Consider the following 288,358-nt stretch of genomic DNA (forward strand, 5'->3'; position numbering starts at 1 on the left):
TCGCAGAAATTGTCTCAATTATGTGGTTGCCCAAGGTGAATGAAGGCTTCTAAATACAGCTTGCAGTAAACAGGATAAGAAAGACCATATTCCTCTCAGCACAGCTGAGGGAATAGCATTAAGTTAGTATTTTTAAGCTCATAGGATTTTAAACCAGACTCTTGGGTCTAAAGAAGAAAATTTATAACTAATAGTGTAAGGGACCCAAAGAGCTTGTGATTGCAGAAGCCACTAAGACTTTATGTTACAGAACTGAGCCCAGAGAGACTTTTGTTCTCCTGCTACTCTTTAAACAGGTCTCCATTTTTCCCTAATATAAAGTAAATAAAGGAATCACTTGCATTGTATTCTGTCCCCTATGGGCAAATCACACATGATACAAAAGTAGCAGAGGGACGTTAAGAATTCTTTTCTTCTAACAAGGAATTTACTGGTCTAAGAAATTTACTGGAATAGGGTAAACGATATTATAGCCAAAGTTATATTTTCATTCTCACTCTGTACTTTGTGGTAGCACTAACTCCACAGCCAGTAGTCTATTTGCCTTCTACCCTAACAGATTTTTAAAGGAATAGGACAAATAGTATGTCTATGCTGAGGCACAACATAGACATACATAGACTAGCTGTAAAAAAATTTTTTGGTGAGAAGAAAATAAAAAGATATTAGCATGTGGAGTCCTACACTGACGTGGTTAGACTGGTCTTGGTGCCTAAATCAGTTTATTTATACAGACTAAGTCTGATGAAAGGCACAGTTTTCCAAATGGATACTAAGTTAGACGACATTTGCAAATGAAGTGAAGGCAAAGGCCACTGAAGAGCCAATTACCCAATCATATGGAAGCCAGAAGCAAGAAAGCAGCAACCAACAACTAACAGAAGTATCCAGTATTAATTTATATGCTTGGGGACACTGACACTTGAAAAACCTAGTGAAGCTGAACTCGATTATATGAACCAAGTTTGATCTGTGGAAAATAAGCAATGCCGAAAAGAAGAAAGTGTGTATCGGATAAATTATGTGTTACCACTAGTAATCAGCCAGGAAGTACAGACAACAGAAAAGATGTATCTCATGAAGAATCAGGGTTTTGCATATTAATTACTATTTCTTATTATGATATTTCTAATGTTGTGTTGAGAGTGAATTTCGCTGACAGGTATTTAGAAAAAACATGTTATCAAAAAAGAATGGACTTAAACATAAACAACGTTCATATACTCTAGCAAATGGGTATGAGGAAATTTAATTTTTTTCAGTGACAAAGATATTTCCTGTAGCTCCTATGTGAATGAGAGGAAATACTCTTCTTTCAGCTGAGTATAATGTATAGGACAGGCACAGTCACAATGTATTTGCCAAATTGTTTGAAGTCAGAAAGACCTATTTAGGATTTCTGTTTCAATCTTGACTAAAACTGGATTATTGGGTAGAAGTAACCATTGTGACTGCACAGAGTGTAGAAGTAATTATAAATAAGCTCATAGAATATTGTCTAATATTATTGAAGCTTTTGAGATCCTCATATGTGAGGCATTTGAAGGCAGTATCAGAGAAAAGAAACTATAGGTAGCAAAAAGCAGACATTAGAGCAGTTGATTTAGCCCTTGACTACTATCATGTTCCCCAAAAATAAGATTGAGAAAAATGCTGTTGAATACAAGTCTGGACTGCGCTCCTATAGTGTTATGAAACATCTTCTTAATATGTAAGATAATGGTAAAAAGTAATAAATCACATTCTGAAAGCTGGGTCAGGTGAAAAGTGAGATCAGGACCCTGAATTTTAGGAAAGCCAACTTCCATTTAAGGAGTTAATCTACAGAACATCTGAACATCTTGATCACAAAAAAAAAAAAAAAGTAGATCTAATGATAAGTAAATGATTATGCTGATTACAGAAAACTTCAGTCAGTTGAAGGCAACTACTCATTTCCACATTTAGCTGATCAACTCATTTTGTCAGAAACAAAATATTTCAGTAGTTTGGTTCTGGCGTTTTGTTGTCACCAGACTAAACTAACATACGCAGATGAAGAAAGAACACCTTTTGCAACACCCACCAGGGTTTCAGACCCAAGGAATGCCTTTGTGACTCAGGAGCACCCTGGGAATGTTTCATTGGGTAGCAAATGATCTATTACAAATTTTGAGATGTGTAGATAACTTCAAAACTTAGATGACTGCATTTGTTCCCATGAAACCTGGAAAGAACATCTGGTAGGAGTGAAAAGGAATTTTAAAGTGAGGAAAATTAGTGCTGTTTTGTAAAAAGGTACTTCATCTTTTTCAGATATAGAGCTGATAAAGATCAGTTTTTCAAGCACCAGAAAACCCACGTTATGAGAGAAAACAAAAGGTAAAATAATTTACAAGTTCCACAGAAGATCTGTCTGAAAGTTTACATCGCAGACAAAACTATGATATTTCCTGAATGACTTTGTCGAGACTGAGGAACATCTAAATCTTCCATAGCACAATGAGCTGTAGGTAATCCAGGAGACTCCTGGAGTACAGTGAGGATAACTTTTAAACCAGGTAATAGACAGCCCTGCCAGAGGGGACGTGATCACAGAATCACAGAATGCTAGGGATTGGAAGAGACCCTCCTGGTCACCCACACATGACCTCATCAGAGGTGTCAAGATGGGGGGCAGCCTGGGTTGCAGTAATCATGCACAGGTGGAGTTTGCAGTCCTGAGGGATATGAGTCAGGTGAAGAGTGAGATCAGGAGCCTGAATATTAAGAAAGCCAACTTCCAGATGTTTAAGGAGTTAGTCAATAGGACACCCTGGGAAACTGCCCTCAAGGACAAAGGAGCAGAACAGAGATGGCAGATCTTTAAGGATGTTTTCCAGCAAGCACAAGAACTCTCAATCCCCAGGTGTAAGAAATCAGGAAAGAAAGTCAAGAGGACAGCATGGACGAGTTGAGACCTGCTGGCAAAACTAAATTGAAGAGATATGGATCTGCTGGATGGACTGTTTGGTGGATAAAGATTTGGCAGGATTGTTGCACCCAGAGAGCAGTAGTACCCCCTTCTGTACTGGGATCAGTGTTGTTTATGGTGCTTCTTTCTCTGTGTTCTCTAAAGAGGCAGATCAAATTACTAATCTGAGTGTTTAAATTTAGATGAGATAAATCTCACATTCTATTTCTTATGGTATGTGGATTTCACAATTATCTTCATTAATTACATAGACAGTGGGATTGAGTGAATCTTCAGCAAGTTCGCAAATGACAGCAAGCTAAGTGGTGAAGTCGACATGCCTGAGGGACAAGACTTCATCCAGAAAGACCTGGACAAGCCTGAGAAGTGGGCCCATGCGAACCTCATGAGGTTCAACGAGGCCAAGTGCAAGGTCCTGCACTTGGGTCAGGGCAACCTCTGATATCAATACAGGCTGGGGGATGAAGCAGCCTTGAGGAGGACGACTTGGGGATACTGCTAGACGATAAATTGGACATGAGCTGGTAATGTGCCCTCGCAGCCCAGAAAGCAAACCTTATCCTGGGCTGCATAAAAATGTGTGGCCAGCAGGCTGGGGGAAGTAATTCTGCCCCTCTGCTCTGCTCTGGTGAGACCCCACTTGAAGTACTGCTTCCAGTTCTGGGTTCCCCAGCACAGGAAAGGCATGGACCTGCTGGAAAGGGTTCAGAGGCCCACAAAAATGATCAGAGGGCCAGAACACCTGTCCTATGAGGAAAGACAGGGAGAGCTGGGGTTGTTCAGCATGGAAAAGATAAGGCTCTGGGGAGACCTTCTTGTGGGCTTTCAATAGTTAAAGGGGACTTACAAGAAAGATGGGGACAGACTTTTTAGCAGGTCCTGTTGTGACAGGACAAGGGGTTATGGTTTTAAACTAAAAGAGGGGAGATTCAGATTAGACATGAGGAAGAAATTTTTTACAATGAGGATGATGAAACACTAGAATAGGTTGCCCAGAGAGGTGGGAGATGCCCCATCCCTGGAAACATTCAAGGTCAAGTTGGATGGGGCTTTGAGCAACCTGATCTAGCTGTAAGTGTCTCTGCTCATTGTAAGGATATTAGACTTTGAAGGTCCCTTCCAGCCCAACCAATTCTATAATTCTGGAATCATTAAAGAAAGGATCACTAGGTCATACTGTGTCAAGTATGTCAGCTAGTCTAAGCTATCCACCTTAGGCAGTTTCTTTTGTCCAGCAAGTTATATGAGTGCTTTAGACTGCCAGCTTCTTTTATTCTGTTTAGAGGGACACAAGACTAACTGAAATGAAAGATTTTAATTTGTCCTAATTACGGGGTTCTACAGGAACTTTTGAACATCTGAATGCACGTTCTATAAAAGTACCTTTCGCCACAAGCTTTTTAACAGTGGTGCTTCTTTCCCTGTATTCTCTAAAGAGGCAGATCAAATTACTAATCTGAGTGTTTAAGATTTCAATGGTTAAATTTAGATGAGATAAATCTCACACTCTATTTCTTATGGTATGTGGATTTCACAGCTTATTGAGGCCATATTGAGATATAATAGCTTCTTATGATATTATATTATCTGGGTAATATTGCTATGGATTTTCTATTTTGCTGAATGTTCCATTCTTCATTAGCTTAGCACACTGGTAAGCAAAACAAAGTTGCTACAGTTCTCATTTGCAAGGGTGATAACATACAAATCAGGCTTGTGAAACAGGAAACAAGAGAATTATAAGGACTTGGGCTACTTGTAGTATTAAAAAAAAAAAAAAAAGAAAAAATAAAGATAAGTTTAATACTGAAAAAGATCATAAAGTTCATAAATGAATGTTCACTGCTCCAGCTATCACTCTGCTCTGGGGCTAATGCCTACTACCTTTATGGTGGGGAGGGCATGTGCAGCCATTACATCAGAGAGCTGTAGGTAGCATCCTCCAGACTAACCATGGAGCATGAAGAGAGGCCATCTGAGACCTGCCTGAAGGCAGACTGCCTGTATTTGAATGCATTGCAGAACATAACTGTTTCTAAAGCCTACTTGTGTGTTTCTAGAACCTACCCATGTGTTTCTAAAGCTTACTTATGAATTTATGAGTAAATTTTGCAATCTTGTCAGCCTTCTAAGCTGTGGTAATTTGCAAACAAACTGACATAATGAACTCGAAAAGCAAAAATGCTATTTGAAAGTCAGTGTTTGCTGATAGTGCTGCTGAAAAAATCTGGAATATGCTCTAATATTATTTTCTTCTTCAAATGAGGAAAGCATGTCTGTGTATTGGTTTTGTATCAGTATCAGGTATCTTCAAAACACTGTGATGTTTAGTCATACATTTATGCAGAGTGTCACTAGAACTGAAGATAGTTATCTTGATAAAATAGATTATCTTGCCATACAGATTTGGCATAACTCTCAGGGGACAATAGTGAAACAGTACAACTTTTTTAGTGCATATTCAGCTTTTGATTTTAAAGAGCATGGCTTTTGTTGGAAAAAGGTTAGGTATGAATTGCTTCAATATATCTTAAGATTTCTTTAAATCCTTGGTTTAGAGAGTCACATTTCTACCAATTACAAATCTCACAAAAATGGAAAATTCTCAGAAATTTAATGCACACTTTTCTGCATAAATATTTAACATGGGTTGTTTAGAGGTGTTTCTCCCTGTTTTTTTTCTTTTACAGAAGTTTTAGGCAAAATTATTACTGAAATAATTTATAAACTTTTATTTTAAAATACATTCACACAGCAAAGAAATATATAGCAAAAAAAATATTTTGTAAACATGAACTGTTGTAGTCTATTCTTACTCACAGAGATACAGAAAGCTGTACCAAAATTATACACATTTATTTCTGCTTTCTTAGACTTTTGAACTTATGTAGTAAATGTTATTTAATATATTACAAAAATGATGCCTTTTTACATTTTCGTTATTACACCTAACAAAAATAATGTTCTAAAATAACTCCTTAAGGGAAGAACTTAGAATGTTTCTTTTTTGCTTTTTTTTTGGGGTGTGTTTGTTTGCTTGTTTGTGGGTTGTTTGGTTGGTTGGTTGGTTTTAATTGTGATGTAGCCAGATGCTGGCTTACAGAACAGCTGGAGCTATTCAGTAGATGACAGCTCCAAAGCTGTTAGTTATCACTCTCACTTGAAATGTGATGACTGGATGCATGACTACTGCTGTCCCATTTCAGGTCAAATAAACCAGATTGTTTTAAGGAAGCAGTGCAAGTCATTTAGGCAAACTCAATTTACTTATACTGAACTGAACTAAGAATGAACCCAGACACATACTCACATTTATCCTATCTAATTCCACTACAGTGCCAAAACATAAAGTCTAGGACTCTTATATAGGCACTGAAGAGAAATAGTGGCACCTCTAGAAAGTGATTCTTTCCAGCTGAATCAAGTTATCAAGAAAGTCTGAGCTACTAATTTAGATTAAACTCCCCGTTAGGGTACACAAGTTGATGCTTATAGTTAGATAGGATAGATCAAAACCCAAAGACAGCTGCACATATGTGGGTGATACGTGTGGTATTTAGTGGATGAGGGTTAGTTCCTTCTTAAACAACAGCAGGTGTTTTGCTAGCAATTTTTTTTTTTTAACTGATAAATTAACTTTCCCATAGATCTCTAAGACAATGTTGTATTGCCACTGCTTGCATCTCATATTAAATATTGACTTTTAAGATACAGTTAGACATTTCCATCCCTTTTGAAAAGAATATCTGGGTGTAACAGTAAGATTTTGGAAGGGTTTGTATGAACCAAGATTATGTATTTATTGTGCTCCCACTTTGTAGGGTGACAATCTTTTCTTCTGTGTGGTCAATCGACCCCATAAACTAATAAAAGGGCAAAATTAAGACATATGTTCCTCACTCCTGTTTACTTTCTTTTAATGACTTTGGGAGGAGCAAACGTGTTAAATAATTTAGCAAAGTTGAAAGATAATAAGTTGGAACAACTGTATTATGAAGATAAGTATTTGTATTTATATGTATATTATTATAATTGTTATTATTTCAAATATGCATAGTATGGCTATCTCTTCATTGTAGATTAGCTGAGATATTTATCAACGATTTGGATGAGGGAATAGAGTGTCCTATCAGCAAGTTTGCTGATGACACCAAGCTGGGAGGAGTGGCTGACACACCAGAAGGCTGTGCTGCCATCCAACGAGATCTGGACAGGCCAAAGAGTTGGGCAGGGAAAAATTTAATGAAATATAACAAGGGCAAGTGTAGAGTCTTGCATCTGGGTAGGAACAACCCCAGGTTCCAGTATAAGTTGGGGAATGACCTATTAGAGAGCAGTGTAGGGGAAGCAGTGTAGGGGAAAGGGACCTGGGGCTCCTGGTGGACAACAGGATGACCATGAGACAGCACTGTGCCCTTGTGGCCAAGAAAGCCAATGGCATCCTGTATTAGAAGGGGGCTGGTTAGTAGGTCGAGAGAGGTTCTCCTTCCCCTCTACTCTGCCCTGGTGAGACCATGCCTGGAATATTGTGTCCAGTTCTGGGCCTCTCAGTTCAAGAAGGACAGGGAACTGCTGGGGAGAGTACGGTGCAGGGCAACAAAGATGATGAAGGGAGTGGAGCATCTTCCTTATGAGGAAAAGCTGAGGGAGCTGTGTCTCTTTAGCTTGGAGGAGACTGAGGGGTGACCTTATTAATGTTTACAAATATACAAAGGGTGAGTATCACGAGGATGGAGCCAGGCTCTTCTCTGTGACAACCAATGATAGGACAAAGGGTAATGGGTACAAACTGGAACACAAGAGGTTCCACCTAAATCTGAGAAGAAACTTCTTCTCAGTGAGGGTGACAGAATACTGGAACAGGCTGCCCAGGGAGGTTGCGGAGTCTCCTACTCTGGAGGCATTCAAGACCTGCCTGGACGCCTTCCTGTGTAACCTCATCTAGGTGTTCCTGCTCCAGCAGGGGGATTAGACTAGATGATCTTTTGAGGTCCGTTCCAATCCCTAACATTCTGTGATTCTGTGATTCTGTGATATGGGTATGAGTATCCAAGCTAGTTTAAGCTGTATTTAAGCAGATACATACAAGCTGTTTAAGTCTTCGCTGTGTCCATTGCAAGCCAAGTTTTCTGTTGCAATACCTTACATTCTCTAGTGGTCTTCTAGTGAATATGGAAGTGTTTTCTTCTCTTTATAGATTTGAGGGAAGTGACCCAATTGTCAGGAGGCTGTGAAGCTGTTTAGCAGATGACCTCAGTAAAAACTGGTTATCTTGCTAATTTGACTAACAGTCCCAGTCAGGCTTAACCAGTTCCCCAAAGTCAGCTACCTGCCAAAATGAAAAGCCAAAGGTATCACTGGTCTACAGGAAAGAACCTAAAGTTGTGTTTCTATGAGCTGCTGAGCCAATCTAATAGCTCATTGACGTTTAAAAATGTAGATAACCTTGCTCTTTTGCTCCTCCTTTCTGCAGTCTGCATGCTTGTTGGATCTAACATTCACCAATACAAAAGAAAGCTATATGTTTTTGGTTTGTTTGTTTTGTTTGTTTTCTGCACAATTAGCCAGCTTAACTGGATCAGAATCCTTTAGATAGGACAACACAAATAGTAGATGCACCCAAACAACTTTAGAAAGAAAAAAGAAAAACAAGGAAGAAAAAGAGGAAGGAAGGGACATGTTAAAGAGGTTGAGCTGCCACTTACCAAAAATGTAGAAGTAACTGTACAGAATTGCTTTTAAGCCCTCTCTTGTTATCTGTTGGATTGTACACACATAAAATGGGAAAGAGCTCTAGAAAAGAATGAGCGTAACTCCAGAAGGCCCAAACCAATAATCTATGTGCAGCATATAGGTATATTACCTCCACATTTTATTTGCAGTAGATTTTACAACAGAAAAAACTATTTCATATCATGGTATTAGAAGAAACAGAAAAATTATCTCTTTCTATTTTCCATTTAAAACTTCAGTGCATGCATAATACACACTTCTTAGTATAATGACTTAGCTTTATCAGACAATCATCTGTGCCAAAACAAGAAACATTGACAATCATTACTTTTTAGGAAAATCACTTGAACATGATAGAGTGAAAGGGTCATGAATCCTTCTGTATATTGACTTGCCAACAAGTCTGAAAACATATTAATTGTATCTGTAAAAGCAGTCATAAATTTCAACCTTTCAGTCCCTCCTCAGATCAACCATTTCTGTTCTGTCATGTACGTGTCAACTCATGTAATTAGGTGTAAAGAGGCATGCGGTGCCAATATGTAATGCTGGCACAGAATGAAGAATTCCTGAAAAAAAGTGACATTTTCAGGGTAATGCCAACTGTCCGCATAAACCTACCATTGCTTGACTTCAGTGCTGACTTGTAAGTAGGCAAAATGCCATTCGAACAGACGTACATGACTTCAGAGAGGCAAAATACCATGTATGTATACTAATGTATTTGCAGGGAGCACAATTCCTACCAAGAATGTCAGCTCATCCATCTGTCATGAAAATCCAGACCCTCAGTTATGGGAATGAGCCACAAATGACCCATCAATAATTTGGATTAGTTTCTAACAAGATCCTTCAACAGAGAGAAAAATTTTGGCCTACTACCCCTTTTGCTGTCTAGGATTACAGATAATAATTTTAACAAAGACTTTAGCGTCTCCAGTCCTTTTAAAGTTACACATGATAGAGCACCGTGTCTATGCACCTGCTCCAATGCCCTGCCAGAACGTTTTGGTTTCTAAAATGGCTAATGAAATTAGACTGGGAAATTCTAGAGAAAAAAGCAAGAACAGAAGTCACATACTTTAACTAGGCTAGAAGATACAAACCAGCAAAGTTTTGCAAGATGGTTGCTGCAACTCAGATTTCTGATGGAGGATTTTTATCCTGCTGAGTACACGACTTTGAAGAGCACTTGTTAGTCTGAACACCGGTGCTCTGGAACCAAAGACAACATATCCCTCACTGTGGAGCTCCGCCTAAGCTAATTAGCCCTGCTGAGAATTCAGCTAATTAGCTTGGGCGTAATGCCCTGTTAAAGGAAAGATATCGTATGTGTGTACATTCTTGCATTATAATCCTTTAAGAAGTCACCGGGACATGTGGAACATTCCAGAAATTAAAAAAAAAAAAAAGGTAGGCTTTTAAATATATGTGTGAGATGAGCCAAGCATGACCAAACAAAAAAGGTTTGAAAGACTCATAGAAAGATCTGGAAGTTTACATTTTGTGCATGGACTGGGAAACTCCTTTGGAGAAGTGGTCAGCTAGAGGATGGAGAGAATTTCCTGGGGACTAGAAAGAGGTTAATATAATTTCTTGTAATTCAAAAACCTGAGTTTCAGTGCCTGGACTGAGCTAGAACCTGTCTGCAAGAGCAGAGCTGGCAAAAGAAAAGTAGTTTCTAATGCTATTTCTTTTCATTTTATTCTGCTTTTCCTAATCATGTTTACTACATTGAAACTGGAAAAAAAAAAAAAAAAAATCTCCCTAACCTTTTCTTCAGCAGCGAATGGCTCGTAAGCATACTGTTATAGTCTTCTAACTTCCAAAATAGACTAGATGAATGCGTGCTGCCTATTGAGAAGGGTGTCTGACTTATGCTAAATGCAAACCTTGCTAGAGCCCTGACAGGGCATCTGCTTATTCTTTTAGGCCATAATCATGTTAGAGACCTCTCTTCCACAATTTAATAGCACAGGCAATGGAGTTCCACTGCCCATAAGATCTCTCTGGCAGTGTTTATTTTACTATTGCAAGAAAGCTGTAGAGTTTTTTTTATTCAGATAGTTATTTATTCTTGGTTTTAGACTATTAAAAACAAAATTAAAACTGGGTTTAAATATAATTTTATCTTAGATCTGGAGAAAATATTTGTCTCAAAATCCTGGCTGATTTTGAGTCCTGTCACATCAAAGTCATACAATTATATTAATTTCAGCACCTGCAGGTCAACAATCTGGTTGTGCAGCTGGTGATGTTGACAGGAATTTGGGTTTTACAACCATGGGACCTACTTTGAGGATGAAGGACTGGTAGGGGGGCAGGGGATGCTCCTGACCAAGTGAAGCCAAGATAATCTTTGCAAAAGACTGGTCAAACTGACGAAGAGAGATTTAAATTAAGAACAGCACATCTCACAGTAAAGTACAGTAAGGGTCAAAAGTTCTGGAAAGCAGAGTTGCAGGACAATGAGAATAAAAGAGACCTCAGAAATTATAAAACAGGGCAGAAGGAAATTCACTTAATGCCTATGCAACCTGGGAAACAAGTATTAAAAGTAGAGGTGTGCATGTGTTAAGGAAATTCCCTATCATGTGTTCACAAAGCTATGACATCACTGAGACAAGTGAGACACAGTGGGCAGCTAAAGCAGCAACTCAGACATGGAGGCACTCATTTTACTCCATTGACTATAGGGCAGGTCAAAGGTTGTGCCTAAATTTCAGATGGCTATCTTCAGAGATGAAACCCACTTTTAGAATTTTTTTTTTTTTTCTCCAGGACCTAATTTTCAGAATGTTGAATGTCCAACTTCCCTAAAATCTACTTATTTTGGCTGACTTATTTAAAAGTTTGTTTACTTCCAAAAAAACCCAAACCAAACCAAACCAAAAAAAAAACAAAAACAAACAAAAAAAACCCAACAACTACTCTGTTCCTATACCAAATGTGCACTGATGTTGAAAACCACAGAGCACATAAAAACACACACATGGATACATGCAATGAATATACCTATTGATGCCAACAACTATGGATGAGAAAAAAAAATGTTCAAAACTATATATAGCTTAATCTTTATGAGACAAGAGGTTAGTCTGTCTGTCTATATGTCTGTTATGTACCTCAGTTGTCAATCACATTTGCCCTGCTGAAAAGAGCAGAGCTGCAGCTGAGATGAAATCCAGAGAAGAACCCAATAAGACTGTGGCCCCAGATCTCTTCAGCATCTATGTTTTTTCAGTGCTGTGAGCAATAAACATGTCAAGTGAGAGAATCCTCTCACATGCACACACAGTGAAAAATAATAATTTTATAAGACTTTATAATTGTTGATCATACTGAATTGCATTTTAAAAATACCATAAGATACCCCAAATTCATCCATAAAAAAAAATAAGGAAAAGTTAGCTCTCCACTCTCTACCTTTGACTTACAACACTTGAAAATCAACAGATAAAAGGAAGCAAATTGCTAGAGTACTACAGTGAAGCTTTCTGAGAGAAAAGCAATTGGGGAATGAAAGTGAGACCTTTAATAGTAGTTCTTAACTTGGGCATGGGAATTCGAGAAAAAGAGAGAGAGGCAATTCCTCAGGTATCTGGGACCCAATTATGTGACTGCAGCTTGAACTGAATGTATAAGTGGAGAGGGAAGCACTTCTGGCTTTAAAAAAACTGGCATGGTATTTTCTCTGTTGCCAACTTTGCTAAACAAGGGAGTGCTGTGGCATTTCTATGTCAAACTGCATATGCACGTTCTAGATGTTGTACAACATGAAGGAATAAGAGAGTTTCAACAAGATTTCATTTTGATGTTGAGTTAATATTTTCATAGGATATCAGGCTATTCCCAAAGGCTTTACACACATGAGTAATTTATTTGAAAAATTATAGTTAAGAGTAGACAAAAATAAAGGAGTTCTTTACCTATCTGAAAACATAACATTTTAGTATTCCTTTCTGAAAAAGAGAGAAACTATGGGGAAAAAAAATAAAAATAAAAATATTTCCTTCAAGAAAATAAGATGACAAAACCAAAAACCATTAAGACCTGAGGCTTGCCTAGGGGCAATTTTTAAACAAAACTTCTAGAAAATTATACAACCTCCACATATGTGTGGTGGTTACATGAGTAAGTAAATGCACACTCAGAAATTGAAAAAAAAAGAAAAAAAATTCTGGCCTGAGTCACCACATGTACCCTCCATTTTTTCTTTTCATTTTTTGTGGGGTTTTGTTTGGTTGTTTGGTTGTTTTGGTTTTGATTTAATTTTTTTGGAATGGGGTTTTTTTGCATGTCAATGTATTAGAAAAACTATAAAACAAAACTAAGCTGTTAATTTATATCACTTCAGTGACACGGCTGTTTCTCCTGTAAATCTGTTCTTCCTTATAAATCTATTCTTGGCCAATGCCAGAAACAGGATAGTGATATCCATCATACATAGATGGATCTTTGATCCAATGACAAACTTCTCTTTTTATGTTCTTACAATAGCCATGTATTTTAAGGTGACAGACACACTCTTCACTATATCAGGCACACTGGTACTATAGAACTGACCTGTAACTGTTTCAAAGCAGGTGGTAGAGAACATCAAAAGCTACAGTAAAGGCCAAATAATGTTCAAAATTTTCCATGTAGAATTTTAAGTAAAATCAAATGATCATAGATGCTAGGAAAAAAAACAAACAAACAAATAAGCAAACAAAAGCACCAGTTTTAAAATGTCCTTAGTTTTGCACAAATACTTGCTCAGCCTTCGTAAAAATGCAACACTTATATATACTCAGATGAATACCTTCATTAAAAAAAAAACCCAATTAAAATCAGAAATTTGCTGGATCATTAACATTAACATGCCGTTTGGTGGCTATAGTATTGGGCTATGGTGATACAGCAAAACTCAATTGAATGCTGTCTCATTTCTTTTATTTTTTTAAAACTTTTAGTAGAGATAATTTACAGTTTCTCCTTTATTTGCATGAGTTTCATGCAAATACACTTATAAGAACAATTAGGCTGTTTTGTTTCTGTCTAAGTTTTTGGTTGCTTTTCTTTCATTATAAAGTTTCTGAGTTACATGGTGTATCTTACTTGATATGTAGCACAATAATAAAAGCAACAGTTTTAAAAGTATCACCAGAGGCACCAAGCAAAGACACTAAAGAGGTGAGAGAAAGGAGTGCAGAAGAGATATGTCTTCAGTTTCCTGTTTTTAAGTATAAAGGAATTATTATAACAGAAGCAGTGATATATTGAATCCTATACCTGTGGAAATGCTAATGCTTTTTAGCTGGTGGGGATTTCAACAGAAAACTTTGCAGTAGATTTTTCTTTGTGTGAGTGTGTATGTACATATGGATCTGTGTGCATATAACACAGTGGAGGTGTAGGAGAACAAGATTTAACAGAACAAGAAATGTATTGGTTATTCATTACTAATATAATACTAAGAAGACATGAATTTTTAGCTGCTAGAGGTTGGAAGACAGAAAAAAAGGGCTAAAAGTCTTGTACATTGCTTGCCACAAGGAAATTTCAGTGGGGTGGCAGCAAGAACAAAACTATACCACTTAGTGACACGTAATCAAAAATATATTTGCTCAGCAGGATGGGTGTAGTGAGCAGATAGCAATCTTGTATTCTAAAATTTGTATTCCGAGATGTGCATACACACACACACATTTCTCACTGTTGCTGCTCAAGGTCCCAGCTCCTGTGGGCTTGTTCATCATGAACCCATGATGCCCACTTCTGACTGGCAACTAGGCGAAATCCCTGAGAACTACTTAAAATTTCTATGGAGAAGCAAACCCACTCTTCCTGCGTGTTGTGGTGTCAGGCTTGACACACACCATCAGTCATTAGCCCAAGAGGTAAATACAACTCAAAAAGATTTTACTGAGTTTTGTCAAGTTCTAGTGGAGATGAACCCCACTATCCCAAAAATGCTCTTGCCCAATCCTAAATATTAAATGTGACCAAACAATTCATTATCAACTTAAACTGAATTTCCCATCAATGACCTTCATAAATACATTTTCTAACAAGGTTGGTGTTTAGAAAATATATTAAGTATTTTATATTTTTACTTGGAAATCATGTTAATTAAATTTTTATTCACTAGTTGAGTGTTCCTGTAATTAATTTTTGTACTCTGCACTTTGGGTCAAGTATCAGATACAGATTGAAATTTGGTTCCAATTAATAGTTATGCATTGTAATGCCAAATTTTATTAATATTTTTACTATACTGTTAAATCAGATAGACATTATATTTTTAAATTTAAAAAATCACATATTCTTATCCCCAGGGGTCATTCACATCAATTAAAAATAAAATTATCATTTCAGCAGTGTCTTTACAATTGATAGACATAAGCTCTCATTTGGAAGTGATGTTAAATTATAAAATTCCTAAAGAGCTTAGGTGCAGTTTGACGTAAAATATTAAACTGCAGACCTAAATTCACATGTTTTGAGGGATTCTGTGAGTGCATATGAACACAGATGTGTATGTATATCACACACTAATGAAACACACTTTAGTGATACCGCAGGATTTATATAAAATTTTATTGCAGTCATGTGTGTAAAATAATAGAATCATAGAATGGTTTGGGTTGAAAAGGTCATTTAAAGGTCATCTTTTTCCAACCCCCATGCCATGGACAGGGACACCTTCCACTCACTCAGATTGCTCAAAGCACTATCCAACTAGCCTTGAACACCTTCAGGGATGGGACATCCACAAATTCTCTGTGCAACCTGCTCCAGTGTCTCACCACTCTCATAGTGAAGAATTTCTTCCTTATATCTAACTAAATTCTACTTTCTTTCAGTTTAAAACCCTTACTTCTTGTCCTATCACCACAGGCAGTTGTAAAAATAGTATTGAATGATTGATGAATTTGTAAGAAATGACAAAAGGTGTTTGCAACTGAATGACTAAAATTACTGTTCTGAATAACTGAAGAATATTTTATTATGTTTATTTTTGTTCCTTTTTCCCCCATAAAAGTTCTGATCTGAAAGGGCTGATATTTCAGTTTTCCAGTACCCAGTAATTGTTGTTTTTCTTAATTGTTGTATGGAAAATCTATCTCACATTTTAATCTTCATTTTGTGTGTTCAGTGCCAGTATGAACCCATTTGAGTTGTCTGATAGAGTCAATATACCACTTCACTGTATTTTCCCACAGCTACTATTCAATTTATTTTGGGAGGGTTTTTTGGTTGCTAGAAAGATTATGGTGTCCCTTTTATTCTCCTCTGCAATACATTTTGGACTACACAGAGACAAAGAAGATGAATTCCAGTGCTTCCTGTACTTATCCATTACTTTTACTCTTTGTAAGTAATAATCCTATTCTGTTACTGTTTCAGTCACTGAATACTCTTGAATCTAAGCCCTATGTGTATTATACTGAGCTACTATGGGATGCTTTACCAATACATCAGGTGGGTTTCTTCGTAGTTTAACATTTATTTTCTGTTATGGACAAAGACACAATAGAAGTTCTAGGGCTTCAGCTAGAAGGTGTGAAATACACTGCATTTCTGAGTGTTATTTTCTCACTAAAGGTAAAAGTAAATGCCAAAAAAATTAGGACTATATTTTGGCAGAAAAAGAAAGCAACTACATGAAACATCAACTAAAATAATGGAAAATTCCTGAATGCAGTCCATTATCCCTGAAGTCATTCTCTTGGTGAAAAAATATGCTTCACACTCAAACCATTTATTTTTCATGTCTTGCAATAAGCAAGCTCTAAGCACAGTTCACTGTGTGATAGATTTCCTTCCACGAAGTTTAGCCTCCCTCAGTCCCAACCTATCGAGAGAGTTTCTTTGAAAAATTATCAAGAAGGGCCAATGACAGAGAAGTCACAACTACTGATACATCTCATGCATTTTTACATAGAATAATTGCCCTTGGAAAAAGAAGTCATCTGCAAACATACAGGAAACTCAAAGAAAACATTAATTTACCTAGAATGAAGAGTAAATGTTGACAGTCATACAGTAGCTTTATCACTTCAATCAGAACATAATTCTTAACTCTGTATAGAAAAATAAATTTATAAACTAATATTTTACCAGGAGGTGATTATCTAAGATTTTGTAGAAGTGTACCAACGTATCTGATACAGGGAAAAATAAGGTAAATAACTCTCACTGTAAATATGCATTAATTCATATTTCAATGTCCAACCAAAATTCCTTTCATTGAATGCAAAAGAGAAGAATAATATAAAGAGATGTCTCATGGCACACTATGGGACCGACTCTTGGACAGTGTGACTGTTAATAATAGAGGAGTATTTTATTGCAGGCTCTGGAAAATGGTCGATCAGACCAAAAGAATACCTGGAAGAAAGTTATTGCAGTATCGTTCGCCATTTGGTTACTTCAAGATACTTATTTAGGAATAGCTGTGTCTCTGATATTTAGTTATGAATGTCCATGTTATTGTTCATACAGCATTAACAATCTCCCTCTCCGAAATTCCAGCAACTGATCTTTCACTTAACAAAGCATATGACTGTTTATTGATAAACCACTGGGCACTTTTTGATGGCCTTCTGCTGTTGTCTCTCAGCTTTTGTGTGCAGTTTTTTTTCCAACATGTGAGGAGTAATGTGTATTACAGCACTCGCTCTTTTATGCCTATCTGTGAAGGGCAATACTGTAGCATGGCAGTTAACTCATGTTTTCTGTTTCGTTAAATAATTGAAGATCAAGAGTTACCAACTGAAATCAAGGTCATATGATCTGACGTAGCTTTTTGCTAAGTGAATATCTACCTCTGAGCTGCTTATTTCTCCCTGTCAGGATGACTAACTCAGGTGCAAGTGTAGGTACTTGGACTTCTAAACTTAAATTAAGGTTAGAGTAAGATTCAGTCCTTGGTACCAAAGAGTTATGGTATGAATAAACAGAATAAACAGCACTATGAGGAGGAAAATTGTGTAAACAACTTAATCTTAGAGTCAGGAGTATGACAGAAGTCTCTGAAGTCAGGAATTTAGTGTCCTGCTTTAGTCCTCTGATCACTTCATTTACCATGCTGCTTGAACTTTGTTGTAAAGAAAACAAAAGATTGTTTTAACACAAATATATGTGTATATAGACACGTGCATGATGTGTGTACAATAATATGTCAGACATGTATACACACACAATATATACAGAAACATCTTTAGAAGTAGAGATCTCTTTGTAGTAGCTATTGTTAGAGCAGGTAACTAAAAACTGGGATCTGACCAAACATTTCCCCATAACATCTAAACTTAAGCCATGAGTCTTGTACTACAGGACAGAAGGAAAAAGGAGGAGATAGAACTTACCACAAGCTAACTAGGTAGCATGAGTTTTAAATGTTTGTGGCCCATCTGCTTTGTATTCTAGTTTTTAAATTCACTGCATAGTGCCTGATAGTTTGTCAGACAGTTTATACACAGCATAGTTGTATAAAGATCCACGGATGCTGCACATCTCACTTCCCTCCTTCAAGCCCATTCAAGCTTTTGACTAGTCATGGGGTTGTGATCAATTCTTTTTTACCTTACCAGAACATTTCTTCAACTTTATATGCTCCACCAATGTACTTCCCCAAAAGAGCTGTAAAACAGGGAAGGCACAAATATTTTAGGAAAGGCATGTTTGGAATAAAATACAGCTATTCAGTGTCTCGGAAAAGACACAGAAAATAATTAAAAGTGTATTGCCTGTAATAAGCAAAAATGAAAATGATGAGTCTGGAAGAAAATTTATCCCACTGTTGATGACATACAGATTTTCACTTAGCAAGCTGACAGGGAAAAAAAAATACTGGTACCAGATGCTACATAGAAGTTCCAGTCTCTTATGGTGGGATAAAGTATGGTATTTTATCAGTATTTTAGACAAGTTACCACTGAATATAAAAAAGTGCAACAATTAAATATTTGACAAAATGTTTCTGTGATGATCCCAAAATTTCTTGCAGTGCATTTTGTACATGGATTTTTCTTGTGCAAGATTCTGAAAAGTAAAAAAAAGATCTCTCTTATTTATTTCTGCCATGGATTTCTTCATAACTATTTCTGGTTTCTTTATACACAGCTTCAAGGCAAAGACAATGTTATAAACATATCTTTCCTTTAAAAACTTTCATAAATGGAGGTAATAAAACAAACAAAAGTGCATAGAAATCTGTTTTATAAAGCCATAAGAGAAATGAGAAGAAAAGGCTCATATAGAATTACCCACTGTTTATGGCATCAGTATGAGCAATGGAAGATATATATTAATCTCTTACATTCTGTTTTTCCTTTTCTGTTATGAGACTTCTACTTATGATTCTGCTTTTTAAATGAGCTAAATGGGTTATTTACAACTATGCAATGGAGTAATGGAGTATTCTTGGGTGATGCACTTTATTTTCTCTCTTTTTTTTTTTTTTACTAAAATATAACAGTAATTAAAAGATCTAGAGTTCATCCTTTGGTGAGGGGAGAGATCAAGTTTTGAAATCTGAATTTTTTTACAAAGTATAATTTTTGTCTCTTGTCTATCCCAAGGTATGACATTTATTAAAAGTAAATGATTAAAACAAAGGTGAAGGGGGAAGCTTCATACACAATAGTTAGGTGTCCACAAAAAAATCACATGTAAAAATGCAACTGTGGCAGTTGCACATCCCCCTGAGATCTGAAGCCTTCAATGAGACAGTTGATGGCTCTTTTAGCACCTTTTGTGCCCCACTGTGCCTGTCCTCACCTACACACCTAGGGTAGTACCAAGGTGTTGATAGTCACATCCTTCCCTACCTTGGGGCAGGGTGACTCTGACTAGAATTTCAGAGTAACTATGTCCTCTTGTAATTTGATATAATGTGTGTTTCAGATAAGCTGATGACACTTTTGTCCTGTCAGAAAGTCTCCACAGAGGAGGGCCAGTCCTTTAAGTCTTAAATTAAATTAAAAATCTTATGCAACAGTTTTCAAGCTAGTTTTTCCTGAGAACTGTTTGTTTGCAGCTTTCTGCTTTTGACTCATCTACCCTGCAGGTCGACCAGAACTGAAAACTTCAGGTAGAATTGCTTCCCATTCAGATTTCTATTCAACTAGCTGAAGGTGATACTGTCTCTCACAGTCACCTCCTCACCTAACATCACTCCAAAATATGTGTCTCCCTAAGCCCTCCTCAAATTGAACTTCTAGATGCCTGGATGAATCCCTAGATGGGCTCCTTACAGAGAAGTCATTAAGAAAATGGTTATCCTTCTTCCTGTTTCCCCAGACCCACCATAGTGGACAAGGGCTTTTCAGATTTTTGGCCTCATCCATGGCAAGGGTTTCCTTACTCTGCCTTGTCTCAGTTGCATTTCTGCCTCCCTGGAAGACACGTGAATTATTGCATATACAATATTTCTGTTGTAGGATTCTTGAAGCTCCAGAGCAGTCACTCAGTTTGTGCAGCCCCATTGCCTTCAAATGTAAGCCAAGGGATGTTAACTTACATGAATGTGTTGTGGTGCTATTCTCATGCATTCTCTAATGTCTCTTCAATTTCTTCTATTAAGGATTGCAGTAATATTTTTTTAGAAACTCAGGAACAAACTCAAGTTTGATGTTTGTAAGCATAGGTGGAACATAAGGATGTGTGGACACCTGGAATGTAAGGACATCTGGTTTGTGAGGATATATGACAATTAAAACAAAACAAAACAAAACAAAACAAAACAAAAAAAAAACGTGAACAGGAACTAATGGAGAAATCACAAGGATTAGGACTCTCAGGCCACTGATTGGTGGGCTACTGAGAGGTCTCGACTAGAACTGATATGAGGGAGGGTAACAAAGTTATCATGGATTTTGTGGGAAAGAACAAACCTACAGTGGAATATTTTATAGGATTCATGGGATAGTATAAAATTTATGGAAGGTTTTAAGGGGATTGTGGGAATATGCATGAGGTATTCCAGGATGTTTAGGAAAAGGGTTAAGGCTGGGGAAAGGGAGGGATCAAAGTGTGATACTACAAGCATGGATGGAGAGGGAGAAATGATTGATACTCCTCTGGCCAACCCTACATCTGGTCACTTGTCTTATTTTTAAATACTGTTCCTTACTATTTTCTGTGTGATCTTGCCATCTGTTCTCCATGTGATGTGTGTTGAGGGGTGATTCACTAGTCAACATCAAGCTGGACTAGCCAATGTGTAGGAAGTCACTTATATCTGGCCGATACATTTGTGTCCATAACCATCTATTACAGGAATCTCAACAGCCTAATAGTATTATATAGAAAGTTCTGCAAAAAACACAACTACATCTTAGTGTTTACCAAAGAGAATATTCCTTAATTTGGGTAAATACAGAAAGCCTTAACATAATGACAACAGAAATGAGATTGAGAGCTGAATTCTTGTTTTGGTGAAGATGAGAGAAACCACAAGTGAAAGGATAAAAACTGTACCACAAATTCACATTCCAGAAACATTTTATGGTTTGGTATTATAAAAAGATCTTGCCAAAAGGCAAAACGGGGGTTTGCGGTTTGGTTGGTTTTGTTTGATTGTTTCTTTGTTTGTTTTGTTTGTTTGTTTTGGTTTGGTTTTGGTTTTGTTTTCATTATACAAATAGAAAATTATGCTTTCTTCCATCTGAGTCAATTTTGCTATTTCTGTTATTTCTGACAGGAAGGAGACAGAGCACCCTTGGTATTGGCAACTGAGTTTTGCAGCTGTAAGTTTTTTAATCAGCAATTAAAAAAGTTACTGTGAATAACCAACCCCACATGTGGTGTAAACATGCTGCTGAGGTTCCCGTGAGCAAATCAGATAATCAGATAATCAGATAATGCTCATGTAGAATTATACTTGTGTTCGTGACAGCTGTATTCAAATCTATCTGGAGACATTGCTGTATCCCATGTGTCAACATATTCCAGGATTTATGCAGTGCAGATATAATGTGTCAAATGCCAATGAGAAATGGATTCCAAGGTGGACAACGTAGTTCTGTGCAGATGCAGCATTGCTCTCACATAGACAACAAACCACCATCTGAATCAGAACTTTTTCATTAAATATGGGCAAAAAAGTGTACCAGTGGAGAGGTATCTGTGGGAATTTTTCAAAAAAAAAAGTTTTGGGGGACATGAAATAGCACATAAGGCTTAATTTGAAGCTAAAAATAGAAAGGCAATCTGCATAAAATTTGTGTCTAGGCTACCATCCACAGTTCACTTGAAGCTGGCCAGCATCATTTGTTTGTTAGAGTCTGCCTCCTCTTGATCCCTGATTTGAAAGACACTTTAATCAAAACAGATTGGATTACTTTAAAATGTGCAAATAAAAATCTTTTTTATTCCAGATCATTTTGACTGATGGAAATTACACAGTACTTGTAACAGCACTTCTGTAGGGAGATCTAATGGGGAAAATAATCTCAAGCAGAAGGGACAGCAGGGCTAAACTGGCAATGGTAACCTTTTCTGTTATTACAGGTGAATCACAAAGAGGCTGTATATACACAACATAGAGTGGCAAGTATGCAACACCAGAAATGGGCAAGTGATAGCAGTTGTGACAGGTTAGGAAATGAACATCAGTAACAATGCAATCCAGAGATCAGGACAGATACAAAGCTAAAAATGAGACTCGAGCAGAAGCAGATGCATGAAGAGTTCCAGTATTTTCACCAGAATCCATATTGCCTTGTTATAGGAAGATTCTGAATTATCAGATACAGCCGGCTGAGCAAGATATCAAGGGTGGAGAAAGTCATTGATGTGTTTTAGTGTGGGAGCAACAGCCACAGGTTAACTGTACCAGATGGGCAAACCTGTGGCATCTGAACAATTCAAGCGTGGATCTGTTGCAGAAACTGTTATGTGAATGGCTGCGGGCAAGCTCTCCTGGTGGAAAGCCTCCTGGATCTGCACCAGAAGTGAGGAAATGACCCAGCATTGGTTGTTTAAGCCAATATCAGCAGGTCTCCCAGGACTCAGCTGTCTGCTGATCCCACTCCCAGTTCACAATAAAATGTTGCATAAATACCTGTCTAAGGAGCACTGATATCTTCTGTCAGTGAACTGATCTTGACTCCTCTGCCATAGTATGTCTGTGCAAGAAAAGATGAGCCATGCCTGAACTACATAACACACACGGTTGACCGTTTAAAAAAAATACAACTTATTGTGCTGTAATAATCAGTGTTCAACTGAAAGAAGAAATCAATGATATAGCTGTTTTTGTAGTGTCAGTGGTACAAATCTTGTTTCGCTAAATGAAGATAGCAATAGACATAAAAAAAATTTTCACAGAAAATTCAGATCAGAGAATTTGTTAAGAACCTCCTGGTTGCCTTGTTCCCTCTCTGTGGTCTCCACTCAAAAGTGAAGATGACCTCAGCAGTTAGCAACCCTAGAACTTCACAACGCAGCAATGCAACCACATCAGTGCTGTTTGGTGAAAATGTTACACTCCACTCCAAGCAAACACCTGAGTTCTGTTCAAATTTTTTCCCCCTGCTTTTCAGTAAAATATGTTTTTTCTTATCTTTAAAATTTTTGCTGCTTCCTCCTTTTTATTTTTCATGGAAAATAAACAGCCAGTTTTACTTAAAAATACACAAAACCCCAAAACGACTGGTGAGTCAATTTGGCAAGACACACACTGGCTGCTGTTGTTGTTATGGAAGTATTCATCAATTTAAACTCAATTTTAGGTCAATTGAAAGTACCAAGAAAAATTTCAGAACATCCTTATAACTCAGAACATTTAGACTCCTCAACAAGTCAGGAAGAATCATACATGATTCGTAGAATCATAGAATGGTTTGGGTTAAAGGGAACCTTAAAGATCATCTAGTTCCACCAGGGACACCTTCAACTAGACCAGGTTGCTCAAAGCCCCATCCAGCTTGGTCTTGAACACTTCCAGGGGTGGGGCATCCACAAATTCTCTAAGTAGTTCTCTTGTCTGTTTACTGAGTCTCACCACCCTCATTCATTGCACTAACATTTGATTCAAGAGATTATACAAGTGTTCTTAAACCAATGACTCCTTAAACTTCCTTGCCTTACCTGTTAGTGCCGGGGTTCATTGCATCTTGAACATATGAAGACCAAGGTTTACGTCTACTGATATACGGTGCCTTCTTTGTGTCTGCCTAGTGACAAAGCATTACCATGAGTTTGTAGCCAAATAAGGTAGATTTATTGCTGCCTTTGTGCTGGTGAGGTTGCAGGCAGGTAGTTTATGTCACCAAAACTTGTTTTCAGTCTCTTCCCTGGAATCTAGGCAGAAAATGCTACAGGAAAAGCAGCTGCACAGAATGGCTAGGAATTACAGTTTGCACAATTTTTACTGTTTGGTGTCTTTATTACTGGTAGTATTTGGTTTGGCTTTTAAATTTTTCAGTGCTGTGTACTAGTATCTGCATGTTTGTGAGAAAAATCTGTGAAGCACAATATAATTTTAAGGTACCTGGCTAGAGCTTGGATTTTTGTTGTTGTTGGTATTGGTGGTGGCTTTAAAGTTATTTGTATTTATAGTAGCCAAGAACTCAGCAAATTCTCAGAATAAACTGCATGGACCTCACTACCCCCAACTGCCCATGGCTTAAACAAAGTGTTACAGTCTTTCACTGGCATCCATAGCTGCCAGAAAATGATGATACACTGCCAGTATAATGTGCAGATGTTAGTAATTATGAATTCGGTGTTGGGCATAAAGGAATGTGAAGAGAGGAATGACAGAGACTGGCCAGCAACATTGCATGTGGCCAGAATTTTTCACTGAGTTCACATGTGTGCTGTGATACTGTTTGCGCACCTTCTGTCCAGATATATTTGAACACACTGGGGAGTAACTTTCTAATCAGGTGTTACTTGATATCCATCTGCTGTCCCAAATACCATGTGTCCTCTGTAAAATTTAATAATATTTACTTATGACTCATTACTTTTTTGTACTTTATGCTGTTTTGTAAAGTAATAGATATCCATTAAAGGTGGTATTCATATCACCTAACCTTGGGCTTCTGAGAGTCTAATGTTCAGTCTAGAATATCAGTTCCTACTACAGTCAAATGAAAGCTAGGCAACTCTAAGGGGAGTTTCATCCCTTTCTGAGGCAGATCTAGAACAGTGACAGTGGCCTCTACTCTGAAGACAATTTGCTCTTTCCTCTGAATACAGAGAGGACCAAATATCACTGGTTTAGGTGCTGAAGTTAGATACTAACCTACAAGAAAGATTAGTATCAATGACTAAATGTAGTTGTCTATAACCTCAGGCTCTTATAACCTTCCAAGAGAAAAGTGCAATGCATCTTATTCTACAGTTAGATATCTAAAACAATTGAGCTAAATCATGTACTAGAGATATGCCGCCTTCTGTATTGACTACGGTCAGGTACATTAGGTCACTACCACAGATATTATTGGTATGTATCCCACAACAAATAACATTATTTACAGAAGGTTTAATAATGACATCTTTGTAAAACTTATGAGTTAGACGTGTGTGTTGTGGATATAATTACTTTTCCTTGTCCTGAACAGATACCACATGAAGAAATACTCTTCACAAGTAAATACTTATTCCCTAAATTCTTGTTATTTTATTTAAGACTGGACGTTCAGGTCCTACTCAGCCTGAAACTCACTGACAATTCCTACTGTTCAAAATCAATTTAGGAAAGCAATCTAAATCACTAGAAAGCACTGGATTTTTTTCTGTTTTGTTATTGTCATTGTCATCTTTTTTTTTGTTTGTGGTTTTTGTTTGTTTGTTTTCTTTTTCAAAAGAATAAATATTTCTTGCTGTCAGAGTTCTTAATATTTTAAATACATGACAACCGAAGTTCAAGTCTCCTGGTAGACCATAGCTTCTTTGCTTTTCCATTACCTTGAGCTTGTGACAAGAAGCAGGAGAAGGAATTGGATCAGGAAGTGAAAGCAAGCTACAGGTGAGAAAGAGTGCTTTTCTGCTTCCTTGGGTTTTTTTTCAAGAAATGACACCTAACTTTAAAGTAGCAAAGTAGTATTTTGTCACTCAGTCAAGCTGACTAATTTCTAGAAGTGGTCAGCACTAAGGAACTGTCACCCAGAGTCACTGTTTCATGAGCAATTCTATCAAAAGAAAAGCAACCATTATTTGTTCCCATGGAAAAAGCATTTTTTCTTGAATAAGTCAAGTGTGAATTTCTTTCACCTCCCCTTTTCATGCATCCCCAGAGGATATGAACTTTTAGACACCATCAGCTATACCACATGGCTATGTAGCTCAAATTATTCCATCTCTTGCTTTTATCCCTCAGAATCCTCAGAGACAAAGCCAAAGAGTGCTATCAGATTCATAATAAATCAGTGAAAGATTCTCACTGGCTCTAGAGGACATCAGATTAGATCTTGTATTAGCTCATCTATCAAAAATTATAAAACTTAGAAAAACTGGTACATGTTTCCTTTTAAACTCATTGAGATAACATATCTGTTATTTAGATGGAAAGGCAAGGCAAGGCAAGGCAAGGCAAGGCAAGGCAAGGGAAAGGGAAGGGGAAGGGGAAGGGGAAGGGGAAGGGGAAGGGGAAGGGGAAGGGGAAGGGGAAGGGGAAGGGGAAGGGGAAGGAAAGGGAAAAGGAAAAGGAAAAGGAAAAGGAAAAGGAAAAGAAAAGAAAAGAAAAGAAAAGAAAAGAAAAGAAAAGAAAAGAAAAGAAAAGAAAAGAAAAGAAAAGAAAAGAAAAGAAAAGAAAAGAAAAGAAAAGAAAAGAAAAGAAAAGAAAAGAAAAGAAAAGAAAAGAAAAGAATGACATCTCTCTCCCTTGTCTTTCTCTCTAAGCTTACCTCCCCCAAAAAATCAAAACGGAATAAAATTAAGGGAAACTTTCTGTAGCCCAAGCGTTAAGGGGAATAAAAGCTAATATGTTTGTCAGCCTGGCAAATAATAGCGGCTGCACTAAAGACAGTTGACCACCAAATGGTATCCTAGCAACATACAGTAGCATCGTTATACATAGTCCTATCAAGCCAAATTTATCCTTTTCAATATCTTAGATTCAAGAGAGCAGGGATGAATACAGAGCAAAGGATGAAAATGCCAGTGAGAAAGACAACATGGGGTTTTAATTTAAGCAGAGGTTATATTGAATATCTGTGTAAAATGAATAAAGATCATCACATTTTTACGACAAGGAAAGATATCTACTGGTGGTAAGGAACTGTCAGACATTTATGATTCAATTTTCTTTCAGAATACTAATCCTGTGCATATTTTAGTTTGAAATAAAATTTACAGTACAACTTCACATTAATTTCACTTGAATGTTTCTATTTAATTGGGGAGGGGGCAAAGTGAAATATATTTTAATTACCCAGCATTTCTAAATCTTTTAACAAATTCGCCTATAAATTGTGACTTTCAAAAACAATTACAGCTTTCATTGTTTCTATATAAAATTGGATCATTACAGCACTGTTAAAAAACTCTCAAAATTGAGTAGTTTCTTCTTTTTAACCATAAATTGCCTTCTATTCTCTTTTTATATTTAGAGCCATTGATTCTCAACTGTCCATAGAATCTACCAATGTGCATAATGATCATGACTGTAAATAGCTTTGTCAAAATGAGGACAAATGAACCTATGTGTAGATTAATTACAGGATGTATCTTTTCTTCAGTTTTGAGCAAAGATTAGAAGAACCCACTAAGCATGTAGACATTACAGTCCAGAAGAGGTGGACTCAAGAAGTCCAACAAGGCAGATATCATCATGGGAGTCTTTTACAGACCACCCAACCCAGGTGAAGAGGCAGACGAAATATTCTATAAGCAGCTGGAAGAAGTCTCACAATTGCTAGCCCTTGTTCTCATGAGGGACTTCAATTTACCGGTTTTCTGCTGGAAATATAACACAGCAGAGAGGAAATAGTTTAGGATATTCCTGGAGTGTGTGAAAGACACCTTTCTGACACAGTTGGTGAGGGAGATAGCTAGGGAAGGTGCCCCACTGGACCTGTTGTTTGTAAACAGAGAAGGACTTGTGGGCAATGTGGGGGATGGAGGTAATCTCAGGCACAATGATAATGAAATAGTGCTTTTGATTCTTGAAGAAGCAGGAAAGAGGTAAGCAGAACTGCTACCTTGGACTTCTGGAGAGGAGACCATGGCCAGTTTGGGAGCCTGGTTGGTAATGTTCATTGGGAGGCAGTACTAAAGGGAAAAGGCATCCAGGAAGGGTGTTTGTTTTTTAAGAAGGAAAGCTTAAAAGCGCTAGGCTGTCCCTGTGTGCTATAAGATGAGCTAACAGGAAACAAGACCAGCCTGGCTGAACAGAGAGCTTTGTCTGGAACTCAGACAACCATTAGTAGCTATAATACAAAACTTAACAAGAATCCAACAGCAGAGCTTAAGATGATGTTACTCTTATATGTTCAAAAGGAAAAGAGAGAAAGTGTGATAGAGAGGAAAGGAAAACTAAGATATAAGAGAAAGAGAGTAATATATCATGGAAGGAGAGACAAAGAAATACAGATATAGAAGAAAAAAGAGAGAAGTGAAGGAAAGAGCAGAGAGAAAGGAAGAAAGAAATGTGAGGGATCCAGCCACTCTTATGGCTCTGCAGCATGGATGACTGGACTTGTACGATGATGTATGTCCTCCAGTGTCCCACAGCGAGGATGCTAGGGTTTGTAGTTCAGGATTGAAGCATCCTCCGGTGTCTGGTCCAGTTCCCGTGGCAAGGCTGGTGGGCAGAGGGTCCTCAGGGTGGTGGGTTCCCTGCCAGTGCTGTTTTAGGTGAACTTTTTCATAGCTTTCTGAGTAGGGAAAAGTTTGGGGGGAATGGGTGATTGCGAAAGATTGACAAGTCTCAATAAGTCCCGGGCCATGTTGAAGGGTCTCAGTTTTTCCCCTTTGTGTGCCAAGTTGGGCATATCAGAAGATGGGGCTATGTGCCCTCCGGCACATCCTCCACCTCTGGTATTGGCCAGCTGGCCCAGGCTGTGGCTTGTTAGCTTGTCGTTGATATGTAAATCGCAGTTCAACCTATACTGAATGTGTCATCTCCCACTACAATGTTTGAGGCACGATTTCTTTTAGCCTTTGATAGTCCTGGGGCTGGAGGAACTATTTTTGCCACAATATTTCAGCCATGATCCTTATCAGTACACAACAGGGTATCAGTCTCTTCTCTCAAGTAGCAAGCAATAGGATGAGAGGAAGTGGCCTCATGTTGTGCCAGGGAAGGTTTAGATTGGATATTAGGAAAAGTTTCTGAATGGAAAGGGCTGACAGGTATTTGAATAGGCTGCCCAGGAAAGTGGTTGAGTCACCATCCCTGGAGGTGTTTAAAAGATGTGTAGATGTGGTACTTAGGGACATGGTACAGTGGAGGACTTGGCAGTGCTACATTAACAACTGGACTTGGATGATCTTTATAGTCTTTTCCAACCTAGATGATTCTATGATTCTACAACTCTCCTGTCTTGCATAAATTAGCATGGTTTTGCTGATCTTAGTTGAAATGAGGACACAGTATCACAGTATCACAGTATCACAGTATCACAGTATGTTTGGTATTGGAAGGGACCTCAAAAGATCATCTAGTCCAATCCCCCTGCTGGAGCAGGAACGCCTAAGTGAGGTCGCACAGGAACATGTCCAGGTGGATTTTGAATGTCTCCAGAGAAGGAGACTCCACAACCTCCCTGGGCAGCCTGTTCCAGTGCTCTGTCACCCTTACTGAGAAGACCTGACCTCAACTTGGGATTTGACTCAATGCAACAAGACTACTGATAATACAGACAGAATTAATGGCAGGTAGGATAGCAGCTTTTAGCAAAAGTTACTCCTGCAAATACGACCTCAAGCAGAAAGTAAAACTGTCTCCTTTCAGTAGCAGATGTACTGCCAAGTAAGCAGTACATTGCAAATATCAGGACAGTATGCCAAGTTACTGATCACTGATCATTTTCAACTTATACTCCAAACATTACCCTTGCAGAGGATACACACTAAAGGGAATGGATTTACACAGCTATTTTTAATGATTTACTAAGCATTTTTGTATGCACCAAAAAATCTGTGTGAAAAAGGTTTCCACATGACACTCTACAATAACAGATTCTTCAGAGACTTAGCTGGGGGAAAAAAAAAATCACTTTTAAATTATGCATTTTTTAAAATGGCATAATTGAATAAAATTTTTAATCCAGCATTCAGTCTCTCCCTTAATTTATACTTCTATTATAATTCCTTTCAATTATCTGTTTTGGAACAGGCTATTTAGCTTCTTGTCTTTTGTTATTTATGCAGATGACGGCAATCTCCTTTCTTCTCCAACTATTCTGGCAATCTCTAGTGCCCAGTGGCAGTACTTCATCTCATCAGTTGATATCTTCTTTAGCTTCCAATAGTCTACTCATAGGTATATCTTAACCTAGCAGAATAATTTATCCTACTCTACCCAGTTCCAGGTTTACCTTCTACTCTGTCCCCAAAAATCTGTGCATTCATGTAGCAAATCACTGGCAAAAAAATAAAATATAATCACCCAAACAGCAGACACATTTGCTTCTTGTAATCTGGCTGCCATTATGCAGATTCTATTTTTCTGATTAGCATGCCCAGAGCAATATATCAAAAGAATACTGGACAAGAAAGAGCCTGAAAGCTGACAGGAAAGCTGCCTTCTGTTAGCCAGCAGCTACATTGACTGAGACCTGTGACATATGTGCTGAATATTTGTCTGTGAAACAAATATGTCTTCAGTAGCTTAGGCTAAATCAGCAGGACAACAGGCCAGACATATTCTAAAAATGTCTTAGATATAGTCAATAAGGCAAATTATAACTTGCTGTATACACGTGAATATGTATGAAGAGACATTCAGAGTTTTTGTAACCTACCAAAGCAAGTGCACACCTGAAAAGGTTGTGTGGATTTTCAGTGTGTATAATTTCTGTTCTAATTTATTTCACTAGTCCGATCTTTGGTGAGAGAAAAGCTAAGGACATGGTAAGCCTGTTCATATGAAAGAACACCATTATCTGTAAGAAATTAAAACAACCCTCAGTTTTACCTTCTTATTGACAAATGTGAGGAGAAACAGATAATTCTCTGGAACCATGAAGCAATCCAAATGCAGAGTGCTTAAACAGAATTCATAGAAAGGAATCAGAGTAAACCTCTGAGGTTTTATGTGACAATAAATTAATGTTCCAAGGATATTAACAACTTGGCTGCTAAGTGAGCAGAGCTACTTTAGAGAAATCATATAAAAAAAAAGTGCTGGAGCAATCCGGCTTGGTTGATTAGAGTAGAAATTAATGAAGGCATTGTATGACTTGTTTTCTTGTAACTGTAAAAACTGGATTTAGTGACTTGGGTGGTCATTTCCATTTCTAGAATTCTGTGTTCACCTACATTTCTTTTAAATTCTGAGGACACCAGTGACACAAGTGAAATACCCATAAGAATTTTGTGCCAGTTCTTAGGCACTTTAATATTGAGATTTTTTTTTAAGTGGAAGAGAAGCACACCTCCTTCAAGACTGTCTTTTATCTATATCATACATCAGGAAAAGACTACATTTCATAAATCAGATACAGTAAAGGAAATTTCCTATCTTTTGTGGGCAGAGTGAGAGAATTTTTTTTTTTTTTTTTTTTTTTTTTTTTTTTAAAAAGGCAAATCAAAACTAATACAATTTTAGCTACCATTCTAGTTTGTTTGGCAAAGGAAGTTCCACTCATCATCAGGCAGGCCTTCTGCCATCTGTGTTAAGTGGGTGCATTGCAAGCACCTGGAGCTACAAGGAATACTTTCCTTTTCAATTCTTTCTTGTAAAACAGATGGGAAAAAGCACAGCTAGTAGTGTTATGCTGTGTTTAACTATGAGAAGACCACCTTTTATTCTCAGTTGCCTTTCAGCCAGATACCCAGATATTTGAACTCCCAGGTTTTAATCAGCAGAAACATGTTGGTGTTCAGAAGTCTACATTGTCCTGAGTTACTAGCAAAGAAAGAGGCACAAGTGACCTAGTAATTATGCAATGACAATATACTGATTAGAGGAGATTATAGTTTTCTGAATGCAAAGCTCTAGTTTAATGAGAATTTAAGGGCAATACAAGAAATCATGTCATCTCAAAGCCCTATGAAGGTAAGGGACAAATGGGAGGATTCACAGATACACAATTTCAAATGTCATAAAGGGACAGTTACAATATTGCAAGGTTGTTTCTTATACACATGTCTATAAGACTTCTCCTAAAATAAATAAATAAATAAATATATATATATATGTATATATATATAAAATTAAGGATTAAGGTCCTATTTTCACAAAGGCTTGAAAGTGAATAAAGTACTTTTGAAGTGGAATTGGGACCTTTAAAACTGAAAAGAACAATTCAGGATAATCCTGCCCAACACATTGAAGCACTTGAGATTTTGTAGGGGTCTTAGGTTTCTGGTCGAACATTCCCAATTCAGCAAACTGTGTACATGTAGTAGGTTCAGTGCTTCTTCTGAAATAACAATAGTCAGTGTGGGACACAAAACCTTGGCATTCTTACGCTTAATAGCCTTGAATAGACAAAATAAATAGGTGTACTCAAATCAAGCCTAGCAGAGTCAGAATACTGCAACTCTTGTATTTTTGCAGGAGAGAGAGCGGATATATATGTAATCTGGTAACTTTTAAGGAAGAAGCAGCCTGGTCCACGAATGGTATGTAGAGTATTCAGCTGAGAGGAAAGCAGGCAGTTCTTTTTTCTTTGGTTATTTCTATCCTTTCTATCCAGTGATTGCCTAAAGTAAAATACAGAAGGAGCACTGCATGTAATATCGTTATGATGGCTAGGCATACCACTGAGACGTGAAAACTGTAAATTTTAAACCTCCACAGTCTGATGATGGCCTAAAACACGGCTCTTCTGGGTAAATGCTCTAAGCAATCATTCAAAAGGTGCTAGAGCACAGAAAAGGGCTTCAGGCACTTAATTCTATCTTCACAAAGGTGCTTTGCTGCAACTCTGAGGCAGTTGTTCACATTCATGTAGCAAAGAGTATCAGATGTTACCCTCTATTTGGCATTTCCTATTGGCTTGATTAAGTACTCCACAAGCTGCCTTTTTTAAACCCAGTTGAAGGATTAATGGGATTCCTCCCTTTCGAGCCACACTGTGCTTTTCACTACTGAAGTTGAGCACGCAAACTTTATTTGTCACAGCAGTGAACACTGTCGTATTTAAATAAATGATTCATTTTATGTCACTGAAATGAAGACTTGATCACTCACTGCAAAGCAAGTTTGTTTTTTTTTTTTCTTCTTTCAACTCACTGTTCATTCATTTCTTTGCTAAGATGAATAAACTGAGTTCTGTAAATCTCAGTCTCAGTTTGATTTTCAACCTTTTGAGTAGTCCAAGTGTGGAAACCAATAGTGACACTAGTATTCTAAGAACAATCTTAGAATACAGAGATAAATTATTCCTTCTTGTATGTCAGTGAATCTTTTTGCTATAGGATTATATTCTTAGCTTTGACTGAGAGAAACAAGTAGTTGGAAGACTTGATCAGCTGATGCCCTCCTTGCATCTAGCTGCATTAAGATGTGGGGTTTTTTTAATTACAACCATTAAATCAAACACTTTTGATCCTGCTGTCATAGTACCCTCTACTCTGCTATTTAGTCTTTAAGCATTTTTTATATCTTTGCATCCTTTGTCAGCCTAAGGCTTTATAGTTCACATTAACAGATACTAATCTGTGATCTGAAGACTACTCATGAACCACAGCAGTCTGTATAACTGTATCTCTTTTTTAATATTTATTTTTTAAAGTTGATTGTGAAGAGTGCGTTATAGCTCACGAGAAATGTTAGTGGAGCCCATAGTCAGAAAAAAAAAAAAAAAAAAAAAAAGAGAAGAGAGAATAATTTCTTTAAATTGTAGGTAAAAGGTATTAACAACCCTAGATCAAAAAACAACAAAAAATCCCTGGCAAGGCTATTAAGAACTGACCTACAATAGGTCATAAACTGATATATCTGTCAATAAGCCAGTTACAGGCAGCTGGTGTGTTTTCGATTCCAAGTAATCTAGGCAGTAGTTGACATTCATTCAAGAGAATCCATGAAAAACACTTGTCATAAACCTCATTACTTCTAGTTACCTCAACCCTTCTTTTTCCTTTTACCGAGAATGTCTGAACTAAAACACATTTTTAGTACTTAAAATCTGCTAGTGATCAAAAGCCACTGGGCAAAATACCCTGATGCATCTTCCAACTCATTGTTTCACACAGATTTCAAGATAACAGGCTGGACATATGAAAAAAAGTCTTCATCTTGATTATCTTCCAACCCAGTTTTCTGGAACTAGAGATAAATACAACACCAAACAAAATTTAGAAGAACTATAAAATTAATATTAAATGCTTTCCACTCTTCCATTCAGCTTTCCTACTATTAGAAGAAAGAAAATTCTTGCAGATACACCTGAGAAAATTGGTCTGTTTGCTTACTTTTGTCTTTAGGCTTTTAAAAATAATTTGTTAAAAGTATTACAGATATTATCAGTAAATGAACAAAGTTAATTTTTATAATTATTTTATTTAATTTATTCAATATATTATTTATATAGTTTATTTTTATAACAGAAGTAGACTGATAATTATAACATTATTTTAAAGATAAATTTTAAATATATGTGTAAAACATAAGAAAACATTAAATAATATTAAATAGCATTAAATAATAGAACTGTTAGGTCTGGAGTAACTAATAAAAACAGGTAGTGTAGTAATTCACTAAAGAGAATGACATTTTTCCAAAGCACTGAATTCAGCTTTTGAGAGGTTATTTCATAATAAGTGTGGTCATGAAAGAAGGCTTTCATAAAAAAATATCAGAAGAGAAATAATCTCTCTAAATCAACAGTTTTCTAAGTTTTATATCTCATCTTTTTTAATGTATTTAAGAAAAACTGAGATTCTGCACTCTTCCTCTGCAAAGATATTAATATTTATGAATTATTAAATTATAAGTCAGATTAAGATTTATGTATTCTTTCCACAAAAGTAGGCTTACTGAATCACCATTTCTCCCCACCTGAATTGCAGGTACCTTTTGCTTGGAAGGAAACTGAATTTATAAATATATATTGTGCAGTGGGCATACTAAGGTTTAAAACACACCTGCTCATGGTTGAGTGGCAGTGAATGGCAATTACCATGGTTGTAAGTAGATTTTCTCTCAGGTATAATCTCCCCTCCAAAAAATGAACTTGAATAACAATGACAAGAACGTTTTAGAAAGTTTAATGTAATTTTATGATTTTCCTTCTTAAGTACAGTGTGTTCTCATTTGTCATTATCATGATAATAATAATATAACAATTTGTATAAAAAGTGGAGCTAAAACCAGGAGACAAGACAAAATACGGACTGTTTAGTTCTAAAATAACTTGTTCTTTTTTCTTTCTGCTGATGATTTGTATGACTTTCTGTGCTTCCTTCAGTGTTTCAAATTCTTCAGCATTTCTTCAGTATTTAAATGCCTGAGCTGATTTATGCTACTATGACTTAATAAAACACCTTTGATTTCAAGAGAATGTTAGTGGGTAGTAGCAAATGTTCAATAAATCACATTTTGGTTCACAGTTGTTGAATTTATAAAGCTTGTTACCTAATGTATTCCTTAGTTGTTTTCATTATTTGTCATGCATATGCATCCCTCAAAAAATCAGGAATCCAGTTAAATGGAAAAGCTTGGAGTATTTGACGCCTCTGAAAATAAAGCCAGGTTAAAGCAAGATAAAGATAAGACTTTAGAGAACCATAAAAATTCTGAAAAATAGTGGGGGTTTTGCCATTCAGCTTTTTTCTTGTTCGTCAATAGCTATATGGTATGTGCAGGATATGGAATTCTTATAAAATATGCATTGGGCTAAAGTCTAGTCAGAGCTCTTTGTGTGGGGATTTTGTTTTTGTTTGGTTTTGATTTTTGTGTGTGTGTGTGGTTTTCAATAAAAATATTTCACATATTTTGAATTTTGCATGTCAACATTTATTAGTAAAAGATGGGCATGGTACTTCCTTTTCATGGGCAATAATATAATCAAATTTAATTCACTATAACCAAATAAAAGTTGGTGCCAATAATTACAATACAGTATCAACCCTTGCAAAAGACTATTCTTTTTTTTTTTTCTTTTCTTTTTTTTTTTTTTAACAATGGAAATTGTAACTTTGAGAATCCTGATAGCTTTTCATGCAGTATTACACGTTGCTGTGGCCAACTGGTAAGAATCAAGAGCAAGAAGGGAAATTGAAGTTGTCATCCTAAACATCATGTCAGTATTTCAATTAGCTCTGAAACACTGTGAGTCAGGATGCATCTGTCTGTAATTGGTACTGTATTTCAGGATCTAACTCTTTTAAAGTGCCATTTTATGCAACATAGTTATTTAATACCTCTTTTTTTCTGTGTAAGAAGGGATTAATTTTCTGGAGAGTTAATTTATTTAAATTTGTACTGAATGTCCCTTCATTTTTAAAAAACATTCTAGTTTAAAAGCTATATATTAGATCACTCAATAATAAAAAAATAATTACTTTTTTCCTATTTTTCCCAAAATTATGTTTTTCTGTAAAAGTCTTTTTTTTTCCCTACATAACTGAGAAATCTTAATTATGTCAGATAGAATATCACTATTGTCTTATAATACAGAATGAAAATGAGAGGAAAACCAGAGCTCTTTAGGAAACATTAAGCAACAAATTAAAAAACAAAATCTAAGCATTTTGCCTTGGTGACTACAACAATAAGGCAAAGGATCTTTGAAATCTGTTATAAACTGACTACGTGTTATGGCCTCTTTATTTAGCAGCATATAATTGATCTATTGGCAGAATGGCTTCTTTTGGAAGGCCTTCAATTTGAACATGGATGTTCTGGGGTGGATTACCCGGAGTCAGGAATCTGAAAGTGGTTTCTCATACAGCAGAAAGCATCAGTTACAAATGGAGAATCTTCAGCTGCTGTCAGTAGCTGATATATCAGTTGATTTTCGACACAGTCAAAGAATTGAAACATAGTAAAAAATACAATTTAAGCCAATAAAAAATCAATAAAAATCCACAAAATTCCAAATTAAGCTCTCAAATGGAAAAACCAATAAACAAACAAAAACACCAAGCACACAAGCAACCCTGAAAATAGCTTTTCACTAGAATTTTCCTCATTAATCTACATGACCTTTATGCTTATTCCTTGCTCATTTCTTTAACGGTACTAGGCATGAGTCTCTCATTTGAGATCACAGAATCACAGAATCGACTGGGTTGGAAAAGACCTCAGAGATCATCGAGTCCAACCCTTGGTCCAACTTCAGTCCGTTTACTAGATCATGGCACTAAGTGCCATGTCCAATCTCAGTTTAAAAACCTCCAGGGACAGCGAGTCCACTACCTCCCCGGGCAGGCCATTCCAATGCCTGACCACTCTCTCTGTAAAGAATTTCTTTCTAATATCCAGCCTAAATTTCCCCTGGCAGAGTTTAAGCCCATGCCCCCTTGTCTTATTGCTAACTGCCTGGGAGAAGAGACCAATCCCCACCTGGCTGTAACTTCCCTTCAGGTAGTTATACAGAGTAATGAGGTCACCTCTAAGCCTCCTCTTCTCTAGACTAAACAACCCCAGCTCCCTCAGCCTCTCCCTATAGGTCTTATGTTCAAGTCCCTTCACCAGTCGTGTTGCTCTTCTCTAGACCTGCTCCAGCACTTCAATGTCTTTCCTGAACTGAGGGGCCCAGAACTGAACACAATACTCCAGGTGTGGTCTCACCAATGCAGAGTACAGGGGAAGGATCACTTCCCTTGTCCTGCTGACCACGCTATTTTTGATACAGGACAGGATACTCTTGGCCTTCTTGGCCACCTGGGCACACTGTTGGCTCATGTTGAGCTTCCTGTCAGTTAGTACCCCCAGGTCCCTTTCTGCCTGACTGCTCTCCAGCCACTCTGCGCCCAGCCTGTAGCACTGCAGGGGGTTGTTGTGACCAAAGTGCAGCACCCGGCACTTGGCCTTATTGAACTTCATCCCATTGGCATCAGCCCATTTTTCCGGTCTATCCAGATCCCTCTGCAGAGCCCTCCTGCCTTCCAGCAGGTCGACACTCCCTCCCAACTTGGTGTCATCAGCAAATTTGCTGATGATGGTCTCAATCCCCTCATCTAAATCATCAATAAAGGTGTTAAACAGGACTGGACCCAACACTGACCCCTGGGGAACACCACTAGTGACTGGCCGCCAGCTGGATGCAGCCCCATTCACCAGCACTCTCTGGGCCCGGCCCTCCAGCCAGTTCTTAACCCAGCGTAGAGTACACTTGTCCAAACCACGGGCTACCAGCTTTTGCAGGAGTATATTACGGGAGACAGTGTCAAAGGTCTTGCTGAAGTCCAGACAGACCACATCCACGGCTTTCCCCTCATCTACCAGGTGAGTCACCTGATCATAAAAGGAGATCAAGTTGGTCAGACAGGACCTGCCCCTCCTAAACCCATGGTGGCTGGGTCTGATCCCTTGTCCATGCTGAAGGTGCTGTAAACTGGTGTGGAAACTGAATTCTTGGTCACAATTTAAACATGATCTTCTTGTATTCTGAGATTTGTTTTATTCGGTTCAACATTTTTATTTTCTCTCTGAAACAGAAATATATTTCAGCCTACATTAAATTTTTTAAAACAGTTGTAATTTGGAGGAAACTGACACGTTCTAACAAAAAGGGTAAGTTTTAAAATGTTGATCACTTACAAACCTTAATTCTTCAGAAAGTCTGCATTTTCTATACTCAAGTCACTTCCAAAGTATGAACCTGAGATTACAAAGTTAAAAAGAGGACAGTAGGAGGATGCTATTTTGAAACTGAGGGCTGGCCAAAGTCTGATAATAGTCAGATTATTGTGGAAAAACTATTAGACTCAGTGTCCTTCTTTAAAAATGTAATTGTTTTATTATAACCTGAAATTCTTTGTGATTTTTCTTTTCCATGGAATTTCTTTTTACAATCCATTTCCTATAAAAAAATCTGCTTCAGAATGTGATCCCTTATCATCACAATATCGCTTAGGATACATGAAGAAAGGTAAAGAATTTTAGTGTTTAAATGTTCTGGAAAACAAACTCAGACGGTCATAATATTTATTACATTTGGAAAACTACCGCTGACTATCATAATAGAAATTTTGTGTCTGAATGTTATTGATTATCTGATCAATATTTAGCAAATTAGTCTTTTGTTTTTTTTTTTACTTTTGTAATTGTTTTGGGTGTTTGGTGTTTTTTTTGTTTGGCAATAAATGGGACAGAGAATTCCCTTAGATATTAAATATTCTCATTGTTGTTGTATCAGATAAATATGTGGATCTATGAGCTGTAATTTTCATTGGCAGAGAAGTGAATTAAAAAAAGTCAGCAGCAACTGCATTTTGAGGGAATCAGAGTCATGTTAATTCATGATGGATATATAATCTCAGAAAGCCTAGCAGGTCAGATTCAAAAGAGTATTTATGCAGACAACTGCACTTCCAATGTAACAATAAACATAGACGTGAGGTAATAAATTTAGATTTTGAATGTCTTTTAATACCTATTGCTTCCACATACATTCCAAAGTCCTATTCTGAATTTTGCTTATAGAAATTAGTGTAATGTGTCTATGGCAACGTAGTGTGTCAGTGTCAAATCTGGTTCCACGTTTTTCTAATCCTGTGCATTATCTTCTATACTATGACACAGAGGAGGCGAAACATGAATAAGAAATTTTTTTGCCCCTTTCTCTCCTTAATATATCATACTTCTTGATAATACTGCTACAGCAGTTCATATAATTGAAGGTCACAGTACATTGCTGTGATTTCAGTTTTATTCTTGGATAATGTACTTGCAGAACCTGTCCAGTTTAGACAAATCATTGATACGTCCTTAAACCTTTTTGATGGACAAGAACTGAAAAGGTGCCTACATCTTTGAAGACCCAGTGAAAAGGCACTTGGTATAAATTTGGACACATACTCTTAATCCTTTTTTTTTTTTTTTTAAATTTTGAAATTATTCTTATACTAAGATATTCTTAAGTACAGCTGCATTTGTTCTAATGAAAGTAGTAGAGCTTGCACAGATTCACATGACAGCATTATTTGCTTAATTCACACTATACAAACACCCAAGGGGTAGTCAAATTATTTAGACTTCTTGCTGCTTAATGGAAACATACTTAACTGTATGAACTAGAAATAAATAGTCAAATGTTAATCAGTTTTCAAACCTGTCTAGTGTTGGTTTAGTGATTACTCTTTTCTTTACACAATACAGGAGGTTAAAGAAAATCTATACACTTACTAAGGAACCTGCCTCTTAAAACATAATGCAAATATCTTTTATTTATCATATTTTTTTCATTCAGTCTCATTAATAGATTCATCATTCTTTCTCTGTGAGGCCAGCATGTTTTCAAACACAACAAAGTTTACTTTTTCCAACCTTTAAATTCTTATGCCCTTTTTAGAAATAATATCTTCTTCATAAAAGAGTTAGAAGCCCAATGTTTTCATTAAGTAAAGAAGTTCCCTAAAAAAAAAAAAGATAAAAGCTGACAGTTGTGAAAAGCACAGGGCAGTTTTTGCAGAATAAGATTGTAGACCTTATTATTCAATCAATAAATAAAAAGGATCTATTATTTGCCTTCTTCAAGACTTCTGGCACTGGAAATACAGGTGGATCTTGATTTCTCTATGTGCTATTTCCCAGCATTTGTGTAAAAAGAATAATGGACCCTCTGCTGTTTCCCATGCCTCATAAGCCACGGATCTATGGTAGCATAGAGAAGCTACAAAGCTACCGACACCACTTGTCTCAAAAATGTCTATTTGCTTCACATAGCCCTTCATTATGATAAGCAAAATGCTGTGTGCTACTTTCGTCTTCTGAAGAAAGTTTACCTATCGAAAACAAGGTCTCAGATTCTGGGTTTATCTCTACAGAGCTGTTGTAAATAGCTATAAGCCATCATAGCTTACAAATACATCATAGCTCTTACAAATTACTTTTGTCCCAGTACACGAAAGCCACCTGTGTTGTTCCATACTAGCTGAAACTCCTATTATTCATTATTTTGGGTGGACATGTAATATAACTGAACACAAGCTCTGGCTATTGCCAGTTGCCAGACTCATCCCTCATTGATTCCAGAATATGGGGACTATCCCTGTAGAATATATCCATTATTTCTCTCCATCTCAGTGACCTGTCCAAAGTACAAATTGAATAAAGATTGGAATACAGCTAAGTCACATTTAGCAGTTCAGGAAGTGTATTTAGTGTTCTAGACATGCACTTTGACCATTACAATCCTAAATTAAGTACTAACTCTCATTACTGGCTCTTGCCAATCTTTGTAATTCAAAAGTAAGTGAACAACTAGTCTGTAAGGCAGAGAGATAAATTTTATATCTTTTCTTTCCTTCAAATGAAACTCTAATATTTACTACAAGTTATTAAGGGACAGTCTGTCATATCGATCCCATAGCTTTGTAGAGGTACTTTGCACTGAATGTACTCTGTTTCCCTGAAAATAAGACAGGGATTTATACTAATTTTTGCTCCAAAATTTATTACTTTTTTATATGTATAGTTGCCTGGACACTATTTAATATTTTTTTTTTCATGAAGTGTAATTATGCCTATTTTTGGAGAAAGGCTTATATTTTGAGCATCCTCAAAAATCCTGAAAAATCATACTAGGGCTTATTTTCAGGGCAAGTCTTATTTTCAGGGAAACATGGTAGTACACTGTTCACAAGTAATTTTTTTATTTGTGAATATCTTGGGGTTTTTTACTCATTATAAACAATAAACACACACATGCAAAAGAAAATAGAAAAATGGAATTCTGAGTAGTAGCATCACAGAAATGGTAAAAGTATGCAAAATTAATATGAGTAGACATCAACATTTTAATGAATATATATATGCAATATACATAAAGAAGAGTACTTCTGTTACCAAGAAACTTCTGAACCAAGGAAAATTTTATGGCATATCTTACATTTAAGTACTGTTCCTTAACTAAACTAAGTATTATATTAGTGAAATATTGCAGCCTCCAAGGAATATTCTGGCAGATTCTTCCAAGAACAATCCCCAAGACTCAATAGTCTAGTTTAGTTTTAGGCAGCTAATTAAAGCAATAAATTTAGTAGTGTACATTCCTTCTATAGTCAGTGGAGACAACAAGGAGATCATGGTGGGCTGAATAACCTCTGTAAAGGACATATTTTATTTCTCCATTAACCATATTGAGCATAGGGTGAGAAAGTTCCTTTCTTAAAAAATAATTTTGGGTGTTTCATGTTGACCATCATGTCTTCACACAGAGAATAAACACAGGAAATAAAGTAGTGGGCATGATGCAGAGATCCACTCTAATCAGAAACTTTTTAGACCATATCATCTCACTCATTCTGTTTTTTTGTCGGTAATTTTTATTAAAAGTCCATGTTTTTTTTCCTATCTGTTAAGTCTTTCTGATTGCATGTCCAAACTGCAGGGACAGTTGAAACCTAAAGAAAAGATAGTTGGAACTGTGTGTTACAGATGCCTTGGTGACATCAATAATAAAGAAATAAATAAAAACTCTTTACGGGTTCTACTCAACCCACCTTAAACCCTTTCCTTAACAATGCTACCAGTTGTTTAGAATCATAGAATCATAGAATGTCCTGAGTTGGAAGGGACCCATAAGCATAATCGAATCCAGCTCCTGTCCCTACATAGCACAACCCCACAGTTCACACCATGTGTCTGAGGGCATTGTCCATTCTCTTCTTGAGCAGTATCAGGTTTGGGGCTGTGACACCTCCCTGGGGAGCCTGTTCCAGTGCTCCACCCACCTCTGGGTGAAGAACCTTTTCCTAACATCCAACCTAAATCTCTCCTCTCACATCATCTTGCCATTTCTTTAGATTCTATCATTGGTCCCCAGAGAGAAGAGATTGGAGTCTACCCTTCCTCCTTCCATTGTGAGAAGGCTGTAGACCATAATGAGGTCTCTCCTTAGCCTCCTCTTCTGCAGGCTGAACAAACCAGTGACTTTAGCCACTCCTCATACAGCTTCCTCTCCAAACCCTTCACTAGCTTTGTAGCCCTCTTCTGGACACTTTTCAGTAGCTTAACATCTTTTTTTATACAGTGACACCCAGAACTGCACACAGTGCCCCAGGTGAGACTGTACCAGTGCAGAGTAGAGCAGGATGATCACCTCTCTCAACTGGCTGTTTCTATCACTACAGAGCTTTCTGATGACTGAAAAACCTGCTTATTGTAAAAACGTAGTCAGTGATTTTGTTGCTATATATAAAAAATAGCTTCCAACTCTTCCCCAGACTACTTTTATTAGTGATAAACCCAAAAGTTTTCCCTTACAAAAATACATGAAAATTGAATAGTGTTAGCTAAGACTGAGTTAATCAAGAAAATTTAATGTTGATTCAGTTACATGTAATATAAGTCATAGGACTCAGAGCTCTTGCTACTCAAGCATATGCACACATTTTAGTAAGAAAAGTTCAGAAAAATCTTGTCTAGACTCCATGGTTCAAGCAAAAGCTCCTTAACTGTTTGGAAATGAAGAGATCATAGTAGCAGGGTATTTGCACTGTGTAATATATGGTGGAGGCCCTTACTTATGAGGTAAAAACCCAACACATTATGTCCAGTTCTGACACAGCAATTTTAATTTATGACTTTCCAACACAGCATTCAGATGACAGCTTATAAAACACTTTGAGTAAAAGACTTCCCAAGACTTTTTGAATTCCCAGTTCCTTCCTGAATCTGAAACACTAGTCAGTCAAGTAAATAGGATCATCAAACCACAAGTCCAGCCAGCAAAAGCAATCCTGGCTCTATAGCTCAATTTTTACATACTTAGCTGAGAGCAGAGACCTGAGGTTTCTTCTATATCTGGTTGTGCCTATGTTTCTGAGCAGTGTGGGCCAATAGAACCGGATCTTTGGAGCAAAAGAGTTGCAAAAATGATAAAAAATTCAATGGACTTTACACAAGGTGAGATCTAGTCTAGTGGCATGGACCAGATATTCAGGAGCTACTCTCCAGTAGCCCATCTTCCAGTCCAGTTTAATCCCAAAATTAATCCAGTTCATGAGCTTTATAACACTGCACAATACATCCCAATGTGCGGCAAGTAGGAAAATTTTAAAACTTTCCTGATCTGGATCAAAATACTAACGCAGAATATTATTTACATTTTCATAATTGACAATTAATTTAAAAAACAGAGAAACGATTGAAGGTACAAATGCCATCATGCTTTTCTAAGATTTAGTAGAGAAAGCTGCTTCAGACTGTAAAACCTTTTGATGGTAATACTCACTTGCTGCCCTGAAAGAGACACATACATTCATGTAGACCAGTATGCTCTACCACTTAACAGGTTATTAACTGTAAAAGCACTGTATAAGCTAAGCTGTACAGGGCTTGTGAAATTTAGGTGCCTAACTACCCTTGAATTCCAGGTCTTAAACCAGATTTCTAAATTTGGAGTATTAAAGAGCTGGACATCATAATGCATTAGTTTAATGTCTGCTTTAACACAACACCTTTTGTGTATAAATGACACATAAGGTCAGACTAGTGGACTCGTCTCCCAGAAAATTTCATCCAGAGAGCTTTGCAAGACTCAATCTCTGATGACTAATAGTAAGGCACAATCATTTAAAAAGTATGGGTTTTTCTGTGCATAAAAAATGTGGAAAAATTATACTGAGGCCTTCTTTAAAAGGAGGAATATGCCACACAGTTTGCTGCAAAAGTAACGTGAGATAAAACACATTTCTGTAATATAGCCTGCAGGTCACAGTAGTATTGAATATGAACAGAGACTATTAGTTGAGGTTTCTTGTTTTGTGAATTATTCATATTTCAATTTTAAGAGATTTTTTTTCTAATGTTATTGAAATCTTCCTGCCCTAGAGCAAGTTTCGTAGTACCATAAGTTAATATACTCGCCTGTCACCTTCACAGGGCCTAGGTTTAAATCTGGTTTGGGTCATAAGTGAAATTAGCTTAATGGTCTCAAATTAGTCCTTAGTTGGCATTTGTCTATATCACAAAACTACTCTTGTACATAATTTGGCAGTAGAGTGTAATTGTAGAGTACTGTTCTCTAAGGAACCAAGAAATGGAATAGGGGGGACGTTGTGGAACAGGTTTGCTTTTGGCAATGATACTTGGATCAAGCTAATGCAAATGATTTCTTACTTCCATAAGAATCATTATTCAGCAAATTATTTAACACTATGGAGTTGTCTAAATCAAATTAAGTCAAATAACAGGAAAATACTGTTCTACAGTATCACTCCATTTTGGACACTGACAGTTAAAGATGCGCTTTGATTTATCTTATTTACCACAATAGGCAAAGATTATTTTAAGTAGTGACTGTATGTGAAATTAACACATTTTGTTTGTTTGTTTATTTTGAAGTATGATGTTAATTAGAATGTGAAACAACTGGGCAAGCCATAATTAGTGGCTCAAATGAAAACAACATCATCATCATTCAACTATACATAGTTAAATTCAATTATATAATTTGCTGACTCTTATGTGACCAGCTTTATCTAACATAATGAAAAAGGGAAAAGAAAAAAAAATAGAAGAAAAATTGACAAATCAATTAACTGGTTTAAATTATTCCATTAGTTGTGCTAATAACACAATGTGGTAGATGTTCAATATTACATTTCTTACATTTTTGAAACTGCATCACTGGAATTCCACTAATTTAAATGAACGCAAAATAAAATAATTTTTAAAATAGTAGTATTTCTGCTTACATAAGTAAATGGACATTCATAATTGAAGTGAGCATTTTAAAGATAATACTACAGTTGTTCAGTGGTTCCACAAAAGGTGGTTCAGTAAGATTAGTTCATTAGTACTATAAGAAATAAAAGACAGTCCAGGAAAGTTGTACTTGGTCTGGAAAACACTTTGGAAAAGGCATCCTCTCTTCTTTGATACCTGTCACTGCTTATGCATGTTGCTCCATAAAAAGTATTGAACAAGATCAGACACTTTTGATTCACAAAAGTAAAACTGCAAGGTTTACCTCACAACTGCTTTTGCTCTGCTTCTCTACCATAGAATTGAGTCCTGGTACACATGCATAGATGAGTATATGTATGTATTTACATACACACACATTATGCAAATTTGTAAAATTAAAGCTAACTACCTGAATGAGGAAATATTCCCTCAATGAGGATTTAACAGATAAAATATTTGAAAAACAAGATTTCAGGATCACAGTCTTGCCCTTACTATGGCTAAATATTGCTTCGTTTTTAAAATTTTGGTTTATTAAACTTTCAAGTGGAAAAAATCCCCACAACAACATAGTGGAACATGAAGAAATAACCTCAAGCACCGAATAATTAAGAAATCAATAAACAATTCAGCATTTCTTTGATGTTCAAATGACTTTCTTGAGTTAGAAGCTAAGTGTGTATGCAATATGAAATCTTTAGATAGCTAATGTACCAAGTAAATTTGAATAGGCTGGTAAATTTTGATTTAACTATTTTAACTGTTTTGATAGTTTAACTCTAAAGATCACTGAATTAGTCAGATATTAGTTCAGCAAAAGCCAAATAAAAGACAGCACTTAGAAAGTAATATGCAAAGAAAATACCAGTGAATTGAGGAAGGTAGGTGGTAAGAGGACACCCTGTAATGATATTCCTTTTTTCCAAAATCTGTGATATAACCTCCCACCTTTGAAGACTGGGGTCAGGCAAAGCCTAAGGAAAGAAAATAATTTTTTTTTTTTTTTTTTTTTTTTTTTATTAACAGAAATATAATCTGGTTCAGAGTTCATATGAAAAACTAGAAAAATCTTACATGTCTGGGTCTGAGGAGGGCAGGAAGGAGTATGGCAATCCCACCTTTGTCCTGCAGCAAGAACTGACCAGTCTCTATGGAACAGACTGGCCTCATCAGGGTCCAAGTAGGACTTAAACACAGAATTACCACTGGGAAGGGCAGAAGGATAGGTTACAGATTTGTTTGTTTGTTTGTTTGTTTGTTTGTTTTTGTGGCAAACCACCAGTCCTTTTATCAGAGGTGCTTTATATGCAGCAGTATGCTATAGATGGCTAAATTTACAACAGTTGGAAGCTGATATTTGTGACTGGGGTCAAAAACAGCTGTCTCTATCAAATGAATCTTCTCCTCTCACACCATCTACCTGCAGCAATCTCATTAGCATCATTCTGTGGAGCAGCTTTGCTGCCTCCTCACATATGTTTTCCAGGCAAAATGCAGACCAGCTACTCTTCTCTAGATTGGCATAATATTAAGGATTCAGATCAAGAATGCAGAGGCTCTATAAATCACTGTGTGCCTTTGGCATGTGGGCATTCTCAGTTCTTCACAGAACAAACCCAGTTCCCCCAGGAGTATAAATCAAATCAACCCAAATGCCTCTCCTTGTATACAAAGTCTGTAATTCGTTCTGTGTATCAGCTCTTTAAATGAGTCAGTGGTCCTCATGCACAAAAATCATCTTTCTGAGATGGTGGCTATAGATTTTTCCAAAATAAAGGGTAGCACTGAGAATCTGTGTTCACCTTTTATCTGCCCTTTTTGTGCTGGTTGTGTTGATGAAGTCTACAAAGCAGCCTGAACTGAAAGTCGGCTTGATAATTTGCATCATACTTTCTTACCTATCATTATAGTTCATCATTATCTTCTAAAAGATTTTCCATTTCTTCTGAAACAAGTGAAGACAGTACACTCTCCCTCTCTTCTTGGGAAGCAGTGCAGCTGTCAGTATGCCAATCTACCCACAACATGTTATGTCCATCTAGCAGCTCAGTGGAAGAAATAAACGGATTTAGCTGTACTTGATCAAATTTAAGTTTATTCTTATGTTTATATTAGTACAAATAATTAAAAACTCGAGCAATAAATGACTAGATGGAAAACATCACTAAAAACTGATGTTGTATGTAATTAATCATAAGGATTATCAGGATTTCTAAGGCCACTGTGTTCATTATCAGATCTAGGAATGCTGAAAGTGCTGAAGATTATACATATATATATTTTTTTTCTTCTCAAGCCAATCCAATATTTTAGCACATCGGATGTTTCAGACAGTAAACAGAGGCAAAATGGGTTATCTACAATGTACCTGTTTGGCCCGGGATGTCTGAGTACAAAGCTGTGGCTGCAATCTTCCATTACCAAGAACTTCATAATGGTTCATTGATTATGTAATCAATTTCAATAGAGATTGATTGTATAAGTAATATACCCTGAAATCTACATGACATTTACACCTTTTATTCAGTATCTCTTAAAATTAAATCAAATATTAATATATGTCCTAAGTCAAGAATTCTAAAGTCAGTAAGAGTTCTCTGCTCCTTGGAGAGAAATAGCTAGAAGCTACTTGAAACCTAACAAAAATTTACTTAAGCTTAAAACAATAACATCATCTTGAAGCTTGCTTAAGAATTATTGTGACTCTATTTAAACTCAAGTTCAAGGCTGGGATAATTGGTCTTCTGTGGGAAGAAATCCTTCAATTCTTATGCTTGTCCACTGAAATATGAGAATTTCAGCAACATATCAAAATAAAGTTGTGTATAAATGGTGAAGTCTGAGTCACACATCAGATGCAATAACTAGAGAAATGTGGCTGTGAAAATTGTCCAGCAGTTATTTCCAGCTATGCACAGAATGAAAATCCCAACAGTAGTGCAAGTGTATAAGCTGTGTACTCAGGCAGACAGTTCATAAACAATCTGCTTTGTTGGCAGTATAAGAGCATAGCAACAATAACAAAAAAAGTATAGCAAAGCCAGACTGCAGTGGAAGATGAGCTTCTAACTTATGAGCCTTTGGACAGAACAGTGTAAACATCAGTTCTCTAGCCTCTGTTCACTGTCAGAATTTTCCAGCCTTGTCTCTGCCTTATATTTCCACCTTTTGACCACATAATGAGGTTGACTGGAGCAAATTACATTTGACAGAGAATTTTCTCTGACTTTGTAAAATACAGAAAAGGTTATGTTATCCACTGTGACACTAGAAATCTTTGATTCTGGCTTTTGACCTAAACTTTTTGATGCCAAAGAATGATGCATTAGGAGCACTGATGAATATGAAAATAGTGATATAGGTTAGCACTGTTATTAAGTAAGATATTGGCCAGTGTTAATTAGATCTGTGATGACATTTTCTACAGTGATAAGTTCCAACTCCTATGAAACAAATGTCTATGGATTTTGTTAGAGCATTCACAGTTGGTGTCCAGCTCTGTCCCCTTGATTGCCAAGGCACTCAACACATCTTCAGCCACAGATCAGCTGTTGTTCATGTGAGCAGAACCACTGTTTATCACTTTCCCAACAGGTGACTGAACCTGAAAGATCCAAATCAAGAATTTCTTTGGATTTTGAGCATGACAGACAGCCAACTTCCATTTAATTCATATGTTTTTGAGTCTACTTTGCTCACTGTTATTCCATTGTCTTACATTTCCAGGACAAAGACCCAAATCATAACTCTGCATTGGCCACTTCCACTCATCTGATACATGTTGTAAGCCAAATCTGACATTGTAATGGTTGTTTTCATTAAAGAAGAGAAAAATATGAAAGTTTCAGGTTACCACTAAAGTATTCTTTCTTCTCTGAGTCACTGTTCTTCCTGCTTTACCTGTAAAAGGTTACATAAAGAAGTACTGGAAGACTAGCAATGACGTTATAAAATCAGAGAATCAATTTGCATTTAAAGAAATAAATCACAATGTAGATTGGTGTTAAAAATATTACCGCAGGTTTTGAGGAGCTCCCACTATCTAGTAAAATTTTTCGCACATTTTTCAATAAACAGTCATAATTAATATTTAGGTTTTAAGTCTCAGCCTCAATTATCCCAAAGCAAAACAAAGCAAAACAAAAACAAAAACAAACCAAAGACAAAAACAAACAAACAAAACAAACAAATAAAAAAATAATTAAAAAAATATATATATATCCTGAATAGGCAAGTAGCTGACATACAAGATGTTATTCCTTCTTGAAGAAGTGTTTAGAGATACAACAACAGAAATCCCAATGGCTGTGAAAGGGATTGAAGGGATTGTGACTTTTTCAGACATGCCTACTTATAGGAGACAATATCTTTGTTATCAGATCTTTAGATTAAGACTTCTGCCATACATCTATATTGGAATAGCCTGTTCGCCATAAGAGGATTAAAGATAGAGTTTTATGTTCTTGTGGTATTTGGCATTTACAGTAGGTGTGGCATTTAAATATGTTAAATCTGAACTCCAGTGCAGCAAGATGATGGACATCTCTTCTTAGGCAGCTCAAAATTTCTGAGAGACAACTGTTTCATTTCAATGAATGTATTATTCAACCTTAACTTAAGAATTTTGGCATAATTCATGGCCACTTCTAGACACAAGCCAGGGTTTAATAATGAAAAGTCAAAGAAAAACATGATATGTTAATAACAACAAAATGAATTTGCCATCTCTCTTCATGAAAATGAAGAAAAACTGAAAATTGCTTTCTGGTCTATTCAACAAACTCATTATAATCAACCATACTACTCACTTCTGACAGAGAGCAAGAAAGCCTAACAAAATATTAAGCCTCATGTAGACAGAACTTTCATGAAAACCCAAAGGAGAGAAGGGAGTGGAAGGACATCACTGATACTTGTCAGGACTACTGTTTCTTCCATAAGATTGAAGAACAAAGAAGAGGTGAGAAGCATTTTCACTCTCAGATACTCATTTAACAATTCTAGCAAAGAGCAATTCTCATTCACGTCATCTGCTTCTGCTGTGAGAGTGGCTCTGAGAATGCAACCATGGGGAAGCATGTTTTGATCAAGTCTGCCGCTTTCCCTTTCAAAGCGACTGAGATAATGTGGCTGTGGAATGGCACCTTTTAATCAGATCAGCAGGATTCTGTCAAAATGAAGTACAATACAGCTGCAAGTTAGCATTTCCCTAAAACAGGTGTACGCTTCAACCTTTACAATTGTGAACACAGCCCTCATCCCTGTATCCTAAACTACGCTTCAGTAGAACAGTGCTCAGCATTGCCTTTTACTTTTTGCCTTTTTGACACATTTTCTTTCTGTGCAAAGCAGATTTATATATGTGCCAAAAATACCTTTAACTAAATGAGTTTGGGGTATTTTTTACAAAAGGTAAAAGCAGGTTGAAAGTAAAATAAATTCCTTACCTCATTTTCCCTTATAGATAGTCTGCCTTTATGACCGAACTTAAAAGAAAATATGGTAGAAGGTTGTGCTATCAAGTAGAGAATGATCAGAAGTGGATATTTTGGGAAAATATAGACTGATGGACTGATGTTAACCCTGACAGAGGCCGACACCCTCTGTTGCTAGTTAGTAAATGCTGTAGTGCTAACTGTGCTATTTGCCTTTCTTTAATGTATGCTGCATAACAGATTAACTAGTTGCAGCTGATGCAGTTGTGGGCAACATAATGATCACAGACAGTAGAACAGAGCTTCTGTGAGTTTACCTAGGAATAAGAAAGTAGTAGTTACTGGGAGAAAACAGAAAAATACAGATATGTCTGCCAGGTTGAAGACAACCAGGGGGAAAAGAAAGGATGGTCACACTATCTGTCTTAGTATCTTTTAGAGCTGATTTCCCCTTTTAGGGAATGGACCTTTCAGATATTATGGGGCTAAGCACAGGTGACATGAACCTTCTGCCAATTTGTCTTGTGCAAGGATTTTTCCTATGATGCATCTCTCCTCGTGTGCAGAGGATAACTTACTGCTGAGCTGGAAATTCCTGCAGTTCTTCGGGTATGAAATACAAGACTGGCACCAGTAACACAGGCTGAGGCTTGGGATTACAGAATCAAAGTTGTAGGAACCACTGTGTGCCACTTCCATTGTCATATGAAGGGCAGATCAATAATTTCTCATCTCTGTAGAATGACAAACACATTGCAACAGCCTTGCCTGAGTTTCACACCCCCACCAGCAGAAAGTTGTTCTTTACCTAAGAAATTTAACAGCATGAGCTTTATCTCAAGAACTATAAACTCCAGTTGTGCTTCCACTTAAATTTATGGCCAGAAGTTTAGAGACTAATAGAATGGAAAACATGAGTGTCTCAAACTTATATTAGAAAGCTGGCCTTTGCAGCTGGGAGTTCAGAAAAATCTTTATTCAACAAGCACGACAATGACATATAACATACTCTTGTACTGGACACTCATAATCTCATTAAATAGAAACTTAAACTGAGCAAACTATTGCAAAAAAGTAAGGAAGTAAAGTCAGTGGTGTGCAGTAACTGTAATACGTTTTTTTAATTCCTCAATGAGATTACTGAAAAAACAGGAAAGTAGAATAGGCTCATAACAAGCACAACATAGTTGAATTATTGTTTCCTCCTTTCTTTATCTCTCTCAGGTGAAGGAACACCAGAGGTAGACATAGGTGAAAACTTCTTGAGAAATAGGTGGATTAGAAAATCCTTGTAGCCAGGAAAGCTGATACATTCACTACTTCCCATAAAACCACTTTTTTAGTCAAATGGAAGGATGTCTTGAACAAATTTTATTAAAAGCAGAAAGAAGGGATTAGAGTGGGAGTGTATTAAAAATGAAATAAATGATCTCTAGTGAAAAGGAAGAGCTTGGGACTTTCTTATGGGAGTGTAAGATCTTAGAAACTTGTATTAGATAGTGGTTGCTTCATCCCACACATGGGATCTTAGCCTCATCCAGATATTCCATAAAGGGTGATACTTAACTTGAGATACCAGCTTAATATACCCACAACAGACCCACAGGTAATAGCTGTCAGTTTTAAAGCTCTGTTTGCCTCGAAGCAGGGCTTAGAAAATAATACTTATTTCTTATGAAGCTTGTATTGGAATTTTGTATGTTAAATTAACATTATTCCTCAGGGATTTTTAATTTAAAATCTTACATCCTCTATATTTTTTATTAGACTCCTGGTTTACTTTGCCTTCACTACACCTCTGAGGCTCAAATGCTATGACTGTTATTTGAAGCTTCGCTCCCAACTTAAATTATTTTATGGCACAGGAGTGAGAAATAAGAAGAAAATCTAAACAAAAAATATTTAGCAGAAGACATTGAAAAGATAACAGATGGAAAGAAAATAGGTAAAATTAAATGTAAAACATGTAAGATTATAAATCAGCCTTATTCCTGAAAAGCAAGAATAAATTTGGTTAAAGGAAGGAACTGCTTATAATAAAACAAAAGCAGAAAGATTTATCTGATTGAGTTTCATACAAAAGTTTCAGCTAGTAACTCTAGCCTCTTACTGTTAATAGGAAGAAACAGGCAACTCTGGAGGGCAATATATCTAACGTATTTTAAATGCATATCTCAAGATGAAATTAATGGTCATCTTCGTGTGCAGATTTTTCTCAATCAATTACAAAGGAAGTCTGGGGGCCTAGCTCAGATTTAGGGGTCTAATTTTTAAGTGCCTACACCAGGACAGATAAATCGTGTCCAAACCATTCAAATATATGTTAATGACAAAATAAAGTGGAAAATTTAATAGAAGACACTTTCAGAATACATTTCAGAGAATCACAGAGAATACTGGGCAGATATCTAGACTAAACCACACTGACTTTAAGGATCTGATTGAAAATCCACTGTAAGCAGTAAAATTATCTGAAATAGCATTGGCTTCAGGTAAATGACAAGTAAAACTTCTGTATTTCAAAAGACATCTAGAAACATCCTTTCAACTCCCAGTTTAAATTAATGTGGAGTCCTCCTAGATTTAGTTCTTGTCTAAGACTTGTGTTTCTACTCTTCTTCCTTTCTCCTCCCCACTTATAGATGGATTGTCTTATATACACTCTTTCAACCCTATGTTTTATACATTTTGGCTGTTCCCACTCAACATCATCATATCCTGTTTTCTTGAACCTTCCTTTCTTCTTTACTTTTTTAAAATACTTTTTAATTTCTCTTTCATTGCTTTTTGTTGTTCGTTTGTTTGTTTGTTTGTTTTTTATTTATTTAATTTACTAGTTTGGGAATCAATTTAGGGGAAGCCAAATAATTTTAGCTTGGATTTATTCCAATAGTTCCATAATCTCTTAATCACGTAGTTCTGCTAAGGCCTTTGTCTCACTTTTTAATCCATGCAGTAAACAGCAGTCACAGAGATGCACATGCCATGCAGGCACAGGTTGTTCTCAAATTCCATCACTTATGCAGTCACTTGTTTTTTTACTTTAAATATGAGAACAACAGAAATCTCAAGGATGTCTCTCAAAGCAAGCTACTTTTGAGACTTGTAGTACTCCAGAGCTAACTCTATTGCATCCAAAGACCCTTTCCAGTTGAATCTGAGAAGAACAGACTACCCACACACAAAAACACAGACACACACAGGCACATACATTTTCCTCCCTCTAGGATACAAACCTGCAGTGTAATGAGACCAAGTGGGCAAAGAAATAATGGAACGTACTTTATTTCTAGGTGAGCATTCAATAGATGGGCAAACATGTCTATTAGCCACACTGCAACAAATCAGCTGCTCACTGCAGTACCACAAGCAAGCTTTTCAAATACTTTCTACTGTTTTATATATTTCTATAGGAATTCCAGGAAACACAAATCATTTTTTTTTCTTAAAAGGAAAAGGTGCTAACAGCTGACAAACAGACATTTCCTATAATTATTTTACAAAAAAAAAAAAAAAAAAAAAAAAAGAATTTTGTGATAATAGAGTGAATGATAAAGATATGCTCTACAATATCTGATCTTTTTTATATCCACTGAATTGGTCCCATTACTCTAACATATTGTAAGCAAAGAGCAATTCCCCATTCTGCCACAGTTTCACACAGCAATAACATAAGGTGGGCAAGATATAACCATAGAAGTGTATTTTGAATTACTGGTTAATAGATAGATTTTAAGAATGTATACAAGAAATGTAGATTTTCCAAAGCAAATGTAGTGTTTAGTAAAGTGACAATTCACTGCCCTGTGACGGCCTCTCTTTATTCACATAAAACCACAGTGCTCAAGAATCAGATTAAATTAAGCTTACTATAAAGATAACAGTTCAACATTTGAGCGTAGCTATCCTAGATTACCTGGCTGAGATTTCCAAAAGGTATGTCAAATAACAGTAGCAGTAATGTTTCTTTTCATGAGTCAACAGCCATATATCACCAAGCTCATTTCACACGGAGCAAAGCAATTCACTGCTCTCTGAGGTCTGGTTTGAAACAATCACCTAGAAAAGAGGGATCCTATATCCCATTGTGATACCACTGAACCCATAGACATTCAGTCAAGAAATTTTACATTTAATTGCTAGATCTAGCCGAGAAGAGTTACTCACTGAGATAGAACAACAAAGTCATCCAGCCTGGAGAATAAACCTCAAAACTGATAACACATTTTCATTAATTATTCTTAACCTGTTTTGATGTTCTTTACACTGTTTCATATTTTCTGTCTTGACTGAGTAGTGATTACAAAGTCCCCATGAAGTTACTATATGTGTTTGTCACGGAGGCAACCCACAGGTCAATTTAAGGGACAACAAGGTCCAAAAACAACTTTTATTAGACCGGCGAGGAACAGGGTTTTAGCACTCCAAAAGTGCCTTAAATACAGGTTCGGATAACAGGGGAGGAAAATTATTGAGAGGGACAGCCACTAATACAACAGGCAGTCCACAGAGTGCATGCACGTGGCTTCACTCAAAACAATGCCGGAGCCATCCCCGAGTCCCGGAGGAGTACACACTTGCCTAAACACGGTGCGGGATTATTTTTAAAGAGATACACGTACTCGCAGTGAGTACGGAAAGTGTGTCCTCGCGATTCCGTGAGAGTAAATTTATAATACGCTCGCAATCCTGCGAGAGTTAATTTACTTACACGTGCAAGTGTGCACGGAATCCTACACGTGCTTATGTGGAAGCACGGGAGGAGAATGCACTCGCGATTGTGCGAGGGGCTCTCGGCGGCCACTCGTGATTGTGCGAGGAAATAAAGTACTTGTGCAAATGTGCACGGAAAGAAAATACACCCACGATTCTGCGAGGATTAATTTTACACGCGCTCATATGGAGCACGGAAAGTTATACGTGCATATGTGCACGAAAGTATAAATATACTCGCAATCCTGCAAGAAGTTTTACTTACACCCGTGGCGGCGAGGCAAGCGGAGTCTCCATCCCAGGGAGGGGGGCTCTCCTGGCGGCAGTGGCTAAGCTCGTACTCCGAGAGACCCCCACACAAAATGGGGCTTGGGTCTCGACGAGAGTCCCGTTTTTATCTGATCAGATCTGACTGTAGGCACTCTAGAAGCTTCTCTGCACCCCCCACACTGGCTGTGGGTGCCCCTGAAGCCTCCAAACATCCCCCACACTGGGCGCGGCCCAGTGTGCCTTGGTACTCCCTTCTTCTAATGCCCCAGGAGCCATGGTGCTCTGGGCCAAACAAAAGAAGCTGTTAGCCTCAAGTAGCAGAGGAAGAGGGAGATGTGCCATACTGAAGGAGGGAGGGGGGTTGCAATCTGCCACAGTGGTACGTACAGTAGGTTTAGTTTATCCAATAAAACATTACGATTCTTAATTTTTTATGTAATTACCGTTCTATTCAGCTAAACAATTCTCACCTTTTTTCTGGTATGGGCTCTGTAATTAGTTTAATGTTTCATACATATTAAATTATGGATAGAAGCCTCTCTTTTCAAGGGTGAATAGGTGAGCATAAATAAGAATATCCTCCTCATTTATCTTCATGTGGACCTTCCACAAGATCAGAGTTCCCAGTTCCTCAATTTGCAGCTCCAAACTCAGCACTGATGTCTGAAACATAGACATATTTGTATAAAATGTTTTGCAACAGCTTGTGTGTTTCATCTTCAAACATACAGTCACAGTATCACAGTATGTTTGGGATTGGAAGGGACCTCAAAAGATCATCTAGTCCAATCCCCCTGCTGGAGCAGGAACGCCTAAGTGAGGTCACACAGGAACATGTCCAGGCGGGTTTTGAATGTCTCCAGAGAAGGAGACTCCACAACCTCCCTGGGCAGCCTGTTCCAGTGCTCTGTCACCCTTACTGAGAAGAAGTTTTTTCTCAAATTTAAGCGGAACCTCTTGTGTTCCAGCTTGATCCCATTACCCCTTGTCCTATCATTGTTTGCCACCAAGAAGAGCCTGGCTCCATCCTCATGGCATTCACCCTTTATAAACATTAATAAGGTCACCCCTTAGTCTCCTCTTCTCCAAACTAAAGAGACCCAGCTCCCTCAGCCTTTCTTCATAAGGGAGGTGCTCCACTCCCTTGATCATCTTCGTTGCCCTACGCTGGACCCTCTGCAGCAGTTCCCTGTCCTTCTGGAACTGAGGGGCCCAGAACTGGACACAATATTCCAGAAGGGGTCTCACCAGGGCAGAGTAGAGGGGAAGGAGGACCTCTCTCGATATACTAACCACCCCCCTTGTAATACACCCCAGGATGCCACTGGCCTTCCTGGCCACAAGGGCACAGTGCTGGCTCATGGTCATCCTGTTGTCCACCAGGAGCCCCAGGTCCCTTTCCCCTACACTGCTCTCTAATATGTAATTTCCCAACTTATACTGGAACCTGGGGTTGTTCCTGCCCAGATGCAGGACTCTACACTTTCCCTTGTTAAATTTCATTAGGTTATTCCCCACCCAACTCTCCAGCCTGTCCAGGTCCCACTGGATGGCAGCACAGCCTTCTGGCATGTCAGCCACTCCTCCCAGCTTAGTGTCATCAGCAAACTTGCTGATAGTACACTCTATTCCCTCATCCAAATCGTTAATGAATATATTGAATAATATTGGCCCCAGTACTGACCCCTGAGGCACTCCACTAGATACTGGCCTCCAACTAGACTCTGCACCATTGACTACCACTCTCTGGCTTCCCTCCTTAAGCCAGTTTGCAACCCACCTCACTACTCTATTGTCTAGACCACACCTCCTCAAATTAACTGTGAGGATGCTGTGGGAGACTGTGTCAAAGGCTTTACTGAAGTCAAGGTAATTAATATGTCTTTGGTAGTTAATATGTCTTTGGACCTTGTGTTCCAGAGCAGGATGATTTATTTATTTATTTATTTATTTAGTAGCTCGATAAAACATTCAAAGGGCAAGTTTATACTTGCCCACAGGTGGGCAGTTTGTAGAGATTGACATGTTCCTAAGGCTTTCAGTTTTCAAATTTACTTTGTGCTAGACACAGGTGTATAAGAACTGAAATTGGTGTAAGCCCCAAGAGAGGTAATTATATGTTTAGAAGAATGCACATTTTACTGTGCAGCATACAACACAGAAAAATTACCATGCATCAGGCTTTTTGAGAGACAGGAGAACTTTAGGGAGGCAATAGTTATAGTTGTGCATGGATTTATTCTAAAGTTAACTCCCTTGAAGGCTTATCAAAAGTAACGTTTTTTAAAAATATTTTTCATTTAAATATATCTTCTTCATAGTTCAGCATATTGTCTGTGAAAACGCTCTGAATCTAGCTACCTCATGAAGATCTTTCAGAAAATCTCTTGCTTCAACAGGCAAGTCTTTATGTTCCTTTTACAAGCAATGTTAGGCTAAGGTTAATTTTATGAGAACTCAACAGCTTTTTATCTCAAAGCAAGTGTCCAATGACACTAAAAGAATCTAACTGGCTATGTGGAACATCTTCATATATAAAATTAGTACAAAATTTCATATTACAGTAACAAATAAGAGGAAAACTTGACTTAGTGTTGACCATACTCAGGGGATCACCATTTCTCTAAATAAGTATAATTAAGATGTATGACAGAATAAATATAATTTAAATGTATGACAATTGCAGTTCACAAAATTTTCTAAGTAGTGTTCTTCCATTTTCTTTTGCTTGTAGTTTGCATTAATGTGTCTGTAAAGGTACATTTTTTACTCACATTGAAGATGTGAACTACAGATCTCAGAAAGATTTGGCTGCTTTCACCAAAAGCCTGTGAATGAAGTGTAGATGGCACGTGGAAGCACAGGTTGGAAGCAAAAATATATAATATGGTCCATGGCAGTGAAGGTACATAAATGAAAAAAACACATCAATTTAAAAATATCCTGTTTGTCAGAAAATCTTTTCATAGAAACTGATTCAGAACAAGGGTGTTTCCTCCATATTTCACTTTCCACAAGAACACTTGACTGCAATATGGTCAGAAAGCTCATTTTGATGCTAAAAACACATCCTTGAGTCAGAGGCTAATGTGTTGTGAGAGCAGACACAAACCCGCATCTGGTATACAATAGGAAAATGGCCTATGGTTTTGGAAATGTACATTAGGAAGAACCAAGGAAGGAGAGATCTGGATGTAATTATTGGGGCTGCATAAATTCTAAAAGGTTTTCATGTAATTCAAACATGTTATTGAAATTCATATAAATGTATTCTTGTTTCTTGCCTGAAAGGCTACAGTGGCTTTCTCATTCTAACATATAAAAGTCTATGGCAACCACAAGTCCATCATCAGAGCCGAAATCCTTCTACAGAATACCATCCTCAGTAGCCCTAGACAGGTAATCTCTTTCTCTTTTGTGTAAAAGAAAGGTTTAGCTGACTGTATGTTTTCTTTGTCTACATATTTATAGTGAAGAAATGCTCTAGGTTCATTTATTAACAGATCTATCTCAGAGTTTCTTGCTAAGAAGTTTTGGGTATACTGAAGAACACTGAATACTAACATGCAGTCTATATAAGTAGGCCTACTTGTGGTTGCCTTTGAATGAAAATTAGTCATTCTCATGATTGCCCTTAAATGAGGAAGTGAAGCCATGAAAGTTCACTTTGGAAGGTATTCTAATTAAGACACTGACCTTAAGACCAAAAAAATTTGGCTATACAGAGGAGCTGATGATCTTATATTTGGTGATGCCTGGGACTCACTTCAAATAAAGTGTCTTTAATACAGAGAGAACTCTATCACCAAAAAACATCCATTCAGTAACATGGGGAAATGAAATACTTCCTTTCATGTGCCTTTGCAAGTGTGTCCTCCTGAACATAGTGAATTCGTGTATGAAACACAAAACTTTCCTAGAAGTAAAAAAAAGAAGGTCGTGCACTCAAGTACTGTGACAATAATCTCCATGGCCACTTTCTTGGGACATATGTATTTATCTCATTTTCCATGACTGCCAGGATGGGTGTATAAAGAGCAGATGTACCTGTGGCTCATCACAGCCCTTCTTGCTCTTCTGAAACACCCTGCTCATGATTTGTCATCAGTCTATGGCTCTGTGAAGTGTTAGTGTTTGGAAATGGTGCAACTTAAAAGGTCCCAGGCCTCTTCAGGAACTTTTTCCTCAGTCTACAGAAACATGGACTATCAATTTTGTACAACTCCATCTGGAAGGCGTGCCTCTCTCTACCACTAATTTCTCTTGACAAATGGTAGCTTCAGATGTTCAAGGTTCAAACTTCACTACACCTATAGCTAGGGCTACTGTAGCTTCAGGGGCATTTATCCATACAATTTCATGGTGTTCTATTTAATCTGAATTAAAGAAGTAAAATATAAGACCCTTTAACTCAATTCCAGGTATGAACACTAGCCCTGCAAGATAGGAATCCATTTCCTCTTTTCTACTGCCAAAAAGTCAAGTGTTTTTATCACCAACAGATTCTCAAGTTGCTGCATGAGTTCACTACTTTTTTTTTTCTGAGAGCAGGGGTAAAAACAATCTATTACTTTCTTCTTTTCAGTAAATACGTAGTTACTAAACAAGTGCCCCCACCTGTGTTTATAAATGTTTATAATGAGGCTGATCTTTGGCATGGCTTGTCCCTAGTTCATCAGCAGATATTGTGAATACCTTGCCTTGTGATTCTACCATTTCTACTCACACCTAGCTCCACCTACACAACACATACTCGAATCAGATCTTTGTTGTCTCAGCGTAATAAGTAAATGCCTTCAGAGAAAACCTAAAACATCTTTTGAAACTTTTGAGTATTAGAAAGACTAGTAAAATGTTTATTTATGTTTAACCCCCATAAGTGATTTTGACCTTTTGTGGTGGATTTGCTTAAGTGAGACTGAGTCATATCTCAAGCTGTACATCATTCTGCAGTTTAACAGTGAGAAGGTGGATGCAAACCTTTTATTCACTTTCAATGCACACCAAATTTCATCTACAGTTTTTTACTCTTGAGTCCCAGATTAAAGCCAAAACAAATGTTTAGAACAAAAATATGTAGATCCAAGTTACCCAGGATTCCTGATACCAAACTACCTGTTTTGATGAAAAAGCAAACAGCTAAAAGGAACGCATAGCTGAATTGCTGGATATATAGGTTAATCTCATGTTTTGGTCAGCATGATACTGTTCAAAACACAGAAACTGGTATATTGTAAGCATCATGGCTAAACAAAAAGGTCCAGTTTATCAAAGGTAAAGCTGAGGTCACAATTCCTATCAAATCATTATATTACTAGAGTTTTGCTTCTATTTTCTGTTTATGAGTTAATTAAGAGTTATATCTAATTTTCTCAATATATCTTTAGGTAGTAATGTGACATAAAGTTTCCAAGAATAATTACTTATGAGTCATTTGTTGAGTACTTGAAATTCAAAACAGGAATCATATTGAATTGAAGTTATGTTGACACTGCTGTTTTTGCCTGATTGGAAATGTGAATTATGTTAGTGAACTCACTTTACATTACTATTGTCTTCTCTTAGCTTAGTATTATCTATTTCCACAAAAAGTCCTGCCAGAAAAGGTTATACTTACCGATAGTGAAGACATGTTACAAAGGAAAAACACAGATGCTGCTAAAGTAAATCTTCTTCTTAAAGAAGGTATGCGTTATTGTCTCAACATTTTGTTTTATTTTTTCAGTTGCAGTTTCACCCATACTTCACACAATTCTATTTACAGGTACAGGGTACCTAAAGCATCTGAAAATAGAGAAAGACAATTAACAGCCGAAACATTTTTTCTAAGGCTTTGCATATTAACATTTCATTCCATTTCATTATAAATCATGATTCATAACTTGTGGCTAATTTGATATTTTTAAATGTTTCTTCAGATTTCACTTGATGTCTTCCCATGTCAGGAAAGCAGGTGTTCAGCAAATAAACTCTTCTAAATGAAGACTGACATTAATTCCCTCTCTGCATTCTTTCTGGGATCAGAAGATGGACTTCAGCCACTCTGTTCCATTCCAAACCTCTAAATTTGGAACAAGATCACACTTTTAACTGTATATATGAAGTTGATGACATTCATACTGTAATCCATTAGAGGCTGAGCTGAACCATCAAATTCATTTCGATTATAATCCCAAGTACTTCAAATCCAGTTCTCCATAAGAGAAATTTAAATGTATTAAGTCAGTCAAGATTGCAGCTCTTGGTGTGTTGTTAAGAGACCTAAAAAAAAAGGAAAAAAAAATTATTAGAGAGAACATATGACATTTTTATCAAGTAAGAATTAATTTGAACAGCGAGTTGACATGCATTAGAGCTGTTTTGTAAGTTTTTGCAGATCTTCATCTTAACAGAAAATAAACATTCCGCTTCTTTTTTGTTGTTTGCTCCTATTGATTTTTTTTTTTCTGAAAAAACATGGGCTCTTGATTAACATTTCACATTAATATCCCTAATTACACTGTTCTGATCAGCATGTAATTATTTTGTGAATAAATGCAAATATGGTTTTCTGACATTTAACTTTGTACACTAGTGAAGTTAAAGCATCTATTTATTTACAATAGCATAGTACACATTATACCAGGAAATCTAAATCACACTCAAGTTCAAGTGTTAACAATAGATTAGAAATATTCATTAAATATACAAGAATGCAAGGGAATTCAAGGTGGTATCATATATGCCTTCAACGGGAAATGTAGGAAATATTGCTTAATGATTGTAAGACAATAATTTAGATATAATTTAAATGTCCAAGTTGAATATTTCCCAAGGTATAAGAACCTGAATGGTTAATAGGGCTATTATTATAGGGTAATTATTATTAAGGACTTGCTATTACGAATGCTGGAGGTTCATTTAGAACATGTGAAGGTCATTCAAATTCAGAACTACACACATTTGTTGAAATAGTTTTCTGTCACTATATTATATTTAAGAGTATTTTTACCCTACTTTCAAATGTCTACCAGTACTAGATTTATGATCTTGAAGTTCCAGGATTCAAAAAGCCATGTAGAGGAAAAAAAAAATTGTAAGTCACCTGTAGGTCAGCAGGATATTTGTGTTCATGTTTTCCTTGTTTTTTTGGATTTCAACTGGGCTGAGTTTTTAAAGGTATTTTAAGAGATTTTAAGGATTTTTGTTTTTCATTTTCCACACCTTTTGTGTCAGTCTAACTTGTTTAAGCCTAGCCGCTCCCTTTCCATTCACCAATTCATAATTCCGCTGAAATCAAGAGCCATAATCTTGAAAGACGAATTTCTTTCCACTCCATTCTTACTGGGAAAACAAAGAAACAAACAAACAAAAACCAAGCAAAAAGCAGTGCAAACAAAAACCTTCCTGATGATTTCTTAGGTATGAAAACAGCATTTTCCTAGCCTCTCTGTAGTGGATGTTGAAGATCAAGTAGAGAGGTGCAAAGGGGGTGAGTTACTGCATTGTTTGGGATCTTGTATGTTAGTTTTCTGCCTTCATATACCAGGAATGTGACTAAGTTAGCTCCAGTGACACCAGCTACTCTAAAAAGAACAGTACATTTAATTCTTCTTTTTCACTCTCATCTTTACATTGAGAAGAGAACATGTATTAGAGTTTAGTTCAAAAGCAGTAGCTACAACACTCATGTCCCTGAGTTCAACAAAGGCTCCCAGAACTCTTAGTTCAGTAGAAATTTGCACAAATAAAGTAGTTCACTCATATTTAATACTGGACAGCAGTCTTTAATGTATAACTCCCTTTTGCAGTCCCCCATCCTCTGTGGCACCATGAAAAGTTTTGGTGCCTCAAGAAAGATCACTATTTTATAATGTTCTTTAGAGCTTCTGTTGGTTTTTCACAATGTATTGAGCTGAGCAATAGGGAAAACCAGCAGCAGTTGTGTCTCTGCTAAGGAGTTAAAGGAATTCACAGAACTTTCCCCTGCTTTGGAATTCAATTGTCTCTTCCATTGAAACTGATAATAGAGTCCCTGGAAGGGTATGGCCTGGGACATTTATGCTAGGTTCATATTTAGAAGTTAGGAGAGAACCTGTGGTTACTGTCAATAAGCAGTGTGGCCATAGTGAACCAGTTTTATAAAGTAAGAGCTTAGCAGTTCAGTCTTGAGCATTCCCAAGGCAGTTTTCCTTGTTTCCAGAGAACAGTTAAACACAACTTTAGTTTACCTGTGGAGATTTAGCTCCTCCTGGGCCGTGACACTCAGGATCAGATGATACTATCTGAAAAGAGAAGTGTGTATCTTCCTAAGGAGCAATATGGTACATTTAGTTTGGGAAAGATTAGGAAGTACATGGAGAACCCAAAACAGACTGTGACAGCAAAACATGGCCCATCAAGTATGAATATGGTTCCCAAGAAGAGCAGAGAAAAAACATTCAGCAAAGTCTTGGAAATGTCAGAATAGGGTTTCTTGAAGTGTTGTCTTTAAGGAAAAGGTTGGAGAACACCAGCCTTATAATTATTCATCTTGAGGGTTCCCTATCTTATGAATTAGTAGTAATTCCTTCTATACACATGATTTATTTGTTTGTTTCTTTTTAATCTGTCAGAATGTAAGGCAGTCTAATTAGTAATATGAATTACAGCATTAGGTGACTCTCATTCTTGTAACTGTTCTTTCAGTGATATAACTTAAGAACTTTATTACCTTAATATTTTCCATGTAGCACAGACAACTATACAAATTCAAAATCTAAGGAAAGCAGAAATCATGTCAAAAATTCTTCTAAGATATTTTCCCAAGATTGTTTTGTTTTGGTTTGTTTTGGTTTGGTTTTTTGTTTTGTTTTGTTTTTTTTTTTTTTTCACAAGTCCTCAGCAAATTAGTTGAAATTGCTGAATATCAATATGATACTTTCCAAGTTTTAATATTTAACAAGAAAATAGAAACATTCTTTTATAGACCTGCATGGAAAAAATGTCAAGAGATATCAACTATGCAACTATTTTTGGAAGACGAGAATCTGATACTTTATGTTATGGTGAGGTGTCATTTTAGGACCATTTTTTTCAGTTGCAATATGTATTTTCGAGGTACTTGGAACACATATCCCCTGCCTATAGTGTTAAAAAACAGCATGAGGAACATTAGAGGGGCAATCAAAAAATCTGCCTTCTGAGCTAGCCACTGGCAAGACAGAAATATTGGAGACCAGGGCAAGGGTATTATCTGAGGTCCAACTTCTTTCTGGAAATGTCTTTCAGGATATAAGGCCCAGAAGCCTCTTCAGAAGTTGTCACACAGTGACTGGAGCAAAAGAATAACCTGGTGGCCTACTATGAGTGCCTGTTTAGGAAATGACACTCCATTTTTCTTTTATAACCTGCCTCAGGGATTTCTTAATTACTTTTCTATTAAAAAATGAATTTATAAAATACCTTTAAGTTATTGGTAGCTGGACCTTTAAAGCTGAGTTTTAAGACTTTAAGGATTTTGGGCTTTGCTTTCTCACAATTCTTGTCATTTTTCCAAGCTGGTTTGAGCATGCATTTTGACAGCCATTCTGGCTGAAGAAAATATTAATCTGTTACATAAGAGACAGGAACAACCAGCACAATTATGTTTTACTTGCTTTTAAAGAAACGGTCTCTCTTAAATTTCTGTGTAAAGATCACATCTGTAGGTCCATGATAGGTAAGTTCTTTCCAGATTGGATCCCTTAGTCAAAAGATCACACAGGGTGGAGTTAACTAAATACGGGCTCCTTATGCTGAGATGCACACTGCCAGCTTGTTAGCTTGTTTGCCACAGAATTGTAGTGAGCCACATCTGTCTCTAGAACATAGGGTACATTTTGTCAAAGGAAGACATCTACATCTGATCTGACCTTCAGAAGTTCCTTTATATAGTGTATTGGAAGAAATGGACAGTTCTGAAGCCTAATTAACAATGTTTTAAGGTAGACATCAGCTTAATAGATCATCTTAAACACATCCAGAGAGTGGTTTTGCTTTTTTTTTTTTTTTTCCCCTTCTAATTTATGTTTAAGAAGCCACATACCACAGGCTTCCTTGTGCATCTCTACAGTGTGCATGGCTGCATCTGTAAAAGGGACAAACTCCAGCCCCAGCTTCTGAAGCTGATTCTTCAGCAGGAGGATGCCAAGGGCCCAAGCTTGCCTATGTGAGAAGAGGAGGGTTAGCAATTTAGAGAGTCAAGTCTAGAGGAAACTCAATTGTATTGAGGCAGCAACTGACCCAAATGGTTTCTGACAATTCATGATTCTGAGTTAGGGGACCTCAGGTTGCTTAGCACTTGTTTGAGATATGTAGGTCTTTCCATGTATATGCTCGCATGAAACTTGACCACAGAATCCATAAAGCTGATCTTTAAATTCTAGACAAGGTACAACTGATCTATCACAAGCCAACATATTTTTATGGAGGCTTTCTCACATATTTGGTTAAAGGTGTACTGCTGTTCATTTGCAAGATGACCTGAATTACCCTCCTTTCCAAACAGCACTGAGGAAAGGAAGCTTTAGGAGTTACCAAGTCAGTACTTGCTTTTAAATTTCTGATTTGCAGATCATGGAACCAGCAGATGCTGACAGCTTTGTCAGAGATATTACAGGAAATCATGCAAAATTATAAAAGTTTTAAGTGGTTTTACTGAAGTGAATAAATATATAATTAGAGAGTTATTAAAATTCAGCTGTTCCAATTTTTTATTTCACAGCTATTATTACCTAACTGTTTCTGGTTTACTTAGAGATACTTGAGTTCACAGACCATTGACTGAATGGCCTGCAACAGCCACTCAGAAATCATTATGGTCTTTTATGTTAAACTGGTTTCCACGTAAAGGCATTAAGACACATTTGGACGTGGTATAGGGCCAGTTAGGGTGAACCAAGATGACTGAGGCATATGGCACAATATGAAAAGACTGAAATATTCAGTCAGGAAAAGACAAACACTGAAAAGGAACTGATTCATATTTTCAATGCAATATAAAATATAGGGGGGGAAAAAAAAAAGAAAAAAAAATACTGTTGTCTGGCCTGTCCCACAGTGTATTAAAAAAACACAATATCATAAAATTAAGTAAAAAGACGAAAAATATCCAATGTTTTATAAACAATGCTTCTACACCAAATAGTCTCAGCAAATAGAGTTCATACTGCAGAAAATGATGAAATATATTTCAGCTAGGTCTTAAAAAAAAAAAAAAAAAAAAAAAGGTGGATAATTTTATACCCACTAATAACATCTGTAACTAAGGCAGCTATGATAGCAATAAGGCTAATCAGATCTCTTGTTGTAGGGTATACTGTGACACAATGCTGCAGTCAGAAAGGAATTATTTGTATCCTGTGTAAATTATAATGTAATACAGCTCATTACATGTCCTATGGAGGAAGTTTCTGTTAAAACACTAGGTGAAGGCAGTACTGGAATCACTTATTTGCACAGTGACTGTGATCTAGAATAACCAGACTTAGTAGTGACATCCAAATTTAGTTATGGGTGAGACTGTTAAACATATTAGTGAAAATAAAATAATAAATTATTTTTTCTGTGAAAAAATGCACTCTTTTACTTGTAAAATTGTTAAAAGAGAAATTGTTTTAATTTTTGTTTTATTGACTTTTATGCATTAAATTTAGTCTTCTACATAAAATTTGTAGAAAAAACAGTAGAATACAACAGTATGGAGAAGCTGCATAAACCAAGAAAGATTTCAGACCTATGCACATTTTTTTTTCATTTATACCCATTGTAAAACCATAGTTTCTTTGGATTTCTTGTAAATATGGCAACAGCAATAGTGGCATGTTGATAACATGAGAAAAAATGTAAAAACTGAACTGATACTGAAAGGCAGAACTTTTACACACTTTTCTTTGATTAAATTATGTTGTAAACCAGATTCCAGAAATATAGTTAATTTATCCTTTTAATTGAGATAATCTTTCATGTTTTCAAATTTATAACCCCTCTTGTTAATTAGTTTTACTTTTTCTCTCATTGCTGCGAAATAAGTTATTTTTTCCATCTTCAGGGTAGAAGAGAAAAAGTGGTACCTACTTTTTCGCAGTTTTGTAAGATTCAGTATCACAGGCCGTACACATATAATCATTCAGAAAATGCTTTGTAACTTTCTCTGGTGTACATAAGACTGGTTTTGACATGTTATTCGACTGCAGAATAACAAAAGCTAGCACGTTATCAAAACTTTCAACAAAAATGTGAGAGTTTCTCTCTTTTACAAATGGAGAAATGGAAGCACAACGTGGTAAAATGACTTACCAAGGTAACTGGACAGACTGATGACAGGAACGCCTCTACAGGTCAGACCTCCCAAGTCCTGCTCCTCTGAGCTATGCACTTAAAGAGTCTTCTCTGGTCAGAATTTGAAGTCATCAGACAGTTGGTCCTATCAAACATGCAATTTCAACCATGTGTTGTAAGTGAACATTTGTAAGGAAATGTTATCTTTATTTCATTGCATTTCAGTAATTATAGGGTTACACAGGAATAGGTATAATTATCAGAGAAGAAAAGTTACAATTACATCCCCAGAGATAGTTGCGTGGTCTGTGAAGAAGGTGAAGGTGGAACAGGCATTTAGGTAAAGTCTTTGCTTTGCAAGTCAGTAGTTACTATGCTTGTAAATATTCTGTGTCACTTAGGCAAAATATGTGGAAAACATAGTGAGTCAAACTGGGATTTCTCCTTTGCAAGGAAAAACATGAGAAATAGAATATATGTGCAAAACATATTGCTTTTTCTGAATAGTTCCATAAATATGGATCTATTTAAAACCATGGGGAGAAAACTTAGCCCATTCCAACTTCAATTCAGACTTACATACCATATACTGAGCATCTTGGGATGAAAGTGTTTCTGCGGAAGAAACTGCTCTACTTCAGCAGTAAGGCTCTTAGCTACAAAACATCTTCTGTTTTCTCCTTGGGGGTGGGGTTTTCTTCCATATACACATTCAAATTATTTCGCAATAGACAAATTTACATGAAAACGTGTGGACAGGAGTTAATGCAACTCCTGTTATACTTTGTGTGACTACCGATCATAGTGGGATCACAGTGTGACTTAATGTGACATTGTGATCACTTCTACAGCAAACAAATGTATCACAAGCATAAGTATCCAGAATGAGGAAAAGCAGAAACACTCTAATCTGTCAAAATCTAAATTGAGTATTTATATCAGAATAGCATTGACATAAGAGGGAAAATACCACCTAAAATTCTGAATGAATGAGAAGACACAGAAGTCTGAACAGAAGTTGCTTGATACTATTTCAGACACCCAAAAGTATTTTACCTGGCCTCCTGATACCCCTCCAGAAGATGGGAGTCACAGTTAGGTCCTATATCATACCTCTTACCCCTTTGTGAATATTTTATGTACTGTATGGCATCTAAAAAGACACCAGACACCCGTGTTAGGCCCTCAAATTGCTTCTTAGATTCCAATGTAGTACCCTGGAGAACAAGCAGTCAAAATATATGGAGCAAAAAAATCTATCTGCATTTAATGTGAAGTTCAGCAAGTCAGGCTGCATCTAAATTGCTTGGTAAGTGTCTCTGTGGCAGGCTGGCAAGTCCTGGTCACCTTATCATTCAAGTCAGAGACCTGTTAGCAGTGCAGAGTAGCAGCTTTCCAGCCTGCACACCTCAGTTCCCTTTCCATAAAAGAAATTTCTCACTTTTTTCAAAGGAATATATTACTAAGTTTAAGCTCTTTCCAGGGAAGATTTGGGCAAAATGTCTTTTTACTTCACACTAAGAATATGGCAACTGAAGTAGACTTCATAATCTGCTCCAATTTTTAAGAAAACTGTAAGAAAAAGGTGAGCAATAAGACTCGCCTGTGTGTAACATGCATGAAATTGGTATTCATTATCCCAGACTGTCTGTTGCACAAAAAGACACTGATCTAATATGTGTCAGACTATAATATAGAGAATGGAAGATTGCTTGTGCTTTCCTCTTCATGGCTGCTTTCTCTATACTTTCAATCAGATTTTCTGGCAGCAACTTAAGCAGCAATAAAAGTATAAGACAAATTTCTCTTCATTTCAGACTGTTACAATAACAGATTAAAATTCCACACTTTGTCAGCAGTCAAATAAAACACACAAACTTAGGTAGTGTTAAAACATTGTAAGGTATGTGAACATTAGACTGAACAAGGCATAAAATATAATAATACGAAGGTAATTCATCAATTAACTGTACCATGTATCTTATGAAATCATGAATTTCAAGTTGTTTAGATGAACTACAAACTTCAACATATTTATCATCATGCAATTAAAAAAAAAATAAGAAATCACAAAAAATAACGAAGGATATTATAGATTGCTAACAAAAGTTAATTGATGGATTTAGCATATGATGCTAAAATGTACCAAAATAAGAGATCAAATAATAATGAATTGAATTTCTATTATAAAGTACTGATTTATTCTAAAATTTGTGTTAATCAGTAAGTCCAGATTTATTCTGATCAAAGCAATCAAAGAACATCAATCAAAAGTCCAACAGAGTGTGACCATCAATCAGATAGGTGTATAAACAACTATTGAATTACTTAAATGTCAATAACTTTAAAAGTTTGTTTCCTTTATGTTAATATTATACTGTTAAACTTTTTTCATTTTTTCTACATCTAACTCTTAGTAGGTTAGATGGTATCTATCTAGGGTAGGGTTAGGGTTAAGTTATCACAGGAGAATAATGGAAGGAGGAAGGAAGGAAGGAAGGAAGGAAGGGAGGAAAGGAGGGAGGAAGGGAGGAAGGAAGGAAGGAAGGAAGGAAGGAAGGAAGGAAGGAAGGAAGGAAGGAAGGAAGGAAGGAAGGAAGGAAGGAAGGAAGGAAGGAAGGAAGATGTGTTTAGAACTATCGTGCTTCCAATTTATATCCTGATGGTAAAAGTACAGGTAATGTGTAATCCTCTTCTTGATTTATAATCAATTTTCAAGTTATTCTAGCATACTGATAAAACAATAATAATCATAGTACCCTATAAATCATACCATTATTTTAAGCTTCTTTCTCTGTGAAAATCTTTGACTTGTGGCTGAAAAAATAATGTATTATCTGAAAACGTCTATTCTTGGCATACTTACATGCTTTCTTGGAGCACATTTCCTGTTAGGATAGGAGATATTTTAAAGCAGTTTAAAGAATGTTCTGATCTCAGTAACAGGGCAAGCTGGAGATTGACACTTCTAGTTTGCAAAAACTTGTGATATTTGACATGTTTATAATGCTACACTGAACTAAAAACTAGATTTTTTTTTTTTTTAAATGTGCCAAAAAGTATGTTTTTAAAGGAGAAGGGATCAGTTCAGTTTTACCTCTTGTTCCTCTGTCTCTCTTCTATAGGCTGGTTTCCATTTCTTTCTCATAATTTTGTCATAAATTACTGAAACCATTGATTAGGTGATTTTTTTTTTTTTTCAGTTCTTGTAAAGTTCACAGCAGTTTTCATTCAGCACAATATTGGACATCTTGTTCTTCTCTTTTCCTCTAGAGATTAAAAATTTGAGGCATACTGATTATCTATTAATACTTAAACTTGAGCTATACAGTTTATTCATTTAAGTTCTTAAATATTATAACAGGTAAGACCTATACAGAATAGGAAATATGCTTTTCCAGTCCTTTCCAACACATTATGGTAAATTCCACACAGTCTGTCCCTTATTGTTTACTCAGAAGTTTCTGACTAACTTCAGCAGTTTGTTTCTGACAACATAATATGTAAATCTCTTAGTTTTTGTCTGAACTGAAATCACCTATGGTTTATTCCTTCCTTAAGAAGGAAATATTTCCAGTATTCCAAGATTCACTCAGAAAGGTAATATTTTCAAATTATATAATATTTATATGTGATACAAATTTTGTTTGAATTTATTTTCTCTGCATCCATATCCAAATGTAGCAGAAGGATTCCTTTCTATGAAGATGTTTCCCGAAGTATTTATGCAGTAAGAGGTAATAAGCTATTTCTTGTTTTCTGCATACTGAAATTCTAAAGCATATATAATCGTGGCTCAGCTTTTCCTTTGGAATTGCAGAAGCTTGTTCTTGTTTATGATCTGTCTGGAGTCTGTATAACAGACTGTCCAGGCCATACAACAGTTTGTTTTGCAGTCTGTTTAGATGACATAGCATTATCTGCAGTTGTTTGTTTATTTGTATTTCATCTTCAGCAGAATCTGGTATGCTCCAGACAGCTTTGTCCTGATAAAACCATCTTATTAGAGCTTGGCATTCCTGTCTGAGTTTCTCCTTGTGCTTTCATTTTCTTTGTTCCACAGAGAACTAAAGTAAGCCTGGTGCAGCCTTAACATTGTTGTAGTGTTATGTATACAATATTTCTTATTATTTACAGGCTTGTTATTTTAGAACATTTCTACAGATAATATTTTTAGCATGTTAGCTATTTCTTGCAATACTTTTCTTATAATGTATAATAGGTTTTCTTTTATGTTTAAAAACAAACATTGTTCAACTGTTAGCAATATTAATACTATTAAGTTTATAAATATCTGTCTTACAAAAAAATAAGGATAAAACAATAAACCATCCTTCTTTCAGGCTTATTTTTGATTCAATCTTTCCTTACTGTTTGTGCAATGATAGTATTTGTATTGGGAAAAACAAACAAACAAAGAGTTTTAAAAAAAAAACCTTATTAAAAAATCCTCAAATGAAGTTCAATTATTTGAGAAATTAAAGTAATATTTTACTAGTTTATAAATGACTCATCTAGACTTGGTTAGATTGACCCCAAGATTCTTCAGCCTGGTGAAGCAATAAAAAATATTAGCATAGGATAGTTAATTTTCCAGATTATTACGATGACAAACAACAATCTGACCTATAAGAAGGAATATCCAGAATATTATAGGGCTATCATCATGCTTTCAAATTCAGAAAACTGCTGAGACAGTCTGTCTGCTGGTAAGGATACAGAAGATAGCAACAGGCTAAGTAACAGTCAACACAGATTTGTCAAGAACAAATTATGGCATTCAAAGAAACTTCGATCTGTAGTAAGGGAGAAAAAGATTTGTTGTCATATACCATAATGTAAGTAATGTATGTGACATTGTCACATATGATGTTCTCACTACAAAATGAGTGAAAATTCATCTAGATCAAAATATTGTGAGTTGCATATAGAATTAGCTGAAGATCCGTACTGAAAAACTAGATATCGTAATACAATGCCAAAATAAAAAGCTGTGTCAAGTGGTGTTCCACAGAAATCTGTTCTGGAACTGGCACTATTTCCTATTTTCGTTAATTATCTGGACAGCAGACTAGAACAATGTTTGTGAAATATACAGATGACACCAAACTCATAGCAGATGCAAATACATTGAAGAACAGGGCTACAATTCAAAATTATTTACAAAAAGAGAAAAATTATAAAGTAAATAGAATGCAATTCAATATGGGGCAAGAGCAAAATATTACTTTCAAGTTGATATAAATAACCACAAGTACAACATGGAAATCAACGAGTTAGACAGTAGTGCTGCTGAAAAATACTGAAATACTGTCTGGGTTAGTTACACACGCAGTGGGCATCTAGCACTTTTTGATGCACCTTATGGCATTCTGCCTGTCCTCCAGAAAAACGTGACCATTGACCTCATGTCGTACCTAGGGGTCACATCTGCATGTCTCAGGTATGCTAGATCTTCTCGAATGGCCCTTGGCATCTGTGTGTGTGGGTAACAGAACCGAGTCTTAAATAAAAACAGCCAATGGAACAAAGACTCCTATTTAGCTCACCTAAAAGTAGGCATATACACTTTGTCAAATGAATAGCTCTCCAGGCTACATTGGGATTGATTCAGTGACCTCCAGATGACATTTCAGCAAAGCACAGGTTTCTCATTGGTGTTGTGTCATACCTGACAGTCCCATTTGGATCTTTCAGTCACATTGGGTACTTCAGATAACATTACACACCTGTGTGTAGGCAAACTGATCAGGATTTACATTTCCAGTGGCTATTGTGGATTCACATGACCCTGTGTACAGTATTGTCTTGTAGCAAGGACAAGAAGCACTTTGCTTAAATTGAAGAAAGATAGCTTTGGGTTAGGTACAAGTAAAAACTTTTGATCTGTACAGATGGTGAAGATTATCTTGGAATATTGTAGAATTTCTATCAGTGTACGTTTCCAGAGACAATGTAGAAAAATAGCTACCATGAATAATTAAAGTCTAGTTTATCCTATCTTGAGGACAACTTATTAGACCTCTCAAAATGTTTTTTTCACAGAATCACAGAATTGACTGGGTTGGAAAAGACCTCAGAGATCATCGAGTCCAACCCTTGGTCCAACTTCAGTCCATTTACTAGATCATGGCACTAAGTGCCATGTCCAACCTCAGCTTAAAAACCTCCAGGGACGGTGAGTCCACCGCCTCCCTGGGCAGGCCATTCCAATGCCTGATCACTCTCTCCGTAAAGAATTTCTTTGTAATATCCAGCCTAAATTTCCCCTGGCAGAGTTTAAGCCCATGCCACCTTGTCCTATTGCTAACCGCCTGGGAGAAGAGACCAATCCCCACCTGGCTATAACTTCCCTTCAGGTAGTTCTAGAGAGTGATGAGGTCACCTCTAAGACTCCTCCAGACTAAACAACACCAGCTCCATCAGCCTCTCCCTATAGGTCTTGTGTTCAAGTCCCTTCACGAGTTGTGTTGCTCTTCTCTGGACCCGCTCCAGCACTTCAATATCTTTCCTGAACTGAGGGGCCCAGAACTGAACACAATACTCCAGGTGTGGCCTCACCAATGCAGAGTACAGGGGAAGGATCACTTCCCTTGCCCTGCTGACCACACTATTTTTGATACAGGACAGGATACCGTTGGCCTTCTTGACCACCTGGGCACACTGTTGGCTCATGTTGAGCTTCCTGTCAGTTAGTACCCCCAGGTCCCTTTCTGCCTGACTGCTCTCCAGCCACTCTGTGCCCAGCCTGTAGCGCTGCAGGGTGTTGTTGTGGCCAAAGTGTGCAGGACCCGGCACTTGGCCTTATTGAACTTCATCCCATTGGCATCAGCCCATTTTTCCGGTCTATCCAGATCCCTTTGCAGAGCCCTCCTGCCTTCCAGCAGGTTGACACTCGTTCCCAACTTGGTGTCATCAACAAATTTGCTCATGATGATCTCAATCCCCTCATCTAAATTGTCAATAAAGATGTTAAACAGGACTGGACCCAACACTGACCCCTGGGGAGCACCTCTGGGGGACACCACTAGTGACTGGCCGCCAGCTAGATGCAGCCCCATTCACCAGCACTCTCTGGGCCTGGCCCTCCAGCGAGTTCTTAACCCAGCAGAGAGTGCACTTGTCCAAGCCATGGGCTACCAGCTTTTGAAGGAGTATATTATGAGAGACAGTGTCAAAGGCTTTGCTGAAGTCTAGATAGACAACGTCTACAGCTTTCCCCTCATCCACCAGGTGAGTCACCTGATCATAAACGGAGATCAGGTTGGTCAAACAGGACCTGCCCCTCCTAAACTCATGCTGGCTGGGTCTGATCCCTAGTGCATCCTGAAGGTGTTGTGTGATTGCATTCAGAATGATCTGCTCCATAACCCTGCCAGGCACTGAGGTCAGGCTGACAGGCCTGTAGTTGGCAGGGTCATCTTTGCAGCCCTTTTTATGGATTGGGGTACATTCACCAATTTCCAATTGTATGGGACCTTCCCAGTGAGCCAGGACTGTTGGAAGATGATGGAGAGCGGCTCGGTGAGCTCTTCCGCTAGCTCCCTCATCACCCTAGGATGGATCCCATCTGGTCCCATAGACTTGTGAGGATTCAGATGGCTCAGTAAGTCACTACCTACTTCTTCCTAGAATACAAGTGGGCTATTTGGCTTCCTATCTCTGTCAACCACCTTCAGAAGCCAGTTGTCCTGAAGGCCACCTGTCTTACTGGTAAAAACTGAGGCAAAGTAGGTATTAAGTACCTCAGCTTTCTCCTCATCTTTGTTAACTATATTTCCCTCAAAGTCCAATAGAGAACGGAGGTTTTCCTTGCCCCTCCTTTTGTTACTAACGTATTTAAAGAAGGACTTTTTTTATCCCTAACAGAATTGGCCAATTAACTTCAAATTGCACTTTTGTTTCCCTGATTTTTTTTCTGCATGGTCTAGCTATTTGCATAAATTCTTCATAAGTAGCCAGCCCTTTTTTCCACAGTCAGTAAAGTATCTTTTTATTTCTGATTTCCTTCAAAATCTCCCTGTTTAGCCAAGCCAGTTGTCTTCCCTGCCGGCTAGCCTTTCGGCACACTGGTATAGCCTGTTCCTGTGCACTCAAAACCTCCTGCTTGAAGCACGTCTAACCCTCCTGGGCCCCCTTGTTTTTAAGCATTGTTTCCCAGGGTATGCTCTGAACTAGACTTCTGAATAGGCAAAAACCTGCCCTCCAGAAGTCCAGTGTAGAGGTTTTATTAATGGCTCTCCTTGCATCTCTGAGTATTGAAAATTCTATTATTTCATGGTCACTATGCCCCAGGCGGCCTCCAAACACTACATCTCCCACCAGCCCTTCTCTGTTTGTAAACAGTAGGTCTAGTGGGGTCTTACCCCTGCTAGGCTCATTTACCAGCTGATGAAGGAAATTATCCTCTAAACACTCTAGGAAACTCCTAGACTGCCTCTTCTGTGCAGTATTGAGCTCCCAGCATATATCCGGCAGGCTAAAGTCACCCACAAGAACAAGGGCTGTCGATTTTGAGACATCTGCCAGCTGCTTGTAGAATAATTCATCTCCTTCATCATCCTGTTCGGGTGGTCTATAACAGACACCCACGAGGATGTCAGCCTTGTCGGACTTTCCTCTGATTCTGATCCACAGGCACTCAACCTTGTCACTGCTGACCTCAAGTTTAACGGAGTCAAGAGACTCTCTAACATATAAAGCCACCCCTCCACCTCTCTTACCCTGCCTGTCTTTTATGAAGAGTTTGTAGCCACACATAGCAGCACTCCAGTCACATGAGTCATCCCACCATGTTTCCATGATGACAACTATGTCATAGCTTTCCTGCCGCACGATGGCTTCCAGCTCCTCTTGTTTGTTGCCTATACTGCGTGCATTAGTGTACATGTACTTCAAGTGAACTGCTGATTTCACTCTTAATTCAGGCTTTCCATTTTTTCAGTCTGATTCTGAGAGTCTATAATCTTAAAGTATAGTTAGGATCATTTCTCTTCCTGTTTTTATGCTTTGGTCTTGATATTGTTGACATTTAAATTATCATCATCTAGGTTTTGTGTTAGCATTCTAACTAAACATTCTAATCTAAACATCTTCGCGGGGCAGGGGAGGGTGCAAGGGGCAGGTCTTCCACGTTTTACAGAAGTAGTTACACCTGCACAGAAATTTTCAAACCATGCAAAAGAGGAAATAACGAAAGTTGAATATATAAAAAAACAGACTTTGTCAGGACAGATCTAACTTAAGCTTTCTTGAAGATTAATGTTGGAGTGTGAATAGATGCAAAAATACATTTTTAATTACCCCATTGGAAGAAAATCACAGAAAAAAAACTGGAACTGTGTGTCTAACATATAATTCTGAAAACATTAAAGATAAGACGCCTCAATAGTAGGTATAGATGGCGGGGGGGGAAGAAAAAAGAAAACACGGAAGATAATTTTCCACTTAAAATTTTGTTTATTTATATTAAGCAGTGCTCAAGTTTGGAATATTATTAGCTTTTACTGCCTCATTTCCTGTTTAGTGATTTTATGGTCCACCATTATTTCTTCTTTTTGTTGAGCTCACAGGGATTTTTGGAAGTCTGTAACACCAATGTCTCCCATGGTGTACCAGGGACACATGTATGCACTTGAAAAACTGATGGGACATTGCAGTTCTGCACTAGGATGCTAATATTAGATCATTACAGGAAGTTATACCCCTCTCTGCCAGAGTATGGTGAAGACAACATTTGACAACAGATGACCTAGGTGTAAAAATGTCATGTAGATACGTCATATAGTAACAGTTTGTTATATCTTGTGTATTACACAGGCAACAACTATAATCAGAACTCCACTTTATACAATTTCGTATCACTTTTCAAAATCCTGTTTGTAACACACAATATTTCTGTGGTTTATCTAAGATTTAGGAGTGTCCATCTATTCTTAAAGAACTTGCTCCTCCTTCTGAAAGATAACTTTCAGAATTCACTTTGGGATTGTATTTTTGAGAGCAATATCATTGTTTGGGACTAATTAGTTGTCCCATATGCAGATCAGTATGGACTGTGCAAGACTGCCTTTTCTTGTTTGAACGTGTAGCTGTCATATGTTTTCTTTATGGAATCATCATCTACCACTGAAGCGGGATTGTTTCTGAACCAGCAGCTTCACAGTCTGTCTCTGTCTCTTACAAGTCTTTGCTAAACTGTAGCTGCTAAGGAATGTAGGCTCATGGAGCTGAGCATCTGCCAGGAGCTATTTGGCATACAGTCAGAAAGAGGCTGCTACAGAGGAGACATCAATAGACAAACCAACTTTTGTGGTGAATGTGAAGCCTTTGCCTTATTTATACACCATGTCTAGGTGGATTTTACACATAATCTAGCCAGCAAAAGCAGAGAGAGGCTTTACCCTGTTGTCTGACTCTTTGTTGAGATTCTTTCTCCAGCAGATATTGGCAGATCTTCCCACAGACTTTGTTTTAAGTACCATGTTTGTGTCTTCCTGTGCAGATAAAAGGGAAAACTTCAATGTGCTGGCCTCTGAAGACACTATAGAGCAAATATGTAGTTAAATCTAAGGTAGTTCTTGTCTCTGGATAAGCATAGTGCAAGACACTGTAAAGTATTTCCAGCAAGTTTACAGTGTTGGTGAACCCACTCTTTTGCTATGCTGCCTTCAGAATAGAATAGATGGTGGAAAAATTGAGTTTAAAAAGTACTTTCAAATTCTGTGGCTAAGTTCAACCACTAAATGTATAGTTTTTCTCATTATTAATATCAAATAGGTGTTTATTCCAATATTGATCTTCATCCACTTAATCTAACTTTCCACAAGGCAAAATATCTGAAAAATGCTTCTCTTCTGTAATCATGGTGACCAGTCTTTATGTCTTCATTTAAACACTTCTCCAACATATGACAGTCTCTGGAAATTTCTCTTTCAGTTGACCCAAGAAAAATAATATGGGTTTAACATATAAAATACAGAATATTATTTCTGATGTAAAAATAAAGCAGTAATTATCTGATTATTGTTTCTGTCCCAGGTTTGGTTAGTTAGAAGAGGATTATCTCTGTTGCACTCCTTTCCTAGACTATAATTTATCTATTTGAAAGATCTGAATTGGATTAAGAAGTTGACATCAGCTCTTTTCTGTGAAAAGCAAAAGTGGGCAGTCCTTAGAGAGGCCTGGCAGCTCCTTCTGTATGCAGGAGGTAGACCTGAAAAAAACCAAAAAAGCTACCAAACAACCAACAACAACGATAAAAAACCACCACCAACAACAAAAAAAGCACCACTAGAAAATAGTGTGGGCTTTTTTTTTTTTTTTTTCCCCTGCAAGAGCCATTAATTTGTATCTCAGTGTGATTCAGCTGAAGTGGATTCCATGAGAATGTCTGGAGTCCTTTCTGGAGCTTTTCTGAAGATTTATTACTTCTCTCATCGAAAGTTTAGACAACACATTAAATCTGAAGGAAGTTGTCTGATTCCACACACTAAAATGTCAGCAAAATAAATGCCAAATACTGAAAGGTATTGTTGTTTCCATCAGTCAAAGCTATAATTTGACATTAAGAAACAATAAGCCAGCATGATGCCCCACTATTCTTAAATCAGCTGTTGGCCCATAACACACTTCTGAAACCCCTTCTGTACAGCCCACTTAGGCACATATGTCCTCTTCCTCCATCTGCTCAGCATTTCACCACTACTTCCAATGTCTGTGTTTAACTGTATGATTGGATTTTCTATGTGTATCAGCATTTAAGTATCATAAACCTCCTACTCAGACTTTTTTTTTTCAAATACAGTCAGTTATTTGTAAAAACTCAAGATCTGAAAATCTGTTTGTTCTGCTTTAATGAAAGCTTAGATGCTTGAGCCTACGAAGTTAAGAACCTTCACAGATATTGGTTTGCTGGACAACTGCCATCCATTCAAATTCCAGTCCTAAACATAAGTAGTAGAGGACAGAGTTCATTCTACTAATAGGACATAATGAAGTCTCATATATTTATACAAGCCCTCAAATAAGCTCATAAATTACAAGAAAATAATGTATTTTATTTCCTTATAGGTTCTTTTGACGACTTAATGGTGTGAAAAGGAAACTAAGTGCAGGCTTTGAAAGTAATTGTAATAATTCCTGAAGAAACATGAAATTAAAAACTGTACATAGAGCTGAATCCATTTTTCTTCTCATAAAACAAACAGACACATTTCCTATTAGAGACTTGCTCCAGAGGTTAAGGTATATTGAATTAAATTCTTTTTCAAAAATAGAGTAGAGAAGTTGAGAGAAAAATGTCAATAACAAGGTAAGGCCCAAGTAATGCAAAATTTTAATTTGACCCTGCAGACAAGTCCTTAAAGAAAATACATAGATGTTTAAGTTAGCACACCTTTTATATTAAATTCTGTGTTGAACTAGCAAAAATTAAAAACTAAACACACAAATAATTGTCCTGGGCTCCATTTTAATAAGTTATATAGGGGAGGAAGGCCAAGTTGTAGTAGGGCAATACAGTATGTTTGGAAACAGGGAATAGGACAAGAGTGAAAATGCAGCCACAGGAAGGTGTGAGTGCAAAGATAAGCATTGCACCACTGCTGGAACTGACTTATCCCTGACTTATCCCACTTTCAGGATCACTCCTGGCATTTGAAGGACCATTGTAGTGAGGAATGTAGTAGTGGCGAAGACAGAAAGGGCAGATCACTGTAGTTCCCCATGTTTCTTGAAATATACACAGATTCCTGATCTCAGTGGGCCTGAGGAAGAAAGAGCTGCTGTCACAAACCTGAAGGGGGAATAACAGACTCCTGGCCTGCAGCAAGCTGAGCCACAGACAGGAAAAACTGGAAGGGTAAGATAAGAGGAGAACAGATGTTTGACACTCAGTACCAGAGAGAAAACCTATACTGTGGCTGTTGAAATGGAGAGATCCCCTGTGAGAACCATGTCTCAGAAAGCAGCTGCCAAGTCAAATAGCCATTAAATCTCAGCAGAAACAAACATCATCACACTATGTTCTTTCTCTTTAGTAGACCCAACAGCAGTTCACACTGGGCTGGTATCAGTTGTACCATACTAAGAAGCCTGGACAAAAACACAGGTCAGAGTGACTAAAGCATGCACTTTTAATTAAGCAGTTTGAAATAAAATTAAAAATGTACTGGAAAAAAATGAATGAAAAAGCTGGAAAGATAGCTTGTGAATTAAACTGTGTTCTTTGTTAGGGGTAACACCTTATTACTCTGCCTTGGCGTAAAACCTAGTTTTCACGTTGCTCTGAGGAGAGCTGACACTAAGGAAAGAGAAGGTAGAGTCCCACTGGCAACAATTCTGCACTGCAATTGCAGATAGTCCATTTTTCCTGGTTGCTTAATAAGTGGAGGCATTAAGTTCCCTTTCTCCAGCAGGAAATAAGAAGGAGGTGAAGTGTATTTCTTGAAGTGCCATGACTGTGAAGACAGATGTCCATAGCAGAAGGCTTAATGTAGGCCATTTATTCTTTCTGGCTTCTGATAAGCCATCCTAGAGAAAGTTGAACAAGAATCCAGGTTTGAGAAACCAACTAGATCTTACCGTGGTGGCTGGACAGATAAAAACCAGAAGTACTAACAACTAGATGATTGATACATTTGACTGAAATTGCAATAGGGGAAAGAAACAATGGAATTGAAAAAGTGTTAATGATAAAAGACTATAGAAATGATAGTTCCTTTGAGAAATGAACAAGGAACTGATGAATTGCTGAAGGACAGGAAGAAGTTGACTGACCTTGGAGAGAAGAGACATAATAAGGAATTTATAAATAATTTTTTGGGTGTATATTATACCGAGGGCAAATTGTGTATTGCTGATTGAGGCTACACACATTTTAAGGAGTGGATACAATACTTAGTTTGAATAAAAAGGACATATTCTTGGAAAAAGATTTTGTAAATAACATATAAAATAAGAGTAACTATAATTTGAGTAGATGCATGACTAAGGGTAAAGTAAGAACAAGCAAGTAAAATACCAAGGCCCAGATCCAACAAAATATTTATGCTTTTAACTTCTGACTGCTAACATTAGATGGCAAAAGCTTTCACAACAGGTAAGATCATAAATCATTTGTTGAATCTAAGTCTGTTCAATGTTAATCCAATGATTTTAAAAATAAGTTTTACCAAATATTTTTTAAATTTTCAAAATTTGTTTAATAGTGTCAAAGATATATAGGCTGAGGGAACTGTGCTTGTTCAGCCTGAAGACACAATGACTTTGGGGAGAACTAACAGCAGCCTTTTCTTACCTATGAGGCAGTTAATGAAGAGAATGGAGCTGGGCTCTTCACAGCTGTGCAAGGTGAGAGGACAAGAGAGACTGGGCTTAAATTGAAACAACAGAAGTTAAGGCAGGATGGCAGGAAAATATTTTTGTGATGGAAACAGTCAAGTGGGGAAACAAAGTGTCCAGAGAAGCCATGTATCCATCCTTGGAGGTCTTCAACACGCAACTAGTCAAAGTCCTGAGTAACCTGGTCTCAACTCAGAGCTGACCCTGCTTTGAGCAGGAGGTTGGCATAAATTACTTCCTGAGGTACCTTCTAAACTCAATTATCATATGATCCTATTAAAAGATTTTTACCTCTTCAGTGTGCAATTGCTACCTTATTTTACCTGGAAAAAGTTTTAATGTTGTCTTTTTGATGTCCTGAAGGTATGTGCCTATATGTGTTTGGCTCTACTTAGGTGTGTGCTTTCATAAGATATCCTTTTTAATAATTTTTAGGACATGAAAGGACAAAAAAGGAAGAGGAAAGCAGTAAAGTATTTTTCAGTGAGCCTTTATGTACTATAGTGCAATAACTGTAGAAGTAAAGGTCAGAATGGATTAAAAAATTTTAAAAAAATTTAATAAAGTAGAATGAAGCTCCAGATTTATAAAATGTTCCACATTTGTGTGAAGAACACACAAAATCGTAGAATTAAATTGGCATGTATTGCAGTAGTGGCTGTGTTAATGTGTAAGTAATCTCTCCCCAAATATGTCTAAGACACTCTAAAGCAAAGACCCCTAAAATGCCCTGGGCTAGTGAGCAAGAATTTTCTGGGCTATTTACCTGTACACAGCCATCTAAAATCCACCTTACCTGCACATTAAAAGAGCCAATATGATTTCTGAAAATTGACAAATTGGATTTTATGTGGTATAAATTTTAAATAATGTGGAAAGAAATAACAATTTCAGACAATGATTGTGTCATGTCACCATAAGCAATAGTTGCTGCCATTAATAAAACATGGGTATTTCATGCACATGATACCTGAAAAGTGGACATAAATATTCTGAATCAGCTATAGGCCTACCAAGATGATTTGCTGATATTGATATTTTTTTCTTCTGTATTGATGCATTACAAGCTAAGTTAGTTAAGTACTCTCAGAGTGTGCAAAAGCTCTTTAGGAGCCATTAGAGCATATTGAACTAATGACCCATGGATAATCAAAGAGTCTCATTCACTTAACAATGGATCCTTCATTGTAGTTCATTTTAACATATTAAATTTGCTTTTCTTTTACGTAATAAAGAGTGTCTCAAATATTATAGAATGCTATTCAATATCTGTATTATAAAAATATTATTTTTATTTCATTTTTATTGATTTAGAAGATTTTGATAAAATAAAAAGCATTTTTTTTTCCTAATTTTAATTTTAGAGAAGCATCTATTTTTTTTTTTGTCCTGGTATACTTCATTATTAAATACTTTAGTTGTAATTAATATCAGATCTCAGTTCATTGTCATCCTAATTAATGAATTAGTAGTCTCATGTCCTGGATTCAAGGCCAAACAGATCCTTCTCAATGCAGGTGTAAGAAGAATAGAAGTGTTGCCTTCAAATATTGACTTTTAAAAGCTTTGGTCATTGTCAAAAATATCTGAGTGAGGTTGCTGAATGAGGATGTTGAGCAGTATCACTGGAACACCTGAGGATAATCAACCAGACATGTACTCTTCTGGCATGCACTTTCTAAAGCTAATCAACAGGTGATCCTCCTCCTGAGCAGTCTTGGACAAAAAACAAACAAACAAAAAGACACCAAAGAAACAACCAACAACGACAAAAGTCCATTATTATGCAAATGAGCTGAAGACAAAATTTTAAAACTACCAGAGACAAAGGTGAGATGAAATAAATGTAACAGATGGACAGCAAAATACTTATGACTATTCCTAGAATACACAGATTTGCTGCAAAATCAAATAATCTGAATTTCAAATCCACTGTGTTGCCCAAGCAACCAGCTCTCTGTGGCTAAACAATTGAAGCCTATGAATCTATGACTATGAAAAATAGTGTTAAGAGATATCATCACACCTTTTATGTTAGGGTTTTTTTCCCATTGCTTTTTAGTGCAGGAATGATAAAACAAAAAAAGTTGTTCACAACTAAGGCATTTCGGAGCCATTTACTTCTGCATCGGTATATTAAAATTGGCTATCCAAAACTGTAGTAGCACAATGCAGACCATATGGAACAGCTCTGGTTCTTAACCTTATAACTTGTTGCTTCACCTCCTTCTCCTTCACTACAGTGAGTGTCTGTTACACCCAAAATCACCCAAAATCTTCATGGGCAAGGAGCAGGCACACCTTATACACATACAAAGCCAAGAACTCATTAGTATAACTGAAATATTAACAGTCTAATCCTTAATAAGTCCAGATTTAATTGTAGTAGAAAAAACTTTGTTTCTGTCCCTTTTTCTGGTGTTATGCTCACCCTGCCTTGCTTCTTGGGATCTTAGGATCAGTGTTTTATTTTTTGGAGGATGCCTGGGGGTGTTGTTATGGTGATTTGTCAGCATCTGGAGTCCTTCACTGGAATATGATGTTAATGTTGATCGTTTCCTCCTCTTCACTCTAGGGTTCACTTAGGGTCATTTTTATGTTTGCTAGCTTGCTTTTACACCTCTGCTAGTTTTTTTGCTTGTCTGCAACTCTACTTTACATCCAAATGTACCATATGTAGTACTCTTTACATGTAGGTAGATATTGCTTCTTTGTTCTGTTTTTTATTCCTAAAATGAGTTTTGCCTGACCGTGGTAAGCTGTAGTTTATAACCGACCATAGGCAAATTGTTTATAACCATGGGGTCTAAAGTACCATCCTGTCACCTATCCCTTATCACTTCCTGCCCATCTCTACACCACATCCTGAGCCCCCACTTCCCAAACCCTCTACTATTGTACCAGGACTGTATTTCTCTACCTTACATCATTACCTTAACATAACATTTTTTTCTTTTGCGTGGAACAACTGCTTTTTTCTGCTCTCTGTATAAAACCATGGTTTCACCATAAAAAGAGAACAAAAATAAAACAACTGTAGACACTCGTCAATTAGAGAATTTTCTCTGACAGCTAAACCAAGCGAAGTAAAGCTGCAGGTAGGACAAGACAAGTTAATGCAGAGCAGGTATGACAAACCTTGGTCCTGAGGCCATGCAAACTCAGTACAAAGTTTATGACCTGTTACTAACAATGGCAATGCCTTGTTGCAGGGTTCTATGCTTGTATGTTTTGTTCAACTTATACTGTGGTATAAGTTAAAGGACACTTGCTCAAGGCTCTCAGGCCTCTGCAATATCAAGATAAGAAGGTTCAAGTTAAAGATGAAGTGAAAAGTCTGAACTCTGAATTTCCTGTCTTTTGTAAGCTTAAGTCAGATGTTATCTCTGCTTATTAATAGCAGAGTTTATTAAATAACAGCAAATAGTGGGAAAAGTAATAAAGGTACTGTGCAGTGCATATTCAGTGATCTATTCATTTTGCAAAACAAACTCTTATTCTAGAGTTTTAAGATGTTTTAAATTTTAAAGGGCTGTCTATACTACCAACATTAGTACTATATTTTACAATTGTAATAAACCTTGCCTGGTAAATAACTGAGTAATAAATATTCTTTCTCCCACCCCCACTACTCACATATGATTAAGCTCCTGGATGACACCACAGACTCTTCTGTTTCCCTATATTAACTCCATATTTTAGACGGGAGGTAAACCCATTTTATAAAGGGACATAACTAGTTGCAATGATTCTTTGCAGGTTTGTTGTTTTGTTTTGTTTTGTTTTTTTCTCAGCAAAGAGTCATAGATCTTCCTGCCCCTACAGTTTAACAGAACTGAATTTGCTAGACTTAAAATCATGCTCCAATGCCTGTTTACCCAGCCTTTCTCCAAGGAGGCTGTATAAAAGAATGTCCATAAGAAGTTGCCTATGGCAAATTAATGTACCTTCCTCAACATATGCAGTGTGTCTTACTCTGCTGCCCTCTTTCTAGAGGGACAAGTGCAGGAATGTTGTGACATATGAGGTAGATGATGTTGTTTTCTAAAGAAATTGCCACCTTTAAAAAAAGATCATTTTTAATTACATATTTGCTTAAAAAAACAGTCAAGTTTTGCTTCTGTATTGTTAAATTTCTGATCTTTGTTGATAGAGTCCATATTTATTTTCATAATTTTGCTTAAAATTATCAAAATTGCCAATGGAACAACAATCCATTTCAATGGAAAAAGTACCTTTCTTCTACAAGGGTTTTTTGTCTTCTTTCAGTATTGTTAAAAATTCATTTTAACCAAGAAAGTTTTTAAGCATGATTCTCTTTCCTAATGTTTGTGAATAAGTAGAAACGTCAATACCAGTCCCAGATCCAAAATTATGTGTGTTACCTTAACCAGCTCTTAGAGGAGGAATATCTTTCTCTCTTAATACCATGGAAAACAGAAAAGTTTCAAAATGTGGAAACAAGAATGCAACCCTCAGGATCAGCATCCTTGTATCTCATAAGATTATAAAAACATGCATCAATTTTTATTTCAGTTTTTACAGGCTTCTAGTTGTTATATTAAACATGAAGACTTACTGCATGGGTCCCAAATTCCTGCAGATAGAAGATAAGAAGTCAAATGATTTCCTGTGGAGATCCTTTGGATGCTGTTAAACTGTGATAAAATTGTTTTATTGGGGTACTTAAATCCTTGATTTTTTAACTTAAACATCAAAAAGTTTAAACAGGGCTATGCATGAATAATACTGTAGTTAATGTGAATTATGCTGCAAAAAGCTGCATTTGCTCTTTTCTTCAAGTAGAGAGTGGAAAATTCCATACTTCTGTGTTTGTGGATCCATGTTATCTTGAGAACGAGCCTCAACCCTACTCTAACTTTCCACACAAATATTTGTTCTTCCTGAGACTAGAAAATCATTGATACTCTTTCCTTACTCATCCTCCCTTAATGAAAATTACTAAGCACTTTGCCTAAAAGAGAGGCCTAGTAACTTATTTTAGCCAAGTTTTTTTTAGAACTCAGGGTTTCAAAGGAGAAATACCATTTTAACTGATAAAAAGCATACAGACTTCCTGCAAAAAAAAAAAAAAAAAAACAAAAAAGATTTTTATCTGCCAGATGTATAGGCTACTACAATAAGTGTCTAAACCTGAAAAAATAAAATATTGTACAGCATTTCAGAGCATTTATACTGTGATTGTAAAATATCTGGGAGGTTTGCCAGACTCAGTCAAAAGAAGAACACAGCATTTTCTCATCACCAATAACAATGACCTGAAGTCACATTGAAGATTGTAAGGTCAATTTCCCTCTTAAATCGAAAAAAGAAAATAGGAGAACAGATGTGGGTAGTTGCTTCTGTATTTATAGATTGCATGACAGCTAGGTTAGGCTATATGATCTCCAGTTTCTGTGCATCTAAGGTGTTTGTTGATAGTTTGTTTTTGTTTTTTTTTTAATTAATCATTCATACTAATTAGGTAAATCTCTTAATGCGCATTTTTAAAGTATTATACAACATAGACGAAGTAGCCAGTTTCACGGTGTACATTTACAATTGAACATTTTTCTTCATTAAATATGTTCAGATAAGTTTACCAGGTGGAATGCAGATTTCAAGGAGAACTTTCTGGGTTTGAATGGTCAGTTCTGAATTGAGAAAGCATACAAGCACATGATTATAAACTAGTACATTTTAAATAGAAGTCTAAATTACAGAAAGTGTTAATTAAAACTACCTACTAGCAGTTATTTGGTGGGTTTTCGGTTATGTTTTTTTGTTTTGATTGTTTTATTAGCTTACAATTGCAGCAACAGTAGCTGTATGACTAACATACTGATAACATTTATTCCATCATTTTAGCAGTGTATAATTGTAGAAATAGAATATTTTATGCATACAGAAATTCTTGTTCTGCCTTATTTCACATATTAAACTTGCCATTTTATCAGATACATCGTTTCTTGTTACTGACTCATTACATCTACACATTGAAACAGTATTTGCACAGGCTACACACCAATATTTTTGGCTACTATTTCTTTACATTAAAATGCCAACCATCTGCTTGTGGATGACAGCATCTAAGTAACACTTTCCTTTAAATCCCAGCTTTTTATTTGTAATCCCCTATTGAGTAAAACATGTAAATCACATTCCACCTCTTTATATTGTGCAATTAATTTAATCTAACCTACACGATTTCACATTAGATACAGCAACCTACTGAGCCTAGGTCCATGATTCTAAAAAGGAACCTAATGAGAGTAGTTTATAGGAAACTTCTTAAATATCTATCACAGAAGGAGATAAACCTCTGACAATGCCTTCTGTCTGCTTCACTTAAGGAGAGACTAGGTGAATAGGTAAAAATTAACTTCTAACACATTGGACTACCAAGCAAGAACTTAGAAGAGAGGTCTCAATTACTGTGAGCTAGACCATTTTCTAATCTTCAGCAAGCACAGCCAAGCATTTGATCCATAGTTGTTTCTCTAACCTATGTGATGTATACATCAGTTATTTCAGAAAAATATTTTGGTGAATATGGTAAAATATTTTTCATATTTACTAAACAGCAATGGACAGAGAGTTTGGTGGCTGCTCAGAAGGGGTAAAGAGGAAAATAAGGGAAGCAGAAAGAATCAGTTTTATCAAACAATATTCTCTTCACCCTGAGTTTTAGAAAAATTGTTGAGGTAAGTTAAAGCAGCCCTCAGGTAGCTTAAACTTGGGCAATCAGCCTTTACACAGCGGAAGTCTCTCTGACCTTGGCAATTTTACAAGGGTCACATTTACATGTGGTTGACCTGCTTCTGAATGACAATGGAAATGCTTATGATTTAGACAAGAAAAAGTACATATATTGGTTTTCATAGTACTCTGCACAATACACATCTTTTGTAAGGTCCATTTCAATCATGAGTGCTTATTTATTATGGGCAGTGCAAGGAAAGAACTCACCACAGAGACATTAAAATTCCCAATTGCAACACCATGAGCACAGAGCCCTTGAGCCTGCCAAGGGTGACAGCTTTGCTCTCTCACTCTATCTCAGCAGCTTCAGACTCTATGGGAGGTGGAAGGCAACAAAAGGTCCTTGGGTCCCTTAGTAGGACCACCAGTGGCATTTCCTCCTACTGCAGCCCTGTCAGCCTCCCAGCTGTGCTGCATCAGCTCAGTGTTCCTATTAGGGCCTCTGGGCACTACAGTAAATAGTAAGCATTAAGGGATATAACATGCTGCAGTCTAACAGTGTTCATGCGTCACTAATTACCATAATGAGAAACTTGTGGCACATCAGCCAAGAAGAATTTGCATTGATTGTTTTTTTCCTTCTCTCCAGCTAGAGAAGGAAGAATTCCCATGATTCTGCACTTGACCTTGAGGGTTTCTTCTCCTCCTTCTGTGAGTAGATATTCCTTACAGGTGTATGTACAAATAGAGATATAAACCCAGAAATGCCTGGTCTCCTAATAGGACTTCCTCCTGCATGTGTATATAAAACCTAGTTGTAACTACCAGAGGAAAAAATGTTGAAATTTCATCTGATCTCAGTTGGCACAGATACATTGAAGAGCAACCGCCTCCTTCACACTCTGCCTCTAATTCACTGAGAGGCCCTGCTGCATGTTAGCTATTGATTTTAGACACTTCTGCTGTTGATTACAAATAGTGACTCAAGAAGCCTGGATTTCCTACTCCACTAATACAGGGTTAATATTAGAATTACTTGAAAATTAAACATTTCTGAAGTACCACTGTTGGCTAGAACAATTTCTAAACAACAGGGTGTTTTGTTAAAATGTGTCTTCTGTGCTGAACCAGCGTTTCCTGGAGACAAAGAAGCAAAGAAGTTTTCTAGAGAACGGCCTCCCAGGTCATTGATTCCTATCCCCTGTTCTAACAATCATTTCCTGCATTTTATGATCCCATTCAAATATGTATTAAGCTCCACTTTAAATCTACTTAAGTTGTTTCCCTCTGTTACTCTTATTGGAAGGCAGTTCCAGACAGGTGGAAGGTGGCTAGACAGTTGTATTGATCACTAAATTCCCTGGAAATTCTATTTATAAAATGTTAAGCATTTCATTAAGGATTTCCAAGTGGGTGTTTCTGATTGCTCAATCCATAACAATTGTTCTGCTTACAACAATCCTGTATGTGTTTCATTTATAATGATCAATTTTATTTTCCTCGTAATAATAGCATATTGCCATTTCATGCAGCTGTTACATGCACTTTATGAGGGTTCCACTGGGTTTTTGCTTTTTTGTTTTGTTTTGGTTTGTTGGGGTTTTTTTGTTTGTTTGTTTGTTTGTTTTTAACATAATTGACTCAGCCCTTTGAGTCACAAAGCGCCTTATCTCTTATTTCAGTGAAAGAGCCTTAAGCAATACCCTAAGGTGAGCACTACATCTAAGGACATTGTTTCATGTAGGCATGCTTCTTTTTTTAGTCATTTTTTAAAGTCCTCTGTTTCTGTGCATAGACCTGATTAATACAACGTACTTTTTTAAGAGCCTGAACATGAGAGGGAAACTGAATATCATGCATGGTAGCAGTATGTTAACTTCCTGTAGTCACACTTGTCATGACTCATTTGACTTCGTTCATCACTTCTGAAGTGTGGTTACAATGACAAGAAGTAATCAACAGGGATCTCTACTGCAGCATGCCTGTGAGAGTAGACTCTTACTGCTCCATTGCATCTTAGCTTTAAGGAGCAAAACTGATACAACATTTGGTTTGGCCTTATGTTTGAAGGAAACTGTACTCTTCCACACATAAAATTTCCAAACTTCTATACAAGTACATTCTGCTTCTCACTGATTTATAGAATATCTGATGATTTTGACTGTTCCCTTTCTATATCTGTCTCTGACACTGCTATCATTATGCATTATTAAGTGAAACCCTGGCCCCTTTGAAGGCAATGGAAAAAAAGCCTTCATACTTTTAATGAGAGTTATTAACTTTCAGCAGGGTTATGGCATGGATCAAATCTTTGCACTACCAGCAAGAACAGTCCCTTGCCTTGAAAAGGACTCTGCAAACATTTAGATGTTCTTGTTATTATATCCTGCTGAAGGATGTGAACATTTTTCTTTAAAAAAAGCCTTAAAAAAATAACAGCTAGTAATATACCTCATTGGACTGCTGTGAGATCGTTTGTGAGGTACAAATTAATATTTGTACTGTGAAGCACCTTTGGATCTTTAGATGAAAGATGATGTGTTTAAATGCAAAGTATTAAAATTCATCTCTGCACGGAATTTCTTTTTTTTTTAAAGTAAGCAAATCAGTTTAATTAGTCAACTAATATAAAAAAAATAAAAATGCTTAACAATCTTCAATTTACATCTCTCAATGGAAACCAATATTATGCTTAGATTATAGTCAAGATAATATTATTAGTAGAATGACTGACTCAAATTAATCATGACTGAAAATCTGATTACCACAAGGAATCATGCTGCTATCATAGACTTCACATACCTTTCCTTTTATCTTCTTATTACAGCATCAAATTTCTCCCTCTGTGCAGAGTGTATAGGATTTTCAGTTCCCAGTGTCTTAAAACTGCTGCTTTGATATTATAATGCACATCTTGTGAATGATGGGACTCAAATTAATTTTATTCTTATAAAGAAGAAACTGCAGACAAGGACAACTGTTTTTAATAATATTATTTACAAGGTGCTAATGTGCAATTTGTTGCTTGTCAAAACAGTGGGAATTATTTTTTCATTCCATGTTAAGTATAATTAGCTAATACTTTCTAAAGGATATGCAGGCAAAATAGGTATCTCATATTTTTAGCTTTGTTGCAAATTTCATTATTTATTTTCATTTGTTTTCTCTCTCAGAACGCAAAAGTTTAAGTTGTGTCTTCAGTGTGCTCAAAAGAAATCCATTATAAAGCTGGGTTTCCTCAGCTTCAAGGGTATTCATTTAAAGGAAATAACTATGAATTAGATTGTGTACAACGAATTATTGCATAAATTTTCTGTTGGGATTAAAAAAAAAAAAAGGTATTTTCTGGCCTTTGTATTTTTTAAAACACTTTTTTATTTTATTTTCCCCAAAAAATCATGCATAATACACAGTAAATATATGTCTTTTGTCTAACTAAATTAGTTTACAGTTTATTTGGGACACTGACATGCATTATTTTTATGGTCTTGCTTAATTGAAAGGGGTTCTAAAAACCTGTAGTAAATGTAAGCTCTACCCCAAAGAATTTACAATAAAATTACAAGGTGAGAAAGGTACATGAAATAAAAAGTAGAAAAAGAAGGATGAGAGAATGGCCTGATGAAACACAACATTTTCTAGTACAGAGAAGTTGCAAATACAATTTGTAGAAAATCAGACTACATCTACTCTTCTAACTGCATCCACCCCAGGGAGGAATGCTTGGCAGCCAGCCTTAGAAGTGTTCTCCTCTAAGGTAGATTAGATGTATTTGCATGAGCAGTTCTTGACTTTAGATCCTCTCTGGGCTTTGTATGGTTTATATAAGCATCCATTTGTAAAAATATATATATGTGTGCATATATAAAATATGTATTTAAACATATTTTTGTCAATCTGTGTGTGTGTGTATGTAGGTGTGTGTATGCATTGGGGGAGGGTTGAGAAGAAGGCTTTAAATTAAAGTTTCTGAAATAACGAGACAATTCTCTTGCAGCCTACCTGAAAGGCTTTTTTATAGCAAGAAAATGTGGTCGTATGTCACATATCTTGAAGGGATGACCAAAGACAAAGAGGAGTCTAGGAAGGTCCCCAGCCTGATCTTTGCCAAGTCTTGGGAAACAGGAGAGGTGCCTGAGGACTGGAGGAAAGCAAATCAAATGTTACTCCAGTCTTCAAAAAGGGCAAGAAGGAAGACCCAGGTAACTATAGACTGGTCAGCCTCACCTCCATGCCTGGGAAAGTGATGGAATGACTTATCCTTGGTGCCATCTCAAGGCGTATCAGGGATAAGAGGGTCGTTAGGGGCAATCAACCTGGCTTCACCAAAAGGAAGTTGTGCTTGACCAACCTCATTGACTTTTAAGAGGACATAACAAGATGGATGGATGATGGCAAAGCGGTGGACGTGGTCTACCTTGACTTGAGTAAGGCATTTGACACAGTTTTCCACAGCATCCTTACAGCTAAACTGAGGGAGTGCGGTTTGGATGACTGGGTAGTGAGGTGGACTGCAAACTGGCTGAAGGGAAGAAGCCAGAGAGTCATGGTCAATGGGGTGGAGTCTAGTTGGAGGCCTGTATCTAGTGGAGTGCCTCAAGGGTCAGTACTGGGGCCAATATTATTCAATATATTTATCAATTATTTGGATGACGGAATAGAGTGTACTATCAGCAAGTTTGCTGATGACACCAAGCTGGGAGGAGTGGCTGACACACCAGAAGGCTGTGCTGCCATCCAGTGAGACCTGGACAAGCTGGAGAGTTGGGCAAGGAAAAATGTAATGAAATATAACAAGGGTAAGTGTAGAGTCATATCTGAGTAGGAACAACCCCAGGTTCCAGTGTAAGTTGGGGAATGACCCATTAGAGAGCAGTGTAGGGGAAAGGGACCTGGGGCTCCTGGTGGACAACAGGATGACCATGAGCCAGCACTGTGCCCTTGTGGCCTGGAAGGCCAATGGCATCCTGGGGTGTATTAGAAGGGGGGTGGTTAGTAGGTTGAGAGAGGTTCTCCTTCCCGTCTACTCTGCCCTGGTGAGACCACATTTGGAATATTGTGTCCAGTTGTGGGCCCGTCAGTTCAAGAAGGACAGGGAACTGCTGGAGAAAGTCCAGCACAGGGCAATGAAGATGATGAAGGGAGTGGAGCATCTCCCTTATGAGGAAAGGCTGAGGGAGCTGTGTCTCTTTAGCTTGGAGAAGAGGAGACTGAGGGACAACCTCATTAATGTTTACAGATATATAAAGGGTGAATGTCATGAGGATAGAGCCAGGCTCTTCTCGGTGACAACCAATGGTAGGACAAGGGATAACAGGTACAAACTGGAACACAAAAAGTTCCACTTAAATTTGAGAAGAAACTTCTTCTCAGTGAGGGTGACAGAGCACTGGAACAGGCTGCCCAGGGAGGTTGTGAAGTCTCCTTCTCTGGAGGCATTCAAGACCTGCCTGGACGCCTTCCTGTATAACCTCATCTAGGTGTTCCTGCTCCGGCAGGGGGATTGGACTAGATGATCTTTTGAGGTCCCTTCCAATCCCTAACATTCTGTGATTCTGTGATAATAATGAAGGACTGACCAGGGCAGGGGAAGACAGAACCCTTTCATCTGTAATGTCTTTAGAAAACATTTGTTGAAATGTGTCATCCACTGAATGATGCTCAGATTTAATTTAGAAGTGTTTGAGTCAGAAGAGAACCTAGGAACACACTAACATTTATAAACCATGGGCAGTCAGTACACTAAGACCAAAACTGAGCTGGAGAGAGAAATTACTTAATAAATAATACTAATAAGTTCCAAGAAACCAAATTAAAACATGTATTTCTATAAGGACCTACCAATACTAGTATAATTTATACACTATAAATACATATATATATATATATAAATTAAATATATGTAGAATTCACCTCACCTAGGTTTAAATGTCTAATAATCTTCAAACATATCTTTTATATTTTTATGTATGATTTAGAAACCTGATTTAACCATCTGTCCTGATTTTGTTAAAAACAAGACCAGTTCTCTTTTAGTGATTTTTCTTTCAGCTAAGTTTTTCTAGGTGGCCTGCATTTTTTTCCTAGGATGCTGTACTCGGTGCTGATAAGAAGACCAATGGAATGATGAAGAAGTTCATGTTTACATTTATTACTATGGTAGCCAAGAAAGACTGATAAGTTTTCCCATGTTCTATTGTGAGAGGGGCATGTTTGAGGAGGGGTGGATTGAACAGGTGACTAGAACTGACCAACTGAGGATCAACTGAGTATTCCATCCCATAATCATCATACTCCCTATATAAGAGGGTGATCATGAGGGTCTGGCTCTCTTCGACCATGGCCGGCATCTAGAGAAGACCCTGTCTGTCTGCCTGTGATATACAGGCCTCAGGCCATGCATCCCTGCAACCAGTTTCTGGTTTGCTGTGAAGTCCCACCCATGACTTCTGGGGGCCTGAGCTGCACCTACTGGAGCCGCCAGCTCCACACACCCAGCTCTGCTGTTGCTGGAGTGATGCCAACTCCACATTGAGCATTCAAGACTGGTTTTGCATGTTTTGTATACATTCTCTATTTATTAGTAACATTATTAAAAGCCTTTGAAACCTTCCCACTTGAAGTGTAAGTATCTCTTCCTTCCCCCTTATCCTCCCTATCATCTTTCCGATCTAGAGGAAAGGGGTAGCGGGAGGTGAGGAGGTAACAGGGAACATTTGCCACAGTTTATTGCCTCCTTGCCTTAAACCTTGGCAACATCTAAGTTGACTACACAGTCTCTCTGGAGACTCTTTCACCCTCTCCAGAGACATAAATTGTGTCTGGAGAAGCCTCCTTTGCTGTACTAACTACAAAGAAACCTAAGGCAACTCCAAACTTAACGATTAAGTCCTTCATTTTAGGTACTTATAGATGGTTGGGTACCTAAGTGAGGAGATTATGGACTACAACTCTCACTTTTGCTTGTCTTTACTTCTCAAAGATTGTAACATCATGAGAGTTACAATTCACAGCAATGACAGTTTCACCAAGAGAGGAAAAAAAAAAAAAGCCCCAAGTCCAAAGTCAAGAGGTGAGGCAGCAGCCACAAGATGAGATGGATGAGAGGGTTCAGATCGCTTTCATCCAGGCAACACAGATCCTACATATTAGGCATATACCTTTCAGATTACAGAGCATGTGGGAATGCAAAAAAAGAAAGGGAACCCACCACATTAGCTGCTGAGGTATGGCAAATATATATTCAAGATTACAAGAATCATAGTGGAAGGAAATGAGGCAAGGGGAACTCTGATATTGCAATTTAAATACCAGAGCATAGACCTGAGAAACAGTAGTTTGAAAACCCGAACGTGTATTTTTTTCTGAATTTTACATTAGATCTTAATGGATATAATGAGGAAGCAGTTCCATGAAAAGAAGCTAAAAGCCAGGCTTGCCTTCACAGTGCCTAAAATGATAGAAATAAGGATGCATGCCCAGGTTTCTCCTCCTTTTCTTTTTCTCTGGTCCTGTGGTGCTTCTATTATTGAGTATAAAACACACAAGATGCTCCACATTCATCCCTTAGCTTCACCTGCTCCAAGAGACAGGGTTAGGGGTCTTCTAGGCTAACATGGCAGAGGAACTGTTTCTTGGAAAAATGATTAAACCATTAGGATAAACCACCAGTTCCTCGAATCAGCTGACTGAAGCCAGCTCGGCCGAAGCCGGGAGCGAAATCTCGAAGCTACAGAGGTAAGAGACGGTAAAGAGAGGGGTTTCTGGTCACGTTTTCGATTCAGCTACCCGGGAGTCCCTGGCAGCCCTTGCGGAACCGGCTGACGTGGCGCGGCCGTTACCACGGTGACAGGGGTCACACCCCTCCCCCTTGCTTTGAAAAAGCCTCCGGGAGCCCACCAGGTGCTGGGAGGTGAGCGTGCTTGTGAGGCGGGTGATCACTACCCACACGGTGCTGCAGCAGCGACTGGGGCTGCTCGTGCAGTAGGGTTCAGAGGTTCTGTCACTCCTCCCTGTTAGACCTCTCACTTGTTGCTGGTGACACAGACTGGGGTGTGGCAGGGCAAGTAGACTGGACACAACTAGCTCTTGTAGGCGAGTTTGCCCAGGGTTTCATTTTGTTTTCTTGTCCCCAATTTAACTAAGGGTAGTAATGGTTTCTAGAAAAAGGAAAGTTGTTGCTGCCATTAATACAAAGAGTGTGTCTACACAGACACTACCTGCCAAGAAGGATGCAGCCACCCAGGCTTCTGGCTGCACAGAGTGTCTGTGCCTGGCATTAGTACCAGAGAATGGTATGGGAGGCACCTGTGTATGATGTGACCAGGTCAATGACTTACTGTGCCTAGTGGAGGAGCTTAAGGAAGAGGTGGAGAGACTAAGGAGCATTAGGGAGAGTGAAGAAGAAATTGACTGGTGGGGTCAGGCTCTTTTGACTCCTAAGGGTGTGCAACAGGAGACGGCAAAGCCTTGTCCCTCCTGCCATAAGGCAGATAGAGCAGATCTAATTGATGAGGGGGAATGGAAACAGGTCCCTGATCGGAGAGGTAAAAGAACCCTCTCTCGAACCCCATCACCACCCTTGGTGCCCTTAACAAATAAATATGAGGCCCTGGACCCTGAAAATCAGGCAGAGGACAGCCAAGAAGTTCCACCTGGAGAGCCCTCTGGATAGACCTCATCTATAAAAAGAATTACAAGTGCAGCTGTAAGAAGAAAAAAAAAAAAGAAGAGTGGTAGTAGTTGGCGACTCCCTTTTGAGGGGAACAGAGGGCCCTATATGTCGCCCAGACCCATCCCACAGGGAGGTCTGCTGCCTTCCTGGGGCCAGGGTGAGGGACATTAATAGAAGACTTCTGGAGCTGATTCAGCCCTCAGACTACTATTCCCCGTTAATAGTCCAAGCTGGCAGCGAGGACATCAACAGAAGAAGTACCAAGATAATTAAAAAAGACTTTAAAGCACTGGGTCGGTCAGTTTATGGGATGGGAGCACAAGTGATATTTGCCTCAGTTCCTGTGCTATCTGGGATGGATGAGGAGCTAAATAAAGAGAGGAGTAGAAAAGCCCATCTCATCAACAGGTGGCTTAAGGATTGGTGTCACGGTCAGAATTTTGGGTTTTTTGACCATGGGGCAAACTCCGTGGTACCCAGTCTCCTCAAATCAGATGGGCTTCATCCTTCTGGGGAGAGCAAGAGGACCATAGCCCATAAGTTGGCAGGGCTGATCAGGAAGGCTTTAAACTAGGTTTGAAGGGGGAAGGGATTGAAACTGGGCTCTCCAAAGATCAGCCTAAGGATGGAAAACCCGAATTAAGAGGGAAATCAGCAGCCCACTTGAAGTGCATGTACACTAATGCACGCAGTATGGGCAACAAACAAGAGGAGCTGGAAGCCATCGTGCAGCAGGAAAGCTATGACATAGTTGTCATCACAGAAACATGGTGGGATGACTCATATGACTGGAGTGCTGCTATGTGTGGCTACAAGCTCTTCAGAAAAGATAAGCAGGGCAGGAGAGGTGGAGGGGTGGCTTTATATATTAGAGAGTCACTCGACTCTGTTAAACTTGAGGTCAGCAGTGACAAGGTTGAGTGCCTGTGGACCAGAATCAGGGGGAAGTCCAACAAGGCTGACATCCTCGTGGTGTCTGTTATAGACCGCCCAACCAGGACGATGAAGGAGATGAATTATTCTACAAGCAGCTGGCAGATGTCTCAAAATCGACGGCCCTTGTTCTTGTGGGTGACTTTAACCTGCCGGATATCTGCTGGGAGCTCAATACTGCACAGAAGAGGCAGTCTAGGAAGTTCCTAGAGTGTATAGAGGACAATTTCCTTCATCAGCTGGTAAATGAGCCTGCCAGGGGCAAGACCCCACTAAACCTACTGTTTACAAACAGAGAAGGGCTGGTGGGAGATGTAGTGGTTGGAGGCTGCCTGGGGCATAGAGACCATGAAATAATAGAATTTTCAATACTCAGAGATGCAGGGAGAACCATTAATAAAACCTCTAAGTTGGAAGGCAGGAGGGCTCTGCAAAGTGATCTGGATAGACCGGAAAAATGGGCTGATGCCAATGGGATGAAGTTCAACAAGGCCAAGTGCCGGGTCCTGCACACTTTGGCCACAACAACACCCTGCAGCGCTACAGGCTGGGCACAGAGTGGCTGGAGAGCAGTCAGACAGAAAGGGACCTGGGGGTACTAATTGACAGGAAGCTCAACATGAGCCAACAGTGTGCCCAGGTGGCCAAGAAGGCCAATGGTATCCTATCCTGTATCAAAAATAGTGTGGTCAGCAGGACAAGGGAAGTGATCCTTCCCCTGTACTCTGCATTGGTGAGGCCACACCTGGAGTATTGTGTTCAGTTCTGGGCCCCTCAGTTCAGGAAAGACATTGAAGTGCTGGAGCAGGTCTAGAGAAGAGCAACACGACTGGTGAAGGGACTTGAACATAAGACCTATGAGGAGAGACTGAGGGAGCTGGGGTTGTTTAGTCTAGAGAAGAGGAGTCTTAGAGGTGACCTCATCACTCTCTATAACTACCTGAAGGGAAGTTACAGCCAGGTGGGGATTGGTCTCTTCTCCCAGGCAGTTAGCAATAGGACAAGGTGGCATGGGCTTAAACTCTGCCAGGGGAAATTTAGGCTGAATATTCAAAAGAAATTCTTTACAGAAAGAGTGGTCAGGCATTGGAATGGCCTGCCCAGGGAGGTAGTGGACTCACCGTCCCTGGAGGTTTTTAAATTGAGACTGGACATGGCACTTAGTGCCATGATCTAGTAAACGGACTAGAGTTGGACCAAGGGTTGGACTCGATGATCTCTGAGGTCTTTTCCAACCCAGTCGATTCTGTGATTCTGTGATTTTGTGATACAATACAAAAGGATCTACATCTGTGACTTCTGTGATCTGTGCCAGACTAATGTTAGTCATAAATCTTGGGCAGAAAGGATATGCTAGACATTCCACATAAGCAAGATGGTGAATCTTGTTGGCATGTGTAGTAACAGGATATTAAATTAAACAAATAACTCATCTGAAATGGAGAAAATTCCAGTGCCAGCCATCCTGCCATTTTCTGAGACTGAAACATGTCAGTTCTGCCCAGTTTGTCTTCTAGATTCCTGAATGCTTTTAAAGATCTTGCTTTCAGTTTCTTTATGCATCACTTTTCTACGTTTTCTCTCTTTTCAACAAACAGTTATGCTTCCTTGGAAAAGTCAAGGAATTCACACTTAATAAAACACTCAGACACCCATGAAGTGCAGACCACCCAAGAACCTAGATAAAAAGGTTAAAAACTAAATGCAAGGGTATTTCTTATACTCTTCTCCATTTATGAAAGTATAGTAAGAACTAGCAGACAGAGCTTTCTGGAAAATCTCTTACTGCCTAAAATAATGAGGAAGTTGTTTGATCATATTATAAATATTACTCAAATAATTCTGTCAAAATCAAACTCTGGCAAGTGTCATTTTCTTTTTGCTACATGAAGTACTATGTGTTCTAGTTTCTGTGGAACTACCCCAAGGCTTGCAGAGTGATTACACGTAACTTTTCAGAACAGTTTTGTCTAACATTTTTATCTACTTCTGCTGTTCCTTAGTTCCAGTTCTACCTGTATTTCTTCTAGTTCTCCATTTCAATTTATGTTGGCCCAGTCTCTTTCCAAGTTCATTGTGCTTAAAGATATGTATGTAAATACCTGTTTAAAGTACATTGAGGACGCTCAAAGCCACACTGTCACTTTGTATGTGATACACTGTGCAAATGAAGATGGGCAGGAGAGTATAACATTTGTAAATAAGATTCCAAGGGATGTATCCCAGATCTATGTTAAATGGTACAAAGCATGTCTATCAAATAAAAATAATAATTAAAAAAATAATAATAATAAAGACATAAAAATATCCAGCTTTCACTACACATTTCGCAAATTTATCCATTACAACCTAGGAGTTGAATTTCTCATTTGTGTTTACATTGCTATCACAAAACCCTTATAAGACACTAAAATGCGATCACTTACACATTATCTGTGTTCTACCATTCAATTGCTATTTAATTTGTCACTTCAAATATAATATTTAAAAAACAAGAAAGCATTGGTACCCCTATATAGGGACAGAACTCTAACCTTAATGTGATATACTCCTTTTACAGCTGTTATTGTTTTAATCTTCCATGAAGAAATGCCAGTTAAACTGACTGCCATCCAGGTGTCCTCTCTTTGACACAGGCCAAGGTTGATATTATCATGGAGTCCTCATGCACTGACACTCCGTGGAGGCATGGTGCACTGCTGAATGTGGGGCACCACAAAGCTGAAGTGGGAGCAAAGGTCATGGATTAGAATGAATTAAGCAAACATGGATTAAGAAAGATCAATGAGCAGGGACACAGACTCATCAAGCTCTGTTTAGATAATCTGCTTGCTCTGACTAACATTTTCTTCCAATATTACAGCTGAAGAAAATGCATTTGAAGCTTACTCTTGTCAGCTCCTGACAAACTATCAGCAAATTACACAGACGAGATAGTACCCTGAAATGTAAAAACTCTGCCAAGGACTGATATTGGCCGTGATCCCCAGATACCAAGTACCATGACTGAAAAGGCAGGTCTGCAATCCCAGATGATGAAACCATCAGGTCAGTTGCTCTGGTTCAGTCAGTGCATTACTGAGAAAGAACAGAGAGAAGCAACCAATGATACTGTAGTAAACGTGAAAAAGAGCAACAGGAAAAATAAGGAGGGCATTCTCCAACATTTTGCACTACTAGTGATGACAGATATTTTGGCAGAAGAGAGCTGTCATGTCAGAGAAAATAGTTTGTAGAAAAATATAAACCTGCAAACTGATCGGAGAAAACTCTCAGGGTCACAAAAGCTGTGGGAGAAAGCTGAAATGAGAAATGTTCTCATAAGCCCATGGTAAGCAGGGACATGAAAAGTGTGAGAAGTAGAATTAGGACATTTAGTGACTAAGAGAAGTCTTATGAAGAATTAGATCCGCCAGTCAGTAGAAAAAAAAACAATGTCCTGACTCATGTGTATAAGGTCAAAGTTGTTGGAAAAAAATAACAAGTGCTACCAAATCTCCTACACTGAGATCTTAGTGTAACTCATTTGCCACACTAGCTATATCACAGAGGTGCTGAAGAATTTTATAGATAAACCGTTCAAATTTTGTAGATAAACCGTTCAAATATTTGCTTAAGTAGCAGTGTACAGCCAGAAACACTGCCAGCGAAATCAGAAGAAGGGTTGATTTTTCACAAAGTAACTAATTGAAAAGTACTTTTCTGCCTGGGAAGAAGATCTTAAGAAACTGAAAGCAGAAAAAAAAAATGAACCAACAACTTCCTGTCATGTGTTCACAATTCTATAGGACAAGGATGGTTCTAGTACACAAATGAACTGCAGGATACATGAAGAAGATATTAAAATGAGAAAATAATGCCAAAACAGTCTTTTATTCATATGATGAATAAAGGACTTAATTTGTCCCTCGTTGTGTGTCAGAATAGAAACTTACTCACTTATCTCTAAAAACTCACTCATTCTAAGAATAAAAAACATAATTATTTCTTTTTGCCTTTCACTCAGTTTGCTTTTGTAGTTTTTCAGAAAGGAAAAAAAAAAAAAAAAAAAGGTTCTAAAGGGGTTTTATTTTCTTGTTTTTCCATATTTCAGTATTCAGTGAAAGACCCAGGAAATAACTGAGTAACTCAGTAGTGGACCTGAATTCTTCCCAAGTAAATACCTTCATAAAACAGTAGATCAAATCAAGGTAAGGATTCATCTCCCCCAGCATCATTCCTTCAGCAGACATGAGTATAGGGAACAGCAACGTCTGAAGTGATCCTCTATCTTGGTATGTTCTTGCAGCACTACGAGTCTGAGGAACTTCCTGAGATGAAGGCTCCAGACTTCTGTGTTCAATAGAGAGGATGGGCCCATCCTCAGTCCTTTCAAGAATCTAATTAAACTTTTGGCTTCTGCATCATCTTGTGGCAATGAGTTCCACAATTTAATTACAGGCGTGATACAATAAAGCACTTCCCTTGTTTATTTCAGAACTGCTGCATGAAACTTTTGTTGAGTGCTCTCTAGATTTTGTATTGTGAGGAGTGATGAACAGTTAAACAGTTTATCATACATCTGTGATAAAGAGCAAATTATCATCCTTCAAACAACTTGAGCTGGCTGGTTTCTCATCAGAATCACTTAGAAGAGAATACACTGAAAAAAACATGTAAATATACAAACCCTGTATTTGTGTGACATTCACAGTATACTGAAAGGGAAGGGGAAGAAAAATTATAGCAGTTATTTATTCACAGGTGGCTTTTGTTTTGGTTTGGTTTGGTTTGGTTTTTTTCATTGACTGAGGAAGCCTTGATTTTAACCATTTGCACAAGTAGATTTTAAATTATCTAGCCCTGGGAATGTTTTAAGATACATGCCTTTTTCAAGGGTATTCTATTAATGTAAGGGCAGGATGATTTCTGAAAGAACAAAGTTCATAATGTATATGATTACAGATTCTTTCTGCAATCTGTGTACTGCCTTGTTCACTCCCTGGTATTTAAGGGCACTTACTGAGGGAATGTGTTATTACAGTGAGTGACATACCATATGGCAAACAGGATCAGCTGCAGCTTTGCACAGTTGTCATTTTTCCACTTGTACTACAATTTTACATGATGTAATGTTTTTCTCTGGTTGTTCCACATTCTATCATTTAAGCCTGCCATATTATAAAATGCCATTTTAGGGGGTTGCACCTGAACCCGCTCACCATAAGTCTGCATTTATTTCACAGGTGTCTATCACACTGCCATCTCACAGGTGCACTCAAACTTCAAAATTTTTCAGTGCCTCAGCTTCTAATGTAAGAAAAATGCATTATGCAAGATGAGGAAAAGGCGGCCAAACAAGTAATGCTGCTAAATGTCACTTTACAGTACAACATGGATATGCAAATGCAAGTAACCTTATAGGGTGATATTATTTGCAGTCTCAGTAAAATATGATGTGCAAATGATAGTGTAAGGGCCAGGTTCTGAAAAATAAAGGCCCTCTCCAGAGTTAAAGCAAGAAATATGAATGTGAGGGAGTTTTAATTAATATGGGAGAAAATTTATTTTTCTGTGGTTCCGCTCAACTGTCATAAATAAAAATTTTCGAAATTTTAATTCATCTGGAGGTTATTTTCTGTCTTAACTGGAGTTATAGCTAGTTTAAACATAAACCCATTCTTAAAAAGGGTTCAACAATAAGCAATGTGGAACATACATTAAATCAAACCAGAAAAACAAACAAAAAAAAAATATTAAGGAAAAAAGAAGTTAAATAATGATGTAACAGTTAAGTGTAATCATACATTTAAGGAAAAATACGTTTCTATGACTATTCCTGCAAAGTTCATACAGCTATGGCAGATGTTCCCTTCTGTCTTAATTTCGTAGAATCATAGAATAGTTTGGGTTCAAAGTGACCTTAAAGATTATCTAGTTACAACCCTCCTGCCATGGACAGAACACCTTCTACTAGACTATGTTGCTCAAAGGCCCGTCCAATCTGGCCTTGAACACTTCCAGGGAAAGAACATCCACAGCTTCTCTGGGTGCGTCACTACCCTCGTGGTGAAGGATTTCTTTGCTTTATTCTGTGTTATTTCTATGATCAAATAAGAATTTTTGCATTTGACATTTTAAAATTTAGTGACTGAGTAGACATGGGAAAGAAAAAAAAAAAGATAAACTAAAATGTAAAGGAAAGGACAAAGATCAAAATACAACTAAGATTTAATTAAATAAGTCATAATAATTTGTTCATAATTTTTGAGTACATGTCAATATACTTCAATATATATAATCCTATATTCTAAGATCATACTGGTTTTGATGTCAGCATAGAGTTACAATAAAATTAGTGTCTTGTTGATTGTTAAATTAACTGAGGTTAGATATGGCCTAATACTTTTGGTAAATTCTTCTCTGATCAGTCATTCTGAGACTGTAACAAGAAAACATGGATTGATTGCAGTCAAAATAATAGCAAACATTTCTATTGTTTTATAACTACAACTGAAGTTACTGTTTTATATTGAAACCTTTACTACTTGCTTTACTTTGCTTTTTCATCAGGATTGAAAGACAAAGTCACCTGTTAATAAAAAGCACTGCAACAAGGAAAGTTAATATCCCTTCTCCTTGTTTTTATGAGTGTTTTATGTCTTATTTAACCCACTTTAAATATTTGTTTACCGAATATTTTCTGTCTGTACTTGATTAATAACTGCCAATCAGCACTGAAATATGTGCTTAAAGTACATATCTTAATTTTTCTTTACAAATAATAAATATGATTATTAGAATCTTTATTGGAAATATAGAGGTTTATCTATTTAAATACCCACAGTAAATTTCACTGATGTCAAACAAACACCTAAGACCTAAGACCTGAAAGTCTGTTAAAGAAAAAGGGTTTTAGAGAAAATGGTCTTTAGTTAGAACTCTGTTAATTTTGTACATTGTCACTTCTTTCTTTTACATAATTTTATATTACTTTCCTATTGAAGGATATGCATTTAAATAACAGCAGCTGTTAAGAGTCATGGCTTAAGATATTGGCACAAATACAATAGGAAGGTACTGAAAAGCCTATTGCAACTGAATGAGTTTGGGTACAAATCGTGATTTCCTCTTAAAGAGGTGAACTTACTTGTTATTTATAAAGGAAACAGAAACAATTTCCCTTTACAAGCTTCACTCCTCACATTTGTAATGCAGCTGCAGATACTGTCCCAGCTGAGACAGAACAGGGTAATTCTTTTTTTTCACTCTGATTCTGCAGTTCAGTGGATCTTAGAAAAGTTGAGAAACAAGGAAAAAGAGATCTATGGAACAAAAACAGTAAATGTGATTCTAAAGAAAACAAAGTCTTAAAAAGAAAGTGATGACAGTAGGCTACTGAAAAAGGAAATATACCGTTGTGCTGGTTTGACTAAAATGAGTTAATTTTCCTTCATGCAGTTAGAAACCTTTCTTTGTCATAGCTAGCAGGGTCATTGCTTGGATTTAATTTGAGAACAAGAAGATACCCTGGAACAGAGTTAATGTTTTTAATCGCTCTAGTCTGAGAGCCAAGGCCTCTGGGCTTTGCCCACAGGTGTAAGGCAGCTGGGAAGGGGGGTATAGATAGGGCAGAGCTTGACTGACATCCAGACCGGTCAATAAGAATATTCCATCCCATTAGCTTCATGCTTTGTATTTAAGGAGAGTCAGGATCTTCCAGCTAGGTTTGGACTCAAGTTACGAGCCAGGATGGAGACCTGTTCAGCGGAGTTCTGTTTGCGAGTTTCTTTAGTTGGGTTTTTCACCATTCTGCAATTTTGCAGAGGCCTCGGTGCCTTTCTCTCTCTTCTCTTTCTGAGATTGGCTGTTTGGGACCAGGTGCTGCTGCCTGGGACTGGCTGCTCAGTGTGGATGGATTTTGTGAGGAATTGCACTGAGTATCTTTCATTTTATATTCTATTTTCATTTTATATGTAATAGTAGTGGTAGGTTAGTGTTATTTTATTAATCTGTGTTAATCTCAATCCACGTTTTTCCCTTCCTTTTTGATTCTCTCACCTATTTGGAGTGGGGTGGTGGGTGCAGAAGGAGTGAACAAGTGGCTGCTATGGTTATATTTCTAGCTTGGGTTAAATCACAGCCATAGTGAGATGCCAGAAAACTTCAGAAAAATCATATTTTTCGTCTTGCTTTGATGCTTTCAAAGTGAGTTTGATCTATTTCTAGATGGTTATTAATAAACAGATCTCATAATGTTGCAATCTCAAAACAAGTAACATCCAAAATATGTTTTTTCTTAATAATTTTCTATTAAAGAGTGGTTTATTAAATCTATATTTGCTCTTCACCCATTTTATAAGAAGAGATTTACTTTTGTATTAAATTAACATTTTCTTAGGATTCACTGAATTGCCAAAAATATTTTGATGTTAAAAAAAAATAAATATTTTTATAGTGTGTGGGTTATTACAGAAAATAATGTAAACTATTAAAAGTTTAAATTATTATATTTTACCAACTAATACAACTGAGCTATAAAAATACCATTTTAGTGGAAAGATTAAATAGTTCTGCCATGTCACCTTACAAAGTACGGAGTATTATAGATATATATTTTGCACAAAATTAAAGTATTGAAATAGCTGAGAATAATTAGCAATAAAAAATTCAGTAACATCATATGTTTATACCACAGCATTTAAGTAAGTGGTCAGGAGACATCTCACCCACTTTAAAAGTCTACAAGATACCTGCTTATTTACTAGTCACTTTGAATTTTTTTATATCTAATGGACATCAGTAGGCAGTAGATAATGGAATTTATGTGACTAACTGTAAATATCCACTTTAGGATTATATGAATCACAGGCTGAGTGCCTTCTACTCTCCACTAATAATAAAAGAAGCCTGCCTAAATACCTCTATTCTAGATGTCTACTTAATACAGATGTAAAGATAAATTAAAAGAATCATCCTTGTTTACTATTTTCTTCACCCCATATGTCTCAGATTACTAGTTTTCCACTACAATAAATTCATATGGTGGATTATTTACAGGGTTTATAATTGGAAGTACATATTCCATCTTTCTGTGGCAATAAAATTCAAATTCTCCTATATGAACTTTGGCTAATGAGGAAAACTATGCCATAAAACTTTTAATTAAGAGATACAAAATTCACAGCAATTGATGTCTCAGTGTGCAATGGTTATCAACATCAGATTAAACCTGTGTTTTATGGGAAAATTCACGCAAGAACACCTAGATTATATTATGACTTGTCAGTGACGCCAAGTGGTTTTGGAAAGTTACTTGTTCCTACATTGTAATAAAAGCTCGATTTTATTAGCTAGTATAGAGGATTTGATATCCAACACGTCATATACAGATATGGTCATTTAAAAACCATCACTCATGAAAAATTACACTCCTTGATGTATTGGAAAATTTAACAAGTTTAGAATGGGAAATTTAATGAAGATTATCTTAAAACTGCAATCATGGCACGCACAATTATAAGTAACACTTAAACACATACTTAAATGCTGCCATTATTAAAAGTGCAGTGTTGTCTTTTCTGATGAGCAGTAGGAACAGAAAGGCAAATCAGCTGAAAGAATAAAAACAGATAATAAATCTGTAAATACGAAGAGCTAATAAAAAAAAGAATGGAAAAGGAACAAATTAATTCTAACTATATAATGGAGGATGATGGAATGAATTCATTATATAAAAACTAGTTCTAATCATTGAGAAAACTAACTGGATTAAATAGGTCAATGCTTAACAGCAATGGATGACAAAAAGTCACAAAATCTTCTATAGAGTCATACAGTTTCCCTTTGAAAACTATCTGGTGATAAGTGCCTATGCAGTGAGACGATATGCATGGCCAAAGGAAAGGAAAAGTTTCTGCTTATATTTTTCAACTACACATGATCATCAGTAATTTTGAGGCTGGTAAAGGAAAAAATACTGAAATTCTACAGCAAAGGAAAAAATACTAAAATATATAAGTAAAAGGTAGAATATTTACCACTGATGTGACCAAACTTAACAAAGAATATATCAAGTCCCAGATAGAATTGGTTTTTTGTAGACTTGCATTGGTTCAACACTATTTAGAATTAAAACCTGTTTTAAACTAAGAATTCTTCATAAAATCAGGACCAATCTTTTTTATGATCTAGAATTCCTTTTCATAACAGCTCAAATAATAAATGGTGAAGACATTTAAGCAAGCTGAAATATTAATAATTTAATGGATTTTTTTGTATTTTGCATCACAAAAGACAGCAATTAAAACACTGTTCTTTAACAAGTACTTTATGCCATTTGTGTGTTTTCTATTTAGCGATAGTGTTTGTCAGAGCACAATGTTTATGTGTAGGACTTCAAACATATCTCAAAAATTCTTATGTTCCACTGTCGTGATTGATCTTGTTGTTACCTCTAGTTGTGGAAATCCCAATAATTTAAACTCCAGTGTTTGCTGCTAGTTAGCCTAGTAAATTTAGGCTGCCTATGAAAAGATCAAGCTACCACATTTTTATATTTCTAAAAAGAGCCAGTTATTTGCTGTGAAAAGATTAAGGAACCTGTTACTCCATCTGTAACAGTATATAGATTCTACAGCAAAGAAGTCTAACAAATCTGAGGAAATTGTCTGTTTGCTCAAACAGCTGACTGATTGAACCATTAAAATGGCTCGTGGAAACTCCAGGGCTTCATCTTCTCTTTTGGTTATACTCTATCTCAATATGTTCTAGAAAAATGCAGAGGTCCTCTGTCTCTGGGCTTCAGTTAGGAAAATACATAAATAAATGTTCTCTATAGCACTCTCCATCCCAAGAAGTTTATGTAACTTGGAAGTCATTAAAAAAAAGACATGCCACAAAAAACTGAATATTAGATTAAATATTTTACAAGTTCAGAAAACAGAACAGAGAAAAATAATTTAAAAAATCTAACATGAATTCTTTAATATACTTTCTGAAAAAGAAGTGTTCTTCATTTTACCATATAATGTAGAGTACAAAATATTTTGGACCAGAGTATGGTTCTGTATCCAAGTGTCTAGGATGTTTGGCTATAGGTTGAGAAGTCCCAGAGAGTTCCAGACATAGTGTCTGTATCTCATATTCAGCACTAATTGGAGAACAACCAGAGAATACAAGTATGTAAGTGTCTGTTTACCCAGGCTGGTAATAGGATATACTGTCATTTTCTCTCCTCTTGACTGAGAGTCTAATGGGTTTTTCTCGAAAACTTCTTGCTTCTGGATGAAAACCACAATCACAAGCAAGTTCGTCCTTGACATCACCGTCAATATGTTCGGTGCTGGATAGCCACACCATCCATATCTCTAGCTACTCGAAGAACCTGAGAAGCAGCTTTGCAAGGATTCAAAGAATTGTGAATATGGACAGAGGCACCTGCATTTCATTACATGCATTTAAATCCACTCTTTTTTCCCATCTAGATTCTTCTTCCTTCTCTCCCCAAGCAGACCATTGTTTCTGACTGGCACTCTGTGAAAGAAAAGGTCTGGGCCAGGTCTCGATGAAGAAGACTTATACAAAAATGCATGGCAAAATCAACAGACCATCAGCCTGCTTTAATTATTTCCTTATTGTAATTTAGTCTGATGTGCAAAAAGTAACTGTAAAAGCTTTACTTCTTTATATATCTAAATAGTAACATAAAAAGACCATTAAAATCTTTTAGTGATTTCCCATTATGTCTCATAATTGAAGTAATGGTTACTCTACAATGCATCTACTATGCTAGTACACATTAAGCAAACATTAGCAAAACCAGAGACATTTCAATGGAATGGAACAGTGTTATATGCTGATTGTTATTTTTTTCGGCAATGTCCCTTTCAGTCCAATAACAGCATTGAATATACTTCAAATTTCAACTGGTCCTGAAAGATATCACAATAATTTTCCAGCTTGGTGACAAATCTCACACCACTTTAACCCCTAGCATCACACATCAGCAGCCTTGCCCTCAATTTTGGCTGCCCATTGCTGCACAAGAAGAATTCCAAACATCTTTCAAAAAAAAAAAAAAAACCCCACTGCTGACCTTAACTACATCTCTGCAGTTTCTGCACATCCATTTCTTCTATAACAGACAACTTTTCCCTGATGGACCTTCTTTCCCAGCACAGAGTCTTCTCCAATTCAATCTCATAGGAACTTATTTCCATACTGTAATCTTCCCATAGCATGGGAATACATGATTGTTTCCAAGACATTTTGAATGCTCTGACTGCTTCCATGTGTGGCATTAGCTTCATCTCACCCCTGCTGGTGCTCCTTCTGTCTTCTGTGTAGATTATCCCATAATGATAAATTGTTCCCTTTTTCCTTCTCATTTTCCCTCCACTTGATAACAACAAGTATCCACTGGTGGAGCTGAAATTATCTTTGCATGAAGAGGAGATATCTTTTTTATTAGCTAAGCTTCAGTTGGAGCAGATACCTTAGCATGTGTCTAACTTCATACATTGAAATAGACTTGTTAGTTTCATGGGATTATTTACATGTGCAAATTATATTAATCACTACTTAAGAATTGTTTGTAAGGTTGTACCCTGCAAACATATCAATGTGAACTGGACTAGTAAAAAAAATATACCTCATTTGCAGGGGTGTTGTTGTAGTCTCTCCCTTCCACATTCTCTTTCCAGCTATAAAATACTGCTGTACTGCTCTTAGAAGTTTTGCTTACAGAAATACTTCAGAAAGTTAGCATTAGCAGCTTCTTATTCTCTACTCTCTCACCTCCCCTGAGAGAAAAGTGTACAGAGAAGAGCATTTCATTAAGAAGTAGTTTCCAATATCTTTCCAGTGTGTTTTACACTAAGGAGAGTCAGACTAGTGAAATAATAGCTGCTCTTTTATCTCTGAAGACAGAGAGCAAAGGGAAAAGATTTTTTAAAAATTTTTCAGCCTTTGAAATGGCATACAGAAAGACCATTGAAATTATAAGATTGGAGATGTGATTCTCTGCCCTCTAGCTTGAAGGAGTCAATGGAATTCTGAAACCAGAGTTAAGTCCCTCAAGTCCTCAAGTGCAGGCACATGGGTAAATGCATAACAAGGTGTTTAGAGAACACTGAAGAAAAGACATTAAGGAAGAAAAAGAGGCTAATTTAGATTTTACCTTCTATGACAACATTTAAAGAAAATATTTTCTGTATTAAAGATCAAAACTCAGGTTTGATTAGCACTCATGAAGATTTCTCCAGAAAATTTCACGGTACAAATCCTCAAGCATTTTTTTAGGCAGAGTCATTATAGTATGTTGACCTTAGCTGGCTGTCAGGTGCCCGCCCAGCCACTCTCTCACTCTTCTTCCTCAGAGGGATGGGAAAGAAAATAAGATTAAAAATCTCATGGGTCAAGATGAGGACAGGGATGTCATTCACCAATTACCACTACAGACAAAATAGACTAAATTTGGGGAAGATTAATTTATTGCCAATTAAAAATTAAGTAGGATAGTCAAAAAATAAATTAAAACCTCTTGCTTCCAACCCTCTTTCTTCCAAGGCTCAACTTTGCTGCTTCATTCCTGACTTCTCTACCTCATTTCCACTCTAAGCAGTTCACGGGGGTGGGAAATGGGGAGTCGGGGTCAGTCCGTAACAGCTCGTCTCTGCCACTCCTTCCTCCTCACACTTTTTCCCTGCTCCAGCACAGCTTCTCCAGCAGTTACAGCTTCCTTCGAAGACAAATCCACCTGTTCTGAAACAAGGTCCTTCAGTGTGAAGTTACAGTGTGAATATATGTCCCACCGTGGACCTCCATGGGTTGCAGGGCAACAACCCGCTTCACCATGGTCTTCCTCATGAGCTGCAAGGGAATCTCTGCTCCAGCACCTGGAGCACCTCCTACCCCTTCTTCTTCACTGACCTTGGTGTCTGCAAGACTGTTTCCCTCATGTTTTTCTCTCTCCTCTCTGCATAAATGCAGTGCAGTATTTTTTGCCCTTTCTTAAATACACTTAAACACACTTTCCCTGAGGTGCCACTATTTTGGCTGCAGGGCTCAGCCATTCCCTGTGGTGGGTCCAATGAAGCCAGCTGGAACTAGCTGTATCTGGCATGGTGCAGCCCTGGCCACTCCACACCTGCAGGCCCCCACTACCAACACCTCACAATGGACACCCAATAAATGGATTAATATAGAAAACAATTTTGTTTAAATTTGTTTTAGTTATATTACAAAGCAAATAAAGCTTGAGACTAGCTTTCTCCTGCTGTATGCTGTGATCATGGATTCTAATCAATTTAATTAAAACAGATATTTTCTCACAAATTCTATTGTTTTAGATGAACTCCCATTTCTCCATGAAATATTTTTCTTATTAAAAAATATAAACAAACCAATTATTGTTATTTTTTTAAGGCAACCTCAGCAGGCTACATAAGCCTTTTTAATAACAGAAAAGGCCTAGAAAGCAATCTGCCACTGAAATTTTAAAATCAACCCCAAAAATTTCATGTGAATTTTAATATTTAAATACAATTGAGAAAGACACATAGCAGCTTTATACTTTAGTCTCTCCCATGTCTTATTCAGTGATTATATCCTACCTAACACATGAAGTTACACAAGCAAATTAATAACATTTGCTCTGTAGTTCATATAGAGATGAGTCCTTGGATGTCATAGAATCATAGAATCATAGGATGGTTTGGGCCAGAAGTGACCTTAAAGATCATCTAGATCCACATTCCCTGCCACAGGCAGGGACACTTTCCCTTCCACTACACAAGGTTGCCTAAAACCCCATCTAACCTGGTCTTGAACACTTACAAGGATGGGGCATCCCACAACTTCTCTGGACAACTTGTTCCAGCGCCTCACCACCCTCATATGAAGAATTTCTTCCTTATATCTTATTTTAATCTACCCTCCCTCAGTTTAAAATAATTTCCCCTAGTCCTATCACTACATGCCCTTGTAAAAAGTTCCTCTCCAGCTTTCTTGTAGCTCCTGTTTAGGTACTGGAAGGCTGCTATAAGGTCTTCCTGGAGCCTTCTCTTCCCCAAGTTGAACAAGTCCAACTCTCTCAGCTTGTCTTTGTAGGAGAGGTGCTGCAGCACTCTGATCATCTTCATGGCTCTCCTCTGGACTTACTCCCACAGGTCCATGTTTATCTTAGGTTGGGGGCTCCAGAGCTGGATGCAATACTCCAGGTGGGCTCACACCAGAGCGGAGTAGGGAGGCAGAATCACCTCCCTTGACCTGCTGGCCATGCTCCTTTTGATGCAGCCCAGCATATAATTGACCTTCTGGGCTGCAAGTGCACACTGCCAGCTCATGTTGAGCTTCTAATCAACAAATACCCCCATGGCCCTCTCCTCAGGGCTGCTCTTGACCCGTTCTCCGCCCATCCTCTATTTGTGATTGGGAGTGTTCATTTTGATTATGTTGCTAGAGGAAGGCAAAACTTATAAATGCTCCAGTGTTGTGGTTCTAAAGGTAACAATAACTGGCCTATTTGTGCAACAGTATTTCCCATTGTGTTCTCTGTCTCATCAAATTATATCCTTATCACCATCCCTTGAAAAGGCAGATAAACAACTGAGTACTGTGCCTCTATGTAAGTGGATTCCTTTAAGGAAAAGGATACCAGTTCTTCACCTTTTGAAAAATAAAAATGAAATAATAATAGTACATATTATAATTAATCATGATCACTTTCAGAATACCTTACAGCTTCAAAGCTCTGTGAAACCATCAGGTAATTAATGTTTACTTAATGAAATTAACATAATTCAATACGCAAAGACGCTGAAACAACACAAGAGTTTTGAAATGCACAAGCCAAATCCTGGAGCCCACCTGAGAAGCTGCACAACTTTGTAGTCAGATTCTACACATTCCTTTATGTTCCATGTATGCACAGTGTCAAATGGCAGCAGAATAGGTCAACAGAATAAATCACTTTGAAAACAATAAAGTCTCAAAGGAGATTCAGGCTTTTAGATGGCTCTCCAGAGGGTCAAAATCACATACCTTGATGTTCAAGTTACCCATGCTACTAATAGGAAATAATTGACCAGATAAAGTTTGTTTGGTTGTTCCTTTTTTTTTTTTTTTTTTTTTGTAAACAGTATAAGTTTTTTACTACTAATTGATTCTTACAGCTTATTCATGGCATGATTCCGAATTTTTTATATACTTAGAAGTTCCATATATTTAAATAAGAGTTGTGAGTGAACAAGGAATAGAGAATGAGGCCTTTGAAGTTCAGTATCATTATTTATATTTCAGGCATGCCTGGAGACAGCACTCTAGATTAATAAAATGCTTTGCTTCAATTAGCTCTGTGTCTCCTGCATCCCTCCCCAATTCCCTCTGCCCTTGTTTAACATACTCCCTTATCCCTTTGCATTATCCAGACAGGTGCTCTCTGCTACAGCAGACTGCTGGAAGTTTCACGGAGGAGATTCAGTGTGGGGAGGAGGAGGGTGTACAATGGTTTCTTGGCTCTGATGCAGGAAAGGATAATGTGTGAGTCTGTATATTAGTTTGATTTGTTCTCCCTGAGTATTGTTTCCGAGATCCTTTAGAAATATCTCTGGGAAAAAAAAAAAAAAATAAAAAAAAAATCTCAGAAGTTCCCTTAAACAGATATGCTCACTTCTATGTATGGAAAAAGCACTTTTTCACAATCTAGCACAGAAAATGTAGATCAAAGGAATATTACTTATAGTTGATTGATTTTGGGGGAGTGGGAAGCCAATATACAAGAAAAAATATATATTATTTTGTACATGTGAAAGAAATCTTTATTATAGTGGAACTCAGATTTCTACCATGATTTTCTCTGGTTTTCTACTAGTAATAATTCCCCTTATTTCAGATTTCCTTGGAAGAGGCTTAGGAGCATAATGCAATGGTCACTTAAAACTGACACATCCTGCAATGTGGGGACAGAAAATTGTAAGTTTCACATTGAGTTCAATAGGAAAGTCATAAGGCCCTGCTCCTTCTCCCTTGGGGTATTTTACTATTTTATTGTCAGTACTATAATGGGCAATCAGTTCCTGAAATGTTGCCCTGCTGTCTAGATGAAGCATTTATAGGTTTTTTTAAGCAGTCCATTTGAACACTGCAGAATAAAAAGTCAGCCCTTGTGAGTTCAAATTTTAGGGCCTGATCCTGCACTGAGCTGTGTGCCAGCAAACCTCCTGGCCACCTGGAATTCAGTGCAGAATCAGGGTCTTGATTTCTGCATTTTTTGCTGCAGTTCAAACCTTTATTTATCACAGCTGGAAAAAAAATACAAATAAAAATACTTCTAAAAACAAAGTATCTGTTTTTTAAAAAGTTAACTTTCCTAGATTTATGTGCATATATTTACATGTTAATCCTCTGAATGGAGTTACTGCTTCTAATGAGTTAGGGGATTACTACAAAAATATATAAATCAGCACAGATGTTGTCCATGAAGAAACATTTTATTCAGAAAAAAAAACAAAACCAAAAACAATCTGTTCAAAACTTAAAGGAAAAAAGTCTTTTTGAGGGCCTAACATCACAAACCAGATGCAAGAAAGACCTTGTGAGCCAGATTCAACAAAAGATTTAAGCCTAAAATGAAACTAAGAGAATTTAGGGTTCACTTAAGGTTAGTCTAAATTGGGATTTAGAAGCCCAAACTTGACTACAACCCAGATCATTAACTACGTCATCTCTTTTCATCACTGACTAATCCATGCAACATGTAAATCTATAAGATGCCTTCCTGTGTGGCTTAAAGTTTGCTACTCCTGAAAGTGGCTGTGCTTGTTCAGACCTGGCTCCTACAGATATATGCCCATTGCCCAGATAAATTCCAGGTTTAACCAGAGGGTAGTAAGTCAGCGAGCTATCTATTTCTCCCGAAAAATTTGAAAATATTTCTGTCTTCTTTCACATCTGCTTAATGCTCAGAACTCTTCTTCACAGAAGCTGGAGGCCCATTGCCTGCCCTGAGACAGCATTGGCCATAATCTTCATGGCAGCCACAGGAAAGAGCATGTTCTACCCACCCACTGAGGTGAGGCCTCTGTGAAGCAGGAGTCATGGTATGAGAAGAGTCAGCAAGCTTATGAGTGACTTCCTCCTAGCTGTTATGGCATTTAGCAGGAAAGAGGTAAATTTGATATTCTTTTTCAGATCTTTACTCCCAGGATTAATGTCCTTATAGCCAAATGTCACAGGAAGTACATATCTGTTCTGAGATATAGAGTAATAATCTAATTTCTGTTCCATTCAGAGGACAGTTGGAGAACCCTTTCTACAGTCGCTTGACTTTTCTTGATGCAATGACTTAATTGCAAGAGCAAAGGCAAACATTTTTCAGCAAGTCTCCTCACCAACTTGCTGCTTGTGTCTCAGGAGGTCACAGAGCTCAGTGATTAAGGCCACTGATTTATGCTGGGACAGGAGGCACCAATTGCTTCAAGGTTTGAAAATCTGCTTGGTGGATGAATGGTTTAACTGCCAGTCTACAGTTCAAAAGACAGGGAGTGCAATTTATCACCACTTTTCAAGCTCATTCCCTTTGGCACCTATTCCCCCAAGGTGTGTTGGCGCTCAAAATCAGCATCTCACTCAGAGCAAGAATTTATGCATGGGAACTAGCTACTTACTCTCATCTGAGTGACATATATCTGAGTTCACCATACTATTTTCATTCTTGGGCTCAATTAACCTTGTCTCATGTAAAATAATAAAGAAGGATGATGGCATGAGCAGGACTGAATTTTCTCTGAAGACTTTTTTTTTTCTTTTCTTTTTTTTTTTTTTTTTTAGATATATTGAAAGATTGAGGACATGGCTCCAGAGACAGATGTAAAGATTCATATGGCAACCTGTCCCAAAATTTCTGCTGGTTGACTCGAGTTCCAAGGCTGGGTTGTGGTGTTAATATGGCAATAAACCCAAACTAATCAAGTGTCAGGAGACTCCTGAGAAGATGAGAACATGGGCAGTTTTGCAATTTTGAAAGGCTTGAGACTGTTTTAGTCACTGCCTCAGCCTCAATGAATAGTTCTATTCAGTAGCAGGTGATTATCCTTAAGAGCAGGACCTATATGTACTCTGATAGAGAGCTAGCAGAGACACCCTACTGTGACAGCTTTTTTGGCAAGCCTCATCAGAGACTTTGGCAGCCTCTCTTCCTCTAAAGTGCTACTGTGCTTTTGCATGGTTGCATTCTTCATGCAAACAAATATCAGTGCCAACCCTAAGAACATGAAGAACCTATAATAATTATTGTTTTCACTGCTGGATAGCAGAGAACAACTGCAACATCAAGAAATGTCATGCTTTCAGACCATTTTCTTAGAAAATATATCTTTTTAGCTTAAGTAATGAAATCCACTTATCTGACAACATATTTGAATTTGTTTTCTTTATAAGCATATACACTTTGCAATGGATTACACTTTTTAATTAAGGTCCCATGTGGTTATCAAGGTAGAGTAATTAGTAAATTCCAACAGGAATTTTATGTTAATGTGAAATAATGTATTAGACAATCTTAGAACAAAATAAAACAAATTAAAATGTGAAATGTCTTAAATATCACACCATTTGAGACCCCAAAAAATTATTTATTTCATTCAGTTGTTTTTTTTTTTTTTTTTTTTACTCCATTTCATATTTGACAATGCAGTGTTAGTAGACATGTTGATATAACTTCCAAGCTAGGAAATGTTTACTTTCTTGGATTGAAAATATCTCTTTACAGTATTTCTAATGCTCACTTAACCTGGCCCCATCTAACTACTTTGTGAAGTTTTAATTCTGGGAAGAAGGACAAAACAAGGTCCACAAAAAAATATGATAAAGAGACAAAAAGGAAAGAAATACAAACAGAAAGAGATGTAAAAGGGCAAATGTTTTTAGAAATTGAATAGGAGGAATACATTGTCATTCACAATATTAGCAGTGAAAATTATTTCTGACTTTTGTTTCAATGGTCTATTGTCTGCATGAAACATAATACTCAGCCTAAAAAATTACTTAGAGCAGATTTCTGCCTAACTACTACTAGTGTGAACAGCTGTTGGGGCGGGAGTAAGTAGTTTTATTGTTTGCCCACTTACAGACAAGCTGCAGGTAACATTCCTTCTGCTGCAACACATTCCCTTCATGAACCTTGTTAGACAAAATCAGGGAACAGTAAGGCATGTTCACAAGAGAGAAAGTCCCCTGTCCCTAAAAAAAGATAAAATATTCTTGGCAAGATGACTCCAAAGGTTTCTCTGAGACATGGAAAATTTGTGCTGGTCTGAAGGCTTTGCGCTGACAAGCAAGCACAATTTACGCTGTCTTTTGAGGAATGCCACAGTGTGTATCCAGGGAGCAGTGAAGTTTCTGCAAGTGAGGGTGAGAGTCCCCATCTTGCAGATATCTGGGATGTGACACAGGAACAGTCCAGACTGCCAACAACATGTGTGCTAATGACTAGTCTTGCTTCCAAGATCTCAGCGGCAAGTGACTCATCTCATGCACCACCTAACCATCTCTCGTACCTCCTAACCTCTTGATACTGGCTGGATACTAGACAGACTAGAGACCTATCGGAGAAAGATGTTACTACAGACCTCTGAGTTATGCCATATTCTAAATGCACCAAGGCTGCCAAGACCATGTAGATCGAAGATGCCACTCTTACTGTATGCATTTTCATTACTGAAATTCCCAGACTAGCCCTTTTTTTACTCCAAGTCTTTTGTTTATAAATGAAAAAATCAGATCTCTAATTTGATAATTAATTCTCACACCAGGTATTTTTGTCTGTGTCTTTTGTTTACTCCTAGTTGGCAGGCAAGGTTTTTCTGGTCTAAGGGACAAGAGACAAAAGATAAGTAAACAAGGACATAAGACCTAACCACTATTTATGTTCATGTGTGGTGGCTGTTTCCTATGTAACCAGCTTATATATGTTTATTTTTTTATTACCATTTTAAATTATTTGGCCCAACAAATGGAAAGCAGAAGAGGATACCAACAACTTCTATCAGTGGTTCTCTTGTCATCCCTTTGACTCTAGCACAAAATCTGTGGTTTTATCTTCAACAATCTTTATCTTCAACAATTCTTTATCTTCAACAGTTTACTGGTCAAACATTTGTACTCCGAGTTCTCTTACCCTGATGAAGGAATGTCATTGGTATTTCCATGGAAAATTCTACTTCTTCAAAAGGAATAGAAGAAAAAAGTTTTCATTATCCCAATGACAGGATGTATGATCTTAAAACTTCTCATTTGTTAACACCTTCTCCCCCACAATCCCTCCAAATAGCTTTTCTCTCAGATGGTGTAAATGAATGATGTTGCAAAATTAAACTCAGTGTTGTTGTCTTCAAACTAGTTTAAATTTGAATGTTGATATTTCTATTTCAACACTGTAAAAGGTTTACATGTGTGCCTTTCAGTTTACTGCTTATGAATTAATCTATTGTAAGGCATCACCTCCTTCATAGCTAGTCTACTTACTCAGCAAGAATTCCTGTCTTTTTTGTATGAGCAGGAGCTTTGGAAGAGACGCTATCTAATACTAGCCAAAAAAAAATTAGAAGCAAATGGATAGAAATGAACCAGACCCAAAAAGTTTAGTCTGACAAGTCTCACAAGATTCCATGACATCTGCTTCTCAGAAAAATAAATCCTACAAAATGTACATGTCTTAGAATAGAGGAATATTTTCAGCAGTTTGGAAGATTTCAATACAAACTAAAATTTCAAACTCAGAGTTCCATGCATGGGGACATTATTATTTCTCTATTCCTACTGATTCTGATGAAGTAATTTTTACCTGATATATACTAGATTTGTAATTACCTTTGAGGGAGCTGCTTCATGAGGGAGTTCTCCTCCTTCATAGATTATTACAGCTGGTTCTTACTTCTTTTTTTCACTCCCATCTGATTTAGCTCCCAGCTTATTGCTCTCTAAGGTAATGATACAGCACTCAACACAAATATGTTTCATTCTCCTTCTACACTACAGTTGTACATGTCATCCAGTTTTTCTCATATCATGATCTTCTATTGAACTGGTCATCCCTCGCAATGCTCTGTAGTTCATGATATTTATGCTATGGAATATCGATAAATTCCCATCAGTGATATTCCTGGATCTTAATGTTTTTCCTTCTAACACAAAAACTTTTCTCTAAGGAATGAAACTTTGTTGTTTTTATTAAAAGAAGTATTTTCAGATGTTATCAGACAATGATCCAAATTGCAGCAGAGATTGTCTTGAGAAAAAAATTCCTCTTCAGATGTGAAAACAGTTAGCAGCTCTGGTATGTTACTGCCTGGATGTCACTGAGATACCTTGTTTATTCGGTTGTACCTGACAACAATTTAGCAGCTTAAGAAAGGAAAAAATATAACCTTTTTTCTTTTTTTTTTAAAGAAAAAAAATTCCAAAACCAGTAGCAGCCCATAAACAATATTGAAAATCCAATTACTTTAGAAAAAAATTATGGAAGGCTTAGAGATTAGAAGATATGTCTACATTAGGAAGCAGTACAGCACAATAGGGATGAATCTGTGAAGTGAAACCATTAATCCAAGATATCTATCCTCTGCAGTATAAGCTTTTTAGATGTGGGACTTTAGAAAAGCTGCAGTCTTATGCTGAAGTGCAGGGGGTGTGCTCCTATAGCACAGTTCTCTGCCTATCTTACACTTAGACCGTGTAAGTCATTAAAAGGTATTTTTCAGTCATCCCTTCAATAATTACAAAGACTGGTAAAAAATATAGGGTGAAAAATCTCCCTAGAGATAAAATTACTTACTGTGTACTGACTTTGACATATAACAAGAAACATCAAAGTAAATCTATTTCTAAGAACTCTCCATTTTTGCCAAAGATACACCAGTTACACCCACAGCTCTCATGACATCCTGAAAAAGAATTGTCTTTGTATTTGTGTTAGCCACTTATATAAGTTAGGAGAATGAACATATTTCTTTCTTTTCACAGGGTCTTATATAAATTTGAATTTTGAATGTTTTTTATTTGACAGTTTTCATATAATTACTATCTTGTTTAAATATCATTGTGCTATTGCCTGAGGTAAATGCAGTAGAAAATGACTATGTTCAATGTTACTGTCTTATAGTTTCATCCCCTCTGTCAAACTAAGAACTTTTTTTTAATTCTGCAGGGGAATTTTTATTTCATTTGCTTGTTCATTCCTAATGTGAATTAATAAGTTGCTAGCTCTCTGCTTACAGATATAGAGTATCTCCTGTGTTAGTCAGACAAGACAAAATGGATCTCTGTACTTTTATCATTGTCAAAGATAGTTTTGTTTTTTTCCCACTGTATAATAATAAAATGTCTAAAAAATACACATTAACTTAAAAAAATAATTGATAGTAAAGTCAGCTGCTGTTCATTCTGAGTCAGATTGTCAAACTTAATACAAACTAACTTTAGAAAAGAACTGAGCACATACTTAAACTTTTGCTTCAGAAGAGCTTGGGGCGAATTCAAAAGGTGTGTGCTGAGCAGGAATTCTACATTCACATGCAACAGCTGTGGAATAATATGGCACAGTTCTTGAAGTACTCAATAGCAGGGAGAATTGGGCACTGGTGTCCCTACCCAGTTTACATTAAACTGCTATTAGATAAAAAACTTATAGTGACAGCAAGAGTATGGACCAGAATGCAAATCTGGCTCTTCTTTACTGAGTGCAGTACCTTATGAGATAGGAGAATTAGGTTTTATTCCAAATCTCCAGCTTCTGTGGCAATTGTTCTAACCACCAAGCTGCTGTGCGAAAGGCAGATCCCTAAACGATATCTAGCTTTATCCAGGCAGCTAAATGTGTCTCAGAGTTAGGTTCTCAAATCGGAAGGGAAAGGATGATTAGACATCTATTTCTATAATTTCTAGTTGACTGATGTTGAAATCACCCTGTTCAATACTCCAACATTTGTATATTCTGTTCTTAGGTGGCTAATTCAGAAAAATTCAGTTCCTGGGATACAGCAAATAACCTACACTAGCTCACAAGCTTTCCTTTGGAGCTGGTCCTTAGACTGCAACTACTACTGTAGGTATCTATATTTGAAGGCTTTGTACCAGTGACATTTACAAAGCTCTAATATCGCTTAGGAGGTGACAAACATTTCCATTGGTAATATCCCCACTATAACTAAGCTATTGCTAGAGGCCATGCATATTAAAACCAAACTTCTGACAGCATTAAATTGGTAGGTGTCAAGATCATTATATTCAAAATTCGTAAAACAGACATTACTCAGTGTACTCCATTGCAAAGCCTGATACACATTCTGAGTATTTCAGCTATATTAGACTATCTATAAGAGCTTTGGCAGGACCCCAAATCAGACAAATCTTTGAGAAGGACCAGTCTGGATCCTTTCCCTAGAGTGACCTCTCTAAAGGAGACTGAAAAAACAGAAAATCCAGGCTTTAACAGTCTTTCAATTAGGAGTTTTTGGTGTGTTTTTTTTTTGTTTTGTTTGGGTTTGTTTGCTTGTTTCTTTTTGGTTTTGTTTTGTTTTGATTTTTTGTCTGTTTGTGGGTTTTTTGTGTAATAATAATAATAATAATAATAATAATAATAATAATAATAATTGTATTATTATTATTTAGACAGAAAACCTCAAATCACTAGGACAGATAATTAATTAATAATTAATTATCTGCCTCAACCTCCCTGCCGCAGTTCCTCCATGATCTTAAAGGAAGGTCCTTGCTTCTGTACTTTATTTCAGTCAACCTAACATCTTCCCAACTGGAGCAAATGGCACAGTACTCTGCAGTTAGTAGGGACCTTGCTTCTGTCATCCCTGATGCCTTGAACAAGGCTTTCAGTTTGCCCAATACCTGCAGGATCCCACATCATTGCTGTACCTGTCACTGCCTCCTACTCCTCTCACCCTTGGTAATCCTCAGAACATCCTATCTCTGTGCTTGCTTAGATAATCTCCAAAAAGGTTCGAACTCCCCTACAAAGGGAATCCACATGGCCTACTCATTCTGAAGGAATATAAACATAATTTTGAACTGTGAATTAAAATATTTTTTTTAATTGTCTGAAGGATTTACAGTTGTGAATCTTGCACTACAAAAATGATCTTTACAGCAGGCTAGTAAACATCTAGGTCACCCTGTTTCATCATGGCAATCTTATTCACCATCTCCTTGTTCAGCGTGCTGATAGTTTTGTATCCGAGGTCTATCAGCTCAAAATACCCTTACATTGCAGAGCAAGGATAACATCTAGCCCTACAACACTGCAGTAGCAGTCAAGGGCTGCAATATTCATTTGTAACACTGCTGCTGTCTTAAGAATGATGCCCAGAAGCCTAGAGTGCCTAAAAAAAGATTGACATCATGGCTACAAAAATTGTTTGAGATACAGATTAAGCAGAGCTCAGATTTGAAACTGTATTTAAATTGGTTTTGTTTTGTTTGTTTGTGAGTTTTCAAATTTAGTACTGCCAACAAAATTTACAAGACTGATTTCATAAAAGGAACTTGAAGCCATTGATTTCATATAGGCATTATTGGATCTCATAGGAGCAATGGAAAACAAAAGAAAATATTCTATGCAGAAATGTTTAACCATTGGTATTCATCTCTTAAAGCTTTCTGTACTCCATGTTAATGTGACCTTTGTATTATCTATTGACCACCAGACTTGTATTCAACATAATACTACATTTAAAAATTAATGTATTAATACAATATGTTAGCTTTTTGTTCCATTTCTATCTTATACTAGAGGGTTTAGATCTAAAAAAAAAAAAAAAAAAAAAAAAAAGAAGTGAAATATGTCATTGAATACATCTAACAAGATCTTTATAAGTATTGCAAAAACAATAATTTTGCATCAGTATGGTGAAGAAGTAGCAAAGTGCCTACAGAATATAAATTGAATGTTCTCTAGAAGAATCGGTAAAGGTTAAAATTCATCATATTAACTGATAGGCTTTCTTTGGGAAATAACTGATGCAGTGAATACAAAATGTTATGATAATTTTGTGGTTTTCCTCAGTGTTTTGTTTTGTTTTGTTTCTTGAAAAACAATATCTCTTCAATGATAAAACATACATTTTTCCATTCATTCTAGAACTAAAGTTTCCTATAATGCTTGTCTTCATACACAATTGATGTTTTTTTTCACTTTAAATGGAAACTTTATAACTGAATGGAGGAAATACTTCTGTCCATTTCTGGAGAGGCTGTAATCCTACAGGAAATACACTGTGACCTAGATCTTTTTAGGAAGAGATTTAACCTAGACATGGAGTGAAGGCTGGTTGCTAAATACCACAATTACTATCACAGTTTCCATAGTGATTTTCAGACTGTAGCAGGCTGGAGGCTTAACTAGAAAAATAGACATAAAAACAATTTATGCTAGAAATAATAGCAGTATTTAGAAGCACCTGTTTGTCCCAGGCACTGCACAAATGCCGGTAACAGGTGTCTTTTCTTTGCAAAGTATTACTGTCTACTAAGTAGAAAGGTACTGCCACCTTTCTATAGCTAGGAAACTGAATTACAGAGAAATTGTACAACTTTTTTTTCAGTCATGTAGGAAGACTGTCACATAAATAAACCCAGATATGTTGAGTCTCAGTCCTAGTTATAAACTGGGCTTCAGTTTTCCATCAAGTAACTATACTCCCTTTAACTATTATTCAAACTGCAGGTAGATAAACTTCCTGTGCTGATGGCCCGAAGCAGCTAACTTGCATGTAAAACAGGTATCAATTTGTGGAGGTTAGCTGATTTCAAGTGTTATTATTTCTTTCTACCATGTCAATACTTCTGCCCACAAAAGACTCTCAGTATAATGTGCTTTGTTAATTTGGGGTACAAAACAGGTTTTTATTTGCTTTGCTGATTTCAAACTTACCAGTATGATTAGACTGTGGTAAAATGGGTTTACAGGGACCAGATTTTTACATAGCATTGCTGGCAATCTGACTGTCATTAGTTCAAACATCTCCAGACCTTCTCCATGAGATAATTGTTGCCCATCCTGAGTGTTGGGCATCCCATGATCCCCAAGAACAAGCTCTGTGACAGATGAACCCAGTTGCTTGGCATGGAGAAGGACTTTGATGGACTAAGAAAGAGGTTGCAGAAACCACGCTGTAATGTTGCAGGTTAGGGACAGACTTTATTTTCTTAATTCACATTCAGACAGACATATATCCCCTGGCTCAAAGCTCTCTAAAAGTTCACTGCAAAAGGCACAGTGACGCTGAGTGTGTATTTGTGTGAAGTTCACCCCTAATCTTTACATGAGTTGAGAATTATTCCTGCTCCCTTTATATCTTTCTCTTTTTTTCCTTTTCTTTCTGCAGGCTATTTAGATAAGGATTTTCATTGTCGCTGTTCCCACTTTACTCTGAATAAGTGGAGTGTATGAAAAAGCAAAACTCACAAAAGAATGACTCGCAAACACTGATGCCACTGTTGGACTTGAATTTAAAGCTATCACACGAGGACACTGTTAACATTTATCGTTCTCTCTGTAGACTGATGAATTAAAATATTACTCGAAGTCTCTGATCAGTTTCTGCTACAGCATTTCATTTTGATTGATGTTCTCTATTAATATCAGTGATACTAGCTAGCTTTAAGATACCCCAAAGGGTAGTCAACTAGTTAAAACTCCAAATGAACCTCATGCCAGCTGTTTAGCCCCTCAAAAGTTTTGCTGAGCATTGACAGAAGACCTTATCAATCTTCACAATTAAGTGCCTTCAGACTGTCCCTTCTAAGGGAAGTCGGTTGAAATATCATCTGCTATTTTGCTTTTAAAATTCACTGGTCTCCTTCTCTAAGGCAGACATTTCCCTTTTGAAATTATGTTTCTTTTGCAGGAGAGTGATGGGCCAGTGAAGAAAACTTTTTGTTTTAATAATCAGCAGTTTCTATGATGTGACATAATTTTTTGTAGTGCTCAGGGCCTTTTACAAATCAAAAGGAATTCAACTAAAACAGTAATTAATGTCAAATGACTAGTCACGTACTGCCCTATTTAATTAAAAAGTTCTAATCTTTGATTAAACTTCTTCACACGTTCTTGTGACTGCAAACTGTTGTCTGAAAAGAGAAAGTAATTGGCTACATAATCTATTGTGTCTTCTAACTGACACCTGTTAATTTTCTCAGCAGCAAATGGCAACAATCTAATTTAGAAAGTTAAAAAGTGCATCTAAATATTCAACAGAATTTTTCCTGTGTTATGTATTCCTTTACTACACTGGGAAGATCTCTTCCTGAATTTATCCCTCTAAGAATTTTTTTCTCTTTAAGTAGATTATTCCACTGTTTCCCAACAACATGTTTTCTTATAGTAAACGCAAAACGTATGGTTTACTGGTCCATTCTTTTAATGTGCAAATAATGTTTTAAATGCTACTATTCATCTCAATTTATTTTTTTTTTAATTATTGACTAAACTGCACAGCAGCCATTTCAAACAGGTTTCTATACCTATAGTTACAGGAAAAAAAAAAAGTATGAGCCATAGAAATTACCTCCAAAGGAATTCTGACTAATTCTGCCAGGGAAAAACTGGCAGCTATAAACACCTTCAAAACTCCTATGAAGAACGTCCCAACTCTTTGTCATCCTCTTGGGATCTTAAATTCAGCACTTGCAGTACAAAGACGACTGTGCCTAAGAGGAAAGAATATCCTTTATCAGCTTCCACCCTTTTTTGGTTTTTTTTTTACTCATCAGTGAAGAGTCTATCTCTGTGATTTAGAAGAAATTATAGTCACTATGAATATTATATTTGTGTTTACTGCTGAGGTGCTCTTGCTTCTCAGGTTCATGGCTAATGTACCAGCTAGAGTTTTGTTGTGGTGTTTTGTTTGTGTGGTTTGTTTGTTTGTGGTTTGGTTTGTTGTTGTTGTTTTTCCTGTCTTCTATGGCATGATCATTCAATGTTTTCAGTTTTTTTGAACTGGAATTTTGACACTGTGTATATATGGGTATTCCTGGTTGAAATTCCCAACAAGTATTTTGTCTACTTTATGTCTTATTTTACCAATATTTTTAAAAGTCCTTTGGCACATTGAATGAAGCATTCTCAGGGAAGAGAATGCTGTCTTTTCATATCACGTTTCAAAACCATGCATAATCCCCCAAGCCAACTGGTAGGTGAAGTATGTCTGCAAATAATTTTGTTGTTATGATGGCCTCAGACACATCTGAGCTCTCACACTTCCAGTCAAAACTACCTGCTTGGTCACAGTCATTTTCAACTCCCTTGTAACCCCAAACACACCTGGACTCACCCCAGTATCTGGAACTGGTATGCTGCCACAATAAAGGGACCATCACATCCCAGTGGTGGTTATGAAAGTATCCATGTGGGGTGGCCCAGGGGCGCATCTTCTAACTGAGCTCCACATAGTATTCTAAGTCCACTGAATAGTATCTGTCCTTTTTCACCTATAAATAGACAAAGAAATGAGAGAACTACTTTCACTGTTTTGCAGATGGATAAACTGTAGCACAGCAAATGGAATTAACTTGTCCAAGATCACAGGGTCAATTAGTAGTAAAGTCAGCAAAATAAACCTGTTTCACCTGATTTCCATATTGCTGCTCTATGGTCAAAATATAGAAATATCCATCTATAAATACATGTGGATGTATAGAGACAGATAAAGATGGTCTAGATTGCTTTGCGACTTAGACAGAATAGTAAATATACAGCAGAAGACTTGAATACATTTTTTTATATAATCATTGACTTGCAAATGTCCAAGTTTGGGGCCCTTGGACAAATAATATCTTTTCTTCATCTACAGTATCTTCAGTTATTTGTATTTTTTCCTCCTTGCTTCATGCCTTCAGTATCTCTCACCTGCTATGACTTCTTGGCCATTGTAACCTTCTTTCCTTTAATCTCTCTCCTCTAGTCCACACCAAACACTGCAACCAAGATTATCTTTCTTGTTCACCACTCCGATCATGTCAAGTCATGTCTCAGTCCCTCAGGTGGTTTTCCATCTCATTATGCTACAAGGTCAAACTTCTCCTCTGCAATTTCAAGGCTTTGCAAGAGTCTACCTTAGCCTACCACTGCTTTGAGTCCTTACTCTTTCCTGGCTCAGGTACAGTCTTGCCTACTGTGTGTATCCATTTCTCATGGATGACTTCCTATTTCTATTCCCAGAACTGTTTTCAGTGCCTAAAATATCCTCTCTGCTCTGTTGTGTCAACCAAACTCACTTTCATCTTTCAGGTCTTTTTACACAGTCTGTGTAAATTTGGTTATGAGTGCTTTGAGGCATTTTTAAGTTGCAGGTATAATAGTGATGTTGGAGAAACAATAATTATGAAATTTACTTTGTTATCTTTCACCACACTGTATATAAATATACAAAGTAACATTTAAATATATTCGGACTAAGTAAACAACAAAAATGTCTCCAATTCTCTTTCCTCCAGATTTATTCTTGAGCAAAGGAAAAGGAATAGTGGTTACTACGTGTGAATCAGATATACTTGACAAATTTGATTCCCTCACCAGAGTGCCTTTCCTTTGAAGGCAGACCACAACCCGCTGATACATATTTAAACCACAACTTGGACTTTATCATGGTCTAAAGCATATTTTTGATTCTCATTAAGGCAAGACCCTTGAAAGCATGCTATAAGCTCTGTGACTTTCTCAAAAGGGGCTCAAGCCATAGATAATTCTGAAATAAATATGCTGCCTTTCAATGAAACAGCTCCTACTGTAAAAAGGCAGGTAGACCTAAATCTGTAAAACAAAAATTAGGAAAGTGAATCATGGAAAGAAATCACAGACAAGGCTTATATATTTTAAAAATGGTGGGAAAAAGTTTAAGGTGGTAGTTTGATCTCTCTTCTCTCAAAAGAAAAAAAAAGGAAAGAAAAAAAAGTCACACACACACCAGAACCTTTTATTCCCAGAAGTTTCCTCAGGCAGGGACATTTCAGCTTATCAAACAAATATTTCCCATAATTCAGCTATTAGGCAACAAGATTCTATAATCTATTGTCAGTTAAATTAATGTCTGTAAATCTTTACCATTGGGGATATTATAATACAAGAAGTATCTAAGGGCAACTGCTTTCAGTTTTATTGCCAAAAGCAGTGGGAAATGGAAGCAAAAACTTGCAGCAGCAAATCAGCAACTTTTTCTAAAGTAAATATGGTGAATGTGATCCAATTCTTTTAGCTTAGCTATGAAAAGAACTAACAGAAGAAATAATTTTTTAAAAACCTGGCCACACAAGGGTTGCATCTTGATATGTAATTAACTTGATTAATTAGCAATATGCTTCTTAAACTATAACATGTAAATGAGTTATGTGAGAAAAAAAAATCCACTAAAAATTTCTGTACCTGATGCTTTTGTGGGAAAGCAATCCCCTTCCCCAATTTATCAAAGTGATTGAAACAGTAAAAGAGATAAAAATGTGTCATCATAAAGTGATAATAGAAATTAATCTGCTTGAGAGCTCAACATGTTATACTGATCACTAGTTGCATAAATTCAAACATGTATTCACATTATTTGTGCCATATACTCCACACATCTGGAGACGTGGACTGTAATGCATACCAACTCTTCCTCTGTCTTCTCTAACAATGTTGATAGAAGTTTTCTTGTTATTCTGTCTTTGAAATACAGAAACAATACAAGAAGCGTTGAGATTTACAATTAAAACACATCTTGTTAAATGCAATTCCACCTGTTAATGTCAGGCCTGCTTACACTGGTCCTAGTAAAAAAGCTACCAGAGACTCTGCTCTCCACTTTGTGGTGCTAGTGAGTCAGTGTTGATAATGAGTAAGTCTAAAGACTTTGATTGAAAGTATCTTGTTTGAAAAAAAATAAGTCAAAATCCACTAGAACAGGCTATTTTTTTCTTTTTCAGCATATCTCTCAATCAAATTAGAGCCATGTTTCAGTGTGGCAGCCCAGTATATTTACATATTTAATTTTAAATAATTTACATTGCCTTTTACAGGGATAGTTTTACTTTGGCCAATATTTTAGAAATCTTATAAATTATTGATTGCAAAGTAAATAATTGTTGTGCTTACCTATATTAAGGTTAAACAAAAATATTTTCAGCATCACAGTGTGTGCTTTTGCTGCCATGGTAATCAATTGCAAAATTCTGATTTCAGAAGGATGAAGATAATTTCTTATGTTTAAATCTGGCTACCTGTCTCCTAGACTTTCTTTTCTAATGAACTACACACATCTATTCAATGAAAATTACTAAAAGCTCTTTGTTTGACTACAAATGAACAATACATATTTGGAAGTGAATTACTATTTTTTCTTTTGCAAAAAATGTTATATGGCCAAAAGCAATGATCTGAAGAGATTATGATATTTTTACCGGAAAAAAAAAAAAGAGAGAGAGAGAAAAAGAAAAGGTATATGCCTTTGTTTAGGTTCTGCTGATAGTGATCACTGGTTTTTAGCTTGTGGGTCTCAGTTTCCTGGTTGTGGAACACAGCATCTTTACATTTAACCTTCCAATTTTGGCCTCGTGTGTTTTTCAGTGCTGTGGTATTTAGAAAGGATGACAAAACCTCAATGCTTGTTTATTCTGCAGGTCAATGTTCCAAATAATTGTCCTGATACAAAAGAAGTGTTGGCTGCATTACTCTTAGTCTTGACACTTGCTATTTACCCCACAGAAGGAAAAAAACACATATTTTTATAATATTTTTCTTCCTAGTTAGTTGCATAAATATGCTTAATACCAGAATAGGCCTGTTAAACCCAAGGAGAATTTGATATTCTCTTCAGTAGGGTAAGAGTTAGGCCTTGGTTATACTGTAGCTGACTATGAAACAATGTAATCATTTCAAATTCCTGCCAGTCATACACAACAGAAAGTCTCCTGAAGTATTAGTATTTGCTTAATTCTGTATATTAACCATCTTTGTTCCCTTTATGTGATCAGGTGTGAACACTATTGTCATTTTTCTTTTTGGTCCACCGACTAGAAAGAGAATATGTATTAAAACCTGCCAGAGAGCAACCACAGCTTCAACCCCAAATGAGCATACTGAAAAAGAAAATTAAAAAATCACCAAACAAAATAAAGAGTTTAAATATTAATCTGCAAATGAACTTCAGTTTCTTAGTAGAGACTACATACTTTGTGCATGTGGATATGTAGTTATGTATTTCTTAGCTCTCACAGCTGTAAATTCTGTATTTTTTCTCACTTTAACCTCTTTGAACTAGTCAGCATAGACAACAATTTGGTCTCTCTGAGGTCTTTCAAAATCCTCCTGTGAAACTACTCCATATTTTTTACAATTTTTATTTTATGCACTTACTGTATAAGTGTCTTTTCAGAGTTTTGGGCCCAGTTCCCAGGATATTGTAGCTAGTCGTGTGACATAGTTGCTGTTTACTACAAGACAATAAACAATGGTCCCTGTTTGTGGACTCTTTCCCACAAAGTCTGTAAATGAAAGAGTTGACTACATTAAATGCTTAAGAATAGTCATGAGCTAAAAGTTAGATTTTAATTAAAAAAAGAAACAAATAGAAAAGAGTTGTAATTCGAAGTTCACTATTTAACTAAATGTGTTTCTATATAACTTCCGTTGCTTGGGGACTTATTTAATTTTTGCAGCATATGGACCAAATGATAACAAGATGACCATGCAGGTGGAGGTTTAAGTCTGGCTGTGCTTTGATGGTCCTTTAGTAGGAAAACTCAACACATAGTTACTTGGTAAAGTTCTGCAAGAGGGCAGAATCTCGATTACAGCCATAATACTGCAGAGGCAATTTACATCTGCTGAAGAAGTGAATGCAATACTAACATGACTACAGCCCTGAAAGATCGGAAAAAATGATCAGGAATGCCACTTTCTCTTAAGAGAAGAAAATAGCAAAGCAATTTAAAATTCACTTCTTCAGCAGTTTTCTATATGATTATATCTTGTAATAAGAGCTCAATAATGTCTGAATTCAGACATTTTGGTGACCTAACGTATTTCATATAGCTTAAGTCCCTGACACCACCTATTAGCAATGATTTTATCTTTCTTTTGGTCATATGTGGACTTCTCTCATGTTTTCGACAGGCATTCATCACTGTAGCATGAGAACACCTAATATTAGTGTACCAAGCAGTACAAACTAACCTATTTTAATTATGTTCTGCCATCCTTGCTTCAAAGAGAAAAGCGTGAGCCATTTTGTCTCAACAAATTAAAGTTACCTACATATAAATTTTGGTGTATACTTCCATTAAAGCAAGCTAAGTAAAGACAAAAGCTTTGCACCTGAAGCAGCAACTTGCTGAAGTACAAAACGATCATTGTGCCTCATGAGATTTCATTCCATTGTATCGGTTCTGTCCACCGAAGGTGTCAGGTCCTTCTCCAGATAAACTGTATTTATGGCAGACTGCTTTACTGGGGCAAAAAAGCAGAATTGTGAACCACAGTTTTCATGAAGGTCTCAGTCTTTTCAACACCCTGAATCATTAAGCACCTTCAGATAAGGGTGAGATATTGAACTTGACTGATACACCGTGAGACAGGCTTTGTGCTCTCATACATCAGGTGTCACTGGTTACACTGCAGCATCCTGTCAGCTAGAGTTGCCCATGCAACGAGTGTATGGCCTCTCCATTACAGAAACGAAGATATAACTAATTCCAGGTCATCATCCATTGTAAAAAAAAAAATGACATGTTCTTGCACCCCAAAGGTGTTTGCATTCCCTTAATGTGGTGTGTAAAACAAGTAACTAATTAGAATACTTCTTCAGTAAAACTTTAAATAGCAATCCTCCAAAAAGTATTTATTTTAGGTTTAACAGGAGTTGCTACACATTAAATAAGTGCTAGTTATTAAGAGATAGAGAAAAAAAAAAAGATAAAATCAATTATATAGTCCCTACATCTGAATGAATATATTTTAAATAACTATCCTCTTTTAGTAATATAACTGACTCATTAGATCCAAATTAAACACCTGTAGTGTAAACCAAACCTTAATTTTTAATTACTTATCTTAACATAGCACACTCCCCTTTACACACTACAGTGGACACAGTTACTGGAACAGGCAAATGGCAGAAGTTAGCCATTTAAATACTTAATGATTGTGCACATGAAATAAAAATTGTCTGCAACATATATTTTGGAGTGATTTATTTGCAATTCAGATGTTATCTCTAGAAGTATGTAAAGCCGTTAAGTCTGCTCACAATTTAAGATATTACAATAAAACAGAAAATTGTAGCAATTCATTTATGTTAATTTATTGACACTATAAATTCCTCAGGGCAGCAGCCATGAATACAATTCCCTGTAAAAAAATTAAAAACTATTTTGGTACCTTACAGATAAAACCTAACAATAGAAATACTAACTAGGATTTACATTTGCATGGATTTTTTTTTCCTGTTTTTCTTTTTTCCCTATTTTTATATAGATATTTCAACAATATATGCTTTAAAAAAAAAAAAAAATCACAGTAACAAGTGATTTCATGTGCACATCGATAAAATACCTTAAAGGACCTCATTTCCAGCACATGGAAACTTTGCAGTTTTACAAAATCAAGCCCCTTTAAAATGTCTTTCATAAAGACAGATAAATTCACTAAACATTTTTGTGGTCTCGAGGATACAGTATTTCATGTTACAATTTTAGGATTTGTTTTTAGTTTTGCAGCATGTTACAGGATTTTTTAAACATTAATTTTGCACCTTGGTTATTACATTTGGTTCTGGGTTTTTTATAGCACTGAATTCTGATTAATCACTTATGACAAGACTGTAAGACAGCAGTTTGCCTGCAGAAAGGGGGATGCATAGCAGCACTGTCCCAGGAGCAAACAGAGAAGGGAATTATGACTTTTAGAAACATAATTTCCTCTTTTGCTTGCCCCTGGCTCTAAGCGGGGGACACAAACTCCCACTACTCTGTGCTGGCAGCCAACTGTCAGGTCAGCTCATCTCGGATGCCCAGTGTGTTGAGGGGATGAAGCCAAAGCCCTGCATGTCCCTGAGCACTGCTGCCAATGCCCCATCAGGATGGGGACGGGTGGCCCCATGCAGGCTGCTGTCATCACTCTCCAGCTTTCGCTGTGACCTGCAGTCCCAGCAGCCCATGCCAGGACTCAAGCCCTCGAGTCTCCCTTATTTTCCTGCACACTGGGGATAAAAGGATTTGACAACCCTGTTTGGTGATTACACCACTGAACTGAACTTCAATTTGGTACACAAATAAGGCGAAGCAATCAACTCCTACCTCGTCATCCAGTTGTAGCTATACTGGACATATCAGGCAAAGAACCTCATCTTGTAATTCCTGTGGGTACTTGCAAATTCATCAGAGCTGGATCCTCACTCGCCATCAAAAAATGAAAGGGAGCTTCATACAAATAAACAGGTTGTGTTGCATCTACAGACATGTCAGACTTTGAAAACCTCATGCTCTGGACAGCCTTGCATTGCTGCTAATTGGTATGTTTTTTCTTTAAAAAGTGAAAATTCTAACCTTTTACTTGACAGATATGTGGGTAAAATGCCACATAACATTTTGAAAGCTTATCTATAGTCTGCTGTTTATGAGTCTTGTTTACGTTGGAGCTCACACAGGAATATACAAATGAAAAGGGTTAGCAGGAACAAAACTGAATAGTTGGTTTCAAATAAATGTGTTAACCAGTGAAGAAAGGTTTTCACCTACAGAAGATCTAAAGATGTTGCTCCCTATTAAAAGGCAACCATACAAATGTGACACTCGACTCAACACATTTTTTTATTATCATTATTTATTCGTAGTCGTGTCCCTGTACTTCTGGGGTGAGGAGTAGAGACAGTTTCATTACCTGTTTTGCCTTGTTTCTTTCTTTCTAATCTTATGAAACTGCAGCTAGAAGAGAGTAAATGGGATTCCATTTCTCTGTGAGATTTAGCAACGGAATTGTTTACAGTGTTGCAATCAGTCATGTTTAAAGTAGAGCTACTAACTGCATTACTGAATAAGGGAATACTTCAGAAACAAAAGGGTTGCATAGCAGGCAAATTTAGTGTGTAGAATCTTTAGCATGCAATGTATAAGAAATTTCATAAACCCTAGGGAGAGCTTGCAATTTTGTTAGTGGGTGAAAAATGCTAACTTAGAAAAACTAAAATGATAAAAATATGGAAATAACTGACAATCAAAAAGCTGGATTAATTCTCTGGTTTATATTTGTTGCTTGGGTTTTTTTCTTCTTTTTTGTTATTTTTGGTTTTGTTTCCAGTAGGAATTTTATCTCCTACAAATTTATGCACGCAGATTACTTTGCACTTATAATTCAGGCTTATTCGCTCCAGGAAACTATGCACTGCACTTGGAAACTAGAAATTTCAAAGACCATGATATCTTTGTCTTATTTGAGGATTAGATATAAGAATACCAGCAGGAGTGAATTTATCTGACTCAGGAAATTATTTCAGAGTCATCCTCGATACTCTGCTTCTAGCCACTATTTGGAGGTAGGATCACCAGTTCTGAGTTTCCACAAAGATACTGGTTTTACCTTCACAAGCAAATCAGTGACCTGTATGACTGATGTTACAGCCTTCAACCTCTAAGCAGTGCTTTGAGAGGAAAAGTGATTCATTGAACTCTACCACAATTCCTTGGCTATTGCCAGTAAACATTAGCTCTGAAGCAACTGTAATACTGAAATATTGGAAGAGAGTGAACAACAAAAACCTACCATTCCCTAAGAAGCAATACTCTGATGCTTAAAATTTGGGAAAATGCTTTGAATAAGTGACTCAAACCTCCAGCAGCTTGAATGTGTGAAATGTGGGAAGCCTGTGGTGTTCCAGTTAAAACACTTATTGGCTCTGTTGTGCTACACGGAGTTTCAACTTGACTCAACGTCAGCCTGCTCTCAGTGATATTGTAACTTATAAGGTGCATTTATTTTCTTCTTAAAGGACGTCCAGAAACACACTATGTTGAGATTTCAGTGAATTACAAGTTACTAACTATTATTATCAACAATATGATTATTAATGTAATATCTTAATATCATTAAGGACAGTTGTGCATAAAAATCCAGCTTGCTCAAACTCCATTGGGTCAGTAATCTTTTTTGTTTAGACTTTTGGGGTTTTTTTAATTTCTTCATTTTTTAATTAAGAGAAGGAAAAAGATTAATTCTGTACTTAACCTCACTGAGCATAACCTTAAAGCCTACTTGACAGAGCATCTTTCTTATAGTTCCATGCAGCACATGCTTTTGCCCTTAGAATGCTCTCATGAAATACATTTGTCAAGACTTTCATCAGGGCTCCCATTTTCTATGACTCTCCTGACCTTTCATATCAGCAGATATGTTCTTCTTGAAATGTTACTTTAATTTTGGCTTCTCCAACTTTGTCCTCTGTTAGTACTTCTATCTGCACAACATATGTCACTTAACCAGGTCTTTAAGCTGGATCTGCTCCTACCTTTTCCTTAAAGAGAGCATTACCAGTGCTCCCAGAAAAGTTCGAAACCCCAAAGATCAGATTTTACTACAAAACAAAGCTTCATACATCATCCAAAGTGAGACAGACTAGAAAATATGTAGATGAAGATCCCCTGGCTCACGCTGCTGTGAGACAGCAGGTCTGTTTGTCTGTGTGTGGCCTCAGAACAGCAACTCCGCAGGTTCACAGAGGATTAAGCACAGTCCTCACCCCAAGCCCAAGAGAACATTTTCTTTCCTTCCCCTCTGAGACTTGAACAGCAGTTCTGTTCCCTGCTTTTCTCAGCAGTTTCTAGAGTTCCTGCTCACTTTTATATTTTCCTTTTTTTTTTTTTTTCCCCTTCCTTCTCATTTTTAATGCTGCATTTCAGCAGGTTCCTTCACTTGTGCAATTAGGCATGACACAATCTCCCCAATTTCCAGAGTGCAGCCTAACACAAGGGAGAATAAGAAGACAAACATCTGTCCTGTCCTGCCACCTAACCTTTAAAAGACATAGGGAACATTAACCTACAATAATTGTAGACAAACTAAACATCATCTACTAATCCAAGTATTTAATAAGTTTTAATGACATATATAACCTTCTAAACAAATATTTAAATCATTATAATAATAAAGGGTGTTTGTGCACTAGTCTCTAACAGACTTTTCCCAAATAATTAGCAAAAGAGATTTGCATCAGTGAAGTACTTTGTTATTTAGTGAAACAAAATATATTGCTGAGCTGTATATATTTTAATGTAATTTACCATTAAAAGAAAAAATACCATGTTTAAGAAAAAATCCATAAAACGTTTGCTTCAGAAAAGTTGCTAAATGCTTCAGAGCATATCCTTTATTTGAACATGCAGATATGTTCTATTCTATGTTAAGAAATCTAATGTCTATATTTACACAGTATATTACTAACTCAGTGGTAATATCGGTGTGTGTATTATGACAACATGTCAAGTTATATCACATGATCACATTACCGTGCCATATCATAGCCCTAGGATTAGCATCATGTTATAATAAAATTACTAAAATGTTGTAATTTTTAATGTTCTAGGATTTTTTTGTATGAGGCAATGTAAGTAAACAGTCCACTTGACCATTACCTGAGTATCTCTCTGTCTCTCCATCATTCTGCCCAGTAACTTTGTGACCTGCTGGCCAATTTTAATCAAATTTGTGAGTGGGATAGACATTTCTAAGGTTATCATAGTATAAATTTCATTCTGCTTGGTGGGTATGTATGGGAGATAAATTGATACCCTAACTAAGAGAAGAAAAAGTACCTGTTGTACCTTTCCAGGTAGCTGTTGCCTGGCCCAGCAACACATCCCTCTCAGCCAGCCACTCACCTCTGCAGGGTAACCAGCACTGAAGACACAGGAGGAAGCTGGTAGTAGTGGCAGTGGGAATATTAAGAGACACATCTGTACGAAACTGGCATTCATTAGTTTGACTACTCTTGAACAGATTGATTTATGTTTTAGAATCATTCAGAAAACTTCTAGTCTGTTTGAAACATGCTGGCTTTGATTTCAAAGTGTGTCCTGTTTTAACTTGAACTGAAAAAAAAAAAACAAAAAAGTAAAAAGTTCCCATATTCTGTGCTAAACAGTCACTAGATAACATGCTTGAAAACTGGCATAAGAATTCAAGTCCTAAGCCACTTATCTGTGGCTTAACAAGTCACCCTTTCTGTAAGCCTAATGAATCTTTGTGTTTGTTTCCAAAATGACAACTGTAAATGTAATACTTTCCAGCTAGATAGAAGAGGTAGGTACCAACAGTTTCAGTGACAATCTCGGGCTTATCTTCTACTTGCTAATTCCCTTTGCCTGAAGTCTTTTTAAACAGCTCTATGCCTCACTTCAGCACTTTTTTCCTGTTTCTCTCCCTTCCATTAGTCTACTAACATCATTTGCAGACACTTCCCTTCTCCTGTCTTTACCTACTTTACTGTTATTTCTTGTTCTCTTTCTCAGCAACTATCCTTTCTTCTACATGTCTTGCTGGTGTGGACTCACATTTAAATTGACATAAAACAGATTACATAAAGAGCAACAAAAGCAGGGTTTTTTTTCCAATTGTTCTGTTGTTACTTTGAAACATAATAATAAAAGGAAGAAATGTCCTTTTATTCTATGTAAGTTGTGCTACTTTGCTAATGGGACGGATCAAATCAGTGGAAAAGTTTCTATCAATTTAATTGAGTTTCTGAACAGCCCTTCTCTTACATTTCTCTAGATACTATAAAATTTCTATTTTTAATTGTCATTTCAAATAATTTTCCTAGTACTAAAAGTAAAGCTTGAAATTCATTGATCACCATTTTAGTCCTTTTAAAAGACAAACAGCTTTTGTACCTTTTAATCCTCACACATAGTAACTGATCTTAATGACTGCATATTTTTAACAGTTCATTTACCTCATTTTCAGATTCTGTAAGAACATTTGATAACTACCATTTAGTAGACACTTTTCACTCTTCAAGAATCTCTTTGTTGACACCTCAGTAGACACCCACATCTCATCTTTGTTACTAAAAAAAAAGTTGACCTGAGGAAATGTCTTCATTTGATGTGAGTACTAGAATACAGAAATATAATTTTTATGCACCAATTTCTCTTTTATAGCTGGCCAAATAATAGGTCTGCCGGTTCTGTCGTGGCTTCCTCATATTGATAAAGTGTGCGTTTGTTTTCAGATGGTAATTTGTTATCTTATATTTTTTTGTTCCTCAAATTCCCTCCTTGGCCTTTCTAATTTTACTTCTTTCTGTTGTTTTCAAGATGATTGGATTTGGGCTTTCCCAATGATACACTTTAGGCTCAAATAACTTAAATATTGAACCTTGACATTTAACTATATTGATCTTTTCCTTGCCTTCCTTTTTTCTTTTATTTGTTTAGGGATATTTCTTCTGAGACTTTTGTGCTGTGCTTAAATACCCTCCACACTGAGACTAAAGATTTTTATTTCAATGCTTCTGATTGAGGATATTTCTTATTCCTCTTTTTTTGAAAGTAGAAAGGTTTACCTGTCTTTGCTGAGGACAGAATAATAAATTAGTAGATTTAGTTATGAAACTCTCCCACAAAAAAGTCTGAATGCTGTTGTATTATTTTGATAATTAATCCGCATTTTTTAAAAAGTTGGGTTTGAGATGTGTCCTGTTCCTATCAGTTATTTTGATTGATGTGAGGCTGCAACTTCCAGTAAACAAACATTTGAAGTATCAAAAAGTAGTCTTCCAAAGGATAATTTAACCCCATCCATATGTAGGTTATTGTTAAGGCTGTTACATTGGAGAATTCCTTGTTGAGCTTCTCCTATACAGTCTGTTTAATGTTTTCTTCTTAATCTGTCAGATAGTGTAAGCCTTCTATATGTGTATACTTATTATTAAGGATTTGCATTTTATCTGTGTATTGACTTCTCCACAGGATAGTTTTCTCATCAAACTGTTAATAAGCATTTTTTATTTTGTTTTTGTCTCATTTTTTTTTCGAAAATAAAATACAGTATATATTCAATATATAATGACATGGCACAACACATAGGTATTATTGGCACTCATTAATTGGCATTACATTAATACATTTAATTTCTGACTTTTCCCTGTGAAATACAAAGAGATTTACTGATGAATGTATAGAAAATTATGAAGCTAGTCTAAGCTATCCAATACGTAGTGTGTGCTAAAACTTTGACAGAGAAAGTATTTTAAATATATTGTAAAATCATTGAACAAATAAAATATTCATTACTTGCACAGGTGGATTAAAATCAATAAATGCCATTTTGTTGTTATATACTGTCTGATGTAACAAACATCAGCCTGGCAGAAGCATATATTCATATACAGGTATAATTTTTTTTATGTGGTTCTTTTCAGTTAGGCACCTAAGGCTTTATTGGGTTTAAGGGCCACAATTTTTAAAGATGTCAAGATGATATAATTTCCAATAAATCATTAGAAATTGATAACAATCAGCCGTATCTGAAAATGAGTATTAAAAATAACTCTGTTGAAGTTAACACTAAAAACCACAATGACTTGTAGGTGTTTCATTTATGATCATCAGTCAGTCATAGGTTTGAGGATCCAATGCTAGTGATTCAGATTTCATTTTTCCTTCTCTAAGTATTCCATGTGTGTCGTTGGTATCAATGGGGTGTTGTAAGATGCAAGATGTTTGATAAAAAGGAAGATTTTACAAGCAAAGTCTCCAGTTACATTGATAAAAGGTTATATAGTTTTTCCCTTAATTCAGAGTCTTGAGTACTTATTTTACAAACTGCAGAGTACCCCAAATTGTATTGACTTCATTGTGGAGTATTTATTGTGTAATGCTGAGTCATATTAAAAAAAAAAAAAAAAACAAAAAAAAAAAGGAAAAAAAAGGAAAAAAAAGAAAAAAAAAGAAAGAAAAGCATTTACTAGGCTAGAGAAAAAAAATGATGGAGACACTAGCCTCCCACCACCCAAAAAAACAACCAACCAATCAAACAAACAAACAAACCGTAAAATTCATGTTGTTGGTTTTCTTTTTTTTTCTTTTTCACATACATAAAGAATAAGAAATATTTTAGTAATATATTACTCAGTACATGCCACTGTAATAGTGAAACTTTTGGTTTATTCTCCTGGTGCTCTTCTGCTCCCTCAGCAAGGAAATTAGCGTCACCGTATATGTACATGCTCAGGCATACACACACACTATATACCCCCAATGCAGCAGTAACTCTAGCACGCTAGAGGGAGCCATTACATAATTGCAATGACCCTTTTTTTTTCCCAATTAGCAGAACTTGCATAGAAAATATCCGGACATCCCAAGACATACTCCAGGTTTGTCATAGGCTGGGGATTGACGAAAGAACAGCACAGGACTCGTGTTACAGTGAAATGAGGTCTCCTGATAGCTCAGAGACTTACTCTGGTGTTCATTCCATTTTTAAATTGTGCTGCTTTTATAGGAAACTTCTCCAAATATGTGACTTAGCCAAATACGCCGGTTTCCATCAGCCAATCTGAAGCCCTCATTCAGAAAGCAAAGCCCATTTTGTAAACATATCCTTTATTTCGTCTGTCTGTCGCTCTCACACAGCAAGTTGGCACGTCTGAGAGTAGTGATTTTATGCTGCCACTAATGTATGTATAGTTTATTTATATATTGCATTTTATCGCAGCATTAGTTTTATAATGGTTACTAGCAGACTCGTTCTGCATGGCAAGCTATCCGTTTCAAAGATACAAAGAGGTCTTCAGGACGGGAAGATGGGTCTAGAAAGAACACTTATTTGAATTTAAAAATTCGTAAGACTTTCTCCAAGTCAAATCATATTTACGGGAATAGTAACCCAGAAAGGGCTGTGGGTTATCCTATTGAGCAAGACGAAAGAGTAGCTTCCTTAACTGAGCATTTAAGAGCCGCTCCTAAAATAATTAAATAATTGTCACAATCTCTTGTAATTGTTCTAGGGTTGATTTTTTTTTTTTCCCCCTAAATGATTCATGCTACTTACACGCTCGTCACTCACAGCTCACCAGCTCACAAATGGCAGCTTCATCTCAGTAGGCGCGGATCGAGACCATGAGACCGGCGCTCCAACAATCCGAGCACTCACCTTTCCAGCCTCAGCGCTCCCCCCGCGCCCACCGCCCCGGCCGAGAGCCTCCCGCCGCGGCGGGGGCGGAGGCGGGCGCCCCGCGGGGCGGGGAGCGAGGTGAAGGGAGGAGAGGGCGCTGCTGCAGCCCCGAGCCACGCACCGCAGGTCTGCCGCCGCGCCCGTCCCCCGCCCAGTCGTACCGCGGCTCCGCGGGCATCGGGGGATGCTCCCACCCTCAGAACCTGCCCCTCGGAGAGAGGGACACCCACTCGGGGCGACTCCCGTAGGGCCGAGGCGGAGGTGGCGGGTGTACTCATCCATTCCACCCCCCCCCCCGGCATCATGCATCCCCGGGGCGGCGGGAGGGTGCGCTGGGATCCCTGGGGACTCGGGGTCCAGGCAGCGGAGTCGAGTTCCTCGCCCTCGCAGTGCTTTGGCGGAGTAGGGGGCTGAGACGTCCCTGCGCCTTTCCCACCCGTCATCACGGACGACTTGTTAATATGTCTTAAAAATAAATAAATAAGGGGGGGAGGTGGTATAGAAATAAATAAATAACACGAAGCCGGGGCGGGGGCGCGGCGCTGCGGTGCGGTACGCGGCGACAAGACACCGCAGCCCGCTCGCCCGGTACCCTTCGCACGTTGCGCGTCTCCCACCGAACCGATCTAATCAATGACACCCAGCGCCCGCCGCGGCCCCGCCCCTCCCCCGCCCGCCCGCCTCCTCCCATTGGCGGCTCGGCGTCGGGGCCGGTCGCCGCCGCTGCGACCGATTGGCTGGCGGGGAATCCGTATCAATGTTTAAGCCGCGGCGTGAGGTGAATAGAGGCAGTCGGCGAGCGGCGCTGGGCGAGCGCGGCGGCCCCGCCGGTGCTGCAGTGAGGGAGGCGAGGGGGAGAGAGAGAGAGAGAGAGGCAGAGAGCGGCTCCAACTGTTGAATTTTCGCCGAATTCTCCACTTACCTGCGGGCGGCTGGTGAAATGGATCTGGTTTATGGGAAGTCGGCGTTACTTTCGCGTGCTGTCTGGCTAAGACTGGCGACCGTCTGTTCGAAATGGGCCACTCGTCAATGAGGCAGAGAAGAACATTCATTTTTTTTCTTCTTTTCTTTTTCTTTTGAAAGCCTCTCTACCACAGGTTGCAGAATTGTGTACTTTGGGTCCGGACTCAAATAAAGGAGAAAAAAAAAAAAAAAAAAAAACAGTGCAGAACTGAGACTCGGAACTAGATCTGTGAGCTGTATGTTTTTATTGGGGATTTTGTTTTGGTTTTTTTTCTATTTTTTTCTTATAATATGAAAGATCTCTGATTTATATGACACATAACACTGAGGAAAGGTGGTTAAAAACACTCAGCAAAGCAGGAGACAGACGCGCCTCTGTGCCAGTGAGTGGATAACAGCCTTGTTTTCCTGATCCTCAGTCTCCCGGAGAAAGAGGTATAGTAAAAGTGTAGCTGGATCTGACACCCCCTCCCATTCTTTTTTTTTTTTTTTTTCCCTTCTTCCCTCCCCCCCCCCCCTCCAAAATATAAACCTGATTAATTTTTTCTCTTGTCTATAGAGTGAGTCAGAGAAGCGTTAGGGAGAAGCTGCAACTAATGTCTGTGAAGGGAGGAACAGGAGGCGATAGTGAATGTGATTTGTTCCGCTGGATCTGACTCATCCAGCAGATTGAAGCACCTGCATTTCTGGATGTGACATTCATTTATTTCTGGGTTTTAGAAGAACCTGAAATAAAATTTAGTTACCCTTCCCCAATACTTACCTACACATCTTATCACTGGGAAAGGGATATCGGAGAGGGGGAACGCATCTGGCGTTGCCGCCGCTTTTCTCCCCTCTACAAGATGCCCAGAGAGACCGTTAAAGCTTGAAAGGATTGCAAAAAAACCGCATCACACCAATCGCGAAACTGCATAGTTTTCAATACAAGCGAATTAGTCGTTTAAAAGATCTCCCACTTTATTCATCGCCAGGATTGTTTTTCCTCTTCTTCTCCCCTCCTCTAAATGAAGAGGACTAGGCGGCAGTGTCATTGGAAGGAGATGCTGAATAGGAAGAAAAGAGAGGCACTTGACAGCGCAGCCCTGTGAATACAGAGACTGTTTCCCTTTTAGCGAGAGACTAAGAGAGAGAGAGAGTGAGTGTGTGTGTGTGGGGGTGGCTATTCTTTCTCTCTTCCCCCCCTTCCTTTCTCACTCTTTCTCCCTCTTGCATTTCTTTTTTTTTTTTTTTTTTTTCTAAAATCTATGCGTCCAGCCATGGGTTGCCTGTTGATTTCCTCTCGGTTGGAGAGAAAAGCAAACTGGAATTAAACTGCATCGAGAAAAGTGCAGCTCCTCAGACACGCATACGCACACACGCATAGATACACATAGAGAAAGGATGTGGTGGTGGCGGCGGCTACTGGCCTGTCTTAAAGAAACCCAAGTGTGCATCTGATTGAGCACAGTCTGTGATTTCTCTCAAAATATATATTTACTGCTAATAATGACGGTCAGCTGGTGGGTTTCTTAATTATTTTTTTTTTTTCTCCACAAAAGGACGAATGGGAGGCTGGTAGTTGAGGGAGAGAAAGGAAACTACAAATCCGGACACTAGTTTTTGCAGGGGTTTTTTGTGTATGTTTTGTTTCTGCCTCTTGCCCTGCAATCCTCCTTTCCTTCTGATTCGGGAAGGAAAGAGTGAGGGTGTACGAGACAGAGAGGGGGGAAATACCGGTGGCAGCGAGATGCAGCTCTCTGCCGCAAGCAATGCAAGATCAGATCTCTAAATGCAGCAAAACACTCCCTGAAAACCAACAACCCCGCGGTGCAATCAGACATTTCACTGCCTCTCACTGCACACGAAGAGGGCTTCAACAACAAGCTGAGACTTTTTTTTCCCCTTCTGTCTCTCTCCCACCCCTTCAGTCTACTCCATCACAAGCGATGAATAGCAAATAAGCTTTTCTACCCCTGCTGACAGACTTGTGGCCACCCTCCTTTCCTATGTATACATGAATACATGTATTTGAAAAATAATCTTTTTGATCGTTTTTAGAAAAACAACCACTGCCGCCGATTTTTTATTATTGTTATTTTTATTATCCTTTGTACATCTGCGGGGATTCAAGGATCGGGAACGCTTCGTATGCCCGGAGAAGAAGATCTTTTGCGAATTTTCTGATTTTTTAAATCCTCCTACTGCCGAAGTTGGACAGCCGAAGTAACTGCGAGGGGACTGCAAGCACGGCAAGGGCTTGCTGGAACATTGCCGAAGCTGCTCCCCCGCCTCTCTGCTGCTCCCCCCACCCCCCTTCCGATTGCTCCCTCCCTCTGAGCTACATGGTCCATTTGCTGCCTCTCATCCTGTGTCTTTGCAGATGTTTTAGAGCAACAGGTTCAGGAACTTAAAATATAGGAGTGGGGAGAGAGAAGGAAAAAAAAAAATCAAAAAAAGAGAGAAAGACGACGGAGGAGGAGGAAGAACAAACCCAGAGCAGAAGGCAGAGAACACGGGGACAACCCTGGTCGCCGCTGCAGCTGCTGCTACCCCCACCCCTCCTCGGGGATGTACCTTTCCATTTGTTGCTTCTTCCTCTACTGGGCTCCCGCCCTGTCGCTGAAGAATCTGAATTACTCGGTGCCGGAGGAGCAGGGAGCAGGCACGGTCATCGGGAACATCGGCCGCGATGCGCGCCTGGCGGCGGGCTCGGTGGGAGGCGGGATGCTGCCCGCGGAGCGCGGCGCTCCCGGCGGCGGCCGCGGCCCCAAGTCCACCTTCCGAGTGCTGGAGAACTCGGCCCCTCACCTTCTGGATGTGGACGGGGAGAGCGGGCTCCTCTACACCAAGCAGCGCATCGACCGGGAGGCGCTGTGCCGGCGCAACACCAAGTGCCAGCTCTCCCTCGAGGTGTTCGCCAACGACCAGGAGATCTGCATGATCAAGGTGGAGATCCAGGACCTGAATGACAATGCACCGGCGTTCCCTTCTGACCAAGTGGACATGGACATCTCAGAAAATGCTGCTCCAGGCACCCGCTTCCCCCTCACCAGTGCCCATGACCCGGATGCTGGGGACAACGGGCTGCGCACCTACCTGCTCACCCGTGATGACTACGGTCTCTTCTCTCTTGATGTGAAGTCCCGTGGTGATGGCACGAAGTTTCCAGAGCTGGTCATCCAGAAGCCATTAGACCGTGAGGAGCAGAGTCACCACACCCTGGTGCTGACAGCACTGGATGGTGGTGACCCACCACGTTCGGGCACTGTGCAGATCAATGTGCGCCTCATTGACTCTAATGACAACAGCCCTGTCTTTGAAGCAGCCTCCTATGTGGTAGAGCTGCCGGAGAATGCACCACTGGGTACTGCTGTCATTGACCTTAATGCCACTGATGCCGACGAGGGTACCAATGGAGAGGTGCTCTACTCCTTTAGTGGCTACGCACCTGAGCGTGTTCGTGACCTGTTTAGCATTGACCCACAGAGTGGCCTCATCCGTGTCAAGGGCAATCTGGACTATGAGGAGAGCGGCCTCATTGAGATTGATGTTCAGGCTAGAGACCTGGGGCCCAATCCCATCCCCGCTCACTGCAAGGTCACCGTCCGCCTCATTGACCGCAATGACAATGCGCCCACCATTGGCTTTGTCTCCGTTCGCCAGGGAGCGCTGAGTGAGGCTGCCCCACCAGGAACTGTCATTGCCCTGGTGCGAGTCACTGACCGTGACTCAGGCAAGAATGGGCAGCTCCAGTGCCGGGTGCTGGGCGGTGGCGGTGGGCCTGGAGCCATTCCTTTCACCCTGGAGGAGAACTATGATAACTTCTACACAGTGGTCACTGACCGACCCCTGGACCGTGAGGCACAGGATGAGTACAATGTGACCATTGTGGCACGTGATGGAGGCAACCCTCCACTCAACTCCACCAAGTCATTTTCTGTCCGGATCCTCGATGAGAATGACAACCCACCCCGCTTCAGCAAGAACCTCTATGTGTTACAGGTGCCCGAGAACAACATCCCTGGAGAGTACCTGGGCTCTGTCTTGGCCCAGGACCCTGACCTGGGCCAAAATGGGACAGTCTCTTACTCCATTCTGCCCGGGCATGTGGGTGATGTTTCCATTTACACCTATGTCTCTGTCAACCCCACCAATGGTGCTATCTATGCCCTGAGGAGCTTCAACTACGAGCAGACAAAACACTTTGAGTTTCGCGTGCTGGCCAAAGACTCAGGTTCACCCCACCGCGAAAGCAATGCCACGGTACGTGTCACGGTGCTCGATGTCAATGACAATGCACCTCTCATTGTCCTGCCTGCCCTCATCAATGACACTGCCGAGCTGCAGGTGCCACGCAATGCTGGGGTGGGCTATCCTGTGGGCACCGTCCGTGCCCTGGACAGTGACTTTGGGGAGAGTGGACGCCTCACATATGAGATTGTGGAAGGCAATGAGGAGCACCTCTTTGAGATGGACCCCACTAGCGGCGAGATACGCACCTTGCACCCCTACTGGGAGGAGCTCAGCCCTGTGGCTGAACTGGTGGTAAAAGTCAGTGACCACGGCAAGCCCAGCCTCTCCGCAGTGGCCAAACTCATTGTCAGGGCCTTGGCAGGGCCCCTGCCTGAGGCCGGTGAGCCACAGGTGAATGGTGAGCAGCATCGGCGACCACACTGGGACTTGTCACTGCCCCTGATCGTGACGCTGAGCACTGTCTCCATCATCTTGCTGGCTGCCATGATCACTATTGCCGTGAAGTGCAAGCGAGAGAACAAGGAGATCCGCACCTATAATTGTCGCATTGCTGAGTATAGCCACCCTCAGCTGGGAGGAGGGGGAGGCAGTGGCGGGGGAGGAGGAGGCAGTGGCAGTGGAGGGAGCAAGGGCAAGAAGAAGAAGATCAGCAAGAATGACATTATGCTGGTGCCCAGTGAGGGCGAGGACAGCCGAGGTCCCCTCAATGTCATGAATGTGGTGAGCAGCCCATCCCTGGCCACATCACCCATGTACTTTGACTACCAGACCCGCCTGCCCCTCAGCTCTCCCAGGTCTGAGGTGATGTACCTGAAGCCCGCCTCCAACAACCTGACTGTACCCCAGGGACATGTGGGCTGCCACACCAGCTTCACAGGGCAAGGGACTAACGCCAGCGAGGCTCCCCCGAGCCGGATGTCCATAATTCAGGTAGGAGACTTTTAGAATACCCTGGACCTCACTTTAGACTCTGGTTTAACTTTACCTTTTGTCTGCAGTGAAATCTGCTGTAAGGCACCACTGAAGGGACCAACACATGTCACTACAGAGAGGTGGACTTAAAGGGGGACCAGACCACATCTGGTGGGTCTGGTTCTGCTGTCACACTGGTGTTTCCAATGTGATTCAAAAGTAAATGCCCACTGAGACAGAGTTACATCAGTACAAAAGAGGTGCATGTGCGAGCACAGACAGGTATTTAGTAGGTTAGGGACATGCTGGGGTATTTTTGCAGAAGATCATCAGACAAAGGTGGGCACTTCCACAGGTTCCACTTTGCTTTGGTTTGGGGTAGAGAAGGGGGAAGGTGTTTCTGAAGCAGTCGTATCATCTGCAGTAACTAATAGGGTGTGGGAGAAACTCTACACACTGAGGACATCTATTGCAGCAGTGTATTATAGCCCTCCAACCCTGTATGTAAATATGAGCTTGCTTTCCAAGGTGTATGTTTTTAATTTTTATAATTTCCTTCTTTAGAATATCTACACATAATTTATTTATTTATTTATTTATTTATTTATTTATTTATTTATTTATTTATTTATTTACATGTAACAGTATCATTGGGGCCCCATTGCCTCCTCCTCTTCCCATAAACAACCAAACCTTCAGCACTTAAAATTTTGCTTAGTCAAATAGAAAGAAAATGTGTGTGGTCATTCCATCCTACACCAAATGTTAACAAAACTCACATCCTGTCATAAAACAATAAAACAGCTAGTCAGATTTCCAGTAGCCTGAGTAGATATTGATAATTGCTTTATACTAAGAGACTTACATGCTTTTTCTTCTGCCAAAGCTCATTCAGAAATTACAGCTGGGCTGCATTCTGCACACTGTCCTCTACCAACTTTTGTGATTCTGAGAAATGTCAAAATTTGGACCATTGGATATAGGGTGATAATTAAAGAATGACTTAATTTTTAGCAGATAGTTTAAAATCTAAACTCAGAAGATGTATTCCAGAGCGACGAACTTGCAGAGTGAAGGTGAGGGCAGAATTTGGCTCCAGTTGATTTAACTGAAAATATTACTTCATGATTAATGCAGCCTAATGTTCAAATACTACAGGTATGTTCCAAAGTGATTTTTAACGTTTGAATTGAAAGCAGGCTCTGGATAATGACTAATAAATATACTTGAAATGTCATATCTGTTTTATCCTATGGTTCTCCTAATATGCTGTTCTGAGTCATAGGGGAATGAGCTGAGTGTATCAGAAGTGACACAGACTCATTTTGTGTATGAAGCTAGTGGGAAAGAAGTCGCACTGTAGACACTTGATGTACCAAAAGAAAATTCATTATACCTTTGAATTATCATGCCCTGCCGTCTGTGAACACTGAATGTTCTAGTTGCCGCCTGTATCTAATGTTTTAAACAAAATAGAAGTGGCCATTGGTAATTGTCAGGTTAAGTAACCAAAATTCCAGTAACTGATAGCCTGTAAACTGAATATTTATAACAGGAAAAAAAAAAGAAAAAAGAAAAACAGCTGTCTGTACAAGGTCACTGTGAAGTAATCACCAACCCACTATTGAGTTGTGTCACAGAAACAATTTCATTTTATGCCTATCATGGATTTGTGTTGCTATCAATTAGGTGAGGGGAGCAATACTTAAAATCTGAAATTGATTTTAACAAAAAGTGACACTTCAGTAAGGAGTTTAGGTTAGGGCACAACCAGAGATAATTTGCTTTATTATTCATGCTTTAAAAACCAAATAACTTTCAATGATACTTGTTTAAGTAATGTCAACTTTTTACTGTAAAATGGAGTTGTCAGAATGCTAAAAAAAAACCCACACTTTTTTTTTACTACCAACAAGTGTAATAGTTACTAAAAGACAGAAAATTATACTTTCCTACAACCATGTAATGTCTATATAAAGCAATTAGTTGATGTATTGATGCTACTCAGTAGTAAAGATTCAATTGTAGTGTAAAATCCCTATGGAAAATATGATTCATTTTTTTACAGTGTTCACTGTATAATATCAATCATGATTTTTTTCTGAGACATATATAAAGCTAAAAGAGGAATTTCCTCCCTTAAAAAGGTGTGTTGTGCTTTCTATAACAATTTTCATTATGACAACTGTGGGAAATGTTAATCATAACCCCTCATAACACATACTGGTCTATCTAATATTGTGTTTACTTTCCCTGAACATCTACACAGAGTGTTTCAGATGTATAGATGGTCCAACCAGCAGATTAGAAAACTTTCATTTCTCCCAGTGAACAACCTGTTCAAACATACTTATTGATACTATATTTTGTAGTTGTATTGACAAAATGAATACACAGTATGAAACAAGAGCAGTTGGTTCCTGTTTAGGAAAGGTCTAGACTTAAAGTAGCTAGGTAAGAAAATCTGATCTTCTTCACTCTAATTTTATGTTACTAAAATACATTTTGTATTCTCCATCTCCACATTCCTGAAGTAAATTTTATATAAAATTTGTGTTTAGAATGTAGATACTACTTTGTGTCTGTTCCTGTACTTCTGCCTCATGTAAAATTCAAATGACAAACTTAGGAGGAAATAGTAAAGGATCAGCCCTCTCTCTGGATCTACTGTATCCTTAATCACTCCAGGAAACCTATGTCTGGAAAAGCAAATTGCACAGTTAGGAATCAAAGGTATAGCCAGTGGAAAAAAGATACAGATTTCAAACAGCTGCTTCACCATCTCCTTTCATTAGTCAATTCAGAAAAGCAGTCTTCTTTTTTTACCCCGGTAAGGGAAGGGTAAATGACTGTATAAATGTTCTCTAGCAGTATTCACTTTAGTTTTTCCAGATTATTAATGAGCCACAATAATCTTGCACTATCTGTTACATACAATGATACTGGTTGTCTTCATTCTTATTTTCTTGCAAGTGTTTAATGTCAGAATTCTTTAGCAGGAGCCTGTTATTAAAACTTTATATATATGTATATATATGTGTGTATATATATATATACACACACATACTTACATATCCATGAAAATATATATATATATATATACACATACTAAATATTATATTATTACCTAGTACATCCCATTGAGTGTGTAAATATTTAAAATCAAATAAATAATTTATTTCTCAGTAAGATCCAAATCCTCTCACTCCTATTAGAAGTGTGTAACATATTTTTGCTTTGCAGTAAAAGCCAGTAAAGTAAATATGCCTTATGATTCCCTTATTTTTCATGAAGAGTATTTTATTCTACAGATAGCCCAATTGATATCAATGAATACCTGTGGAGTAAAGTGTTACCTAGTGACGATGGTTTTCAGACTGACCCAAAATGACCAGCAGCTGAAAAAATACTATCTGGTATGTGTAAGAGAGGTGTCATCTTACCTCTCTTCAAGTGACTTCTGCTACATGTTAGTCACACAGTTTAACAACTTGTGTGTTTACTCACTACTTTTTAGCATCCAGCTATATGTCATGGTTGTGATAGTTCTATGCATCCATGAACTTCTTCAACACACAAAAAAAGCAAAACCAAAACCAACCAAACAAACAAAAACAAAAAAACCCAACAACTTGTATACATTCATATATATATATATACATGTATATATATATGTAATTTTGGATGGATAAGCAAGGGTGCAGTATACCTCCAGTTTTTATTGGTGCAAGAGATTTGCACATCCTTAGCACCTTTGAAAATAGACCATTTGTGTTTTTATGCATACGTGAGGTCAATGTGAATGAAGAACAGTGTTTAGTAACATACTGGGAAGTCAGAAAAGCTACACTTTAGCATGTTTCATTGCTTTTAATTTCAGCAATCATATTCTAAATATACTTTAAAAAATGCTTTCAAATGTCAGTCTGTTAAAAATACCTAAATATAAGCCAGTGCTATATAATTTTCGTTGCCAGATTCAAAATTCCATGTGACTTTCGAATCACTTAGGGTCCAAACAATTAATTTCTACTGGGGGAGAAAAAAAAAAAAGAAAGTCAGGAGAAAATGGAAAATCTATGTGGCTCTGAAAGAAGATTTCTGTTCACTCTACACCGTAAAGACTACTGGGCAAATTCTGTTTATCTCATTCTGGTGAGTACATCAAGCTGAACTACTCATCTGAGTAAGAGAAACAAGATTTTGCTATATTTTTAAGAGTAGACATTAGAAAAAGAAATATCATGTACAAACATGCATATATATATTTGTATCTCTCCTACCGAAAAGTTCTGAGTTAATCAGTTTGCCTTTCCCTAGGCGAACAAGCCACAATTTCTTCTTGCAGGTTTCCAATACATAAAAGAGTAGATGGATAAAGGGAAACAATTTCTTTAAAGAGATAGGTTCTAGAAATAGGTTCCTCAAAGTGACATAACAATAGTGTAGAAAATGATCTACATATGCAAGGCATGTCGATCATCCTAGAGATTATATATTATTATATTTGTAGTGCAGCTTGGAGAGGTCTGTAAATATATCAGGGATGAGATGGGAGTGAATAAATAGAATGGTGGTCACACCTTTTGCTAAACAAAGGTTAAAAAAGATTGACTGTGTTGGAAGTAGCTCTCAAGCTGTGAATCACCGTAGCTGCTGTACTAGGTAGTCCTGTAGCATTTGAAGATAAAGTACAGATCATTCTTAATACTTCAGGCACCTGATGTGTATGATGTGTCAATAGATTACTGTCAAGTCCCTGTGCAGCTTCGTCACCAGGTATCTAGTAGTACCTAAGAAGATAGAGTCTTCAGGGGAAATAAAAAGTCTTAAGCTATATTAATGCTGCTCTGTCTTTGGATATACTGCTCCGTACTTTGAGCAACTTCAGGTCAGAAATTTCAAGATTACAAAAAGAAGTCTGCAGCTGCTGCAGTGTAAGGAGAAACAGATTTCCTCACAGAAGTTGTATTTATTCTTAGTGTTTTAAATTCCTACCTGAAAACAGAGGTATTCATATTTTATTTTCGTATCTTCTGCTGCAAATAAGGAACATTATCGTCTCTCACTAGAGCTAGTAGAAGTTAACATTTTGCACCAAGAGGGGCAGTTCCACGCATTTGCAAGTTTGCAGGTTTGTTCTCTATTATTCCCCAAAATTTGCAGCTGCGTATCCTGGGGCTGTATCTAAAGACATCAAATCGTCATCAGATGAAACTTCAGAACTACCTGGCTAAGAAGCATTATGGTAGTTTTTACGGTGTTACAAGGCTAGATGTCTTTCAAAATAGCTCTGTAAATGTTTGCATTGTGAAATATAGTCTGCATTTAGTATGATTTTGAGTTACGTCATTCTGTAGCTTTAGTTTTACATATTCAATGAATTCAAAAATTTCAGAACAGGATCTTTTCTATATTCCTGTAAAACATTATTTCATTTTTTGCCAAGATACGCTGCATAGTACGGTGACACAAAGTATATATATATTTTAGGACCAGATATGGCAACATACTGCTTACTGTGGCATCCTCTCTGGCTGCTGGAATGGGCAGAGGGAGCAGAATTGGGCTTTTATTCTGTGTTACACCTGCTCTGGTCTTGATCTTGAGCTCCTTGCCGGTATGGTTTTTAGAATTATTGTTCCAAAAGTTTAATTCCTGATATATAGGACTATGTGAGATCTAAAGAACTTTCCAAGATAAAATACGATAATATAGAACAAGAAACACAATAAAGACATTTTAAGAGTCTGAAGTAGAATAATGATATTATGAGAAAGAAAATGATATTGCCAGAATGGAAATTCTCATTAACTAATAAATTAAGAATAATAATGTCTCTGCAGAACTTGCTGTTTTATAAAGTATAAGATTTGAAAAAAAACAGTGCAGTTGAAATAAGACATGAAGCAAGTAATGCAGGATTTACCAGATCATGGCTCTCAATGGCTTTAAAAAGTTATCTCAGCTTTCTTCATCCTAGTGCTCACTGTCACTACCTAACCTTAAATGGGAAATTCACACAAATTTGTGATTACCAATGTAATTTTGATGACCCATGTTGACGAAAAGGACTGTTGTTACTCACATTTCAGTCAATAGCATAATTTTGACTTCATCAATGTTTTCAGTGGTTCAAGAGTAAATTGTGACTACAAACCTTACAGAGTGCGGCTTAGCATGAGTTGACTCTTTATTTTTAGATCTCAGCCTTTCATGATGTTTTCTTACAGCTTCTTTACAAACAACTAAGGAGACTGGAATTTAGAAGATTTTTTTTAACTATGATGTGAACTGTAACACAATCAGGTGTGCAGCTGAAAGAAGAAATCAAAGACTCCTTTGAACAAGTTGTTGAATAAATATTTTCATATCTTTTTGAAAGTGTACATAATACAATATTATTCTTAAAATTCAGCAAACACTGTTACGTGTAAAAGTATCATTAGACACATGTAAATATTTGCAAATATTACTTGATATTAAGAAAGTAGAGATACAACCTGGCTTCACTAATGAGGAAAAAAATGTCATGAAAAATAATTTCTTCCTGAGTCACAACCTCTGACAGTAAAACAGTTGCGATGTGGTTTTTAAATGAAAACAGACATTTTTTCTCCCCCCCTGCCCTCCTCCAGCATTTTTTCTTTTCACTTACTTCTTCCTCAGGAAGTGTTAACATACTGATGATATTTTCACTTATGATTTTAAAGATCCTGCTTAGTTTTATGTTTGTTTGTTTGTTGTTCTCACAAAAGTTAAAATGCCTTGTCAAATTAGTTTTTGGTTCAATATGCAAGACACTCATTCTACATATAAAAAGTGTATGTATATGGATTGTTGGGTTTTTTTCCTGAAGAAAACATATAGGATGCATGACAAAGGTCTTGAGATACCTCTTCAAAACTGAGGAGTGCCTGCACATGTAAATAAAAGATATTTTGACACTAATATTAGTATTTTCCAACAGGTAAGAATTTTCTGTGAAAAGAACTTGCACAATGATTTGTTGACTGGAGCAGAAACACAGCCCTGTTTTTTATCATTAAGAGTATAGAAGCAATCCTTTGATGTCAAAAGGTCAGAATAGAGCAGTTGGAACAAATTTTTGCAGCAGATAGCCTGAGAGCTTTGTACTGTCAATTGTATCTCTGCTTCAGCTGTAAGAAGAGAAGTGGTGAAATTAGTGCTAAAGGGTTCAAAAATGTGTGAAACAAGTGAAACTCTTAGGGGACTTCAGGCTTTTATCTAAATAGAAAAAAAAAAACACAACAAAAACAAACAAACAGCAACAGGTAATAGAAAAAGAGTGGCAAACTGGGTTTGGGGAAAAAGTTCCTTGAGTTTAAGTGTTTCATTTGTTATGTTTTTAACGGGGCAACAGGAGATTAACTGGTTGTTGCTGCTTTTGCTGATATGATGAGATGAAACGGTGTACAGCCTGCCATAAATCTTAGCCAGGATGCATTCTAAGCCCTAGTAATATATTTGTAATACTCTTTTTAATGCAACCTTTGTTTCTTAGTCTACTGTAGCCATTTATCTGTCTATCTATCTATCTATTTATTTATTTATTTATCTATTTATTTATTTTTACAGAATAAGATTCTGGATTCATTACTGTAAATCCTATGAGAAAAAAGGAAACAGATTTTTTTTTTTTAAGTATTTTAGATAAAATACTCAGTATTAAGTACTACATTCAAGAACAAGCATATTCACGTGAATTTTCTGTGTTAATTAGGATATTAGTCAGTGCTTTAAATAACTTCCTTCTGCAGTCAAATATTTTCTACCTAAATCCCAAAGGCTGCTGATATAATTCCTATTTATTAAGGTCACATGAGAAGCATTTCTTTCTGGTACTGAATTGCCTCCACTAGTTCATTGTATCACCTGTACATAAAGAACAGCAGAAGATGAATTCATCTTGCTTGAGTTTAGAAGATAGATCCTTTTTTGGTCTGGTGATTTGTCCTCAAAATCGAGGAGTCCCTCTAATATAAAGGTATTGGTATGTAATTTCAGCAAATTATGAGTGTTACTTGTACAGGACAGCACAGAGATCAAATTGCATCTCACTTTCATGCAGTGAGGGGTTATCTTCTCTTTTAGACCTCAAGATAATCAGTCTCATGAAGGTCTATTTGCAATTTAGTACATTATAAATGATATAGGCAAGTAAAATCCTTCAAGTAAACAGTATTTTATTTTAGCCATGGACCTTTCTATTGGCTTTGTGATGAATGTATCAGGTCAGAATTCCTCTTGTTCATAAAATACTTTTACCCATAATAGAAATGTTTCTAATCACACCCTGTTCCCTGCTGGGCCATTGGATGCTGCCACCTCCATGGCACACCAAAGAAGGACTCCAAAGTGGAAAGGAAAAGGCTTGTTACAAGATACAAATGCACAATTTGAGCTGTGTGGGTGGGACCTCTGATCGATGTATTGTGAGTTCTTGCAGTAATAGACATGCAAAATTAGTTTCAGGCAGTGTTTCAGACCATCTATTGATGTATGTGTGACATGCTTGTATTTGCCTGTACTAGCTCCAGTGACACTATGATTACTGGTATTTGCAGTCCTTGTCCTGGAAGACTTCCAGGCAGTTTTATTGTATTGAAATGGCTCTTACAGTTCATTGAACATCCAGCATAACACCGCTGAATATGATTGGCACGTTTACATATATTTATTAAAAAAATCAGGCAGTTAAACTGCATAATTATGGGAAAACGAATCATAACAATAAAAGATCATTTAAGTTAACAAGCTTTGTGATCAAAGGATAAATACAGGTTGGATAAATGAGACTCTAGATGTAACTAATCTACATAAATAGGCTTTGGTCTGATTAGAGGAAAAGAATATATTAAAATAAACTGAAGGTATTAAAAAGCATTTTACTTCAGTATTTTTTTAACATCTAGTTTTATTTTATAATATTTTTAACATTTCTGCTCAGTAAAAATAGCTGTGTTCAGTGGTAAACTACTTTTATGTGTTTTTATTTCTTAACTAACAATGTTTACAGTGCAAAGAAAGTCTAAACTAATACACGTAAAGTAACATCGTAGTTGTCATTCTAGTTTGAATGCGTTGTGTGTCAAAAACTTTACACATGTTTTAATGCCTTAATTTAAAATTTTTTAATGTTGCAATGGTTTTTGATTGATTTTTAATTAAAGAAAAACATTAAAGGGAACATTTAAAGAACAATTTCTTGTTTACTGTCTTTATCAGCAGAGAGCAGCCTTTGTAGTGTTTGAAAGCTGGTGCATTAAAAATCAATTTCAAGTCTTCAAAGCTATAAACTCTTGCTTGCTTTGTAGATATATACTGTTTTTAAAATCATTGGAAGCACACTTGACAATTGGATTAAAAACAAAAGGTAAATAATGGGTTCATCAAAATTTGAAGGATTTTAATGTATTTTTAATAATAGTGAAAAGATTTTTTACACAGAGCAGACATGTGAATCACAACTTGTAGCTTTTAAATGCATAATTTGTTTCTAAAGACAGTTATATGTATTCTTTTATTAATAGAATTTTGTTTCGAACTTCTGTTCATGTTATTTTGTTGTTAATGAATGGCATGATTCAAACACAGAACATGTCAGTCAGTTTCTTTACTTACGATATTTCTGTCTTGTTCTTTGCTGATTGCTAAGCAACCACTTATGGTTAAGATTGTTTAGCTACAACTTAGTTTTAAAAAAAAAAGTGAGCTGAAGTGGGCTAAACAAATTTTCATTAATTCTTAATGAAATTATTTAAATTCTATAAAATTTTAAAGGTGACAAAGAACAGAACATTGTTTTAATAATGCATCTAATATTCAGCACTTGGCCTTTGTTTCTATTGGTATCGAGGAAAAGGCTCTTTTTCCACAAATCTAGAAAGAGTAGGATGATGTCTTCAATATGTATACTACCATTAGCATTATGTCTTTCAAGGCATGATCCTTAAAACACTTATTCAGGAAATATTTTAATTTAGGTCAATAAAACATTAAATTAAATAGATGGCTTATGGGAGAGAAGTTGCTGATGTACATAAGCATGTGCAGGATTCAGTCCAGATCTGTTAGTCTGTGTTAGCTGAACTGCTCCCTGTTGCTTCTCTCCTTTCCTTTAAAAACTCTGCAGAGCTGCAAAAGCTGTTTATTTCACTTAGCCTCCAAATGCATTCTCTAGTGGTCTATTGAGATAGTCCTGATGTCTGAATATTTGATATTTTTGCTTTTTCGCATAGACTTGTGCAATTTGATATGCAGATTTGAAGATGATAAAAACAATCTTGCTTTGATGATCATGAGCAAGATTATCCAGCCACAGCTGTAAAGTACGAAGTGTGTTCTTTTCTGATCTCTTCATCATTTCAGTGGATCAAATGACAATAACAATATAACGGAATTTAGAGTGCTTGGGAAACAAGGAATCTAAAAGCCTTTAAAAAATGGCAGCCACAAAGCCTTAAAACTATTTGGATTTCTAGACTATATGCCAAATAATATAACTCTTTGTACAAATACGTACGGGTAGATACATGGACAAGAGAGCAGCATGGATTCAAAAGAACTATCTAACTGGATAAAAGGCATTATTAACAACCAATGTGAATCTATTTATTTATTTTTTAATATTGTGTATGATCTGTACCTAGCCATGTAACACTGTTTGGGAAGATGCTGTCAATCTGCAGCTTTTCTTGCAACCTAGAAAGCATCAAGTTTAGAGACAAATGCTGTTGTCATTTTTTTCCTGAGGCAAGACTATAGGTAAGGAAGGATCTCATTTTCCACTTCATGGTAGAAGTTATACATCTTGCTTAAAACTGTGTATCCCACTATCAGACTTCAGAACTGAGGGCAATGATGAAAAGGAGGTATAAGTCATGTGACATATGAGAATAATCATCACTCAATTGCTTCCATCAGCTGTGTCAGGTATTAAAAAACACACGATAATTTGCATCTTGTATCTCCAAGAAAGGAAAGTATCAGTCACAGCTTTGTAGCCACTGGGTGGAAAAAGGGGGAAAACAAAGTCTTTTATGTTATTTCTTTCAACATTTCTTCATTTTGTTTAAATACATAAATATCTTCTGTCTGTTTACAATACCTGCAGCTTTGTTTCAGGCTTAATAGGACATATTATTGCAAGGGGCAGAAGTAACTGGTTGAATTTATTTTATTATTTTTTCATTGGCCACCTATACATGATCTTTCCCAATACTATATATCTCATCTCAATAATGTGATGGCAATTAAATAATAATTCTTTCAAGCGTGAAATAACTCATTTCAAGTACTTTCCAGTGCTCATTCATTTCAAACAGGCTTCCAGAATTTTGAAGAAAACTTTAATTTGAGTTCATTTAAAAGATATGTAGACCACACACAGTCTCTTCTTCATCCCCTGATACTATCAAAGGAACCTTAGGAACGAGTAACTAGATTTCCAGATTGTGACCTACTTGTTAGTCTACTTTACTTGCACGAAAGTAAAGTACAATAAAGCTGTATCTATTATGCAAATGTAAGCTTTGGGAATTTTGGTTAGTATTGGCAAATATCTTCAGATAGTTAAATTGCTTGCAGTCATACTGGTCTTGCTGATACCAGTAAATGAAGAAATAAGCATACATGTTGAATAGCTGTGGGAGGAGAAGACTTTATTTAAAGGAAAGGTTTTGTTCTGATTTAGATTTGGAGCCATAGGTTTTCTATAGTATTTTATAATAAAGACAATTACATAGTAATTTGGGTTAGAATGCGTGCCCAGTTCCCCATCTCAAAACCCAATTTGTTACTACCTGTGGCTATTTCTATTAAAAAAGAAACATAATTACTATGAGTCTCAGCAGTCTAAGAGTAAATTTTTACAATTACAATACCTCCCTTGGGCAGATGTGTGAAAATGGCAGATTAATTCCTGCCAGTATCTGTCTATTCCTTCCACATTCTTAAGGTTGCTGGTAGCCTGGATTATCATTATATTGGTGCTGTTTGTTATGTTGTGGTTAAGGTTAAAGCTGCAATCCTCTTACAAATATTGAGGAATAGGGCTCCATACCATTACCTTGGAAAGTCTGTACACTGAAGTTTGATACATAGGTCCTAGGAGTAAGATCCTAATTCTATTTTCATTGAAAATTAATGAGTTTAATCTTGATCTTAGCATATTTTAGATGGGCATTTTATACTTTATTACTTTTTGCCTGAGAAGATTTAAACAAAAACAACCAAAAACCCCAAGTTTACTCATTCTTAGGAATCTATGGTGAAGTTAACAAGATTGCATGTGAACTGAAGGCCAAATAGTAGACCCTTAATATTGTATGGCTTTTGTTTTATTCCCAATGGCAAAATGACATGTTTATTTACAAAGAACCACCAGTAAGTTGAGAGGGCCCTGAAATAATGTAAATTAATAATTCTCCATAGAAATAATCTAATTAATTTTCTAATGAGCTTTTCTACTTGAAAACAAATTTTGAGGGCATATGTGCAGAAGAATTGCAGGTAAAGGCTCCACTCCTGGAGATTACTCTCTGCAGCTAAGCACTCAACTCCATGTTGAATTCCAGTGAAGGTGGAAGTCAGTGTGGCTTCATGTGGGCTCGTGATCTACCTGCAGGGAGCAGCATTAGTCTGTGTTACATATCATCTACGATAATGGGTATATCCAGATTGAATATTCAGGAAGAGCAGCGTGAATGATCTTAACAAATTATTTTTTTCCCATTTGCATGAGTTTTTATCTGGATTTCTGGCACTGTACCTGTTGTATTTTCATTTCATTTCCAATTTTGAAAGAGACTTACACACACACACACACACACACACTGCTTCTGACTGTTGGCTTTGGTACTTTCATGAAGTGACATTATTTAGAAAAGGTTGCATTAGATATTGTCTTTGAAAGTTCATGACTAAAAAGAAATAAACAAATAAATAAATAAATCCATACATATTATAAATGCAACCTTCGGTTGCCACTGCGTGCATTCTCTTAGAAAACAAAGTGCTTACATGCCAAGTGAGCATCGTGCTAATTAGAGGCAAACCCATAATCTAAGCACTGTAACTAGCCCCTCAGTCAAATATTAGCATTCTGTTCAGTCTCTCTACCCCTGGTGAAACTTGCAGCAGTGTCCTAGATGTTGACAAACCAACACTGGTTTGGAACAGAATAAAAAACTGTTCCTAATCCTGGAATCTGTGCAGAGAACATTTCTTATGTAGATCTTCCTTGTCTTAATAGTAAATAGTAAATTCTGATTTCACACTCTCGATAGAGTGTGAATGAGCTATAATGAGAGGGGTAATCCAGATTTTATTTATTCATTTATTTATTTATTTATTTATCCCAGGCTATTAAGAATTTACAGGTCAAAGTCAGCCCCTTAAATACCTTTGAGTTTATTGATTACCTGTGGAGATCCCTAGAAAAGTGAGTGTTGTGTTCTGGATGAGGTGATCCTATTGAATAAGTTAACTATTTTTTTTGTTTGTTCTGAATCAACTTTAATATAGAGTCCTGTATGAAGACATTGCAATATAGGTTAACATTGAAGTGACAGAGTTGTGGATGGTTATACAAAGCCTTATAGCTGAAAGGCTTTATTTTTTCTGTCCAAGCTTACTTGACCACTGCTACTATATTCATGGTGCATTCAATGAAACTTTCCACTTTATGTAGTACCTCATCATAGACACATGACTGTTATGGCTTTAAAATATATTTAGGGACAGAACCTCTTGCTAAATTTGTGCAAGCCTAAATAATTTATATTATGTCACAAATGATAAATCAACTAATCACCATTTACAGTTGAAAATCTCCTTGCACAGGAATGTGAGGCTGTAAATTTTGATGATCTACAATTCTGTTGTAAATTCAGCCACTATTTTGGTAGCATATTTAGTGGTGTGTCTTTTTCTAGTGTTAAGAGGAAATAATTATGACAAGGTATTTGTGTGAAAGTAGGGCTTTTTATCCTGTCATAAAACGTTCACAGAATATCTTGTTGAGGTTTTTTAACAAAATGTTGAAATAAACTGTTGCATGACCAAAATAAGAAGAGATAATAATTCAAGTTTTAACATCTGTGATTTTCTTTCTAATTCCTAAGGAGTTCAAGTAAATCATTGCTTTTCTGGGGAAGGATTTTAGAAAGAGGAAAGGGATAATGTTGCAGCTTTACGGGAAATAAGGTGATCTAGATTTGTCTCTGTTCTTCTGACAGTCACATAGGAAGAAAGCTTTGGAGTTCCTCTTTATGTGTGTTTTCTGTGCAGGCAGTATGGCTTCAGAATCAAGTCCTGCTTTAACTTCATTGCTTATTTTTTCACTCTGTAGGGAAGAAACATAGAACTGGACTCTAGTGCCACATCCAGTGTCTGCTGCCTAACTGATCACCTTTCCCTGTCACCGCCATTACAAATCTGTTTAAATGCCATCCATAGAGAAGACCATATGCTGGGTTAAAGGAATGTAACGTTTAAGAGTTTCTTCTCATTTTCTATCACTATTGTAATCTTCTTCCTGCTCCTTTGCAGCTTTCTTCAGCATACAACATATGTATCTGTGGGAATGTAGCACGCTATGTAAAGACTCACTTATCCTTTAATTGAAGTAAGCAGACTGATCCAAGGGCTATTGAAAACAATTTGAAAACATCCATTGATTTCAGCGAACTTCAGGTCATGGCTTGTGAGAGTTTTATTGTTGTCTTTAGTGAGAGTATGTGTTGGACAGAAGAAGGTAAACACAGTAGAGAGATGTTAACACAAACTTAACAGATATTAAATAGCCAGCACCTCTGTTTCCCCCTACTAAATATTGTGAGTACAAAACAATTTGTCAGTGTTCAAAGGCCACAATTTGGTCTCCTTCTCCACCACACAGTACTGCAATGTTTATAAGCTTTTATCTGTTCAAAAAACATTTGTTGCATGTTGCTCTTAGAAACAGGAAAACAGCAGTGATAAGAATAAGACAAATTCTACAACACTTAGTGACTTCACTGGGAATTCCTGCTGAGTAAGAGTTTTGAGAAATGTCTCAAAATTAAAAATAAAATGCCAGGAGCTCACAAATGCACTGTAGAAGCTGTGTGCACATGAAAATAAAATAAAATAAAAATAAAAAAAAAAAAAAAAGGAAAAGCTTGTTTCCATTCAGAAAGAAGGCTTCTAAACACAGAGAGAAAAATATTTTTTAAATAATAGCAAATATTCAACAATTTCCTTTAATTGCAAGGCACTATTGCTGAAGTTTGTCTCTAAATTTAATATCTTAATTTCCAGACTTCATTTTTACCACATGGATTGGAATGAAAACTCTAAAAAGCCACTTAATACTATCCAAGACACACTCACAAATATATTGTTATTCTGAGTTCTTGGTATGATATTTTTAGAATAAGATGGGTATTGTGATAAGTGCAGATTTCATTCTAGTTACCTAATTGTAGTTGAGTCTGCTATGCAGTAAACATAATATCTGTTAGGAATACTAAGGCAGACTCAACTTGGTGGGAGCCAGAAATAAAAGGTGCATTAAAGCGTTTCAAATTCAATCATTAGGTTTCATTGCACCCATCTGCTACCAGAAAATATAATTGGCAACTTGATTCATTGACCTTTAACTGTCATTTTGGACCATGTTTTTGTAAATCCATATTTTCAAGTTAGAATTAGAGAGTTAATTTGATAAGAGAATACCCAGTACATTTTAATGCAATTACTTTTGCTTTTTTTTTTTTTTTAAGCAAAAGAGTTTTTGTGGGTGTTTTTTGTTTGGTTGTTTTTTTTGTTTGTTTGTTTGGGTTTTTTATGTAATCAGGTTTAATGGTCTGCTGTATATTCTGCTAATCCAGTCAAAGTAGTTATTTAATATTGAATGTAGTTAAAAGCAGCTAATGTTCAACTTCATTAAGACTTCTATTAAACAGAAAGCTTGCTGAACTTCTACTTTTTTATACAGGATCTACTGCCTCTTATTAATTATTTCCAGGGGTTTCTGTTACCCTAGAATTATACTTACAAGTTTTAATTCCACCAAGATTATGCAGCACAGTACAAGGACTAAATAAGCTAAATTGAAATTGTGGAGTGCTTCGTATTTTGTTCCTAAATTATTTTTTACCTCTTTTCTTTTATTTTCTGAAGCAGATATTATCTTGCACAGGTGGGTTGGAGTGCATACATCTTTTAGCACTTCTATAGGTGTGGCACACAAGTAGACTGTCTTATAAAATAACAGCCTTACTTAGAGCAAGCAGGAAACAATGTGATAAATGAGGATGATTCAAAGTTTTCTCAGCAATGTTAAACAACTCTACCATTTTGTCATCTGAAGTTTATGTAATGGGAAAAAAAGTAATTAAATGTGTTTCTTTACACAACAGGATACGATTCCTCAAATATTTATGTAATATAGAGACAGATGTATATAACCTAGACTTATAATCCCATTTCACAGCTTTTCCAAATACTGTGGAGCTTGATAAATAAAAAGCTGATTATATTGGCACTATAACTCCATTAATAGGATTTGGATTTGCCTTATTGACAAGCCAGTACTGTTAATATGATCCAGTATATTAAATTGACAGGAAAACTGGAGCAATAGAATGTATCTGCAGCCTAATTGACAGGGAAGCTCTTTCAAAAGGTTCTTAATGTGGTTTTTATTGACAGAGTAGCTTCAATAAGTACATATCATTGGTGAGCAGTGTAAATATATTGGATGCAACTGTACTAGCAAATTCAGGTGAAGTAGTTACTGTTCTGTTTTACCATACTTCCATCTTTATTTTGTTTTAAGTTGTATCAAGCTCTCTCATAAGACCTTCACGAATGCTTCTTAAAGTACCAGTCTAACTGCACAGCTCACAGGTATCTGAGAAGTTGTGAATTATTTCAAACTTATTCATCATCTTAAAATGAATAGAGGCAATACAGAGCAATGCAATAATGTGTCATGAATTTCATTATGTTTATTTATTGACACTGTGATAGCAGAAGCAGATCTATTATGCTTTCAGCTTGAGCTCTTTATGTGGTGTGATGTTTGACACCTCTTCCTATGTTCTGATTTTGCAGCTTCTCCAAAACGTAGTATGTCTCAAGAGCTCATATTACAATTATGTTTTTCTAGTCCCATTTGACAACTTTCCACATTCTCTTCCTAGACCGTGCTGATTTCATTAAGTGCCTACATTTCGTGTTTCTTCAGCACAAAATAAAATGAGACTCAGAAACCTGAAACCATTATGAAAAAACAGCAACATGAGTTTGAACAGAAAATCTTCTTGATTCCCCCTTTGGCAGAAGGAAGTTTTGAGTTCAGCTTCCACACTTATTCCTAGTCCCATCTTTCTTAGAGAGAGAAATCTGTATTTAAACACATAACCTGCATCTGCTCTGGCAGAGGAATGAAGGTTTTTGCTAAGCTGACTTCCCTGCTGATGAAGCAGCAAACTGTTCCTGAAAGGATTAAATCTTTTATTTCATTAAAAAAAAAAAAAAAAAAGTCTGATCAGTGTCTGGTCTCATCCCATCTTTTGAGTATTTTTCAAGTCTGCTTTTTCATCAAGCTCACTTAAAAAAATGTTTCTCTATAGTGACCTTAAATTCTTCTTCAGTCTTTCAGGTTTGGTGCAGCCAACAATGAGGTGAGAGGAAGCCTGACTGGGCCTTCTAGCTTTGAGTCATAGCCCTGTGTTAAATCCCTACAGCCGTCTGTCTTCTTTTGTGCCTTGTGCATTGCAGAGTAAACTCTCATGAAAAACTGAAGAAATAATTGTGTTATGTAAACCAATAGTACAAACACAACTGGAATATCTGCAGTATCTTAATGTGAATGCTTAAGCAATAAAACAATAATAATCTCTCTTGATAACAAATATAGTACTTATTAAGAGAAAATAGTAAATGGACAGGGATTTATATGGGGGGAATCTGCATTCCTTCACTTACACAAAAGGATGGTATTCTCTGTCTCCAGAGTTTCACTTTCCAGAAATCACTTTGTGGATTTGACTGAATAGCTCAGGACCTCTTTTCCTCACGGTATTGCTTTTATCATTCAAGAGAAAGAGAAAGCATGAGCCACCAACACTCTTCAAGAAAGAGTATAGGAGCCTGGTGAATGACAATGCCTTGTGGATCTGACTGGTTTTGTTGCCCTGAGTTTTTAAATGTGCTTTTGAAGAATGTTTACATATGCCAGAAATTCACATAAACACACTGTGTGTTTTGTAACACCAAAATGCACATTTTGCAGCTAGTGGGAAACTTCCCAAATATGCATGTCATAGGAATTACTATCTAAAAAACATTTTCAAAAGAATAAGAGTAGAGACCACATATTAGGACAAGATTTGGGCTATTAAATAGCCCATTTAATTTTGTCCTTCAAAAAGGTAGAATAACTTCTTAGAAATTTATGTCCCTTTTTTTTTTCGCTATTTGGCTAATGTGTTTTTTTAATGAAGTCTGATGAAATCAAACACTACTACATCAGGCTAAGTGTATACACTTGTATTCTTATACTGAGAAGTCTTTGTGAAAAATTGTACTATATTAAACACAAACTGTTCCTAATAAAATGAAGACAACTGTCTGCTCTTTCAAAACTAGATTTGGCAGAGTACAATTCTTTTGTCTTGAAAAGTGATTGCCATTATATAAGATCTTTGTTTCATGGGGGAAGGATGAATACTTGGAATTAAGCTTTTCAAGAAAAGACACAAAAGATGCTTGAGTTAGATATTAAGTGGCAGTGTGATAAAGGGGAGAGATGTTTCATTTCATTTCTGCATTTAGTGTTTAATTAAAAAGAAGTTAGAGTCAGTAAAAACATTTGGCTTTATTATAGTTTCAGGTATGAACACATACATAAAATGGAGTTGCACTGAATCATTTCTGAAAATGTGATACTTGTTCTTGTAATTCTGAGAAAAAAATATGAATATTCATAATATTAATAAATCTGATTAATGTTTAAGTTCTTTTTTTTTTCATACATTTTAGAATACATCTTTCCCTAATATGAAAATTATTTCTGGGTATAATTTTTCAAGAATACTTAAATATTGCATTTTTTTATCCCTCCCTTCTTTCTGTTTCTCAATTTCCCTGTCTTTTTCTTTGTAGTCATGTTGATTTTAAGATTTTATTTTATGTGGGGTTTTTTTTTGTTTGTTTGTTGTTTTTTATTTTTTTTTAGGAGAAATACTTGTCAAATTGAAAACTTTTGCTTTTATTTTATCCAAACAGTATGGAGTACACAAAGAAATGCTAGAAATCTTCAGAATTGTGGTGTAACAAAGATTTTGATTAAAAAGACATAAAAGGGAATTAGTCTACTTTTTATGGGAATTCTTAAAAGCAGAAGCCTTGTGAAGTCATTTAGAGTTGTCTTACTGAGCAATAGTAGGGTCCCTGAAATCTGATTGATTAATATGGGGCTGTAATTTCATTCCTGAGTTTTTAAAAAGAAATAAAGATGTGTGCAGAACTACTATGGAATACCTTTTTATTTATAAAAATACCTAAAGTATTCACAAAAATACTTCAGTACTTAAAAGGAACCTGTAAGAAAGATGGGGACAGACTTTTAGCAGGGCGTGTTATGACAAGACAAAGGGTAATGGTTTTAAACTAAATGAGGGGAGATGCAGGCTAGGCATGAGAAAGACATTTTTTAAAATGAGGGTGGTATGTTGTCACAGGTTGCCAAAAGAGGTGGTAGATGACCCATCCCTGAAGACATTCAAGGCCAGGCTGGATGAGGCTCTGAGCAACCTGATCTAGTTGAAGATGTCTCTTGCTCATGGCAGGGTGGGTTGGACTAGAAGACCTTTGAAGGTCCCTACCAACCCAAACTATTCTATGATTCTATGAATCTATAAAAATATGAAAAACTTTTAACAGAAATAAAATAATACCTCGTGAACATGAACTTATTAAAAAAAAAAAAAAAGAAAAAAGAAAAGAGATTAATGTAGCTCATTGCTAAAAATATTCCCCATAATTCACTGTGTAATACTTTGCCCAGGCTGGTTTGAACTGTTTCCAGTGCTGAAACTTTTTTTTTTTTTTTTCTTATAAGATTATTTGAGGTTAATGGATCCTACAACGAATTTGTTTCTGATACTTTGTTCTTTGCCATAATTTTTATTTTTAGTTTCTTTAAATGAAACTTTTGGAAATCATAGTAATTCCATAATTAATTAGTAGAACCTTGACAGCTGACTTTCAGGCTTCGAAATAGTTTTATTTTGAATTTATAAAATTCAGTATTCCAAATTCACCACGTGAGAGCAATACTTAGCAACAATTGTAGTTCATATAGGCCTTTGTGTGATCTTAATTCACAAACCCTAAGACCTATAATAGAATGAATGGTTTCACAGACAGCTGATGATAGCACTTCAAGAATGTGCTATGTGCTGTTCATGTAAATACTGGCCAGTCAATGATTCTTCAAGTCACATTATTAGACTGTAGCAATTATATTGTCACATCTGAAATCCCATACCAGCAAAAGTATATTTTGCACAGGCTTAATTTGCCTGTTCTTTTACTTTTCCTCAAGTCCCTGATGAAAAACATAGCATAACCAAACTGTTAAGATATTTTCTAAAAGGTAGAAACACTCTTTTTAAAATTTTGCCAGCTCTTGAAAGGTTTATATGCATTCCAATCTCTTTCAAAATGGCATTTTTATGAGCTTCATCCTTCTGAGAAAGCTATGTTAAATATGTGTACAGAAATCCTCAGGATCTTTTCTGCAGGATTGCAGTAATATCAGTGTTCTTAAAATTTCAGACTTACTCTAGTCACATAGTAGTACAGATAGATGAAAAAAAGTATTTTTAAGGGGCCATTGAAGGAACTGTGAAAAAGTATCTGTTAAATGTTTTAACAGTATACTCTAATTGGAAATGAACTGATTCCCCTAATCTGTGAAAATGAACCATAAAAACAGGATCTCTTCTCTAGGGGAGGTATGGACAGTTAGGTTGACATCACAGACTTTTTAATTCTCTGGTATCTAAGCAACTCAGTAGACAGTTGTGTTTTTGCTTTAGTTTTAGAGACCATTTGTTCCAGTATGTTTTCCTCCTACTGAGGAACTTGCTTGTTAGTAGTTGGTGACCTAATACTCCAGTTATCAACCTTGAGTCACAGAGACAGAAAACGTGTCTTTACTGTCTAACTACAGTGACTTTTAGAGGTGGATTGTTTCTGAGAGTTTTCTTGTGGGGGAGGGTGAGGGTGGAACTTGTTTTATTTTGTTCCTCAGGACATTAACGGTGCTGGCATTTGAGTTATTTTTTGGTTATTTATCAGGAGACAGTAATTGCATGTAATCCACTTCTGACTCAGATTTAGCTATTACAATTAACATCTTGTTGGTCATCTACCTTGCCCTGTAATTATCTGAGAAAGGGAACTCCAGATGTAGTACCTACCTAAAACTAGATGCCCAAACAGGATGAATTATCTTGTATGTCTCTAATGCTTATAGAGGGATCTTAGCTGATTAGCTCAGAGTAGGTGACTCACTATTAGATGGTTATCTGCAGGTAAAATGAAACCTACCTTAAAACTGGAGGCAAACAGAGAGACATGGTCATTCTGATTTCCTAGAAAGGTCTGTATACACAGAGAAGAACAAAGACTTTATTTGTTGTTGATAGATTTTTAAAGTAGCACTCATTTCCTGGAATTACAGCTATGCAGTGTAAAGAGATATGATTAATACATGAGCTGAAATGTGTAATATCACTTCCATAGATGTTAAAGTGTAAAAATTTTAAGTATATGACCTCTCACTTCAACTGGGATTGAACAGCAAAAAAAAAAAAGTGTTTAAAAGTGTTTAAGGGAATTAGACATCCATATCTGTCTGTGATCCATTGTGAATCGTATGCTTACCTTTCTAACTTTCCTCTAAACTGCCTAGCTTTAAAATTAAATGTTTTTTTATTATCCCAATTTTTGCATAGATATTATCATATATGGAGCAATTTTCTCTCTGCTGCCTGCATCTTGGAGTGCTCTGTTACAGCTCATCACAAGTATGATACTTTCATAGTTCACAGGAGAAGGTCTGATGCGTTTAGAGCAGAAGGAAAAGAATTCAACTCTGAGCTCTGTGGCTATATGTGGTTATCAAGTATTTACATTTGTTCTTTTGCAGCAATGAACTCACTGTGAGACGGCACCCAACTGTTTGTATTACTGCAAAGTACAATATGAAGGAAATTGGTTGAATTATTATCAAGTTAAAGGTCATTAATGATTACCATAAATACAGAATTTCTCGGAAACAGCTCCCATTTTTAGGAGCTGCTAAGATGTGCTGGTAAATTCTGTTTTAAAATTTATATCTTGGCTAGCCTTTTTTTTTTTTTTTTTTTTTTTTTTTTTTTTTTTTTTTTTTCCCCCCTATCAAAAAGTAGCATAAAAAAGTATGGCCAGTTCTTAGGGTGGTCCAGCTTATAGATAAGTTCTTAGCACCACATTTAAAGAGGTGCTATAATTAATGCCAGGGAAAAAGTTTGACTTGTCTAATGGCAGAGAACTGATGAAAAGGCAGTTTATAGTGGGCATTTTGCCTGACAACGACATGAAAAATGGAAGTGTTGATTCTAATAGCAGCTGCATTTAGGAGTAGGCAGATATCTTATGTAAGGAAAAGCATAAGGTCAGTTTTCCTGAACATCCATAGTTGAGATATTAGACCTATAAAATATACATGAGTTCTGCAATTGTAAAGGTTTTTTTTTTGGGTTAAGAAGTTTCGGGCTCTGTGAGTGTCATAATGATTATATGTGTACATATATGAGATGGATTTGCTGCACATGACAGAGATACTAGCTTACAATTTGAGAAAATAATAAATGACAAAATTCAGGCTGCTTCCAAAATGTGATGTGCTACATTTAAGACATTACATATAAGGATGCTGAAATATTTATGTTTATGCCTTTATTTCTTCCTTTTTTTGTTTTCAGTATTTGTTTCTATAATTTTCAACTTGTTAGAAACTAAGACAAGCTTTTGTTTTAATTACATCTGTTAAACCCAGGATCTTGTCTGTTTCTAAGCACAAAGCACTAAACTGCCTCCTGATTGAAGTGACCAGATTTTGAAAAGTTTGAATACTTGTAGCTGGAATCATCAACTTCTGAAACACTGACTTGGAAAAGCAGTGACACAACACTGGGTTTGATGTCCCAGATCTTCAGAACACCCCTTCTGTAATACAGAATATCACTAGAATTTATGGGCAGTATTTAAGAACTTTCATAAGCCTGTCTCAAATGCTGCTAAAGAATGAGTCTCTAGTTGGACGTAAACACACAGAATTCCAAGTTAGGTGCAATTTTGAGATGATAAAGTCATTGAGAAATATAAGTAGAGGTATTTTATGCCATATTTTGCAAAAAGAACAGTAAAAACCTGATTCTGTCATATATTTTTTCATAAAAAAAAAGAATCACTGGTAACACATTGGGTTATTTTTGTATGATTTGTACTCCACATCTTAAATTAGAAACTACTTCAAAGTGCTCAAACAATGTGTATTATAATCCTAATTTTTGAATAAAAGGATTAAACCAGAAACAAGAAAGCACAGCATAAATTGGCTTAATAAATGCCAAACACAAGATAATTCCTTTTATTCCATCCCTTCCCTAAATCACGTATGGTACATAAGCACATCTATTTCATGGATACCCTGAGAGTGACAGGTGACTATGTATTTTCTGTTGCAAACAGCAGTGACTGTTAAATTTCAGATGTAACTGCATGTATCTTTTCCAAGCTCTGACACTCCCACCATGTAAAGGATGGCAAATATTTCTAATGACCATCTTCTACCTAAAAAACACCAAAACAAAGGTAAAAAAAATGAAGTGGAGAGTGGCAGAGAAAAACAAATATCTAAGAGACCAGTCACTTGTGTAAACACTTGTGTGACATTAAACCTTACCTTGAGCATTCTGCTGCATTAATTGGGCGCTGCCCATGTAACTGATACTGATATACTAAATGCTGTTGCAAAACTCATAGCTGCTGCAAAGCATAGTGGTGTGACATGACGAGATGCAGAAAACAATAGAAGCTCTGTCTCTAGGTCAGCTGCAAGAAGTGACATGTGTGACTGTACAGTATATGGAATTTTGTGAAAGATGCAGTCTCTCTTTCTCCCAAAGAACTTCAGCTGATGATACAAGGGGAATTCAGTTCCCTTTGGCAGGACTCCATGTTGGTCTGGATGCTGTAACTACTTCCACAGTTACTTAACTCATGCTGCTAAAAATAAACTCGTGACAGACTTAGTGAAAGTATCTTCTTTTAAAAACTACTTGTCTACAACAATCATGTAATGTTCTTGTTTGCATGTGCAGTTCTCATCGTTCTGACATAGCTATTAATACTGATGAAAATTAAAGAGAGAAAATCCAAATATTTTCATACTTGCACTTTTCCAGTAGCAGTTAAAAAAAAACACAGCCAATCAGCCACAGATTTTCTTGATCTTCTTGCAGTTTTTTTTCAATTCAAGAGTAATATAGCAATATATGGAATTGTACTACAGCAGTAAGGGCTTCAGAATCCCAGTAGATGATGTAATTATGATTAAAAATAAGTATTATTGAATAATTCACTTTTGTAATATGCAAAAGTAATTTTTTTCTCTCATTTTCAATAACCATCAGTCTTAATATCTAAGTAATGAAAAAACATAAACAGTGTCATCTGCCAGGTTGCTAACAGAGAATGCCACTTATTGGAGCCTCATTGTTTACTTTAGCAGGTAATTTGTGGACCGGAATCATTTAATTGTTCTGAGCACATAATTACATGCCAGCATTTTCCAATTTAATTAAAATGTACAAATCTGAAGATAAAGGGAATTTTTGAATTATTAATCATTTCTCCTCTAGGAAATCTTGTTGCTCTGCAGGAGATTTGTCCAGTGTACAACTATACGTATTTTTTTCCTTCTCTTTCACAGACAGACAATTTTCCCGCAGAGCCCAATTACATGGGCAGCAGGCAGCAGTTTGTTCAAAGGTAAGGACTATTAAATAACTTTCTCGGGTTCCCTATTTGCATTCTTGTCAAAATTGCTTTGCCAGAGTGTACAATTCAACTTAGAACAAGTAAATACAACTCTCTCTCTCTCTTTTTCTTTTTTTTTTTTTTTTTTTAATATGTATTTCAGTAGCTCCACGTTCAAGGATCCAGAAAGAGCCAGCTTGAGGGACAGCGGGCATGGGGACAGTGATCAGGCTGACAGTGACCAAGACACTAACAAAGGCTCCTGCTGTGACATGTCTGTTAGGGAGGCACTCAAGATGAAAACTACTTCAGCTAAAAGCCAGCCACTTGAACAAGGTGAGTGAAGCCTCCAGTGCTTACAAAAGTGTAAATTTTAAGCTGTAATTATAAACCTATTAGCACTGCAGTTGTGGTTTATCAGGGCAGAATAGCCCACTGATAATTCTATCAGAGAAAACAGTAAATCTTTTAGCTAGCCCAGAGCAAAGAATGCTCAGTATCTTTCGAAACGAACATGAAATGAAATGAAACCACAAGTATCCAAAGTAGATTAAAAAAAAAAAAAATAGTACTTCTCTGAAATGATTAGAATATGCTTTATCTCCACGGGCATTGCCTGTGATATATTATATACAGTCCTTCTGCTGAAGGTTGATTTGGAAATTCAAACTAGACATGACTGCAATAGATAAAAGAACTCCAGTCATTTAGATTCCTCACATAGTTTGGAGACGAGGTAAAGAAAAGAGACTTGGGATATCAGACAAGGGTAAAAATGGGTCAGAAAATGTTTTCATTTCATGGATGTATTTTCCTATTTGTAATGTTGATTTCACAATTAATAGTAATGTGAGAAGTGTCAAATAATAACATAATCTTTTTTTCAGTGTAATTTCATTCATGTCCTGTGAAGGTACCAAAGATGAGTGTCTGTGAAACAGCTAAAATTACTTATATCAGGACAATTCCAGTGCTCTCTGCAAACTTAAATTCTGACAAACAAGCATGTTTATTTCCTCAAAATCTGTGTCCAATTCATTTTTTTTCCAGATGTGTTTTATCTAATTACAAGGTCTTTTATTTCAAAAGAAACACTTTTATTTTTCTTTTAAAGCATCAGACAGACTGAGTACTCCAGCAGTGTGTGTGTGTGTGTGTGTGTTTTGCTTCAGGCTGTAAGCAATAAGGAAGTGCATCACTGAATTATTTTGATTTATTTTTTTTTACGTTTGCTATCACTTTAAATTGTTGTGGGGAAGATGATGCAGTGTGAAAGACAGTTAAAAGATTATTAAATAAGTCAGCTTTAATAATAAGAAGCTGTATTTATAATTAAGCAGAAATATAAGTGTTTTATTAATTGTTGATTAATTGGACCTAGTTTTTTGCCTCTTAGCCTAGTCTGATCTGTAAGACAGCCATCAGGAAATACATGTTCAGCTTCATTTTTCTGATTATGTTGAGATTGCAATATAATTTTTGCTGTGTAGGATATTTAGGATGCTGCAGTATAATTTATTCTGTATATATTTGAAGACTGACCCCGTATATGACCTTATTTTCCAAGTAATAAGTGCCCGAAAGATTATTTTTTTCTCACCTTCTGCCATAGCAATTCTCCATTTATAATTGGACATTGATCTGTATAAAGATGCTGGTTTTTAATAAGCTGTTTGAGTGCGTGTCTAAATTTCTCAGTTTTACATAAGAAAAAGAACAAATCTCCAGATTTGTATTTATGAAGTACAGTTCTAAAATTTTTTAAAGATTTGTTAGGAATTTTATTTATAACTCAAATTAAAAATCTGTGGTTTTTTTTAGAAAAGGACTGTATGGCCAGAGTTCATAATATTGCAGTTTGTCCAGCAACATCAAGCCCAATACTGGTCATAATTTAAAAACTCTAGTAAGCAGATTGAGTCAACTATTGCTGTTCCATATTTTCACTGTAATGCAAAGAGTTATATGATGGTTTGCACTTGTGATTATATCTAGGTGAGAGGCCCTCTCCATCAAGAAACAACTAATTCCAGTGACTCATATGAATTCCTCACATTCTTACTAAACATATATTGAGTTGTGAACCTTAAGTACTGTCAGTCATTGAACTGCAGCAGTGGGTGTTTATGTAAATTTTCTTACAAAGAAGAAAAAAAAAAAAGAATTAGGGTAGAGAGATAAAATACTTTTTAAAGTTGTATTTTTATTGTCTTTTTCCCCCAAATATAATTACAAGTGGTAATGATACCCATTTGTTTACTTGTACAATCCCATCTCAAGTGTGTTGTAATAAAATCATTGGCATATTATGAAAACTGAACCTGCAGCAAACACCTTATGGAGTTACAGATCGTTGCAATAACAAATGCGGTGCAGTGTGATGTTCCCAATGAAATCAGTGATTGTTTGTCATAAAGCCTAGTATAATCAGGTGTCTTAGTCCAAAGTAACTTTTCTCTTTTGAAAAAATATAAACAAAATTGTTTTCTTCAGTCATAAACCCAGCTGAAGGAGAGTGAAAAATGTTACATATATGATTAGAACAGAAAAAGGATTCTACTTTCTTTAAACAAAAATTGTTTTAGGGGAAAAGAAGATGGACAGCTTGCTAGGAACAATTATCGACAGTAGCAACTGAAGCAGTATTAAAAGTTTTGGTTCTGGCATCATGCTGGGATGTGCACAAGGATGGGAATTCACTATTTGTAAAAAGAGTTTCAGTCTTGTTTATTGTTGTTTAAAGATATTTATAATAATTTAAGTTCTGCTTCTAAAGTAGTGATAATTATTAGATTGGGCATTTTTTTTTAAAAAAAGATCAGAACTGTGAATTCAGAATCTTGACTTCAGACTCTCAACTTAAAAATGAGCTATGTTTGAGTTTGAGATCCTCTGTATGCAATTCCAAACACAATTGTATTGGATCCAATTCTACTCATAGCAGTAAATAGAACACTAGTGTTTACCAGTACTTTACCTACACTTTTGAGCAAGTCCAGCCTAGACATAAGAAAATTAAATGGTCATATTGAGACAAAAATCATGTCAGTAGCACCATAACAATTATGCTTCTATCAGCAATGAATAAGTAGGAAATATTAATGAAAAATAATTTTTGTAGACAAGACATCTTCTGATTTGAGCATGGGATGGGGGGCAAGCAAGCTTACTTTGTGATTTGCATTAAAATATGTAAGACAGTGGATGATAAGGCTTCAGTAATTTTACTATTAAAATATTTAATTTCACGGGAAATATCTCCAGATAGCACGTTTTTTCTGGTGGTGATAGTAAACATTCATACAAGTGGAAAATATATTACTATGAAATGCTTATGAAAGCTCATCACTCGGCCTTAATGGAAAAAAAGGTGCAAAAAGCCTCAAATCTATTAAAGTCACCAGGACAGTAAGTCTTATGTTAAAATAAGCATGCCCCATTTTAGTTATCTCAGTCATATATCTTCTTGCTGTGAATTCAAACCCACTTTCTGCATACAAATATCTAGCTGTCTATTAATCTTATTTATGCTGTCTGAATCAGGTGTCTTACTAAGCAGCTTGTTCCATATGCCTGCTACTCTTTCACTCGAATGGTTTTAGATAGATTTGTTTAGTTTACTTCTTTTTTTTTTTTTTTCACTTCTGTTGCTGAGACTTTAAACCCCATCACTAGTTTGGACAGTTTGAGATCACCCTACTTAGAAGTTTTACAAGAATTAGCAGTTTTGAATAAATCTGTCAAGTTACCGGTTTGTTCTGCTGGAATTAGCATTTATTATTTTATTATTCACATTTTGTATCTAAATAACAGAGTTATCTTTTTGTTTGGTATGGTTTAAGCATAACAGCAATAATCCATATTTCTTGAAAATATATACAAGGCTGAAAATGATATCGTAAACCACAAGTTATATCTACAAGGAAACAATAAAAAGTAAGATATTAATTTTATACTTTTCTTAGTGAATCATGGATATGCTTACCTTATAATCACTAAAACAATATAGAGTTATGGACTTTTTGGTAGTTACTCGTAAATCATCATCTTTGTTAGATTTTCCCAGGAATTCTTTTTTTGAGTTTGTGTGTTTGTGTTTTCTTTCTTTAACATTAATCTACATTTTCATGTGATTGTCAAAAGCATCCAAGAGATTCAGTATCTACAAATTCAGTAGCTTTATTGTTGAGTTTTTACTTTATCATTGTACATCTTTCTTTCAACATGTCTGCTTGCCATTCTTACCTGCATCCCATAGAGGTGGCATTTCTGTATGCGCTCTTGCCTTGATAACAGTAGTATGGATCCTGAGAATAAATGGAAAGTGGAGGCACCTCCTTGAAGGAGGGGGAAAAGAAAATTCTTCAGTGTTGGTGTCTGAGAATACTCTGGGATCTGTATTGGTCACCAGGCTTCTCTGTAGAACAGCACTATTTTAATCTAAAATATTGGTGACTAGTATAAAAGGACTGGAATGTATCTTCAGAAAAAAAGAATAGAACCTAAAAAAAATACTTCTTTCTTCATCAACGCAACAAAAATCCATATGTATCACAGCTGATGCAGTCCTGCATGCAACAGTCTTAGGAATAAAATCTATATCAGTGTTATAGAATCCCCATGAATACTGCTAACTCTTGTCCACAGAACACATTCGCAGAACTAGTTTGTAGTAAATTGTACATTTATATTCTCAATTTCTAAACAAGAATGATCCCTCAAACTAAGTATCCTGCATTATCCATCCACAGCAGAGTAGAAATTATTAGAACTTTTTACCAAGAGTTTTTTGTGAACTATCCATTGATTTTCTTGCCATAATCCTGCCTGAGTCTGTAGGATAATTAAAATCCATTCTGTTTAACTGAGTGAGAATCAGTCTAGACTGGTAAGTGCAGAAAGTTCATAAACCAAATTTCTGCTGTCTGACATCATCACCAATGCTTTCCATGCCATTGGGGATGATAGGTTCTTTTATAAGTACATCATCTTAATGAGATAATGGAAAAAGAAGAAATGCTTCTTTTCAAAGTTCTTAGAGCTGGTGATGGCCTCTGCTGAGAAACTGATGGAGGCTGGACAGAACAGCCCCTATCACATTCTGTCTGTGCCCAGACTATTAATAGCTGTCAGATTGTACTACTTGTTCTAATGCTGCCTAAGAGTCTTTATGTCCAGGACTATTATCCCTTCTAACTCACCCTTAACACGGTCAAGTAAGATGCTAACTCACTATTGTATGCCACTATGTATACTTTTACCTGACTAATTGTTATCCAGACAAGCAACAAGAGCAACTTAATTGAGAATTTATTTCCTTTTCTAAGTATAACTTAGTAGTATCTCCTTCTAGGACCATGAATTCCGGAAACAGGTGAATCCCACCCAAAATGAGATTCTTTTCCTCCTTTCACTTGTTCTTTTATAGGTAATTTTCTCTCTCCTTTTTATTTTTTTTTTCCTTTCCTTTTGCTGCTGTGCTTTATGCAAGCAACTGTGTGATCTTAGGTAACAAAGACTATATTATCTAATCTGATTGACCAAATTTGCTGTCAGCACCCTAGAGCTGCTAGATTTTGGCCTCATTCTGACAGTCAGATTTTTTATTTAAGATCAAAAATGTATGTAGAATTACAGAATTTTCTGAAGAATAAGGCCATATTTATAACTGTTCGATGTCCACTTTAGTGTGTTTTACAAATTCATCATGACATTTAAGCTACTGCCAGCACTTCGTTCCTACTTTTCTGCTGTGAGTTCATTGTTCCATGAAACAATACTTCTGAGTTTAAGAGAAATGGCAAAATTATTATTGGTCTCATCCTTCTTATGAAGTCCTTGGCAAACGGGAATAATGAAACTCCTACTAGTATTAAACTTTTAAATTGATGTTTCACTTTTATTCAGAGGAGTACTCATAAAAGTTTCAAATGTTCTAAGTGTCTTGATCTCAAACACTCATTTAAAGTTGATCTAGGTAACATCTTTGCAAGACTTCCTTACCTAGGCTGAGCCAGGCTATGCAAATTTTGTGAAATGCCACTTTTTGAGAGACCAGATTAATATTTTCCCCATGAAACTAAGTTAATGAACTAGACAGAGGAACACAGGTCAGTAGCCTTTGCTGCACAGATGATTGTCATAACCTTTCTCATGTTAATACCCAGTAATCGATAAAATAACTGTTGTTTTATTATGTATTGGGCAAATTGTATGATGATCTGGGCAAAATAAAGAAAAGTTCTATCAACTTGTATATCATCAAAGAATTAAAGATTTTTTTTTCCTCTGTTGCAATGAATTCAGGTTCACTTTTGACATATTAGTTATGTGAGTACTGATTAGAGATTTCATGAGTGTCGCAGTGTGATGTCAGGTAGACCGAAGCAGAGTCCAGTTTGTTTTAGAGAGTTTTTAGTCCAGTATGATTTAGACAGGAGGGTGTTCCCAGGCATAGCTTCCCTCTGCAGTGTGTTCTCCTCGTAAGTACGTGAGCAGCATTGGATTACAAGCAAAGCTATCCAGATGAGGAAGAAGAAGTTAAAGGAAGCAGGCGTTTGTCCTAAAATAAGTAAAAAAGGGAAGAGAAGGGATGGATTAGCTTAATACCTTGACTACTTATCTGCCTTCATTGATACAAAATAGAAAAGCAGTGCAAACATTCTGGCAGCTGAAGTGACAGTAAATACACTTTGCATCAGAGTATCTTGGCCTATTATTGCTGGCTGTTATTGTCTATTATCCTGCTTTTCAACTGGAGTTGAGTTCTACCAAACCAGGTTTTTAATCAGGTCCATGTTTCAGCATCTGGCAGATTATCATCATCATGAATCTAGTAGCAGTGAAGTCTTGTGAATAGCATATCCCACATTTAATTAATGCATTTAGCCACAAATTTAGGGGGGGGGTGGGGGGGAAAGGGGATTTCTATAACTGATTTTCAAAACATACAGAAAGAAATTTCTTCATCTGTTCAGACACAAAATGTCACTGTGACACAAAGAAGGGATTATAATCATTCAGCACAGCTTCATCTGTGGACCATTTGGTGCATTAAGCTACATTTTTTAGGTAATTTCATTTCTTCCCTCCATTATTTTTACTTATTTTATAATTACAAATTAATTCATTGGTTAAAAATTATATTTTTGTCCTATATTTTGTATTCATTGGAAGTGTCACCACCAAATCAATTTAGATACATCATTATTAATACCTTAAAATCATAGAATCACAGAATCATAGAATTCAAGTTGGAAAAGACCTTTAAGATCATCAAGTCCAACTGTTAACATAGCACTGCCAAGTCTGCCACTAAACCACGTTCTCAAGCAACATATGTACATAGCTTTTAAATACCTCCAGGACTGGTGACTCCACCACTTTCCTGGGCAGCATGTTCCAATGCCTGACAACCCTCTCCGTGAAGAAATTTTTCCTAATACCCAGTCTAAACCTTCCCTGGTGCAATGTGAGGCCATTTCCTCTTGTCCTATCATTGTTACTTGGGAGAAGAGACCAGCACCCTCCATGCTACAACCTCCTTTCAGGTAGTTGTAGGGAACAATAAAGTCTCCTCTCAGTCTCCTTTTCTCAAGGTTAAAAAGCCCCAGTTACCTCAGCTGCTCCTCATAAGACTTGTGCTCCAGACCCTTCACCAGCTTCATTGCCCTTCTTTGGACATGCTCCAATACCTTTTATTGGTAGAGATTGAGACTGCAGCAATAAAAGTCTTAATACATTTTAGAGATTTCTTTTATGATATTATTTACAAATTAATGCATAACATGCAGTTTAAGATCACAAATTTGTTACCACAAGTCTCATGTCTGAGATCTGAGTGAAAATTCTAACATTTGGGTTCTACAACTGCTGATGTTCATTCCTTTGTTCTTTGCTTTAGAGGCAAAAAAACAGGATATCCATTCCCTGTCATTTGTGTAAATCTCATTATTTCCTTTTTATACTCTGTTTTCATACCACCTTTCCCAGAGCTGAGCACAGTCATCGTACTACAGTGCGTTTTTGGAAGCCTTAGAATCCATCAGTTATCTTTTTACTTGATTCCCATTAGAAGAGCAAGAGAAGGATTTGCAGTTCTCACTAAGATGAGGCCCTTCTATGTCAAAATCATTATCTTCAGCTAACATTTCTTCTTTTCATTTTCTTTTTATAAATTGAAAGAAAAGTGGGGGCATAGAAAGATCAACAACTTTTGAAACAAGGAAATCAGAAAATACATCATTTTCATTGTTTCAGGCTTTATGCATTTCCCTGGGTGGTAAATGGATGTTCTCTGCCTGTGCTTACTTTAGTTAATGAAAATTTTAAGACATATATTCATATATTGGATGGGCACTTAATATTATGGAAACTGTAGTAATAGGACTAGAGAGTCTATTCCAGCCTCTTAGTCCGTGTATGTTAATGTCCTTGGATGATGTAATAGCAATTTTCTTTTAATTAAGCTTACATAGAATTCTACTTTAAAAACATATATATATATATATATGAGAATGTGTGTGTTTATTCAGTTATATAAAGGAGACAATTAAAATAAATACATCTTCTCACCTCCTCATTTTAAATCAACATTGTGTGATTGCATCTCCTCTTACTGAGTCAGTAGAAAATACAGACATGATAAACAACTGTATTAGTCAAGATTTGATACAACTCCATTCCAGCCATATTCTTGTTACCAAAAGGAAGGAGTATTCTGCAGATGGAATTATTGTAAAGCTAATATGTATTAGTTGGAAACCTGAACTTGGACTGTAGTTATATAATTGGTTTTATGTCCAGCTGGGGATGACATAACAGAAGTGTCTTAAATAAGAGATGGGAGTTAATTATTCCATTCATTAATGCTTCAGTTGGAATGATACTGATTGTATTACGTTCTTGCAGAACAAAGAGTTTCTCCTGATTTCAGTACACAGTAATCCAGTCTGTCCTTTTCCTGGTCCTTTTTTCTGTGTATTTACTGCTTTTTTCCAATGCCCTGGTTTCCAGAGAGAGAAAAGTGGTATAATTTAATTTGGGCCAGAGTTGCAGCACACTCTAATTAGTGACACAGCCACCATACCCAGTTTGTAGAGATATTTTTAAGAAAGATCTGGACAAATTAAAAATCAACAAGGAAGTAGCATAACAGCAGAAAATAGAGGCTTACAAAACATGGCCTGTGGGTGAAGTTTAAAAGATGTGTTTATTTAGAATTTGTATTTGTTTAAATGAACAAAGTCTTGGGGAAAACATAATAGAAGTCTTTGTGTATATAAAAAGTTGTTATGAGTAGGATGGTGATGGCTTTTTCTTTTCTTTTTGTTTAATTTGCTGAGAGAGCTATTTAGGTTACACATGAGGGAGAACACTGTAAAGATAGTTAGACACTGAAGCAGGCTACCCATGTAAGCTAAAGATTCTCCCTTCCTGATATTTTTTAAAACAGGTTAAATACACATTTGTCAGTGGTAACTTAGATTTATTTTAACCTACCTGGGGACAGAGGATTCACTCTAGCCCTGCTTTTTATAATTAAAGGTGAGGATGCGATATACTGTTTAGTCCTGAGTAAAACACACTAAAAGGGAACACTTACACTGGCTTGTTCTGCAGGCTTTTGTCTGTAAACATCCTCTTTTACAGGAGGATTTCACCATATTAGAGAATCACAGAGAACGTGGATCCTGTAGTGCTTCACAACAAGAATCCCTGATACGAATAAACTGTATTTAGCATTTAACATGGACTTTGCTCAAATGCAGAGCTGCAGCATGATTGACTAATTACTGCTCATTGAAACTCTGTCTACTCTCTGCACATCGGTGATATACGCGTGCCGTGTATCAGCCTCTGTGCACCTACTGCCCATCCTGATTTCCAGAATGGCAGAACAGCTGGTTTCCATTCCCTGCTGCTGCTTTCTCCTATTCCAGCTGCCGCACTCACATAACCTCCCTTCCCCAAGTGGGCTTCATATGGTTTGAAAGTGACTTAATGTACCTCAGTGCATAGGGAAATTTTGATGCATATTTCATCATGTTTCAGTTCTTTCTACAGGAAACACCGCATGTATAACAGATGTTCACTGACTAATATCCTTTCCTGAAGGTGACATGCCCTTTTTTGTGTTTCATCTCTAATGTATATGGAGCTAGTAGTGCCTGAGTGCTACTAAAATACACTGCTCCATGGCTGCCCCTGTGCTGCATGCCAAGCTATATTTAATTCCATCTGCTCCCCTCTGCAGCATGAAATGGAGAGGAGCATATGCCCAGTATAACAAAGTCATACTGTGGCACAGAACAAACAAACAAACAAACACAACTACCATTACCACCACCAAAACAACACACAAAACCCCCAACTTTATTTAAGACAAGTAAATGTATTTTTTAAATTTAGCACCATATTCTTCCAGCTTTTTATACGTAAACTGTGTCATAGAAATCAGTCCTCCCTCCCTCCATAGATAAGATTCATATTGCACCTTTATAATTATTACAGAAAGTACCAATTTCATATCTTTTATAGAAATGTTTTGCTTACAGTAGAAACATTGCACATGTAATGTGGGAAATCATACTATGTAGCCTTTACAATGTGTCATTTTTGGGTGGCTCTCCTAAAAAGGACTAATATTTTTATCTTTGAAAAGAACCTGCAAAAAATGAAATCAATTTCTGTCAAATTCTCAGCCTAATTTATTTTACACACTTGGTATTTGCCTACAGGCAAATAACTTAAAAAAAAACCTCAAACCAGTTTGACTCAAATATTTGTAAGATTTATGTCTATGTTATAAAACAGAAAGTTGAATGTGACCCTGAGTTATGTCAGCTACCACTTTCTTTTATCTGTTTTCTCATTCTAAAATTTTATGACTGAACAACACCTGTCTGGTACCCAGGTAGGAACACCTAGGTACATAGGAAAGGCAGGTATTTTTGAGGGGAGGTACATTGAGTAGAGACGTCTGGAGAAAGAAAACTACATTGAACACTACAGCCACTTCTGTGAGGAAAGCTTTAAAGCCATCTTAAGTTGCCAGTGTTTTGTGAATGCTTTTTGCTTCTCAAGAGTACCATAGTCAGAGCACACTACTGAATTGGACCATAAAAATTAAAATAGAAAATAACATATAAAGTTGATACTATGTATCCTTAAATCATTGGAAATGCCATATCATAACATAAAGTATTTTTTCTTTAGCATTCAGGCTTATAATAAACAAAGAAGGACATCCTCAAAACATATATTTGGATGGAATTACACTGGAAATTTCACATAGTATGTATGGTAAAACACATTACAGCTTGCAACAGGCATTGTTATATATAAACTCAGGACACTTGCATTTAACAATTATTATTTTTTCAAACAATATGTATATATATAAAGTTTGAACAGAAGTATCAAATACTTTGAAGCATGTAGTATAAACTATCTCAGTTATCATTGTATGGTTATTTCAAGATAACAACATAATTTAAATAGTTTGGACTTCTGGAAAAAAAAATGTTTAAGCCTAGGTATTGATTTATCATTATAAAAGTTGTGAATTTTGCCTATGGATATATTTTATCTATTAATAACCAGTGCTAATATACTTTTATTATATTCAGAGACTCTTTATTCAGTCTTTATTATTAATATTTAATTTTATTCCTTTTTTTTTTTTTAATTTTATGTGTTTTATTTTGCATACATTCACACTTTTTCTTAGTATGTTGCTAGAATTTTGGCACAGGTAAGTAGTCTATCAAAGACAGGTTAGAAAGCCAGTGAAAATTTGGAACCCACCTTCCTCTTGTTTCTAAGAAATCTTACCCCATCCCTAATTCAGCTTTTTTTTTTTTACAGTAATCTCAGGAAATGTGTAACCTCTATAAGTAAGATAAAATAAGCTAATATTTAAAACCTAAATATTTGTTTAAATTCTATAAAGACACCACTTCAAATGTCAATAGAATTACAGATCCTTGTAAATTTATTACAGTTCTGCAGCTTTTCACAGTTATAGATGACAGCAGTAGTTGGCTTATTGTTTCTTTAAAAAATACTCTTATATTTAAACTAAGTGCCATACAGCTCTTTTCCTTAGTGTAAACTGGATTATTTTTCTGATATGCAGAAGTATGGAAAGACAGAAAGGAGTTACAGGAGGAAGAAAAAGAAAAAAAAAAGAAGTTTAATATACGGAAAGATAATATCTACCAAAGAGGAGAAAAAAACAAAACCCAAAAACACAACAAAACAAAACACAACAACAAAACAAACAAACAAACAAACAAACAAACTCAAGTAATCAAAACACACTATTTTTTCTTAAGAAAAAATAAACTGTCCTAGTGTTAGAGGTAGAGTGCTTTTGTTGAATATAATTCTTTGCCAAAAGTGACCAAAAATTGATTGTTTGTTTGTTTCATAGACACTATCTGCAACTAAATAAACCTAAACTTGAATATATTCCATATCAGACATATGGTTGTGGTTTTGCAGTACTGGTTCATCAGAGTTAGCAGAGTTGTAGAGCCTTGCCCATTTTGAACCAACACAGTATGATATTTATTTATTGCTATAAATCAACAACACATAGGTTTTTATTTTAATCCAATATCAGGCAAGATCATGCTTTTGTGTAAGATTTTTTAGCTGGAAAAATGAAAATTAGTTCCTCAAAATATAGGTGGATATATTTTTACTTAATGTTTTAGTGCCTTTTTTCAGTTTACTGGCAAAATTCAGGAACATAGTACTCTGGAAATATAAAGAAAGCGAAAAACGTTGTTAAGTTCAAGACAACTAAAGACACTCTCCACAATCTTAATGAAATCCAGGAAATATAAGTTTCAAATACAGCGCATTTTACCTTTCCAAAATAGATTAAAAACTAAGGCTCAGATTTTCTCCCAGATATTTAGTCCTTTGTAAGTACAAAGAAACTGGAAAACCTAGACCTCAAGATTTTGTTAGGTAAGTAAGAAAAGAGAAAGCTTAACGTCTCAAACCTCTACAATTTCAACCCTTTTGAAGGAAAAACAGTCCACAAATTCTCAGGAAACTTATCCCTACCATTTCCCCTACCATCTTACCTACCTCTGAGCTCATTACCCTGATTCTTTCTAGTTAATTAGTTGCTGAGCACTTTAGAATTAACAAGGAGAGCAACAGGTACTTCTGGAGCATGATTCATTTGACCTATTTTAGATGAATCACACCCTCAAATGTTCACGCCTCTCTCCTGTCAGGAAAAGATGACTAACTCAGATGTAGTTAAATAATTGTAGATATCTACATTTTTGAAAGATGAATTACGGTTTTTCAGGAACCAGCTTTTTGGACACTGGCCATTGTTTATACCATCTTTTTGGCTTCCGTGTCTCTCATTTGTGTTACAAGTATTAACGGTTCTACCCCAAGTTTATAGAGGTGCCATCATCATCAACTTATTCAGCAAATCTTTCCTGTTTCATTAAAGTCATGATGTGGAGGTGATGAATCTCTCTTCCATATGAGAAATATTATTTCTATTTGCACAGTCATTGTTTCCTCTTCCATGGGTATGCAGTTAGGAACTGTTTCTTCAATTGCAGAACTGGGTGCCTGCCCAATATTTACAGTTTTCAGCGCTTTGCTTAAATATTCATCTATTTGGCTTTTATTTGAATTCTTATGGCCGAATTGCTGGTGCCAGAAGCAATAAAGAATAATGTGTTGGAGGTTTAAAATTAGAATCTGAGATCAACCTGTACTTTGGCTTCTAAAAAACACTGTATACTGAAATGGTTTACTGAAATGAGTCACAGAAAAGGAAAAGATGGGTTTAGATTACATGGACCTCTACCTAAAATCAAAACAAATTAACGTACTTATCTGACCACTGGAACTATTATAATTTAAGTTAATTAAATACCAAAGAATGAATACAAACATTAATACAAGGATGAACATCTATATAAGATATCTGTACCTTACATAGTATTAATCTTCAGTAAATTTTTGTCACTTGGTGATTTGAAGTAATTAATGATTTTATTAACCCTGACTTTCTATTACATCTAAGGCAATTCTTGTATGTTCGTTAAATAGCAACGGATTCTGGAATAGCTGTTAATCCTTGGCAAATACACTTAAGAATTAGCTTGCATTTCATAAACATACAGTAACAATCCTTTTAAATCTAAGTAAATATTTATTGAAGATACTTGGGGTCTCTCCTGTTCTGTCACAGCCGCTGTAGTATGTGCTGTTGCTGGTGGTAAGGGGAGATTTATCTGCAGGAGAACACCTGCCACTGTCATCTCAGCTCCCTCACCAGAACCAGCTGCTGGAGGCATTGCACATGCTGGCACAAAGAAGTTTCTTTCTAACCTTTCTGCACTGTGTCCCTGGAAGAGAGAAACTAAAGTAAATATATATTTATATAGCTACATTAATATCAGAGTTTTCTGCATGAACTGGGGTTGTAATTTTTTTCACACTTTCAGACGACATAGCTTTGCTAGCTTCACAATGTAGATCTGGTCTTACAAGTTCCTGTTCAGCATCAGTGTTATTAATAGTGAACACAGATTGCTTTCTTACGAGGCTCACACAGATAAAGACTCAACTGCATTTTTGGCAAATTGAACGGGATTGCCAATAATGTGTTTCATACTTTCTCATGTTCAGAGTAACCCTCATAACAACTTTGTAACTCAGAGAGTAAATCTTATGTATTGTACATCTGTCAAATATCTTTTGCTTTTGTGTTTGCTCTTTCAACTTAACTGGTAAACAAGTAGTGGAGTAAACATCTCATCTGGATTTTTTTTTTTTCTTTTCACCCTCAAGGCAGACAGAAATTTGACTACTTTCTTCTGACGGTTTTAGTTTCTTTTTTTCTTGTCCACAACATTTTTTTTAATTAATTATTTTTGCAGAGAAAGAGAAGATGGAGAATATATTTATAACAAAAACAATCAAACATCAGCCATTTTATAATTGAAAACCCCAAGATTTTTTGATACCCTTAAGTAGGTGGTTTTTAATGACTATAAATTTCTATTTCAGAAATGATGAAAGCATAATTCAGATTAAGATCCTGTTATACTGATTTATGCTTTGCTATTCACAATTAAATTCACAGTTCACAAAATATTACAAGTTTATTTAGTTTACAGAATGGGAAGGCAAAAGTGTGCATTACAGGAAGCAGTATAGAACTTTATTTAATTTACAGTTTTACACAACTTTTCATATCTCTATACATTGTCTTGTACCATTATACAGCAGTAGACTCAATAACGATCATTTTAGTCCCTTAACATTCTTCTAATTTGGGCTTTAGACCCTCAGTCTTTTGAAAGTTAACTAAGATTTTAATTTCCTTTCATAGTAAATTATCAGAGAACTCCATTCTAATAAATGTAAGATTTAAATATTATGATTATTCTATTGTTGAAAACAATAGGACAGATCAGATTTTGAAAAGGAAGGAAGTTCAGCTTAAAACAATAATTTAATAATAACAGTTATCATATTAAAAAAAAACTATGGAGAGGGTAGCCAGATTTTCTATTGGACATTTGATTTTTTTACTGTATAGTTTCTGTGACTTTTCATAATCCTGGTTCCATCTGTCTTTTTCTGTATTACTATTCTAGAATAGTCTGTAAAATGTTACTCTTGTAAAATGTATCTTGTCCTGATTGAGTCATCCAGTTAGCTACATATGCATTTGATTTTTATGAAACTAAATTCTTAATAAAGATTTTTATTTTTTTTTTGTGTGCAGGTATTTTAATACCTTTTATTAAACTGAAGTAAGCTAGTACTTAAAAAATAGCTCCCTGACATTCAGAACAATGGATGTGAAAGCAAGAGTAATAAAAATTGCCAGGAAGGTGCAGTGCAAGCACTGATTCAGTGACTACGACACTGATTAAAACATTTTCTTTACTATGTCGGATATTAATCTCTAGGAATTTGAAAACATATGAAAAAACAACCTTAATGTGTAAGGGTTAAGAGGTGGAAGTTGTGGAGGTGACAAACTACAATGCATCATGCAGTCTAGGGCAACCTTACTATATGTCTGCCCTTCACTTACACCGTCTGAAAGTAATTCAATCATCCACCTAGATGTAACATCTAAATCACCTTGCGGAATTTCCTGTCACTCACCAGCAGTTGCACAAAGGCTTTAGGACAATTGCACTCCTGTGCAATTAAGGTTCTAAGAAAAAGAATGTCAGAAAATAAAAAAGACATTTTTCCATCAAACTTGGGTGGATTTTTGTTCCATTAGTTTGTCTAATTTTGTTACAGACCACCCACAACATCCTGCACAACTATCTCCATAGTTCACTTAGGTGTGTGTGCAAACATACTGCTGTTGATTGAAGCCTGCCACCTGATAATTTCATTGGTAGTGCTTAGTTCTTGCTTTAGAAGAAACAGTAAATAATTGTTGCCTATTAGTCTTCTCAGTGACAATCATGATTCCAAAATCTTTTAATATTTTCCCTTTGTTGTGTTTTTCCAAGCTAAAAAATCTTAGTCTATTTAATCTCTTCTCTTACAAAACCCTTTTCATAACTTTGATCATCTTTGCTGCCCTTTTTTATCTTTTCAGTTCTATTATATTCCTTTGAACATGGCATGAGCAGAACTGCATACAGAAGTCTAGACACTGCAGCTGTGGATTTAAACAAAGTAATGTTTTGTGTTCTAATCTCTATTCCTTTCCCAAGATTTTTTCTTATTCAAACTGATCTTTTGATGAGCTCTCAGCTGACATCTTCGTTTAGCTCTCCAGAATAACACAGAGGCTGGTTTTTAGAGTCCATAGTTTGTGTATTGAAAGTTGTTACTGTTTTTCATCATGTACATTACCTACATTTGTTGACACTGAATCTCGTGTGTCATTTTATTGTAGTCATTCAATAGCATGACATCTATCTGCAGCTCTTCACAAGGAGACTCAGATTTTACTACTCTCATTTGTCTGATAACAAAACTATTACAATGCTCCAATTTCATATTTGGGTTCCATATGGCCTGCAGATTTGTTAAGAATAATTTTAACAATTTTCTCTAAAATTTAGTCTATTAATCTTTCAGTGGCAGGCAGTTTTTGTGACTCATTTCTATTCCCAAAATAACTGCATTGTGGGAATCTCCCTAGGCTCCTTCCTAGGCTTCCTTTTATTTTATTTTTGGGGGGTTGTACTTGTGATCTTACCTTCTTTCAGTGTTGTATTATATGCTGATTTTCTGTCAGCCCTAATGATCCACTGATTCTCTGGCAGGCCTTCATTTTTTTTTTTTAATTTTACTTTTCTGTAAAAAGTCTCCTCACTACTTGCTATGTCATGATGTTCAAAGACTTTTCCATCCTTCCCTAACATTTTGTTTGTTTGACTTTATGCATTTTGCTCTTCCTAATTTGGACGCAATTCCCACTTTTTTAAGAGTATCTTTTTACTTCTAATTGCCTCCTCTGCTCTGCTGTTTCACCATGCTGGGTAGTTTTTTTGTCCTTTCAAAGTGTTTTTGATAAGTGGTGCACAGTTACTCTGAATTCCCAATATAGTATCTTTAAGCAGTCTGTCATGCTATCTGCGAACATCTAGTCTTTTAGTTGTCCTTTTCACTATCCTTTTAAAAAGCTTTGTCATGTTCAGGTAGTTCTTATTTTTTAAGTTAAGTGTTAATATAGTAATTCTTTTCCCTTTTTCTTTTCTACCTGAATATTGAATTTGAGTGCTTTATGGCCAACATTACAGTGTAGCACGTAGATAATTATATTTTCAACCTAGCCTGTTCAATGCTAAAACGTAAATCAAGTAAGCAATGTTTATCCTCTTATGAACTCTTCTACTAGCTGTTTTAAGGGCAAGGTTCTTCATCATTCCTATATAATTTGTATCTTGGCATTATAATTACACTGTGTTCCACTAGGTATTTTCTTCCTGCTGCCTAGGTGAGGTATCTCTTATATTACATTCCTCACTTTGAACCAGCTGCTGCCATTATTTTTTAGACTTAAAAAATGCAAAGAATCAGGTAAACATTTGGTTTTGATCTGGTTACCAGTTTTTATGTGCCCTGTTCAAATGGGATTCTGTTTGCTGAAGTTTTTGTTTGCTATTACCTCTTCTTTTTGAGTGTACAGTTTGTAACTTCACTCTGGCTGACATGTTATCTGAGGTTACTTGCTTTTCTATGCCTGTCGCCTGTCTTTAATTTTAAAATGCTCTCTTATAACCACTAGCCACTAGCCTTTTTTCTGTGTTGGCTTGCATGATGCCTGTCCTTCTTGGATGTGTTCTATTCGTTATAAACCATAGAATCATAAAATGGTTTAGGCTGGAAGGTACCTTAAAGTTCATTTATTTCCAACCCCCTGTCACAGGCAGGGACACTTTCCCTTCCGCTACACAAGGCTGATCAAAGCCCTGTCCAATCTGGCCTTGGACATTTCCAGGGATGGGGCATTCACAATAGGGCAGCCTGTTCCTGTGCCTCACCACCCTCATGTGAAGAATGTTTTCCTTATACTAATCTTAATCTACTCTCCTTCAGTTTAAAACCTTTACCTCTTGTCCTGTCACTATATGCCCTTGTAAAAAGTCCCTCTCCAGCTTTCTTGTAGCCCCCTTCAGGTACTGTAAGGGTGCTATAAGTTCTGCCCAGAGCCTTCCCTTCTGCAGGTTGAACAACCCCAACTCTCTCAACCTGTCTTTGTAGGAGAGACACTCCAGCCCTCCGATTGTTTTTGCAGCTCACCTCTGGACTTACTCCAACAGGTTCATGTCCTTCTCATGTTGGGGGACTCACATATGAAAGCAGAAACATTTATTTGGTTACTAATTAAAGCATACCCTCTTCTTATCTCAGTCAATTCTAAACCCAAAAAAGTATATGATCTTTAGCATCTAAAATCAAAAAGTAGAAAGAGAATCTCTGCAGAAATGTGGAACTGTTGTGGTAATGTGATTCCATTTTTAATTCTTTCTAAAGCCATAACAGAAAGAGAGAAAAACAAAACAAAACAAAACAAAACCACAAAGCAAAAACCAACCAACCAAAATACACAAATAAAAAACAACAACAAAGAAACAACCAAGCAAGAAAACCCCAGCACATTTATTCCAAATCAATTATGAGAGATCCATAGCTATCTCACTTTCATCATTAATTTTATTTTTCACTTCTGATTTAACTCAAGTCTGCCTCTTCATAATGAATTTTTATGAAAGAGAGACTTGATAGTTACACCTATTAGTAATATTCAAGTAAAAATTGAATAGTTTAGCTTCTTTTGTCTGGGAAGAAACCCACATTATATTGGTACCAATTTCCTGTTTTCAGTTCCTTCTGATTTTTTTTTTCACACTTCCTGGGAATTTTGGCAAACAAGAATAACATTTTTAAGTACATGTAGTGGCAATGTTCATTTTTACTTGATATATTAGTAATAACAAATATCAAAGAAAATATTTCACTTATATTTTTATTCTTTCTTTGTTATGCAATTTGCCAAATGCCTATTTTAGGCTTATTCCTTATCCTGTTTTCATTTTGACTTTTCTCACCTTCAGAAAAACACTTGTAGAGGTCTTTCACAAGTTACTGTTGCAGAATTCCACTCAAGAATAAAAGCATCCGATATTATCACTATTTTTCTCAGCCTAGAACAATTCTTGATGCTTTTTTCTTTTTTCTGCACTGAAGCAGCTGTGAAAATTTGTCGATATTAATGTTACAGCTGGATTAGTCAAATCACTTAAAACCTCTGTATAGATATCTTTATTTGGGCTTAAAATACTTTGGCTGAGCTTAAATCACTTCCAAAGTAAATGAAAGTAAAGTGAATCAGGAGCATTTTAGTTCTGAATAGGAATAAGAATAGAAATAAGGAAAAGAATAAAGGGTATAACAATAAGAATATAAGAATATTCACATAGTGGTTTAATGTGATTGAACAAATCTTTAAATTTGCCTGTTTAATTGACAAAGAGTGTTTCACTGTAGCCTCAGACAGAAGTACATGTAATTTTACATTCTCTGGTGTTCACTGGTGTACTGTGGAGGTCTTTCATCAAAGCAATACCTAAGGCTACTTGTCCACTCAATGTCTAATCCTGTTGGTGGGATCTGTTTGGGTTGCTGTGGCTCCTAACTAGGCTGCCATAGCTTCGTGCAGTTTGATGCAACTTCATGGCTGGGTCTGGTAAAAGGAGAGTCAAAAGACATGAAAGCAGCATGTTGGTAATCCATTTTTATTCACTGCTGCTCAGATTCTGTCAGGTAACACCCTCATAGCCTTACTTTGTGCAAATGGAGCATGGGGACTCTGACTACAAGGGTTCTCTGGCGCCCAAACGGACCTCCATGGTCTGGCTACAGGCATACTTGTAGTCTCTTCTGAGCTGCAGAACAAAAAAGTCCTCTGCTTTTCTAATTACCAAGGGTCTTTTTTACACAGAATTTTTGTGAATGTCCCAGGTAAAATCCAGGAGGGGTACTGTGCTAAGCAGAATGATCACACGGCTATGATTCGTGACTATGCTGGTTTCTGAATCATCTGTTTCAGCCTGGCAGAATGATAGCTGGTCCAGGCCAAAGGTGTGCCTGGTGTCATTCTAGCTGTGTGGACATTATAGGTAGAGTAGTTACATGGTATAAACAGTTTCCTGCTGTGGCACTTTTACTAACCAAGATCTAGTCAAAGAATCCAATCAATATTTTGGGCTCCACAGAGTGTTACTCACATCTTCTTAGGCAAGGATAGAAATCTCTCAGTTTATCCAAGAGATTTTATTTTTTTTTTCATAGATTCTCATTCAATTACAATATATATTTATATTAAAACACTTCATCTGGAACCTTAGGAAAAGCAAACTACTTTCAATTTCTGGTGTAAAAAGAGGTTACAATAAAACCTGAAACTTGTGGAATATTTGACCTAGTCGTGTCCTGTTAATAGCTTGCTTGCTGATTCAAACAAGCAATACCATCAATCCTGTATTCAGGATTTCCTTACTGAAAAGAACAAAACAGATCTGAATGTAAAGCTGTGGTACACTGCACTGTCACGTTGAACAGCTCAAAGGTAGACAAGGCTACCTGCAACTCTGTTCAGCTGAGCTTGAATTCCACCCTGATGCATGCTGAGAATTAGCATTATACGCTTTATTCTCAGTGGTAACTGCCAGCCGTGTAACTCTTCAAGCATATCCTGCCATTTGTTCTATCCAGCAGAAAGGGTTTTGATTCCAAAGCAGCTCTTGCAGCTATTTCATAGGAGTAGCATGCAAGGAGAGTGAGTTTAGGGAAATAATAAATAAAGTTTGAAAGTATTGTTACATGAAGGGAAACAAAATGACTCCTATTTCCTTGTAAAACACATTAGGATGTAAAAAATGTTTAGGTCATGTTTCTAGTGAAAAGACAAAGAAAGATGCAACATATTCATTTTGTTAAGTACAGTATGCTACAGTCCATAAGATTCGGATATTCTCTACCCCTTATTTGAATTTCCAGGTGCCTCTTTTCACAGCCTGTGAGAATCAACCACCTAAATAATTTAGATATTGACATGACCAGCCTGTGGAACCTTCTTGTGGTCAAATGCTTTCTGGAACAAAATCCAGAATGGGACCTCACACCTCCGCTAAATTTATTTTTATCTCTTTGCACTCTGGTTTCACAGTATCACAGTATCACAGTATGTTTGGGATTGGAAGGGACCTCAAAAGATCATCTAGTCCAATCCCCCTGCTGGAGCAGGAACGCCTAGGTGAGGTCACACAGGAACATGTCCAGGTGGGTTTTGAATGTCTCCAGAGAAGGAGATTCCACAACCCCCCCGGGCAGCCTGTTCCAGTGCTCTGTCACCCTCACTGAGAAGAAGTTTCTTCTCAAATTTAAGCAGAACCTCTTGTGTTCCAGCTTGATCCCATTACCCCTTGTCCTATCATTGTTTGCCACCGAGAAGAGCCTGGCTCCATACTCATGGCACTCACCCTTTATATATTTATAAACATTGATAAGGTCCCCCCTTAGTCTCCTCTTCTCCAAACTAAAGAGACCCAGCTCCCTCAGCCTTTCTTCATAAGGGAGGTGCTCCACCCCCTTAATCATCTTTGTTGCCCTACGCTGGACCGTCTCCAGCAGTTCCCTGTCCTTCTGGAACTGAGGGGCCCAGAACTGGACACAATATTCCAGATGTGGTCTCACCAGGGTGGAGTAGAGGGGAAGGAGGACCTCTCTCGATCTACTAATCACTCCCCTTCTAATACACCCCAGGATGCCATTGACCTTCCTGGCCACAAGGGCACAGTGCTGGCTCATGGTCATCCTGTTGTCCACCAGGACCCCCAGGTCCCTTTCCCCTACACTGCTCTCTAATATGTAATTTCCCAACCTATACTGGAACCTGGGGTTATTCCTGCCCAGATGCAGGACTCTACACTTTCCCTTGTTAAATTTCATTAGGTTATTCCCCGCCCAACTCTCCAGCCTGTCCAGGTCCCGCTGGATGGCAGCACAGCCTTCTGGCGTGTCAGCCACCCCTCCCAGCTTAGTGTCATCAGCAAACTTGCTGATATTACACTCTATTCCCTCATCCAAATCATTAATGAATATGTTGAATAATATTGGCCCCAGTACTGACCCCTGAGGCACTCCACTAGATACTGGCCTCCAACTAGACTCCACACCATTGAGTACTACTCTCTGGCTTTTCTCCTTAAGCCAGTTTGCAACCCATTAGAAGAATGGAAATTAGGTATGTGGATGGAGAATCAGTCGATATGTACATCCCAGCAGATCTGCACCACACAAGTTTGATGTGGCTATGGAGGTGCCCATGACAAGCTCGACTTTCCAACCCTTAGCTTACAGACATGGCAGTTTTTATTTACTGCTGTTTACCTTCTGGTTTTGTTTATTTTCATTATTATACTTGGTTTTGATTACTTCCTCTGTGTAGGAGAATCTAACTGGAGCCCTGTTTATTTCTTGTGATGTGTCTTTTCCATCAAATGACAGCCATCAAATGAGAACATTGTATTTCTAGTCTTGCTAGCTTTACACTCGTGAGAGTGGCCTAGAGGGACACAGCTGTCTCGTTGTGCAGTGAACAGAGAATTATTCTCAGATGCATCCTGCTTAGCAAAAGCCTTAAATATTAGAGCCAGGTTATTGAACCGACATTGAAAGTAAATTGAGAACCAGTGGAAAATATTTATTGTTTATATGATATGTTGTGGCATCTTGTCCTTTCAAACAAATAATTTTCTTGTTCTGTGCATATTATGCATATGACCTCAAGTCTGATTTTGACATAATGCTAATTCCAGCAGTATGAACAGGAAGAGTTTATCACATTAATGGTTGCTATCAAATCCAACTTGGGAAAAAAAACAACAATATATATTGAGGTAAAAATGAGTAATTCATGTTCCTTTCATTGTATGCCTAAAGAGATTTTGAGACTTTGTACTACCTGAGTAAGCATGTAGTATATAACTGAAGGAAACAAAAGATATTCCTAGCATATAGATATTAAGAATGTTCTTTTTTCTTCCATCATCACATCCTTCTTCAGCTTGTTGGCCTTGAATCTGCTATTTTTTAAACTTTAGATTTTGTGACACGCTCACGATGACATTACTCCAGAAGCAAATGTAGGGCTGAGGTCTATCAGTTTGTGGCTCATAGCAAACACACTGTCTTTGTAATGCATGTGTCAAGCACGTAACTTGCGGTCCCAGGTTGCGTGGGGAGACTCGTGTCCTCACTGTGAAGAATTCACATCCCAGAAATGTCTTCTGTGACCAGCTTTCTTCAACAATGAAAGAAGCTGCTGCCTAGGAAGGACAATTCCTAAGAATGCATAAATGTGTTTCAAATGAGAAGACAACCTTTAACATTAAAAGGATGGATAGAAATATGACTGGCCACCACAAGCGTTAACTCCTGGTAAGCACATAGTCTGTCACAGTCTCTCCAGAGACAGAAAGTTACTTTCTGTCAATGCACAGTTCCACAGGTTTAACTGATGTCAATCAGTTAAATAGTCTTGGCTCCATCAACATGGTATGTTGATGGAGCTCCTTTCTCCAGCTGGAGATTTCCTGATTTTTTCTATTCTTTTAGCCACTTGAACCTACCCACCATAGCATTAAAACAGGTTAGAAACACATTCAGAGCAGGTGCCAGGCAGGACTAATCTGGTTTAGCATTACAGGTTGTGGAACCATAGCCTAAATAAAGGAGAATTTTGCTTCTGTCAGAACTGGGTCTTTTCTAATAATGTTTGCTAGCCTGAAAGGTCAGGAATCCACACTTCAAGGTTGCTAAAAGCAAAACAAAGAGATGGCAACTGCCATGTTCTTTTCTATACCTCTGGGTAAAAATCTTACTTGTGACCAAATTAAGAAATTGACAGTGACCATAGTTTGTTTCAGTTTATACAGCTTTCTAGTACTAGGTACATCCTACCACAAAATGTACAAGGATATTGCAACTGAAAAAAAAAAATCTGTGAATCTTTTAAAACAATCAAATCATTTGAACAAGAGTTCCTGCTAGATAAAGGCAAAATGTTACATGATAGTCTCAAAGTATTTACAATATATGTTCCTGTAGTTTTGTCCTCTTTTATCTTTTTAATGCAAGTTACTTCTTTTGCATGCAGCATGAATGCCCATTCTGAGTATAAAAAAACTGTAGGTCTTAAAGTTTAAACAGTAGATTTTCAAATTAGCAAATCAGGATTAGAGCGAGATGGAAACTATCATTGTGCAAAGCATGAAATACTAAACTCTTAAACTGAATGTAATCATATTACGTGTATTTTAAAATAGATATCTTTATTATAAATCATATAGAATCATAGAAACATTTCATTTGGAAGAGACCCTCAGCATCATCAAGTCCAGCCATAACCTCACCTAACTCTAGCACTAAACCATGTCCCTAAGAACCTCCTCTAAACTCCTTTTAAATACCTTCAGGAATAGCAACTCCATAACTTCCCTGGGCAGCCTGTTCCAATGCCTGACAACCCTCCCTATGAAGAATTTTTTTTTCCTAATATCCAATCTAAACCTCCCCTGGGCAATTTGAGACCATTTCCTCTTGTGCTATCACTTGCTACTTGGGAGAAGAGACCAACACCCTCCATGCTACAAACTCTTTTCAGGTAGTTGTAGAGAGCTTAAACAGAACTGGCCTCAGTACTGAGCCCTGGGGAACTCCACTCGCGACTGGCCATCAACTGGATTTGGCTCCAGCCCTCCAGCCAGTTCTTTATCCATCACAGAGTACACCCAGCCAAGTCATGAGCTGCCAGCTTCTCCAGAAGAATGCTGTGGGATACCGTGTCAAAGGCTTTTCTGAAGTTTAAGCACACAACATCCACAGCCTTTCTCTCATCTACTAGTTGTCTTCTACTAGTTGGTTCACCTTGTCGTACGAGGAGATCAGGTTGGTTACGCAGGACCTGCCTTTCATAAACCCATGTTGACTGGGGCTGATCATATGGTTTTCTTGTATGTGCTGTGTGATGTCATTCAAGATGACCTGCTCCATGACCTTTCCTGTCACTGAGGTTAGACTGATAGGTCTATAGCTCCCCAGATCATCCTTCTGGCCTTTCTTGTAGATAGGTGTCATGTTAGTCAGCTTCCAGTCAACTGGGTTCCACCAAGTTAGCCAAGATTGCTGACAGATAATGGAAAGTGGCTTACTGATCACATCTGTCAGCTCCCTCAGCACCCTTGGATATATCCCATCTGGCTCCATAGACTTGTGGGTGTCCAAGTGGTGTAGCAGGTGGCTAACCATTTCCCCTTGGATTTTTGGGGTTTCAGTCTACTCCCCATCCCTGTCTTCTGGCTCAGGGGCCTGTGTACCTGGGCACAACTGTTATGACTATTAAAGACTGAGGTGAAGAAGGCATTTAGTACCTCAGCCCTTCCTTCATCTTCAGTCATTATATTTCCCCCCTCGTCCATCAGGGGATGGAGATTCTCCTTAGCCTTCCTCTTGTTGCTAATATATTTATAGAAACATTTCTTGTTGCCTTTTACAGCAGTGGCCAGGCTCAGCTCTAGTTGAGCTTTTGCCCTTCTGATTTTCTCTCTGTATAACCTCACATAATTCTTGTATTCCTCTTGAGCAGCCTGCAACTCCGTCCAAAGGTTATAAATTCTCTTTTTATTCCTAAGCTCCAGTCACAGCTCTCTATTCAGCCTGGCTGCCTTCTTCCCCAACAGCTCACCTTCTCGCACATGGGGACAGCCTGCTCCCGTGCCTCTAAGATTACCTTCTTGAAGACGGACCATCCTTCTGGGACTCTTTTGTCCTTCAGGACTGCCTCCCAAGAGACTCTGCCAACCAGCCTTCTGAACAGGCCAAAGTCTGCCCTTCAGAAGTCTAAAGCATCAGTTCTGCTGACCACCCTTCTAACTTCTCCAAGGACAGAAAACTCAATCATTTCATAAACACTATACCCAAGGTGACCTCCAGCTGACACATTGCCCATGAGCCCTTCTCTATTTACAAACAACAGATCCAGTGGAGCTCTTTCCCTAGTAGGCTCACTAACCAGCTGTGTTAGTGATTTATCTTCCACGCACTGCAGGAGCCTCCTAGACTGCTTCTTTTCTGCTGTGTTGTACTTCCAGCAGACATCTGGCATGTTGAAGTCCCCCATAAGAACAAGGGCTAGCAACTAGGAGACTTCTCCCAGCTGCCTGCAAAATATTTCATCTGCTTCTTTGTCCTGGTTGGGTGGTCTGTAACAGACCCCCACCAGGATGTCCGCCTTGTTGCCATTCCCCTTAACTCTCACCCATAGACACTCAACCCTATCATCACCCTCATCAAGTTCCAAACAATCAAAACTCTTCCTAACATACATGACTACCCCACCTCCTTCCTTGCCTAACCCTTCTGAAGAATTTATAGCTATCTAATGCAGCATTCCAGTTATGAGAGTCATCCCACCATGTTTCTGTGATAGCAATTATATTGTAATTTTTCTACCTCAGGGTGGCTTCAGGATGCTCCTGTTTGTTGCCCATGCTGTGTGCATTTGTATAGATGTACTCCAGCTGGGACATTGTTTCTGCCACCTTTTTCTGGTAAGAAGTCTTAATTCCTTTGTGACCATCATCAAGTGCTTCCAAGGTTTCTAATGCATCAATAACCCTTGAGTTTCTCTTACTGTACAACTCCCCATCCTGTACCTCCACTGGGAGGGCAGACTGAAGCACCTCATTAGCACTACCCTCAAATGCTGGCATGTCGCCCTTGGGTATGCCTCTGCCACACCTCGTTTCCGCCCCTTCACCCTTCAAATTTAGTTTAAAGCCCTCTCAATAAGTCCTGCTAACTCCTGCCCCAGGATCCTTTTACCCTTTTGAGACAGGTGTGTCATGTTTGTTGCTATCAGGCCAGGTGCCATGTAAGCTGACCCATGATCAAAAAACCCCAAATTCTGCCAGTGACACCAGTCCCTCAGCCACGTATTGATCTAATTGGTCTTCCTGCATCTTTCCTCATTGTACTCTGCAACCATGGGGACAGAGGAGAACACTCCTTGTGCTCCTGATTCATTTACCATGTGTCCCAAGGCCTTGAAGTCTCTCTTGGTTTTCTTTAGTTTTCCCTTTTCAGTTTCATCACTGCCTACCTGAAAAATTATTAGGGGATAATAGTCTGAGGGCCTAACCAGGGAAGGAAGTTTTCTTTTTACATCTTTAACCCTGACGCCAAGGAGGCAGCAGACTTCCCTAAGAAGTGGATCAGGTCTGCATATAGGGTCTTCTGTTCCCTTTAGAAGGAAGTCTCTTACAACCACAACCTACCCTTTTTCTTTGTGGAAACTGTTTTGGTGGAGGGTGCAATGTGACCTATCCTCTGTAGCACCTCCAACTTAGTGGAACCACCTCCTTCAATGTTGTTGTTTGATTCCACTTGCAAAGCCTCATACCTATTTTGCAAGGGAACCTGGGAGGGTGGGGTGGCCACAGTAGGGACCCTCCTCCTTCTGCGCTGGGTAGGAACATGCTGCCATTTACCCCCATTCCTCAAGTCGCTGCATTCCATATCCCGAGCCTCATGCCTTTTGGACAGATGTACCTGGGAAGGTGGGGTAGGTAAGGGGATGTTTCTGCTGCCACCCTGAGTGTGGACTTTCTTCCATTCATCCCTTTCCATTGACCTGCCATCTTCTGTCAGATAAGGGGATTCCCTTGATCATTGTTTTTTGCTGGTGGTCTTACCTGCCCACAGGACGCTAGAGCTTGATTCCGCCAGTCAATTTCCTTTTCCAACTCCCTGACACTTCTCAACCTTTCCATCTCCTCTCTCAGCTCTGCTACTAGTCTGAGTAAGTCATCCACCTGGTCACACCTCATACAACTGTTTTCTTTACTGCCACTCCATACCAGTGAAAGGCTCTGGCATTCTCTGCAGCCTGAGGTCTGGGTGGCTGCATGTTCCCTTGGCAGCTCTGTCTGAGTTGCTGCCTCTTTCCTGTTGAGTGTAGAGTACTTACCTTTGCCCCAAGTGGGTATCATAGTCAGCTCCTTCGTAGCTGCTGTTGTCCATGTTGGTACACGGTGTTTAAGTCTCCTGCGGTTGCTCTGTAGCCTCTCCTGTGCTTGTCGCTTGTCACTGACTGATATTTACAGATGAGAGCTTAAAAGTTCCCCTATTATTAATTTTTTGTTGTTTTATGTTTGTATTACAGGCCTAATCAGATTACAGTTCCCATTTGCTAGTAACTACCCAAGCAAATATGGACTTTCACCATTCTGGACTGATCAAATTGTGCAGATTTCTGTTCACTTTTTACTTCTGTTTAGAGTACGGAATTTATGCTCTCTCATATTAAACTAGACAATTATAAGAAAGATATCAAAAAATAATGCATTTTTCTTGCAAACCATTAATGGCTACTGTGAAATAATTCATTTCCCAACAGAAAGTTCAGGCTTGTACTACAGAAAAAAAAAAAAAAAGAAAAAAAAAAAAGGTAAAATAATTTTAAAGATTCTAACATCTAAAGCAGTCAGATTTTGCAAATATAAGTGTAGAGACAATGCAGCTGGTTTAATGTGTCAAAATTCCAATGTGCTAATAACAAACTTTAAAATTATTTTTACTTACTTAGTCTAGGTAAAGATCATAGACAGTCCACTTCCAGAGCATGAGGTTTCTTAACATCTCTAGTATGAGAGATGATACTTTATGGAAGGATTATAAAAGGAAATCTATATTTGAAAGAATGTGTAGTTCCAGTAGGGGTGCAAGACCAACATTTTTCCCTTAGTAGAACAAGAACAAAAATCAGGCGTGAATACTGCCAGTACTTGCATGTCTTTAAATTCTTCCCACATCTCCAGTTGATTAGCATCTTCAATAAGCTGTTAATGATCCACTCCATTTGTTTTAAATGAGCCTTAAATTTTTAGATCTGGTGTAGTTCTGTAGGAAGTGGGAATTAAGTAGATTTAATTGCCTTTTTTTAGTTTTTGTTTTTGTAATTCATCATTCAAAGGAACATCGTAACAAAATTTCTCAGTAATCTTTTCTTTGATTTGAGTTCTAGATGCAAACCTGTGTACTAGTTATAATGAATCAGTATTCTTACCCAAGCAAAGCTGTATGTGTTAGGTACCACTTATTCATGAAATAAGAGCTTTTCTCATGCTGCCTTTCAGTGCTTTAAAGTAGTAATTTGGCAGATGTCTTGGCTAGGGCTGTGAGCACATTGGAAAACAAAGGTGACTATGGTTCTGATCATGAGATGGGTTAGTACTGCATTTTTATTAGCATATTTATTTTCCTTGTGCTTTGATAGTTTTAGTCCCTGGGGCACAGAGCTGAGAAATCTATACTGTAACTATCATGCCATATAATGAAAACAGCCTAAGTGATGATGCAAAATGTATTGTCTTTGACAGTGAACAAGCAAAGACTGGCTTGTGTAAAACTAATTTTTACAGTTTGTGTGTGATGGGCTATTCTCGCCACAGTGACACTTGCTGAGGAGCTGTGTTATATTTAGTTACATTGTAATAGCATTTCTTCCAAGAAATGAATTACATATCTCAGAAGTGATGGTACAGGCAACCATGGATGTTACTCTGCAGTCAACATTTTATATTCAGGCATGAGCAGCTATATTGGTGCCAGACACTAGCTGATCTGTGTTTGTGATAGGAGAAAAAAATAGGCAAAAGGACTGGGAAGTGGAGAGCTGGACATCAAAGTGCCTATCAGCATAAGACTTTATTGTTTCAAAATGAGTAGCACACAATCTTTCCCCATTAGAAAGGAATAAAGCTTAGAAGACACAATAATTAATGAGCTATTCTACTTTGGTTCATGCTGGACAGTCGTGTGGGCAGTACTTCACAGTATGAAATCCAAACTCAGTCTTCTGATGCAGGCTTATTAACATTACAGTTTCTGAATACATATGCATTCAACTTTTGTAAATATTTGTGCTAGATCATATTTCCATAAGGTAGACTGTATACAACTGCAAATTTTACATATGCAATATGGAGAATGGTACTTCGTATGATCTTCAGTCTTGAGCAAGGAACAGATCCCCTGTGGCTCCCTGCATAACCTCTGCAGCCTGCACCTCCCCTCAAGGAGGATAGCTAAGGACTGCACTTATCTGGTAGACCACACTTTAGCCACTGCACTTTGGAGAGAAGGAAGTATGCCATTAGCTGAGTTAAAATGAAATACAATATCTGGTATAAAGTAGTCACTGTGCTCTCAGTGACCTCATCCCTGCAAGGCAGCAGCTAATCAGCGTTGTCTGGTGGGGTGTTCCTATTATGTCCCCTCTCTTGCAATTCCTATCTGCTCAACAAATGACATATGATCTTTCACCTGCCTTTGTGCCTCCAATAGGCATAAAATCTGACAAGAGGGCAGGAGGAGAAGGAGACTAACCTTTTCAGCTCGATTACAGAGAGAACAATTTGTTTTTGTAATTAGAGCTCAGCAGTGATCTCTGTTTATTTCACTGATACTCAGCTCAGTGCAAACAGAACTCAATTTTGACAACTGTTTAGCTCACGGCACAGTTTTAAAGTATTAAAGGATAATGGAAGACTTATTAGATTAGCTTTTGCCATGATCTTTTAGTGGCCCACATAATTATTATTTGTGATACAGCTGAATGGTTTAAGCTTGTATTATTATTATGCATGCATTTCTGTCTAATACTTTATATACTGTTGATGGGCACTAAAATATGCATTAAGAAGTGTACATTTAGTCAGATTGCACAGATATTAGTTGTATTTTCAAGTGGCTCAAATTGTTCTTTTTCTGATTTTATGTCATTTCAATTTCAACAGTTCCTGGCTTTTCTTTTTAAAACAAATCAGTTCAATCATCTTCATCATTATTATTATTCTCAATCATTCTTAGTAACACTTGTGTGGCCTCTACCACACTCCTTTGATCCAGTCATTACATTACAATTCACCCCCAGCATTTTACTTCTAACATTCCCTCCATTTCATGTGTGTTGGTGTTCTTGCATATTTTTTCTTGCAGTATCACCTTTTCTATCTCTCTTATTTAGTATTTTAGATCATTTTTTTCTAGCTACATACTGTTTTTTTCACCTGCTATTTGAATTTTTCTCTTATTTCCACTTAATTATACTATGTTCTTTCTATCTCTGATCTCATAATTAGCTTTTGACCTTTGGATCACCTTTTTTTTCTACTTTGTGTAAGACTTTTAAAATCTTTTCACCACTTTTCCCTACACAGTTTTCCCTTTCTTTTTTTATATTTTTTTTATTTTTTTGATAACTCCATTTCATTAGTTTGACTCCATCTGGTCAGAAGCATTGCTTCTAGTCTTATTTTTTATTTCTAGTAATAATTTTGTATACTGTTTTGTCCATTTTTACAGTTATGTAATGTTTTGGTTTTAGAAGTCAAAGTTTCCAACTTCTTGACAGTTCTGTACAGATTAGGGCAATACATTTGAAGGTGATTACATTATTATCCTGGACATCCAGATTAAATTATTGAAATATATAAGCAAGAAAGAAATTATATGGAGATTTCACATTTGAATAATTGCACTTTCTCTTAAAGTGCATCAGGAAAGTGAGTCTATGTCAGTGACTAAGTGACTACATTTAACAAAACATGAGTACTAGTCCATGGGTGAAATACACTTGTATTTTCATCTCGGTCTCCAAATGAACATTGGTGGCTCACATTAGGAAAGCACACAGATTGCTTAAGGGAAAGAAAGCTCTCAAGGTTAATAGCCCAGACATCTTTGAAGGTGGTTTTGTGTGTGTTTTGTTTGTTTGTTTTTGTGTTTTGTTGTTGTTTTTTTTCCCCAGATGATTTTTAAAAAAATTTTCTCTTCAAAACAAGAGTCCAAAAGGAAAAAATTGCAATAGTAACCACAGTCTGTCACCCAGCTCAATGTTTATCTTTCATATATTAAACTTTATGCTACACTCGTTCCAGTGTGCTACCATTCAGCAGAATGGTGTGTTGCTAGTTTTGTTCATGTTAGTTATTTCATGCTTATGATTAGTATTCTTGTTTGTTCAGGCAAATTGTAATACCTTAAAAGCATTCAGGCCTTTCAGCCATATTTTCAATTTGGAAGTAATAGGCATGTATCTCTTTCTAAAGAAATCAGGCTTGTCAAATGGGCGTAGAGCGAAAGAGGACATTGCTATCATCACTGTGTAGTAGAGAAAAAAGGGATTATATATACATATGCATGCCTTGCACATATGCTGCCAAGTTATCATGAAAAGAGCAGGTAGTTCTCTGAAAGTCAACCCTTTCCCACATTGCTTTTATTATGTGTTAGATATTCCTATTAATTCTGTTGATACTCATCACAGCAGTACCTGAGAATGTCCCAGTGGTGTATTAAGCTCTTGACTTCAGATGTCTCATTTTGTCTCCAGGAGAAAACAGCTGAGTGCCTCAACTTTAAATTAATGCATTTATGGTAGCCTATGTGCCAAAGGACTCCAATTCTAGTTAAAATTTGTAATTCTGGTTGAACTATGAAGTGTCATATTGAGATATATGACATTTCATCTGAAAAACGAAGACCCAAGCAAGGGTAGATCACTTTCTGCTTGGCTGAGACAGTTTTGTAGCCAACCTGAAAAAAGGGAATAAATTATGCCTTTTGTGACAACTTCATGGTAACAAAGAACAAAAAAGTTAAGATACGTGATTCATGTAATCATAGAATAATAGAGGGGTTTGGGTTGGAAGGAATCTTGTCACGGAGGCACCCCAAAGTCAGTTTTAGGTGGACAAGTTCCAAAACTGTCTTTATTCTAGCTGGAAAAGTGCAGCCAACAAACCAACTAGAAACAGGGTTTATACAATAAGTTAGCACTCTGACAACATAAAATACAGGTTTGGATATCAGTTGAGGAGATTATAGGGGTACAGCAAAATAAGAATAATGATGATTCACAGTGTGCATGCACACACAAGAAGCAAAACCAGAGGCCTCTCACTCAAGAGTACTCACAAGAAATAATCACTTGCCTGGGTTAGGCAAGGGCTCACACTTGTCTGGTTAGGCAAGGATTCATTCAAGGATATATCCACTAAGTAACCACTCATCTAAACGAGGAGGTGAGGTGCTCTCCATCCCAGGAAGACTCCTTAGATGGCATCCCAGTGTAAGGGGAGGGCTTCAGTTCACAGACCCACTGCTCCAAGAAGACCATTCCAAAGGAGGTCTTCGGTGGGAACTCCATTTTGTAGTCTGCTCAGATCTGGCTGCGGACATTACAACGTGGTCCAGTAGCTTTGCAGCTACTCTGGGCACCTTCTCTGCTAATGACCCTGTCAATTGACTCAAGATCCTATTAAGGACGCGGTCAATTGACCGAGGGTCACACCCCTCCTGCCCCACCAGCTGGTGGAGGTGAAGTCACTCTGTCCTGGGCCAGGGGAGGATGTGACTATCAACACCTTGGTACCACCCTAGGTGTGCATGTGGGGATGGACACAGTGGGGCACAAAACGTGCTGAAAGAGCCATCAACTGCCCCATTGAAGGCTCCACATCTCAGAGGGATGTGCAACTGCCATAAACCTTTAAAAATTATCTAGTCCAACCCCCATGCTAAGGACAGGAACTCATCACACTCATAATAAAAAAAAATATTTTGTGTGTCGAATCTGAACCTTCTCTGTTTCAGTTTAAAACCATTTCCTCTTCTCCTGTCACTACAGGACTTACTAAAAAGTCTCTCTTGTTCTTTCTTATAAAACCCTTTGAATATTGAAAGGCCACAATAAGGTGACCCTAGAGTCTTCTCTCCTCCAGGCTGAGCAAACTCAATTACCTCAGGCTTTCTTCACAGGAGAGGTGTCCCAGCCCTCTGACCATTTTTGCGGCCCTTCCTCACTCCAGCAGTTCCACATCTTTCTTGTTTTAAGGACCCCAGAGCTGGATACTCCAGGTGGGGTCTCAACAGAGTGGATCAGAAGGGCAAAGTCACCTTCTTAAACCTGCTGGCCACACTGCTTTTGATGCAGCCCAGGATACAGTTGGCTTTCTGGGCTGTGTGTGAACATCGTCAGCTCATGACCAATTTTCTTTCACCAGTATCCCCAAGTACTTCTCTGCAGATCTGTTTACAATACATTCATCTACCAGTCAGTAGTGATATTGAGGGTTGACCAACCCAGGTGCAGGACCTTACACTTGGCCTTGCTGAACTTCATGAAGTTAGCAACTCTTTTTCCTCATTTTTGTTAGCCAAACAAGGGAGAGAGAGTTGGTCTGTTCAGCCTGGGGAAGAAAAAGCTGAAAGGGGATCTTATAAAGGTTTAGAAGAGAGGGGATCTTATAAATGTTTAGAAATATCTCAAGCGTGGATGTCAAGAGCATGGGATCAGACTCCTTTCAGTGGTTCCCAATGCTAAGATGAGGGACAATTGGCACAGATTGAAGCATAGGAGGTTCCATCTAAATGTGAGGAAAAACTTCTTTACTTTGAGGGTACCAAAGCACTGGAACAGGCTGCCCAGAGAGGCCGTGGAGTCTCCTTCCCTGGAGCCGTTTAAAACCCGTCTGAATGCTTTCCCGTGCATTCTACTCTAGGTGAATTTGCTTTAGCAGGTGGGTTGGACTAGATGATCTCCACATGTCCCTTCCAACCCCAACCATTCTGTGATTCTGTGAGAGCTTACTCCAAAAGTATTTCAGTCTCCATATGAATAACGTAACCAGAATTTCCCTTTGAAAACATCTTTCTTTTTCCATTGAATAGATAGGGAACTTTAAAAGGCTAACTTCTTAATTTATATATCTAAGCAATGTAGCCTTCTGAGAACACAGATTATTTTATTCTTCATAGTGGTAAAATTTCAGCCCCACGAGACTACAGTATAGTTGTGAGAGCTTCACAATACTTCTTTGAGTCTTTTAGAACCATTTACTGTGGTGAACTAGTGAATATTCCTTCAGAGCTGATCTTGTCTAAGTGTCTTCCTGATTACTGTAGCATAATTTTCCTGAGTTAGAGGGAAGGCTGTGTGCTACAAGCAAGCTGTCAGCTTTTCAGTCTGTGTCATGTGGATTATACCACCTGATATATATGATATATCATCTAATCATGATATATAGATGGGACCTGAAAGTACACCGATAATTATGCTGTTCACCACAGGTGCAGGTCTTGGTCATGGAGGATACATTCTATTATTGCTCATTTCTGACAAAAAAGGTATAGCATATTCTCCCTAGATCAAACAAGTTAGCCAGATCTCATGACTGATAGTATTAAATAATGCAGAGATAAAGGAGTATAAGAATAATAAATGTCTTATCTTTCTCTTTAGATCAGGGTGTCAAACTCATTTTCACTGGGGGCCACATGGCTGTCTTCAAAGGGCCAAATGTAATTTTAGGACTGTACAAATGTAGGAGTAGTATAAATGTAGGCAACCGTGAAGCTCATCTGACCCCCAGTGAAAGTGAGTTTGACACCCCTGCTTTAGACCAGCTACCAGTGTACTATCAAGTCTATTACATGACTCAAGTTCAGACTGAATTTTCAAGAATATTTAACTTCTTTAGATATTTTTTGTTAATTATCATCTTCCTGAACTTTCTCAGGATTTAGATGATTAGATAGTAATGCCAGTTTGTTATAGTTGGTGAATCTCTTAGCATTTGTTACAATACTGTTTTTGCAAGAAAAAGATGACTTATTTGACTGTTATAGGTAGGATCAGTACCAGCCATCTTCCAGATGTAATTGATTGTCTTCCTAGGTTGCAAAGAGCATAATTCAGAATTTCTGGATTGTCATTTTCTTAGGGTATGACCCTCTTTTTTGATGAATAGCTATATTGAATTTTGGGACTTTGGGTAGACACATAGCTTGTGCTTATTGCTGAAGTATATCCAGCAGTCTAGGGATCCTTCTGAATGTGAACTAGGTTTTTAACAAAAGTTCTTTATGGTTATTTAGATCACTGACTACAATTCAGCTCTGTATTGTAGATATTGCACTGATAATGGAGCTCATCACTTTGGTGACTAGAGGTGAGATATGACAAGCTTGGTAAATGCTGATGGAAATAAATCTAAAGGATTTCTTAGTCAGCCAAAAAAACCCCAATGAAATATCTAGAGCTGTTAAAAAGTAAGAGGTTATCTGAAGTACAGACTGCCGATTGCTGAGACTTAGATATAAAGATTTGCTATGTCTTCATTTAATGATCAACCACCTTATTTTTTTTAGTTTTCTCTTTTTTCTTTTTTTTTCCTGAAGTGGACTATGGGATTTCTTAGACAGCCATGAATATGTATATATATATTATTTTTTCTCCTTCTGGGAGCTGAGAAGTATTTGATCTCTACCATAATAAGCATGGTCAATCCAAGGCATCCACAGGTTTGTATCCTCTGTCTTGACAGAGAAGGCCAAAGGTCAGGGCAAGACAAATCTGTAATGAAATGGCTAATGCAAGAAGGCAAGTGTAATGCTGGAGTCCGACCACTTTTATGTCAAAATGTCCCAAACCCATTATTTTTCCATTCCATTATAAACAAGGTATCAGTGATTTCCTTTTTCAATTATTTAATAAAAGACTCATAAATAAGTACTATTATTTAGTTTGAGTTATCATACCTGAAGAGTTCATTCTGTGTATAAATACATATATAGCACTAACATCACAGATATGGAGTTGCAGAGATTTGTATAGTTACAAACTACATATTCAAGCAGCAGATATCAGGCAAAACTTATTTCCTAGAGAACTTTGACAAGAATGTCAGAAAACTCTAAGGTAATAAAATCTGGAGATAAAAATACAAATCAGATCTTATAATGAGGAAGACAGTTATCACAATATGTAGAACTGCGAAAATATTGGAAACAAAAAAAAAAGAAATATCAGAAAACAAAGGAAAAAAAATTAAAATAATTCAGGAGGAATTTCACCAATGATTCTGCCAATGTGGATCATGTGTATATTCAAGAAAACAAGACAGAAATCTTTATTTCACCTGTGTCTACTGAACTGCAAACTCAGGATAGAGCAAATTGGCAAACAGAAGAAGAAACAAAAAAATATTAGTATGTCTAATTGAGGCTTTTAAACTTTGTAAAGAATACATTTTAAAACTGGGAAACTTTCCCTCTTCAAAGGTATGAGGACATTATTTTCTCCTGACACCTATCATGTCTTGGTAGAACTTTGAAGATAAGTTGTGTATATATAGAAATCATGTCTTTATTGCTGCACATGAAAAATTATTTAGCAGCAATTAAAAAATCTCTGTTGTTGGTGAATAGTATGAAAAAATCTTGAGTTTCATGTATGGAAAGAATTTTTTTTCTTCTAACAAGAAACAACAGTTCTCTGCTCTTGTACTTTAAGAAGAATTGGTTTGGCAAAAAAAATAACTCCCCAGAATTAACCTAACATACATGCAAAGTTTATGTAAAATTTAACAAGTAGACATCCACTGTCAGTAGCGGTATTGTGCATTGTTCTTCCTGATGTCATGAATTCATGACCTCATGATGTCTTGAAGTCATGATTCCAGTGATATTAGTCATTTTCAGAATAAATAATTGTGCATCTTTTTCAAATCAGCATAGTGAGTAGTGGGGCAAGTATTATAAAACTGCAAATTAAATAATTGTAGTAACTTACTGTAAGACTCTATTTAGTAGAATTCCTATCAGTAAATGCTGAAAATGAAGACAGTTGTACTATGCTTGGAAGATGTTATGTGAAACAAACTGAGTAGGATGTAATTTGCAGTGCAACAATACAGTATTGCATTACTTTTTTATTCATAGAAACTGTGATGCTGAGGAGAAAAACTACCATAAACTATAGCACAGTTATATCAATCTCACATAAAATAGCTTTTGGTATTTATATAGAAGATGCTGTTGTATTCTGTTGTATTTTTTCTTTTCTTTCTTTTTTTTTTTTTTTTTTTTTTTTAATCTTCTCCCTTACACTCTGGTAAAGTTCAGTTTGAATTTCAGTCTAACTAGAACAATACCAAGAATCCTCATTTTCTAAGCATACATGAGTGCACAGTAAGTAGCAACACACTACATGTCTGGTAGTCTATGCAGACTTCCAAGGTAATTTTCAGGGTATACCAAATAGAGGTTGTCTTTCAGTTTCTTCTCACATACTTTAGCATTTCCTGCCTGCTTCCAAACTTCCTCTTCTGCTTTGATTCCTTTGCTGGGAGCAGGTAAGGACAATGCAGAACAAAAAGAGTTTTCTGCAACTTCAATAATTTAAGATTGAAACTATAAAGAAAGTCCTTTCAAGTGTATGCTGAAGAAATCCTTCATGGAAATGCTATTTTTTTCATAAAGTAAAATTTTGCACTAGAAAAGAATATTTCTGTTACATATATACGTATTTATGGCTAACTTGACTGAGCACATTACAAAAGCCATCCATGTAAACTTTCATTATTAAAGGAACTTCTAGCATTAAATATATATATATGAAAATCAAATGCTTTTTCTTGCCTTATCACAAAGGGGGATTTGAAATTGGAGTTTGGTTTTGGTTGGTGCACTTTTCTTTTTTTTTTCACTTGAAAATAATTTTTAACCTTCTGCCTGGAAGGGAAAACAGACATTGTTCAGAAGGAAAATGAGATAATCTCATAATCTGTGACTATCCTACATGTGATTTTGCCCGAAGAAAAATTTTCAGGTTTTAAAAAATTCATATTTAGTTAAGAAACATTATTTTATTCATCTGTGTTAAACTTATTTTACTACTGCTATGACGTAATTTCTTTTACTTTAAACCCTGGAGTTTAGAAACTGCAGTTTTGTAACTCTTAAAAAACAAATGTTCATAGATAAACTAGGAATTTATATGCATCTTCTGTGCTAATTCTAAACTATTTGTCACTTCTTGTGAGAGAAATGAAAGCAGATAATATTTTTTCTCTAGTAGGACCCATCAGATTAGGTCGTGTCTCATTAATAAAGGGTAGAATCTCATACAATTTTAATACAATAAACATGTGAGTGAAACTCTACATAAATGTAAAAATGCCATGCAGTAGACAGGCTGGAAAATATGAAAATAATTTTTTACACATATCTGCCAGAAAATATGGAAAAATATACAATAGTTGCCTCAAATATCAATAATATAAAAATAAACCAGTAACAATATTAAATGAAACTCCAGGTTATACAGTCCTCAGAATGAAAAAGTGAGGAGTTGTGCATTACAAAACCCATGGGGGAAACGTTCGTCATTGTCAGGCTTGTTTGGATTTATCTTTTTATAAACCAACTCAGCATTTATGCAATAATTCTATTTAAGGTATTTATGTGAACCTGAAGATAAAATCCTCTAATTATAATAGGTTGTACATTTGATTACACTTACTGTGTTTTCTTTGTTTACATGTATCACATAAAATTAAATGCATTATATTTCTGCATAGTCTTCAGTAAATTTTATCTTCCTTTTTCTCCCGTGTGAACTCAAGTGAAGATTTATTAGACTTCTAGTACTTTTTTCTCAGTTAACCCCAACTTCTTTGAATATTTTTTTTCCAGACGAATTAGTATCATTTATCTGTCTTAATCAGTGAACTATTTGGGAATTCAAAGGAAAACACCATCTTGTACCTTTTTCTGCATGGAGAAAATCTAATATTTTAGTGGACCTTTTGAATAACTATCAGTATAACATTTTCCCATCCTTTTAATCTAAATGTCAAGTGCTAATTACTGAAATGAAGTGTTGCAAAATGAAGAGTGTTTATCACAGAGCCATGACTACTTTTGAGATGTGTAGTGAGTTTGTGTCAAATATAGAAAAGCAGAGTGATCCTCTTTTGGAGAAAAAGAAACGTAGATAGATGTATACGGAAAGATTGTCAGCCTTTATACAGAATGCCTTTAAAAGGTCTGGAAATCTTTCTGGAGTGAGTGTGGTGAGAGACTATTTCTATTGAATTCCTCCTGCATTAACTGAACAGTCTGTAAATTGCACTCTCCTCCTTATCACAATAAGAGCCTTTATGAACATGTACATTTCCTAGGCTTATTTTCATGTGTTTCCATATGTTGTAAGAATATACTTCAAGACCAGGAAAGAAATGTGTACCAATGAAAAGAGAAGCCAAATTAAAAAAAAAAAATAAAAAAAAAAATCTGCAGGGCATCATTGTGAAAAAATGTTTAAGCTGCTTGTTATTAACTGCTCAACCTGTTTTATGCTGGATTTCCACATAATTGTGTTACAGCGAAGGGGGGAAAGAACAGATGTTAAATAAAGATTGAAAATAAGAAAATGAGACTGTTAAAAAAACAAAACAAAAAAAGAAGTTGTGGTTTCTCTCAGCTAGACATTTTTTTGGCAAGACTTTCAGACAGCAATCTATTTCTCAACTTCACTGCCCATTTCTGTAAGATTAATGTAAAACAAAATGTTTCTTTTTAAGTCTGATCAGCTGAACAATTATACAGCTCTGATAATCCCCAAGTCAGTCTTTCAGAAAGCAGCTGAATATTTCCTCCAGCAGTTTAATAAATTAGATTAAATGAATATGATATCAGGTCAGAAACCCTATAAGCTCCTTCCTTGTGAAGCTGTTGATAGCTTATGTAATTAGCTGTTTTTTTTCATGCTTTGAAAATATCCAAATAATCCATAGGAGATACATTTTACACAATCTTTATGGAATAAATGCCACTAAACTATACTTGTGTTTTTCTGTCCCGTTTTCTCACACTTGTATCATGCTTTAAAGCAAACTGAACTACCATTTTTTAAGAATGTCTCAATTTTCTTCTTCATTTTGTTTATAATTTCTGGCACTGGGTTTGAAAGCATTATGAAATTACTGTCAGGATAGAGTTATCTAAAAAAGGTGACTGAAACTGCGTGCAGAGTTACTATGCTAAACCATGCACATCATGATTCCTCTGTACACTCCCATTTACTTTGAGCAGAATATTTACTCCAATTGGAGTTATTCCTGAGTATGGTCGGCAGTGGCCCTTAGCTGAAAGAATCGTGCACTTTAATGCAACTGTTACTGCACTCTTCCAGAGATGGCTATTCAACAAAGTTAAGATAAAATCAGAGACCATTTTGGGAGAGGGATTCACAAGTGAAATGAATCCTTTTCCCAACATTTTAATTTTCTTCCTGTTAACTAAAAATATTTTATTTTTCAAGCACTCCCGACTTTGCTTTCCTTTGCTATCCTCACCCTACATACCATCACAAGTAGACTTCAGTCTGTTGAACTGCCTCTTTCAGGTGAGCAAATACTTCATCTGCTAGCTGTCTTCTCTTGTGATCCAAAATTTACATGTGAGATTATAAAGCTATGTAAGGTTTATTTTTTGAAAAGTCATAGCTTGAAAATGCACAGCTCTGAACTGGATAGACTATGTTACTTCTTAAAGAGCTTACAGGTAATTTCATGAAGAAAATGCATATTTGTATGCCCTTTGTATTCAAAGGATTTGAACTGAAATTTTCCCTGTAAAAAATATTGAAAATATCACCACCTAATTCTGTTGGCATTTGTCCTGATAGAGCTAATGAAATAGATCATGCATTGGAAGACAATGTGAAAAAAAGGACTATATGAACTTGTATTACTTCAGGTGTGTGGTGTGTGCATGCATGTTTTCTAGATACATTCTTATTACAGATCCTTACTGTAATTGCAAGTGAATAGCAGTAGCTCAATGTTATAGTACATTTAATACTGCAACTGTGCAGTTGCCACCCATCTCTATAGGAATACATGGTTCACTGATACCAGCAGGTTGATGGATCTGTCTGTGGAATCAGAACAAATCTTTCTTATGATTCATTTTTGTCACAGATAAGCCATAAAATGAAGACAGCAGATTGATGGAGATTTAGGTTTTGTGCTCTTGTTTTAAAGAGTAGATGTAGAACAGGTTCTTCTATTTTATAGCCTGAAGCTGAAACATCAACATAAAAGATGTACAGATGTAATACCTGAGAGCTGGGCAGAAGAATTTCTTCCCATTTTGTTTTAGATATGATTAAACACCACACAAACAGCTCATTACTGCCTAATGTAAATTTATTGAAAAGGCACTTTTTGCTAAAGTATGTAATACTTTGTCATCTTATTTCTTATTTTACTCCAAATCACAGATTTCAGCTGAGAATGAAAAGGTTTTTCAGGTACAGTCTGTCTATCCATAATGTGAGAATTTCTATACCTGATAAAAAAAAAAAAAAATTAAACATTATTTTTGCTTTTTGCCTATCTGAGTATATGTGACTGACTCCATGTCTCACTTGGTGTCATGTAACTGCAGTCAGTATACAAATATGAGTTTTTTAAATCTGTACTTTATTAGGAAAAAAAACAGAACTGATTATATTATGTAAAGGTAAATAACCAAATGTGATAACCATTCAGGTTTTGTTCAACTATGGAGATTAATTCCACAGGGTTTTTTTAGTTTGGAATATTTTTATTCAATGAAAAATTAAAACTCTGGACACTGTATATCAGTTTCAAAATAGCATTGTATTATGTCTTTTGAAGGAGGATCAGAGGAAAAATAACATGAACAGACAAACAGGAGAACAATATGGGAAAAGAAAGACTTAAGAATACAAAAAAAGACAATAGAAAGAATTGTTAAATAATACATTGTTTTTTATATAATTTACAAGAGGTTATATTTCATGAAAGCAAACATACTTTTCAGAAGGTATTTTTCTTGTTCACCACTATAGATATACATATGTATTTGTAAAAGAACATCTTCTAGAGGTGCACAGGACAAAAAGTCCTACTATCTTTATTTCAGCTCACCTCCTTTGGGGTAAAACCTTGGAGGTCTAGAGGAACTGAAGTTAGAGCTTAGTGGGAGTCCAGTTTTGGATATCTCTTAAAATTCATCACATTTCATTTTCTCACAAAGCAAAATTAATTATTGATTTTAAATTATGGAACAGGTTACAGTTACGTATTTTTGCTGTATATTTGTAACAAAACTAGTACTGCTAAAACAATCTTCAAGTTAAAATGTCGTGCTGAAATGTATTTTGATTTAGAGCTTACTGGAGATATACTTTCTTTTGCATTACCTAAAATCTTTTTTCCAGTTTTCTTAATATGAGTTTAAAGAAAAAAGAAAAAAAAAAGAAAAACAACAACAACAACAACAACAACAAAAACAAACAAACAAAAACAAACTAACAAAAAACAACCACACAAAACAAAAACACTACACCTAGTACAGCTGAACTTAACCACAATGCCTGAAATAGACTAAAATTCAGACTTGAAGGAATTTGTGACTTAGTGAGGGAAATAAACTTTTTTAAAAGCTGGACTGGGAGCTTTTATTATCACTTATTTAAAAACAAAACAAAATAAAAATGTGATAGGATTTTGGCTTTAAGCAAAGAATGTATAAACCAAACATTCCCTGCCTGTTTGCCAACATGCATTAGGTGCATGCTTGTACATTTTTGTTTGTGCTTTGAATTGTTCAGGATGACCTACTGATAAATATTCTGTTTTAAAAAACTTTTTTTGTACTCATGTAGAAAATTACATGCTTAAGCTTACTGGGTTTAGAGTCTGTTGACCTGAAAGTTCATACTGGTGAATTTCCCTTCCTTGTATGAACTGACCTTTGATGCTATTTAAAATTGTATCCCAATAAGTGATATTTATTGTGGGCTGAAGGTTTGTAATGTGTTGCATGCTGTGGAATGATAAGCCTAAACTTGCAATTCTGATTTATAGAAACACTTCTCAGGAGAAGCATTGCCTTAGCTTTTTGCCTTCCCCACCACACCCCTAATCTTTATATTTTGGTCTCATAGAAATATGTTAGCCTCTTATGGTTAATTTTGTCCTGTAATCTCTTGAAACTTCTCCTTTCCTGTCCATTGCTTGAAGTGTAAGAAACTAATCTCCTCAATTTTTTAAAGTAGCACTAGGAGATCTTTATCTGCATGGAAGGGGAAGAACATAAGCAAGTTAACATAAATTCTTTCTGACTCGTGTAGGATGGTATAGTTTTCATTAATCATGTGTGAGTGTTTTGTTGTGTGATGTAACACAGCTGGGTACAACAAGCTGGAGTGTGTCTTCCAAGAAATTTCAAAACAGAGTTCTTGAAAACTGCTGTGAAAGAAATAGCATGTTTTTGTAGCAAAACTGATTAATCAAAATAGGCCTTTCCTAACACAGAAACAAAAAGAATCCAATTAGATGTCAGTTCTGCAGCTCTGCTCATAATCACTGCCAAGATTCTGTGCAAAGTGTCTCATTAAAGAAGACTAATAATGCTGTATTTAGGGTAGGGAACCAAGTATTTTCAAATATTTCTGCGTAAGATGGTAACCTACATCTATATTTAGATATGTGGAGTGCAATTTTAGTCGAAATTTATACAGTTAATTAGCATAGAGATTCAGATCAGCTGTAACTATCTACATTAAAGTGCCCATTGTATTGACTCTCTGAAGTAGGTCTCCATGCACTATGATGGGAAGTTAGACACCTATTTGATATACAGACTCAGAGGCATGCAAGTGTCAGAGCCTGGGGCTATGTCCCACATACATTCCTTAGGTTTAAATGTATATACCTGCCTGTGTGAACAGCACAAAGTAGCACTGCCTGCTGAGTGGAAGTATCTGAGTTGGTTCGGTGTCAGAATCAATCTAGATGCATTGGTGAATCTTTTTAATCAGACTAATCTGTTCCTCAACAAGAAGTAATTTAAACATATTTTACATTGATTTGGCCAGAAAGTGATATTTGAAAAACCTGATCAATAAGTCATTTATGGTAACATTCATGTTCTCCTGGGTGACTTCCAGATCCTCAAGAAAAAAAAAAAAAAACCTATGTAGGGAGATCAGCTTTCCAACAACAGTTATGGAAAGAAGAATTTGATTTCTAGATACATTTCTGGTTTTTGCACAAATAACACCATGAAATTCTAATCTGCATCTGACTGTTTCCTTGATTACCGGTAACTTCTGAACCAGTATCTACCCAAAGAAACAAGCCTCAAAAAGAGTTTCCGGATATAGACAGCTGTAATAAGAGTATATAAGTGCCCAACACAAGTGAAAAACTGATGTCACAGATTATTACACACTGAAGATTCCTGACTGAAGAAAGCAATTAATAATTCCTCAGTTACTGAGAAAGTGTCTTCTGATCTGCTCCCTAGTTCACTTCACTGAGGTATGGATTCTGTATGCCTCTGGGAGGTCTCCATAAGAAAGAGGGAAAATGCAAACAACACCAGTACGTTTTAAAAATGCTATAGATTTTGCTTTGTGCATGCAAGATAAGCACATGGTTCTTGGTGTAATTATTAATCATTCATAATTATCACCAGTTGTATTCAAAGGACAGGATACACTTTTATGATAGAATAAGATTACAATATATGGCCTTCCTAATGCATTATAATGTCTCATTAAATTATTGTCTGTTTGTAATTATTTACCTGTTTCTACTCAAATATCTGTGAAGCTGATTGTTAAGAGAAAGCATTTTAACAGATGCCCTTGCACTCTGGGAGGAATACATAATGGAGATAGAATTGTCTTCACACTTCTTGAAATCATCTCTTTTCACCTCTTCATGTGGTGAACACCTATAGCTTGTTGTCACTGCACTTGATTGCAGCATAGGAGGTTTACAGGGTCAAAACTAATTTTCTGTCTTTTGTTCTTTTATGCAAGTCTTGTGAGCTTTACTCTCATACTTTCAATTTTAACATAGCTTTTTTGTACTTTTATAGTTACTTTAATAATTATTAATATTATTAATATGGTTAATAATAATTATTATATTAATTATTATAATAATTATTAATATGGTAAATTTTTTTCATACATTTGTTCAACACATATGAAAATGCATGTATTGTAGACAGAGCTTTGTCTCTATAGTATGTATTCAACCATATCGTTGCAAACTTTATGTTTACATATGTATATGAAGGTTATTTCTAACAAAGCATCACTTTGATACAATAAATCGCCTTTGTCCTGTAAATTTGCCAGGCTTGCACTATCCCAACCCACTAGTCTCCTGTGCCAGGATCCATTCTGCAATTCCAAACCTATATGCACACCAAAGAGACACAATTAAAAAATAATTAAAAAAAAAAAAGTCAGATAATTATCTTGCAAAATTTTGGGCAGGGTTGAATTTTCACAGAAAAAGTTAATGTCTACACTAATAGTAGCTTTTTTGTGTAAGCAAGTGTCACTATTACATGCCCTAGTTCAGGAAGAGGATGCATTCATGTTTGATTTTAATCGTGTTTGATCCCACTGAAAATGTGGGAAATTGGGTATTCTTTTTGAAATCCTATAAAAAGTGAGAGATTAAAATATATCTTGTAAACAGTTAACAAATTCTATGCAGCTTACCATAGTAAGAACCCAGCACATCTGAAGACACTGAAACAAGACAAAATAAGTAAGGTGCTTTGAAATATTTTTGTCTTTTTCCTGTCCCAAACACTTAAGATTTCTTTTGCCTGTCTAAAGCATTTCTCTATCCACCAAAATTATGGGAAATGTCAAGTTTGCATGTGTTTTATTACCCAGGCTATTACTACATTTTAAGATAATCACGTGGCATGAGTTAAGGATTTTATCTATATTACGGATCTGTTCTCAGAAGGCTTTACATTCCCCATTGCAGCCTTTGATAAATCAATTAGTCTCTCGAAAAGTTGGGAGTAGCTGATAAATTCACTTTAATGTTAAATCAAGTACCCCAGAAGATTTCGCTTAATATGATCACTTCTCAGGGAGCTTAACTCTAGAGGTGATACCTCCCAAATGCAACTTTCTGCAAGGAATATGTGGGCCTTTGGAGCAGATTAAAAGAACTGTCTGTTCAGGAAGAGCTTCTCACCGTTAATAAAGTTGCTTCAGATCATGACAGCGATCTCATTCACTCAGATGCCTGTCCATCTAGTTTAATTTAATTTAATTGGCAGCCTCAGGTCCCTCCATGGAACAGATTCCGTGAATATGATGAATGATCCCAGGAACAGAGAATGTCATTAAACAAGCTGAATTTAACCCTTCCCTTTAAACTTTGTCTTTTGGGATTTCTGAATCCTATTGGCAAACACTGATTGCTGAATCATACTGTGTCTTTGGAGAATGCTAATATTACAGTAATGCCAGTTTTGTTTGTCTGTCTCTAGGAAATGAACAAAAAATATGTTAGGCACAAAACATGAACAACAGGATTTAGTGTGGTAAATAAATGCACGTCCCTGCAGAAATCAGATAGCAAAGCTGAGAGAGAAAAACTCCTAACAAAATAATGCTACTTACTACTTAAAAACTGTTGGCCTTAATAGGCAGATTGTCATTGACCTTCTATACAGGATTACAGTTTTGCTGGAAGGAAGACTCAAATTTTAGATGTATTCATCCATGTCATCAAAGATGCATGTTGTCATCATAGTCAGAACAGTCTAAGTGTGACACTGAAGCTTAGAGAAAATGCTGTATTTTCCTCTCCAAAGGTAGAAAATAAAAGGTGACAGAAATATACATATCCCTCTCTCTGTGAAATGCTTTATTCTGTGCTTTTACTCCACTTTGATTTCCTGTTTGAAATGAAATAGGCAATTAAATTCAGGGATAACATTTGCTGATTGTTTTATGAAACAAATTCCTGCAGTAAGCAAAATAAGTTTACTTTAGATATGACTTTTTCAAAGAAAGATTGCAAACAAATACATTTCTAATTAATTAATCCTAGGAAAATTTAGGGAAGACACTTTATATAAACAAATAGATTTAATATATGATTTCTTCTCCTTCATTTCTTAACTTGGAAATCAGCATTACGTGACAATGTCTTTTTATTCAGAGTTTTTAATCTATGAAAGAATTGCCATTTGTTTTCCCGTGCTAGTTTAATTTTTTTCATATTTCTTTTTTATTATTATTATTTTCATTTTAATAGCCCTTAGCTTTTTCTACCAAAAAAGTATGCTCTAAAACTGAAACTATCTACCCCAATATATGTTGTACCCCACTATATGTTGTCAATTTTAGCATTACTACTCTGTCTGATGAGTCTGTAATATTTCTTGAAGTTATATGAGTGCAATGAACTGCAGATACAAATGTGGAAGGCAGCTTGTAAAATCAAGCTGCAATTGAATTTATTTGTACATCATGTAGACCAATAGGCTGTAGTGGCTAAATGTAGCTGTGGTAATATATCATGGGAACATTTGATAATGCAGATGCACTCTACAGGATTATTGTCATTGGTTTTCCACTTGATTATGTTTAAAGAAAAAGTAACGGCTAAATGAGTGTGTCAGCTTTTCAGAGGACTGTGACTGATATTTTATGAACGACGTTATTGACAGTTTGGAGATCTTTATTTATCATCCCAGTTTGACTCTGGAATGATAAAAAAAAAAAAAAATTAACCAATAACAATTTAACATTTTTGAATTTAAAAGTACAAACCAAATTTAAACTGAGAATTTACTTAAAGAAGCAATATTTGGGTTTATTTTGAAAGCCACAGACTTAATGAATAGAAGAGCTAGGTCCTACTCAACCTTTAAAATAAGAATTTTGAGATCAGAATTATTTCTGAGAATGGAATCAGTGACTGTCGGGAATTCCAGGTATGCTGCTCTCTATCAATATTTTTTTTTTTTTTTTGTCCTTGGAAAGGAAAGACGTGACACTCTATGATTTAATTTCAGACATCTCAGAAATAAATTAAAGTCTGACTCCAAAATCCAAGGCTAGCAATTCTGTGTTCTCAGGTCAGGCAGGTAGGCATGAAAAATCTGGTACATTAATAAGTGCTGTGATTTGTGAAGCTCCCTTCATTTTATTTTCCTAGTTAAGCAAAAGCTAAATGTATGCTTTTTGTATTTGCAGAAGATCTGTAGGTCTGAACACATGTAGATGAAAAGGAAAATTGGAATTTAGCATCTTTGCAAGGTACACAGTACTTTGCTGTGTTTACCATTGAGCTACATCTGTGAGCCAACAGAGCCTGAGATGCAAAAGCAAGGTATGGCTGGACAGAAAAGTTGGCAAGAAGGACGTTGGCTGTCATCCACCTCTGACTTGAAATTCCAACAGGAGCTAAGATGATGTTCTCGTTACATCTAGTGTGCCAGTTTGCTCTGTAGACAAAATATAGTTGAGCAAATGATCTGGATTTCTCTTGCTAAGTGCCTAGGAAAAAGATATTAGTTATTATTAATTTTAAAAGGGCAAAACAAACATAAAAAACAAACAAAGGAAAACAAAACAACAATAAAACCCCACTTCACACTGTGTCAAACATCTTGCTTGTGTAAAGGTGCTGGCACCTATACATCAGCAAAGCCACTCCCTGCTACAGTTCTGACCAGAGCTTATTTGAAGCCAGACCTGCAGCTCCAAGAAGGGAGTGGATCAGCTACAATTTGCCTCTGTGAAGAGCAGCAGATCCCAATATGTTCCTTTGGGCATTCAAAATGCACACTTTGACACAAATTTTAATTGTGTAAAAAAAGTAATAGATTGTCATAAGCATGGTAGCTCAGTTTAGGGGAGAAAGTAAGTTGCTTTATTTTTGCAAGAAAAGTAGCTCGGTGGAAAAATATGAGGAATCTTGATCTCACCAAATACTGAATAAATATTCTGTGGAAATCTCAGCAGTTATATGTGCACATAATCACTAAGTTATTATTTTGCAAGGAGACAATTCTACTAATAGGAAGAAAATGTGCATTATGAGCACATCTTGGAAAAGGGTACTGACTTACACACCTCTATCCAACCTACATTACTTTAGGGAATATTGGGTCCTTAGACTCAAAACAGACAATTTGCTGAGTGCTGAAAAGCTTACGACAACTAGTAGGAAAAGCCAGACTGATGGGTATATATCACTAGCACAGAGCTAACTTCAGGACATCAGCTCCATGTACATCTGGTGAAGATGGTTTAGTTTTAAGTAGTCCTGCAAGGAGCAAGGAATTAGAGTTAATGATCCTTATGGGTGGGTCTCTTTCAACTTCAGACATTCTATGATTCGAAGACAGGAAGGCCCATCTGGGAAGTGTTTTAGATTTGGAGCCTATCACCAGCATACGGAATGGCTGTTTAAATCCATCCATCACATTGCCTCTAGAGACAGCAGAAGAATTCTAGCCTAATTTTAGTTGCCAGAAATTAGATTATGTGGCAACCTCTGTTTCTTGAAGGAGATTATTCTCTCTCTTATAGTTGCAATTATGCATCTGATGAAATTAATATTCAGCATCTGAGCCTACTTCCTGCTTGTTTGTATTTTTTTTTTTCAGTCCCTTGATTGACAAGAACTCTCCCTTAAACAACTGAGTATATGGAAGCTCTCTCTATTTTGCTTCCATATTGTGGGACAGTAAAGCTTAAACAGGAGAGCTGAAAAAGCTATGACCTGTCTTAATGCTCACTATGATTCAGTGTGCATGGTAGGAGGATATCAGGCTCTTCAGAAGACCTCAGGTCTAGGAATACCTTTTCCCTGAATGCTAAATAGACTTAGAGTTGCCCTAGGAAAGACTACAATTTACAGCCTTGCTTAAAGAACTAAATTTTAGTCAAAGAAACATCTTGTATATATTTCATTTTTGCTATCATGAATGATGTCACATGTCAAATCACCAGCACTTTTTTAATCTTACTTTGCAGGAACAACTCATTTATGTGTGTTTTCCCAATTAGAAGCATTTTTTTCACTTTGCTGAGGGGGTTTCAGATGAACATTGACACAAAAGTTAAAATAACTTCAAAAGGCCTTCAGTTTAGTATTAGTTCTATGCAGCTACCTCCATCTTTTAGAGTATTACTGTTCTGCGTGGTCTGTCTAGCCAAAGAAAAGGATTTGACATGCTCTTTGATCTTTTCAAAATATATTGCAATCTGAAATCAAGTGCTTTGCCTGAGTCTTGGCTTTGCTGGCAACAGTGAGCTGAATAATATACTAACATGTACAACCCTCCTAATATCACCTGAAAAAAGAAAAAGACACATCTTCAGAATTGGTTCAGCTATGTCTGACAAATGATTACATGCTCTGAAGTGCAATGCGGATAAAAGAGTGAGGATCAACAATCAAAAAAGAAAAAAAAAAAAAAGACAATAAGTGGGAAAAAATAATTCCAGCTAAAACAACCTTATTTGATTAAGAGGCTGTACAAAGTGCCAAATGTTATGCTAAGAAAAGAGCACCATCTCTGTTTAAAGTTATTCAGAAGGCAGAGCTAAAATATTTTGCTGATAGCCATAGTGCAGAAATCTTTGCATATCTTGCCAGTAATGCAAAAATAATTCTGCAAAATCACATATATTCTTTCATTTATTTCTTTTGCATTAACCATCCAGGTTAGAGGTTTTTTATGTAGTAATACTGGGGACAATTAAGCCTGTTTAACACAGAGACAGATGCCAGATGTATGCATGTAACAGCTACAGAGGAAGCATATGCATAGTATCAACTCTACAAATAGCCGGGCTCCCTAGGCACTCGACAGATTTGAAGCTAAGGGAGGGAATGTTTTTATGTTATAACATTTTCCCTTGGTGGCAGCAAATTAGCTGCCTTGTATCCATCTTCAATTGGCACTGCAGAGAGTCACTTGAGAGCTTACAAATAAGTTTAGAGCTCTGCTAAACTGCTTCTTAGATACCTGAGAAATGGGATACATAACATGCATGTGGTGTAACAGGAAGACTTGAAAAACAAAAAAATTGATATTTTATTTTTTTTTCCCCATAAGACAAGTTTTTCTTACCTTAATTCCTTACAGAATTTGGTCAAGATCAGACTGCTTTCAGATATGGTGCTTCACACACAATTTCTGTCTCCTTGGGAATTAAAACAATTCTTTTTCTTAAAAACAAAGCAAAGCTATGTTTTTATTAGGAAACTCAGAAGCCATTTTTTAGAAACCATGCATTAGATTTTTGGGCTTAGTTTTCTCTGCTTCTTATTATCTCTGATACTAACAATTCAAGCCAATAATAGCTGTACAGGTCTCTTGCCTTTTCTTTCCAACAGAATAAAAAGGCTGGGGGGGCAGGAACCCACTAAAAGCAAATCATGGTCGAAAGAATATATGAACCTGTAAATTAAGTAAATATTAAAGTGATAAGTTCCAGGAAGTGAAAAGGTCTCTTTAAACACCCCAAGTTGATCATGATCTATGTCTATAACAGGTTTCACTGCATTTTATAGCATGTATGACCCACTTCTAGGGGTGTAGTATCTTCATAATCTCTACAAAGATTTTCTTAAAGGAAAACAATCAATTGACACTGACTGACGTATTCTGAATCCTTCAGCAGCTTTAAAGGTAACAGCTGCAACTTTTACTTGTTTTCATAGAATGACAGAATCATAGGATGGGTTGAGTTGGAAGGGACCTTAAAGATTATCTAGTTCCAAACCCCTTGCCATAGTTAGGGGCACTTTCTACTGGACCAGGTTGCTCAAAAGCCCCGTCCAGCCTGGCCTTGAAAGAACCTTTGCCAGAACCGTGTTTAACTTACGTCTCATTGTTGGCTTTCTAGGAAAATCCTTTCGGCTCAGATAAGTAAACTGAAGGCAGAGTTAAGAGATATTACCCTGATTGCATCTAACTTGGTGGTGATGTTTGTAACTAGCTTTTAAGTCTATTTCCAGTAGTAAAATACAGTTTTTTATAAGAATGTGGCTCAGACAAGTGGTTGCTAGAGACCAGAAAAATAGCTTCTAACAGTTAGCCACCTTAAAAAGTGAAGATACTAGTGAAAACAATGAACACATAATGACAACATCTTTGGAAATAGTTCCCAAATTACCAATTTTTTTCATAAAGATATGTTTTGTCAAATCACAATACTGCAACATCAATGCAGAAGTTGAAGCCATAAAAATGCAAAGATGATAAGCAAAAAGATGACTTTCAGCTGAGCATTTCAGCTGCTGCTGCCACAAAAAAGAAAAGTTAATAACAGGAGAGATTTTTTTAATTATTGTTAATATCTATAATCCCCTCCATCCTTGATATATAAGAAAGAGACCTGGAGCTTAAGGTTATTGATGAAGAATCTGGGGAAAGGGAGATGTCAATGTTCTGAAGTCATCTTCAGTAAGTGGCTTTCAGAAATTCATTTACAGTTCATGGAGAACCTGAAAATATGGTATTTAATCTGTGTACATGTACAATTCTTTTTGCCAAACTAGTTATATTTAGAGAGTCAGATTTCAAAAAGACATCCTGAATTATTCTTTCTGATTGATCTAATTGGAGCACTATCCTGGCAGAAAGCTAAGTAGAGTGGCATTTTGAAACTCAAATTCCTAAGAGTATAGGGTGCTTCATAAATTGGCGTAAGGGTAATCCTATTCCACAAATCTCTTTTGAGAGTGATAATAAAACACAACATCAGCAATCCACTAAACAATAGTCTGGGGCACCATCTAATAAAAAAAAAAAATGAATATGCTACTTATCATAGCATAGGGGAGACTTTATATGAAACTCTTAAACAATTTCTTTTTTCCTAAGATATTTCTGTATCTGTATGTCTGAGAGTTCCTTAAGATGACTGGACAATTTAAGGGTTTCTCTGAGAGCACCATCATGAAATGTTTTCTTCCTCCTGTTCTATAGGATGCATTGTACCTCCCAGGAAGTCCAAAATATATGACCTATATACAACAACAACCTTTTGAAGCAGAGAATGATACCCAGTAGGCTTTTCCATCTATCAGTGTAAAACAGACATGGTCTCATTATGTTTGGTAAAGGAGATTTTGAATGTAAATCCAGGCATGCTGGCAGGAATATGGAAGAAACTACTCTCATTCACCAAATCGGACAGATTTTGAATGGTTCATCATCCATATAGCCTTTAGACATTTTTTGTGAGACCTTGTCAAGGAAAACAGATAGCATTTGAAAAGCTTTACTGCATTGATTCTGTTTTGGACAAAATCATGTTCCTACACAGAACCTGACATACTTCCATACATGAGAGTCTACCTATAATCAGCATGTAAACAGAGACATCAGAAGGACATGGAAAAAGATTTCTTCAAAAGCATGTCACATCTCCCTCCTCAGTGGTACTGTCATCACTCAATGTCTGTAACAAGTTGTCATATCTAAATCTGAGACAAGCTTACAAAGTGAAAAGCTTGGTGCCTTCTAATTAAAGGTTTGTATACTGAGATAATTGGCAACCTGTGTGGAAGGCTCAGTGGTGTAATATATGGCTAATTGTTGGTGTCTTGATGGTGTGACAGATGGGGAGAGCTTCTTTAAATTATGGAGCTTCTATATTGGTATTTTCAGGAAATGTCAACAGCATGATTACATTTTCATTAATGTTGTCTTTCCTTCCCATTCATTGCTTTCGTTAGTCATAATCACTTGTTACTTCTTGTCTCTAACTGTACAATATATTAATATTTGTATAGGATGCTGCACAATGGGTCTGGTTAATGGCTAGATTCCTAAACATTGTTACAATAAAATATACAGTGTTAATATTTACTAAATATTACAAATTATATATGGAAATTATTGCTATTATAATTCTGACTAGAATTAAAGTTAGTAAAAAATAACATGAATAACTTGCAAATTCTGCAAATGGTTATGCAAATTCTGCAAAAGGTTACACAAATTCAACTAGGTTTCAAATTTGAGTCATTCCATTTTTAGGTGCCAGTACTGAAACAACTCCACTGTAAAATTTGTAGAACTGCCCTCATCAAGAGTAGGAAAATGTGTTATATTAAAAATGTTCTTTCTATCAGATCTACAAGCCTATTCTGTTCTGTTAATTACTGCAGTTTTGTTTTTCTTCTTTTCCAGGAAGCAGCTTTTGGGCTCTGCAACAAAGATTTACTGTTTTAAACTATGAATATGTCAGATTACTAAAGTTTCCCTGTAGCTTCTCAGCTAAGTGCAGGGCTGGCATAGCTAGCCCTTGTACTTTCCCTCGCTGCACCCCTGGGCTAGGAAGAGATCATAAAGATGCGATGGGGAAAAGGCCAATATATCTTTTCATGACTGTCATATGGTCTTTTTACTGCAAATTGGGGTAGGTGCCAGTCTGACTTACGGGCAAATATTGGAAACCAAAACTGAGCATCTATTTCAGCCTCTCCTCTTTCTCCACTGATAGGAAAAAATGAGACACCCTTTTTACTAGTCAGACATTTTCAACTCACTGCCAGCTATAAACTTTTGTGTTTGTTCCTTTGAGGAGCATAGTGAAAAATTTCAAGGTTTGTGAGCTGTGCCTAGGCCACAGACAGAAATTGTTTTTCTGCTGTGGAAGTTTTGACATTGTTGTGAATTTTGGAAGCAGAGCCTATCCCTGTCTGTGACTCACAGGTCTGATTTGCCTCCAGAACAGCAAAGCAGAGGCCAAAGACCCATTGTTGGGATCTGTGGACCAGCCCGCTGTGAGGATGGAAAATTTTCAGGTAACGGAAATGTTTTCTTGCTCTTATGCTGTCTTTAAATAAAAATATGTGATTGCCATGAAGTTGTAGACATGAATTTAAAGCATATTTCCATAAGAAAAATGTTAAATATTCTGTAGTGCTGCATGTAATCCTGCAATATTCCTCTAATATTTATGGTTTGGGACAAATGTGAACTAGAATTATTAATAAATCTATAGACCTAGCAGCTTTTTATTGTTTTTGAAGTGGTTTATGACATGTTAATATATAAAAAAATATATATTTTCTTTATCCCATGTCCAGAAAACAAGCAAACAAACAAAAAAAAAAAACACAAACAAAACCCCAGAAACCAAAGAGGATTATAAACCTCAGCAGCTTGAAGTTGTAATCTGGAATCACAGAATCGTTCAGGTTTGAAGACCATCAAGTCCAACCATTAACCTAACACTAAGTCCATCACTAAAACATGTCCCTAAACACCTTAACTACCTTTTAAAGACCTGCAGGGAAGGTGACTTAGCTGTTCAACCACTTCCCTGAGCAGCCTATTCCAATGCTTGACAACTCTTCTGATGAAGAAATTTTTCCTAATATCCAATCTAAACCTCCTTTATAAGGAAGAGATCACGAGATCCAAGAGGTTTAAAAAAGTGCAGTACATTCTCATTTTACTGCCAGTCATTTTACTAATCTGAGCGACATAATTGCTTTGCCTAACTGAAAGGAGCCTTTAAACAGACAAGCCAATACAAATAATCAGATTGGAGACAGCTCTGTTTAATAACAGCAAGCGTGTGTATAGAAGTATTTGTTTACCTCTGCTCATTTATGTCAAAATCAATTGTAATTAAACAGAAATCCAACCACAGAAGTAGTACTTTAGCTGATTGTTCTCATCAGAAGTGCCATATAGGCCCAGTGTTCAGGACATGTCAAAGCAGCCCATTATTTTTCTCCTGCAATAAATACCTACTTAGAGTATTTTCAGTTCTTTAATAAAGGCTATTGCCTATCTTAAATTAGAAAGACACAGTTTCATATGAATTCTGGGAGGTCTTTCTGGTCATATTACAGGAATTCCTAAAGTTCCATAAGGCAGAAGTATTTATATTCTCTATTAGATATTAAATGTCATTTATTGTCCATCTGTTTACATGTATGTACAGAAAATACAGATCTTTCGTATCTACTCAAGGTAGATATGTAAAACATACCTTATTTTACTAGTCTGTTGCAATTACTGATTTTGGTTGGTTTGTTTGTTTGTTTTTTGTTTGTTTTTACATGGTGTGTTTGCGGTTAGACCTGAGAAATATAAGCTACAGAGAATTCTACACCTTGTTTCATTATTGAGTGAATTCTAAGTGGAAATATTTTCAATAATGAACACAAATTCACAACATCAAGGGTGAAATGAATCTATCTGCTAGGGAAGTCAGTGCAACTCCATCCATGCATTCAATGGCAGATTATTTTTTTTTCTTTGTAGTGTGAAACAATGGTCAGAAAACATGCGCATTACTGTTCGTTCTGTTATGTAATGAAGAATAGAGCATTTCAAGAGTGAAGGTAGATAGTATCAGCAGTGTGAAACTGCAAGCTTCAAAGATGACATATATTTCAGAATGGGTCCTCCAGTGTATTTTTCATTTTCAGTTGTTAGTTGAAAACCATTCCAGTCATCTAAGTCAGACAGTGAGCCATGCCTGACAATCAATGGTTTTTTTTGGCTTTTATATTCATAGAGGTAAAAACAAAAAAAAAAAAAACAAAACAAAACAAGAAAACAAATTAAAAAAGTCAATTAGAAGGAAGTGTTTATGCAATAATAAAAACTAAACATCACCTGTTGAAAGAGAAAAAAAACCAAATATCTGAAAGACAGGTTAACATATCCTGGGACAACAAAAAAATGACAAAAGCTACTGACATTTAAAAATATTCAGTGTTATTCATGTACTTATCTAGGCACATTCTTATTTAACCTTCAGCAATGAACATATGGTAACACAAAGCTACTATTTTTTTAATATTCTGTGAGTAGAACATTCTTAGATGAGAATGTACTTGAATGCCCATTTACCAGATCAAATCTTATAAATTATAATGATCCAAAATCTGTCTGCCTTGTTTAACTTCAAATACAATTTAATAATAACATTTGCAAGTTTTGGGAGGAATATGATTGTCTAGGTATATGTTCAGACTTTGGTATAGAAGAAACTAGACTTTAAATATATGTGTGCATGCATGTATTTACATACATATATATAAGTGCATATATGTATATACGTATGTTTAAGGTCTGATTTCCCCTGTGCAGAAGCCTGGACATTTACTATTTCATTGTACGAAGTACTTTGTTGAAGAGCACATTGTTCATCAACTTATAAATACCATATATGAAATATTTCTTGAAAATGATTGCATGTTGATTTATGTACATGTGTTGTTTACTGTTTATTGTTTTCTGCTTTGTGCGTGCGTGGGTAACTCATATAATTATTTTAAATAATTAAGGTCCAATTAAATTAGAAAGAAATATTGTATTTAATAACTCATCTTGGCTACATTGAGTCACCGTTTTTAAAAAAAAAAAATTCTTGAGTTTCTTCTTTGTTATCATTATGCAAATTTCATATAATTAGTGAGTCAAACTAAGATATTTCAGTTTTAGCTATTGAGAGAAGCCAACTATCTAAGTATTAATTAATTAACTTTATAGTGCAATATATTTAGGGCAAAATCAGTACCCTTATTTAATTATCTTCAAAATATTTATGAGGAAAGCATAGGAAATTAAAGATAGCGTAATAAAGATATATTTTGCTCTAAGTTTGCTACAGAAAGCAAATGCTGAATATGGGTTCTTTAATAATGTAAAATAAAATATGTAAGATACAACTTATATTGCATCAAAATAGAGACCTTGCGTTGCATTTTATGTGCTGCCAGCATAACTTTCATCCTACATCATCTTAAATTTCTATCCACTATACATTTCCTATCTGGGTGACTTGTTTCCACATAGCTTGTTTCCTTTTCTTTCTATGGCTGATAATTTAGCAGTTCTATTTTAGTGTATGTTCTCCCCTAATGCATAAAGCACTTCTGACTGTTTACCCTTAAAGCTCCAGAGAGTTAGTGAAACCTCTAGGCTGCTTCTGTTTATTGTACACACTTGCACTGTTAAGGGTTTATTTTCAACAGGAGGGAGACAAGCATAGAGATAAAGACCAGTGGTGCATATCACTGTACCAGTGCATCTCGCTGTACAGCAAAGTGTATGACCTATTTTACAGATATATATTTATATATTTACCTTTAAATTGATTCTATTTTCTCATATATACTAATTCGGCCCTTGGTGCTTATAGTTTCTGCTGCTAGTACAAAAGTGCCCATTCGATTTTCTTGACTGTCTGCTAGCTGTAGCAGTCAAAATTACAGGCTAATGGTGAGACAAGCAGCTTACAATATATAATAATCAATACTCAAAATCAATTTCCTATGATGTGACAGAAAAGAGTGAAGTGAAAAGACGCAGATTTTCAGGACTGAAGCACCAAAGCTCATGTGATGCAGGTGGTTTTCACTTCAAGGTCATTCAGTATTTGTTTCTTCCTTTTTTTCTGGCTTCATATTTAACTCAGTCACTTCTAGGATGCCCAGGGAGCAGAAATGGAAAGTTAGTCAATACTGTGAGTATGAACGCAAGTATAAAACATGCTTTAGCAAATGCAGGAAATGAGAATGGGAAGGAAGCTATGGCATGCAATATATATAACATATATATGCTGTGTGATGTATTTCTCTTATACTTAAGAGACTGCCAACCAAACTTTGTATTTTTCTTGGCAGTAATGAATAATGTAAATACTGTGTAGGAGTTGTCCTCATACCCAGTGTATGTGTACACACATACATAAAACCAAAGAACTTAAAATCTTAGAACATAACTTAGTTCTAACAAAATTGACTTAATCAGTCTTGAAAATCTCAAAGCACAGGTTTTGCACAGTACTGAATACCTGGTGTAGTTAACTTGTTTCCAGTGCCTGAGAACTTCTTTGATCATTATTTTCCATCTAAAGTGAGTTCTTTACAATCTCAGTTCGGGGAATAGTTTTGTTTTGTTTTTTGTTTGTTTTTTTTTTTTTTTAAACAAATACAGTTCAGTCAAGTTTTAGAGTAAAAGACAATGTCAGAATAGAATTTCCTGATATATATATGTCATGTGCATATATATGTTGTAAATGTAGATAGCAGAGAATCATATATAAATATATGAACATTTATTTAATGTATTTTAATATAGCATAGCACAGAACTATTACCTGAAAAACAGGAAAAGCTTCCCTTCTCAGATGATCTTTTCATGGTTTAATGAATAGGCTGTAATGTATTGAAATCTTCCCAGTTGCGTTCACTCGTGGTCTCCCAGTACGCTATCAGCTTTTGACACATTAAATATGGTTAGAATTTTATAGGAAGTGCTTTTTTTTTTTTTTTTTTACAGATGATTAATTGTTTAGGGAAACCTTTAGAAGTGCAAGAAAACAGCATTACCATGAATTCCATATAAGAGAAAACCAATTTTAGACACAGTTAAACAAAATTCTAAGTAAAACACCCTGTATTTCTCCTTACTCTGTAGGTCAAGTTTTAAAACTAAAGGTTGAGCTTTCCAGACGTCCACACTGTAGGATTAGGAGGAAGAGAAAAATACCAAAATTAATAAATAGAAAGCATTTGAAAAAAACTGAAGTTCTAGAATTAACAATGAAAGAGCTGCACTTGGGGCATTTTTTTGTTTAATTATGTCTATTGGATTTTTGTGATAAAGCATAATCAAACCTGGCTAGTATTAACTATTGCCCATCCCCTGGAAACTTAAAACCTTCCTCTCCAATGCTGTTGCCCAAATGCCTTTTAATATATTTTGATTTGGTTTGTTTTGTAGAGTTTTATGTTTTCCTTTCTTTGAGAGGGAGAAAGAGTAGCTGTTTCACATGCCTGTTTTAAGCAGCAGCTGTTTGGTGTAATATCTGGAAAACTAGATGCAGAGAAATTTAGTGGAGGTAAAATAATGGGAGGAATTAGATATATTGCAGCGTCCTTCATTTGTATGGCTCCCTTTTCATTAAGCAACTATCACCACACATTTTATGTCTGTGATGCAAGCAAATGTCACCTCATTCAAGTGACATAAAATAAAACACTGCAAACTTAAGTGTCCTCTTTATACCCTTCCCAGTTTTGTCACTGTCTCACAGTTCCAGGGTTGAGGTTGTCTTTTATTCTTGCTTTTCATTATGATAATTCTAATTTTTCTTGTACAATAAAACCAGCATGCACCTTAGTTTTCATTAGAGGTCATAGAATCCTAGAATGGTTTGGGTAAAGATCTTGGGTAAAGATTTTCTTCCTCACCAGGCTTAGATTTTAAACTATTCAAGAAAGAGAGCATGTAACCAGAATGACACTTTTTCACAGAACTGTATCATTAACAAGTATCACTTTTGGGTAAATTATCTCACCCTGATTTAACTGATCATTGTGACATAGCATAATTCTATTTAAATTTAATTCACATTTATTAATGAATTTTTTGGCAATGTGGACAGTCAAAGCTGTTTGCACTATTGGATTCTCATAGATCACCTTCAGCGTTTCTTCTGTGTCAGATTTCTGCAGTGCAACGGTCCATGAATCTAGTGACAATACTAAAAGTTTACTAGGAATTTATTTTCTAATCTAGAAAGATGATAATCACTTAGTTTTTTCATGTCTTTGGGTAAACAAGTTTGTTTCACTTTTCTGAAGCGCTGTTGTGCAGGTCTCTCTGTGTGTGTTTCATCCTTACCTGTAAAGGTATACCCACAGTTTTTTGTCTAACTGGAATTCTGGGCATTTTTAAAATACTAAGTTAATACAATAAAATGAATATTTGAACCCATGTGCCTATTTTGTGAAAAAAAAAAAAACAGCCTTAATAGTTAAAGACCAGTGTATAGCTGATTGAAACCTGGAGATGATAAAAGAATTTATTCTATTAGCATTGACTGTAGAGTACTGAGGAGAAGAAAAGAAAATAAAGCAACTTGGATCAGAGTTATGCTTTTTCTAAAAAACAGATTTAAGGGCTATTTCTGGAATTTTCCTTATCCTTGGCAATGGGTTAGAGTCATACGTACAGTTGAAAAATGGTAAATGGTAGCCTAAACATATTCTATTAGTGTAAAGTGACAGACAAGGTGAGGTTTTCTAAAGAACAAAGTTTTCTTTATGTCTCTGAATTGTGGAACAGAAAGTAGCAAAATTTATGTTCTAAAAATGCAGTGAATAAAAAAAATCTTATTTAACCATATTCTTTGAAATAAATAAGAATATAAAAACACTATCTGAAAACATCAGTTCAAATAGTGTGTCACGTTATGTCATCCTTCCAAATTGTGTGTATTGAGCAAATCCATTTTCACTTACTTGCACCAAAACAAAAAAGGGGAAAACTGATTGCATGATCCATACTCATGTCTTATAAAATTGCAATACGCACTTTTTGACAAGCTTATATTTAATGCATACTGATGGAAAATTCTAGTTCTCTGTTCTCAGCAGGAAAAGTAGGGGTTTTAAGAAAACCTTTTTATTTTGTGACTGTCACAAAACATAACAATTATAGACAAAATAGAGGTGACAAAAATGAAAAGCCAGCTTACTGATTTTTATGAAGTGTTTGTATTTCCAGAAAGGCAGTCATTGCTCAGTTATTTGACTTGAAAAATTAATCCTGATAATGCCTTTTGAGTTCCTTAAGTACTGTTCACTCTTTTCTAGCGTGAATTTTACAGAACAAAGCCTAACAGATTTCTACAGCAGATTAGTTTACAGATGAAGCTCAATTCCACTGAGAATGATTCTCTAATGACTCCTTTATATTTCCATTGGGCTGTGTGAATGCTTTAATACCCAGAGAACAAAGTTAAATAATTCTATTGTCTCAACTAGCAGGTTTATGCAATCTTATGAAAATATGAAATATTTTAGTTATAACAACTTCTTTTTTTTCTGTAATTAAGAAACCAGAAGTCAAGTAAGCCCATCACATGTTGATCATAGCCTATCAATTAAATAAATCCACATATAATTAGAGTTTTTTTCTCTTTCTTCTTTGTTTTACAGAGCAAGAAGAATGTGTTAACTGCACAGATGAATGCAGAGTGCTTGGTCATTCTGACAGGTGTTGGATGCCACAGTTCCCTGCAGCCAGTCAGGCTGAGAATGCAGATTATCGCACAAATCTCTTTGTACCCACAGTTGAAGCTAACGTTGAGACTGAGACATACGAAACTGTAAATCCTACTGGGAAAAAGACTTTTTGTACATTTGGGAAAGACAAAAGAGAGCACACTATTCTCATTGCCAATGTCAAACCTTACTTAAAAGCCAAACGTGCCCTGAGTCCTCTGCTTCAGGAGGTTCCCTCAGCATCGAGCAGCCCAACCAAGACATGCATTGAGTCTTGCACCTCAACAAAAGGACCACTGGATGGTTGTGAAGTGAAATCAGGAGCCTTGGCTGAACCAAGCAGCCAGTACTTGTCAACTGACAGTCAGTATCTATCGCCTAGTAAACAGTCAAAAGACGCTCCCTTCATTGCAACAGATCAGATGGCTAGGGCCTTTGCAGATGCGCATTCCCGAGTGAGCCGAGACTCGAGTGAGATGGACTCTGTTCTGGAGCAGTTAGACCGTTCAGCACGGGATCTAGGCAGGGAGTCGGTGGATGCCGAGGAAGTTGTAAGAGAAATAGACAAGCTCTTGCAGGACTGTCGGGGAAGTGACCCTGTGGCCGTCAGAAAGTGAGGGGGAAAATAAAGACAGGCTGGCAGTTACGTTCCTCTTCTGCTGATTAAAAGTAAATAAATAAATCAATCCCCTGTCTGTAACAGATTTACAGGAATGAAGGAAGACCAATGCTGCTTTAAGGCTTTTAGTGAACATCTGAAGTGCCCACAAGTATGTTATTTTCACTGCTCTTTCTTTTTGACAGATAACACTGGTTTCATTTTGACCAAACTTTCATTAGGACAGAGTCAAGTACACTAAAAACAAAACAAAAGAAGGAAAGACAGTGCCATTTTGACAATCTGATAGGAAGGTGGGAGAAAGGTGGAATGGAAATATGTCTGATACTTAAAGACTGTCCTCAATAGCTGATGCTGACTTTACTGTTTACGTATAAACCCCAAGAAAAACAGGGTTGAATAATTCTGATCTGTGGTGAGTTTCCAGCAGTCACCACAGACTTCTACTGAAAGTCCTAAAAAGAGTTCTTATAGTAGTCCAAGAGACACCAAACATTAACATTCATTTGTGGTAAACATTTCTGTACAAAGCTACCTGCCACAAATATGGGAAAAAAAAAAAAAAAAGAAAAAAAAAAGAACATGAAAATAGCAACAAAAATACCATTCCAAATCATGATTCAACAAGACATATCCTGATCATTCGTAGAACACTTCATATCATATTAAGGTTAAATGTAAAATGATATAGTCCATCTTGTCCTGCACACACATGAACTAATTCACTTGATAAAAAGGAAATATGATTTTAATATCTATTTAGCATTTTAGTGTCCAACAAAACTATAAATAGTTAGTGGTAAGTTTAAAAAAACTGAAGTAAAATAAAGTTTGAAAAAACATGTTACCTTTAAGGGTAATACACAAAAGAAATTAACATTATTAACACTTTTTTATTCATTTGTGGACACTAAAATAGCTCAGGAAAGTGAAAATGTCTTAGACATTCACACAAATCACATGATCATTTAAATGTGCAAATGTAAGAAGATTCAGTGTGTTTACATCAAATGACATATTTTTATTGATTTATTGCAGATTCAGTGCATATGAGCCAAATTGTTGAGTGTATAAGAGCTATATTGTGTATTTTATTAAATTAATATATAGTTGTGTTGCAAAAATATTTGGGCTTATATTGTAAATGGCAAGTGTTGCCTCAGTAGCTGTCGAACTCTATGAGTTTTGTTTTTTCCTGCTTCCTTTTCCCCATGGATTGTGGGAAGCAGCGCCTCAGAGCAAAGTCTCTTGTTAAATGTATGGTCTACGAAGTACTGCAGTACATAATCTGTTCAAAATGTGTTTGAGTGAGCTGATGGAGCTAACTGAATGGCCTACAAATACATCCATCAGTCATGGTTATGTGCAAGTCCTTGTAGAAGCTTTTATTGCAAACCCATGTTTAATAACAAAAATTACACTCGAACTAACATTTGGAACCTCCTTGTTTTTTTCCAAACATATGCAGCCAGCCTGTTTAATGTAGGATATTTGACTGACTTCTTAAGAGATGCCACCATTTTCAAAGTTTTTCTATTAAGTTTACAGAGCTGAAAAAATATGCCACTGCTAAGGTGGCATGGACAGTATTTTATTTGATTCTTGAGAATGTGCAATTGCTTACTGTAGTTCTAGATATATACTGCTTATATTTTAGGGGGGCATTTTTAGTTTGGTTTTAATTTGTTCTGAAAAGTATTTAAAGAATAAGTTGGGATATAATTTCTACTTTTTATTATTTTTTCTAAGGGTGTCTTTATGCATTTGAAAAATTCAAAATTGACTTCAGATTAAAGTTAAAAAACAATCCACAGTCAAAATGAACTTGCACAGAACAAGAAGAGACAGAAGAATAAAATCTTTAGCTCAGGATTTGTCCCTTATATGCTTCAGATACTCTGTTTGAAATACCACTGTGACACATTGTTCAAAAATGGTGCATTTGGTTTATAAAAGTTAATCTGTACCATACAAACATATATAAAAGTGGTTGGCAATCTCAAATCCCACAAAGCCATAGTTTTCACCAGTTCAAGAAAGAAAGTTGACCCGGCACCCTGTTTTGATGATGGGATTGATGTTAAATGGTGATTTTAGCTAGTCAGTCCTACAATGAATTGTATTTGGGAGACAACCGTTCTGGCAGTTCACTTTCAGCTCCTGCTGTTAAAAGTCTACAATTACATGTGAAAAAAAGGATCTTGTACATGTTTTTTCAATCTACTCTCCATGTTTTGGACAATTTATGTATCTCAAATGTGGTGTTGTCTGTGTTATATATTTTTTTCTTTCTTTTTGGCCAGGAGATCCAAGATCAGTTTTGCTTGATAGCTTGATAGCTTGAAATTCCATAGTGGAGAGAATTTCTTATTATTTGATCAGTCTCATATGTATTTCCGTGGTGCCCATCACTTCAGTGTCTGTGCACCAAGTATTTAGCTCTGACAGTGAGATTCATTATTCAGCAAAATCTAAGCCAGTATGTAAATGCAGTCAAGTGATGGAAATTTGTGTATTTTAGAAATCATTTTAACATTGAGTAACCAATTGTACAATTCATTGTATGTTTCTGAAGACATAAAGCCACAACATTCTGAGAAAGGGCTGTGCCAATGTAAGAGGAATTTACCTTTAGGCTCTCTGTCACTAGTGATTTACTAGCTTTAGCTGTTTAACACATTATCTGTATTTAGTAGTGATTATTTATTTACCACTCTGAGGTAATTTAGAATTCATGACTCATAGCTTTATAGAAGAGTTTAGGAAACCTTGCTTTTATCTAATTTGGCTGACAACTGCCTTGTGTTTTAGATCTCTGGCGTACTGTTCTGAAAAGGATATCCCAGGTTAAAAAAATCTGTTTCACAATTTAGAATGGGTACATAATGAATGAATAAACCAGCAGATCTTACACAATGTGAGTTTTGCTGGTTCAGTCAAAGTTAACATGATTGTGTGTGAAAGAAGTACTACACACAAAAGAATTTTAAAAAAATAAGATTTTCCATGGTATCTCTACTATCATTACTGGAGAAAGAGACAGCAATGAAAGATAAAGTTTATGAGTTATTTCTCTCATACCTTACATACATGTTTTGTAAGATTGAAATAATATATCTGGCAAATAATTATAAATAGAATGGTCGAGTTAAGGGAGGCAAGTTAAGTAACTAATAAGATTATACTGTACACTCTGAATAGTGAATAAGGCATTCTATATATTTTTTATTTTATTTGTTATTGATGACAGCCAGCAACTGGGAGTTCCTTAAACATTTGGCCAATCAAACCAGGACTCAAAATCAGACTTTTTTTTTGTTTTCTTGGCATATTTTTCAGGAAAAAGCTTCTCCTGAACCATGAAATGCCACTTGAGAATATAGGTTTCCAGTCTAAGTTACCCCTAGAAATCAAACATTGCTCATAGTAGAGCAGGATGCATCATTCAACCAAACTTTCAAGCTGCTTGCTGTCCAATGGAAGGGAAATTGCTGAGGTCAGAAAGGAGTCTGAAGCCTGGCATAATAAACACCCACTCATTATTGTTTAATTACTTTCTTTTGACATCAGGCAGCGATTATTATTGCATTAATTCAAATGGGAGTTTTGGCTATCAAGATATGATGATTTGAAGTGTAACTGAATGAAACCTGATTACGGTTTTGACTTCTCTGGCCCAATTGTGATACAGGTTGGCATTCGCATTTATCAGCCCCTGTCTCCCCATATGGCTCAAAGTTGCACCAATGACTGGTGAACGACACACACACACAAAAAAAAAAAAAAAAAAAAAAAAAGCAGCATACATTGTATGGATTATCTCAACCGCTATTGTTTAATGGCTGTGTTTAATGTGACCTATCTGGAAAATGAGGACTACGAATAAAAAGCAATTACTAATAGTGGTGTTGCCTGCTTTTGCATTCATTAACACAGAAGAAATGTGTTAAACACTGCATACCACAGGGAGCCTGATGGTAATTACTTTGGAAAAGCAACTTGTGGCAATGTGGCTGTTACAGCTACTTATCAGTTTGCCAAAAAAATGACAGCTCCTGCTTCATTTATTAGAAATGTGTAACCATTTTCTCTCAACAGGAAGGTGGTAAAGAGTTTTCATCAAGCTGGGTAGGTTTATCTTTTAAGCAGCTGATGTGCTAAATCCCTACTGGCTGTTATTTGCTTACAGAAAAGTGGAGCTGAATAAAGGATAGTTTGGTTTAGTACACTGGTGTGAATTCACCAAAAACATTATAAATAAAGATTCAAGTTTTCAAAGACTGTCATCTCAACATGAAGGATCAAAACACTGCTTCTTGGGTATGCAAGTGGAGAAAAAAAACTGAGGAATGTGAAGGGTTGTGTTTTACTTTGTATATATATATTTTTAAATGTCTTTCTGAAGAGCCAGAATTATAAACAACATGAAAAAATGTTGAAAAAAACATGACTAAGTTCTATGTCTCATCGTCTGAGCTTGTTATAGTTTAACAGTTTCATTAACCTGTTCTTTATTTTGTTCTATTTGAACAACATGATTAATCCCTCAGAGTATCTGGCTCTTTCTGTCTGCTCCTGTGTGACTGTAGCAATGACAAACCAAACAGCATAAAGACTTCACACCAATTTATTTTTTTTTGGTGGGGTGATTTTTTTGTTTGTTGGTTTGGTTTTGTTTGTTTGGGATTTTTTACCAATAATTAGGTAAATAGGCATTGCTTTTCACTGCTAAACAGAATTTTAGTTCGTTCAGAATACTACAGATATTACAAAGATTTGTGTTAGTCCTGCAGGCAGAATTACCTTTTACCCATTTAATTCTTCCTGCAAGTCTCTTTGCCAGAAACAAAACTAGTCTGCATCTAGTTAACTGACTATCTTGGGCAGAGAAAACTCCTACTTTTTTTTTTTTTTTTCCCTGTTTCATGTATTTGTCTTTCTACAGGTTGAACCTCAAAATCTAGCAAGCCACTGTCTATTCAGAGTCCTGCCAGAATGTACCTTACATTGTTGAAGGCCTCACTGAACATGGGATGTTGCTCTTATTGTCTTCCATTGTGTGTAATTCAGAGCTTGGTTGGATCCGCAGTATATGTAGAACAAGTCGTAAACCATCCTGCCTTTCCTTTACCCAGAATACACAGTCATTGATTTCTCATTTGGAAAGTGGCCAGTGTGTCAAACAGAGATTTTTAGATCTCCCTTAAACCAACCATGTATAACTGCTTCAGGGTGTTCACTCATGGGATAAATACCCTATCCTTATCCTTTATTGAATCTAAGACATGAAAGCATTTGAAAGTTTATTTCTTCACTTAGTAATGTTTCCATAAAAATGAAATTTCTTCAGTAGAAAGAAGGAATGTCTCTCTGCTGTATGTACAGCTTGATTTGTGAAAGGTCACCTTAATATCAGTAGTGCATGCAGAAATTGATCAGGGAATTAATGAGCCATCTAAGAATTTTCTGAGATGTATATTCCATAATGCATATGTTATGATTTGGGGAAGAGAGTGCGGTATCTTGGTTTATTTATTGCCAATGGTTCCTGATAATGCCTGGCTCACAAAAAGTTAGTTCAAATTCTGGGGAATATTTTTTCTCTGATTGTAAGACCAATATTTATTTATTTATTTATTTATTTATTTATTTTATATTATTTTTTTCCCCTAAATATATGCTGGTCAAATTGTGAGACTTTTGTTCGTTTTAAAAACTAAAATAGGGTTCTGACATGATTCTTTCTTTTAGGTTCTTTGGGCTACAGATAACACCTTCTATTTGGAAAACTCCAAAATGACCATAAACATTCTGTGATTTGTCTGGCAAGAAGGAAGAGTATAGACATGACTTGAAAAATAGATTATTGGACAACGGATCTAGGTTTTGAACTGCTGAGAAATGGAATAATTAAAATTCAATTTCTGAAAACATACTGTATTTAGTACCCAGAACCTTAACTCTGTAGAAATTTTATTAAAGTACACCTACTGAACTACTGCCAGGGAAACAGAGGATCAGTCAGTCAGTTATCCTCAACTTTTTCCAAGTTAAAACCAACACTGAAATTGTTTCTGGAAATCTGTTGATTGCCAGTGCGGTACAGAAAATATATTTGTAATATGTTTTCAAGAATAAATACTCCTTAACAAATTTGCAGCTACGTTTTGTAATAGCTGCAAATTTTTCATCTTTTTAAGGGCAATCACATACACAACTCTTTTGAGTGGTTTGATTTGAGAGTGATAAAAAATAATTGTGTTGACATCAACATTAAAATAGAAACACCATATCTCTCTGACCAGCAAAAAATGACATTTGTCTATTTCTGTTATTACTGTCTTTAGGAAAATGTTCCATGCATCTGTTTTTTTTAACCCTTTAGCAACAGGCATCTTTTATGATGCTACATGCTATAATGATTTCTGCAAGTTCCCCTTCTATTAGTCACCACTCCCTCCTTTTCATATGTCCATTTAAAATACTTCACATTGCAAACTTGTTTCACATAGAAAATTTAGAGCAGATTCCTCATCTGTCTTCAAAGATGTTTCACATTTCATACCATATAAACAAAAAAAAAAATATTAACCATAATGTTTGTATGTAAGACCTCAATTTATTTCTTAAAATTATTTGGGTTTAAATTTGGTCATATAAAATTTGCTAAAATGTATTAAAACTATATTTTTATTTTCCAATTAAAATCCTTATATTTTTATTAAGAAATTCTTCATTCACTAATGTGAGTTTAGTCGGAGAACCTGTTGAGTGGAGTATCACACTTAGTAAACTAATCAGTTCTAAATCAGGATGTTTCCTTGATAACTAAACATAAAGCTATTTCATCTTTTGTGAAAATTATTTATCTCATTTTTTAACTGAAATTATGATTAAAAAATCATCTGATACATATATTATGGGTAACTAAATAATGCATTTAATATCTTCTAACTATAATAGGGTTCATAACAATGCACGTTGTTTAAGCACTGTCTTAGACCAGATGAGAAATTGTATTTACTCTGAACCCCCTTCAAGTTTCTGTGCTTAAAGCCATATTTACTATAGAATGATTTTCTATTCCCTTGTGTCTTATTCTAAATTGAGAACAAAATTAATGCAAGCCATTGTTATATCATTTAATAAGGATTTGTATAACACCAAGTTAATACAGTAAATACAGCAGAAAAGAGTACATGTGAAACTATTTTAATAACATTACGGAAACATTGTGTTGAAAGAGATTTAGAATAGAGATTAGCAACAGTTAATAAGCATTTATCTTTGACCAGAAGATAAGCTGCTTAAAAACATTGAGGCTTTGCTTCAGTTCGAAGTCTGTAGTAGAAGAAAACTGCAGAATAAGGGTACTATCCAGATTCTGGGTTTCTTTTGTGCTATCGTTTTCCGGAACAGACTCTAGAGGTTGGTAATTATGCTTCCATAATAACTTTTGCACCTCCATGGACCAGTGTAAGTGAACTAAGCACCCTGTAGGTGAACTAAGCACCAGCTCACTGCTACTCTGCGCTTCAACACTACCTTAGCAGAGTCTGTTTAATTCACTCATTTAGGGATGCAGTATGAATAGAAAGTGGAATTGTTTAGTTGACTTAATCTTTTTGTGTCAAAGTATGACACAGCAATCCTTTAAAAGGAAAAGAACACTTACCTCTTGTAAAAGTGTCTTTTAAAAGTAGTCTTCAGAATCAAAAAGAAAAACAAAACAAAATAAAAGAAAAAAAGAAAACAGGAAAAATGACAAATATACATTTGTTCTTGGACACTTTCTACTAGCATTCTTTTCTAAATACACCTGTTGCAATGGACTAAAATAGGAGAGAGGAATGGAAGATCTAGAAATCCAGGTAAACCCTGTATAATGCTAGTAGCTACATTCAGTGCTTTAATTTTGAAAAACAAACAAACAAACAAACAAACAACAAATCACCTTTCTTAAAAGATTAATTCTCCAGCAAGTATTAATTATCTTCTCTGGACTGCTAAATCTTAAAACCACTGCCACTGAAAAAGTGATTGTGGCTGGAGGCAGAAATCAAGATAGAGGAGGAAAAGGAATCTGATGTTTTGAGAAGACTTTCAGTTCCTGTTACTTCTTATCTCTTTAGTAGAGGTGAAATGTCAGGGACCAACCATATTACTGCAACAGTAGGAGAAGCAGGAATGACTGGAGAATGTCTGAATCAAGCGCTCTTGTTCAAAAAGCTTTAGTGGAGATTTGCCAAGCTTACTGTGGGATCAGGAATGTAAACCTGAGACAGCTCTGCTGATAACCAGTAATTCCTGCAGTCTGAGGTGTTGTTCACATCACCTCCTGCCTGGAAGAAATTCAAGCTTCTATGGGCAACAACAACACTCAACTGCTAGGAGCCACCAGGTGCTGCTGCCAAATCTTGAATCCCATAGCTTCTTGTAAGCGGATGCCAGCTCTCCTCATTCACTTGCTTTATTTCCTTCATTCTGAGTGTTTGTAAAGCATACTAGCAAATGCTAGTTCACATTTCCAAGCCTTGAAGGGTGGTCTGGATAAAGACCAATCCTTGTTCAACGCATGTGTTGGTTAGAACAGAACGCATTTTTGCAGCTAGATAAAATTCAGTTAGAACTGTATTTGAAGAACCACCTGTTTGATCCGTTTGGGAATTTTTTTTCTTTTTTTTTTTTTTTGTTTGTTTGTTTTATAAATAACCCAGAAAATGTTGAACAACAATGAAGCTAAAAGCATGCGCGTTTTTAACAACAGCATAAATATTAATCACAATCACTAGTCCAAACTGAAGATTTTATTTGGCATAACATGCACAACTATGCAACAATTATGTAAAAATTGAAGTTATTACTATTAATGTAATTATTATACTGTGTTACCAGATGACTCAAAGTACTTTGCTTAGCATCCTTAGTTTTAAAGACAGCACCAGAACAGTGGTAAAAGTTATGCTAGAATCAGTAAAGCACATCAACAGCCCTAGGATTTCTCTCTACTAGAGAGAAAACATGTGTTGCAGGCTTGTTGGATTTTATTTGTGTTGGAATCTTGCTACTTAAAAAGAAAAGAGAGAAAAAAATAAAAGCAGTATAATTGCTGATTTTCCACCACTGCTTAATCTAATTCCGTTCTTAATGGTCCATTTGCATAACAGAATTTGCATTTCATTTCACAGAAAAATGTTATGACTCCACCTGCCTTAGTTCAGAGAATGTATCAGAAAAGGAAAACAAGAGTACAAGCAAAGGAGTGACAAATCACTTATCTTTACTAAAACAACTTAAATCTTGAAGGAGAAGGGAATACATGTGTTCAATCTTTACAGGTGAACCAAAACTGCACCAACTCCCTCACCTCCCTCCGTTCCATCCCTCAGTTTCCATTTTATTGGGTTTTCACAGCTCAGAATATGTAATTTTAAAATGTACTGATATCATATGCCACTATTCTCATAAAATTTTATTCATTGTGAAGACTGTGACATAGAACGTGAAAAGAAATACTCAGGCATAAAGTGCCTTATCAAACTCTAACACGGCTAAACTATCTTCCTATTGACTTGGACCTAATCCAGACACTAGAGATCACAGACAAATTCCAAGCTATTACACCCTGCTCACAGTGAGGTGATCAAAACAATAACAAATTAAAGATATTTTTTGATCAAGGGTTTGTATGTATTTCATTATATTTTTGCTCTTCCTTCAAGGCTCAAATCCTATGGATGACAGCTGTCATTTTAAAGGTGACTCATTACATTCATTTACAAAGTCCCCTAGCAGATGGAAAGGTCTTTGTTTCCGAAGGAACACTGAGAGGTTATGATTTGCGGAGCTTTTAATCATTTTAACAAAACTTATACACATCTGTCAATTACTCTATTCAGTGATGTTAATAATACAGCAATCTGAGAACACTTTCCTTTTCTGAAACAACAACTTTTCTATCAAGACAGGAAAAGTGGAACAAAAACACTTTTGAAGAGCTGTTTTCTTCTGAGAAATTAATATAAGTACCAGTATCTATAATAACAGTAAAATTTTATTTTCATGGTACCTGTCCACAGAGCTTTTTTCTTCTCCTCCCTAGCTACAGTGAAGCTATAAATCATTAAAACATACAACAGATAAAACATGACAAGTTGGAATCACATGAATAATTAAAACTGAAGTCACTGTGCAGAACTGATAATTTTGGTCAGGTACAGAATAAGGGCCTTCATTGCGGTGCTTTTTCTGGTCCTGATAGCAAGCACTTCAAGCTCGCAAGGCTTCAGAATAGAGACAGAAGATGTGTGTATCGGGAGATTTGGTGCCTCTGCCTCATGACTAAAACACAGCTCATTCATTCATTATAGACCTGAGGACACAGTTCCCTTATGTAAACTAGATATTACTTTTGCAATGGTATTACAGGACATCCATGTAGCAGTTACACTGTCTTTACAAGGCAATGACACCAGTTTTCTTTCTGAGTTCTATTAAGTTCAACATCAGCAAAAATATGAGCATCTAAATGAAAAATATTTTGCAATAACTAGAAAACTTTCTAGTAAAAATATTTCAATAATATCTCATAATTAAGTTCTTTTAGAATTAGAGAGGTTTTTTTATTCTGATTCCTCCTACCAAAAGAAAAAAAAAAAACAAACCCTATTCATTTCAATGTAATCACAACTTAACCACACCTTAATAACAGAACTCCTCCAACTTTCAAAGCAGATCTCTCAATGGAAGATTTTTGTGTCTTCAAGCAGTTCTTAGTACTATTTAATATCAATACAATAGAATTTGAAGACCCTAGAGAAGGAGTCACAGCTTCTTTTTAAGGACTACTGATTAGTAAAGTATTTTGTGTTGCAAATGTATTACAGAAGCAAAACAAAACAAAGCAATCCAATGTTTTGGACAGAGAAAATTGTATTATCTCCAGAACAGTCACAGCTCAAGTAATAAGACTGAGAATTTATAGGTTACAGTCTGCACAGGCAATATGTGCTGGAGCCAGAGATTTAACTTCGATTTCTCTAGAAGTCTAATCAAGACCTTGAACTACTACAACCACCTTTTTATCTTCTTCTGGAAATCCAGACAGTTTATGGATCAGAAAGGCGGTTGTTAGAATTTAGCCATGTTCCACAACAATTCAACCCCATAGTTTAAAATCTTCTCTGTATATTATGAATAATTTCTCTGCCATTCTTTCAGTGACAAAATAGTCAAGAAGGGTGTTTCCCAACATTTTCTTAGGGGCCTTAGGCTTCTAAGGTCCTTGACATCTTTGCATATATTCTCTTGGAAAGAGTATGGACTAAATTCAAATGTTATTCTGTAAAGCAAAATAAGTGTAAGCTGGCACCATACAGTTTTGTTATAATGAAAACATGAGGTGGTTGCCATTACACAGTCCTGCACTAATGAGAGCAGTAGGAGTCTAGCATTACAATGGTCTAATGAAAACAGGAAATGGCTGACATTAGATTGGTATAATGAAAACAGGAGGTGGTTGGCATTATACTTATACAATAAATAAATTAAGATATCTGGCCCTAGCAATCTCATCTACATTATATATGATTTAAGTGCGCAAGAGAGAGGCTTATGCAAAGTCAGGGCCAGTGACAGTAAAGAACTTTCTTTGTTGCAACGCTTCAGAAGCAGAGGGGTGCCTCCATGCATCAATGAAATAAGGATGTGGTTTTAAAAATTGATATGTAATCTATACAGATTCTTCCTTTTATTTAAAAAATAATCAAAAGCAGTATATTTTGTGAAGCCTGTCCTGCTAGAAGGTGGAAGAGCAGAGTCTAGTTGGAGGCCTGTATCTAGAAGAGTTCCTCAAGGGTCCGTACTGGGACCAGTACTATTCAACATATTCTTTAACGACTTGCATGAGGGACTAGAGTGCACTTTCAGCAGGCTTGCTGATGACACCAAACTGGGAGGAGTGATTGACATGCCAGAAGGCTGTGCTGCATTCTGGCGAGACCTGGACAGGCTGGAGAGTTGGGTGGAGAAAAATTTAATGAAATATAACATGGGAAAGTGTAGAGACTTGCATCTGGGCAGGTACAACCCCAGGTTCCATTATAAGTTGGAGAGCAACCAATTAGAGGGCAGTGTAGGGGAAAGGGACCTGGGGGTCCTGGTGGACAGCAGGATGACCATGAGCCAGCACTGTGCCCTTGTGGCCAGGAAGGCCAATGGCATCCTGGGGTGGATTAGAAGGGGGGTGGTTAGTAGGTTGAGAGAGGTTCTCCTTCCCCTCTACTCTGCCCTGGTGAGACCACATCTGGAATATTGTGTCCAGTTCTGGGCCGCTCAGTTCAAGAAGGACAGGGAACAGCTCAAGGCAACGAAGATGATTAAGGGACTGGAGCATCTCCCTTATGAGGAAAGGCTGAAGGAGCTGGGTCTCTTTAGCTTGGAAAAGAGGAGACTGAGGGACAACCTCATTAATGTTTATAAATATGTGTATCACGAGGATGGAGCCAGGCTCTTCTCGGTAACAACCAGTGATAAGACAAGGGGCAATGGGTACAAACTGGAACACAGGAGGTTCCACTAAAATATGAGAAGAAACTTCTTCTCAGTGAGGGTGACAGAACACTGGAACAGGCTGACAGACAGGTTGTGGAGTCTCCTACTCTGGAGACATGCAAAACCCGTCTGGACGTCTTCCTGTGTAGCCTCATCTAAGTGTTCCTGCTCCGGGGGGGGGATTGGACTAGATATCTTTTGAGGTCCCATCCAATCCCTAGCATTCTGTGATTCTGTGATTTTGTGAAAGGGTAAATAAGTAGCTTCCAGAAAGTGAAATTATTTACTGCTCCCCAATTTGGGCTGAGTATCCAATTGTTAGAAACACTTTGGGGCATTTCATGTAATGTAGAGAGCGAGACAAAGATGAAAAATACATGCTTGGGATAAAAAGAAAAAAAAAAAAAAAAACAAAACCAAAAAGTTTAGCACAAAATCAATCATTCAGCTAATGGGCTTTCTTCTAGGAACAGAAAGGTCAGGTGTTTTTGTTCCTTCTCAAGCTAACCTCTCTAGTTGAGTCTTTTTAATTATTATTGCACAAGAGGGTCTTCTTTGTAGCTCTTAGACAATAAATACACAACCATCTTCCCTTTTATTGTGACTTTTAGAGCCATCAGAAACTGATTGATTCTTGCTCTCCTTAATCTGGCTGAATTCACCATCAGGTTCGTATAGTTCAAGGCCAGTACATTGAGACACTGCATCAATACACTCATATGGTACATTTCAGCCTCTCGGTCCCCTGTTTCTCATCTTCAAGCTCAAACACATTGTTTCTGGACACTTTCCATTGAAACCAAGAAACAAAATGAAGCAAGAAAATGTTTGGAGTATGATTTTCAAAGCAGCAATTAGCATGCCGGAATGCTCCAGCATAAAACACTGCGCTTCCTGCAGCCTAGTGTTCTGCCGATAGCTTCAGTTTCCGCACTCAGATTGCAGTGTAAAATATTCCAGTCAGGTAGCTCGGAGTGAAACAGCAGTGTGATGCAAATAAGGAACAGATAATCAAATCAAACTTTCTAATCGAGTTTTGCTATCCTGACTCTCTTATTTCTCTCTAGCCTGCAGTTTGCATGTTGTTTTACAACACTGCAGAATTAGCTTAAAGAGTAAATACTTGTGAGTTTATAGAATCTTGTCATGTCTCACATATCCTGAAGAACAAATGAAGGAAAATAATTGCTCTGTGCTGCTTCTGTTATTACTTTAATTTCTTTCCATCTTTGGTGTGATACAAATTGAATCCTTTAGAAGGAGGGGAGTAAGAAATGAAGAAGAAGCCAGAGGGATAAAACAGGGTGAGTGCTGTTAACAAATTTTTACTTTCTTTTTCTGTTGTTTTAATTTCTTCATCAAACAACTAAAGAAAAAATAAAAAGAATAGTCATACCTTACAGACCAGATCTTAAACTCAGACGTATGGGACTAGAAGCAGCATATGCCTTAGAAAATCTGCTGTTATGCATTGTGTGTGCAAACCACAGACGCGGCTTAATCAAGATAGGAGGTGACACGTGCCGTGCATCTGAGATTAGTGTCTGGCCGTCAGCCATTAGTGCTGGCATCCCAAGAACAGACTCAGTTCTCTGCCAAACTTCTGCTGGGATTTGGATTCACTGAATCCGACTCACAGTCTTTAATCCCCCCAAGCAGTATCTCTGTGTATTGTGGAGCCTGCAAAACATCCAGGTGGTGGTCCAGCCGTGTCAGTGCCTGCATAAAATCAAGAAGGAGAATACTCTGCCTAAGAGTTTTACGGCTCAGAAAGCTTCTAGCTCTCTGTTGTTCAAGTCTGAATGTCAGAGCTCACCCCTTATTTTCTTGTGTTTATTATACTGCAGAGACAATAGACATATTTCTCATTGCATAAGCCTTCCAAAGTTTTTGAAATATTTGAGATCATATGAACATTGTATGCTATAAATCTACTTGATGGGTCTCATCACTCTGTAAGCAATATTTTTCATTAGCTTTGCAATAAAATGGCATTTTGCTCTATTTTCAAACTAACAAATTTTGTCAGGGTTGGCATCTTTATTGCATTACCAAATATATCAGTCAATACCACTTGGTGTAATTGAGTCTTGTTATATGATTCAGATAGTTATTTAAACTATGGATTTTTCAAAGTCAAATTTTCTGGCAGAAAGAATATTGTTTTAATAGAATTTTAAATAAATAGGTAGGGTATCACTGTAAGTATTAGACTTAAGATAATGAATTGACCTCTCCATGTATAATGTTCAAGATATGTATAATTGTGTTGCACCAAAAAAGCTGTATAAAGCCATTTGGCTACGCTTGATTTCTGTTTCATGCTGCATACCAAAACTAGGACTTGACACTCACAGTAGAACATTAATGACTGTGACAGTGAAGTCCATATAGAAGCCTAGGTTTTTTAGCTGTTTTAAATAATAACAGGGAATATGTTCCCTTCTGCGTTTCTAAGCAAGTAAGGAAAATGACATTATGAAAAAGGTGTCTATATTTTAACAGAGTGCAGAAATGAAAATTTAAGAAGTCTGGCAACACACACACACACACACAAAGACAAGAATCATGGGAAAGTGAAAGATTTAAAACTGAGCCATGCAGATTCAACTAAACTACATTCTGAGCCAAACTTTTTTCCTAGACGTATTCACTTATAACAAAAGAGTAATTTTGTATTACTACTCAGTTAATTAAAATTTTCCCATTTTCATATGCATCTGTAATCTCATTTTGGATAGACCATTAGATTAGAGGTATAGAAATGGCATCTAGACATTATTTCCCTATGACTATTTTCTGCTTATATTTGCATATGGAAGAAATATTTGTAAAATCTATATAAGTATTTAGAATGCACATATCTTAGCCAAATATAAAGACTGGATTATAATCAGCACTTCTGTGCAACAGAACACTTTCTTTTTCCACATTACTAATTCAATTTAATTTGTAGATTATTTTTATTTATTACACTCTTATAACTTTCCTGTCATTCCCAAAGCAGATAAAAGATTTCTTACTTTAAGGCACTATCATGTCTTTGGTGATAGACAGTGAAAATTTGTAAACTATCTATGACCATGAGAGCTTCACAGTTGAAATATAACTGAAATTTCCAGTGTACACAAAAAACTATTTTACTATAGTACATAGTTGTTCCAGATCGAATCAACTAAGGAGAACTCACCCTGGCCAATTCTTGGGACATGTCCAAGGGAAACACAGTGAGATCTACTAAGTAAACTGCACTGTTTGCCAGGTGTTACTGTCCTTTTCTTCTAAACCAACATTAAACTAATCAATATTAATCTTAATTATTTCACTTGATAAGTTACCTGCCTTTTCAGAGCTTATGTCAGGAGCTCTGGTCTCATTCTCTCCCTTCTCATCCTATGATAAACTGAAAATTTTGTACGAAGTTTATATGGACCATTTCCAAATGTTCTGTCGCCTGTGGCATTCCATGGCCTTGAACATCTATTATATGGCTGCCAGAGTTAACAGAAACTGAAACTGGTGCTCCAAGTGGGCTACACTTCTACTACCATCCTGGTTTTGTGAAGAATGGTAAGCTTGTCTTGCCTTGAGCTTCTTCTTTTAGGCTTGAAGACAAAACCATGGCATAGATTATTAATGGCTGCAGTTCTTGCAGATAAACTATATTTACTTATAGGGAGTTTTGGACCAGACTTCAGTTTGGATTATTATGTTAGCCAAGGAAAGATTTTGTATCCTCAAGGAAAAGTTGAAGCTCTGCAGACAGGGTGTAATGGTACTACCGTCATTTTTAAGGAAAAAAAAAAAAAAAAAAAAAAAAAAAGTTAAATACTTGAATACAGAATTATATAGTAGTCAAATTTACTGAATCTGGCCATGCAGGTAGTTTTATTATAACTAACATTTGTGCAGTTATTACATTAATGAAAATTGTTTACAAAATATTACAAAGTGGGCACAGATTTTTCTAGAATTTCTGTAATTCACACACTTGCTTGTGTCAGATGTAATTGTTAGGTAAAATATTTCCTTGTGTTTGGGCATGCTAGGAAATCTAGTAATAGGTAGAGAATAACAGTAGTTTATAATAATGTAAAATTTTGTCTCTCATTAACTGTGCATTCTTATCATGTACAATGTAATTATTATATTAACCAAGAAGAGATGTCATATGCTTAGAGGAAAGCTGAAGCTTTCCAGGAATTGTGTAATTGTACTTCTTTCATTGTTTAAAAGAAAAAAAATAGTCTGGTAACAATATCTCCTAATGCAAGTGCTGGTGGGCATGGCCAGGATAGTGCTCAACTCATATATAGGGAAGACCTGGTGGCAGTCTCAGAGGGCAGCTTGGGTTGCAGTGTCCCTGAGATAATTAAGTTAGGGACCTGGAGGTGAAATCGGAAGACAAGTGGCAAATTTTGGATTCTGGACTTTACAGCGGCATATTTCATCTTATTCAGGATGTTGCTTGGGAACCATTTGGGAAGCTGCCATGAAGGAAAAGGAAGTCAAGGAGAGCTAACTGATTTTTTGGAGAGTGCTTAAAGACACTTCTGGAATTAATCATAGAATCATAGAATGATTTGGGTTGGAAGAGAGGTTTGAAGGTCATCTAGTCCACTGCCCCTGCAATGAGCAGAGACATCAACTAGATCAGGTTGCTCAGAGCCCCATCCAACTTGATTTGGTTTAGTTTTGTTGATTTTCATCTTTGTCATCTTTGTAATAACCTTTTTTTTTTTTTTCTTTGTCACAGATTTCATTTTAAAAAAAACAATAAAGTGAATACAACAGCTTTAGAGTCTAATTGTTAAGAAAGAGAGAGAATAACCGATACTGGAAATTAGGTCCTTCCAATTACTCTCTAAAACAAAGCTCAGGAAAAAATAAAAAAAGAGACAGAAAGATTTCTTCTAAACCTGAAATTACTAAACATACCTATTTCTGTTTTACATTCTGTCATCACTCTCAATGGTTTATTCATCAGATCAAGTAGATAGTTAGCGCGTCTGAATTTAATTTTTTTCTGACTTAGCTCTGTTTTCCAGGACACCAAAGGTGCCTTTGCTAAGTCAGAACTCTGGGTATACATTCTAGTTTCTACTAATGGGTCTGACGGAATGCAGATGATGTTTAGAAAGCTGTGGATTTAATTAAATACACAAGTTTCCAGCACTGTGTCCTGTGACCTTGTCTCATGGTTACCTTTTTCTCCTTTTATTCTCTCAACGTGGTGTCCCTTGTTTTTTTTTTTTTTAAGATGATAGGAAGAATGATGGGAGGTTCCAGGGAGAAAGAATACCAGATTTTCTTTCCCAAAAATGTATTATGGTGACATTTCTGTCTGATATTTCTAGTTTCAACAGCTTCAGAACTCAGCCAACTTAATAATTTACTAAACTATGCCAACTGCAAAGAGAAGAAACAAGGTATGTGGGAGGCCTTTTATTTTTATCTGTATAGGACAAAACCTTTCCAAATCTTTTCTAAAGTGGTTTGTCTCTTCTGCAGAGAGAATGAAAGGGGAAGCAATTTCCACTCAGAATATCTCAAAGTGGATCTCTGTGTCTATTATGCTTTCCCAGGTTTTAACTAAGTCACCTGATAATATATGACCACACTCAACAAGGACCTGTACATCTTAGAAGTGCAATTTGCATTCAGTGTAACACAGAGTTCCATACACAGCTTTATGTATCATTGTATTCTAAACCATGTGGTTTCCCTGGATGCCTCCTATATAAAGTAGTCTTTCAGTAATTATTACCACCAGCTTCTTAGCACCACTCAGCTGTACTGCTTTTGAGCCACCTACAGCAGAATATATAGAAAAAGCAGCAATCAGAATAAAACAAAAAAAAGCAACCAAACAAAAACCACAAACAAAAATACCCCACAAAATTTATTTCTACAAAAACAAGAGTTTTTCAAAACAGGATATCTCTCATTGTTTATGCTCCACAGACACTAAAGAAGAAACTGAAGAGTGCGCATGAGTGACCAAGTACTTCCCATCTTGGTTACTATACAAATGGACAGGTAAGATGCACCTTTGATACCCTGGAACTTTACTAACCAAAATTATCTCATTCCAGAAACAGTGGAATTCTTGCAAAACTTACGGTGGAATACACAAAGGAGCAACACATGATTTATTTACTGTGTGGATAATTTGGTATCTTTATTACAGTAAGAGGATATCAAGTTGGTTTTATATCTAGGATGATAACTGTATTTTGCAAGACATAGGGATGGTGTTCTAGCCAAAGGATAATCCTAAATTGTACTTTGCTAATGTGTCTTTTTAGTGCTAAAGACAAACTTTTTCAGCTCCTTGGATTACATTGTGTAAGGGCAGAACTGGGAAAGAAGTGGAACTTCTAAAGCAGACAGTTGTTCTATGATGGTGTTTCTACTTGCTATGTAGTATATGCATGTCTTGATGAACTAAGCAACAGCTGCTTTGTTGGCAATATTCAATGTTAAGACATGGAGGTTGTGCCTTACAGAGGGAACTTTTCTTGTAGCAAACTACAGATAAATGCAGCATCTCATCCTGCCTGAACCCTAAAGGAAATGAAGCAGGTATCCACACCTCATTTTAAAATGTCAAATTGGAGTACAAGAGCAGCATATATTAGAGGTTTTAGCACAATTCTCCATCCAAGGCAATCAACTTTTTTTACTTAAAAAAAAAACACAAAAACAAACAAACAAACAAACAAACAAAAAACCTAGGTTAGCTATATCTAAAAAATATCCTTGGGTTTGTGTTTGTACAGCACAAACACACACATAAGAAGGTTACAGCTGGCAATTTCTACGTGCGCCTGTGCATTCTTCTAGCTTGGCAAAATTCCTAACAAGGATGTACAAAGAGTCATGAAGTGCCTTGTTCTCACCTTGATGAGCACTTAAAATGTAATTTACTGTTGCTCTCAATTATTGTAGATTCCACAAGTGTTTACTATTTTTGGCATCCTGGAACCTCACAGCCAAATGATGATGAATGAATGTAATGATTTCTTCTGTTTTAACGGAAATCTGGTGGTAGGGTAAAATAAGATATTTAGGCTAATCTGCATGACTACTTCTTGAAACTTTAATAAACTGTCAAAAAGATGTGCTAACATTATGGTGAAAAAGATGCTCCAGAACGACAGACTTTTTTTTCCAGGGAATAAATTATTTCTTTCAAACAAACAAACAAACAAACAAACAAAAAACCAGAAGAAGTAAGTGGCATATTTTGCACATGTGTTACTTGTATTAATTATGTAGAAGGTCCTCTTTAGTTGTGCAATTGCATTCCCATCTAGGACTCGAGGAAGGGATTCAAGTGCTTAGAAATTTGACAACTGTTGTCTGCTTTACTCATTAGCATCATATTTCTTCCGTAGGCAAAAGATATTAAAAACCTCCAGGAATGTTTAATCAGACTTTCAGATGTGTTGCTATTTTTCTTTCCTTTGCTTCCATCTTCCTTTTGTGTTTTGCTCCTTGGCCATGAAGGGAAGTAACTGCTATGAAATAAAATGTTCACTTCCTCTCTTCTGTTGTCCCTTTATTGAGTACTATATCACTTCCAGACTAGTACTAGATCTAGAGTGTGGCTAATACACACTGTCCAACTGTTTTTTGCACAGACCTTGTTGTTATACAGGTATGTCGGGTATTCTCAGGATACAGACCTATCTGTACTTACTCTTTTTTTATGCATTCTGAATAGGTTTAGGTGAGAGTTATCTATATGCTCCTGCCATCTAAGACAGTGGCAGCTCCAGATGTTTTCCATAGTAGGACTTCAGCTGAATAAGTGTATTTTGTAGAAGAAGTCATAAAATCATAGAGTCATAGAAGAGTTTGGGTTGAAAGGGACCTTCAATGATCATCTAGTCCAACCCCCTTGCAATAAGCAGGGACATCTTAAGTAGATCAAGTTGCTCAGAGCCCTGTCCAGCCTGGCCTTGAATGTTTCCAGGGATGGGGCATCTCCCAACACTCTGGGCAACCTGTTCCAGTATTTTAACACCCTCATTGTAAAAAAAAAAATTGTAACATTTGTTCCTGATGCAAATCCCCAGGAAAACAAACAAACAAACAAAAAACCACCACCACAACAACAAAAACCACCTCCTTTGAATTACACTCTACAGAGCCTAATATGCCACATGGGATGAACAGAACCCATATTTCCTTTAATATTTTACTACAGATAGAATTGGACTGTGAACAAAATAAATATCCAACAACACAATGTGCATTTTTGTTCTGTCTAATGCTTTCGGAGTACATCCTGTCAGCAAATGATGAGCAATTTCTCAGCATAGACTTTATCAGAAACAGACTCTGCCTTTTGGTCCTTCCTTTCAGAATTTGGACACAGATCTTGGATCTACAGAGACGTTTTCACCTTATTTCAGGAAGGAAACTTCCATTCTGACACATGGTATTGCAGACTGTAAATCCTTTGGACAAAGGAATAGAACATTTAAAGAACAATTTTGGAGAGATAGATTAGCTTCCGGAAATTTTCTATACAAAAATGTAAATGGCACAGATTTTACTAATAAATACCTTCTAGGTTTGAAAAACAGTTGCTTTTTAAAATTTGTGTACATAATGTGTATTCTGTGGGAGCATTCAGTGAACATTAAGCAGACAATATTGCAACTTCATTTAAAATAATGATGACAGGATTTTCCAGTCATAGCAATCATTGTTCTGTAAAGATAATGTAAGAATTAAAAATATATACTTATAGTCAACTGCAATAGAACAGTTTAAACCATTTAGATAGATGAAGAATATTTTCCCTTTCTATTAAACAGGATAAAAAATACAAAAAAGAATGGTAATTTGGTTATGTTATTTACTGACCTGATAGAGAAATTAGAGAGAAAAATTGCAGTAGCAATATGCAGACGGTCAAACTAGATGATTTATAATAATGCTTTCCAGCCTCAGCGTTGATGAATCTATGAAATACTCATACCTCAGAACATGCTATGATTTCCAAATGATGACAGTTAAGAGGAAACCTCTTTAATGAGTAGCTTATTCCATAACTTTTCACTCTAGGGAACTATTGCTGCTTACACTAAAATATTTGGCACTGGACATGTCAAAACAGAACACCATGTTGAACAGACTCCTGCTCTGGTCCAGAGTGTCAGTAGGTTCACAAATCCATATAATCAGAATGCTACATGGAAAGCTTTTTGATGCTGTTTTGCTTTAACAAAGATTCTGAATGGGCTTATTTACTCTGTTCATAAATATTTGATAATTATGCTTATGCAACACAAATGCATCATTGTTTAAACTAATCCTCAGGGATAATTTTTAAAGTTTCAATGTTTTTTATAGTACCATGCTCTTTGTATAATTTTGGTTTTGAATGTCTGCTATAACTAACACTTTAAGGCAATACAAAGAGTATATAAACTCACAGATATCAAAGAGAACATTTATGCTTTTTTTCATGTGTGTGTAGTTTTTGTTTGTTTGTTTTTCTATTCTGATGCGATAAAATTAACCTTAAAATGTAATATTCACTCATGATGTGCTAGGACACAGAATCATAAAATGGTTAAAGAATGTCATTTGAGGGTATTGCCATCTAATACTACAGGAAATTTATTCCTCTGTAAGTGCACTTGTGTGCATATCCCTAACCCAGACCATACGGACTATGTCTATACCGCTAAATAAAATAAAGCCAAGGTTGATTCTGCACACTGAGGCACAGATTGGCTCACATTCACATTTTTCAGAGCTAGCTACCTCTTTCCAGCTCAGACTGGTCTCACGGGACACAAACCACTCAGCCTCGGATCTCCTCTAGAATCTGTGTGATGACCATTAGGTGTGTGTTGATGAATGGGGGTGAGGGGTGTTAATTCAAAATGCTTGAAGTAATGTGTTAGGGATTAGCCTACACTAGAAGTTTGAGAACATAGTATTTTTAATCCAGGACAATGACGAGTAAGAGGATTGTGAGGGCAAGATGTTTCACAGAAACCAGAAGGCACCTGATTTGAAAAACAAACAACTTTAGATTTTGAAAGGTATTTGTTATGGGTTATATCATATTATTTCAAGCTACCATGCTCTATTTCACCTTGTGAATAATTAGTTTTATGTCTAGTGCCACCTGCAGTAGTCATGCTGTCAGTTAGATTACTCTTAAGCAATATTGACAGCAGGCATTTCTCCTTGCCTTGACCAGCTGTGACAAAATTTATCAAAGGGGTTCTGTTCTGGAGATTTGAGGGAATGCATTCTCCATTCCTATCTCATGGAAGTCTTTGATCTGTCTGCTAAAAGTGCTCATTAGTGATGATGGACATGGGTTCAAAAGAAACCTGACCATCATTGCTTTCCTTTGATGATACAGGAAGTACAGATGATTATTTTTTGTTTTAAAATGTTCATTTCTGTGAAACATTTTATCTTTTTCTTTAAGGGCTTTAAGAGGTAAACTATATTCCAAGATACCCATAAGTTTCCGGGAAAACTCTGAATCTGCAAAACTGGTAGGAGTTGCATACTCCAATGCAGACGCATTAGTCACTCTCAGAAGAAAGTCTTAAAAAGAGAATTGCAACTTTGACAGTGTGTATGGGGATCTGGAAAGAGATCTAGTGCCCAAACTCTTCAGCGTCAGAAAAGTGATGGGAAACTGATCCTCTGAGTTTCTCTAATTTTTACGTTACACTGTCTCAAGATAGCAATCTGCCGTCTTGAGGAAGTTATTCAAATCAGAGAAAAGCTCAGCCTCTGGAGGTACCTGTTTTTGGATATCACTCAGATTTTGAATGTTAAGTTTTATAAATGCCCCTCAAAAAGGACATGGGAAAGATGTCATCCAGAGTAATTGTAAGCTGATGGATATCCAGAAAAAGCTGATTTAGGAAATGAAGAAATCCAGTAAAACCAAGCCAAACCAAACCAAACTAAACAAACAAAAAACAATCAATCAAACAAACAAACAAAAACCAAAACAAAAAAAAAAAAAAAAAAAAAAGGAATACACTAAAATCATAAAAACTATAGAGCAAGTGAGTAAGAAACTTTTTATTCACTGTTTTTCATTACTCAGGATCTAAAGACCCCCTTAGGACATTAACAGACAGTAGCTTTATAATGATCAAAAAGAAGTACTTTTTTCATACAATGTATAATTAAAAAGTGAATTTTGTTTTCATAGGAAATAGATAAAACTCGGAAAGTACAGAAAAAAAAAGGTTCAGAAAGTGGAAGTCCTTCTGTAGCTATTAAAGACAGTGGCTTGGATTAAATTTCCAGTTCAGAAAGTCCTAGGCAGTTGATATCTGGAACAGGAAAGGAAGAATGGGGAAGGTATCACTTTATCCTTGCCCTACTTGTGATCTTTCCCTAATAATGCATTGCAGCCTCCAGGAGGTTGGGTTAAATGACTCCCTTTGTTGTTTTCTGCTATGGAAACTCTAATGTTTTTGGAGAGATGTAGGATTTTCACAAACGACAACTTATAGACTGAATTTGGTACTGAATTAACTATCTCCCACTTGAGCTAGATTTAATTTGAACCTCTTAATTTATTTAACGAAATATAACCTAAAACCATGTACTTGCACAGGGTACCCAGGTAAGCTGCTTGACTGAAAACTACCTCAACTTTTGTGATATTTTGTTTGAGATACTGACTATATTTAAATAAATAAATATATGCATATTTTTATGATGCATGCATCTGTCTGTATAAAACTCAAGCATGTTCTGTCCTAAGTTGAACACAATGAATGTTTGTGTCTCTTTATTTTTTTCTTTTTCTTAAAAACATAACTTTATGCACTAAACAGGATAGCGGGTAATTTCTCTCAGCCTAATGTAGATGGTTTTAAAAGACAACAATAACTACACACTGCACGGGGATTATCTCTGGTCTCCAGGGCCAAGTACAATGACTTCTGTCCAAACTGTTCGGAACTAGTCCCTTCTACATATGATTTGTGATATCCTTGCAATGTAACTTTTGACTCGGTCCCTCCTCTGAGCCTTATGTTAAGATATTAGCACTGGTTCACTTTCGCATATTATTTGCTTTGAAGTTGGAAATGTCTGAAATCATATCAGGACTGTATTTCATCCTGCCAAACTGGTGTTCCCATTGTCTGAATCTGAGGATATGTCTTTGGTGGACAGGTTCATTTTGAGATGTTTGGATTATTGGGATTTTGGAGATCGGGACAGGAATTCAGACCAGTTCAGTATCATCTACACTGCATGTTAGGAGTGGTCTTTGCCCAAACAATGTTTGAGTTTTGGCTAAGCTAAACTAATTCAGCCACTCAGAAAGAGTTAAAAATAAAAGAGAATTCTTTGTAAGTGTGAGAAAGTAGGTGCTCATCACTTCATAGAATTGTAGAATCATAGAATATCTCTAGTTGGAGGCGATCCATAAAGATGATCAAGTCCAGCTCCGTGCTTCTTGCAGGACTACATAAACTAAACCGTATGACCAGATGCTCTTTGAACTCTGGCAGGCTTGGCACTGTAACCACTTCCCTGGAGAGGCTGTTCCAGTGACTGACTCCCTTCTCAGTGAAGAACCTTTTCCTAATGTCTAACCTGAACTTCTCTTGGCACAGCTTCTTTCCATTTTCTTATGTCTTATCACTGGTCAGCAGAGAGAAGAGATCAGCACATCCATCATAAGAAGGACATTGAAGTACTATAGAGAGTGTAGAGGAGGGTGACAAAGCTGGTGAGGGGCCTGGAGCACAAACAATGTGAGGAGCGGTTGAGGTAGCTGGGGCTGTTTAGCTTGGAGAAAAGGAGGCTTAGGGGAGACCTTATTGCTGGCTACAATTACCTGAAGAGAGGTTATACCATGGAGGGTGTTGGTCTCTTCTCCCAAGTAGCAAGTGATAAGATGAGAGGAAATGGCCTCAAGTTGTGCCAGGGGAAGTTTAGATTGGATATTAAGAAAAAAATATTTCTGGAAAGGGTTGTCAGGCATTGGAACAGGCTGTCCAGGGAAGTGGTGGAGTTACCTCCCTGGAAGTGTTTAAAAGGCGTTTAGACGAGGTTCTTAGGGACATGGTTTAGTGCTAGAATTAGGTTAGGTTATGGTTGAACTTGATGATCCTGAGGGTCTCTTTGAAATAAGATGATTCTATGATTCTATGATCTCTGCTGCCCCCCTTCGGGAAGTTATAGACCACAACGACACCATCCCACAGCCTTCCCTTGTCTAAGCTAAACAAACCAAGTGACTTCAGATGCTACTCATAAGTGTTGCCCTTGAAAACTTTCAGCATCTTGGTCACCCTCCTCTGGACACACTCTAATAGTTTGGTGTCTTTCTTATACTGAGGTGCTCAAAACTGCACACAGTACTCAAGGTGAGGTGGGGCCACACCAGTGCAGCGTAGAGTGGCACAATCACTCCCCTCAACGGGCTATCTATGCTGTGTTTGGTGCACCCCAGGACACACTTGGCCCTTTTGGTTGTCAGGGTACACTGTTGACTCATAGTCAATTTGCCATCAACACAAACCTCACATCTCTTTCTGCAGGGCTGCTCTCATCTCCCAATTTGTACGTTTAAGTACAACCATGTGCTCTTGTCCCCCAGTTTTTAGGTATAAACAGAATCCTGCAGTTGCTCTTGTTGAATTTCATACAGATGGTGATTGCCCAGCTCTCTAATCTATGCAGATCTCTCTGCAAGGCCTCTCTGCCTTCAAAGAAGTCCACAGCTCCTCCTAATTTTTGTCATCAGCAAACTGAACGTATTTGATTCCTGTGTCCAGATCATTTATAAAAACATGAAAGAGCACTGGCGCTAAAATTGAGCCCTGGGGAACCCCAGTGTTGACTGGTCACCAGCCTGATGTAACCCCATTTACTATTTCCTCTTGAGCCCAATCTATCAGTCAGCTACTAACCCAACATATTATGGTCTTGTCTAGTTGTGTGCTGGGCATTTCATCCAGAGGCATACTGTGAAAGAGAGAATCACAAGCTTTGCTAAAATCCTGAAAAAAACAAAACAAAACATATCTGTTAGCTTCAAGCACATCTACTGGCTTCAACCATACATCACTTAACACATCACTTTTTTGTGAAGAAGATGGTTCTGTCACCCCCTGCCCCATAACTGCAACCTTTATAATGTCCTATTGCTACTTTTCCCGACTAACTTCAGTCAAAAAGTGAATGAGGTTCAGTCAACATCATGAAGTCAAGGTGACTAGCTGAATCCTACCAGTCTGCTGATGACTAGAGTGATACCCAAAGTGATTCATTGCTCACCCCACACTGTAATGAGCACTCAAAGATGTAGCTTTTTACAGAAACAACTTAATCTTAAAATCTGCAATTAAGAGTGTGGTTTCCATGGAGACAGCTGTGAAAGATGCAATGATGTTGCAAAATAAACAAACTGCAGAGTTTCAGACACATAAACTAGCCTGAAAGCAAAAGAAAAACCCAGGAGCAAACAAGGTATGAATTGTTTTCTGCACTGTAACTCCTCACATGACCTTAATGTTTTGCTATAAACATGAGCAATTCAGTAAAAGTAACCATGGAGGATCATATTTGCAAGAAGTGTTACATTTCGTCAAGAGATAAGCATGTGAAGCTAGAAAAGGAAAAAAAAAATAATGCATTATGCGATGGATATTAGCAATGGCCAGGGTTCTTCCATACTGTATAATAATAGTGAAATGAAATCTGGTTCACTTTTTAGAATACAGTTCAGGATGTCTGCAGATAATAGTTCACCTGCATACAGAATGTGTTGTAGGAAAAAAAAAAAATGTATCCGAAGGATAATCACTAATGATGTAAAAATCAAACAATATGAAGTTACAAAATGCTAGTAATAATGTTGGTTTAATTCAGTTTAATATTTAGATGTCTAAATGTAAGTGGAAAAAATATTTCCCTGGATGTTCTCAATCCATTTATAAAAAAATCTCATTTCAGGAGAATTGAATCACTAAACATGCAAAGCTAAGGCACAAGTTGTTTCAGCAACTGGAACTCATCCTGTGACATCATCTTCATCATCAACTGTGTCGCTCATTTTGTACCTAGTTGGGAAGGCTGCTCATTTAGTATTTCCCTGATACAAAATATGTGGCGTAAAGCCTTGTTTTGTGCATGTTTTTCAGACCCTTCTCCGGACACATTCATTTTATCACAGACTGTTTCTTCACTAGAGTTTTGAACACTAAACAACCAATGTGTCTTCACCCCTGCCAGCCTGTGTTAATGGGATACTATTTTACAGGTGAAGACTAGAAGAACAAGCATGTTATAGCCAAATGTCCAATTTGAAATAGCTAGCATCTTATTATTCAATGGACTTGGCATTAAACTTCTGGTTTATGTGTTGAGACCACAGCTTCCAGCACTTCTTCAAAGCAGACACACAGATCTTGAATTAGACAAGAGGCAAGAGATGCTACAATCTGGGTTGACTGAGTCTTTCTTAGGAGAATTTTAGGGTTTTATTCAATGGCTATAGTCTAAAATGCAGAGGTGGGCTAGTGTCACGATTTATGTCTCTTACTCAAAATGTTGCTTCAATGAGAAATTAAAAATCTTAAATGCCACAGGGTCCACCATCCACAGCAGTTCGAAAGTAGTTTTCTCTTTCCTGAACTGTAAGAAATGTTCAAATTCTTCTCCTCTGCTTGAGACAGGGACAAAAACTTTCTTTTTCCTGCACAAGTAACAAGACACTATTGTAAAGAAAGCATAAAACATCAGTTCATTTTAAGTGAAAATGTCTGTATTTTATACAGACCTCATAGTTATGCTGGTATGTCTGGTATTCTCAGGACGTATCTGGAAGACCTATCTGTATCTTTATTTGTGCATTCTGAATAGGTTTAGGTGAGAGTCCCTCAGGCATGTCAACTGCACCACTCAACTTGGTGTTATCCACAATCTTGCTGAGGGTTCACTCGATCCCACTGTATATTTAATTGATGAAGATATTAAACAGTACTTGTCCCAATACGAATCGCTGAGGGGCACCACTTGTCACTGGTGTCCATCCAGACACTGTATCATTGACCACCACTGTCTGGCCAGTTTCTCATCCACAAAACAGCTCACTCATCAAAGCCATACCTCTCTAATTTAGAGAGAAGGATGTTGTGGAAGACCATGTCAAAGGCTTTACAGAAGTCCAGATAGATGACATCCATAGCCCTTCCCTTGTCCACTGATGTAGTTAGTCCATTGTAGAAAGTCACTGGGTTGGTCAGGCAGGACTTGCCCTTGGTGAAGCCATGCTGGCTGTCTCAAATCACTTCCCTGTCCTCCATGTGCCTTAGCAAAGCTTCTAGGAGGATCTGTTCTGTGATCTTCCCAGGCACAGAGATGAGACTGACAGGTTGGTAGTTCCTGGAGTCCTTCTTTCTGCCCTTTTTAAACATGGGTACAATGTTTCCCTTTTACCAGTCACCAGGGACTTCACCTGGCTGCCATGACTTTTCAAATATAATGGAGAATGGCTTGGCAACTACACGGTCAAATTATTTCAAGATTCTGAGATGCATCTCACGAGGTCCCGTGGACTTATGCACATTTAGGTTCTGTAGGTCATCACAAGCCAGATCCTCAAATGAAGACTCTCAGGTTAGTTTTGCTGTTTTAAAGTTAGACACTTAAAGATGCACTTTCCAGATCAACAAGGAACTGCAGCAGCAGGCTTCTCCCTGTGGGTATACCGGCAGGGATTCAGGGGTGACCTCAAAGTGGACAGTGTTCTCACTGAAGCAATGAAGTTCTACAGAGTCTGAGTACAGTGAGCAGAGCTGGTGGCTGGTAGCAAGGTCCATCAACAGCTCCTATCATGGCAATGAATACATCAGGTCCAGAATACATTCAGGGGATCCTATAAGGGTCAACAAGGTACAGGGACAGAGACAGGGACCGAGGCAAGCTGCAGAGTACTTCCAAGGGATCCAGAAATCTAGGAGGAAACTTACCCACAACATAGGGCTGAGGTCCATCCAAGAGGCAAGTCTGGAGACAGATACCCCTATAAAGTAGACCAAGCAGTATCTGAAGGCCCAAGGCTGAGTTGGAATTTGGCTCCTGGGCCTGTGGTCAGACTGCCAGTGGTCAGGTGAGGCTGCTTGGGGTCATTAAAATCTGTTAGTGCATCTATCACTAAAATTTAATATTTAAGATAATTCTGTGCTGGTTTTGGATCTTGTCTTCCCGCTAGCCAACTTATTTTTTTTTTTCCACTATGTTTTATGCAAGTTTTTTTGTTTTGGTTTGGTTTGTTTTGTTTTCTGAGTTCCACTTCTTGTTGCCTTTCTTCTACATGCTTTCATTCTGGAACAAGCTTTCTGAGGGGTGATAATTTGCACAGAACTCAATAGGTAAGGTGACACTACTGATTTATGGAAAAACTTCATACTTTTTGCCATATTAGTTGTTTTTTATGCTATTCTTCCAAACACCTTGGTAACCTTCTTGATTTCACTGACTTATTTACAGAGTTGCCCAGGTCTCAGGAGTTCCTGAGTTCCATCTGGGACCCAAACAGACCCCAAGCCACAGACAATGTGCTGCAGCTCATTCTGTTTACATTTGGTATAGCCTCTATCTTTCCAAGATACTATCTGAGCCTTCTAGGAGTCCATTCACTTCAAAACAACTTGACAATTGGTTTACATAGTTTTGAACCAATTATCATCTGTGAATGCAAAAACTGTAAAACTGGATAGCAGGTAGTTTTTCTTTCCTAAAATTTTTCACAGTACTTTATGGTCTTGATTGACGACATATGTCATCTTTCCACCTCACTGAACAATCATCTCTTCCAGATCATTAATAAAATGTATTAAAGAGCATGGAGTTTAATATAAAACCTTGGAGCATCTCTCTGTTAATGTGCTGACATTTTTTTAAATCCTCCCATTTTCTGTTTCTTAGTCAGTACTGTCAGTTTTATCTCCCTTAGTCTATCTTTAATATTAAAAATAATGTGTACTACACGTATCACCTGTGATTTTCCAAGTTTTTATTTCTTTCTCTTTGAAACATCTTTCACCTGGTTTAACAGAGACAGTTACAATAGTCTAGATGCTGATATTGATCTAATCAATTAAAAGATGCTAAGCAGCCTCATATTACTGATGTCTTGGGTTGGAGAAAATTGTATGAAAAGAGGTGGTATAAGTGTGACATATAATAAATACTGTCTGTGCCAATTAATCTTGTATTTTTTCCTGATCAGTGTCAACAGTAAGAATGTCTGTACCAATATTTCAGATAGACTATAATCCATTAGTTGAGGATTTGGGCTGAATTATCACAGAATTTTGTTAGAAAGCTACTAGAGTTGAAATAATTTGAGTTCATGTGCCTGGCTTGTTGTGGAAAGGAGGTGTACTACTATTTTGCCCATTATAAACTAAATATGGGACTCTGACACTGTCTTTTGGTATAACCAGTCCTGATGGGATGTATTACATGCACTCTGTAGAAAGCTTCTGAACTGAACCATTTTTGGAACATAATAGGAAAGACATCTAACACACAAATCCCAGCTCTGAGGTGTAATGATTTTTTCAGCCACAGTAAAATGGCTTTGGTTTAAGACAGAGAATCTAAAGCTTAAGAGTTTGACTCATTTTCTGTGGGTACCTATATGTCTCCCACTTATAAAGAGGATAACTAATAATAGGTGCCTAATTTCAGTGCTGAGGTAGGCAGGATGAACCAGTCCCTAGATAGAATCATAGAATCATTTTAGTTGGAACAGGCCCTTAAGATCACTGTGTCTAACCATAGCATAACTCTAACACTAAACCGTGTCTCTAGGAACCTCATCTACTTGTCTTTTAAACACTTTCAGGCATGATGACTTGACCACTTCACTGGGCAACCTGTTCCACTGCTTCACAACCCTTTCCAAGAAGAAATTTTTCCTAATATCCACTCTGAACCTTCTCTGGCACAACTTGATGCCATTTCCTCCCATCCTATCACTTGTTACATAGAAGAGACCAGCACCCTCCGTACTAGAACCTCCTTTCAGATATTCGTGAAGAGCAATAAGGTCTCCCCTCAGCCTTTCCCCTGGATAAACAGAAGAGTTTAGCATCTAAGAGTGGAGCTTCTATGGATACGGGGTCACCTCTGAAATCAGACACAAGATGAACTGTGATTGCTTTTTTAGTACCTAAACTTTCATCGACATCCTACTTCAGACACTTATGTTCTGGTTTGGATTCGACCAGTTGAGAGTATAGGACAAAACCTAAGCTGAAGTGAACTCATGCAACTGTACGAGATAATGGAGGTAATCCCAGTTCTTCTAGCAACTCAAAGCTCAATCTGTAGTTCAGATTAATTATTCCATGCTCTTCACAAGCAGCAGTGCACCAAAAACATCCTGAATATAGACAGGCAAATCTAGTTTTTATGATGACCTCAATGACGGAGGTTTGCAGAAGCTCTCTCCCATATTACTTTGTAAACTACCTCTGTTTCTGACATGGAAGTTACACGCTTCAAGATATAACTGAATACATTTGTAACAGGTCTGAAAAGGCATTTTTAGGCAAGATTCTAAAGCCTAGGAATGCTTCCTCATCAGCGGTATATAGCCCTTTTGATGTGATGTATGAGGGACACACAGATGGCTTGGTTCCTTCAAGACCATAATTTTGTTTTGGTTTGGTTTTTTTATTCTATCATTCCTCATTAAAAAAGGTTCAGAAGTTAACTGGGAAATTAATTATTTTGATATTTTGCAAAAAATCCAAAGCAGCTTACTAAAAAACACTAATAGTATAGATAAACAATTATGAGGGTATGCATATTGCAAAGTTATATAATTCCTTAAATGTTATTGTATGTCTAAATTCAAACCCGTATTCTGTATTGATGAACAGTTTGGACTGATTGTAGTGAGTGCTACTATTTTTCTTTCTCATCACTGACTTATGTATAGCCTTAAACACTTGTGTTTATTTCAGTCTGAGAGTCACTTAATGCTAAGCAACCTAGCCTCAGGCCCTCAAAATTGGCTGGGTTGCCTCCTCCAGCTTTTGCCAGCTGTAGATCTGGCCATATTTAGAAAAACAAAAAAAAAAAAAAAAAAAAAGAAGGAAAAAAGAGAAAAAGAGCAACATAGCATGATAGAATATTATTCATTTAATTCATTTATTTAGTACATTAATGTCAACAGAAGAAGCTAATAATAATTTTATTATGTTCTCTCAGAACATTTGGCTTTTTATCTTTATTATACAGATTATATTGTAGTAACTATAATGGTCCTCAGAATCAGTTTTGTATGCAACTAAGATGCCCATATGCTTTTGAAAGTTGAGCCATAATCTTGTCTAACACTTTTTTTGCTTTGTTCCAACAACAACAACAAAAAGTCATAGACATTATTTTTTTATGTCCCTAAGTTCGTATGTGCCTATTTTTTACAACATAAGAGCTGTCCACTCTGTCAGGGCTCATCATGACTACATATAGGACTGTTCTGAACTCATATAGTCACACACTAAAAAGTTGTTAGCAATTTATCAATGTAATAGCTTAAGGTAAAAATGCTTTAGGTAAAAATACATATAAGAACATGCCAGAAGTGGATGACACCAACTGATTTGCCTACATATTATAGAATATTGAATGCCTTATTGATGGTTCTTCCTCTCATAATGATGTTATAAATATTTCAGCACTGAAATCAGTTTATTGTCTCCTTTGCAGAACCAATTTCACATTCACTGAATCTGTAGCAGAGCACTCATTCCCCATCTTTCCACTTCACAAATAAAATCAGATCAAATCCTAACAATTTTTTTAAGCTTGAGCTTATGAAGAAAAAAAAAAAAAAAAACAACAATAACAACAATAACAACAACAACAACAACAACAAACAACAACAGAATACTGCTTGCTAGTGTCATAATTTACATGATTTGGTTTAGCCAAGGTCATTTCAATCAGGAAACTCAGAAAAAGACAGCAAACAGTTGTCCAATGAAGAGCTAATGACTTGGAAAGGTAGATGTCCATATCTAGCTTCTTAGGTTATCTTCTCATATGTCATGTTAGAGTACAGAGACTTAACAGCCTGCATAGATGAAGAGATGGCTTCCTCTCAGCAAGAAATGTCAGTAACTACACATAAATGGAAGAATGAAAATCAGATTATATGACTTGCAAAAGTAATTTTGGTGCTGTGTTATACAAAATAAGGTTTGGTTTTGGTGGATTTTTACTGTGGACATAATTGTTCCTTAAACTGTTGTAGTTCAGTACTATGATTTACCCTGCCGGCTGTTTTACCGACATGATAACTTTGCATAATTTATTATTAATTTATTTTTAGTCTTGCAACTGACTGGTCAAAGTCTAAATGCTACAAAACATATCTACTCTGAATTAAGAACAGATTACAGCAAATAATCTGGTTGTACGTTTCATTTAGATAATCTAGATTTCAAAGCAAACAAATAGATCAGCCCAGCTCATAAATATTTTAAAGACAGTTCTTCACTGTGTAGGATTTGAGATTGTGGCTTTGAAATATGAAGTTTGGAAAAAAAAAAAAATAATGTTCAGTGCTTGAAAGCCATCAACTGTAAAGACAGAAGCTCATATCTAATTTAGGAGGTTTGGCAAGTGTTGTATTCATTGATTTTATGGTTAGTTTCTATCCTTTTTTTTTTTTTTTTTTTTTAAGTTAAAACATCACATGGAGTGCTGTAAAGCATAATACAAGTTCTTTCCATTCTGTGGTGTGGATATATCCTGATTTTTGGGCATCCTTTCACTGTCAATACTTACATCTGTTGCTTAAAATGCTATTCCTGGTACAATTATTTTTTAAATGCAAACCCATATGTGTGATCTCAAGAGAAAATGGTAAATTTTACCAAATGGGCATCTCTAAATTACATGCCATCTGCAGCTAGTGATGAGAGGACTAAACCCAGTCAGCTGTGATCTTCCACCACTGCATCTATCATTTTGATTTGCTCTAGGGAAATCAACAGCTTTTGGCTTGAACTTTTCCCACCCCAAACAGGTTATTATGGACTGGTTAAGATGTACTGGCTAAAGAATTTTCTCTTTTATCTGAAGCTGGGCATCAAACTGATTTCTTGTCGAAATCAGCAGCAAAACTGAAAAATTCAGCAGAGCAAAAGCAGGCACATACTCTAGCACTGATTCAGATTTTATGATGTATAAGTGTGCAGCCTTATTAACTTGGAAAAAACTATAGAAATATGTAAAATATGGAAGAGAAATTTAAGAAACACTATTATTGCCTATGTAATTATAAATTAATAGTATTAGAAAAAACAATGAACTTTTCCGAACACCACATTCACATTCTGAAAGGATAATTGCCAAAGTGGGAATTACTGTATTATAGCATGTGAGATGCTAGGATCATGTTAGAGTAGAAAAGAAAAAAAAAAGTAGGAAAATACTACCTAGATGCTACCTCACTGGGGAAAAATCCCTCTGAAATTCCATTTGTATCACTGATCTTCCACTATTAAGTGTCCCCTCTTCACTGCTACCTTATCATAGAACAGTTTGTGTTGAAAGGTGTCAGAGACCAGGGTGCTCAAAGCCCCATCCAATCTGGCCTTGAACACTTCCAAGGATGGGGCATCCACAGCTTCTCTGGGCACCCTCATGGTGAAGAATTTCTTTCTCATATCCAATATAAATTTACCCTCTTTCAGTTTAAAGCCACCAGCCCTCATCCTGTCACTACACACTCTTGTAAAAAGTCTCTTTCCAGCTTTCTTGTAGGTGCCCTTTAGGTACTGCAAGGCTGCTATAAGGTCTTCCTGAAGCCTGAACAATCCCAGTTCTCTCAGCCTGTCTTCATAGGCGAGGTTCTCCAGCCCTCTGATCATCTTTTGGCCCTCCTCTGGATTTGCTCCAACAGGTCCATGTCCTTCTTATGCTGGGGGCCCCATGGTTGAATGCAGTACTCCAGGTAGGGTCCCATGGAAGTGGAGTAGAGAAGAATCACCTCCCTCAACATGCTAATTACACTTCTTTTGATGAAGACCATGGTACGGTTTGCTTTCTGGGCTGCAAGCGCACTTTGCTAGGTCACATTGAATTTCTTGTCAACCAGCATCTGCAAGTCTTCTTAGGGCTACTCTCAGTTCACTCTCCCCCCAGCCTGTAATTGTGCTTGGGATTGCCCTGACCTATGTGAGGAACCTTGTTGAACTTCATGAGGTTTTTACAAGTCCACCTCTCAAGCCTGTCAAGGTCCCTTTGGATGGCATCCCTTCCCTCCAGAATGTCAGCTGCACCACACAGCTTAGTGTCTTTGGTGAACTTGCTACGGGTGCACTCAGACCTACTGTCCATGTTGCTGACAAAGATATTAAATGGCCAATCCTTGAGGAGGGCCACTTATCACTTGGACATCAAGGCACTGACTGTAACTCTTTGAGTGCAACCTTCCAACCAATTCCTTACCCACCAAGTGATTCATCTGTCATACCAGTGTGTCTCCAGTTTAGAGACATGGATGTCATGCAGTACAGTGTCAAATGCTCTGCACAATTCCAGGTAGATGACATCAATCACTTTGCCCTTATCCAATAACACTATAATCCTGTCATAGAAGGCCACCAAATTTGTCAGGCATGATTTGCCCTTAGTGAAACCTTAATGGCTGTCACCAGTCACCTTCTTATTTTCCATGTGCCTTGGTATAGTTTCCAGGAGGATCTGCTCCATGATCTTGCTGGGTACAGAGGTGAAACTGACCAGCCTGTAGTCCCCTGGGTCTTCCTTTTTTCCCTTTTTAAACATGGGCATTATGTTTCCCCTTTTCTAGTCAGTAGGAACTGCACTGGACTGCCATGACTTCAAAAATACGATGGATTGTGGTTTATCAGCTTTATCTGACAGTTCCCTCAGGTCCCACGGACTTGTGCATCTTCATGTTCTTCAGATGGTCTCAAACCTAATCTTCTTCATTCTCCCAGCCCCTGCCTTTGCCTTCTATGACTTGGGCAGTGTGGCTGGAGCACTTGCCAGTGAAGACTGAGGCAAAAAAGTCGTTGAGTACCTCAGTCTTCTCCATATTCCTGATAACCAGGTCTCCTGTTTCCTTCCAGAGAGGGCCCACACTTTCCCTAGTCTTCTTATCTTCGATGTAGTTATAGAAGCTTTTCTCGTTGTGCTTTACATCCCTGGCCAGATTTAATTCTATCAGGTCTTTAACTTTCCTAACCTGATCACTGGCTGCTTAGACAATTTCCCAGTTTTCCTCCCAGGCTACCTGTCCTTGCTTCTACCCTCTGTAGGTCTTCTTTTTTTTCTGTTTGTCCAGGAGCTCCCTGTTCACCCATTAAGGTTTCCTGGAGATTTTGCCTGACTTCCTCTTTGTGGAGATGTATTGCTCCTGAACTTGTAAAAGGTTATGGTATATTCCTTTAAAATAATAAAAGTTATTGTGAGATAATTAAAAATGCATTTTAAACATTTAACTGGAAATATACTGAGATGCACCTTGCTCTTTCTAACCAAATCCTTGGTAAATATAAGTGTGTAAACCTCATGAGCCTTACTGAACACTTCATAATTTGTTCTTATTTTCTCCCTAACTAGATAAACCAACAAAGTCAACAGAGAAAATCTTAGAGCCAGATCTGTAAAACAACAACAACAAATCCAACATATCTTTGTTCCTCATCCACAGAGCCTCAAATGCTACATATAGCATGAATTCATTTTTACTCATTAACTTGTTGTAGCATTTAAATGGTTATGTTTGTAGGAATGAAAGGTATAACATGCAGCATGCTGGAGAGACGGATACATGAGGTACACCCTGTGAGACACTGAAAGAAAGGAATGTCTGAAATCCTACTCTTCTTTTGATATGAGAGATGTGTGTGTCACTGGGATTCAAGATTCAGAACCCCTTTTGAAAAACAGCTGTAGGTATCTGCATGCAGAAGAGCAACCTGGACTGAATATCCCCAGTACAGGCAGACACCTTCTCAGAGCTGCGCAGGTGATCAGCTCCTTGTAACACGTGGCATGAGGAATCTTCTTGTTTATCTGTTGGCTGTTTTAATGTGGCACCATATCACACAACCAAGATCTTAGAAAGATTGTACTCTACCTGACTGCGGTCACTTTGGTAGGGTTTTGATACCTCTTTGTGAATTAAGTATCAAAATTTTAAGACACACAAATTCCCAGTGTTTAAATTAATCTTTTGGTCTTTCAGCTGTGTTTGTTTTCAGGTTCTGTCCTCTATGCAAGAATTTTAATATGCACATTTGGCATGCTCTGAGAGTTTCTGTAAGATCAAATCCTCCAGGGTATTTGAGCAAAGGAATGACTGGTGTCTCTAAATAGCTTTATTCAATGGCTAGGTTCTGCATTGCTCAAACTTGTTAGAGTTTCGGTGCCTAATGTACATGTGCTACAATTTGGTTGCAGTCACCTAGGGAGACTCCTTTAAGGTCACAAAGTAAGGGATCATGAGAATTTTGGATTTTCTAAGATATGCTAAATGGAACTCTTAAGGATAACAACTTGAGGATTTTGATTTCTAAATTACATGTGTATTCAAAATTAGATACCTGCATTATTTTTGTGCTTTTCATTAACTTTTTAATGCTTTAGTTTCCCATGTGTGAAATGTAAAATATATCTCTCTTCCATAACAGAGTGCTGTGAAAGAAAATAATTTAAAGACTGTTTATCCTCATCTCCTACAGGAGCCTAGCTGATAAGATCTCTGATAAATACTTCAAATTTGAGATAATGTTTAGGATTTTAAGATACATTATGAAAGAAAAAGGAAGAAAACCAGAAGATGGAACTAAGAAGATAAATGAACTGGGAGATAAGGCATTATGATTTTTTTTTTTCCTGGCTTTTTATGGCCATCTTGTTCACTGATTTTCTTAAAAGCTTCTGCATAAAGACTTAAAGGTAGTTCAGTGCTAATCATCTTTCCATTCCACTTCAAGTCTTACGAAATTCAATGCCTAAACAACTTTAAAAATGTTTTTATTTCTCCCATAAGTGATTAAAGATTCAAAATTGAGAGGTTCTGAACCTGCTTTTGAAAACGTTTTGAATGACGTTTTCCCACTGAAGCCAATAAACAATGCAAATTGCTCACTTCACCTGATTGCTCAGTGGTGTATCATCAATCCCATATTATTATAAGCATTAGTGTTTTAACAAATGTGTAATGTTTTGGAAAGAATAAAAATCAATTGCAACCAAATTGATAAAAGAAACAAATAAAATTTGTTATCATGCTAGGCTAACTTGCTGTATAAACTCCCTGCATTATTGTAACAATTAAAGCTGGAGCAAAACCCAAAAATTAATATTGTGAGGCAAGAGAAAGCAGTCACTAGCAGGGAACAACAAACTCATTTGTAATAGTTTATGTACAGTTTGCTATCACCAATGTACTTTACTAAAAATATATGAACTGAGAGCTGACTCTGACTACAAAATCCATCAAGCATTTACTGTAAGTGCTTAAACATGACCCTGCAAGCAGCAGAAAGCAGGAAAAGGTGTTTGGATTCTGAAAAATCTGCTGCAAAATAAGCTATACTATTTTATTCCCCTACTTCAAAGAGCCACAGGACTGTCACAGTGACTTTTCCAAATTATGTACTTTCTCTCAAAAGTATTGCTCACTTAGATGTCTGAAGAAAGGTGAGACCTTTCTATTGATTTTCTTCAAGTGTTTTTTTGCTGGTGTGCATTCCTCAAGACTAATGTTTGGACCCTCTCACAGCTTTGCACCATTACCTTTATTTATTACATTTACCAGAAATGTTTCCTCTTTGATCTCCAGTACTTAAGATTTTGAATGGCTGCAACAGCTGGAGAAAGATCAACACTCTAGTGCTACCAACTAAAGCTTGAAATAGATGACATGATGTCATTCTTTAAGTCAATGTTAGGAAATTTTATTAGTATATATTTTTATATAAAGAAGAGAGATGAATGGTAGAAATGTCAAATTATTTTAAGACAGTTTTTTATTATCAAAGGACAAAAACATCCTCCTGTGATGTCAAAAAAGACTTTTGTTATTGACTGGTGAAGACAGGATTCCACTCAGAATACTTTCGCTTAATAAGGGGAGAAGGAGGGAAAAGAATGAGGAGGAAGGCTTTCAATTATATTTTATATGAACTCTCTGCTATTGTAAAATCCATAAAACTTGCCTACACACGCAAGATGAAGGCTGGTTCCTAAATAAAGAGGAACTGACATCTAATCTATCAGAGAAGATGGGTAGGATAGTAAATTTTAGCTAAATGAAAATTTTACACTTATGCAAAATCCCTTTGTGTCCCCAGTGTTCATGCAGAGAAGCCTGGAGCTGTAAGGTTTTCATGTCATAGTCCTGTAGCTGTGCTGCATGAAACTCAGCTGTACTTGAGAGGGACGATGGATGAATTGATACTGAAAGCACTCGAACAATGATCTTGAAGGAATCTGAGTATTTTAAACTCTCATTTATTGCATCATTTTTCTGCCTTACAAACCTGAATATACTTAGGATAAGTATTTATTCTTCAGTTTCTATTTGAAGGCAATTCAACAAACCTACTTTTTTTTTGTAGGTAAACACTAGCAACTACAGGGAAATGGTGCTTTCAAGATTGTATGGAGATGCACTTCTTGGCCTTAGTACCCTTCTTATCAGCATGAATATCCTGTTTCTGAGCTTTTATAGTATTTTATTGTGACAACATTGAGTGAAATCTTTTCTTTATCTGTGTTTTTGGAAAAAAAAAAAAAAAAGTAATGAGAAGGAACAGTAGTTTTCTCTATATGTTTCTTTATCTTCTAATTGCCTACCTGCCAGAGAAGAAGGTTAAAATATGTAAAACTAACAACTTCCATGAAAGTGAAAACTATGGTTTTGTTTTCTTAAAAATTTTAAAACAACAGAGAATGTAAGTGTATGGTTTTGTGAAAGTATGACTGTGATTTTTTTTTTTTTGTTTGTCCCTGAAGTTTTTTCTCTTTCTTTTGGTTCCACATCAGGTAAAATCTAATTTACATAGTTCATTTTGTGTGTACATAAAAAATACATTCACAACCTGTAGTTGTTCCCATACTTGTGATGCACTGCACCTGGACTGCTCCTCTGAGACAAGGAAAACTTGTCTTATCTCCCTAACCCACTGTCAAAGAGGACATCACTATGCAGATTCTGGTCTTTGTTTGGGGCGCACACAGAAGGGATGCAGTGTGAGCTATGGAGCATGGAAATATTTTTCCACTCACTCCCATACAGAAGATGGACAATGGAGAACCTTTTATAGAGTGACTGAAGTGAAGAGCCAAGAGGGTGAATACACAGCAAGCACAGAGAATATAAGAAAGAAAACTGCAGGAGATGGGAAGGGAAGAGAGACTGGCTGCCAACTCCCACTGCTCTGTCTTCACTCTCTCGATGTTGTCCACTATAATCTGGATTTTGCTTTTATTCTTATAATTCAATATGCCCTTTGGAGTGACCCAATCACTTGTGACCCTTTTGGAGTCTGCAAGCACAGCAGAAGCTAGCTTGTGCTACATAATAGAAGGGTACATTCTCATTGTTGTGTTCCAAAGAGACTGCTCTTGCTGGTTCAAATAAAGTGAGAACCAAACATAATCTTCACCTATGCCTTCATCTAAATGAAATAATATTGTCATTGTTTGTTTAAGTGTAATTTTGCATAAGGTAGCCCCATCTCTGATTATATCTGTACTCATAAACTGAAATTAGGTGTATTTTTAGGTATTGCAGGCAAAGCAGTCACAAATTGCTCAGGAAAAGTGCTAGACAGAGAAGACCAAAGTCATGCCAGATCGTGTTCTAAAATTTAGTACCATAGATTATAATGACCAGCACCCAGACATATTATGAGATATGCACAAAATTACTGGGATAAACATGGTCACTGCTTCCATTTCTAACCGTTCTGATCTGTGATGAGAAGTTCCTTCCCTAGAAAATCTTTTTTTATGTGTTACTATCACTTCAAAGTATGAAATTTGTCATCTTTTTTCCCAGTTCAGATAGGATAGTATGAGACACCATATCAGCAATATCTAAGAACCAAGCTTTTCACTGAATTAACTTTACATGTTGAAGCACTTCAGAGCTTTGAAACATTTGCAGCAGGCATCACCTCACCTTCAGATATCTATAATGTGCATATATATGTACATGTGAGCTACTATCTGCTCATTTCTTCAGTGACAAAAGAGAGAAATAGACATACTCTTTATGTGTGCTTTAACTGGACAATTTTAGCTGCCTGCTTCAGGTTGACTGGACTCAAGTTCTAAGAGTGCCTGGTTTTGTTTTTTTTTTTTTCACTGACTGTAAGGGTAAACTATTCCAGACACAGCAGCAAGCTAAAATGCAGTTTACTGATTGAAGAGACAGATACAGCTAAAGAACAGTCTGATTAGCTCTCTCTGCCTTCATGTTTGAACATAAGGCTTGCTGAGAAGTAAGAAACTACCCCAGGTAAAGAAATCTACCTTTGGTCAGATGAATCGTACACTCAGTAAGATTTAGTGACTTGGAATGTATGATTCCTCCTAAAATGAAAAGAAAAAACAAAAAAACAACAACAACAACAACAACAACTAAAAAAAAAAAAAAGGCAAACATTTTTTGTATTCTGAGCTGGTAAATTCCCTTCCACAGTGGTTTATGCTGTGGGATTGCCATGCTGATTCAGCTGCAAGTGCACTTTCCACACTCACTGGAGGAGAATGAAGCAGGTTTTGTCCTTATTTGGTCCAAATTGTATTTGTTTATATAGTCTAGTCATGTTGTCCTTGTTTTAAAAATGTTTCAGCTCCATCTGGAAATGTTTCATCCCTTTTTGCAACTCTTTTTAGAGACCTCAAGAGGATACTTTTAGGTCTTGGAGTTCTGTTAAGCTTCAGATGTTCTAATTCCTTGATCACCTGTTCTGGCTAAATCTTACCTCCTTCGATATTTTTTTGCTCTCCTGGGAAATTTGTGTCTGTTTCTGACATCTGTACCCAAACCTTCTGTGTGAACACAGAGGCAAAGAATTCATTTGATTGTGCTTTAGTTATGTCTGTCTCTTCAGTCAGTAAATTACTCAGGCCAGCTCTCAGAATTCCCACTGTCTCTTCCAATGACCTCTTGTTCAATATGTACTTGAAAGAAAGAAATCTTTGTTATTTATCTTAACTTCTTCTGCAATTTTCCTTTCATTTCACATCTTTGTTATTCCTAGCAGATTTCTGTGTTTCCTATTGTGTTATGTCTTCTAATCTGTTACCCTCACTCTTTTAATATCTTGCTTTGGCCTCTTTGTGGTCTTTGAATAACTTCTATGCTGAGTCCTTAGAATTTTCCTTTCAGAGGCTGCTGTATTGGTTAGATAATTCTGTCAACGACAGAGCACACTGTTTGAGTACTGTGTGGCATTCTGGGCTCCACAATTTAAGAAGGATGTGAAGGTCCTTTAACGCGTCCAGAGGAGGAAGGCAAGAAAGCTGGTGTAAGGGCTGGCAGGAATGTCCTATAGAGAGAGGCTGAGGACTTTGAGTTTGTCCAGTTTGGAGAAAAGGAGGCTGAGGGGTGACCTCATTGCTCTCTACAGCTTCCTGAGGATGGGAAGAGGAGAAAGAGGTGCTGATCTCTTCTCCCTGATATCCAGTGACAGAAAACCTGGGAATGGTTCAAAACTGTGGCAGGGAAGGTTTAGGCTGGACATTAGGAAGCGTTTCTTTAATGAGAGGGTGGTCAAACACTAGAACGGGCTTCCTAGAGAGGTGATTGGTGCCCCAAGCTTGTCAAGGCTTTACCTTTTGTTCAGCCCTGAATTGGTCAGGCAGTTGGACTAGATTACAATTGTATATGACCCTTCCAACTGAAATATTCTATTCTATTCTATTCTATTCTATTCTATTCTATTCTATTCTATTCTAGGCTAGGCTAGGCTAGGCTAGGCTAGGCTAGGCTAGGCTAGGCTAAATTTATTTATCAGTGCTTTCCACCTCCTCATCATTATTTTTTCTGTAGTTTTATTTCATTTGATTACACAAAACACACCAGCAATCTTAAAATGTGTATGGTGGAAATAGCAAGATATGTGCATCTGGTGCTTAAGCATACAGGAGGCTATTTCTAACTTCACCACTGACTTGCTGTGATCTTGGAAAAGAATCCTGTGGACAAGACATAAGCTAGACTATACATCTGTGAGTGTCAACGTGGTAAAAGTGGGAGAGTGGGCTGGCAGATCTTGGTCACATAAATTAAGAGTTTGTCTCAGTCATTGCACCTTGTTCCCTCAGAGACATGAAATGAGGTGCTATAATCCTCAACAGAGAAACATACATAGCATGTTTTATAAAACTATCTTAGTTTTCTGAAAGATGCTTCCCAGATGCTCTGGAGGTATTTAGGGTGAGTCACTATAATCCTGTTCACCACAACCAGTCTCCAACTAAAAACTATAAGGAATTTTTCTAATAAATATCTATCCGGAAGTTCTGTATATAAGAAAGTGGATCAGAGTACAAAATAGCAGCTCCACACCTGGTTTATCACTTCTGTTCTTATGCAGCATAGTTAGACATGCCCAAGAACCTCCTAGAACTTCATTCTGAGGAAGGGGAAAACTTGGAGTACAACAGAAGAAACAATTCGAACACCAAGCACAGTTCACACAAGAGAACTGGAGAATGAGGGATTACAGATATGACTCACGCTAAAATCTATAGCAGCATTTTTGAAGAGAGTTTTTGTTTCAAGTAAAAAGTTTATAGTCAGGAGTTTTTTCAGTTCTTAATTTTTCAGAGAGAAGTCAACGATTTCCACAGGGAAAGAAACAAAATAACATAATCTTCCAACTAGTTTTGGTTGTAACAAATGTATGTTTTTGTAAAGTGCTTTTAGCCCATCAGATAAAGGTCACTGGGGAAGTGGAAAATGTCATTAAGAAATTCACTGACTTGATTTTCCACAAGTTTAGGCTTCATTTGCCAGCTAAACACTACACTTTTTTGTCTACAGTGAAGTCTGTACAAGATTCAAAATGAAATTAGATTGCATATTCTAGTTCTCTGTTGGTATTAAGGTCACACCAAACCACATCTATAAATTACCCAAGCACAGTCAGTTCTTAATGCAGCCCCTAAGGACACTCCAGTGCAGTGGCGTGAAGAGAGGATTTATCTGGCTTAGCATTAGGCATAATCATTCCAGGCCACGCTTTCCCCCAAGCAGTCTTACAATACCCCCAAAACTGAGGACAATCCACCTGATGCAATCCTTCTGAGACCCTGACTTGCAACAGCTGCCAGAACCCTTGACAAACCCAGCCTGCTCCCCTGCCCTCCCTGTAATTGCACTCAGGCTGTTTTACCCACTGGACTCTCTGAAGCTTCTCTGAAACAAGCCCTTTGCACTGTTTCTTCTCTTTCCTATGTTGGAGATACACCCACCTGTTCAGTATGAGATGTATAGATCACTAGTACCCATTAAGGAGTGAATGAGTTTAAATTTTTTATTACTACATTATTTCTGAAGATCCAGCAAGTATTGTCAATCCCTGTTAAATACAGAGGGACTCTGTTATAGGGGAGTTTTACTCTCAGGGGTTGCAGCTAAGCGAGACCTTGTACAGCAAATTAACTCAAACCAGCTTGGAGGGCATTCTAGCACTGACAGTAAAAACATTAGGTTATTTTGATCTTGCAGCTGCCCTGAGAGGCTCTGAATAGTATAGTAAACGGATCTAGAGAGGCTGGATTTAGGAGTCAGGCATGCAAATACTTCTTAATAGCTTTTCTGAGAAACTCACTGCTGATAATATATGGAGCAGGAATCTGAAACCCAACCTAGTGCTGTAAATGCCGAGGTATTCCACAAACAACTGATGTATTCTTTATGAATAGTCCTTGGTGCTGCAAGTCATGTGTTCTTGCCTAATGCTCTGGAGAAAAATACACTAGGAGTTTCACAGTGAAAAAGTCTTTCATTAGGAAATGTCACTTCATTAAGCTCTTCTAGAGTAGGCTGGATTTCATGGTGTGAGATTTTCCTTAAAATGTCCAATAACCAAAGCATCTGGGCATTTATCTGCAATGCGAGAAATTCAAGTTAAAGACATTTTTTTCTGCCTTTTTTCCACAGCTCAATGAACACCTTTGCCAGATTTTTATTAGCTGTTTTGGGGTCACTGTCCTCTCTTCATTTATACTAGCTTGTTTCTTTCTGTATGGATAATTAAACAAGCATTGGAATGGAACTACAGTTTTGGCAATACAGAGCTTTCTGAAAATTCACTGACAAATTCCAACCAGCCCTAATAAATAGTCCCAGTGTATTAAATTGGCCAACTCTTACAGCTCAAGTGCAAATATGTGCCAGGCTGGGGCCTCTTTTGTGTCTCAGTGAATATTGGAGCAGAATGGAATCAATTTCTTATGTGTTATCATCTTTGTTTCAGCCCTGGGATTTTCCCAATTACGTGATTTATTTTACAGTAGAGAAAGTCTAATTTTTACTCCGTTTGGTTAATTCAGAGCTGACATAATTATTTGCTGGGATAACTGATAGCAAATTTCTAACACCACTTTTCTCCCTTTATTTTCTTCAAAATACTTCAGCGTAGGCAGATCAGATTGAACCCAGCTTCATCTCTGTTCAGGTCCTCTGTGTCTTTTTCTTTTTAGCCACTGCTGGGGAAAATGCCAAACACTCTTAACTACTGTGGTCACTTGGAAATTACTGTACTGGCACTTGTTTGAGAACACAGAAGAGACACAACTTAATTGATCCATAAAGGTGAAATTAAGGACCGTGTAATGCAAAGTATATTTTTATGGTAAAAGGAATTGGAAATGCAAAACACATTAAAAGTCGGAAGAAGGAAGAATATGTTTTTGCAAATCTAAGGTTGATATTTAAAGTCTAGAAAATTAGGAAAATAAAAATGATAGGTGGCAGACATTTTCCTGCTGTCCCTTAGATAAAGTCTTCAACCTATCCCACGTGATTTGAAGAGTTACAATGTCTGGAGCTTAATAGCAGAAAGAGGTTAAATGTATACTGCTGTTAATAATTCATATGCAACTTGTCTTACAAAGTCCAGAGCAACTGTCAAAATCCTTATTCCACCGGCCTTGCTACTGCATTTAAAATGACAGCGCCTATTGCAATCAAGAGGCAGAAATTACTTGCAAAAGATAAATTTATTAATCTTCCCGATGAGTTACTGATGACTGTTAGAGCGCAGATCATGAGGTGACTCTCTGGGACCTATACCCAACACCTAACATGAGCCAGAATTACATAGGACAGGGACTACAATTGTGCATAAAGCCTATTAAAGCTTGTAGTGAGGAAAGGATTCCTTTTTATGAGGAGTCAATGGTGTATTAGCACCGCACAAACAGACAAAATGGATGGCATAACTGACAAGATGGAGTGAAAAAAATAAGTGAAACAGGTCCAGACTGGTGGACTTGTCAGTTCTTTACTCTCAGTTCAACCTATTAAGTGTTTTTGACAGTATAGTGCTAAGTTTCAATTTGCAATCACAATGAAAATCCCCCCAAGTCAATTTTCATCTAGTTTTCCTTTTTTTGTTTTTTTGTTTTTTGTTTTTTTTTTTCCCAGTATCTTATGCATACGTGTCTTGTGTTTCAGTGGTAAAGTGTTGGCAGTGGAGAGGCTGCAGGGGCCTCTGTGAGGAGAGGCTGGGGTTGCCCTGTGCTGGCCACAGCCTGTTCCAGATGGGTCCAACCCACCCACCACAGGGCATGGCTGAGCCCCTCAGCCAAGGTGGTGGCACCTTGGGGAAAGCGTGTTTAAGAAAGGGCAAAATGCTGCACAGCAGAGTGAGGAGTGAGTAAAAAACTGTGAGAAATGGCCCTGAAGACACCAAGGTGAGAGAATAAGTGGGGGGAGGAGGTGCTGCAGGGTCCAGAGCAGAGGTTCTCCTGCAGCCCTTGGAGGAGGTCGTGGTGACCCAGGTTGTTTCCCTGTCGCCCAAGGGGAGGACCATGTTGGAGCAGATATCTGACCCCACACTGAAGCAGATGGATATTCATGAAAGGAAGTGCAGCCCACAGAGAGACAACGCAGGAGCAGGGGAAGAGCATGAGGAGTAACAGAGAGAAACTGTTATGGACTGACTCTTTTCTCATCCCCCTCCACTGCTCATCGGGGCAGAAGGTAAAGGAATCAGGAAGGAAGGACTGAAATTGAGTCTGAGAAAAGGGAGGGAAGGATGGAGAGTGGTGTTTTAATTTCTTTGTTTCTCGCCATTCATCTCTGGTTTTAACTGACAATAAATTAAATTCATTTTCCCCGAGTTGAGTCTGTTTTGCCTGTGATGGCAATTGGTGAGTGGTCTCCCTGTCCTCATCTTGACCTACAAGCTTTTAAATCTTATTTTCTTCCCTTGAAGAAGGGAAGCGAGAGAGCAGCTGCATGGGCCTCTGGCAGCCAGCCCATGTCAGCCCACCACAACAGCATATTACATAATCTGTAATCATGTGAATTGTTCTTCCTGCACCATCATTGCTAAATAGGTATCACAGGAAAATCTGAAGTGTTCAGCTGGCAATGTGACCTTGGAATCTTCAGTGCCATTGGAATATGAATCTACACCTTGGGGTGTCACCCAACATAATATTATTTTGGGAGTTTAACTTAGTTTGGAATCTGCCTCCTCCCAGTTACCCATTTTATATCTGTGCTAATAGCTTCTTTTTTAACCAAGGCTATTAAATCGATTCCAATTACATTTCAGTACTACAAAAAGTGGTACTGACATGACTGAAAGAATGGTAAGTAAAAGTGAAAAAACACAAACAAGCTGCTGTAAGTTGGGAAATCTTAAACCCAGCTTTACTGCAGCAGCAAATATATGTGCAAAAGGACCTGGATCTCTGTGTCAAACTTGAGCTACCTTATCTAATTATAGTAGGCTGACTCTCTGTAATAGCATTCTGTGCAATTTAAATTGCAAATGACAATGAAATCTGCCCTCTGCCTTTTAACCTGGAAGATAACCCAGGGTGTGAAATACATGTATTAATAGTTGAAGAGCAGTAACATCCTTCTTTATACATTCTTACACAAGCAGACGATATAAAGTGTCAAGAGGTTCTTTCAACTAGTAGAGAAAGTCTTAGCAAGAACTAAAGCCTGAAGGTAACACTAGGGAAATTAATGGAAAAAAAAAAATAAAACATTTCAACAGCTCTGCCAGATGTTGTTCAATACTAAAAAACAGTTTCTGGGAGTCTGTACTAGAAAAACTTCGGTAATAGCAGCCCCAGTCCCCACCAAGAAAAGTGGGAAAGTAGTGTTTTTCCTTTTTTTATTTTTTTCAAGAGGGAAACTCTTTATGCACAAGAAATTACAGTCCTGCATTCAAAAACCCCGAACTTTTCTAGGAAGAAAAGGCATATAGTAAAATAAAAGCAAATCTGAAAAAAACAAAAAACAAAACAAAACAAAACAAAAAAAAACAATCAAACAAAAACCAACAACAAAACAAAATCAAACAAAACAAAACAAACAAACAAACAAAACACACACACACAAAAAACAAAACCAAAAACAAAACCAAAAACAAAATGACAATAGGCAAGGATATCACCTGTGGTCTATCTTGGCAACAATACGTCCGGTGAGAACAAGATACTCATGCTAATCTTTCTTGCTGGTGAGATGTCTTTCTCTGTTGAGTATCCAGGTCATAAGGACATTGGTCAGCTACTGGATGGGCTCATCTATTCTTTCTAGGAAAGTACCTCCCAGAGGTTTGGCTCCCTCTCCTAGGAAAGGGAAAGTCTGTGGACATATGAAGAGAACTGATGTTCTATATGGATGCTCTTGATATAGGACCTGGTTTGGTTCCTGGTTATTGTTGTTTTCTCTCAAGTTTTCATTGTCATAACTGCATTCACTATGCTGCATTCACTCTTACTCAGATAACTAGCCCATATTTTTCAACGCTATTTCATGTAATTGCTGCACTGCAAGATATGATGCTTCATTTTCTGTTTTTATCTGAAAAAAGTTTATGAAGAGCACCTGGGAGAAGAATCATGGTATATGGGACCTTACGTGAGTCCTCATCATTAAGGCCTTATCACTCCATTCCTGAATAGAGACATTTGTTCTTTTCTTTGCCTTTCCTCACCTCAGTGCCATAGATTGCTGTAGTGACGTGTTGCCACACTCTGGGAAAGAATAACACTCCAAATTTCATTATGTTTTGACCAAAATGTCCCAAACTACAAAATGTCACACAATGCTTATGTGAATATGACTTAGCTTAGCTTCTCTCATGTGACAAAATATGTTAACAGACTGTCCCCTTCTCTAGGAACACCTCTATTTCCCTGGAGTTCTCAGAGAATGCTGAGCTGCTCTAATACC

The 288,358-nt window shown here is 36.9% G+C and overlaps 1 protein-coding gene and 2 long non-coding RNA genes across 15 annotated transcripts; 2 read left to right on the forward strand and 1 right to left on the reverse strand.

Annotated features, from left to right (window-relative positions):
• Nucleotides 1–43,192: 43,192 nt before the first annotated feature.
• On the reverse strand, nt 43,193–144,204 carry LOC110358349 (uncharacterized). Of its 8 annotated transcripts, none has more exons than XR_010470973.1 (8): nt 144,068–144,204; nt 143,023–143,610; nt 71,403–71,574; nt 68,324–68,450; nt 64,237–64,290; nt 61,644–62,287; nt 56,497–56,689; nt 43,193–49,212 (listed from the first exon to the last, which is right to left on the reverse strand). It is a non-coding gene; the product is annotated as an uncharacterized LOC110358349 (long non-coding RNA). The 8 variants fall into 8 exon arrangements; XR_010470982.1 differs by lacking the exon at nt 43,193–49,212 and having other exon boundaries at nt 53,209–56,689; nt 61,644–61,810; nt 62,147–62,287; XR_010470990.1 differs by lacking the exon at nt 43,193–49,212 and adding an exon at nt 66,072–66,190 and having other exon boundaries at nt 53,209–56,689.
• LOC110358348 (uncharacterized) lies at nt 97,209–103,414 on the forward strand. The gene is made up of 4 exons (XR_002412710.2): nt 97,209–97,262; nt 101,821–102,005; nt 103,051–103,147; nt 103,246–103,414. It is a non-coding gene; the product is annotated as an uncharacterized LOC110358348 (long non-coding RNA).
• PCDH17 (protocadherin 17) lies at nt 143,889–242,222 on the forward strand. 6 transcript variants are annotated; one of them, XM_065055206.1, is made up of 7 exons: nt 143,894–144,543; nt 144,668–149,274; nt 174,320–174,378; nt 174,533–174,702; nt 216,140–216,223; nt 230,391–230,465; nt 237,636–242,222. In XM_065055206.1, the coding sequence occupies exons 2-7, from the start codon at nt 146,659–146,661 to the stop codon at nt 238,316–238,318; spliced, it is 3,687 nt and encodes a 1,228-aa protein (XP_064911278.1). In that variant the 5' UTR covers nt 143,894–144,543; nt 144,668–146,658; the 3' UTR covers nt 238,319–242,222. The 6 variants fall into 6 exon arrangements, with proteins under 6 accessions (XP_064911287.1, XP_064911278.1, XP_064911267.1 ...); XM_065055195.1 differs by having other exon boundaries at nt 143,897–144,543; nt 174,530–174,702; XM_065055197.1 differs by having other exon boundaries at nt 143,897–144,543; nt 146,222–149,274; nt 174,530–174,702.
• The last annotated feature ends 46,136 nt before the right edge of the window (nt 242,223–288,358 follow it).

Source organism: Columba livia, chromosome 1 (assembly GCF_036013475.1).
Source record: "Columba livia isolate bColLiv1 breed racing homer chromosome 1, bColLiv1.pat.W.v2, whole genome shotgun sequence".
Lineage (NCBI taxonomy): Eukaryota > Metazoa > Chordata > Aves > Columbiformes > Columbidae > Columba > Columba livia.

Coding starts and splice junctions, on each gene's coding strand:
- PCDH17 (XM_065055195.1), top strand. CDS start 146,659: ATGTACCTTTCCATTTGTTGCTTCTTCCTCTACTGGGCTCCCGCCCTG. Junction 149,275..174,319: donor GCCGGATGTCCATAATTCAG/GTAGGAGACTTT, acceptor TCTCTTTCACAG/ACAGACAATTTTCCCGCAGA. Junction 174,379..174,529: donor AGGCAGCAGTTTGTTCAAAG/GTAAGGACTATT, acceptor TATGTATTTCAG/TAGCTCCACGTTCAAGGATC.